The following is a 244,804-nucleotide window of genomic DNA, read 5'->3' as shown; positions in this document are numbered from 1 at the left end:
CACCTTGACTTCAACCTCCAGCCTACACACACACACACACACACACATACACACACACACACACACACGCGCGCGCGCGCACCCCAGCTTACTAGGCAGTTTGCCAATGAAATCTCCTTTAGAAATAAAATAAGGCTTTCTGTTATTAGCTGGCAGGTTCTAAAGACCAAAGGTGCCCCTCTGAAATATTTTGATTAGCTGTAGATAAGCATGTTGAAAGATACAGAGAACGAAGTGCTTTTGCTCTTGAGAAACATAGCCGACTTCTTATCTCTGACTTCACCTCTAAGTTTTGTTATTCAATCAGCAGCTTTCCCCCCCTCTAGTCATCCAGTCAGTCCCAAGGTGGCCCTTTGACCCTTTATGGCCTTCAAACTTTCCCAAAGAGACCCACAGATGTCAGTTGGACTCTCAGTGGATCATAGCTTTAGCTCTGTGTAACTAAGTAACCCTCTCCTTCCTGTTTCTCACCACCTTATAACAATTATGCTGATGTGCACAGGGTCAGTATGGCTCAGCCTGTCAAGACACTGGCCACCAAGACAGTCACTTGAACTCAAGTCGCATGGTGGAAGGAGAGAAGCCATTCCCTCTGGGTCATTTTCTGACCATACTCAAGGCGTGGAATGCATCCCCACCTTTAAACACAGAATTAAATGAGTACAAATTTTTTTTTAATTAAAAACATTTAAAAAGAAAAGAGACGAATATCAACATCGATGGCAATTTCCATGTCTGCCTTAAATCTTACACAGAGTAAACAGGAAAATATATACATGCTATAAATTGCTTTTTATTATACATATATTTTACTTATTCACTAGAGATGGCTCTGCTGCTAAAGACTGGGCTCACGATCAAAAATCATTTTATAATATGAAATAAATTACGCACAAGCAAGAGGAATGCCTGGAATAAACTGATTCTCTGTTGCACTCCTGGGTAGCCATTTCCCCTAATTAGAAAATTGTTTAAGGGCTTTTTTTTTTCCTTTGAGATCATAAACACAAGTGTAAGAGTTTTAAAGAATAAAACTAACTCTAAAACCTCCCTTAATAATTTCTTCAAAACATCAACTTTATTGAGAACAAGGATGGCACAATAAAAATACCTAGGGAGTATACCTAGGAATGAATAAGCGAGTTGAAGAACTATGTGGAAATAAGGCGAAGGAGTAATCACCAGGCGGAGCCACTCCGTGGGCAGGATGAGGTCATTCGGCAGATAGCAAAACCCCTCTGGTGACTTCCATCTCAAGTTCTCCGAGTGTTTCACTGACACTATCTAGCAGCAAATATTACTACCCCTCTCTTCTAGGTGGAGAGCCTGAGATAGTAAGAGATTAAATAACTTGCTTAAGCATACACAGTGTGTCAGCAACGGGACCAGACATTTATTTCAGGAATCTAATCTACATTTCTGTTTGAATTGCTAGGTCAGTCTTCTAAAGCCCACCAGACATTTATTGGCATACCTATTTGTGCAATGTGCTTTAAAAACTGATTTTTATCTTCTGCAAACAATTCGGTGAAATACTTTTGTTGTAAGTCATAGTTGTTCTCTCTCTCTCTCTCTCTCTCTCTCTCTCTCTCTCTCTCTCCCTTCCCCCCTCTCTCTCAGACAGAGACAGAGAGACAGAGACAGAGGCAGAGAAATGTAAAATTCACATTGTTTAGGTTAGTTAATAAAAACCAATTTCAGCTATTTAATCATAGGGCTACCACGCACGAAATTTCGCCTGCTATGTCGTCAGACTCTAATTACCACTGTGTGCATGTGGCATCCGTCATTTTGGGGAAGGGGAAAGCACAAATCGGAGGAGCCTAAGAATTATTTTATATCTTCTATGGCTTCCTCACTCAAATTTGGCCCTGAAAATACTTTAATCTGCATGGGAACATTCTGAGAGGGAATAGGAGAGCTCTTCGTTATCACTCTGCTAGAAAATACTACTCTAGGGCTGGAGAGGTGGCTCAGCCGTTAAAGGCACAAGCTACTGTTTCAGAGGTTTGATTCCCAGCATGGACACACTGACTCAACCACTTCTTCTTCTTCTTTGAGGGCATTGCCCACCTATATGCAGGCAAAACACACACACACACACACACACACACACACACACACACACACACACACACACACACACAAGAAAATACTACTCAAACTTTTGTTCTCATCTCCTATCATTTTTTTTTCCCTTTTTTGAGACAAGATATCCCTTTGCAGTCCCGGCCAGCCTGGAATTTACTATGTGGACCAGGCTGGTCTTGATCTGCTTGCTTCTGACTCCCAAGTGCTGGGATTGAAGGCATATGTCACTGTACCTGGCTCCTCTAAATCTTTTATAATCTTTTATAATCTGTTTTATGAGCACAGGCTTCCTAGTGTGCAGTAGCTTTTGCCACTTCTGACAAAGAGCACAGAGACCCATACATTGTTTATATCCTAGCAGTGACAAATTCCTGTGCTAAAAGCACACTGGGATCACGGGACAAGAATAATGTCTTATAACTGCTGGGGAGCTCTAACTAAATTTCCAAGTAAAAATTGTGTATCTTTCTCCTTCATTTTGCTCTCAGCTCAGAACTAAAGACATCAAAAGGAAATCTAGTGACTTTAGGACTGAGAGTGGCGTACAAACAACCACAAGTGTGTGCCTTCCCCCATCCCCTCTGTGGGCTGGTGAATTTGTGGCTACAGGGACCATCAGTTGACAGGACAATTTCTTACCCAGTCATGCTTTTTGTGTCTTTTGTGTGGACAAAGCACTGAAATCCGCACTCCAAGTTTTTCTTGAGGAGACTCTCAGCTTCGTGCTGCTTCGTGGTAGGACAGAGTGGGCATGAGTGTGCTTTAGAAGTTCCAGTATGTTCTGCCCTTAGCTAAGCTCAGAACAATCAGCAACTCAATTTTCCAAGTTCCAGCTTCTTTATCTGAAATAGAGATGATCATGATAGGCTTCCTGAGTGTTAAGATTGAGAGAATTAAACCAGACAAACTATAGAAATGCATATCTATCAGTCAGAGCCATCTTCATAGGCAGCAATGGAAATGAGGAAGTACTTGTATATTTGAAGCTGGATTTGGTAGCAAACGTCACTAATTTCAGCACCAGGAAAGCAAGAAATAGAAGGATCAGGAGTTCAAGGCCATCCTTGGGAACATAGTAAGTTTGAGGCTACACTGGAGTAAATAAACTATCTCAAAAAGATAAAAATTATACATACCTATTTATCAGCATATGTCTGAATAATGTTTACTTCGTATAGGTTTTTTTTTTGGGGGGGGGGTTTCAAGACAGGGTTTCTCTGTGTAGCCCTGGCTGTCCTGGAACTTACAGAGATCTGTCTGCTTTTGCTTCCTGAGTGCTGGGATTAAAGGTGTGCAAGACCAACTACTGGCTTATTTTTATTTTTTTAAGTATGTATATATGGTGATCTATCTTCCATGGGACCTGTGTTTCATTCCCTACAGAAGGCTTACTACCATCTGTAACTCTAGTTCCAAGAGATCTGACGCCATTTTCTGACCTCTTCAGGCATCAGGAACAAAAATGGTGCACAAACATATGTCTAGACAAAACATCCATACACATAAAAATTTAAAACATAAATAACGCTTGGAATGAGTAAAATAGTTCTCTCTCTCTCTCTCTCTCTCTCTCTCTCTCTCTCTGTGTGTGTGTGTGTGTGTGTGTGTGTGAGAGAGAGAGAGAGAGAGAGAGAGAGAGAGAGAGAGAGAGAGAATACAAATGCAGGTGCCTGAGGCCAAAAGAGGATGTTGGATTCTCCGGAAGCCTGAGCCACCCAATTAGGACTGCTGTGACTCAAACTCTGGTCATCTGCAGGAGCAGCAAATGAGTCATCTTTCCAGCCCCTTTTTGTTGTTTTGTTTTGCTTTTGAAACAGGGTCTCATTATGTAGCCCAGGCTGCCCTAGAGCTCGGGAGATCCACCTGCCTCTGCCTCCAGGGGGTTGGGATTAAAGGAGCTCGTAACTGTCTGCTTTTCTTTTTTTCTTTTTTTTCTTTTTAGGAGCTGGGGACCTAACCCAGGGCCTTGGCGCTCTACCACTGAGCTAAATCCCCAACCAACTGTCTGCTTTTGATTTTGGATTCACAGTCTGGCTCTCTCGCTCCATTGTTTTGGGCTTGTAGGAAGAGAGAACTCCGTAGAAGCAGGACCTTGTGATAACCGAGACACCTAATTTCATGGCAGCCAGGAAGCAGCTGCACACGGATTTTATTTCAGGTTTAATGATCTGTGCAGCCACTTAAATTTGTAGAAAGCAGTCACGTCTTCTCCACCGCTCTTACTTTCAGCTGTTTGCCCCCCACCTCATGTTTTGTAAGTATTGTTTGAGGCAATCAGATTTGTAACCAAGCGCTTACCCGGTCCTATTTCTTGTTCAACAGGTGGAGATCATCGAGTCCTGAGATTCCGGGAGTGTTTTAGTGGCTGATAAGCCTAGTTAAAGCTTGCCGGTCTTCTGTGGGGCAGAGAACCCAGCTGCTTTTTCTTTTCTTTTTCTTTTTTTTTTTTTTTCTATTTTCGGAAGGAGTGCAGAAAATCTTCTGTCAAAAGTTTAAAACTTTACGCTGCTTCTTAGTAAGCTAACTCAGTCATAGCAAAAGACAACCTGTTGGGTCACACAAAATCCCCATTACTGCTTAGGTGTTTACTACTTGCCTTGCTAGATATGTGTGTGTGTGTGTATCTGTGTCAAAAGGCCATAGATCTGCATTAAAATGAAAGATACTAGAGGGACACCCTTCATTTTAAAAACAATCCGAGAAAAGAAGGGGTTTCTGTAGTATTCTTAAGGGGATTAATATTTGTTGGCCACTCTATTTAAAGGGACCCCCCCCAAAAGAGAAAAGACCAAATAAATCAGCTTCTCAATATTAAAAGAAACCAATCTCTGCAGGTCCATGGCAATTAAATGTAGGAAATTCTTCAGAGGAGAGGCTTAAAAGCATCTCAAAAGCACACATTACACAAGTACTTTTGTTTTTAATTAATTTGGGAAAAATAGAGAGATTTGATACTTGCTTTTAAATACATTGATTGACTTATTTACAAATCTCGGGAAATGTGTGAATGGAAGCAAATCATAGCAGTAAAATAATCAAAGCTGGCCTCACTCTTAGACCTGATCACCAGAGTTCACCGTTTGCACGATCTTATGGCATATACATAGACTTATTTTTATTTGTATAAATGGCAAACTAGAGACATTGTTAAAGCAAACTGTTTTGTTTCGTTTTGTTTATTCGGAACTGCTTTGAATAAACTATATTTCCCAGATGTACCTGTTGGTTCTATTGTCTGGCAATTGCCATAAGTGGCTCTAAAGATTCTAAAACAGACAAACAAAAAACCTACCAACAAGAAGGTTAACTGTACTGTGTCCTATTTCACTTCTGACCTTACTGGAGATAAAACCAGGAGGAAGAAACTGCCTTCCTTGATTGCCTGGCTGTTTGCCAAGAGGGCTCATCTGAAAGGATTAGTCCTAAGTGAAGTGTGGATTTGAAGCAATATTCCAGATAATTCAATTGTCAAAAGCTCCTTTAACCCCCACAATGAGATACTCACAGTGTGGATTTCAGTCTGCCTTGGATTTCCAGCTGGTTTTTCCCAGATCACACTAAACTGACAGAATGAATGAATCAGGCAAAGGAAATTTATGAAATTGTGAAATTGCGGAGGAAGATTGAAGACTCTTATCAGGGCCGTTGCTGTCTTGATTGTGAAGATTCTGTGGTTTTGGTTAGCTGGGGCTGAAGAATCAGCTGTGATTAACAAGATACTGGAGCTACTAAAGCAAAATCTTTGCATTACTGGGACAATTGATGCTGGTCAGCTGGAGCTAAGAAATTAGTGGTGGTTAAGAAGAGACCAGCGTCACTGAGGTGAAATCTTCTGGGAAGTGTTTTCTGAGAGCACAAAGAGGCAGTGTTCCAGAGATAACCAAGGTTGTACCCCATGCTGCAGCTGGACTTGGTAGTGTGTAAGACTCACTCAGGTGGTACTGTTTTAAAGACATGAAGGGGTCATGAGGAACAGCTGAGGCTCGGCACTGTGAGAGGCCATGGAAGGCCATTGGTGAAGGTGCAGCCTCAGTTGCAATTGAGGCCTAGGACTGAGGGGGTTATGCAAAGAAGTTGAGGCCTGGCATCATGAAGAGAGCATGTGAGAGGCTATTGGTAAAGCCTAGTTGCAGCGGAGGACAGCAGAGCAGTGTTTTAGAGATGCCAGTACCATGAGATGACCACCAAGAACATCAGCAGTAGAGGAGTAGAGGTATCTGGAGCCTAGAAGACAAGGTGTGTGCTACAAAGGGCAGAGCTGAAGAAGTGACCGAAGCCCCAAGACAGTAGTTGAGTAGTTATTAACCTATTCCATTCCTCTAAGCTAATCTGGCTACCTCCCAGGCAAAATTCCTGAGATACTTGTGTTTTAGTATTGGTCTGACTCTCTCTGCTCTAGGTGTGTTCCCAGTGTTTCTCTAACCCTCTCCTTGTGACGAATTCTATCTTCCTCCTCCTGCAGCTCCTCCTCCTTCTGCCTCCCTTTCTCTCTTTCTCTCTGTCTCTGTGTGTCTCTGTCTCTCTCTCTCTCTCTCTCTCTCTCTTTCTCTCTCTCTCTCTCTCTCTCCTTCCTCCCCCTGGCTGGCAGCAGTCCCACCCTATTCTCTCTTCTGCTCAGTTACTATCTGGTCAGTTTTTATTGACAAATAAGATGATTTGAGATGGGAGATTCTTAGAATAAGCATTACATTGCTGTTTTGATTGCAACTAGATATAGGGGCAGAGAAATCAGCATTTGAATAATATAGGATAATCTTTACCCAATGCACAAAAAGCATTGTGCTTATGGTACAAGAACAAGTAAGTGATTGATAAGTATTTGATCTTAAACAGGATCAGGGACATCACAGAAAACGGAGTTCAAAGAATGATCTGGAAAATGGGTAAGAATGCCGTGAAGTGCTGTCTTCTGGACATGACAGGGCTGTTAAACAAAAAGTAGCTGAGATTACCTACAAAGACTTACATAAGTTTGAGCCTACCACATCCCAGAACAATCTGGGAAGCTACACAGGGAGTCCTGCCCACCTCTAGCTGAGCAGTTATTAGTAGTTAATGGCTACTGAGGGAGGGGGGATAATTTTTCTTCAAGAAAAAAGTGATTTTTTTTCAAGAGTATACCCACTGGTAAGCCTGTGAGCTAATAAATAAGCACATACACACATACATGCAACACAAGCTTAATTAAACTGAGTTTGAACCCTGAAAGACACAGAAGTGGGACGGGGACACGTTGAGAAGAAGAGCCTCCAAGGGGAATGTGAGAGGGAATGAGATTGGAGAATGAATGTGATTCTGAGCCAACAAAATTGTCAAAGAACGAACCAAAAGCTCCTTTTAAAATGCAAACAAATGAGCGTAGTAGTTGGTGTCTGCAATTGGAGCGTTCAGGTGGCTGAGGTAAGAGAATGATTGGAAGTTTGAGGCCGTTTAGTGGTAAGTAAGACTTACAGGCCAGCCTTACTAAAATGTGGGAGTGGGTCCTCTCCTTCCACTGTGTGGGTCTCAGGGATTGAACTCAGGTTAGGCCATCTTGCCAGCCACTTACTTAGTTTTATTTTCTTTCTCCACTTGCTAGTGTGTAAGGAATCTCCCCAGTTTTCACAATTGTCTTTAGAGGTTACAATTGGTTTTAGGTTGGTTGATAATCTTGAACTTTTTTTAAAACTTTCAGGGGTTGGGGATTTAGCTCAGCGGTAGAGCGCTTGCCTAGGAAGCGCAAGGCCCTGGGTTCGGTCCCCAGCTCCGAAAAAAAAAAAAAAAACAAAAAAACAAAAAAACTTGCTGCTTCTTTTCATTTGACATTCTTAAAATGGGCCGTATCTGCCTATACCCTTTTCTCTTTTGCATCTGTGTTAGTTACTCTTCGATTGCTGTGAAGAGACACCATACCAAGGCAACTCTTAGAAAAGAGAGCATTTAATTGGGAGCTTGCTTGTAGTTTCAGAGGGTTAGTCTGTTATGAGCAAGGAAGGAAGCATGGTGGCAGGCAGGCTATCTGGCAGGTAGGTGTGGGACTGGGAGCTTACATTCTGATCTGCTGGCAGAGAGACTGGACCTGGCTTTTGGGCCCAGTAGCACACCTCTTCTAACAAGTCTACATGTATTTCAACAAAGCCACGCCTCCTAATCCTTCCCAAACAGTTCCACTAACTGGAGACCAAGCTTTTAAACATATGAAGCCTATTAGAAACATTCACATTCAAACCATTATACCATCTTATCGCTCCACTCATGTCCTGTGAGGTATTTCTGCACTCCTGTCTCTGACATCATTCAGCTGGATCACCTGCATTGGTAAAAGTTTCTATCTTTGATAAAGCTCTTATTCATGAATGCTGAGTAAGCAGACTCAGAAGGAGCAATAGTAAAAGCCATTTTGTTTTATTTTCTCAATGTATCCTTCTGGGCATCTTCCCTGAGGGAAATCAGTCTTGTCTGAATGACTCTGGCAGGTCTTATGGCTTTTCTGAGCAACTTCAGTTGATAGAAAAATCTTTTAAAAAAAATGATGTGTGTGCATAGGCGTCTGTGTGAAGGTATGCTAGGAATGTGCTGGTGCCCATAGAGGCTGGAGGAGAGCTGCAGGTCTCCTGTAGCTGGAGTTATGGGTATATAACATATAGGTGCTGGGAACAGAACTGAAGTCCCTTTGAAAATCACTATGATCTCTTGATTGCTAAGCCACATCTTCTGCCTGTAGTAAAAATCTTATTATATTAGTCTTCAAAATTAATTCAGTAAGGGAACATTAGGCTCAAAAAGTAAACCAACATTTCAGTCATTACAGAAAAACCTGCTGTGTTATCCAGTGGGCATTTTCTGTATGTTTTCTCCAAAGAAGGGAGTGGTCCCCCCCACTTTCTCTCTCTCTCTCTCTCTCTCTCTCTCTCTCTCTCTCTCTCTCTCTCTCTCTCTCTCTCTCTTATCCTGTCTGGATTGTTTCCCTAGCTACCAGTTTTGTTTTTGTTTTTGTTTTTTTTTTTTTTCTTTTTTTCAGAGCTGGGGACCGAACCCAGGGCCTTGTGCTTGCTAGGTAAGTGCTCTACCTCTGAGCTAAATCCCCAACCCCTAAGCTACCAGTTTCTGATTTTAGTTTCTGCTGTGCCTAGGGGGGAAACAAGGATGGAGGAGTCCCGGGAGCATTAGGAGGGACACAAGGGCATTTGCATGTGTGCTAGGCAAACACTGTCACTAAGCCACATTCCCAGTACATCTGTTTCTTTAAGACAGGGTCTCAGGTGACAAACACTGACCCTTAACTCTGCCTACCAAGTGCTGGGGTTACAAGTATGAACTGTCAGGCCCTGAACGTTGGTAGCCGTTTGGTACCCCAGGCTGGGGAAATGTTTAAAGCCAAGTTTTTTTTTTTTTTTTTTTTTTAGATTTCTTTTTCTGGACTTTCAAAAAGACAGGATCTTGCTCTGTAGGTTTGGCTGGCCTCGAACTTGCTATGGTGGCCCACTAGACTGACCTAAAACTTGTCATGATTCTTCTGTCTCTGTGTCCTGGGTGCTGGGTTTACAATCATGAGCCACTGTGCCTGGCTTCTTAGGTTTTTTTTTTTTTAAGTATTTATTTATTTATTTATTGTGTGTGCACATGTATGTGATTGCATGTGTTCCACAGCATACATGTGGAGGTCTACAGAAGGAGTTGGTTCTTTCCCTCTGCCATGTGGAATTCACTGATTGATTTCAGGCTTGTCTTTACTCATTGAAGCATCTCACTGCCTTCTCTGATTTCTCTCTCTCTTTTTTTTAAGATTTATTTATAATCATCATCATCATCACTACCACCATTTGTGTTTTTGAGACAGGGTTTCTCTGTGTAGACCTGGCTGTCCTAGAACTTCTGTCCACATTATTTATTATTTTTATGCATATGTGTGCTTGAGGTTTTGTCCCTCATGCATGCAGGAACCTATGGAGTCCAGAAGGTATTGGATTCCCCTGGAACTGGAGTTGTAGGTGTGCCACCGTATAGATGCTTGAAACTGAACTCAGGTCTTCTGCAAGAACAGCAAGTGGTCTTAATCACTGAGCCACCTCTCCAGCCTGGGCTCTTTGGTCATTTCCTGCCAAGCCTCTACAACTATGTGTAAGTTGACTAACCTAAAACCGGCCATTCCCGTTGTGCCCTCACTTTCTGCTGGCTAAGCATTTTCTCTTTCCTTGGGGCTCTGCTCGTTCTGGAAGGTCATCCACTTGCCGAGGAGGACCTTTTCAATTTCATTTCTTTTTTCAGTGTTGCATGAAAGACAAAACACTCTACTGGCTGAGATATTTCTCCATTCCTTAACTTGCTTTTTTTTTTTTAAAGGAAAATACTTTTTTTTTGACATTTTCTTTTTAACATTTATTTCTTATGTATACGTCATACAGCTTTCTGCCTGCATGTATGCCTGCAGGCCAGAAGAGGGAACCAGACCTCATTATAGATGGTTGTGAGCCACCATGTGGTTGCTGGGAATTGAACTCAGGACCTCTGGAAGAGAGACAGTGCTCTTAACCTCTGAGCCATCTCTCCAGCCCCCTGACACTTTCAATATGTAATATAGTCACACAGTTCCAATTCAAAAGCACAAAGGAGAGAGATGGCTCAGCGATTAAGAGCATATGTTCTTGTTGAGGACATGGGTTCAGTTTCCAGCATCCAGATGGTGATTCACAATCATCCATAACTCTACTTTAGTGGATCTGATGTCCCCCTTTCACCGACACAGGCAAAAGCACACGCATGGTACACACATGCAGGCAAAATACTCATATAATAAAATGAATATACCTAAAACAAAATAAAAATTCCAAAGGAGATTGGCCGATAAGTCTCCCACTTAGCCTTGGCTGGCTTCCTTCCACATAGCCAGTGTTTGCACTCCTCTGCACTCCTTTAGAGAGATTCTATACACACATACATGCAAAATAGAGCCAGGCGGTGGGGGTGCACGCCTTCAATCCCAGCGCTCGAGAGCAGAGGCCAGACTGGTCTATAGAGTGAATTCCAAGCCAGCCAGGGATACAGAGAAAAACTTTTGTCTTGAAAAACAGACAAGAGGGGTTGGAGAGATGGCTTAGTAGTTAAGAGCACTGACTGCCCTTGCAGAGGTCCTGAGTGGTGGAATCCCGCTCCCACCCTTTATGCTCCTCCCACAGGACTCTTTATGCTCCTCCTTTGACACTCCATGATGATTTCCACCTTAAGTCCTCACCCTGCCCTCATTTTCTTCAGCCTCCCCCTTCCCCTCAAAGCGAGGATTACCCACTTTTCTCATATTCTGGCAGAACACACGGCACAAACAATTTGAGGAGGAATTATTGACTTTGGCTCTCACGTTGCGGAAGAGTTAGTCCGCCATTGCAGTAAGGCTATGATGAGGGAGTGTCATAGCATGCAAGAGGTGAAGCAAAAGGACACACAGGAAGAAACCGAAGCGCCGGCAGAAATGTCCCTGATCACCCACCTACTTTTCTCCCAGTAATGTTGTCAAATTAGGAATCTCCAGTGATTAGTCAGAGCCCTCGTAGTTTATCTCTGGAAATTGCTCTCACGGACAACGCAAAGGTATATTTTCCTTATCTGGGTATGTCTTAATCTAGTCAAGATGACAATTGTGTTGGCTGTTGTTGTTTTGGTTTTCCAAGACAGGGTCATGGTTTTTCTGTGTTGCCCTGGCTGACCTGGAACTTTCTCTGTAGACCAGGCTGGACTTGAACTCACAGAGATCTGACTGCCTCTGCCTCCAGAATGCTGGGATTAAAGTCCTATGCTATACCAACTTGACACAAGCTAGAGTTTTTTGGAAAAGAGGGAACTCAATTGAGAAAATGCCTTCATAAGCTTCATAATTTCTTAATTAGTGATTGATGGGAGACAGCCCAGCCCATTGTGGGTGGAGCCATTCCTGGGCTGGTGGTCTTGAGTTTTATAAGAAAGCAGGCTGAGCAAGCCAGTAAGCAGCACCGCTCCTGGTTTCAGCATCAGCTCCTGCCTCCAGGTTCCTGCCCTGTTTGAGTTTCTGTCCTGACTTCCTTTAATGATGGACTACATGTGGAAGTGTAAGCCAAATTAACCCTTTCATCTCCAAATTTGCCTTAAGTCATGGTGTTTCAACACAGTAAAAGAAACAAGAAGATCATAATTGAGGTTCGCTATCCCAGAAGCACTCAGCTCTTCCCCTGGCCCCATCATCCTCTGTTCTGCTGTCCAGTTTGCTGTCTTTTTCAGGCTAGAATTCGGCTTTGGGCTCCTCTGCTTTCCAGAGTCCCCTCTCCCTCCCCCTCTCCCTCTCCCTCTTTCCGCTTCCCTTTCTCCCCTCCCCTTCCCCTTCCTCCCCCCCGCCCCACAAGCTAACTGTGTAGTCTCTTCACGAAATAGCTTAAGAAGAGAAAGAATACCTGTGTACTTTTTCGCCCATTCTCTGATTGAAATCTTCATCTCAGAGCTTCTGCAGGTACAGCTTCTCTGTTTTCAAACTAGTGACCGGGTTGAATGGGCCCGTGTGAAAGGCAAAAATCACTCCTCCTTTGAAGAGGCTTGTGTCTTGGAGGCCTGTCCCACTACAGCTATAGCTATGGCTGTCGCTTTGCTTTAGGAACTTAAAATTTCTGATTTTAACATGGGACTGTAATCAAATTTGCCTCAGTGTGACCTCTGTGGGTAAGCCTATGTCATTTTGCTCTCTGGATTTACTGTCTCAGGTCTCCCTCCTTCCTGTTCTTTCCTCCCCGCTCACTGGCATTAAACCCATGACTTTGTACATGCTTAGGCCAATACCTACCCACTGAACGCTGTCCTCAGTTCATAACCAATGTTCTCTAGACTTGCACACACACACACACACACACACACACACACACACACACAAACGTTTTATATTTGAAGATACGTAGCTGTTGTTTAAATCTCTGCTCAAATACCAACAGCTACATCTATTTTCTTGCAAAGAATGTTTTTATTGGTAACTTTTAGTTTTTGCTAATTACGTGTGTGACCACCCCTCCCACCCCCACCCCATCTTTCCGGGGAGTGAGGAGATGAAACAGATGCCTTCTCATCCAAGATAAGGCACGAATGACAGACCCAATAAACCATTCCACCCAAGTATAGTGTTGAGAAGACAAAGGATCCAGAGGGAGTAAGGAGGACCAGAGAGGATAGTAATGGTGGCAGGGTAAAGAACATCAAAATGGACCATATGCATGTATGAGACTGTCAAAAATAAATACAATTTATTTTAATTAATTAACTTTGAGACAGGGCTTCCCTATGTAGCCCTGACTATCCTAGAACTTACTGCGCAGACCAGGCTGGCCTCAAACCCACAGTTCTCTCTCTGCCTCTGCCTCTCAAGGGTTGGGTCTAAAGGTCTGCACCAACCAAGCCTGGCTTATCTTAGTATTTTTATTTATCCTTTGAGAATGTCATTCAATGTACTTATTTACCCCTCCCTTAGCTCCTTCCAGATATACTCTTTCTCTACTCGCCTTTCTCCTCCTTCCAACCTTCCTTTCTTATTTTGAAAACCCACTGTGCTCATTTTGTGTTGCCCGTGTACTCCTGGGTGTGGTGCCATCCACTGGAGTGTGGTTGACTTCCCAGAGGGAAGACATTGAAAGAACACTGATGTTCTTCCAGAAGCTTTTAATTGCCAATAAAGCCTCAGCTAGGGATGGAACTTAGGGTCACCTCCCCACTCCATGCTCAGATTTTGTTGGCTTTAAGCTTGTGCGGGTCTTGTGCCTGCTGTCACAACCACTGCGAATTCAAATGCACAACTATCCTGTGTCTAAAAACACTGTTTCTCTATAGTAACCCACTACCTCTCTCTTAAAATCTTCCCATTTTATTTCCTGGGGTGATCCCTCAAGCTTAGGAGCTGTGTGTGTGAGCGTGCGTGCGTGCGTGCATGCATGCGTGTGTACGCGTGTGTGTGTTATACATGTCCCATTTAGGGCTGAACACTTCACAGTTTCTTATTCTCTGTACCGTGACCAGTTGTGGGTATGTGATAACTACCATCAAAGGCTAAAAGAAGTCTCTCTGGTGAGGGTTGAGAGAGACACTAATCTATGGGTATTACAACATGTCATTGGAATCAGTTTAATACTCTGTCCATTTAACAGAATAACGCTTCCTTACAACCTAAGACCTGTCTAGATACAGTTTCTTGGCCACAATAACAATGCCAGGTGTAAGGACCCCCGTTGAAGGAATCAGAGAAAGAACTGGAAGAGCTTGAAGGGGCTCGAGACCCCATATGTACAACAATGTCAAGCAACCAGAGCTTCCAGGGACTACGCCACTACCTAAAGACTATACATGGACTGACCCTGGACTCTGACCTCATAGGTAGCAATGAATATCCTACTAAGATCACCAGTGGAAGGGGAAGCCCTGGGTCCTGCTAAGACTGAACCCCCAGTGAACGTGATTGTTGGGGGGAGGGTGGCAATGGGGGGAGGATGGGGAGGGGAACACCCATAAGGAAGGGGAGGGGGAGATGGCTCAGCAGTTAAGAGCACCCGACTGCTCTTCCAGAGGTCCTGAGTTCAATTCCCAGCAACCACATGGTGGCTCACAACCATCTGTAAACAGATCCGATTTCCTCTTCTGGTGTATCTGAAGACAGCTACAGTGTACTTATATATAATAAATGAATAAATAAATCTTTAAAAAAAAAAAAGAAGGGGAGGGGGATGCTTGCCCGGAAACCGGGAAAGGGAATAACATTCGAAATGTAAATAAGAAATACTCAAGTTAATAAAAAAGAAAAAAAGAAAAAAAAAAGAAAAAGAAAAAAGAAAAAACAAAACAAAACAAAACAATGCCAGGTGTAGTTTTCACTGTAGGGCACGAGCCGTAAAGCCAGACAGTTGTTGATTACTCCCGTGACATTCGTGCCAAGCTGCTCCTTAGTGTGGCACGTGAGCTTTACACCTGGGTAAGGTGTGATTACTTTTCTCTTCCAGGGCTACGCAGAGCGCTTTCCCGCACAATGTAACCTAGGCCACAGAGATGAGGCTTTCGAGTGAGTACAAATTGATTTCTCCATGTTCTGTGACGCAGGCACGTGCTGTCTTCAGCAGTAAGGTCTTAATGTTAAGTTCTGGAGAGTAACCAAGATCGTGACAATAGTCTGTAATGTTTGGGAATCTGTAGGACACCACTGACTAATATACACTTGGGAGCCTATGGGACACTAGTGGCCAATAAACGTAAGAGAGGCAACCCATTCCTAACACTAAACTTTAAAAAAAATTATTTATTTATTTATTTATTTATTTGTTATATATAACTACACTGTAGCTGTTGTGAGCCACCATGTGGTTGCTGAGATGTAAACTCAGGATCCCTGGAAGAGCATCCAGTGCTCTTAACCACTAAGCTATCTCTCCAGCCCAGCATTAAACTTTTTAATTGTTACTCTGTGGTCTTTACCTGTTAAAGGGTAGCTCTAAAAATTTTTTAAAAATATATGTCTATGCATACACTGTAGGAAGTTTTTCAAAGGGTCTTTAATATTAGTTACCTCCTTATACTCCCCCCTCTCTACCCTCTCCCCCTTGACCCCGTCTAACCCGTCCTAGTTCATTCTCCTCCCCTCCTTTACACCACCGCATTCTGTCTCCCATCCCACGGAACCTCTCACCTCCTGTACTAGCTTTCTGACCTCTGTGGGTATTCCACATGAAATACAGAAATCTAAAAAGTCAAAGCCAGTATGCACAAATGAGGGAAAGCATCTAATGCTTGTTTTCCTGGGTTTGTGTGATCTCACTCAGAATGACTGTTTACAGCATCATTCATTTACCTGAAACATTTATGATTTCACTTTTCCTAACATCTGAAAATTATCCCATTGTGTAAATGTAACACATTTTCACTATCCATTAAGATGATGCTGGACATCTAGGTCATTTGTATTTTCTGGCTATTGTGTAACAGCGAGTATCCCTGTAGTAAATAGAGGATTACTGAGGTATACGCCTGAGTATTCTCGCTGGACCAAGTGGTAGATCTCTTTCTAGCTTTCTGAGAGACCTCCGCACTGACTTCCACAATGGCTGTACCAGTTTGCACTCCTACAGGCCGTGAGTAAGTGTTCCCTATCCCCCATATTCACACCAGCAGCTTTGTCTTAATCATAGTCATTCTGACTGGAGTAAGATAAGATCTCAAAGTAGTTTTAATTTACATTTCTCTGATGGCAAAATATGTTGAACACTAAAAAACCAAAATGAAACGTATTTTCAGCTATTTCGTCTTTTGAGAACTCCCATGTGCGTTTTAGTTTCCTTTTAGATTAGATTGGGTTACTTGCTGTCTTGATGGGTAGCTTCTTTTGAGGGTCAACATTGTCAGGTTTATAGCCGTTAATGATTCTCTTTTCCTCTTCTCTAGGTTGCCATGCAAATGATGGTGTCCTTTAAATTTTATGAGTGCTTTGCCTGTATGTATGTATGTCTGTACATACGCCACAAGCATATAGTGCCCACAGAGGCCAGAAGAGGTGGTCAGATACTTTGGGTCTGTAGTTATGGCTAGTGTAAGCTACCACAGTTCTCTGAAAGGATAGCCAGTGCTCTTAACTGTCAGATGATTTCTCCATCTACTGGGGTCCTATTCAGAAAATCCTTTCATGTGCCTGTAGTTCATGGATGGTATCAGACCTTTGTGTTTGTTTTGTTTTTGTTTGAGACACGGTTTCTCTGTGTAGCCCTTGCTGTCCTGAAACTTGCTCTGTAGACTAGGTTGAGCTCACAGAGATCCGCTTGCCTCAATTTCCAGAGTGTTTGGATTAAAGGTGTGTTATCATCACTGACTAGCTTTTTAAAATTACATTTATTTGGTGTGTGAGGGAGTGTGTGTGTGTGTGTGTGTGTGTGTGTGTGTGTGTGTGTCTGTGTCTGTGACACAAAAGTCAGAAAAGGATATCAGATCTCCTGGAACTAGAAGAGTTACAGACAGTTGTGAACTACCATATAAGTGCTGAGAATTGAACTTGGGTCCTCTGGAAGAACAGCTAGTGCTCTTAACCTCTGGGCCATCTCTCCAGACCCTGGGTATCCAGCCATATGTTGACATCCTTGGTCCATTTGAAAGACGAGGATCTAGTTTTATTCTTTTATGTGTAGCTCCCCAGCTTGGCCAGCACCATTTGTCGAAGATGCCGTCTTTTCTTCAACGAATATTATTGGCCTTTAAAAACAATCTGGTGACCATGGGTTTATATGTGCAGCCTCAATTCTAAGAATAAATAAAATTAAAAAAGAAAAGCTCAAGAGTAAATAAAAAGGTTAAATCTAGAAAAGGGAAAAAGCAAGCAAAGGAATCAGGAAATGTTCTTTGTTTTAATTAAAATGGAATGGAAACTTGTTATTTCAATGGGTCGAGTTTATTGTTGAAAATGTAGTGAGGGGCTGTTAACAAGGTGCAAGTGAAGGCACTAACCACATAAGCCTAGCAACCTCAAGTGAATCTCCAAAAGCCGTGTCAAGGTAGATGGAGAGAATGGGCTCCACGAACTTGTTCTGTGATGTGTGCATCACATTAACAGGCAACACTATATAATAATAATAATAATAATAATAATAATAATAATAATAATACTGATGATGATGATGATGATGATGATGATGATGATGATAAAAGGTAGCCAAGCATGGCACATACCTGCAATTCTAGAACTTGGGAAGTAGAGTTGGGAGGGTCAGAGGTTCAAGGCTGGCCTCAGCTACATGAGACCTTGTCTCAACAACTGCCCAGCCCCAACATACACACAAGAAAAGTTGACTGACGTGTTCTTAGCAACATCCCTAGATGAGTCTCACGCATGTATCATTTTGTACAATAATACAAAGTGTCAACGATTCATACGTTATTATAGGTGTGTCTCTCCACTTGTTGCCTAGAATTAATATCAGATATGTCATGTTCAAGAAAGAATATGCCAAATCCAAATCCATTCAAATTTTAGTTCAAGAGAGATCAACCAATCAAACATATTGATTGCCTATTCAAATATTTTCAATAAATCATTTAAAAAATAAAATGAAACGCTGTCCTAGCTAATTTTATGTCAACTGGACATAAGATAGAGTCATCTGGAAGGAGGGAAGCTCAACTGAGAAAATGCTTCCTTAAGATTTAGCTTGTGTTAGTCAGGGTTCTATAGAGTAGCAGAACTTATAGAATGAATATTTTTATATACATATATATGTACACCCATATATGTATATATGTATATACATGTACACATACAACATATATATATGTATATATATGTATGTGTGTGTATATATATATGGAGAGGGGGGTATTTATTAGAATCAGTTACAGGCTAACCCAACCAATCCAACAATGGTAGGCTATGAACGGAAAGCCACTGAATCCAGAAGCTTCTCGGTCCACAAGGCTGGATGTCTCAGCTTGTCTTCCATAAACGCTAGAATTTCAAAGAAGTAGGCTCTAATGCCAGTGAAGAAAGGAAATTGCTTGTAAGGCAAGAGTAATTAGACAAAGAACAAAAGCCTCCTTCTTCCATGTCCTAACATAGCACCATTCTCAACCTTCCTGATGCTGGGACCCCTTAGTATAGTTCCTCATCTCGTTGTGACCCCCCCAGTCATAAAGTTATTTCTTTGTTACTTCATACCTGTAATGAACGGAAATGTAAATATGTAATATGCAGGATATCTGATATGTGACCCCCAAAGGGGTGACAACCCACAGACTGAGAACCACTGTTCTACAAGAAAGCAGGCTGAGGGAGCCATTGTGAGCAAGCCAGTAAGCGGTATCCTTCCATGGCTTCTGAGGCAGCTCCTGCCTCCAGGTTCCTGGTGTTTCAGTTCCCGTCCTGACTTCCTCTGATGGATGAACAGGGATGTGGAAGTGTGAGTCAAATCAACCCTCTCCTCCCCAAGCTGCTTTGGTCATGGTGTCCATCACAGTGACTGTAACCCTGACTAGGACAGATACCTAGACCAAAGTTATACAATGAATGCATAGCTCCACCAGGCTTCAAGTCCAGACCTTTGCGACCACAGAGTTCATAATCTTATGATCTTGGTGTACCATGAAGATGACAGATGATGTCCCACAAACCTATAAGAGGACACTTCGTCATCTGCTGAATGTCCAGCATCGTGGAGTTCATGGATAGAGGAACAACTGCAATATTTAAATACCCAAACTCATGGCAATTCTCCTGTCTCAGCCTCCCAGGGGTTGGGCTTACTGGCACGTGCCACAGTGCCTGGCTTTTCTAGACGATCCTGCTGAGTAGATACATTAGCTTGGGTTCATGGTCATTAAGTGGAGGCTCTCAGAGGTCAGAGGACACACAAGTGTTGGAGCATTTTCTACTTTATTGTGCCAGGGAGATGGAAAGAGAAAAGCTTTGCCAGGAGGAAGTGAGAAGCTTCCACTAATCTTATCTTGGCAGGTAGAGGCAGGGCAGGGCAGGGGCAAAACTCGAGGCACCCTCTGGAATACTGCTTTAATCATTTGTGCAGGAGGAATGTGGCTACTTCCATAAAACTGTGAGGAAAACGAAGACGTTGATACACTTGAAAGCCAATACTCCTGAGGGAGTAAAAAGAAATCACAGAATGTCAAAAAGAAGAGAGATTATCTAGGCATGGCCTTGTGGGTCTGTGATCTTAGCATCCAGGAGGCTAAGGCAGGAGGACTGTGAGTTCCAGGCCAACCTGGGCGATCCATCCAGCAGTGAGGGAGGGAGGGAGAGAGAGACAGAGAGAGACAGAGACAGAGACAGAGACAGACAGAGACAGAGACATATGGAGAGACACAGAATGACGACAGAGGGAGACAAAGACACACAGAGACAAGAAAGACAGACAGACAGACAGACACACACACACATACACACACACGGAGGGCAGTCTGGAAAATTGACGGAAACAGGAATTTAGGTTGCTAGTAGAGGGCAATGCTGCTGGCACTGTAACAAAACTCATTTCCTTTGTTTCCCAAGAGGTACCTGAGAGATGGGAAAGTATCAGTTAGCTTTGGAGTAAAGGAGATTCTTTATCTCCCATTGATTGACACTATAATATTGGGCAAATAGTGTTTCAGAACCCATTTCTTCCTTGTAAAAAGTGAGTGTAATTACTTAATAAGGTGATTGGATACATTCTTTAAAATAACTAGGCTGGGGGAAAAGGTAAATTTCACTTTTCAGTATATATATTTCATACATGTCTTCTAGTGCACCTGCATGTACCGCGGCTTGCCTGTGGCGGTCAGAGGACAACTTACAGGAATCTGCTCTCTTGGTTCACCACTCTGGGTTCAGGGATCGAAGTCGGATTGCCAGGGGTGGTGGCAAGTCCCTTTGCCTGCTAATCCATCTCCCTGCCACAGTTCTACTTTTCAAATCTTTTTCTTGCTACTGCTTGCATACTCGGGATATCCACAATTCTCATTCTTTGCCTCCTCAGGGGGAGAGTATACATTTACATGTGTGCAGGGTTTTTGTCCATTCACGTAGTTCCTGCTGAGGCACGGCTTGCCCTGCGGAGAGGATCAGTTTATTGTCGTTTGCTTTTATTGATATGGTCAAGGTAACGAACATTTATTGAACATCTACAGTTTTCTAGTTACTGTGCTAGGCCCTACTGGATATCTATAGAAAAGGAGACTTTAAGACACTTATGGTACTTTAGATGAGAAATAATTTCTAGGCAAAGTAACTATCGGAACCTAGAAGGTGAAGTGCTTGGTTGCAGTGAGCACCTAGCGGAAGGTGGCATTATTTGCAGAAAAGCTGTCCTTTAAAGTCTTGACAGATGATAGAATTCACCAAGCGGAGGCTGGGAAAAGACAAAGCTAAGAGAAGATAGGTTGACCGCAGAGAGCTTCTCAAACCACAACACCAAATGGAAAGGAAATGTAGTTTTACTTGCTTTGGAGTCAGCTTAAGTCAACAGCGTGCGTGCTGAACAGAACTGTAAACCCTGGCCAATGAGACGGCCACAGTAACAGTAGCGAGCAGCTGCAGCAGTCGCAGAGCTGCGGAGACTCTGAACTGCCTAGAGTGACGATTTATTCGGACTGTTGCTGAAGCATCATCAACTCGCAGAAAGCTGCGGCTTCCCGGATCCCGGGTTCATCCTTGTCAAGTCCTCAGCGTGTTTGGCCCGGGGGGGGGGGGGGGTGAACCGCTCAACCAGAAGGCCCAATTAGCGTCAAAGGGAAGGGGGTGGTCTCCTCTGCGGATAGACTTTGGCTCCTCCCGAGTTCTGCCGAGCTCCCATCGCGCCACACCAAAGATGGCCTCCTCGCGTTCTCTAGACTCGGCTTGTCTCGCGCTCACCCTTCGGCCACACTCAACATGGCCCTAACCCAGGGCTGCATTCCTGCGGAACCGTCTCCGGACAGTTCTCGCGAGGTTTGGCGAGTCTCCCCCCCCCGCCCTCTCCCTCCCCGACTGCTCCCGCCCTGCCTCGCGCCGCCGCCACCGCCACTGCCGCCGGCGCCGCTCCTCCTCCGTGTCAGTTGTTGAGCTGTAATGGCGACTGGGCCGCCGCTGCCGAAGTGACTCCCGGGCGGGGGAGTGGGACCTGCGCCTGAGAGGACTGCGGAGAGCCGCAGCTCGGGAGGGGGCTCGCGGCGGGGCGGAGGAGGCCGCCTCTGCGCCTCTCCTTCCTTCCCTGCCGCCCGGCGAATCCCGGGAGCCGGGGCGAGGCGGGTACCCGGTGCGTCCCCGGAGCGGGGAGGCCAGGCCGGGCAGCCCTGGGGCCGGTCGGGGCGGCGTCACTGCACCCTCCGCCAGGCCCCGCGGGATGCACCGTGGGAGCCGAGGGCGGAGGCGACACTCTCAGGTGAGCTGCGGGGAGACCTGGCGGAGCCTGCGGACGCCTGCTCCGCCTCGGATGTCTCTGTCCGCGGTCCCAGGTCCCTGAGGTGGCCAGAGAGGCGGGGCGGGGCCCCCTGGCACTGCCTGACGTCCCCTCGGGGACCCTTCTTGGGTCCCGAGACTTTTCCAGGAGGGTCATCCTGAGACCTGGGCTCCCGGACCTACTGGTGCCCACCGAAGACCAGATTTCTTTGCTTACCTGCCAGTGTCGCCCTCAGCACCCTCGCCCCTCCTCTTGTCTGCATAGAGTTAAGCCACCTCTCACCTTTGGTCTCCGAAGTGTCCCTTCTTCGTTTGGAGATCGAGCATATTTTGGGAAATTCCGGGATACTAGCTCCAGTGTCAGGAACAGTTTCTGTTCCTTTTCCTGGGTGTAATATTCACAAAGTGTAGTATGGGGAAAACTTTGATCACCTCTAGCCCAGCAGTTGTTGAATGGAGTCTACTGGCTTATTCACACGATTGGGCGGGGAGGGGGTGACATTTAACAAGCCTTACGTGTTGGAAGTTGTCACTCTCGCTCCCCTCCCCCCTCTTAAATTCAGACTAATATGCTAAAATCATATTTAGCTACTGGCACAGATATAGGCAGAAATTTGCCTGGAGTTTAGTTTTTCAAGCTAGGAAATTGCAAATAGGTATAGATTTTTAAAAATGGGTTTTTGATGTTGTAACAAATGTTTCATTTGGGGAAAAAATAGGTCGTTAGGAATAGTAGTCGGTATCCATGTACTCTACTTAATTGTTTTGCTAGTGATTCTTGTTTTGAATTTGGAGAAGTCGTTAGTGTTGCCATGCTAACCTGCTCTCTTAGCTTGTATTTTAACGATTTAAAAGGAAAGTCCATCCTTGACCAACCTACTATTAGCACCTGGGAATTTTTGAAGAAGCAATGATAAGATACTGCAAACTATTTTCCATTTAAGAACTTTCTTAATTTAAAATATTGCTTTTTTAAAAAGTCAATGTGCTGCTGCTAACATGGGATTGTGACTTTGGAAGACCCTTAGACCTGTACTAGAAGTTACTTCAAGCCCATGAAAGTGTAAGAGTTTTTGTACACTAAATTGACAAACTATTAAATGCAACAAATCTGAACTGTTATTGCATTCAACTTAGTACACCTTAATCAGAGTATAAAGGTCATGCTAGAATACATTATATGTGTGGATAAATACATGTGTATCTTGTTTTTTCATAGCAGAACTTTGTGCTTATAGTGGTAGCAATGTTTGTAAGCAATTGTGTATATATATGAAAGACTTTTCTGACATGTATTGGTGTATAGTATTATTTAAGACCATCAGTTCTATAGAAATCAACCTCTTATGGTGTTAATACATTTATAAATTAAAGTTTTTAAATTTTTTCTTCTGATTTGTCATTTTTTAAAATCCATTTTAAACACACTATATATAGGGGCACAAGAAAGGAAGTGAAGTCCTTATATAACCACTTCAGTTTGTTAAACTGCTATAACTTATAGTGAGGGCAAAAGAGAAGTTGTATGAAATAACTGACTTTTGGGGGTGGGGGATGGGTGTACCTCCAATTCCATGAATTAGTCTTCATGTGTCTTGTGAGCAAAGGAGACAAAGATCTTTATTTTGTAGTTGTGGAAATGGACATACAAAGCCATTAGTTTACACGATCGCTATTTTATTCTGCTGATATTCTATTATTCTGCAGATATTCTAGAATTAGCTATACCTTAAATATTAGCCTTAGATGCTTTTGCCATTATTATTTCAAAATATTTTAAAAAATATATTCTTCCTCTGCACATGACACTTGTTTCTTATGGTGATTTCTGGTTTTTAAAGGCATTAGTATATTCATAAATTTTTACTAATTAATAAGTCATGAATTATAAACGATCACTGCTCTATGTATGATTGTCATTTGTGCTGTGTGGGTCAAATTGCAAAATAGTCTTCCTTATTGACTTTGCCCCTATGTCACACAATTTTTAGTGTTGCACATAGTTAAAAGGAAAGGAAGGACTGCAGTGTCTCTGCATTGATTTTGTTGTCGTCGGTCATTGGTACTCCTCAGTGGAATTTCACATTTACCTTTGAGTATTTTCGGTCGTTATTATTATTTCTCATCTCCAAGTTCTGTTCTGGCAGAGGTCTTCCACTTGTGACTGTGCGCTCAGTTCCCAGCATATACTAGAACAATAAATAGTTGAGTTAATCTCAGTCCTAGGATAATACTTTAAAATCACATTTTAGCTTTTCTTACACATATGTTCCAAATGTTTGTTCAGATTTGCTGGGTATCAGGGGAATGACAGCCTGGGATTTAAAAGCCACTGAGAATAAGCCACAGGTGGGTCCTAAAGCTTTGACGATTTCAATGATGCTCTGTTAGTAGTTGTAATTTAAAGAAAATGGAAGCTTTAAGACCCGAACCTGTTGACTATAATTACAGGCCTGTAATAAATGTAGGACCTCGTTAATCACAGTACTGGGTGTTTAGAATATTGGAGTCCAGTTAGCCCAGTGTCCATGTTGTGTTAGAAAGCCAACACCAGAGCTTGAGAGGAATCCAGTAAGCCGCTCTAGGCATACATTTGTTTTATGACAGATAATTGTCAAGTCACAAGGTAATTATGATTAACTGGGCAGTGGGTTGTTTATCACTATTAATTAAAAATTCAAAGTGGGTCTCAGTTTACATGTTAATTTAAAAATATTAGACTATAAATTAGTATAAGTAGAACAACTTGCTGAGATGAAATCTGGCATTACCTATCAAAATTTAAATAAAGTACGCGTACTATTTGATAAAATCATTTAATGTTTGTGAGTTTTATGTTACCTAAATTTTAACACAAGAGACCAACTATAAAGAATATTCATTTATCATGATTACAAATAAAAGGAAGCATAAGTATTAAAAACGTTCAAAATGTCTCTTGGTAAGGGAAGAGTTAAAATCATAGTATATTTGCGCTGTGAGATACTTCACAGTTGTTAGCAGGCTTTAGGGATCTATATTTACCTCATGAGGAACAGCTGAGCGTGCCCTTCAGCACATGGACCAGGCAGCAGTTCTACAGGTTCACATCCTAAATGCACTTTATACCAGCTGTGACTATTAGTGACTTAAAGTCATCTGGAAGGTGGTTATAATGACGGTCCTTGCCTCACGGGGCTATTGTGAGAACCAAATGAATGTCCGTATTCTAAGTAAGCACAGAGTGCATTCTGAAACTGCTTCTTATCACTAGTATGTACTGACATGGAACAGTGCTCATAACACAGTAATGTGTACAAGACATTCTGTATAATATGATTTGACTTTCAAAAAATAGATAGGGGCCAGTAAGATGGCTCAGGGGTCAAGGCGCTTGTTTTACCTGTGAACACGTATATCACAAACAGCTGTAAAACACAAACAACTGTGAATTATGTGCAAGGCTATGAGGAGTTCATCAGAATATGTTGGATTCGGTCTCATTTGTGTGTCCTCTTCCATTTGGAGATAATGGCCTCAGTTCCCTTTTACTGCATCTGTCAGGACAGTTGCCTGTTCACTGATTTAATGGTTTGATTAGTATGATGTTCCACTTTATTGCATATATGAGGGATAAGTTCTTCAGTTGACCATATCCCAGAGGACAATTGTTGTTGAATCATTTTGAGAGAGTAGTCACCTGTGGTGAATGCTATCAAGAGGTCAAGTGGTCCTTTGGATTTGGAGAAGAGGTCTTTGATGATGATGTTAGTGAGTGAGAATGTGGATGGTGGCCACCCTAAAGCTGCTTGAAAGGGACTGAAAGGATCTCGAAATGGAGATGTGGTGTAGAGTCAACATTTCTGAGAGGTTTGTAAAGGAAGACGCAGTAGTTAAGGGGGTCCTGGGTGAGGGACTTTATCTTTTCAAGATGTCCTTAAGCATAACTACATAGAGGACGATGTTGGAGAGGGGAGACTGGGACAAAAGTGTGAGGAAAATGTGGCTTGTAACCAGGTTCCTCTAAAAGTAGGTGCAGTGTTCCTATGGTACCCTTTCTCTAAAAGTTCTTCCTCTTCCTCCTCCTCTTTCTTCTTTCTTCTGCCATGTGTGATGGTGCACACCTTCCTAGCGCACAGGCAGGCAGAGGGAGGCAGATCTCTGTGAGTTCCAGGCGAGCCTAGTCTATGTAGACAGCTCCAAGCTAGCTAGGGCTGTATAGTAAGAAAAGGACAAAACTAAAATGACATTTTACTTGTACAACACACACACACACACACACACACACACACACACACACAATATCTATTTTATCTATCTGTCTATACACACATTATATATCTACACACATACTATACCTGTATGTATATGTGTGTGTGTATATATATATATATATATATATATACATACATACATATACACACACAGACACACACACAGACAGCATAAGGAGGCCAGAGACCCTCTTACAGGAGTTCTCTCACCTGCCCCACTTGTTTTTCTGTACTCCCCAACAAACTCTTACTTTAATAGTTCAATTCTTTTTAGCTATATGTTTTGGGGGAGTCTTTGAACTTTATTATTTTTATTATTTTGGATAGGGGCTCACATTGTACCTAAGGCTTTCTTGAAACTCCCTGTGTAACCCTGACCTGCAATCGTCTTGCCTGAGCCTTCTGAGTGCTGAGATTACAGGCCTGCATTGCCACACCTGACTGCCTTACACCTTTTTTGTTTGTTCGTTTGTTTGTTTGTTTGAGATAGAGACCGTCATGTAGTTCTGGCTGTCCTGGAGCTACTGTATAGACCAGACTCGGATTGAACTTGCAGCTATACCCCTGCCTTAGCTGTCAGAGTGCCCAGGTTACAACTGTGCACCCCTAAGCATGGTCTTTGTACCTTTCTTATAAGGCAGATATTTTGGTGAGTTAGCTACTTTTCGATTGTTGTGATAAGATACTACGAGTAAAACAGTTTATAGAAGAAAAGTTTATTTGACTTATAGTCCCAGAGGGACAGTAATCCACAATGGCAGAGCAGAGGTAGGTGGCAGCAGGCTTCTAGAGCAGCAGCTGAGAGTGCAACTCCCAGGAACAGAACAAACTTGAAATGGTGACCTCAAAGCCCCTAGTGACATTTTTTTTCCAGTGAAGCCATATCTGGTTTTCAAACAGCATCAGGGACCAAGTATTGCCCAAGACTTAAGGGGACATCTCTTTAAATCATTACATTTGGTGATGTTTGAATACACAGATTCTTTGTTAGCTTAAGATCTTGTTTACTGGGGTTGGGGATTTAGCTCAGTGGTAGAGCGCTTGCCTAGCAAGTGCAAGGCCCTGGGTTCGGTCCCCAGCTCCGGGGGAAAAAAAAAAGATCTTGTTTACTATCAACAAGTCAACATTTAAAAAATATTCTTATCAATATAGCCAGATTAGGGTGCACACTTGTGTGTGATTTAAGATAGGGTCTCGCTAACTTCCGCAGGCTTGCTTTGAAATCACTGTAGCCCAGGCTGGCCTCAAACCCAAAACAGTCTTCCTACTTAGTCTCCCAATGGCTAGGTTTAGAGGCGTGTACCACTGTGTCTAGCCTCACCAGACTTTAAAAAAAAAACAGTAGTAGCTTTAAATAAATTATATTTCTATTTTCTGTTGGCAAGGTAGCCATTCTAAGTTCATTTTTGGAAGTTTATTATCATTTTGAGCTTTCATTTATATGATGCAAAATAAAATCATATTAAAGAGTTTTTTAATCTCGATTTTTTAACCTTAGTCTGAACAAAGCATTAGTCACGTACACTTTGACTTCTACATAAAACAACTTGTTTTTCTATTTTAATTAGCCTCTTTGTAAAATGGACATTGAAAAACACTTTTGAATAATTTGAGAATGGGTGTGCATGTGTTTGTGTGAGTGTGTGTGTGTGTGTGTGTGTGTGAAGTGGCACATGCTTGTGCCAGATATTGGGAAGCTGAAGTAGGAGGACTGTTTTGAGTTCAAAGCCAGCCTGGGCTACATAATTCAAATCAAGACACACACACACACACACACACACACACACACACACCCCAATCCAGTTGATTAACAATGGCACTCTTTCAAAAATATTTATTCTTTTCATGTACATGAGCATTTTGCCTGTATGTATGTGTGTATATATGTATGTATATATGTGCACCACATGTGCCTGGTACCCATGGAAGGCAGAAGAGGGAGTTGGATCTCTTGGAATTCTAGTCAGCTGCAAGCTGCCATGTAGATTCTGGGGACTGAACTTGGGCCCTCTGCAAGGGTAGTGAGTACTCCTGACCACTGAGCTATCTCTCCAGCTCCACAAAGATATTCTTAAGTTTGAGGAAGTAAAAGAAGCTTATATCAAGGAGATAAAGTGCCAGAAAGTCATAAGAATGATGTCATACTCATTTCTTTTTTTTTTTTTTTTAATTTTCTCCTGTGGTAAGCTGTACTTTCAGCATTTTTTTTTTTTTATTAACTTGAGTATTTCTTATATACATTTCGAGTGTTATTCCCTTTCCCGGTATCCGGGCAAACATCCCCCTCCCCCTCCCCTTCCTTATGGGTGTTCCCCTCCCAACCCTCCCCCCATTGCCGCCCTCCCCCCACCAGTCTAGTTCACTGGGGGTTCAGTCTTAGCAGGACCCAGGGCTTCCCCTTCCACTGGTGCTCTTACTAGGATATTCATTGCTACCTATGAGGTCAGAGTCCAGGGTCAGTCCATGTCATACTCATTTCTAAAAGCAATGGCAAAGATATAAAAAAGAAGTGACTAACACTGGATTCTTAAAAGCACCAATATGGAGCCTCAGAGTGTTACTCATGGTAGAGCATGTGCTTAGCATGTTGGAATCCCTCAGTTCAATCATTAGCATTTCTCTCTACCATGAGAGCCACAATACAGTGTACTTGTGTACATAAATAAATAAACCTTAAAAAATAAAAAGTTTATGTCCCAGCCCCTGAAGTATCTTGTTTTCTTTCTTCGTCAACAGCACAGGATTTTAGAGGAGTGGTTGAGATAGGGTCTTGCTATGTATTCTAGATTAACCACCAACTCCCAGTTCTGCCTCAGCTTCAAGAATGCGGAGATTAGAAGTAGGTCCTGCCACACCTGGCTACTTTTTAGTTCTTTAGAGTTTGATCTGTCTACATAGTATTCCTATTTCCAAGAAAGCTCTTTTTTTTAATTTTTTTATTAACTTGAGTATTTCTTATATACATTTCGAGTGTTATTCCCTTTCCCAGTTTCCAGGCAAACATCCCCCTCCCCACCTCCCCTTTCTTATCGGTGTTCCCCTCCCCATCCTCCCCCCATTGCCGCCCTCCCCCCATAGTCTAGTTCACTGGGGGTTCAGTCTTAGCAGGACCCAGGGCTTCCCCTTCCACTGGTGCTCTTACTAGGATATTCATTGCTACCTATGGGGTCAGAGTCCAGGGTCAGTCCATGTATAGTCTTTAGGTAGTGGCTTAGTCCCTGGAAGCTCTGGTTGCTTGGCATTGTTGTTCATAAGGGGTCTCGGGCCTCTTCAAGCTCTTCCAGTTCTTTCTCTGATTCCTTCAACGGGGGTCCTATTCTCAGTTCAGTGGTTTGCTGCTGGCATTCGCCTCTGTATTTGCTGTATTCTGGCTGTGTCTCTCAGGAGCGATCTACATCTGGCTCCTGTCGGCCTGCACTTCTTTGCTTCATCCATCTTGTTTAATTGGATGGCTGTATATGTATGGGCCACATGTGGGGCAGGCTCTGAATGGGTGTTTCTTCTGTGTCTGTTTTAATCTTTGCCTCTCTCTTCCCTGCTGAGGGTATTCTTGTTCCCCTTTTAAAGAAGGAGTGAAGCATCAAGAAAGCTCTTTTTGATCTTAGTAACTCTTATCCATCCTTTAAGTCTTAGTTTAAATGACACTCACAGCTTTCAGATGAGATGAGTTCTTTCTGTCATATGCTCTTGTGTTATATGACACCAGATAGTGCTGAATGGTTAGCCTAGGTTTACCCCAGGGAAAAGCATTGTCATGGCTGGAAGAAGATAACTGTTTGAAGTAGCAGTGGAGACCCAAGGAGTCTGTTAAAAACACTTTACCTTCCCTGGTTAGGAGGGGGAAGAGAGAATGAGGGGCTTTATCTGTAGAAATCTGTGAGAAGTCTTGTCCTTTGGGGTGGGTACAGTAGCAGGCGAGTCACGTGGAAAGACGTTAAAGTGCAGTGAAGTTAGTAGATCACAGAGTCAGGAGGATTTGATTTAGGTAGAAGAACAAGGCAATTTGTGATGAGATTATTTGGACAGAGGGATTATGTCACATATTTATGTTCTAGATGATGACATTTTCAGTGTTATAAGAGGCATTATAGAAATGACTATTAGAGTCTTTCAAAATATTGAGAGAGATCTGGATTTAATTTACAGTTCTGTTATTTATTAGCTGACGACCTTAGAGTAGCTCTTTCGTCTGCCTGATTTCATCTTAATAGGCAAAATGGATATGTGGATACTTGCCTGATAGTTGATAAGAGATTAGAACCCACCCTTGCCCGTATGGGAAGAACACATCCATAGGGCCTATGGCTGTTAACTGTCCACACATTCCATCCCATGGTGTTAAAGGTCTGTGATTCAAAGGATGTTGCTGTGGTTTTGTTTGGAAGCCATATGTTCTCAGGATTACCTCTTGCAAATAAGCTCTCTTTTTAAATGCAACAGCCTGTGTTTTCTAAACATCTCTAGTTATACTACTCAGAACTAGCTATGTATCAGGATCTTGGTAAACCAGATGTTCTTTGGCCTCAGACTTGCTGATTTGGAATCTCTGAGAGGTGGATAGAATCTGAGTTCTTTTGTTTTTAGCCTTGATACTCAGGCAATTGGCCTCCTAGACCAGTGGTTCTCAACCTTCCTAACGCTGTGACCCTTTAAAACAGTTCCTCATGTTGTGGTGACCCCACCCATAAAAGTATTTTTGTTGCTACTTTATAACTGTAATTTTGCTGCTGTTATGATTTGTAACATAAATACTTGATGTATGGCCCCTACAGAAGGGTCATCTGTGACCCACAGGTTGAGAACCACAGTCCTAGAGTCTGCTGACTGCTTGGAAGAAGACATTGTGTGGGTGCTCAGAAACTCATTTGCAGTGAGAATGGTAGGGGTGTATGTGTGGAGGGCTATTGAGTTAAGAGAATAGAGAGCTTGGGGCATGACTCAGTAATAGGGCTGCCATCTAGCATATCTAAGAACCTGAGCTTAAAAGCCAACTATGGTGATGCACCCACTTTTATTTAATGCCAGTACTCAAGAGGCAGAGGCAGAGGCAGGTGGGTCTTTGTAAATTGAGGATGGCCTGATCTGCATATTGAGTTCTAGACAACTAGAACCACATAATGAAACCCTGTCTCAAACATAACCAGTTAACCATCAAACCCAAAACTAGCTACAGAGGTAGAGTAGGAGGAACATAATGATTTTAAAGTATTCATCCAAAGGGCATTTAATTGTTTGATTTCAAGACAGGGGTTCTCTGTGTGGCCCTCCCTGGCTGTCCTGAATCTTGCTGTGTAGACCAGGCTGGCCTTGAACTCAAGAGATCCTTGTGTGCGTGTGCACTCCTCTGCATATGTGTGCACCATATATGTGTAGGATCCGATGGAGGTCAGAAGAAGGTGACAGACTTCCTGGAACTGGAGTTGGCAGGTGGTTGTGAGCCTCCTGATGTTGGGGCTGAGAGCCAGACTTGTGTCCTGTAAGAGCGGGAGCTTTCCTATCACAGCCTAGAAGCTGGTCTTGCTGAATTGACAGCTAGGGAGAACAAGTGCTTTTATGTAGAGACTGAATAAATGAGTCTTTAATGTGATTTACACATATTTATTTATTTATTTATTTATTTATTTATTTATTTATTTGGTTCTTTTTTTCGGAGCTGGGGACCGAACCCAGGGCCTTGCGCTTCCTAGGCAAGCGTTCTACCACTGAGCTAAATCCCCAACCCCAGAGAATATTTTTATTTATATATTTTTCATGTTTCTGCTTTCGTGTTCTCTGTGTGTGGTATATATGTTTGCATATGTATGGACACAAGTATGGGCATGAGTACATGAGAGTTTACATATATTTCTTCTGCTGTTTTGTCTTAATCCATAATGCAGCTGTTCTTTGGTGCTAACCAGAGCAGTAGCATAATTTTTCCTAAAATTTATTGTATATCGGTGATTAACTATTTTTATCATATGGCTCCATTACTTTTGTGATACCATTATGTTCAGATTATTATACAGGTGGCTACCTTTAACTTCTTTTCTTGTTATCAACAGCATGGTTAATTATACTTTTCTGTTTGTGCTTTACAGTTTGTATTACCTTATAGTCTTGTGGGCTTATATAACAGTATGTGAATTCTCCCTATTTTCTCTATGTCCCTATGTTTAGTAGGCAAGTAGCACACACTGTGTTTGTCGTTTTTCAGAAATGGCTTTCCTAAAGGATACGTACTCATGTTTCTCACTTAGGGTGACTTGCTCTCCCCGTTTGTCCTTCTACTGACAGAAGTCTTTTTTTTTTTTTTAAGATTCATTTATTTATTTTATGTATGTGAGTACACTGTAGCTGTCTTCAGACACACCAGAGGAGGGCATCAGATCCCATTACAGATGGTTGTGAGCCACCGTGTGGTTGTTTGGAATTGAACTCAGGACCTCTGGAAGAGTAGCCAATGCTCTCTTAACTGGCCATCTCTTCATCCTGGCAGTGTTGTTTTAAACAATACAAAAATATTTTATTTACTTTTGAATTTCATAGCTGAGTACTGTGTTTACATAATTCCACCCATCCTCTCCCCTTCCCACCTCACCCTCTCCCTTTTCCAACTCCTCCAGTGTCCTTCCATTCTCTCAATGCATAACTTCTTTACATCTTCTTTTTTATTTTTTATTTTTTCTTAATTTTTATTCTTTTCCCCCCACCCCCACCCCCTCCCACACCCGGTGCCTCTTTATATCTTCTTAACTGTTGCTGTGCAATGCGTGTGTACGTGTGTGTGTGTGTGTGTGTGTGTGTGTGTGTTTGTGTGTGCGCTCGCGCATTCTCTTGGTCGCGCACTTGTAAATAAATGCAATGTGCTCAGTCCATTAGTGGCTTATAGGTTGTGTGTTTAGGGCGGCTCACTTGGACTTGGCTAACCTATTAGGACCTTGTTCTAGAAGAAGGCTAGTTTACCTCTCTTAGAAACCATTAACTGCCTGTAGCTCTTCATCTGCAGGAATGTGAATAAAGCACGTCTTACCTGTGTCAAAGCCTGTAAATTACTACAACGAGGGCCAAGATATGCTCACAGGTATATCTTGAGAGTAATGAAATTGGACTTAAGGCCTGTTCAGTAGGTGGGAATTCATTGCTGTTCCAGTAAATATAGCCCTGCCTGTGGGTGGTGAGGTCATGAACTCCAGAGGATAACCAACACTGCCACTTTTCTTAAACCTGTAAAATTTCCAACCACATTCTAAATATCTATCCAGAGCCCTGAAGGATTTAGGCAAGTTACATTTGGAAAATATCTGAGTTATGAAAAGTGTGTTGAGGGGTTAGGGAGCCAGTTCTATTATTAAACTATTTGCTATGCAAGCATGAAGAGCTGAGTTCAGATCTCTAGAACCCACATTCAAAGCCAGGCCTGAGGTGTGTGCCTGTAATCCTGACTCCTGTGAGATGGAAGCAGGATCCCTGGGGCTTGCTGGCCATGTGTCTAGCTGAATAGGGGAGCTCTAGGTTCAGTGAGAGACTTTGTCTCAAAAAGTAAGGTTTTTGCCCTCCATGTACATATGTGTGTACACACACACACAACGCATATGTATATGCATGCCCACTCACAGAAATGTATACTCGGACATGTACACACATGCCTTAATATGTGTTGAAGTTTTTGGTAAGAAGGATCAAGAAAAGAAGAGGTCTAGTGATAGGTGCTTTGGAAATGTAACCACTGAAGTACTGGGCTGAGGTCGAGGACCGCTCATCAGTATGTGTGCTGTCAGGGAAACAGAAGGGTTGTGCTTACATCAATCGAGGAGCAGTGGGAGTTTATAGATCAAAGTTTGAAATTGTATATGTTAATAAAATATCGCTATAACACCATCAAATGGAAAATTACATTGAAAATGTTTTTTTAAAGACTTTTTTAGACAGATATAATTTTAAACAATGTTAAATAAGTCTTTAAATTTTATTTATTTTATGTTTATGGGTGTTTGCTTTCATTTATGTCTGTGCACCATGTGCGTGCCTAGTGCTGGCAAAAGTCAGAGGAAGGTATCTGTCTGAGCCCTGGAGTAGGTTTATGGATGGTTGTGAGCTAAGTAGGGACGCCGGGGTTAGAGCCGGGTCCTCTAGGGTGCTCAGCTGCTGCGCTAGCTACCTCTTCAGCCCACTCAGATGGTTCCAAGACTGCCAGACATAAACTTGCAGGGCAGGAGGAAGCCATTTTTTAAGATCGTTGCTTTGGTTTTGGGTTTGAAGAACAGTCTTATGGAATAGTGACGTGACTTAAGTCGTTTGAAAGGAGCACATCCATGCATTTGGTACCCAAATCAGCGAGTTGACTAGCCTTAAATCCATTTGGTGCAGGTGACCGCAGTTCAGTCATTCCAAGGCTGATGATCAGCCTCACTTGCAGCACCTCGGAAGCCGTCACTTGTGTTGTCCTTTAGGTGACAGGATTATATGGCACAGGCGTTGTTTCTGGTGTCCTTATGTGATAGAGATGTGATCCCGAACTACATCATTTTATGAGCAAATAAGACGTAAATATATGTATGCTATATCGATACATGCCGTGTTACATAAATGTTTTACTAGATATTTGTAATTAAAGATGGACTATAAATTAGGCAGTAACTTTGAGTCATTTTTATGTTTACACTGCTTTCCCTTTATTAGCACTAACCCTCAGATACAGAAACTGTGGACTGAAGTGCAGTTTTAAAATGTATTTGAGCTGTTTATCCTTTCCATTGAGAAAATAATCACTATATTTTTGCACTTATTGTAAGGCAAAGAAATGTTTATAGAGACAATTTTGTCAGATCACTGACGACTAATGTGTGTTGTCCCTGAGAGGATGTCAGATGCCCTGCTGTATCGTCGTCTGCCTCATTCCCTTTTGAGACAGGTCTTGCACTGACACACTTGTCTGTCCTCTGCAGTGCTAGCTTCCAGGCATGTGCACCATGCCCAGCTGTCTGCATGGCGGCTGGGATCTAGACCAAGTTCTCATGTTTGTATAGTGACTGCTCTTATCCACCCAGTCCTGTCAGCCCCTGAGCTCTGTTCCCAGTCAGTGTTGTTGACTGTGATTAAAGTTTTTATGGTTGAAAAAGATTAAACTATTGGTAAATTCACTGATTTTTGTTTTTTCCCACCCCTGTCTTCAGAAGAAAGTTAATTTTTGAAGAAGTTTTGTATGTAGAACACTAAGGACTGAGTAGAGGGCACGTAATAAGTGAGCGTTCTGCCACCGAGCCAATCCTGACCCTTAAAAGAGCTTCATCTTTACAACAGTTGAAGTTTGTTTCTAGGAAGCCTACTGTCAGGATTATCTACTCCTTGGAGAAATTAATTCCAATGAAATTAAGATACTTTAAAATTTAACTAGGTTAAAATTTTCTTTTCTTTAACTTAGTGTTTTAAAATATTCAGCACTGGAATTGAGACTGCATCGCAGTGTCGCTTGCCTACTGTGTTTGAGTTCTGGGTTCAGTTTCTCAGGACTCCAAATAACATACTGTACTTTCTTTATAAATAATTGAATAAAGTAATTTATTACATCTTCTCTATGTTGTGTGCATGTATATGTGCATGGTTGCATTTACCATAGTGCACATGTGGAGGTCAGAGGACAACTTAGGGAGTCAGTTCTCTTTCCACAATGTATGGGGGTAGCGCTCAGGTTGTCAGGCTGGGCAGCAAGCATTTTTACCTGCCAGGCCTCCACTTCCTCTCTCTTAAATTCCTAATTTTAAACTTATTTTGTGGATTAAATATTTAATAAATATGATAAAATTTAATATGCTGTGAAGAACTAATAAAATTAATTAAAAATTAAGATCCTACTAAGTGAATGAACAAAGGATAATTAATAAATTAAAAAAAACACCTAAGATTAAGATCTGTGGCAGAGGAGGAAGGGAAGGAAGGATTGGAGGAGCCAGAGGGATCAAAGACACCACAGGAACAGGGCCCATAGAATCAACTGACTGATCCTCAGGTTGGCTCAGAGAGATCAGGGAGCCTGTACGGGTCTGACCTAGGTCCTCTACATATATGTTATAGTTGTGTAGCTTGGTGGGACTCCTAACCTTGGGAGTCGGGCTGTCTCTGACTCTTTTGCCTGCCTTTGGGATCCTTTTCCTCCTGTTGGGTTGTCTTGTCCAGCCTTGATGTGAGAATATATGTCTGGTCTTATTATAGCTTGTTATGCCATATATTTGGTTGATGTTCCTGGAAGGCCTGCTCTTTTCTGAGAGGAAGTAAAGGGGGCATGGATCCAGGAGAGAGACTGGGGAAAGGGAAGGGAAGGAAACTGCAATTGGGATATAATATATGAGAGAAGAATAAATTGGGAAAAAGATCTGTGGAAGAATATTTGTTCTGGCTAAGTTCTACCATGTTCAGATTCAAGCAACCTTTTTTCCCTATGGAATCAGCAAAAACAAAAGTAATACAGATGATATTAAAAGGCCTTAATAAAGCTTCTGGGGTCTTCTGTTACTGGAGGTAGAAATCAGTGTGACGTTGGAGTTCAGCAGCGTGTCCTTCACATCCTTTAGTTCAGTTTTGATACACTTTGCAGATACTGCCCTGGGCAGATAGTCCAAATAGGCCAAAATTCATGTGCACAGTGTTGTTTTTGTTTTTAAGACAATGCCTCATTATGAATCACTGACTGGCCTGGAACTTGCTGAGCAGACCAGGCTGTTCTTAAACCCACAGAGATCCACATGCCTCTGCCTTCTTAAGAGGTTAAAGGCATCTGTCACCATGCCTGGCTACAGTGTTATTTGCAGTAGAGAAAATGAAGCATGATAAGGTATTGGTTGTTTATATTTTACAAGAAGATTTTGTGTCTTTGTTTGTTTACTGTGTGTGTGAGAAACCGTGGGATCTGAGCATGGTAACATGTGGAGGTCAAAGGTCAGCTCGCTGGGGTTAGCTCTCCCAGCATGCAGGCCCTCAGGTGGGTGGAAACTAGATTGTTAGCATGTCGGAGCTAGCCGTCTTCTTATTGTCATGTGAGGGCAGCATGAGTTCCACCACTGGTACAGCTCTGGCCTTGTGACTCATAACGTATTTGCTATTCTGTAAATAATGAAAATGTTAATGATAATGGTAATAGTTCCTCTAAAGTATTATTTACTGGATTATTATATGACTGCTTTTCAGACCTTCATAAATAAGTCAGGATATTTCTTTACTATTGTGTTTTATAATAGTGATGGTCAGTGATTATTGATGATGTAATTGCAGGTAAATTGGCAAGATGAGGAGCAGCAAGTCAAAAGAGGTGCCTTTACCCAATCCAAGGAACTCTCAAAGCAAGGAGACTGTTCAAGGTAGGATTCTTTCTTTTCTTAAAGACTGAACTTAGTCTCATTCTTTTTTTTTTTTTTTTTTTCTTTTTTTTCGGAGCTGGGGACCGAACCCAGGGCCTTGCACTTCCTAGGTAAGCGCTCTACCACTGAGCTAAATCCCCAGCCCTGAACTTAGTCTCATTCTAAGGTCCTATAATATATTAAATTTTGGGCTAATCAATAGATGAAATTTACCCATTATCTTTTGATTTATAAAACAAAACAGTGGATTATGCTGGAGAGGTGGTTCAGTAGTTAAGAGAATGCTTACTGCTCTTGCAGAGGACCTGTGCTCAGTTCCCAGCACCTCCTATGTTGTACAGCTTGTAAGTGCTGATAACGTCAGCTTCAGTGGTCACTTGCATGAACACCTACACGTACACAAACGCACACGTGCACGCACATACATACACACACGCATACACATACACACACAGACACATAACCGTTTTTTAAAAAGTGGATAGATAATTAAATTTTAGTTTCTAGTATACAAGTTTCCTTTAAAAGTGAATTAGTTGAGCCAGATGTGGTCATGCATTACTGTAATCCCAGAACTCAAAAGGTTGAGGCAGGGGGATCATGAGATTAAGGCCAGCTTCTACATATGAACACAGTATGAACTCACCTCTCCTCAAAAATTATATATTCAAAATTAGTTTTTCCTTTTCAGAAATCCTGACCTTACTGTCAGTATCTATAGTCCATATGTAATAAGTTACAGTTTCGTTAGAGATACTTTAAGGTATGATATTTTAAAAGGAAAACTGACAAAGAAGTAGGTCTGGAAGCTGATTCCCGTGTGTGAGGGAACTAGAAATCAAGCCATATGGGGAGTCTATGGAGGAAATGGAAATTCTTATTCTGGAAGAGGATAACTCATGGGAAATAATGCAGCCTCAAATTAGTTGGAAGACTGTTACTTGAAAGACTAAATAGATTTCTTTTGTACTAGTAAGTTGATATATGGAATGGTTTCAAGGATATTCTTTCACATTTAAAATGTGGTCTAAGATAACGCAGTTTTATATTTGGTTGGGATATACTGGGGGATAACTAAAATCCCAGCACTCAGGGTGCTCAGGCAGCAAGATTCTAAATTGGAGGTCGGCCTAGGCTTTATAGCAAGACTCTACCTTATTTACCATATTTGTTCATTCTCATTCTCTCTCTCTCTCTCTCTCTCTCTCCCTCCCTCCCTCCTTCCCTCCCTCCCTCCCTCCCTCCTTCCCTCCCTCCCTCCCTTCCTCCCTCCCTCCTCCCCTCCCTCCCTCCTCCCTTCTCTGTCTTCTCTCTCTCTCTCGTTCTCCCCCCCCACCCCCCGTCTTGGGAGGTGTTCAGACCATTGCAGTTAGCTGAGGATACTTCTTACTCTTACACATTTCTTGAGAAGCCCGATCTAGCATTATAAATGCATTGGATAAGGAATAGCTCCAGTGGGGTAGTTCTCAAACCCTTGGGAGCATATGAAACTTTATAGCTTAAGTTTACTTCAGAACTCTGACTCTATTATATGTCGCTTTTTCTTAGTAGATGTAACCACATCATGGGATGCACTTTCTCAGACCAAGGCTGCTGTAAGTAGTTTCAGTTTCTGTTTTAAACACTTGTTTTAAAATTGATACTGTGCTATGATGTGATTAATTAGACTATTTAACTGGAAGGCAAAGGTGTATATCATACCATGAACAAGCATGCGTAGTAAGAAGTAAAGCAGATACGGCCTTAGGGTCTCTGACCTGCTACTGTCATAGCATGTGAACATTCATGTGACCCGTGTGGGTACTCATCTGTAACTTGCTGGCTCACTTTGTGTGGTGCTATGAAGGGTGGCTATGGGGAGGTTGGACTGGAGCTGTGTAGAAGGCTGGTTGTCAGGGAGGAAGGGAAAGGAATCGGCTTCTTGAATGCACTGTGAGTTATGTCTTCTGTTTTGTGGCAGTCCTAGGTTCTTTTCCTTTATAAAATAAGTGACTGTAGGAGAGTTATTTCCTTTGTGTTTAGTCTTGTCTGGATTATAGGACTCTAAACTGGTGAAGTGATGTATGGTTCCTTTAAGGAGATATTTCTCTTCTTGGTTAATTATCTTAAAATATGCTTTTCCCTACTTTCTTTTATATACCCCTGAATTTAGCTTTGTTTCCTTATTGTCTATTTGTATATAATGTTAAAAAACATTTGATTATTTTTAGTTTATGTCTGAGTGTTCTGTCTGAGAGTGTATGTGCACTGTGCGTGTGTCTGGAGCTGTGGGCACAGGCAGCTGTGAGCCACCATGGGGTGCTGGGAACTGAACCTGGATCCTACAAGAGTAGCAAGTGCTCTGACCTGCTGAGCCATCTCTCCAGATGTTGTTTGATTATTTTGTGGAGTTTTCTATGTTTTAAATTTTGGAATGCTTTTGAAAGTAAATCAGCTAATTGTATGTATGTATGTATGTATGTATGTATATTTTTTATATTCTGAGAATGTCTATTCCCTGTGTCATGAGAAACATAGCCTTATATAATGGTAGGGAGAAAAATTGTATTTTTCAATAAAATAAAGATTTGCTTTATAACAAAGCAGTATGCAATCTCTACATGAGCTTTAAATGTATGTAATGTAGGACTGGATCGTAATTGGATAAATTCAGGATTAACTTATGGTATTTGAACTTCAGCTGAGACACATTGAGAACAAATTGGAAGTAGCGCCTACCAGTACAGCTGTGATCGATTCTGTGATGGATGCTAAGAAGTCCGCAAGTGCTACCCGGAAAATAAGTAGGAAAGGTACGTGTGAAGTCCCTTTTAAGAATTTAATTATATTAAATACAGACCCATAAATTGTTATTACTGCTTGTGGGGGTGTACATATGCCATGGCCTACACTGTGGAGGCTGATGGCCGCCTTGTAGAAGTGATTCTCTCCTTCCACCTTTGTGTGGGCTTAGGGTCAGCCCCATTAACACAGATTTTTGTTGTTTCAGTTTAGTGTTTTTTGGTAGTCTGCAGGGCATGTCCTTAGACTGAGTTCTTATGCTGAGTACCTCAGACGCAGCTCATGCTTAGTAATGCTGATGATATTTTCATCAGTGCATCTGTCTGACAGTTGAGTTTTCGTTGTTTGCGGTAATGGGAATTTCGTTTGGGTGTTTGAGGTTCTATAGACTTATTTTAATTCACAGGTATAGTCTTTGAAGGTAAAATTATTTGACTTAACACGAATGTGTTTCTTTTGTGGAGGTCTAAATTGTTAGTCATGCATTGAATATCTTTCATCTAGAAACTATATAATAAATTGATACTATGCATATATTTGCTTCTTTTTGATTTCCTTGTTGAGCTATAAGGTGCAAGTAAATGCTATCTACTTAGACTAAGTGTTACTGGTTTTTGACAATTCTTGTCTTATTGTTTCCAAGGAAGGGTTCCTGAGGATTTAACCTAGGGCCCCACATGCAAGGACAGTCCCTACTGCTGACCTGTATCTTCAGCTTTATTTTTATTTATTTTGTACTTTGAGATCAGTTGTCTACACTGGTCTTGAATTCACTTTGTAGTACAGGCACACCTTGACTGACAATTCTCCTACCTTTCAATATATGGGTTTTAATTTGGCATTACTTTCTTTCTTTTTTTTTTTTTTGACCCAATTGGTAAGATATAATTGCCCACTTAAACATACAAAGCCCGGTACCATCCATCCCTTGAGAACATTAATAACAGCCTGTAAATACACAGAGCAGAATCTTAACATCACCTGCCATGGCTTCTCCCCTCTCTCCGTCTCCTCTTCTCTCTCCTTGGTATTACTTTCTTAGAGTACAATCTTTTCTATAAATTTTGTTGACTGTGGGCCTTTTCTATCTGCTTACCTAATATCTAACTAGAAGTGGTAGAAATAGCACATAGGTAAATTATTCTCTTAGACAGTCATGGTTTATGTCATATGTTCTCACAGATTTCTTTTTTCCCCTTTCAGATGGTAGATGTCTAGATGATTCTTGGGTCAGTGCTCCAACTTCCAAATTTTCTAAACCACGGAAAGAGAAATCTCGTAGTCCTCTTAGGGCTACTACCCTGGAAAGTAATGTCAAGAAAAACAATCGTGTGGAGTTCCGTGAACCTTTGGTTTCTTATAGGTTGGTATAGGAAATACTGGTCTAGTCTCTAATAACTACAGTCGGGTTATGATGTTTTAGATTTTCTTGCACTGATTCTAAAGTTCTGCTAGTTCCTTTTCTTGCTGCTGTGGCTGTATGTCTGACAAGCGGCTGAGCAGGAAAGCTTTAGTTTGCTAAAATGTAAACAGAACACAGTCTCTATGGCAGAGAAGGCCTGGCAGCAGGCCTCTGAGGCTGCAGGGCACACTGTGTCTGCAGTTAAAAAGCAGAGGGAACAGGGCTCTAGGAATGAAATCTCAAGGCCTACCTAGTACCTCACTTCCTCTAACCAACTGTCCAACTCGTAAAGTTCCACAGACCTCTAAAGAAAGTGTCAGACTGGGCACTGTATTGTTCAAACACATGTGCCTGTCTCACACTCAAGCCACAACAGATAATTCAAGAATAAGCATTCACCAAAGCATACGTAAAAACCCACAAACCCCTCCAAATTCAACCAAATTAAATACTCACTACTGGATTGTCTTTTTTTGTGATACTAGATTTCAAATCCAGGATCTCTCATATAGTTGCCAAAGACTCAGCCACTGAGCTGCATTCCCACTCTGTGTCCTCTTCTAAGTATTTGATAGGAAGAATAGTAACATTGTCTGTGTGTGCCTGTGTGCATGTCTGTCTGTCTGTCTGTGTGCATGTATGCCACATGTGTTGTTAGTGCCCAAGAGTTACAGTTGGCTGTGAGCTGTTCCCGTGTGGGTCCTGGGAACTGAACTCTGGTCCTCGGGAGGAGCAGAAACCGCTCATGACCAAGCCCCGAGTATTATGAACCATCTTTTTTGGCCCTGGAATTAATTTTTTTCTTTTACTAATTGTATGAGTTTATTCTTTTACTTTGTAACAACTTAGATGTTCTAGATTAACTTATTATTTTAACAATGTAGGATAGATAATAGAAAATGTATATATGTTTTTGTTAACAAGGCCTAGGATATTTAAGTACTACAATTAGATAATTTTATATTTTTTTTAAAGGCATTTTACGATTATCAGGGTTTTTTTTTTAAAGATTTATTTATTTATTATATATAAGTACACTGTAGCTGTCTTCAGACACCAGAAGAGGGCATCAAATCTCATTACAGATGGTTGTGAGCCACCATGTGGTTGCTGGGAATTGAACTCAGGACCTCTGGAAGAGCAGTCAGTGCTCTTAACCTCTGAGCCATCTCTCCAGCCCTAATTTTATATTTTTGAAGGATACCTTACTAATGTATCTTAGTCTTACTGTGGCAAATAGTAAGAAGTTTTTGTTAACAGAGAGTATGGACTCTATGTGCCATGTCTTAGGCAGTGAGGGTCTGCCTACTCTTGAGCTTTATGTAGTTTTAAAGCTGCCACTCATTTCTCTAGTTATGAGAGAGTTCACTTTAGACAAAAGTTTTTAGGGCTTTTTGCATACTAGACCTTTCAATAATATTTACTTACTCACTTACTTACTACTTACTTACTACTTACTACTTATTTACTACTTACTTACTACTTACTACTTACTTACTACTTACTACTTACTACTTACTTACTACTTACTACTTATTCATTTACTTACTACCTACTTACTACTTATTTACTACTTACTTACTACTTACTACTTACTTACTTACTACTTACTTACTTACTACTTACTTACTTACTTACTTTTTGAGACTGGGTGTTGTTAAGTTGCCCAGACTGGTTTTGTATTCATGATCTTTCTACCTCAGACTCTAGCAGCAATAGACCTTTTAAAAATTTTATCTGTCTATCTGGCTGCCTGCCTGCCTGCCTGCCTGCCTGCCTGCCTGCCTGCTTGCCTGCTTGCCTACTTTTTGAGAGTTGTTAAGTTGCCCAGATTGGCTTTGATCTTGTAGTTCTCTTGCCTCAGGCTCCCCAGCAGCTTGGATCATGGACATGTAGCATTAAGCTCTGGTTTTACTTTTTCAAACTTGAAGGGAATTATTGTTGGTTGGTTATTTTGCTTCTGCTATTAACTCCAGGTTCTTCATTCAGTGTAAGACTGGCTTCAGTTTGACTGCTTTGTTTTACTATTACTCAGGCTCTTTTTATTGGCAAGCAAAAATGATTTGTGGTGTACATAATGTCTTGATTCATGTATTCATTTTAGAATCACATAATCAAGTGCTTTAATGTATGTGTCACACACTTACTGTCTGTGGTAAGAATACCTAGTATCTAATCCCTGCAGTTTTAACTGTACAGAATTTTTTGTTCTTAACACTAATCATAGAGCTTTTTCATTTTTATCACAGGGAAACCCATGGTACACTTTTCAGCCTAAGTCCCAGTCATCTGGAGTCGAAGCATGTCTATTGTATTCACGAGGAAAAGCCGGAGAATGGGAAGCAAATGGTAGTCAGTCGGGAAGACCGGAATAGCCATTGCTGCGATTTTGAGAGTGCTCAACCCTCTGTCATCAGTGATACAGTTGTTAGATTTTTAAATGATGGACCAGCAATTGATGCATTGCACAGTTCTGAATGTTTAATGAAAATGGGAGTGCATATAAGAACTGAGGAAGAAATGCCTAACAGAACAAAAGGAAGTGAGAACAACTCAAAGCCTTCCCTTAACAGCATGGAGCATGATGTTGATCCGAACGTGTTGCTGCTGTCTGACTCTTCTCCATCCTCTACTAGTGCCTGTAATTCCCAAAGAGTAGGTATTTGTAAGCGGCAACAACATGATGTTAAGCTGGAAAAACTTAAAGAGCGGATTAGGAAACAGTGGGAACACTCAGAAGAAATAAATGGCCACGCTCAGACTCTAGGTCATATTGACCATCCAGTAATGGTTGTTAATGTTGACAACTCAGTGACAACAAAAGTTAGGAAAGTGGCAACAGCACCACCCGCTCCAGCATACAAAGGTTGGTACTGTCTGTGTGCTTTTCTCTGTCTTCATGTCCCCTGGTTCCCTAGGATGTACAGAACAGCTGAGTGTCAAATCAGCAGCATATGAAAAAAAATGTGCATGTTAAAAATGACAGTTCTAGCCCTAAGTCAGAGTTTCTGGAGATGGGTTCCAGAATGAGATTTGTCTGTTTGTCTGTCTGTCTATATGTCTGTCTGTCTGTCTGTGAGACAGGCTCTCTCTGGTAGCCCTGGATGGCCTGAAATTCACTATGTGAACAGACTGGCCTGGAACTATCAAAGGTCAGTCTGCCTCTGCCTCCCGAGTGCTGGAATTAGACCACAATAAGAGTTTTTAACAGGACCCTTTAGAGGATCTTCCCTCTCCTCTCCTCTCCTCCTCTTCTTTCTGCAAGAGAGTTTATATCTCAGACTGGCCTTAAACTCAAGCAATCTGGGTTGATAGGCATGGGCCACCGTGCTCAGGTCCTTAGGGATTCTTAGAGGTTGAGACTATAACCTAGGAAATAGAATTAGTACCATTTTCTGACAGCCAAAAGAATATTGTTTGGAATTCATAAGACTTGCTTAAAAGTTATGTGTGTAGTGGTGCGTGCTTGTAATCCCATCTGCTCTGGAAGGTGAGGAGACAGAATATCTAGGTTAAGGCCAGCCCAAACTGACAGCTAGCCTGACTTTTGAGACCCTATCTCAAAATAGAAAGTTTAAAAAGGGACAGGGATGTAGCAGTGGATAGCTTGTCTACCATACTCAAGGCCCTGGGCTTTATTCTCAATATTTGAAAAACCCCATTTACCCCACTTACAAGACAAAGAAATCAGTCTCCATTTAACATAGGACTGCATGTTATTTTGGCATTGACATGGATCCTGTTTTAATTTTTGACAAAGTTTCTCATATTTTAGAAAAATATTTAAAACAGATTTAAGCTAGTATTAATAAATTTTTACTGAGGGGCTGGGGATTTAGCTCAGTGGTAGAACGCTTGCCTAGGAAGCGCAAGGCCCTGGGTTCGGTCCCCAGCTCCGAAAAAAAGAACAAAAAAAAAAAATAAATTTTTACTGAGAAATGCTCTTCAGATCTATTTTCTTTTTATAGCTAATTTTATGTTTTCATAAGTGGTGGGTTTAAAGGATTTCTGTTTTTTTAAATTTATTTATTTTTTTATGCCATTTTTTTTATTAACTTGAGTATTTCTTATATACATTTCGAGTGTTATTCCCTTTCCCGGTATCCGGGCAAACATCCCCCTCCCCCCTCCCCTTCCTTATGGGTGTTCCCCTCCCGACCCTCCCCCCATTGCCGCCCTCCCCCCACCAGTCTAGTTCACTGGGGGTTCAGTCTTAGCAGGACACAGGGCTTCTCCTTCCACTGGTGCTCTTACTAGGATATTCATTGCTACCTATGAGGTCAGAGTCCAGGGTCAGTCCATGTATAGTCTTTAGGTAGTGGCTTGGTCCCTGGAAGCTCTGGTTGCTTAGCATTGTTGTACATATGGGGTCTTGAGCCCCTTCAAGCTCTTCCAGTTCTTTCTCTGATTCCTTCAACAGGGGTCCTATTCTCAGTTCAGTGGTTTGCTGCTGGCATTCGCCTCTGTATTTGCTGTATTCTGGCTGTGTCTCTCAGGAGCGATCTACATCCGGCTCCTGTCGGTCTGCACTTCTTTGCTTCATCCATCTTGTCTAATTGGGTGGCTGTATATGTATGGGCCACATGTGGGGCAGGCTCTGAATGGGAGTTCCTTCAGTCTCTGTTTTAATCTTTGCCTCTCTCTTCCCTGCCAAGGGTATTCTTGATCCCCTTTTAGAGAAGGAGTGAAGCATTCACATTTTGATCATCCGTCTCGAGTTTCATTTGTTCTAGGCATCTAGGGTAATTCAAGCATTTGGGCTAATAGCCACTTATCAGTGAGTGCATACCATGTATGTCTTTCTGTGTTTGGGTTAGCTCACTCAGGATGATATTTTCCAGTTCCAACCATTTGCCTACGAATTTCATAAAGCCGTTGTTTTTGATAGCTGAGTAATATTCCATTGTGTAGATGTACCATATTTTCTGTATCCATTCCTCTGTTGAAGGGCATCTGGGTTCTTTCCAGCTTCTGGCTATTATAAATAAGGCTGCGATGAACATAGTGGAGCACGTGCCTTTTGTATATGTTGGGGCATCTTTTGGGTATATGCCCAAGAGAGGTATAGCTGGATCCTCAGGCAGTTCAATGTCCAATTTTCTGAGGAACCTCCAGACTGATTTCCAGAATGGTTGTACCAGTCTGCAATCCCACCAACAATGGAGGAGTGTTCCTCTTTCTCCGCATCCTCGCCAGCATCTGCTGTCACCTGAGTTTTTGATCTTAGCCATTCTCACGGTGTGAGGTGAAATCTCAGGGTTATTTTGATTTGCATTTCCCTTATGACTAAAGATGTTGAACATTTCTTTAGGTGTTTCTCAGCCATTCGGCATTCCTCAGCTGTGAATTCTTTGTTTAGCTCTGAACCCCATTCTTTAATAGGGTTATTTGTCTCCCTGCGGTCTTACTTCTTGAGTTCTTTGTATATTTTGGATATAAGGCCTCTATCTGTTGTAGGATTGGTAAAGATCTTTTCCCAATCTGTTGGTTGCCGATTTGTCCTAATCACGGTGTCCTTTGCCTTACAGAAGCTTTGCAGTTTTATGAGATCCCATTTGTCGATTCTTGATCTTAGAGCATAAGCCATTGGTGTTTTGTTCAGGAAATTTTTTCCAGTGCCCATGTGTTCCAGATGCTTCCCTAGTTTTTCTTCTATAAGTTTGAGTGTATCAGGTTTGATGTGGAGGTCCTTGATCCACTTGGACTTAAGCTTTGTACAGGGTGATAAGCATGGATCGATCTGCATTCTTCTACATGTTGACCTCCAGTTGAACCAGCACCATTTGCTGAAAATGCTATCTTTTTTCCAATGGATGGTTTTGGCTCCTTTGTCAAAAATCAAGTGACCATAGGTGTGTGGGTTCATTTCTGGGTCTTCAATTCTATTCCATTGGTCTATCTGTCTGTCTCTGTACCAATACCATGCAGTTTTTATCACTATTGCTCTGTAATACTGCTTGAGTTCAGGGATAGTGATTCCCCCTGAAGTCCTTTTATTGTTGAGGATAGTTTTAGCTATCCTGGGTTTTTTGTTATTCCAGATGAATTTGCAAATTGTTCTGTCTAACTCTTTGAAGAATTGGATTGGTATTTTGATGGGGATTGCATTGAATCTGTAGATTGCTTTTGGTAAAATGGCCATTTTTACTATATTAATCCTGCCAATCCATGAGCATGGGAGATCTTTCCATCTTCTGAGGTCTTCTTCAATTTCTTTCTTCAGTGTCTTGAAGTTCTTATTGTACAGATCTTTTACTTGCTTGGTTAAAGTCACACCGAGGTACTTTATATTATTTGGGTCTTATGAAGGGTGTCGTTTCCCTAATTTCTTTCTCGGCTTGTTTCTCTTTTGTGTAGAGGAAGGCTACTGATTTATTTGAGTTAATTTTATACCCAGCCACTTTGCTGAAGTTGTTTATCAGCTTTAGTAGTTCTCTGGTGGAACTTTTGGGATCACTTAAATAAACTATCATATCATCTGCAAATAGTGATATTTTGACTTCTTCTTTTCCGATCTGTATCCCCTTGACCTCCTTTTGTTGTCTGATTGCTCTGGCTAGAACTTCAAGAACTATATTGAATAAGTAGGGAGAGAGTGGGCAGCCTTGTCTAGTCCCTGATTTTAGTGGGATTGCTTCAAGTTTCTCTCCATTTAGTTTAATGTTAGCAACTGGTTTGCTGTATATGGCTTTTACTATGTTTAGGTATGGACCTTGAATTCCTATTCTTTCCAGGACTTTTATCATGAAGGGGTGTTGAATTTTGTCAAATGCTTTCTCAGCATCTAGTGAAATGATCATGTGGTTTTGTTCTTTCAGTTTGTTTATATAATGGATCACGTTGTTGGTTTTCCGTATATTAAACCATCCCTGCATGCCTGGGATGAAGCCTACTTGATCATGGTGGATGATTGTTTTGATGCGCTCTTGGATTCGGTTTGCCAGAATTTTATTGAGTATTTTTGCGTCGATATTCATAAGGGAAATTGGTCTGAAGTTCTCTTTCTTTGTTGGGTCTTTGTGTGGTTTAGGTATAAGAGTAATTGTGGCTTCATAGAAGGAATTCGGGAGTGATCCATCTGTTTCAATTTTGTGGAATAGTTTGGATAATATTGGTATGAGGTCTTCTATGAAGGTTTGATAGAATTCTGCACTAAACCCATCTGGACCTGGGCTCTTTTTGGTTGGGAGACCTTTAATGACTGCTTCTATTTCCTTAGGAGTTATGGGGTTGTTTAACTGGTTTATCTGTTCCTGATTTAACTTCGGTACCTGATATTTGTCTAGGAAATTGTCCATTTCCTGTAGATTTTCAAGTTTTGTTGAATATAGGCTTTTATAGTAAGATCTGATGATTTTTTGAATTTCCTCTGAATCTGTAGTTATGTCTCCCTTTTCATTTCTGATTTTGTTAATTTGGACACACTCTCTGGGTCCTCTCGTTAGTCTGGCTAAGGGTTTATCTATCTTGTTGATTTTCTCAAAGAACCAACTTTTGGTTCTGTTGATTCTTTCTATGGTCCTTTTTGTTTCTACTTGGTTGATTTCAGCTCTGAGTTTGATTATTTCCTGCCTTCTACTCCTCCTGGGTGTATTTGCTTCTTTTTGTTCTAGAGCTTTTAGGTGTGCTGTCAAGCTGCTGACATATGCTCTTTCCTGTTTCTTTCTGCAGGCACTCAGCGCTATGAGTTTTCCTCTTAGCACAGCTTTTATTGTGTCCCATAAGTTTGGGTATGTTGTACCTTCATTTTCATTAAATTCTAAAAAGTTTTTAATTTCTTTCTTTATTTCTTCCTTGACTAGGTTATCATTGAGTAGAGCATTGTTCAATTTCCACGTATATGTGGGCATTCTTCCCTTATTGTTATTGAAGACCAGTTTTAGGCCGTGGTGGTCTGATAGCACGCATGGGATTATTTCTATCTTTCTGTACCTGTTGAGGCCCGTTTTTTGACCAACTATATGGTCAATTTTGGAGAAAGTACCATGAGGAGCTGAGAAGAAGGTATATCCTTTTGCTTTAGGATAAAATGTTCTATAAATATCCGTTAAGTCCATTTGGCTCATGACTTCTCTTAGTCTGTCTACGTCTCTGTGTAATTTCTGTTTCCATGATCTGTCCATTGATGAGAGTGGGGTGTTGAAATCTCCCACTATTCTTGTGTGAGGTGCAATGTGTGTTTTGAGCTTTAGTAAGGTTTCTTTTACGTATGTAGGTGCCCTTGTATTTGGGGCATAGATATTTAGGATTGAGAGTTCATCTTGGTTGATTTTTCCTTTGATGAATATGAAGGGTCCTTCCTTATCTTTTTTGATGACTTTTAATTGAAAATTGATTTTATTTGATATTAGAATGGCTACTCCAGCTTGCTTCTTCTGACCATTTGCTTGGAAAGTTGTTTTCCAGCCTTTCACCCTGAGGTAGTGACTGTCTTTGTCTCTGAGGTGTGTTTCCTGTAGGCAGCAGAATGCAGGGTCCTCGTTGCGTATCCAGTTTGTTAATCTATGTCTTTTTATTGGGGAGTTGAGGCCATTGATGTTGAGAGATATTAAGGAATAGTGATTATTGCTTCCTGTTATATTCATATTTGGATGTGAGGTTATGTTTGTGTGCTTTTCTTCTCTTTGTTTTGTTGCCAAGACGATTAGTTTCTTGCTTCTTCTAGGGTATAGCTTGCCTCCTTATGTTGGGCTTTACCATTTATTATCCTTTGTAGTGCTGGATTTGTAGAAAGATATTGTGTAAATTTGGTTTTGTCATGGAATATCTTGGTTTCTCCATCTATGTTAATTGAGAGTTTTGCAGGATACAGTAACCTGGGCTGGCACTTGTGTTCTCTTAGGGTCTGTATGACATCAGTCCAGGATCTTCTGGCCTTCATAGTTTCTGGCGAAAAGTCTGGTGTGATTCTGATAGGTCTCCCTTTATATGTTACTTGACCTTTTTCCCTTACTGCTTTTAATATTCTTTCTTTATTTTGTGCGTTTGGTGTTTTGACTATTATGTGACGGGAGGTGTTTCTTTTCTGGTCCAATCTATTTGGAGTTCTGTAGGCTTCTTGTATGCCTATGGGTATCTCTTTTTTTAGGTTAGGGAAGTTTTCTTCTATGATTTTGTTGAAGATATTTACTGGTCCTTTGAGCTGGGAGTCTTCACTCTCTTCTATACCTATTATCCTTAGGTTTGATCTTCTCATTGAGTCCTGGATTTCCTGTATGTTTTGGACCAGTAGCTTTTTCCGCTTTATATTATCTTTGACAGTTGAGTCAATGATTTCTAGGGAATCTTCTGCTCCCGAGATTCTCTCTTCCATCTCTTGTATTCTGTTGGTGAGGCTTCTATCTACAGCTCCTTGTCTCTTCTTTTGATTTTCTATATCCAGGGTTGTTTCCATGTGTTCTTTCTTGATTGCTTCTATTTCCATTTTTAATTCCTTCAACTGTTTGATTGTGTTTTCCTGGAATTCTTTCAGGCATTTTTGCGATTCTTCTCTGTAGGCTTCTACTTGTTCTCTAAGGGAGTTCTTCACATCTTTCTTGAAGGCCTCTAGCATCATGATCAAATATGATTTTGAAACTAGATCTTGCTTTTCTGGTGTGTTTGGATATTCCATGTTTATTTTGGTGGGAGAATTGGGCTCCGATGATGCCATGTAGTCTTGGTTTCTGTTGCTTGGGTTCCTGCGCTTGCCTCCTGCCATCAGATTATCTCTAGTGTTACTTTGTTCTGCTATTTCTGACAGAAGCTAGACTGTCCTATAAGCCTGTGTGTCAGGAGTGCTGTAGACCTGTTTTCCTGTTTTCTTTCAGCCAGTTATGGGGACAGAGTGTTCTGCTTTCGGGCTTGTAGTTTTTCCTCTCTACAGGTCTTTAGCTGTTCCTGTGGGCCTGTGTCTTGAGTTCACCAGGCAGGTCACTTGCAGGGGAAAAGTTGGTCCTACCTGAGGTTCCGAGGCTCAAGTGTGCTCGTGGGGTACTGCCTAAGTCCTCTCCGCGGCGGCAGCAACCGAGGAGATCTGCGCCGCTCTTTCCGGGAGCCTCCGTGCACCAGGGTTCCAGATGGCGTTTGGTGTTTTCCTCTGGTGTCTGGATGTGCGCAGAGTGCAGTCTCTTCTGGTTTCCCAGGCGTGTCTGCCTCTCTGTAGGTTTAGCTCTCCCTCCCACGGGATTTGGGTGCAGAGAACTGTTTATCCGGTCTGTTTCCTTCAGGTTCCGGCGGTGTCTCAGGCGCAGGGGTCCTGCCGCTCCTGGGCCCTCCCCTACGGGAACCCAGAGGCCTTATACAGTTTCCTCTTGGGCCAGGGATGTGGGCAGTGTTGGGCAGTGTTGGTGGTCTCCTCCGCTCTGCAGCCTCAGGAGTGCCCACCTGACCAGGCGGTGAGGTCTCTCTCCCACGGGGTCTGGGAGCAGAGAGCTGCTGCGGGCCGGGATCCGCGGGTGTGGGACTTCCGGTAAACACAGGAAGTGCCCGGTCTCAGAGGAATTCTGCCTCTGTGTGTCCTGAGTTCACCAGGCAGGTCACTTGCAGGGGAAAAGTTGGTCCTACCTGAGGTTCCGAGGCTCAAGTGTGCTCGTGGGGTACTGCCTAAGACCTCTCCGCGGCGGCAGCAACCGAGGAGATCTGCGCTGCTCTTTCCGGGAGCCTCCGTGCACCAGGGTTCCAGATGGCGTTTGGTGTTTTCCTCTGGCGTCTGGATGTGCGCAGAGTGCAGTCTCTTCTGGTTTCCCAGGCGTGTCTGCCTCTCTGTAGGTTTAGCTCTCCCTCTCACGGGATTTGGGTGCAGAGAACTGTTTATCTGGTCTGTTTCCTTCAGGTTCCGGCGGTGTCTCAGGCGCAGGGGTCCTGCCGCTCCTGGGCCCTCCCCTGAGGTTCCGAGGCTCCAATTTATTTTTAATTTCTGTGTCTGAGTGTATTGCCTGCTTGTGTATCAGTGCATGTGGGTCCTCTAGGAGCATAGACAGCTCTTAATTGCTAAATCATCTCTCCAGACCTGGGTTTCTGTTTTTATGTATGCGTTCCTTAAATTGTTTTTCATAGGGCTATGCATGTAACAAGGGGTTGATTTATTGGTTGGTTTAGCTTACGTTAGTTTTGTCATTAAATCTGCCACTGTAACTTTCTTTTTAAGGCTAAAAGAATTGTTTTACAATTTGTGAGAGAAAGGTGTATTACTATTTTTTTTTAAAGATTTATTTATTTTCTGTATATGAGTACACTGTAGCTGTCTTCATGCACCCCAGAAGAGGGCATCAGATCTCATTACAGGTGGTTGTGAGTCACCATGTGGTTGTTGGGAATTGAACTCAGGACCTCTGGAAGAGCAGTCAGTGCTCTTAACTGCTGAGCCATCTCTCCAGCCCAAGAGATGTATTATTAATACAACCTTTTTATATGTTCTATTCACACTGTTGGCAGAGCAGATAGCAAATGGTGGAAACAAAATATTCTTCTTGGCTCTGAAAGAATGATTGCCCCAAATCCTTGTTATATATAGCGTGTCAGACCCACTAAAGCAGTCTATATTTTCATGTTATTTTTTAGTTCTGTAAAAATCAAAGTTCTAAGACATCAAAGGTTATCTCACTGAAACAGACTTAAGGTGTCTTTTTGGATCAATATTTTATTTAATACTTTACTTAGGTATTATAAATCTTAAAAGTAAAAAACCCTCAAATATAACTTTTTAAGTTGGTCATTGGCCTTACCATATTTTTATGATAGTTTTTAAAACATGCTTTTCATATTAAAAGATTTTGTGACTATAACTTTTATAGGGCTTTCTTGATAACATGTAGTAGATATTTAAAAAATTACTGTAGGGGGTTGGGGATTTAGCTCAGTGGTAGAGTGCTTAGGCAAGCGCAAGGCCCTGGGTTCGGTCCCCAGCTCCGAAAAAAGAAAAAAAAATTAGAAAATTACTGTAGGATATAGTTTCTAATATTCTGATTAAAGGACTTATTTGTTAGAATAGCAAAGTAGTTTTGTACAGTGTAAATTAAATGCACCTCATTACATTGTATTTTTAAGTGATACTTTATTTACTTGTGTAAATAAGAAATTCACTTCGCTGACTGTTCTAAAGCTTTATGTACATTTACTTTGAAAAGCTTTACTGCGCTTGTGTCCCTCCGCTGGATGCACCGCTGGGGGTTGCTTGTGTTAACAGGTTGTATATATTGTTCAGAAACAGTTTATGCCCATGAGCAATTTATGCTTGCGTTCATTTTCTCTTTTTATACAGTTTCTCATTGAAGCAGTTCTGCACCTTGATGGGTCCTTCATTCTCTTTTTGTTACACGGTCTTTTTTCTGCTTTCTCTCCTTTCCTTGTGTTAGGTCTTGAACTCAAAGCCTTGTGTTTGCTAATCCTTTTTTGCTGCTGCTGCTGGTTTTCTTTTGTTATTTGTTGTTGTTGTTGTTGTTTTGTTTGCTTTAACAGCTGAGGCAGAATTGTAGTTTGGGTCAGCTTTGGATGGTGAGACACTGTCTCAAAAACCCAAAAACGAACAAGACCCCAAAGACACCGGTATTATTTTATGGAGCACAAAGGGCATTTGTGCTGTGATGATTCATATTGCACTTTTATTGATTAATGATTGATTAATGCTTGCCTGTCTTTTTCTTCCTGGTGTAAAGATCAGTGACAGTAAAGAGCTTAACTTGTAATGAATATAAATAAGAACACAATATATTTTTAAAATTTCTACTTTTTAAAATTGTGTGTGTGCTTACCCGTATGTCTATGGAGGTCAGAGGTGTTGAATCTCCTGTAGATGGAGTTACAGGCAGTTGTGAGCTGTCTGATATGGGTGCTAGAATTTGAACTGGGTCTCTTTTCTCTTTTTCTTTTTAAAAAAAATTATAATATTTATAAATTATACTATTTATTTATAAATTATGTTATAATTTAAACATTATACTTTATTATATATAAGTACACTCTAGGGTCTTATTGCTGTGAACAGACACCATGACCAATGCAAGTTTTATAAAGGACAGCATTTAATTGGGGCTGGCTCACAGGTTCAGAGGTTCAGTCCATCATCATCAAGGCGGGAGCATGGCAGCATCCAGGGAGGCGTGGTGCAGGAGGAGCTGAGTTACACATCTTTACCTGAAGGAAACCAGGAACCCACTGAACATCCTCAGACAGCTAGGAGGAGTGTCTCCAAGCCCACCCCACAGTGACACACTTCCTCCAACAAGGCCACACCTCCTAATAGAGCCACTCCCTGGGCCAAGCATATGCAAACCATTACACTGTCTTCAGACACACCAGAAGAGGGCATCAGATCTCATTACAGATGGTTGTGAGCCACTGTGCGGTTGCTGGAATTTGAACTCAGGACCTCTGGAAGAGCAGTCAGTGCTCTTAACTGCTGAGCCATCTCTCTAGCAGGGTCTCTTTTCAAGAGCAGTGTGTACTTTTAACCACTAAGCCATCTCTCTAGTCCCAGGAATTAAAGAAAAAAAGTTAATAATTTAGGGACTAAGAAACATATTGTTATTGAAATTTTAACATATATGAAAATCCATATACAAAGAATATGGGTTTCTAAAGAGAGAAATAAAAAAAATCCAAACCCTAGAATACTCCAAAATCTGAATTATGGTAAGAACTGATGGAACATTGTAAGTGAAAAGTGTCACATCTGATCTCCTGTGGTCACAGGTCACAGGTCACAGTGAAAATGCAGGCACATGGTATGATTTAATCAGACTCCCATGGGGTAAAACTCCCAGCCAGGGCCATGCCCTATCATCTTGGATAGATCTCTGCCATGCGTATCCAGATTCCCCAACTCCATTTTGCTCACAGGGATAATAAAACCGTGTGTTTGTAGATCACACATAGCGTGGAACTTCCCCATCATGTCCCACAAAGGGTTGGGGAGGGGGTTCTTAGCTTTTGCTTATTATCTGTTCTATGGTGTAAAGTTACTGCTGGGAATGGAAGAAAAAAATGTCTGGTGAATACCTTTAGTAGTAACAACTTATAGGTAAAGAAAAACTACTTAGGTTTATCAGTAGTGCCAAAATCAAGCTTTCAAAGTGTGAAACATTCTCCAGAAGACTTGGGCTGGAGTGACCGGCCAGCAGACAGGACCTGAGAAACAAGACACCAGGGAAGAGAGGCAGACTGTACAGCTAGAGATGAGGACTCTGTTTCAGAAGTAGGTCTGATGTCAGGCAGTCGTGGTGCATGCCCTAAATCCCAGCACTCAGGAGGCAGAGGCAGGTGGATTCTGTGTGTTTGAGGCCAGCCTGGTCTACAGAGCAAGTTCCAGGACAGCCAAGGTTACATAGAGAAACCCTGTGTTGAGAAACCAAAGGGAGTGGTTCTGTCTGCATTGCAGGAGCGTATGCCAGTAAGTGGATGCTATAATGAAGCCTGTGGATACCTACCTCAGTGAACAGAAGTGGAAAGGGACTGTGACTATGGAAGAGGTTGAGAAAGCACACAGGGTTACCGTTACTATTATTTTAGGATATATTATTTTAGTATGGTGGAAAACATGTGCAGATTGCAAAGCCAGAGAGAGATTTAGCAACTAGTGTGTCAAAGTTGTTGCTGATGAAAATCAAAAATACTGGTGACATGTTACTGTTTTGTGGATATTGCCCCAGAAAGATGCTGACGCTAGCCGAGAAGATAGTCAGCATAGGCATTGAGGCTGCCGAGGACAGAAGGGCTGCTGAGATGTGTTAATGCAGCAGGCGCCCAGAAACCTCGAAACTGATGACTGAAAGCACTCACTTTCTCTGTTAAAGGCTTACTTTCTTACTCATCCATTGCACTAACAGAAAGTTAGACCACAGACAGCTTTTGAAATTGGTGTCACTGGCACAGGTGCAGGCAGGCAGCTCCCACTCACCGCTGGGGAGCAGGCTTCCAGCAAAAATCCTTACTACGTATGGGCTCGCAGAACATGAAGTTAAAACGTAGAACCCCTACCCACTGTTTGTAAGGTTTTTTTTTTCCCCATCTTTATTAAATTGGGTATTTCTTATTGCTTATTTACATTTCAAATGTTATTCCCTTTCCCGGTTTCCAGGCCAACATCCCCCTAACCCCTCCCCTTCTCTGTGGGTGTTCCCCTACCCACCCTTCCCCCATTACTGCCCTCCCCCAAGAATCCCATTCACTAGGGGTCCAGCCTTGGCAGGACCAAAAGGCTTCCCCTTCCACTGGTGCTCTTACTAGGCTATTCATTGCTACCTATGCAGTTGGAGCCCAGGGTCAGTCCATGTATAGTCTTTGGGTAGTGGCTTAGTCCCTGGAAGCTCTGGTTGCTTGGCATTGTTGTTCATATGGGGTCTCAAGCCCCTTCAAGCTCTTTCAGTCCTTTCTCTGATTCCTTCAACAGGGGGTCCTATTCTCAGTTCAATGGTTTGCTGCTGGCATTCGCCTATGTATTTGCTGTATTCTGGCTGTGTCTCTCAGGAGAGATCTACATCCGGTTCGTGTCGGCCTGCACTTCTTTGCTTCATCCATCTTATCTCGTTTGGTGGCTGTATATGTATGGGCCACATGCGGGGCAGGCTCTGAATGGGTGTTCTTTCAGTCTCTGTTCTAAACTTTGCCTCCCTGTCCCCTCCCAAGGGTATTCTTGTTCTCCTTTTTTTTTTTTTTTTTTTTTTTTTTTTGGTTCTTTTTTTTCGGAGCTGGGGACCGAACCCAGGGCCTTGCGCTTCCTAGGTAAGCGCTCTACCACTGAGCTAAATCCCCAGCCCCTCTTGTTCTCCTTTTAAAGAAGGAGTGAAGCATTCACATTTTGGTCATCCTTCTTGAGTTTCATGTGTTCTGTGCATCTAGGGTAATTCGAACATTTGGGCTAATATCTACTAGTCAATGAATATATACCATGTGTGTTTTTCTGTGATTGGGTTACCTCACTCTGGATGATATTTCCCAGTTCCATCCATTTGTTTATGAATTTCATAAAGTGATTGTTTTTGATAGCAGAGTAGTATTCCATTGTAGATGTACCACATTTTCTGTATCCATTCCTCTATTGAAGGACATCTGGGTTCTTTCCAGCTTCTGGTTATTATAAATAAGGCTGCTATGAACATAGTGGAGCAAGTGTCTTTGTTATATGTTGGGGCATCTTTTGGGTATATGCCTAAGAGAGGTATAGCTGGATCCTCAGGCAGTTCAATGTCCAATTTTCTGAGGAACCTTCAGACTGATTTGCAGAATGGTTGTATCAGTCTGCAATCCCACCAACAATGGAGGAGGAGTGTTCCTCTTTCTCCACATCCTCGCCTGAGTGTCCCGTCCCCCCCCCCCCCCCCCCCCCCAGAGCTGAGGACCGAACCCAGGGCCTTGAGCTTGTTAGGCAAGTGCTCTACCACTGAGCTAAATCCCCAACCCCTGTTGCCGGAGTTTTTTATCTTAGCCATTCTGACAGGGTGTGAGGTGGAATCTCAGGGTTGTTTTGATTTGCATTTCCCTTATGACTAAAGATGTTGAAATTTCTTTAGGTGCTTCTCAGCCATTCGACATTCCTCAACTGTGAATTCTTTGTTTAGCTCTGAACCCCATTTTTTAATAGGGTTATTTGTCTCCCTGCGGTCTAACTTTGTGAGTTCTTTGTATATTTTGGATATAAGCCCTCTATCAGTTGTAGGATTGGTAAAGATCTTTTCCCAATCTGTTGGTTGCCGTTTTGTCCTAACCACAGTGTCCTTTGTCTTAAAGAAGCTTTGAAGTTTTATGAGATCCCATTTGTCGATTCTTGATCTTAGAGCATAAGCCGTTGGTGTTTTGTTCAGGAAATTTTCTACAGTGCCCATGTGTTCGAGATGCTTCCCCACTTTTTCTTCTATTAGTTTGAGTGTATCTGGTTTGATGTGGAGGTCCTTGATCCATTTGGACTTAAGCTTTGTACAGGGTGATAATAATGGATCGATTTGCATTCTTCTACATGCTGACCTCCAGTTGAACCAGCACCATTTGCTGAAAATGCTATCTTTTTTCCATTGGATGGTTTTGGCTCCTTTGTCAAAAATCAAGTGACCATAGGTGTGTGGGTTCATTTCTGGGTCTTCAATTCTATTCCACTGGTCTATCTGCCTGTCTCTGTACCAGTACCACACAGTTTTTATCACCATTGCTCTGTAATACTTCTTGAGTTCAAGGATAGTGATTCTCCCGGAAGTCCTTTTATTGTTGAGGATAGTTTTAGCTATCCTGGGTTTTTTGTTATTCCAGATGAATTTGCAAATTGTTCTAACTCTATGAAGAATTGGATTGGTATTTTGATGGGGATTGCATTGAATCTGTAGATCCCTTTTGGTAAAATGGCCATTTTTACTATATTAATCCTGCCAATTCATGAGCATGGGAGATCTTTCCATCTTCTGAGATCTTCTTCAATTTCTTTCTTCAGAGGCTTGAAGTTATGATACAGATCTTTCACTTGCTTGGTTAAAGTCACACCGAGGTATTTTATATTATTTGGGACTATTATAAAGGGTGTCGTTTCCCTAATTTCTTTCTCAGCTTGTTTCTCTTTTGTGTAGAGGAAAGCTACTGATTTATTTGAGTTAATTTTATACCCAGGCACTTTGCTGAAGGTGTTTATCAGGTTTAGTAGTTCTCTGGTGGAACTTTTGGGATCACTTAATTATACTATCATATCATCTGCAAATAGTGATATTTTGACTTCTTTCTTTCTAATCTGTATCTCTTTGATCTCCTTTTGTTGTCTGATTGCTTTGGCTAGGACTTTGAGAACTATATTGAATAAGTAGGGAGAGAGTGGGCAGCCTTGTCTAGTCCCTGATTTTAGTGGGATTGCTTCAAGTTTCTCTCCATTTAGTTTAATGTTAGCTATTGGTTTGCTGTGTAAATTTGGTTTTGTCATAGAATATCTTGGTTTCTCCATCTATGTTAATTGAGAGTTTTGCTGGATACAGTAACCTGAGCTGGCATTTGTGTTCTCTTAGGGTCTATATGACATCTGTCCAAGATCTTCTGGCTTTAACAGTCTTTGGTGAGAAGTCTGGTGTAATTCTGATAGGTCTGCCTTTATATGTTACTTGACCTTTTTCCCTTACTGCTTTTTGCTTTTTTTTTTTTTTTGGTTCTTTTTTTCGGAGCTGGGGACCGAACCCAGGGCTTTGCGCTTCCTAGGCAAGCGCTCTACCACTGAGCTAAATCCCCAACCCCCCCTTACTGCTTTTTAATATTCTTTGTTTTATGCATTTGGTATTTTGACTATTATGTGACGGGAGGAGTTTCTTTTTTGGTCCAATCTGTTTGGAGTTCTGTAGGCGTCTTGTATGTTTATGGGCATCTCTTTCTTTAGGTTAGGGAAGTTTTCTTCTATGATTTTGTTGAAAATATTTACTGGTCCTTTGAGCTGGGAGTCTTCACTCTCTTCTATACCTATAATCCTTAGGTTTGATCTTCTCATTGTGTCCTGGATTTCCTGTATGTTTTGGGCCAGTAGCTTTTTCCATTTTACATTATCTTTGACAGTTGAGTCAATGATTTCTATGGAATCTTCTGCTCCTGAGATTCTCTCTTCTTTTTTTTTGGTTCTTTTTTTCGGAGCTGGGGACCGAACCCAGGGCCTTGCACTTCCTAGGCAAGCGCTCTACCACTGAGCTAAATCCCCAACCCCGAGATTCTCTCTTCTATCTCTTGTATTCTGTTGGTGATACTTGTATCTACGGCTCCTTGTCTCTTCCTTTGGTTTTCTATATCCAGTGTTGTCTCCCTTTGTGCTTTCTTTATTGTTTCTATTTCCATTTTCAAATTTCCATTTTCAATTCCTTCACCTGTTTGATTGTGTTTTCCTATAATTCTTTCAGGGATTTTTGTGTTTCCTCTCTAAGGGTTTCTACTTGTTTACTTGTGTTTCCCTGCATTTCTCTAAGGGAGTTCTTCACGTCTTTCTTGAAGTCCTCCATCATCATGATCAATGTGATTTTAAATCTAGATCTTGCTTTTCTGGTGTGTTTGGATATTCAGTGTTTGCTTTGATGGGAGAATTGGGCTCTGATGATGCCTTGTAGTCTTTGGTTTCTGTTGCTTGGGTTCCTGTGCTTGCCTCTCACCATCAGGTTGTCTCTGGTGTTACCTTGTTCTGCTATTTGTGACTGTGGCTGTGTGTCAGGAGTGCTGTAGACCTGTTTTCCTGTTTTTCTCTCAGCCAGTTATGGGGACAGAGTGTTCTGCTTTCAGGCGTGTAGTCGTTCCTGTCCACTGGCTTTCAGCTGTCCCTGTGGTTGTGTGTCCTGAGCCCACCAGGAGCAGAAAAGTTTCAGTCCTCAGCACCATAAAAACCACAACATTCGGCCCAAAAGAAAAATAATAAAATAATTAGGCAATGTATTCCTAAAGTGTGCCTTTATTATTTAAGCCCTGTGTACACAATTGATGAAGAGTCAATATACAAACTATTCCTCTTTAAAAATTCAATTATTTCTTTCTTAATTTTTGTTTGTTTGTTTTTTTTTCAAGATGGGTTTTTCTGTGTAGTCCTGGCAGTCCTTGAACTCACTCTGTAGACCAGATTGGCCTCGAACTCAGAGAGAGAGATCTGTCTGCCTCTACCTTGAATGCCGATGTTAAAGGAGTGGGTTACCATGGCTCAACTTAAAATTAATTCTTTTTCTTTTCTTTTTTTTTTTTTTCTTCGGAGCTGGGGACCGAACCCAGGGCCTTGCGCTTCCTAGGCAAGCGCTCTACCACTGAGCTAAATCCCCAACCCCCTTAAAATTAATTCTTAAACATTGACTTAATTGTGTGACTATGTGCATGTGTCTGCATCCAGTGTCAAAGCATATATCTCCATGTCAGAGGACAATTATCACCATGCTGGCCCTGGGGCCCAAATTCAGGTTTTTAGGGATGGGAAGCTAATGCCTTTTCCCTGTGGAAGCATTTCATAGAATTAAAAACACTTTATTGAAAGCATGCTAGCAGTGGGGAACGGAGGTGCAAATGTAGTTGGTTTTCTACATGATTTTAATCAAATGAGTCAGTGTTCTGAAGATACTTCTCATATTTTTCCACTGTTTGGAACACGTGACTAGGGTCAAAAATAAGCATGTCAAGCACAATCTTCTGGCCTTCAGTTCTGTGTTCAGTTATGATAATAAGGTGGTCGATTTCTGTCAAGTGGACAACAAAATCTCTGGCCTTGTATGTGTAAAACATGGCGCTTGACGTGGGTTTAGAGAAATTACCATTGATACTAAGGTTGCAGTTTGTTGACCATTGGCAAAAAAGCTGACGTGGTTTTGAACCAAGGTGGTAATGGTGGAGGTGAGGAAGTTGTCAACACTGTAGGTCTCTTAGAGAGCATGAGGAATGGCTGAAGGACTTCAAGCTGTGCCTGCTTACCAAAGAGCAAGAATCATCTCGGTTTATAAAGTCAAAGAGCAACTTGTAAGACAAGAGCTTGCAAATGAGGCCAGCAACTCTTGAGGAGATTCAGAGCTGTCTCTAGCTGATCTACTTTCCAGTTCTCCAACCGCTTCTGGGATTTCTTCTTCATCCCTCTTGTATTTAGTTTATTTTTCCTTTTTATTAAAAAGTAGATTCTCTCCTCATACAATAATATATCCTGATTACAGTTTCCCTTCCCTTTACTCCTTCTAGTTCCTCCCCTCCTCTGCTCCCCTGCCCTTGGAATCTACTCCCTTTCTGTCTCTCATTAGAAGAGAACAGACTCCTAAGAGAATATGATATAATATGACAAAATAAACTATAATAAGATAAAACCCATCACGTTGAGGCTGGACAAGACAACCCAGCAGAAGAAAAAGAGCCCTAAAGTCAGGCCCAAGAATCAGAGACCAGGATTCCTATAAAAATACTAAGGTGAAATCTGTAACCATAAGGCACCTGGTGCGGACTAAGGTAGGCCCCGTGCTTGCTCTTCCGTCCCTGTGAGCCTTGCTAGTTAGTTTTGAAGGCCTTGTCCTCCTGGTGTCCTCTATCCCCTCTGGTTCTTACACTCTTCCCACCTCCTCTTCTGCGGAGTTCCCTGAACTCCATGGGAAAGGGTTTGATGGGACACCCCATTTAGAGCTCTGCATACCAAGGGCTCTCTCCATGTAATGTGTGGCTGTAGGTCTCTTATCTGTTCCCATCTGCTGTAGGAGGAGGTCTATCTTCTTTTTTTAATTCACTTTATATTCTGATTGCTGTCCTCCCCCCTCCCCCCCAAGTCTCTTCCCTCCTCCCCTTTTACTCAGAGAATGGAGGCCCTCATGGTTACCTCCCAGCCCTGGCACATCACATCTCTGCAGGGTTAGGTGCTTCTCCTATGAGGCCAAACAAGACAGCTGAGTTAGGGGAATGGATCCTACAGACAGGCAACAACTTTAGGGATAGCCCCTGTTTTCAGTTGTTTGAGACCCACATGAAGACCAAGCTGCACATGTGCTACATATGTGCAGGGGTGCGTTGGGGTCGGGGCAGGTCCAGCCTGTGTATACGCTTTGGTTGGTGGTTCGGTCTTTGAGAGCCCTCCAAGGGTCCAGTTTAGTTGACTCTGTTGGTCTTCCTGTGGAGTTCTCATAACCGTGGGGATATGGAACCTGAAGAGGCCACCTCCTGTACCAGGCAGGAACCCCAGAGAAGACACCAACCCACCCACAGAACTTTCCACAAAAATTCATCCTGCCTACAAGAAATTCAGGGATGGGGGATGGAGCAGAGACCCATCCCTTGGGCAAGCACCAATCAAGCACCAATCCCTGACACTACTAATGATGCTCTGTGGTGCTTGCAGACAGAGTCTAGCATAACTGTCCTCTGAGAGGCACCACCCAGCAGCTGACTCAGACAGATGCAGAGACCACAGCCACATAGTGGGTTGAGCTTGGGAACTCTGATGGAAGAGTTGGGGGAAGGACTGAGGGCCCCGAAGGGAACTGGAACTCCACATCTTCTCTTGGGGAGAGCACTGGTCTATAAGTATAGAAGAATATCATTAGAAGTCATTTTATTGATACTTTTTTATAAGACCACTGGTATTTGGTTGTGCCCTAGGTCTCTGGGCTATTTAGTCTCTGGTTCTCTGCCACCCAAGCAGGGCTGGGTATGGGTTCTGTCTCGTGAAGTGGATTTTAAGTCAATTAGACATTGTTTGGCTACTCTCGAAAGCTCTGCGGCTACCATTGTCCTAGCATATCTTCCAGGCAGGACAGATTGCAGGTCAAAGGTTTTGTGGCTGGGTTGATGTTTCTGTTGATGTTGACTGTTTCTCTTTTGGTAGCCTGTGTTGTACTTTCCTCCACCAAAGATGTTAGAATGTAGGGGTGAAGGTATCGTGTAGGTATCAGTTCGGTTTCTCTATGTTCAATGAATTGTGTGGGTGTTGTTCTTGGCAGTGGGGCCCTCTCTGTCAGGTTGTGGAGAGCACCCCATTGTCTTAGCAACAGCCTGGGTCGTTTGGGAATTTCCATGGGGCCCCTCTCCCCTTGGCCAACAACTCAATTCAGTGCAGTCCCAGTACTGGAATACTTGTTTGGTGACAAGAGATGCTGAGTTCAGACTCTGTCTGCCCCATTATTAGATCTTAATTAGGTTTGCCTTCATATATTTTAGAAAGTTTCCATTGCTCTAGGTTTCCATACCATCCTTCAAATGCCCCTTAATTCCAGCTGTCTCTCCCTGCATTCCTTCCCTTAACCTTTCTCCCCTCCCCTTCCCAACCTGATCCTCTAGTTTCTCTCCTCACCTGCCCCAAGTCCATCCATAAAATTTGTTCTGTTCCCCCTCACAGGGAGATTCATGTATTTCCCCCTAACCTCTCTGAGTGTATGGATTGTAGGTTAGTTACTATTTATTTAGCAGCTAATATTCACATATAAGACAATAACATATTTATCTTTCTGGGTCTGGGTTACCTCACACCAGACGATTGTTTTTCATTCATTTGCCTCCAAGTTTCCAGATGTCTTTTTTTTTTCTTTTTTTCGGAGCCGGGGACCGAACCCAGGGCCTTGCACTTGCTAGGCAAGTGCCCTACCACTGAGCTAAATCCCCAACCCCCCCGATATCATTTTTTAAACAGCTGAGTAGTATTCCATTGTGTAAATGAACCACATTTTCTTTATCCATTCTACTGTTGAAGGACATCTAGGCTGTTTCCAGTTTTTGACTATTATGACTAGAGCAGCAGTGAACATGGTTGAGCAAGTGTCCTTGTGGGATGAAGTGTCCTTTAGGTGTATGCCCAAGGGTGGTATAGCTGGGTCTTGAGGTAGCTCCAGTTTCAACTTCCTGAAAAACTGCCACACTGATTTCCATAGTGGCTGTACAAGTTTGCGCTCCTCCCAGCAGTGGATGAATGGCTACCCTTATTTCATATCCTCCCAGCATGAGCTGTCACTTGTGCTATTCATCTTAGCCATTCTGACAGGTGTAAGACTGAATCTCAACATTGTTTTGATTTCCATTTCCTGATGGCTAAAGATGTCGAACATTTCTTTAAGTGTTTCTTGGTCATTTGAGATTCCTCTTTTGAGAATTCTCTGTTTAGATTTGTACCCCATTTTTAAATTTGAGTATTTGGTGTTTTGATAGCTAGTGTCTTCAGTTCTTTATGTATATACTGTATATAATGTATATAATATGCATATGTAATTTTTATGTATATATATTATGTATATGTATATATTATATATTTGTATGTATACATTTTTATGTATATATTATCATATATATCTATATATACATATATACATACATACATGATTTTTTGTTCCCTATTGGATGTGGAGTTGGTGAAAATCTTTTTCCATAATGTAGGCTGCTGCTTTGCCTGAATGACACTTTCCTTTTGCCTTTTGCCTTTTCAGCTATGAGGTTCTATGTATTAATTATTGTTCTTACTGCCTGGACTGTCGGTGTTCTGTTCAGGAACTTTTCTCCTGTGCCAATGAATTCAAGGCTACTTCCCTTTTTTTTTCTCCTATCTGGTTCAGTGTATCTGGTTTTATGTTGAGATCTTCAATCCATTTGGAGTTAGGTTTTGTGTAGGGTCTATTTGCATTCTTCTGCATGCCTACACCCAGTTTTACTGGCACCATTTTTTGGAGATGCTATCTTTTTTTCCACTGTATATTTCTGGCTTCTTTATCAAAGATGAGTGTTCATAGGATGAGTGTGGATTTATGTCTGTATCTTCAATTCTATTACTTTGTTCAATGTGTCTGTTTCTATGTTAATAATATGAGATTTTATTTCTATAGCTCTGTAGTATAATTTGAGATCAGGAACATCCAGCAGTTCTCTTATTCAGGACTGTTTTCGCAATCCTGGGTTTTTTTCATGTCCATGTGAAGTTGATAATTGTCCTTTTAAGGTCTGTGAAGAATTGTGTTGGAATTTTGTTGGGGATTGCATTGACTCTGTAGATTGCTTTTGGTAGGATGGCTCTCTTCACCATGTTAATCCTACTGATCCATGAGCATGGGAGATCTTGGCATCTTCTGATATCCTCTTCAATTTCTACTTCAGGGACTTGAAGTTGTTATCATTCAAGTCTTTACTTGCTTGATTAAAGTTACCAACCGAGACATTTTTACATTGTTTGAGGCCATTGTGAAAGATGTTTTCTGTGATTTTTTTTCCTCAGTCCTTTGACATTTGCATACAGGGGAGTGACTTATTATTATGAGTAATTTTGTATTCATCTAGCTACTTTGCTGAAAGTATTTATCAGCTGTGGGATTTCCCAATGAAATGTTTGGAGTTACTTATGTGTACCATCACATTATCTGCAAACAAAGCTACATTGACTTCCCCCTTTCCTATTTGAAGCCCCTCATCTCCTTTAGTTGTCATATTGCTGTAAATTGCCTTTATTATGGTTAGGTGTGTCCCTTGTAGTCCTAATCTCTGTAGAAGTTTAATCTTGAGAGGGTACTGGGTTTTGTCAAAGGCTTTTTCTGAATCTAATGAGATGATCATGTCCGTCCGTCCTTTCTTTCTTTCCTTCTTTCTTTCCTTCCTTCCTTCTTTCTTTCTTTCTTTCTTTCTTTCTTTCTTTCTTTCTTTCTTTCTTTCTTTCTGTTTATCTGTTCGCTTACACTTACCTATTTACATAGTTAAACCATCCCTGGATCTCTGGGACAAACCCTACTTGATTATGGTGGATGATCTTTTTGATGTGTTTTAGGATTTGGTTTGCAAGTGTTTTATTGAGTATTTTTGCATGTGTGTTCATAAGGAAAATTGGTATGTAATTCTCTTTCTTTGTTGGGTCTTTACATAGTTTGAATATCAGGGTAATTGTGACTTCCTAAAATGAACTTGGCAATGTTCCTTCTGTTTTTTCTTTTGTGGAGTAATTTGAAGAATATGTGGAGAGCTCTTGGTGCTGCTTCCTAGGAATTTGACATTTGTCACTGGGCTTGGACAAGGATGTGGGCTCAGATAAGAATATCAGAAACAGTGAGCGTGGGGCTTCGTTTACTGCTTTGCTGAGTGAATACCTTATGGGATCTCCTTGTTTCCTTCTTTGCTTGATTACTTTGTCTTTGATCTAAGAACTGACTATGTTTTTTGGATGTGCCTAGAATGATATAAAAACAGACCGGGTAAAGATAAAGCTGCTTCAGCCTCAGCACTGGCTGGAGTCATGTTATAATTTTGTCTGATTGCTTTTTTCTTTTTCTCTCCTCCCTCCCTTGAGACCCAGTTGACTGAGCTGTCTTGGTCAGAAATATTGCTGATAAATTTTTCTTTGAGAGTTTGGTAGAATTCTACGCTAACACCGTCTGGCCCTGACCTTTTTTTTTTTTTTTTGGTTAGGAGACTACAACCACACTTGATTTTTACTAGTGGTTATAGGTCTGTTTACATTGTCTGATCTTGATCTATTCAGATAAGTAGTGCCTATGAAACATTATCCATCTCTTTTAGGTTTTCCGGGTTGGTAGAGTACAGGTTTTAAAGTATGTACTTATGCCTCTCTGTGTTCCGTCGTATGTCCCCCTCTCATTTCTGATTTTGTTAATTTGAATATTCTCTGTCTTTCAGTTTGGATAAGTCTGTTCAGTTTGTTTTTCCTCAAAGAACCAAGTCTTTGTTTAATCGATCCTTTGTACTCTCTCTTACTGATTTTTGCCCGGAGTTTGATTTCTTGCCGTCCACTCCATCTGGCTGTGATTACTTTCTGTTGTTGTCATTCTAGGGCATTCGGTGTGATGGTAAGTTGCTAGTATGAAATCTCTTTAGGTTTTTTGTTTTGTATTAATGAAGGCACTTAGTGCTATGAAGTTGCCTCTTAGAACTGCTTTCATTGTGACATAAGTTTGAGTATGCTGTGTATTCATTGTCATTGAATTTTAGAAAATCCTTAATTTCTTTATTTCATTCAGTGGAGAATTGTTCAGTTTCAATGAGTTTGTAAGCGTCAGTTGTTTCTGTTATTGATATCCAGCTTTAATCCATGATGGTCTAGCAGGCCTCAGTAAGTTATTTCAATTTTCTTTTATCTGTTGAGACTTACTTTGTGTCCAAGTAAGTGTCCAAGTTTTGGAGAAAGTTCCATGAGGTGCAGAGAAGGCATATTCTTTTGTGTTTGGGTGACACATTCTGTAAACTTTTGTTAGGTCCATTTGGTTTGTAATGTTTGTTCACTCCAGTATTTCTCGGTTCAGTTTTGTCTGGATGACCTGCCCATTGGTGAGAGTGGAGTAATGAAGTCACCCACTGAGTGTGAGTGGGTTATTATGTGATTTAAGCTGTAGTAGCTTTTTGTATTTTTATTTTTTAAATGAACTTGGGCGCCTTGTGTTTGTGGGGCTTAAGAGTTAAGAATTGAAATGGCCTTTTGGTGGGGTTTTCCTTTAATAACTGTGTAGTGTCCTGCCCTATCTCTCTTGATGACTTTTCATTTGACATCTATTTTGTTAGATAGTAAAGGGCTATACTGGCTCACATTTAGGACCATTTGCTTGGAATATCTTTTTCTAATTATTTACTCTGAAGTAATGTCTATCCTTGATGTTGAGGTATATTTCTTAGGTATAGCGGAAGAATTGATCCTATTATTATTATTTTTTTTTTGGTTCTTTTTTTCGGAGCTGGGGACCAAACCCAGGGCCTTGCACTTCCTAGGTAAGCGCTCTACCACTGAGCTAAATCCCCAACCCCTGATCCTATTATTGAATCCATTCTGTTAGTCATTTTATTGGGGGAATTGAGACCATTGATATTGGGAGATATCAATGAGCAGTGTTTATTGATTCCTGTTATTTTGTATGTGTTTGTATGTGTGTGAGAGAGATTATTTATTCCCTTTTGTTTTCATGGGAGTAGTTAACCTTAATAGATTGGAGTTTTTTTCCTTCTAGCATCTCATATAGTGCTCAGTTTGTAGATAAATATTGTTTAAATTTGGCTTTATTGTGGAATGTCATATTTTTTTTTCTGTTTATGGTGATTGAAAGTTTTGCTGGGTATAATAGTCTTGGCTGACATCTATGGTCCCATAGAGTATGTAGCACATCTATCCAGGCCCCTCTAACTTTGAGTCTCCATTGAGAAATCAGGTATAACTCTAATAGGTCTGCTTTTATATGTTACTTGGTCTTTTTTTCTTGCAGGTTTTTATAGTGTTGTTGTTGTGTTCATTTAGTGTTTTGATTAGTATGTGCTAAAGGGACTTTCTTTTCTGGTTCAATCTGTTTGGTGTTCTATGCTTCTTATACCTTTATAGGCATCTCCTTTAGGTAAGAAAAAGTTTCATCTGTGATTATGTTGAAATATTTTCTGGGCTTTTGAGCTCAGATTCTTTTTCTTCTCCTATTCCTATTATTCTTATCTTTGGTCTTTTCATAGTGTCCCAGATTTCCTGGGTATTTTGTGTCATTAAAAAGATTTAACTTTTTCTTTGACTAATGTATCCATTTCTTCTTTTGTGTGTCTTTAACACCTGAAATTCCCTCTTTCATCTATTATATTCTGTTGGTGAAACTTGCCTCTGAAGTTCTTGTTCAAATTCCTAATTTGTTTTCAGAATTTTCTCAGCTTAGGTTTTCTTCATGTCTTGTTTATGCATTTCTATCCATTTTTTTTGTGCTTTTCTGGGTTTCTTTCTGGGTTGTATTAGTGTCCTCTTAAGGACCTCTGTCAGCTTCATACAGGTGGTTCTAGCATCTTTTTGTGTGCTTCAGCTATGTTGGACTGTTCAGGCCTGCTGTGGTAGGATAGCTAGGCTCTAGAGGAGACATGCTGGCCTGGCTGTTACTGTAGTCTTGTATATTGGGTTCTAGGCATTTGGGATTGGGATGATTCAGGTCTAGGTGCTGATTTCTGTGTTTGTCTTTGTTGGGTTTTGCTTCTTGGTTTCTGTTTTCCTCTCTGGATTTTTGGAGAGTGTGATGCCTGTGTGTTGCTCAGTAGGATATCTTATTGGGAGGTGACACTTAGGAACGGGGATAGAGTAGGAGTCTGAAGGGGTTCACCAGATCTGCTTCTTTTTTCTTCTTGGAATGGGGGTGACAGTGAAGATAGGTCACCCCAGAGGATCAGCTAAAGCACTGGGCATGAGAACAGAGGGTTGAATCTAGGAGAACAGAAGGAGAGGGGAAAGTCTACAGACAGCCTACCTGCTTTCCTGGCAGGAGTGAACTGGGTTAGCAGGAATTGCCTGAAGGAGTTGGGGGCTGGGATAAAGCAACAAGTTAGGAGAGAGGTTAGGAGGGGAAACTCTGTGTGATCCATAGGAGATGTGGGCAGAGGGGGAAGGGAGGCTGCAGCAGACTCTCTGTTGCAGAGTTAGTGATGATGCTAGGGGATTGGCTCTGGAGAAGTGGGAATGGTGAATTCTTCAGTTAGCTTACCTGTTTATCTAGCCTGTTCAGCCTCTGCATTCACAGGGAATGCCTACTGGTATTGGAGGCTGGGATACAGGGATAAGTTGGAGAAAGGATAGTTGTGGAGAAGATCCCCATGATGAGGTCAGAAAGGAAAGGGAGGCCACCATTTTCCTGCTACAGAGCTGGGGTTGAGACTTGGAGTGGTGGTGCTGACATTCTTGTATTATTTAATTTTTTTGAGTCTCTATTTCTAGTGTATTTGAATATATGTTGCTTTATCTCACAGAAGCCTGCTTTTTTCCCAACTGAATTCATCAGTATGTTATGTAGTAGCTAATTATTCATTCTTCTTAAAAAAAAATACAAAGTATAGAATTTTGACATTAACCATCACAGAAACACAAATCAAACCACAATAAGATGCTACTTTGTAGATCCATACCAGTGGCTTTAGTGAAAAAAGGCAGACGATAGTATCAGTAAGAAATTAAAACCTATGTGTACTGATGAGAATACAAAATGGTGCTGCTGCTTTAGAAAATAGTTCTTACAGTTTATAGTTCTTACAGTTACACACACAGTTAGTTACCATGACCCAGCAATTGATTCTTATACGTAGTACCCATTGAAAACATTTCCACACAACTTGTATAAGAATATTTATAGCAGCATTATTAATAATAGAAAAAAGTAGAAACAGGCCATGTGACTATGTGAATGGATAAATAAAATGTAGTGTCCATTCAGAGAACTATGTTGACCCTGATACATGATGTTAGACCCTTGAAAAACTACAAACTACAATAGCCTAAACATAAATGATGTCATGTTGAAAGATTTCACTTATGAAATATCTAGACTAGGCAGGTGCATGTGGACAGAGAGTAGCTGAGTAGTCTCAGTGGTGGGCAGGTCTAATGGGCATCAACTGATAATAGGGACCGAGTTCCTTTCTTTGGTGATGAAGTACACTGGAATTAGATAGCAGTGATAGTTATGAAACTTAGAACATATTTTTAAACACCTAATTGTATGCTTATGAGTGAATTTCAGGACTGGTGAGATGGTACACTGACCTGATGACCTGAGTGTGACCCTCAGGATCCATACGGTGGAGGGAGAGAACCAAGTCCTGCAAGTTACCCTCTGCTCCCACCCCCAAATAATTAAATACTTAAATAAATAAAATGATATTTTTATCGTGAATTTTTTGTTGTCTTTAAAAGTTATATCTGACCTAAAACAACCAATCTTTGAAAGCATCTTGTTGGTGTGTATCAGGTTTCAACCCTTCAGAGACGAAGATTCGCACTCCTGATGGAAAAGTGTGGCAAGAGGCGGAGTTTCAGAGCATGAGCAGAGAGCTGTACCACGACTTAGCACTTCAGTTCGCAGGTGAGAGCGGAGCTTTCTGTGTCTTGCTTATTTTTCTTGCATGCCATAACATACAGTATTACACACGAAACTCTCACCAAACTCGAGATGCTGTCCCTTTCCAACTGTGTTGTATACTAGAGTAGTAATGGTTTAAGTGATGAGACCCTCTTAAGCTCTCAGCTCTCCTCTAGAGTTAAAATTAGCCTCCATGGCTCATGATACAGAAATGAGGCTATTTTTAAAGCTTGGGTACTTTTAAAGTCAGGACAGACTAATTTTATGGAAGCATAGAGTTAGTTGTGGCTTGCATCTCTTAGGCCTCAGATGTCTTTAAAGTGGCCAGTAATTTCAGCCAGCATTTGCAGAAATCCAAGTGTTACAGGAAGGGAAGACATGTTAGAGAATTATAACCAAGAGGAACCGGTGGAAGATCTGAAGATAGGACAGTGAGAATAGTAATGGTCTAGTAAGCACTACTGTCTAGTCAGGCGCTAAGCGAGGTCGATGCTGGTGCTTCCTCTTGTGTTTGCTTTTTAAACTGTTGAGGAATTGAAAACTGAAATAATAATTTCCCTAGGATTGTATAAAGAATTAAAATCAAGATTCAAAATCAACTGTTTAATCCCCAAATCTGACAGCTAAGATTTTGCTATTTTTTTCTTTCTTTCTTTTTGGGGGGGGGCATTAAACTTCATTTTCTTCATTTTATTAAACACCGTGTACAGGCTACTCTTATCATGTGGAAAGAAAGTTTCATGTCGTAGTTATGAACAGATATTTTAGAATCAGCTTAAAAGTTCATGTTCTAGCTTTGCTGTTCATTAGCTACACAGGAAGCTTACATAACCTTTATCTTTGGTGTCCTGTCTTAAAAAGAAGTGACAGCAACTGCACATCACAGGACAGTGTCATACCTGGTAGAGGATATTATGTCAGGGACTGCTTAAAAGGTTATTCTGTTACTCTCTACCTGTCTCTTTTTATGGTGGGCAAACTTCTTAACCTCTGCCTGTGCTTTGGTTATATTCGCCTCTGTGTCTGTAAGTATATTTCTCCATCTTGCTTTCATGCTTTTGTATCAGGCTTTCCCTCTCTGCCCAGTCACACCCACTAACACACCGTTGGACACATTTTTCACAGCAGTCATCATCATACAATGAGGCTCCGTCTCCAGTGTTCCCCTTCTGTTCAGAGCAAAACTGTAGAATGTTTCTTTATGCTAATGGTTTCCCCTTATGTTTGTTTGTTTTGTTTTTTGTTTGAGGTTTTCTGGTATCAAGATCATTAATGGCATTCATTTTGCATATAAAGTGTCGGATCTCCATTTGTTGTGCTGATTGCTTGATACTGTTAACTACCCCTTCCTTGAAAGTCTTCACTTTGCATTCTAGAAGCATTGGTTTTTCTCTTAAATCTACCTGTTCCTTATTCTTTTCTTCTTCACCCCTACCCTGTCATTGTCCCTCTCTTCTTGCTTATTTATCCAAAAAGACGTACTAGGAAAACATATGTATTCTTAACACCTGAAATAGTTCTTGTGCAAATATTCCTAATATCTATGTGTCTAGTCGAGCTCTCCTCCCTGGATTCAAACTCTTAACAACCTGCTAACTATACACCTCCTGTGAGTGTGTGGCTATCTCAGGCTAACTGGCTAAGATGGAGACTACTCAGTGTGGTTGTGACACAATCCCTCAATCTTGCTACTCCAGTTGTCAGTCTGGAAGACCCACAGTCTAGGTCATCGTTGAATCTGTTTTTCTTTCATATTTTCTCTTCGGCTGTCTCAGTTTATCTGTTTAATACCAGTTCTTTGTTGCTGTTGACGAAGGTGGTGCATTTACCACTTTTGTCATTATTCCCTAAATCAAGGCACCGTGGATCTTTGGCTTTAATTCACCAGTCTTCTCTCACAGGTCTCCTTACTGCTAACTCTTAATGAGTCTCTTCTCAGCACAGTTCCAGAATAAGCTTGTTAAAGTCTTGTTTACATTCTGTCACTCCTTCCTTTGCTCTGATGTTCTGCAACCTTCTATTTTACTGTTGAGTGAGACAGGAAAACCTGTAGCACCTTTTCCTCAGCTGGCTCTCCTTTAGATCCACAACCCCAATTCCTGCTGTTCTCCTCTCTGCTCACTGTGTCCACAGCAGAGGCCTTGCTGATTCTTAGATGCTGTGTGCTCCTGCCTTAGAGCCCCTTACTCAGACTTCTCTACTCTGCTTATACTGCAGACCTCCAGGTGTATTTTAAATTTCATTATTTATACTTGTCATTTAGAACTTCTATGGTTAGTATATTTATGTTTTGTGAAGTTTTTATGTTGAAATTTTTAAATAAAATGGTAATCTAAGAAAATGCTCACCTGAAATTGCCAGCATGCAGTGATTTGCAAGCAGCTGCTAGAGCTTCTTCCCATTCTGGAGAGGAGGTAGATTTCTCACGAGTTTTCTTGACATGACAACAACCAACATCAACAACAGAACAGAGCTGGTACCTACAGTGGAGTGGTGGTAACCTTTAAACCTTCTGTGGGGGGACGACATTGATAGTTTGTGGGTCATAGGAATAGCTTCAGTGAAAGTTTTTTTCTCATAGTTCTAAGGCCACCAAAGGATGCTTGGAACTGAAGTGTATGGAATCCTACTTATATTTTGTGCTTCTTGTACATACCTGTGACAATGCTTAATTTATAAACTAGGTATAAAAGATGAATTAGCCATACATCTCATCAAACCCAGCATACATTTTTTTCCATTAAGTTGGCAAATGTGACTTTGATTGATTTCACAGGTGCACTGTCCAGCATCTTTCTGGTATGACTTCACTGCTGGTGTCACTGTCCTTGAGCTCTGGAGCCTTAAAGAGTTTGCTCAGTGATGTCACCAAAGAGACAGTCTAGTAGCAGAGGTGGCTATTTGTATCTAATAGGTGGGAGCCTAAGGTACGGACACTCTAGACAGGTCTGCCCAGTCTGGCCGTCTAGGGCCAGACAGCAAAAGATACTGTCATGCTCTTCAGAGTGATGCACACTTTATATCATGAATTGTTTATGTCTGGAAGATTTCCACTTAATGTTTTCAGATCGCAGTTGGCCTTGGGTAACTAAAGCTGCAGAAATGGGGTGCTGATGTACCCCTGTCTCTTCATTGAGGAATGTAGATGCTGAATGGGAGTCATAATGGTGGCTGTTCATATTTATGTGTTTCAGATGATACCTCTGTAAAAGAGAAGCCTGTTGAAAAAAGTAAAGAGAAAAAAGTGGTCAAACCAGTACGAAAAATCCAAAAAGTGACACAGTTGTCAAATCCAGAATGCAAAACAGGTTTGTTTTCAGTATTTTGTTCAGTTTAAAGTTGGATATTATGGAAATGGAATCTGTATAGATATAAATATGTTACCAGATGTTCTCATTGTTAGGAATGTATGAAAATTCAGTCTGTTGTAATTCATTATTATTATATGCATCTATTTTGTTTTGCTATAGTTGACAGTACTAACTGTCCATATTTAGAATGTATAGTTTGAAAGGTCACTTACATGTATATATCTATAACACGTTGTTCACTGTATTAGTACTCTTGTGAAGATATTCCTGACAAAGCCTGCTAAAGGAAGCAAGGCTCTTGTGGCTCAGTTTTGGGGTGCAGTGAACAGAGGTTGGAAAGGCAGTGGCAGGACGGGGTGGGTGGCCATATTTAATCCTCAGTCAGGTAGCAGAGGAGAGGAAGGCTGCAGCAGCCTCTCTCTCTCCTTTTCATTCAACCTGGGACCTCACCTCATAGAATGACATCCACATCTAGGGTAGGTTTCTCTTCCTCTGCTAAACCAATCTGGAAACATCCTCATAGCAGAATATCAGAGGCATGTTTCCATGGTGATTATAAATCATATTTAGTTTATATTAAAGATTAATATCAGATTCATTGTATGTTTAAGATTGCAAATGCATGACCTCAAGAGTTTTTTTTCTAGTATTTTAATAGAAACACAGCAAATTAAAATAATGAATTTTTTCTACGAGTGGTCATTTTCTGTAAGGTCATGATTGCCTTTAAGATATATCAGAATGCCAGTCTTCCTTGCCAGTAGTGGTTAAGCTAAACAAAAAATAGGTTAAACTAGGAAAATAAGAGATTTCTGCTTCCATAGAAATGCTAACATTGATTCATATTGTCAACCTTGATTCATATTGTGTGACTATATTGTAGTTAACATTATTTCTTTGGCACATGAGTCAGTTTTAGTATGATTTGTTTCCTCATATGTAGAAAGATAGATCAGTAGTATTTGTCTCACAGGATTGTTGTGAGAGCTATAAGCACGAATACTAGAAACTACTTCAGGATAGTACTTCATACATGACGCGAGTTCCAATTCCTAGCTATCCTGAAGTGTTCTATTCAGCAAGTAACTTTTGGCCATGAAGGCGAGAGACAGTTTGAGAACTTGTCACCTTGAGTTTCAGGAGACTGAATCAACACACTTGCTCACTGTCCAGACGTTTTCCAGCAGTGGCTATGTGTGCGGCAGTGTGATGTCCTAAGCTTAGGTAATGACAGTGACTAGCAAGACAAAAGTTAGAAGCAGTGTGACAGCCTGGTAGGAGACCACAGGGTCTCTGGGAAACAGCAGGGTGATGAGCTGCGTGTTCTGACCATGCCCTTGTCCTTCTGGTTATGCATGTCATTAGGATGATAGTACGTTTTCTGATTAACTTCAGATGCAGTAATAGAGTGATACAACACACACACACATGCACATGAGTACACACCTACATGTATGTATACATGTATACACACACTTTAAGCAGAACATATTTATAATGTAGTTTGTAATTAGTATATTTATTAGACCCATATTTCCATTTAGACTATTATAACTTCTTTAAAAGGAACTCTCAATAGTGTCTTTCATATAAAAATAGGACAGTATGCTAGAAAACTGGAAAAATATGAGAAAACAAAACTATTCATTTTTGAAACAAACAAAAAGTACTAATATTAGTTTGAGTATTTCTAAATAGTATTTAAAATTTTTTATATTTATTATGTCTATATAGTATTTTAAAGTCATAGTAGTATAATTTTAATCATAGTATACCTAAAAATTCTTTGTCCATATACAATTTTAATTTTTTTTAACTTTTAAAATTCATTTGTTTTTGAGAAGGGTCTTACTTTATAGCTTTCATTAACTGGGAACTTGCTATGTAGACCAGGTTTGAACTCCCTGAGGCTCTCCTACTAGTGACTTGAAATTTCACGAGTCATGGTGGCAGGAGGAGAGAGCCGGGCTGACTGCCCCACGTTGTTCTCTGATTGCCTCCTGTGTGCTGTAGCACACTCTCCCCACCCCCAAAAGTGAATAGAACATTTTTAAAAGATTTGAACAAACTGTTAACCAATTTTGAAGGCTTAGAGTTAGAAATAAATTGTAAAACTTTTATTTATTCTAATTGTATCTATGTGTCTGGGTATTATTTCTACATATATGCCTGTGTACCGTATGTGCACATTATTGCCCACAGAGGACAAAGAGGGCATTGGACCTCTTGGGACTAGAGTTGAGGATGGCTGTGAGCCTGCATGAGGGCGCTGGGAATCAGAGCCAGGCCCTCCGGGAGAGCAGCCGGTGCTCTTAACTGCTGAACCCTCTCTGGCCCCTAAAAATGCACTTTTAATGACAGACCTTTTGAGCTTAGCAGAAGATAAATGTGAAATTAATTATAGAACCTATATTACTGAGTAAATACACTTTTTAGAGATTAAAATGAAGTTTTAAATTGAGTGCAATATGTATTTTAGGTGGTAGTCGTTTGATAAGTACGTCGTCTTGGCGAGATGGACAGAAGTTAGTAAAGAGGATTCTGGGACCTGCACCTACGATGGAGCAGAGGGCGCGAAGGCCCGCGTCGAGCGACGGAAGAGGGAGAGGAAGAGGGGCGACCGGTGAGAGGATACGGCTGAAACCGGTTCAAACCGAGGCTGCCTGCCTATGTACTCGGTGCAAATGTGCTGGGGAATACTTCAGATTTTGCTTTAAAATTCTTATTGTAGCTCAGAAAAGCAGAAATGTTCTGTTGAACTTGGGTAGGTCTAGAGAAAAGTTATTTTCTCAGAGGTATAGTCAGTCATAGCTAAATTTGTTTTACGATCCAGGACTCTCCCTTTTTTTTTTTTTCCTTTTCTTTTTTTTCCGGAGCTGGGGACTGAGCCCAGGGCCTTGCGCTTGCTAGGCAAGCGCTCTACCACTGAGCTAAATCCCCAGCCCCGATCCAGGACTCTCTTAAATTTGACTTTCAAATTCTTTCTACATTGACTGCTATTTAACAATGGCGTGGGTATTTCAGGAGAGTTTTCAGTGCATGAAGCACTTGCTGTGCAAGTGTGAAGACCAGAGTTCAGATCCCCAGTAACCGCCCTGTAATTCCTGCCTCAGAAGGGGCTTCCTAGAGGAAGCTGGCTAGCAAGACTGCTGTATAAGTGAGCCCTGAGTATGGGTCTCTGTGACTGAGGCAGAAGAATCATGATTTCTGACACTAACCGCAGGCTTCCACATGCACATACCTCCCTCCATATGCAGGCATCTCCACATACTTGTATGCCCACACATATAAGATACATAACACACACACACGTGTACACATAAATATACACTCAGAGACACACATATACACACGTACACACACATACATATACACATACTACACACACATACACACACACATATACACACATATACACATACACACATACACACACACACACACACACACACACACACACACACACACACGAAGAAGGGAAAAGTAACTAGTTATGTTTTCCATAAACACTCACCTTGGTAAATGAAATATAAAATCTCCACAGCCAGTTTCTTTTTCAGCAGTGAAATTTTGCCCCAGTTAATTTAGTTCCTGGAGTCCATTAAGCAAGAAATGTAATCAACTCTGATTTAATATATTGCAGTCAATATGAACCTTGCATTTCTTTTTCTTTATTTCTTTTGTCTTGCAAGCGAACTTATGCATATTCTCAGTCTAAAAATTAAGCCTTGTCAGCAAATGGTAGATGATAAAATGGTTGTTTGCATATATAATGTGTTGTTGTGTTCTGACGTTCATTGAGAGTCACGAGGCTCGGCTCCTCGCCAGCAGATAGTGTTGTCTAGGAAGTAGCCAGTTTTTAATATCTAGGACTTTACGCCGTAGGCCACAGTCCCTGGCTACTTGAAAGAATATATTTATACTAATAGAATGGAACACTATATATTTCTTATACTTCTCACTGAGGGTTTTTTCTTTTCTCTTAAAGATGGGTAAAATACCAAATAGTCTTTTAAAGTATTTTTGAGATTTGTTTTATAGATATTATATTATTAAGATGTGATATGTAAGAGGTCAATTTTAATCTTTTTATATCAATAGAAATCTAAACTTTCAGAAATTCTCTGGTGAACTCATCTAAATATGGTGTCATTTAATTGAAGATGAGTCAGTGTTGTATGAAATTTTTTTCTTTTTTTCTTTTTCTTTTATTAGATATATTTCTTTACTTACATTTCAAATGGTATTCCCTTTCGTGGTTTCCTGTCCATAAGCCCCCATCCCCACCCCTCCCCCATATGGGTGTTCCCTTTATCTACTCCCTTTACCCCCTTCCCCCACATTCCTCTGCACTGGGGTCCAACCTTGGCAGGACCAAGGGCTTCCCCTTCCCCTGGTGCCCCAACAAGGCTATTCTCTGCTACATATGCAGTTGGAGCCCTGGGTCAGTCCATGTACAGTCTTTCCGTAGTGGTTTAGTCCCTGGAAGATCTGGTTGGTTGACATTGTTGTTCTTTTGGGGTTGCAAGCTCCTTCAACTCTTTCAGTCCTCCCTCTAATTCCCCCCAAGGACATCCCATTCTCAGTTCAGTGGTTTGCTGCTAACATTGACCTCTGTATTTGTTTGAAATTTTTAGGGGAAAAAAAATCCAGTGTTTTTAGTGTCTTTATTGTTGTGTTTGGTTCTGCTTGATTTTTCTTTTTAAAAACTTCATTATTTTACTTGTGTAAGTGTTTGGTCTGCATATGTGTCTGTACACCACATGTGTGCCTTATCTTAGAACCGGATGTTGGCTCACCTGAAACTGTAGTTACAGACAGTTGGGAGCCCCCATGTGTGTGCTGAGGACCAAACCCAGTCCTCTGCAAGACCAACTGTTTCTCTTAACCACTGAGCCTTCTCTCCAGAACCAAGTCTATCTTTTTCATAGCATTTAAAATTATGCCTTTCCTAAAGTTTTGTAAGGAGATTTCCTGATTAGATTTTGTGTAGCTTGAAGGCAGAATCTTACAGAGAGTCCAGGCTGGCTTCAAACTTACTGTGTAGCCAAGGAAATTTATGAACTTCTGATCCTCCTGCCTCTGTCCCCTGAGTGTTTTGATTATATCCTGGCACCATACTTGGATCTCTTTTCATCATCTTTCTCCTCTCTTCCTCTCCTTCAGTTTAGATGGTTTCTAAAAAGTTTATTTTTTTTTTGAAAAAAAATTTTGAAGAGAGAAAAAATAAATATGCATGTGTAAGGTAAATGGTAATGTTACATATTCCTATCAATTATGTTTGCTTTTTTGCAGAAATACTAAAAGATGTATTATAAAAAGAGTATAGTTTATATGAAGGTCTTCCTGATATAAAAGGGAGTTTACCCTCACAACATTCTTTACACTGTTATAGGATATTTGTATCCATGTTTAAAATAAAGAAAAATTCCTTAATTTTCTTATTTGTGCAGTAAATCTTAGGAATGAATCTGCAGTTATAACTAAAAGTCTGTGCATTGCAGGGGGCCATATTGGAAGAGCAGAATCGGACCCCAAGTTGGATGTTTCACATAAGCAGCTTCCACGAAGCTCAGAACGCTCAAGAAGTAGAGCTTGGTCTGAAAATAATGTAGTGAAGTCAGCTCTGTCCCTCCCAGACAATAAGCAGGAGGAAAATGCTGCCTTAAACAAGGACTTTTTGCCAGTTGAAATTCGTGGGATCCTTGATGACTTACAGCTAGATTCTTCAGCTCAAACCGTGAGGCAGGAGGTTGGAGAGGTACAGAATCAGAAGTCAGTGGCCTCTGTACAAGCGCCTAGGAGTCACAGCCCTGTGAAAAGAAAGCCTGACAAAATAACGGCGAATGAGGATCCACCTGTGATTTCCAAGAAGCGCCACTACGACACAGATGAGGTGCGACAGTACATTGTTAGACAGCAGGAGGAGAGGAGGAGGAGGCAACATGAAGAGAAGAAGGCTCAGAAGGAGGCTACGGAGCAGAAGAACAAACGATTACAGGAGCTCTACCGGAAACAGAAAGAAGCCTTCACTAAAGCAAAACCCGTGCCTCCTTCTGATCCATCCACCTCTAGACGGCTCCAGGAGACGTACTCCAAATTGCTGCTAGAGAAGACGTTGCTTGAAGAGCCAGCCCGGCAGCATGCTACACCGGAGACACAGGTACTAGTAGTTTGGAAACACAAAGTGGGGTAATCCATAGTGAGGAAAAGCTTGCTTCCTATACAGAACTGTTGAAAGATTATCTATCCTACGTAGGACTTAGACATGCTCAGACACTTACAAACAGCGATCAAGACCTTCCATGAGATTTACTGCAGGCAAAGAGAAACAAGGAAGTGCAGAAAGTTAAAGCTGAAGAGCTTACAGTATTGGTCACCATCGATCTCTTTTCTGCTATATTTTTGCTTTGTTTTCATTGTAGTACATAGTGCTCCACCAAGTTATGTCAATGAAGTAGTTTGGGGTTTAGTATTGAAGTGAGGGCATATTCTTGTGCTAATGTTTTTAAGACTGATAATTGAGTGTGTCTTAGGTATTACATACTGTTTTAAGAACTTTACTTAAGGTTTAAACATCAGTAAATACAGCCTCAAAGGGTTATTTATATTCTTTTTTACTTATGAGATGAAAAGACCTGAGTTTATAAAGGATACTATTGCTAATATTAATGTCTGTTTATTTTTTGTCTGTTGCTATGATAAAACACACTGACAAAAGCAATGTAAAGGAGAATGTATTTTTTCTGGCTTGTTAAGGGAATAATTTATCATGTAGGGGATATCAGGGTGGCAGGAGCTTGAAGCAGCTGGTCACATCACATTTGTAATCAGAAAGCAAACAGGAATGGACCCATGCTGCAGCTAAGCTGCCTTTCTTCATTTAAGTAGTCCAGGATTCTACTCAGGGAATGGTGCCACCCACAGTGGACAGGTCTTCCCACCTCTTAACTCAGTCAAGATGCCTAGAGGACCATGTGAGGTTTTGATGTTAATTGTAGTGGTTGGTTTTTTTTTTTTTTTTTTTTTTTTTTGGTTCTTTTTTTTGGAGCTGGGGACCGAACCCAGGGCCTTGCGCTTCCTAGGCAAGCGCTCTACCACTGAGCTAAATCCCCAACCCCGTAGTGGTTGGTTTTATTTGGTTTTCTGTTGTGCCAGGATCAAACCCACAACCTGATATAATAGAAGTAAACACTCATGTAATGGTTGTTTTAAAGGCAAATTAAATATAAATTGATTTTTTTTTTTGAGGGAGAAAAAGCCTCTCTTTTATGACTTGTTTAAGTTAAAGTGACTTGGTAAGTTTCTTATGTGCTACCTGAAGCCATGTTTGTGATCAGAATCAGATAAATCTGATGCTCTTTTCTTTCAGACCAGACCTGGGTATCAACCATCTGGAGAATCTGATAAAGAAAACAAAGTACAGGAACGTCCCCCAAGTGCGTCTTCCAGTAGTGACCTGTCCCTGTCAGAACCTCCACAACCTCTTGCAAGGTAAAAATATAAAAAGGGAGAATGAAGATGGCCAAGGTCCTTCCCTTTAATGAGAAGACAAGTCACATCTGGTGAATATCTTCATCTAGTAGTGGAACATGGTGTATGGATGTATTCACCATGCTGCATACTAGTTTCTCTTGTCCTTTAATCCAGGGCCAGTGTCACTTCCTTATGCACTCTTGCTCCCTCTAAGCCTAGCATAAAGTTTTGGATGGGTAAGTCACAGTGAAAGCTGTACACGTTCTGAATCGTGCTTATTAATAATAACCATCGGGAGAAGAAAAAAGATGTGAGCCTCCGAGAATGTACAGATACTAGTCAGATCTGGTTCCAATTTGAAGTTAATGCACACAGTCCTTTTTACCCCAAAGGACAATAGCCTTGATAACATTTAAGCTGTTTTATACATGTTTATTTATTTATTTTATGTTTGAGTGTTTAGCCTGCATGTGTGTACATACACCATGGATATGCTTTGTGCCCATGGAGGTCAGAAGAAAGTAAAGGACTCTTGGAACTGGAGTAACTAATGTTTGTCACTTTGTGGGGATGAGAATCAAACCTGGGTCCTCTGCAAGAGCAAGAAGTGCTTTTTTTTCTTTTTTAAATTTTAATTTCAGTTACACATGTGTGTGTGTGGACATGTGACCGGCCAGAGCGGGTGTCTGCAGAGATACCAGGCTCCTGTAAGCTGCCTGGTAGGGAAGCTGGAGAGGAGCAGGTGCTCTTACCTCAGAGCCGTCTCTCCAGCCCCCAGTGGTACTGATGGCATTTATTGTTTCTTCGTTTCTAGGTCTGGAGCTGATTGAACCCTTTCAGTAAAAAACATTGTTTGGGTGTCCGTTTGGTTCTATTTGCTTTGCTGTACTAGCGTGAAGCCAGTGCCTCGTGCAAGTGGTTCACCACAGAGGCACATCAACAGACCTAAGCACTGTTGTTACTGTGGTTTTACAGAGGAGAGTATTGAAGTCTAGACTTTAATTAAACTTTCTCAAAGTCAAAACATCACTTGTAGAAGTGGGTTTGAACATAGATGAGTGACTTTAAAAGCCAGTACTTTTAACCAGTGCGTGTACTTACTGATAACAAGAGAAATGTATGATTTGTTTAATATCCTAATTATATTTTAAATATAAATCATATTTTATTTATAATATAAAAATTATTATTATGTTCATTTTTATCACGAATACTTTTGTTTAGGTGGTACTGTCCATGCAGTCACTGTCAGACCCACTGTGCTGGTGTCATTTTGCCTTTCCCAGAGTTTTTGATTCTAGATAATGTTATGAAACAAACCAAGCACAAGTTTATTACTTTGCATCTGTTCCTCCACTTCTTCTTCTCTCCCCTTTCTTCCCTTTGAAAATTTTAGATTTTTTTTTCATACTTTAAAACTCTACATTTTATCCAGGAGGTGGAGGCACACACTCCTTTAATCCCAGCCCTCAGGAGTTAGGGGCAGGTGGATCTCTGAGTTCAAGGCCAGCCTGGTTTGTAGAGCGAGTTCAAAATTAACCAACCAAAACAAACAAAAAACCCAAATAAACCAAAAACCAGACAACAGGAAGAAAACCTTAAACTTTAATAAAGTACTATGTATTGTGCGTGCGTGCGTGCGTGTGTGTGTGTGTGTGTGTGTGTGTGTAGCACATACAGTAGTGCACACATGCTGTGGTCAGAAGATTACTTGTACATTCAGTTCCTTCCGTCGTCATTTGAATTCTCCAGGCTGGAACATCAGATGCCATTACCTGCTGAGCCATTTGGTGGGCTCCAGAATTTAGCAATCTCTCTTAGTCTTCCTGTTGCTGTGAAGAGACTCGTGGCAGCCCTTATAAAGGAGAACATTTCACTGGAGCTGGCTTACAGTTTGAGAAATGCAGTCCATTATTGTCATGGTGGGAAGCATGGTGGCACACACACACAGACAGGTTGCTGGAGTTGGTGAAAGTTTTACATCTAGATTAGCAGGCAGTAGGAAGAGAGAGTGACACTGGGCCTACCTTTGACATCTGAGACTTTAAGCTTAGTGGAAGTGACACACTTCCTCTGACAAGGCCACACCTCCTAATAGCGCCACTCCCCAGGAGCCTATAGGGGCTATTTTCATTCAAACCACTACACAATCTTAAGTGTTTCTCTTTTAAGTAATACTATTTTTAAAGGGTTGGATAGAAGTATTGTTCTAAGGAAGCTTGTCTGTAGAGTTTTAAATGGCCATTTGAAAAAAATAAGGCCTCTAATTTGAAGAAAGTTTGCAAAATAGTACAATACCATTTTTGCGAAAATACCACCACAAAACCACAACTATACATAGATAAATGTTAGCAAGGATATAATTGTAAACAAACTACCAAAGATAACATTGGCTTTTTTATTTTTCTCTGAGTAATTTCTCAGCCCTTTTGCTTTTTTTCTGGAAATGTATGTATTTTATTCTTATAATCAGAGAACCTCTTTGCCCCCTTTTAAGTGATGGTTTGCACTAGGGATATAGGTCCATGATAGAATACTTGTCTGGTATGTGCAAAACTCTGAATCAATTACTAACACTGCAAAAGAAGAAAAGTAATAGTATAGATTACAATATTAACTAACATAACTAACATATTGTAATTTCTGTTATCAGAAGAGACTTGATGGAACCTACATGGATGCAGCCTGACAGGTTGAGCCCCAGAGTTCATAGTTCTCAAGCACAGCCCCTTGTTGGAACAACTGAAAATTTACTCTCCCATCTCTTGCATCTCGAGCATGTAGGAATTTTGCACAAGGACTATGAATCTGTTTTACCAGCCAAGAAGAGTCATAATAAGGCTTCAGGACCATTAACTTTCACACCTCAACCATATCTGACCTCACAAGCTCCTCATCCAGATGCCTTGCTAAAACCTAGTACCAGCCAGTATAAGAGTAAACTGGATCGCATTGAAGCCCTGAAGGCGACAGCTGCTTCTCTGTCCAGCAGGATTGAGAGTGAGGCTAAGAAACTAGCGGGGGCCAGCATTAACTATGGGTCTGTGTGGAACACTGAGTGTGATGGGAAGCTAGCAGCTCAAGACAATGGACCTTGGACTAAAGCTATCAGCTCACCTGTGAAAGAGGGCGTTGAAGATGCTTTCTCTGCCCGGATTCAGAAGATGCTGGGAACCTGCATAGCTCATGCAACCTTTGACGATGAGCTTCCTGGTGTAGGCAGCCTTAGTGAATATAAAAAACTTCCTGAGATGATCAGACCCCTGAGTGCCGTATCAAGCTTGAGAGTGAAATCACCTAGTCCTAATCCAGGAGGGCTGCTGGCACAGTTGTGCAGGAAGCAGGCCGATTCTTCTAGCTCTGACATACAAGCCTGTTCTAAAGAAAGAGCCAAAAGATCTCTTTGTTCCAGCATAGACTCAGTCAGTGAAGGGCCTCTTCTCAGTGAAGGGAGTCTCTCTGAGGAAGAGGGACGCCGGGATGCACGGCCCCTTTTGAAGGTAGCAGAAATCTTAAAGGAAAAAGAATTTTGTGCCGGAGAGAGAAATCCTTACGAACCCATCAAAGAGTTTCAGAAAGAAGCTGAGAAATTCTTACCACTTTTTGGGCACATAGGTGGCACACAAAGCAAAGGACCATGGGAAGAACTGGCAAAGGGAAGCCCACACAGCGTCATTAATATTTTTACCAAGTCATATCAGTTATATGGAAAAGGTGAGGAAATAAAGACTTTATATCATATTAAGACAACTATTTCATAATTTTCTTTTTATTGTTGGCTTTTCTTTTTTTAAGTTCAGGGTGTCCCATAGTACTTCAGTCTTTAACACAGCTTTTCTTTCTAGGACGGAGTTAATTCCTTCAGATATATCCCTTCTGTTTTCTCCCTATTATAGGTGAATTCCCCAATGTATGATAACGTAACTTTAGAATTCCTAGGTTATGGATTTTCATTTTATAAATGGAGCAGATTATTTGACAAATGAGTGGTTTCATCTGTTCTTATGTTAACTGGGTGTTACATTGCATTTTCTTAAATTTAATTTAGGCTCTTTAGGCTCTTAAACATCTTGTGATAATTGTATATGTTAATGTTCTCTTTTGTTTAGTTACTTTATCTATATTGGCATTTGCCTATTGCTGTAAAATTTAAAAAATGTTTTCTTTTACCCTGCACTAGATTCGGCACCGCAGTGCCCCAAGTTATCTGTTAGACATCTCAGTCAGCAAAGCATCTCACCCACTGTGCTCCATCCCGTATCACACTGCCAATGGCTACTCTCTGAGCCTGGCAGCAGTCTCTTTACCTGGTTCCCAAGGCAGGTTGCCACCACGCTGGACATACACACCCCCATTCCATGGCAGCCCAATATCTCCAGCCACCATAACTCACCACATGAAAGAACACACAACACAATAACCTCTGATCCAATTGATGATACAATTGCCCACCTAGACATAAAAGCCCTGTACACATCCATCCCTTAAGAATGTTCATAACAACCTGTAAATGTGCAGAGAGCAATCTTAACATCCACCTCCATGTTCTCTTGGCTGCTCTCCCCTCTTATCTCCTCTCACTCCTCTCTTTCCAGTTTCCTTCTCTCTAAAACTTTTCTCCCGCCCATCCTTCCTTCTCGTCCAGTGACAGACCTCGTTCTATCCTGTATAATGACATCATCCTACAGTTGCCTTAGTTAGTCCTTGTCAACTTGACATAAACTAGAGTCCCTCAGGAAGAGGGGACCTCTTTTGAGGTTCACCTAGACCACACTGGTCTGTGAGGCAGTGCCTTGTCTTACTGGTTAAAATGAAAGGCCCAGCCTACTGTAAGTGGTACCACCCTGATGTGGGTAGGCCTAGGCCGTATTAAAAAAAAATTAAAACTAGCAGAACTTGAGCCTGTGAGCAATAGAGCCAGCAGTTAGAGGCTTTCCTCTGGGTTCTTGTCTCTGCTCTGCTTGAGCTCTTCCCTTGTTTTTCTCAGTTATGGATTGGGACCTGGAGATATAAGGTAAAGTAAATCCTTTCCTCTCCCAGCTGTGGTTTTTTTTTTTTAGATTTATTTATTATATATGAGTGCACTATAGCTGTCTTCAGACACCAGGAGAGGGCATCAGATCCCATTACAGATGGTTGTGAGCCACCATGTGGTTGCTGGGATTTGAACTCAGGACCTCTGGAAGAGCAGTCAGTGCTCTTAACCGCTGAGCCCCTCCAAGCTGTTTTTGACTATGGTATTTCTCACAGCAACAGAGAGCAGGAAAAGACAATGTCGTTTTAGGTTTCTTTTCATTTTTAATGCTCTTTCAGTTTCTTTTGTTGAAAGCAAAGTGCTTAAATCATTATTTTTATTATTTTAATATTATTTCATGTATATGAGTGGTTTGCCTGCACTTTTGTCTTGTGTGTGCCTGATGCTAGCAGAGGCCAGAAGAGGGTGTTGAAGCCTCTTGTCCTGGAGTTGTAGATGACTGTGGAGTGCCCTGTGAGGGCACTTCCTCTGGACGAGTGCCACTGCTCTCAACTGCTGAGCCATCACTCCATCCTGACGTTCTTATTTTTTTAATAAGAAAGTTGGTTTTGTTCTTAAATTCTTGTTCTTGTATTATATCTTCATTATACCTATATTGAAATATTTGGAGATAAAATATGCATTTGGGATTTGCTTCAAAATACTCTATAGGATCACAGTAGAAGAGAGGAATAGGTTGTTTAATTGGAACTAGCTTGTTTTTGTATTGGTTGTTGTTGAAGCTAGTAATGGATACATTAATTATTTATTTTCAAATTTTTCCTAAAAAGAAGTGAAGAAAGAAAGACACAGAAGTGCAAGCCTTTAATCTCAGCACTTGGGAGGCAGAGGCAGGTGGATCTCAGAGTTTAAGGCCAGCCTGGTCTACAAAGCAAGTTCCATGACAGCCAGGGCTACACAGAGAAACCCTGTCTTGAAAAAAAAAAAAAAAGCAAATGAAAGTATCTCTTGTTTATGTTAATAACATGAATTTATAGAATGCTTTGCTTATAGTCTAAATTTTATTTTGTTTTTAATCATGCCTCAATTATTATAATATACCTCAATTAATTATTAATTTTTGCAGGGTTTGAAGACAGGGGGACATCGGCATCACGGCCTTTGAATGCCACCACAACTCCACTCAGCAGCGTTTCATATGAAGATGACTTTGTCTCCTCTCCAGGAAGTGGGACACTGACAGAAAAGAAGTCAGCTCTTGAATCTCAGTAAGAATGTGGTAGCCAATAGGCAGACAAGCGAGAGCTCTGGTCAGAGTATAAGCCACCTCTTAGTTGTTGATCTGTGGAAAGGCTGTGTAACGGGTGGATCATGGGCTCCACGCAGGTCCAGGCTCTCTGAGTCGACTTGAGAGCGAAGTGCTCGTTTGGTGAAAATAGTTGTACCTGCTCGCTTCACAGAGTTGTTACAAATGTTCAGTGAAATATACATTTTTCTCTTTTTTTTTTCTTTTAAATTTGAGATATGGTCTCATGTAGCCAAGGATGACCTTAAATTCTTGATCCTCGGGGGTTGGGGATTTAGCTCAGTGGTAGAGCGGCAAGGCCCTGGGTTCGGTCCCCAGCTCCGGGAAAAAAAAAAAGATTCTTGATCCTCCTGCCTCCAATTCTCAAGTGTTCTGGGATTACCTTCATGTGCTGCACACCTGGTGAGTGGATCATAGAATACTGAAAACAGGACCTGGTACATAAGAAAGAGAATACAGGAACTGACGAGATGGCTCAGTGGTTAAGAGCACTGACTGCTCTTCCAGAGGTCCTGAGTTCAAATCCCAGCAACCACATGGTGGCTCACAACCATCTGTAATGGGATCCGATGCCTTCTTCTGGTGTGTCTGAAGACAGCTACAGTGTATTCAACATTAAATAAATAAATCTTTAAAAAAGTTAAAAAAGAAAGAAAGAAAAAAGAAAGAGACTACAGGTTATAAGTCAGTCTGAGTCCGCACAGAGGATAGCATTGGGAAATGGTCTTCAACCTATTAATACTAATACAAAACTGTTTTCTGTGGTAGATTGAGGAAAATCAGGTTGTCATTTAACTTTATGGTCCTAATAATACTTTTTTTAATCAAGAAAATATCAGAAGGTTTGGTATACACTAAACATCTAAGCTTTGAAAAAATGGATTTTAACTACTGGTGATTATTGGGCCTTAATATGCAAGAACTGAAAGGATGAACTTCACATGTATACCTCACTTCTGTTTGTAATAGCCCAGTTTGAGAAGGATTATTCTAGAATGCATTTTTAGATAAGAAATTGAAGAAGTTAAATTATACAAAATCACAAAATAAATTTGACTTTTCTAGAGTTTCTTCCCTAAATTTTATTACCATGTAAATTTATCATTCTCCATAGTCAGTATCTTTTTTACACCCCTATTAAACTATTAGATCTTACAGAAATTAGTTCTGCTAATTTTCTATTAGCCAGAATAGTATGAATATTCATAAAAGTATAGTAAGAGAATTGTAGTTTAAAATTTGAGTCTAAAGAAAAGATTAGACTTTTAAATTAAGGTTTTTAAGGATTTAATTAATATCATCAACCAATATGATTTAATGCGTTTTACTATTAAGTGAAAGTAGAATATATTAAAATTATTGGTCTGTATAAGATTATCAGAGGAAAAATAATTATGCTGTATAAAAGTATAAGTTTAATTATGAGTAGAGATCAAGGCTACAGTCTCCCACTGTCAGCCCACAGTCTCCCACCACCAGCATTGTATTTTTTCTCATACATGTCTGAAACATTTGTTTTTTCCATTTTTTTAAAGATAGGGTTCATGTAGCAAAGGTTAGTCTTGAGCTTCTAATTCTCCTGTTCTCACCGCCTCAGTTTATGTTGTCCTGTAGACCAAACCCAGGACTCCATGCATGCCAGGCAGACACGGCCAGCTGAGCTCCATATCTAGCCTGAAACATATTTTGGTTTCACTTCAATAAACAACTCATCTGAGGTTCTTTTACTGAGCAGTAAACTGAGCCGTAGAGAACCGTAAAATTGATATATACACAGGCCGTTGGATATGTCTGCCACCATTTTGTTTGAGTACCCTTTGTTGTGAGTTTGTTTTACTTTTGGTTTTTGTTTGTTTTTTATTCAAGAGTAGGCTTTGCTTTGGCATCTGATCTAGGTACTCAGAGCTCTTTTGAAACAGAATTCATGATTTTTTTTTTCACTTTTGGGTTTTTCGTTTTGTTTTGTTTTTTTATTAACTCATATTACTTTCTCCTTGACAGAATTGATGGTAGCAACTTAGGCATTCAGGAGGACCATTCTAGCAGAAAGTTTGCCTATGACCTTTCCTCTCTGGATGTTACCTCACAGCATTCCTCAGGAGCTCACTCTGCCGTGTCCACTCGCTCATCTGCTTCGAAAGGAAAGAAGGGGAAAAAGGAAAAGATGGACTGTAAGCAGAATCCCGCCTGATGACCTTTCCCTCCTTCATGGTTATATGGAGTGAACTAAAGTTAGAGTTTGTTCTTTAGTGAGGAGATGAATTTATTTATGATAATGTAATTAGCTTTCATATCTATGAAATATCTTTAATATCTTTTGCTATATAACATCAAACTTTTTAGTATAAATCTTTCAATACAGACAAAATACATAATTAAATATTTAAGTATTTATGGGCACTCATTCAAGAAATATAAATCATATAAACTATGGGAATGGCTTAGTGGGTAAAAAAATTGTATAGCAATGGCTATACAATTCTGACAGCATGAGTTTGATCCCTGGAACCCCTATAAACATGAATAGAGAGGACACATAGTCGTCATTGGCCTCTGTATGAGCTGTGGCAGTCTTCTAAGTGTGCAGCTGGCTCTCCCACACACAGATAAATAAAAAATGTAAAAGGAAGTGTAAGTTATCCGTAATCCATTTGTTCAGAGGCAACTGCTGTTATTGTTTTTGATGATATGTTTTCAAATATATGCAGGAAGCCAGACCTTTATTTTAAAAAGAAATACAAATGATAATGCTTTGCAACTGCTTAAAAAAACCAACTTGGTAGTATATCATGTCCGTTTCTAAGCATCATCAAACATAGTCCTCAAATAAATGTCCTTATCTGTAAAGCAGACTGCAGTTCACATGGTGATCTGAAGGACATGAGAGATTACTGGAAGTGATGTGTGTACCATAGTAGTTAGCATAGTCGTTGCACCTTGGCCCTCAGTAAATCTTTTTGAGTGATTGATATACTTGCCAATGTCTATAGTTCTGTTCTGTTAGAAACAATCACTATGTGAGAGTCCGTATGTCTGTGGAGTCAGGGGTTTAGCTCTTCCTCCACCTTGAGTCAGACTGTGCGTGCAAGAAGCTAGCTGGCCATGAGCTTCTGAGGTCCCCTTCCTCCATCTCCCGGTTTAAGTGCTGGGTTTGCAGATACGTGCTACCATGCTTGGTCTCAGGTGGGCTAGGGGACCCCACTTTTTTTAGTTGGGCAGCAAGAACTTTACCCACTAAGCAACTGCTCCAGTCCCATGTTTATTCTATAGACCTATAGGTAGGGAGATACAGAGGTCATGCAAAAGCTTCTTATGCTCACATAATGGTTTCAAGCTTGGGAGTGAGTTTTCTTTTATATATACTTTTTCCTAATTGAAATGATAAACTGTGCTTATTAAATTGAAAAATATGAGGTGGGATAGGAATATGGGAAGAAACTAACTGGTCAGTATAGGAAAGCATATTTTAAAAAATTAATTGCCTATAATTTCTAATGTAAAGATGGTAGTGCTAACATTTTACAGGTTTATTTTGGTAAAATAATACACATATAGCTAGATGTGGTGAAGCAGTCCTTTCCTCTTAACACTGGGGAAGCAGAGGCAGTCTGGTCTCTGTGAGTTTGAGGCCAGACTGGCCTATTCAGTGAGTTCAGGGTAGCCAGGTCTGTACAGTGAAGGCCTTGTCAGAGAAATCAAAACAATAAGAATACTGCATAGGCTCTTTCATAAGCCCTTCTCAACAGCTCAGCTTTCATCAGGCTAGAGAAGCAGCTTAGTCGGCAGATGTATGTCCTCGGCTGGAGTCTACAAAGGCCTGTGTCTGATCCCCATGCTACAAAATATGTGGCATGATGGTGCATTGCTGTAATGCTAGTACTTGGGAGGTAGAGACAGGAGGACCAGACGTTCAGGGTCTTCCTCGGCTGCACAGTGAGGTGAGGCCAGCATGGGAGACATGAGGTTCCATCCAATTTCAAGTTCAGTGACATTAAGTCCACATTTGTATCATTGCGACCATCACCACTACCATTTCCACTCTTCCCTCCACAGCCACTGACAGCCGCAGCTTCTCTAAGTTTGACTGTCTGTGTACTTCCCACGGTGGAATAGTGGACTCTAGGATTACAGACATGTGCCATAATGTCTGTTTTCCTAAACACAGGCAGAAGAATGAACTGCTTTATTTCAGATATGAAAAATAAGTTTTAAATATAAATTAATTTTAAAGTCTCTGATCTATAATTTATTTTACTGAAAAAATTTTATCAGCTATTTCAGTAAGTCTAATGTTGGAAATTTGCTTACAAAAAATTCTTTTCCAGGGTTGGATTCATTCACTGAAAATGCTCAGAACATACTTAATGATGAGGAAAAAGTACAGTCAGACTCAGAACGTGGTTCCCCTCAAGGAAGAAAGCTTGGAACTAGCAGCAAACTTGCTGTTAGAGGCTATGAGCAGACTCTGGATGCTGAGAGCACGTTGGAAGAACTTTCTGGGCATTCTGTGAGGTAAAGCAGCATATTCTTTATGTAATTTGTATGTAATTGAAGTTAAATATATTGTTGTTCAGTGAATTTTGTAAATGTCAGCTTGGCAGTTCACCGTGCATATTTGAGATGGTAAAGGTTGTTTACATTCTGAAGGACACTGTAACTTAGTTCATAGCTGTATACTTTGTTTTTAGCATGTGGACATTCCTCATTGCAACTTTTAAAACGGCTCTAGTAATTATTCGCCTCAAGCACAAATGCTTTTTCTTTCCACATGTCATTGTCATATTGTTCTTGGCTCAATCTTTTATCTAAGCATTTGTTTTTCTTGGGGTTCATGAGGTGGGCTACCCCACAAAGAAATGTTTAATAACTTAGTCCTACTGGAGTGTTCCCATTGGAGCACCACAGAGTATCTCATCTCTACAAATTGTGTTTCTCAGCTCTATTCTTCCACTCTAAACACAGCTACCCAGTGTCTTTTTCATGTCTCCCTCTAAGTTGTCTCTCCTGACAGTCAGGACCACCCAAACATACTCTGAAGTCTCACCCTTACACTGATCATGGGATTTGTATACCTGTAGTTCTCATTCTTTTAAAATTTAAGGGGCGTGTGTGTGTGTGTGTGTGTGTGTGTGTGTGTGTGTGTGTGTGTGTGTGTACACGTGTACTCGTGCATGCGTGTATATTTGTAGTTTACTGTCCGTATGTGGAGTTGAAAGGACAGTTTCAGGAGGAGTCAGTTCTCTCCTTCCTCTCTGTCTTCTTGTTTGTGCCTTGCTGGTTCTGTTATAACATTGGATTTCAAGCTGTTGTTCCTAGAGCTTCCAGTGGTTGTCCTGTCTGCCTTTCATCTCACGATAGGAGTGCTGTGCCACTGGGACCAGCTTTTTTTTTTTTAATTTACATTCTAGCCTCGCCCCCCCCATATCCCTACCACCCCCCCCCCCCACAGTTCCTCATCCCATTCCTTCTCCTCCTTGCCTCCAAGAAGATGGTCTTCCCCCACCAAACTTTCCCCTTCCCTGGGGCCTCAAGTCTCTTGAGGGTTAAGCTCATCTTCTCCCACGGAGGGCAGACTAGGTGGTCCTCTGCTGTATATGTGCCAGGGGCTTTGGACTGGCCTGTGGATGCTGCGTGATTGATGACTCGGTCTCTGGGAGCTCCCTGGGGTTAGTTGATCTGCCTATGGGGTTTCCCTTCCCTTCAGCCCCTCAGTCCTTCCCCTAATTCAACCATAGGGATCCCTGACTAAAGTTCAATGTCTTAGTCAGCTGCTGGTAGGGCCTCTCAGAGGACAGCCATGCTATGCTCCTGTCTGTAAGCACATCATAGCATCAGTAATAGTGTCAGGCCTTGGTGTCCCCCCATGCCCCTTGAGACAGATTCCAAGTTGGGCCAGTCACTGGACCCCCTCTCCTTCAGTCTCTTCTTCATTTTTGTCCCTGCAGTTCTGTTAGACAGGAACACTTCTGGGTCAGAAATTTTAACTGTGGTTTGATAACCCTCTCCCCATCATTGGACGTTTAGGCTCAGGTTACCCCCATTGAGTCCAGAGGGTCTCTTATCCATGTCTCTTGTACTTTCTAGAGGGCCCCCCTCCTAAGGCTGCATATTTCCATTCACACTCCTGTGCTTGGGTTTCTTTCCTGTCCCCACCCCATAACTGACACTGTTCCTCTTCCCCTCCCTCTCCCCTCTCCCACTCAGGGCTCTCCCTCCCTCTGCCTCCTGTGACTATTTTCTTTCCCCTTCTAAGTGGGATTGAAGCCTCCTCACTTGGGCCCTTCTGCTTGCTAACTTAAGGTCTGTAGGTTGTATCCTAGGTACTCTGTACATTTTGGCTAATAAACCATGCATGTCCTTTTGGGTCTGGATTAACTCACTTATGATGATATTTTCTACTTCCATCCATTTGCCTGCAAAACTCAAGATGTCCTTGTTTTTTAATAGTTGAATACTAATCCATTGTGTAAATGAACCATATTTTCTGTATCCATTCTTCAGTTGAGGGACATCTGGGTTGTTTCCAGCTATTGGCTTACAAATAAGGCCACTATGAACGTGGGCATCTTACGAAAGGCAGTCTACAGATTCAATGCAATCCCCATCAAAATTCCAACACAATTCTTCACAGACATGGAGAGAGCAATTCTCACCTTTATATAGAAAAACAAAAAATCCAGGATAGCCAAAAACAATTCTCAACAATAAAAGATCTTCTGGGGAAATTACCATCCCTGACCTCAAGCTGTACTACAAAGCAAAAGTGATAAAGATTGCATGGTATTGGTACAGAGACAGGCCAGTAGATCAATGGAATAGAATTGAAGACCCAGAAATGAACCCACATAGCTGTGGCCTGGAGCACATGCCACATTCCCACATGAGGGAGCATGAGTTCTCCATACCAGTGAGGTACCTAGAGGCCCTGAGGGTTAGCCAATAAGCTCCAGCTCCGACATTCCTCCCTACAGAGGGTGTTTAACCTCTGGTCCACCCTCAGATGGTGCGCATCCATCTTTCCTGAGGAACAACCAGTAGACAGTATGGAACCGAAGACTCTCTTTCATCTACCACCGCCATGAAGAGCATGGAGCAGGCCTTCACCTAAGTCTCCTGTAGATGGCCTCTCTGCGCTTTCAGACAACTGCCTGCCAATCTAAGGACAGTCATTGATGACCTAAGCTGCTGCTCTTCCTCTGACCCCAGGCTAGACAGGTCTTCAGCCTGTACTCTGGCGGTAACTAGGTGTCCAGGGGTCAGGGAACACCAGCCTCAGCTTTCCCACACGAACAGGGGTGTCCCCGTGCTTCAGTGAAACCCAGCACCCACCGTTTTGCTTCATCCATCAGCTGTGCCCACTCATTGGCACAGAGGAAAATTTCCTGAACAGAACACCAATGGCTCAGGCAACTAGGATCAATATTTGATAAATGGGACCTCATGAAACTTTAAAGCTTCGGTAAGGCAAAGGACGTAGTCAGTAGGACAGATCAGCAATTTACAGATTGGGAAAAGATCTTTACTAACCCTACATCTGACAGAGGTCTAATATCCAAAATATATAAAGAACTTAAGAAGTTAACCTCCAAACCCACCAAATAACCCAATTAAAAAATGGAGTATAGAGCTAAACAGAGAATTCACAGCAGAAGAATCTTGAGTGGTCAAGAAGCACTTAAAGAAATGTTCAAAGTTCTTAGTCATCAAGGAAATTCAAATCAAAATGACCGTGAGATTTCACCTTACACCAATCAGAATGGCTATGATCAAAAACTCAAGTAACAGCAAATGTTGGCGGTGATGTGGAGAAAGAGGAACATTCCTCCATTGCTGGTGGGAGTGCAAACTGGTACAACCACTCTAGAAATCAATCTGGAGGGTCCTCAGAAAATTGGAAATAGTTCTACCTGAAGATCCAGCTATACCACTCTTGGGCACATACCCAAAAGATGCCCACCATGCCATAGGGACACATGCATTTTTGTTTTTTTAAAGATACAGATTATGAGATTGAGTTCAGGATGTCAGACTTGTAAGGAACATAATTTTTACCTCTTTTTCTCTCCTGTCACATGCACTTAGCCTGTTGCTTGCAATAAGGTTGCTTTCTGTGCAGTTACTGCTCATGTGTCCACATGAAATCTCCATTTTGTTAAACATCAAGTCTAGCACCTGTGAGTTGTGTCAGGAGGACGTAAGCTTGCTGTCAAGCTTAAGGATCTGAGTCCACTCCTTTGGCTACATTTGAGCTTAAATTTTAATTGCTTTGGTACTGAATTCAGGATTCATAAAAGTTTAACTTTCTGCAAAAGATACTCTGACTTAATTTGACAAAATCCATAAAGCTATGCATTTTAGAAGATGACATCTAAGTAAGGTTAATAGATACTCCATACTGGACTCTGTATCTTGCCCTTCATCTGTGTAGATTCACAATGGATAAAATAGCTTGAACCTTGTACAGGAGGAATATAATTAAAAAAACATTTTAATGTATTTGAGAACACTGAGAACTTGTCTTTTTGGAATGGCAGTCTAAGTGAATCTTCTCTGCAAAGCAAATACAAATTCCCCTTGTAAAATTACACAGTGAGTAATAGAGTCCTTTGTTTTGTTTGATGTGGTAGAATTCAAAATAAGAATTCATTTTATATACTATAAATCAAATTAACTGTAGTCTCCTGTGCATTGTTTTGCTCTCCATGGCTCAGTTATGGTCAGCTGTTGTTGTAAAATATTATATGGGGAATCGTAGAAATAAGTGACTTCTTTCTTTAAAGTAATAACGTTCTGAGCATAGGATTCGGGCCCATCCTCCACGCAGCTCATCTCTTTGAGTGCTGTTTCTGTGTCTGAGTTTAATTAAACCTTTCTTTGTTTAATAGTGGACTCCAATCAATGGGTAGTAATGGTGCCAATTTGCATGTGCTAAAAACACTTCTTTTAAGTGGAAGGTTAAAAAAAAGAATGGAAAAGATTGTATGCTGACGTTGTGTAGCAGAGAGCTACATGAGAAATCCTTATTCCTGGAATTATGAGGACGATTAAAGAAGTCACACTAGTTTTACTGCAGCACCTCAGACTTCAACATTGGCAGCCGCACTGGGTGGCAGATAACAAGTAAAGTGGAAGAGTTAGGCTGGAGAGGTGGCTCAGCGGCTAAGAGCACTCAGTGCTCTCCTCCAGAGGACCGAGGTGTGGTTCTTAACAGCCATATTGTTGCTCTTAACTAACTCTAACTCCAGTTCCAGGGAATCCAGGGCCCCCCTTTTAGTCACCTCAGACTCCTGCACCAGGTCCTACAGAAACATACACTCAGGTACACATACACATAAAATAAATTTTTAATGTACAGGAAAGGCATTGGACATGTGTGTATGTAAATAGTGTATATCAGGTTTTGGTGCCACCTAAGGTTTCTGGTATCTATTGGAGGTACTAAGAACATATCCCCTCCGTGTGTGGAGGGGCACTACTGTTAACACTCTCTGATTCCTCTGTTAGAGATCTTGGTGAGCCAGTCAGTGCTTTCTCAAAACTACTTTTACTCATCTTTTCAAGGTAGGCATAGTTTTTGCCTTTGAAATCCATCACATCTTTTTCAGAAGCTAAAAACAAACCTATTTTAGTGTATTAAAAATGTCTTAATTGCATGAGGTGTGGTGGTGCATGCCTTAGCCCAGTGCTTGGGAGACAGGCAGGTGGATCTCTGTGAGTTCCAGGCCACTCTAGTCTACAAATTGAGTTACAGGACAGCCAAGGCTACACTCGGAAAACAACAAACAACAAAAACAACAAAAAACAACAGTGTTAATTGTGCTAAATACTTTGTAGAGAATCTCTTATTTTTTCATCAAGCAGATATTCATACAAGTAAACATGAATGAGATGTATTTTGTGTTGTGTTGTGCCTTAAGAGTTGTTAGTCAGTTATGTGAACTTAAGAAAAACTCAGTGTTACAGAATTAAAAAATTCAGTACGGATAAGTAAACATATTAAGTATTTGGAGATGACAATATGAAAATAACTTTTTGCTATGACCTTTGGTTTAATAGAGAAATTAAAGAATTGTGGCTTTAAAGAAATTTAAACACGAAATGATATTTTACTTGAGACACATGCTTTAATATTTGTTTCTGAAGTTTTTACATCGTTATATTTTCATTAGTGTATAATGGCTGTCTTAGCTTTTGTGTCATAGTGGAGTGAATGAGCTGTGGTGTACGTGACTTGTTCAGTGCTGTCAGTAAGTTACCTCACTATTTCATTTAGGGGTGGTTTACCTAGCTTGTTCAACGCTGTGTATCCAGCAACTAGAGAAGTGTTCATGCAATCCAATCAACTATGCTGAGTAAATGATTGATGGTATCCCCCCCCCCCCGCCCCCCGTCATAGTCATAGCTAGTATTGGTGAAGCTAATTCATGTTGGTAAAGAGGAAATGTTTGTTATTCTTACTGTTTAGCTGCTTCTTGGAGCAGTTTCTCTAATGTCTTTATGCAAAAAACTTCTAGTGGCTCATCAGACAAGGGAAGATCTCAGAAGACTCCAACTTCGCCCCTATCTCCGAGTTCACAGAAATTGTTACAGTTTGACCTTCCAGGGACTTCTTTAGAAAGGTCTAAGTCCTCAGTCATAGTACCTCCAACTACAGCTGGATTTAAGCCCACTGCAGCTTTCACTGATGTGAATAAAACAGAGATGACTTCAACACCAGGTAAGAGACTCATACAGGTAAAAGTTTAAAAGTAAAGGGTCAGGTGTAGCTCAGCTCGTGGAGTGCTGGCCTAACCTGGGTTTACCGGGCACCATGTAAGTCACATGCCAGATGCAAACACCTCTCCTAGGCCACCGAGTGAGTTAGAAGGTCAGCCTGGGGTACATGAAACCATAGTCAAAAGAGAGTTAGAAACTAACAAGAAAAACAGCAAACCAAGTGATGGGGAAATGTTACTTCAAGTTTATATGAAGTATTAAACAAAAGTTGTGTAGAAATTAAATGTTCAAAAGCATGAGTTCAACAGTCTTCATTTTTTCCCATGTTGCCAGCATTAGTCAAAATTCATCGCCCAAATAATATTAGATTCTATTTGTAGGCATGTAATACACACACACACACACACACACACACACACACACACACACACACACACACCCATAAGAGAAGAAAAGAAGTAACTGTTAAAATACAATATATCGATAAGTTACTGTCTTTAGTACAAAGAAAAGGTAGATTTGTTACGTGCTGATAACATGAGAGCTGGTACTGTTGTTTTGTGTGAACCTTTTGATTTAGCGATACCCCTGTCCCCCAGGTCCCAAGCGTTTCTCTCCTGCTGGCCTTCAGCATCGCATGGCTGCAGAGCTCAGTTACCTCAGTGCCATCGAGGAGTCAGTGCGTCAGCTGTCCGATGTGGAAAGAGTTAGAGGCATTTCACTCGCCCAGCAGGAGAGCGTATCTCTGGCTCAGATCATAAAGGTATTGGTTGAATTTTCCTAATTTTTTTCCTTGTGGTTTTCTTCTTTTCTTTGTGTTTAGAATTACCTGTAATGAGTTTCGTTTGTTTAAAAAACAAAGCAAAACAAAACTTTCAAGCCAGACATTGTGGTGCTATCTTTAATATCAGCATTCAGGAGGCAGAGGCAAGAATATCTCTGTGAGTTCAAGACCAGCAAGGTCTATGTAGCAAGTTCCAGAACAGCTGAGACTACTACATACAGAGAAACCCTGTCTCATAAATAAATAAATGAATAAATAAATAAATAAATAAATAAATAAATTCAAACTTCCAGGAGAATTAAAGATAGTCTGTATAGTGCCTATAAAAAATGGAAGAAAAGCTATCACATGGATTACTAAAAAGAACCCTGACGCTCGATTCGGTAGTGCATGCTTGCAGTCTTCTAATCATTTGGGAAGCTGAATAAGGATGATCAGGAATTTAAGGTCAACTGGGGTTCTGTAACCAGACCCTTCCTCAAAGTCCAAACCAAACAAACCAAAAAATTTTCACCACCAAGAGAATTGAAAATAGAGTGTGTGGCAGGAGAATGCTAGCACAATTTCACATTCTTGGTTTTTCATGTTTTATATTGTTTTAATGACTGAAAATTAATGATTGAATTAATGAAGATTAGTGATAACAGTCATCTTTTTCTTTCTTGATGGAAATGATTAGGTTTGTCTGGGCTGTTGTTTTTCTAATATTTGTTATTATTTATTAAGATGTATTTGTTTGTTGTATGTGTGTAGTCTCTGGAGCTCAGAGGATACCTCTTGGAAATCACTTTTTCCACACTGTTGGTCTTGGAGATTGAACTCAGGTTGTAGGGCCAAGCAGCACGCAGCTTTACTTGCTGGATGGTCTTTCTGTCCCCACTGTATGTGATTTCTGATGCTTTATTTGACCTAAACAAACAAACCAACTAACCATTTCTGAGATCAGATGTTTTATAAAACAAGGAGAGAGTGCACTGTAGCTCCTCCTGGCCAGAGGTTTATCAGTGTTCTCCTTCGTGGAAGCTCTAAGGAGTACACCATTTTTATTTTACTTAGGTATTACATTCAATTAAAAAAATACGGATTTCAGGTGTGCAGTTTTGATTAATGTATATTCCTCCATAACAACCATCTAATCAATAGAAAACTCTCTCATCTTGACCTATTCCCACTTCCTGTTAATTCCCAGAGGAGTATTCAGTCTGTTTTCTTATGCTATGGTTTATTTTTGACTCTTCCAGAATTTTATACATATTCATGTTTATTTCTAACTCTGTTGTATTTTGTTTATTTTATTCAATGTAAAGCTAAGGTTCATCTATGCCATTGTATTTTTCCTAGTAATAAACCAGTGGTTAGTAAGTAGGTTCTAATTATCCATGGATTTTCCTGTTGGTTGATATACAACATATTTTCATTTTGCTTGCATAAATACCGAGGATTATTGCTTGAATCACATATAAGCATCTGTAACGTAGTGAAAACCTCCCATACTGTTCTCTAAAGTGGTTTACCACTGAATAATTGGCCTCATTGCAGTGGACAGACCACACTGACCATGGAGTCTGGCAGTCCTTAACGAAGCAGGCATCAGTCCCTTTCTGTGCTTCACAGGCCATATTTGAAAACAGCTAGGGACTTCATACTGTCACAGTACCGGGGTAACACTGTGTTTACTTAGTCAAGGTACGCAGGACTCCTGAACCCCTTTACAATATGAGACAGTTGCATACACTCACGTGCATGCCCACATTTACACAGATTTCTTTTTCCATGCTACATGATAATGCTGGAAATCCCAAATCTGTTCATGGCATTATATAACTTCATGTATAGGCTAACCACCTATAGAGAACCATGCTATTTATTTAGTACCACTCCAGAAGAAATGGAACATTGTATACTTTTGAGTTAACATTGTATGGAATGATGGTGTCAGAAAGGATTTTTTTTTTTTAAACCAAAAGGAGACCTTCATAGAGGCAACATTTTAAATGGAATTACTCCGTCAAAGGCAAAGTCAAAATGATGAGAAATGAGGCATGGTTCTTAGTTATACATGTATAATTTTAATAAAAATCAAAGAGTTAGATGGTCTAGTTTTCGCTTTCTGACCAGCTTTTGGTATTCTCATAAAATTTCTTATAGAAATAGTGATAAATGGCAGATGGCCACTAAGTCCTGCTGGTAAATGGTAAGGTGTCTGATGACTTTAGATTTCCTACCTCTCCTCTAGGCTCTTGTTGTCCCCGTCCATCACTTACATCAGAAACAACACTGGGAGCCTCAGGCGGTGGCTCATGTTTGCAACCCTATCTCTACAGGAAACAGACAGCTGGCCTGTCAGTTCGAGGCCAGCTTGGTCCATAAAGGATCTATTTGAAGAAAAAAGGAGGGAAGCTAGGGAGCAAAGGAATGTGTTTACTGTAGCAACTGTATCAAGACATTTTAATGCTGAAGAATTAATGTTTGATCACTTTTAATTGAAAGGCACAGCAGCAACGTCATGAAAGAGATATGGCTTTATTGAAGCTAAAAGCTGAACAAGAGGCTCTGGACTGTCAGAGACAGTTAGAAGAAACCCGGAACAAAGCAGCTCAGGTAATTCATTTTGTGGCAGATGTTGGTTTTTTAAACATAAAACTTTATATTTAAAAATTTCACTGTAGAACTCACTAAGCTTATAAGAGTTAAAAAGAAAGGTGGTAGATAATGAAATCTAGGCTATAGCCACGTGTATTTTTTATCAAGTATTTGGTCCATGAAACAAATCTGTAAGTTAAAATTGAGTTACAGGGAGGAAGACTAAATCCTAAGCATTTCTTTCCAGGTCCATGCAGAATCTTTGCAGCAGGTGGTTAAATCACAAAGAGAAGTGACCGAAGTCCTCCAGGATGCCACCTGTAAAATAGCGGCTCAGCAGTCGGAGACCGCACGCCTCACCACAGATGCAGCTCGGCAGATCTGTGAGGTGAGAGCCTCTGGAGCCTTCACTGAGGCATCCTGAGTAACTGAGTTCTTGCCAGTCATGGGTGTCTAACACCTACGATGCAGTCTTTGACGTAGAGACTCTGAGCAAAGCCCCACTAAGATCACGTTATTTATTTATTTGTTTGTTTTGGGGAGAGGGCAGGTGAGTTTGAGTGAAGTCAGGGGACAACTTGAAGGAGATGCTTCTCTCCTGTTACCTTGTGGGTCTCCGAGATCAAACTCGGGTCCTCCAGCTTGGCAGGCAGCCTTTGTCTGAGGAGCGGTCTGGCCAGCCACAGCTCAGTGGTCTTTCCAGCGTTGCGCTCCTTTGCAGCTCTCCTGTGACCGCCTTCTAGAGTCTCCTTTTGCTGTTTGCTGTGTTCACACTTAGATGGCAGAACTAACTCGAACACACCTGGCAGATGCCATCACGACTTCTGGAGTTCCCCTGGCAACGCTGTACGATCACCAGCGGCAGCATTTTCCAGACTTCATGAAACAACTGAGGACCAAAGCTGAGACAGATAGGTGAGTGTGCAGCCACTCAGAAATATGCAATGAGCTACCTTTTGTTTTATGCACCGTTTTGGGTATAGAGAATACAATTATGGATATGCCGTCCAATTGGAAGAGGAACATTTGTCAGATACTCAGTTAAGTAGATGAAAACTTTATAAACATAGGTAAGTGTTGTAAAAGAAGCATGCTTCAGAGGTATGCACTACTGGATTTTAAATAGCAGAAGGCCAGGAGAGCAAGAAGGCTTGTAATGGGATATAGTAAATAAGGAATAGGTGATATAAAGGAGGTAAATAGTCAGATTCAAAACAGGAACACAACATGTTTAAGAGGAATTCAAAACAGAAAAGGCCGGTGTGACTGGAAGAAGACGGCAAAGAGGAAAGTGGTGTAGGACAAGCAGGGTGGGGCCTTGCAGATGTTAGCGTCCTGTGCTCTGCTCTAGAAATAGTGAAGTCATCTGAAGAAAAGTTTTCAAGACTAAGTCTTACTTTGTTGCCCTGGCTAGCCTGGGGCTTATTATGTAGACTGGGCTGAAAGCCAGTGTAAGTCACCGTGCGCAGTCGTGTGTGTGTGTGTGTGTGTGTGTGTGTGTGTGTGTGTGTGTGTGTGTGTGTGTGTAAGACTTTTTTCAGCGTCTTATACTGTGAGTCAGTCTGGCCTGGAACTCAGCGTCAGTGTAGACTGTGCTGTGGAGACCTTATGGCAGTCCTCGGATTTCCTCCTCCCAAGTGCAGAGATTACAAATAGGAGACATTACTACAAGCTTTGTGGGTTGTTTTTGTTTTTGTTTTGTTTGTTTGTTTCTGTTGTTTGGGGTGTTTTGGGTTTTTTCTTTCATTTTGTTTTGTTTTTCTGAGACTGAGACCCACTCTGTAGATCAGTCCCCAAACTCAGAGATCCATCTGCCTCTGCCTCCCAAGTTCTGGGCTTAAAGGCATTTGCCACCGCACCCTGATGCTTTGTGTGTGTGTGTGTATGGGTGGTGGTGGTGGGGTCCTTAAATAATGTTTTAACTGTCTCTACTTCATAGATTTTTTTCTTTATTGAGACTAGGAATGATTAGCGAGTGTATTCTTGGTATTATATGTCCTTTTCTATGTTTGAGTTCTCAAATATTTTCTAACACTTATTTTGTAATTTTTATGTATTCAAGATTCTTTGTTCTGTTACTGTTAAGCAGCACTTAAAATCTTTATCCTACTGGAGACCCAATGCTTAATCTGGTTTGGTTTTGTTTGTTTTTAGGATAAGTCAGTCTGCTTCACTCTCCCAGAGTAAAGAAGGAACTCTGGACTCAAAGCGACAGAAGTATTCCCCTTCCCGTGATAGTTATTCTGAGTCTTCAAGATACAGGAGTCAGGATTATCAGAGGTGAGGAAGGCTTTCCGCAGTGCAGTGTGGGGAACTCTGATAAACCCTCTAAGCATGGCTTTTTCCTTTTAAATTTTGTTGTCATAAAGTGAATGATGCCTGGCCTTCAAAGTGCCAGTCCTTTTGAGTTTGTCTGTGTGATAATACAGCTGCTATCCCTTGAGAGCATAGTAACGTGGACATTTTATAGGTTGTTTCTCTTACATGTTATACTCAGCAACCTCTTAAGTCAGACAGTGGTGTGGTTAGATTAGTGAAGGGAACCGAGACCCCTGGACACACTAAGACTTCAACTAAGGAGCTAGAGAGATGGCTCAGTGGTCCAGAGTGACTCTGCACAGTCCTAAGGACTGGACTTAGAGCCCAGCACTGCATCTGTGCTCTTCTTGCCTGCATGTCTGTGTACTCACAAAACACTGGTACATACACGTGGACACATGCTTGTACACACACACACACACACACACACACACACACACACACACACACACACACACACACACTAAGGATTTGAGCCTTGATATATCTGGTTCTAAAGCCCGGTTTATTGCACATTTCCACACTGATATCCTTTTTTCTTTTTCATCTTTTCTCTTCCTCATCTTTGTCTCTCTTTCCCTCCCTCTTTCTTCTTTTTCCTTCTCCTTTGAGATTGTGGTCTCACTATGTGCTCCTGAGTGGCTATAATTGGGATTGCAAGCATACTGGCACACTATTAATGTCTGTATTTCTCAGTTATGGTTCAGCCTTCTGAGTAGATTTTACAGGTGCCTTTCCAGCATTTCTAGTGGTGGAATAACCATATCATCAAGTATAATAAAGCCTCAATTAAAGAGCTAAGAACTTGGAAGTAATACATGATAAGCACAACAGGTATTGATTATTTACGATGACTGACACGACGTGTTTCCTTTTTAACCTTAGCTGAATGCTACCATCACTGGTACTTCCCGTAGGCCATTAGGTTACTATGGTGGACTGTTGGGTTTCTTATTCACTTGTGTGATAACCAGGGTGACTTTTTCTTTTTTTAAAGTTTGTACTCAATGCAGCCATTCACATGATTGAGAGTTTTATTGGGCCACTCAGGTTTCTTGTGACTATTTAAAGTTCACATGTTTTCTGGGCTCATCTATGTCATAGTGTGTATCATGACTGTATTAACACTGTCAAATCACATTCTATGCATACATATGTTACATTTTGTCTGTCAGCAAACAGCCATTGCTACTTGTTTCTGCTTCTGGGGTATAATGAATAATTCTGCTGGGAGCATTAATAATCAAGCTTTTGTGTAGATGTATGTTTTCATATTTTACGAGTGTATGTTTAAGAACTACTGAATCCTGTGTTTTATTTTGTTTAGTTTCTGAAAAACTCAAACTTTGTCACGAATTGCCAAACTCCTTTCCGAAGTGTCAGTACTTTCCCCCAGGAGCGTAACGTCTTCTCCCACCCTTATGAGCACAAGTTACTGTCCTCTGATTGTAGTCATCCAGTGGGAACCATGGCAGTTACAGCTCTCAGGTGCACCATAGGGAAAGGCAGGCTTTTAAGGAAAGATAAAAATTAAAAGCAAGTGAAATAAATACAGGAAAACTTAGCTCTGTAGGTAGAAAGAAAAAAATAATTAAGGGTAGAATCATGGGATATAAGAAAAGAGAGCTTTCCATAAATGTCCTTTATACAGAGTACCCAAGATAGTGGTTTTTTTACTTGTTTAATTTAAAGCAAATAAAGGTTTTTAAAGAAGGTACAGAGTCTGTAGATGACCTGTTAGGGTTGGCCTAGCATTTACAAGACCATGAGCTCAGTCCCTGGCACCACATAAAATCAGCTGTGGAGCCTGGAGCCTGTAGTCCCAGTGCTTGGGTGTAGTCAGAAGTTCAGACTCACCTTTTGACTGTATATCAGGTGTAAGGCCAGCATGGGCTGCATGAGACCTGTCAAAAAAAGAAAAAGAAAAGAAAAAACAGAAAAAGAAAAGAGCAGCACTGTCTGATATTTTTAGAGGAAAAAAAGCAATTTATGAATTTAAAATGAGAAGTTTAGGTAGTTTATCAAGAACAGTTCCAGTAGTACAATTAGTGATAAATCACAGTATTTGTGAAAGAAAATGGAAAATAGTGAGCGGAAGCCTCCTTTTAACCCAAAAATGTGACCATGAAATGAAATAGGTGTAGTAACCTGTGAATAGTGGTTGTCTGTTGTATTTCCAGGAAAACAACCTCTCCTGATCCTTCTGTGTGCGTTATAGAATGTCTGTCTGCCTTCAGTTTATAACTTGAGTATAAAGCACAATCCTTTGGCTGAATTAGTTTACTTTGAAGTTGTTATTCATTTTCTTTTCTCTCTGTTTGTTTCTGTAACATCTGTATATACAGAAGTAGTAGTGGTAGCAGCCGACAGGAAAGCCCTTCAGTTCCACCTAGTAAGGAAAATGAGAAGAAATTTCATGGTGAGAAGATGGAGACTTCAATTGATGAACAACTTCAGACGGCTGCAGATGATTCTCTACGAAGTGATAGTATTCCGTCTCTTCCTGACGAGAAAGGTAACTTCCCTTGTATGCACATGCAAAACTGGAGGAACAACGAACGTCCTGGGAACAAAGTGGCAAATAAGTCTATTAAACTCACACACTGACTTCTTCGCTGCTGTTGTGCTGCTAGAATTTGAACTCAGGGCCTTACGCATGCTAGGCCATTGCTTTATTGCGAAACTATATTCTCCTGGCTTGTGGTTTTATCTGGAGAATAGTAATTAATGTGGTTTACACATTTATCTTAAGAGGTTATTACCAAAGTGGTGTTTGTCTCTCCTTACTGCTTACAGGAACTTGAAGGAATTATTAAGAAAAAAAGGCACCAAATCTTGAAGGATTAGAAAATTCTCAGCCAATCCCTATTTTTATTATTTTAGAGTTTTTATGTGTGTGAGTGTTTTGCTTGCATGTATGTCTTTGTACCACATGTGTGCTTGGTGCTGGCAGAGGCCCAAGGTGGGCATCGAATCCGCTAATACTGGAATAGATGTTCGTGAGTCATTATGTGGCTGAGAATCAAAGTCGGGTCCTCTGGAAAGGAAGCAAGTGTTCTTAACCACCATCCATGTCCCAGCCTTGCCAACATGTATCGTAGAGGGGAGCTTCAGGAGAAGGGAGAGGAGGAGAGAGAAGGCAAGAGTAGTTGCCAGCAGAGACAGTGCCGGTCTGTAGGCAGGATACAGTAAAAGGGGAGAGCAGACTTGTACAGTTGGAGGGATGGGTCATTAGCGTGTCTGAGGCTGTGTTCTCCGAAAGGGAGAAGAACGGTCCCTGGGCAGTTAGCAAATCATGAAGGCTACCACTTCGCTTCAGGCCAAGGTGGCAACTATCCTACCCACCCGCTTACACCAGTGAGAGCATTGGCATTGTCCGGACTACTTTTATATTTATTTATAATTGTTATAAAGTTGAACGGCTGAGACATTCTCACTTACATTAGTGTGTTACATCCCTGGATTTATATGAACAATTCACACATAAATGGAACTAGAAAAACTACCAATACTTAAGCCCTATTTTTCCACTTGCAATCTCAGTCAGGTATATTTTGACCCTGTGGGGGAAAAATTAATATCCAGAACTACCAATAGCAGGAAGAAGAGAGAAGAGCCATTTTTTGCGGTTTTGGAGCATGAGATGTTTCCCAGCATGGTAGGTTTGAAGCATGTTCCCACACACCATTCATCTGCATTCTAGGTAGCTGTCTTCCGGCACAACTGTTGTCTTTTCATGGATGACAAACAGGTTCATGTGGGTTTCGTTGTTGTTGTTGTTTTTGTTTTTCTGAGACATGGTTTCTCTGTGTAGCCCTGGCTGTCCTGGGACTCTGTAGACCAGGCTGGCCACCTGCCTCTGCCTCCCAAGTGCTGGGATTAAAGGTGTGTGCCACCCCTGCCAACCAGGTTCATGTTTTAAAAGGGAGCCCACATGGCCTTCATTTGCCTCTCCGGAAGGAGAACTTTCCTCTAAGAAAAGATCTGATTTCAAGTCAAAGCCGCGTTTCACTGGCTACTAGAAGCTGAGTCTGTGAGTTGTAAGTTCAGTGAGCTTCTGATAGAGCTCCTTTCATGGAGTGGCACAGTTTCAGTCCCACAACCATGTAGCTTCTCTGCACTTAGAGGGCACGCTCTTCTGAGAGTAAGTTCTGTAGACACTTGGCTCTCGGGTGTTTTACCAGCAGTCAGTTTGTGGGCAGCTTGCTTTGTGAAATCTGGGTAAATAAGAAACTGGGGGGCTGGGGATTTAGCTCAGTGGTAGAGCGCTTACCTAGGAAGCGCAAGGCCCTGGGTTCGGTCCCCAGCTCCGAAAAAAAGAACCAAAAAAAAAAAAAAAAAAAAAAAAAGAAACTGGATAGATTTAGAATGTGATAAGGAATTATGCTGGTCTAGAAGAGAGGGGGTAGTTTACTTTTCTAAGGTTCATAACCTCACTCATCCCAGGAAGTGCCATGTTTCCAGTAGCAGGCATGAGCTCCATCCTGCTAAGTAGACCTTAAGCCTGGCTAGACAACTGTCAGTTCCCACCAACACACGAGTGCTGCACCTGGATGCACATTTTGACTCGCTGGTCATTGTCATGGTTCACAGGTGTTGGCGCTGGGTAGGGTGGTGTAATGGCTTCCTTCCCTTACAGCTTGCACAGTATTTTTCTGGAACTATGAAACCTAGACCACAGAAAAGATGTTTCAGGTTAGATCCAGTTTGAGTCATTAAAGTTGTGTATCCTAAATGTGTTCAGCAGTAGGATAACTTAACTTTTCTTTGCTAAAATGTAAATGTTTATAAACTTTTTTTCTCTTGTCATTTTCTTTGTTATGCATCTAGTCATAAACTTTGTATAATAGGGCTTTCCTAATTGATCTGTAATTGCTCTTTAAGTATGAAATATATTAATCTTTAACATATTTCTTTATTATTATTTAACTTTTTATTCTTTGTGACTTCCACATCAGGCATCCCAATCCCACTCATCTCCCTGTCCCTTTGTACCCACCCCTTGTTACCTCCCCACAAAAGAAAAAAAAATCTTGTTGTGGAAGTTGTAGTGTGTCCTAGTATGTCCCATGATACACCCTTTTGTCCACACTTCTTTGCTTGCAAACATTCATTAGAGTGAGTCATTGGTTTGGTTCGAGGCCTCTGGCTTCTGCTAATTTATCAATGCTGGATCCTCACTGGGACTCTTTAGGAATCCTGTTGTTGCCCTGTGTTGTGGAGATCCTGCAGCTTTGCATCTGCAGAGGACTGTCTGTCCCCTTCACATGCGCCAGCCTCATAGATGTTGGGATGAGCCAACTCGGAGCCCTGGATCTGGGCCTGGGTGGTCACTGAGCTGGCCAGCCTGCCAGCTGTCCGTCACCCATGCCACCAGTGAGCTCTCCAGCACTTCTGCAGCTAAGCTCATCCAGTGCTGCAGCTGGCAAGAGGCAGAGTCATCTCCCCTGCTCCCATGCCCTCAGGCCAGCTCTGCTGTGCTGCCCAGGCGAGGTGCAGGGTCTGCTCTCCTGAGTGCTGCAGCAGGCGAGGGCCGGCCCAGCCCTCTCGTTCTCGTGACCTTTGGGTCAGCTCTTCTGTATGACACAGGTGGTGAGGGGCAAGGGAAGGGAAGAGGGCATCGCTCCCTTGCCCGTGCCACCATAAGACAGACTGGTTTCAAGTCTGAGGGCCAGTTGTCTGCACTCCCCACCCCCAGGGTCAGCTCTTCTGTGCTGCCCAGGTAAAGTACGGGGCCTCTTGAGTGCTGCAGCAGGAGAGGGGTAGGGCCAGCTCGCCTGAGTTCTGTAGCCTGTGAGAGGCAGGATTAGCACATCTCTTATTCTAGCATTTCTAGGCATTTTAAGAGAGTTTTTTCTTGTCTGGAAGATATTGAATTTTTCCTCTAAATTGCTAGGTACAGTTGTGAGAATTTATATAGAATTGTCTCAGTGAGGGCAAAGGGGTTCTATTTAATGCTACTGAGGAGAATTATACCGATTAGGTATGGGACTGAGGATATGGCTCAGGTGGAATCTTGCTTGCCTATCCTGCACTAAGACCTGGGTTTGATGTGCAGCACCAGATAGCATAAACTAGATGTGATAGCATATAGGGTGGCACACCTGTGAGCCCAGCACTTTGGAGGAAGAGGCAGGAGGATCAGGAATTAAAGGCTAGCCTGGGTTATGTGGGACTCTATGTCACACTTCCTTCTCCTGTAAAAGAATTATGATGATTTTCTCCATTCTGTTAGATTCAACTTCTATTGCAACAGAATACTCCCTGAAATTTGATGAATCTATGACAGAAGATGAAATAGAAGAAAAGTCTTTTCGATCTTTACTACCTTCTGAGAGTCATCGCAGATTTAACATGGAAAAGAAAAGAGGCCATCATGACGACTCTGATGAAGATGCTTCCCCAGACAAGACTACACTGTGTTCTACCAAGGTATGTTTTTACTCGGGGTAAATGGTCACAGCCATAGTTTTCCAAAGGTATGAATACACTTATATAAATACTAGTTATATAGTTGGCAACTATCAGAAAAGTTTCCCAACATCAGATTTGTGTTATACATGTAAAATCTGACTTGGTTGTTTAAACAAAATAGAATATAAACTTACTAGTTATAATAAGATCTCAACCAATATTATTTATAGCTTTTCATTTCATCCATTTAAAGTATTTCCAAATTGTATGTTTAATGGAAAACAGGGACAAAGGTTACCCTGCTGTGTTTCCTGGTACAGTGCATGCCTTGCAATAATTGTTCGTTAAAAAAATGCTCAATTTTTTAGATGAATTTCACTTCCTCTCTCTTTTTTGAGCAATATTTTCTTATATGGTAGATAATTTATAAAATGCTTATTTGCTTTATTTCTTTTTTATTCCTTTCTTTCTGAGGTGAAATCTCACCGTGTTCCTCAGGCTGGTCTCAAACATGTGTTCATGCAGTCCTCATGTTTTAGTCTCTGGAACTATAGGCATGTGGTGCCACCTTATCTTTTATAATTTACTTTTTACAAATATGTAACTTTTTTGAATGAAGTTAAATACTAACAATTTTGAAATAAATCGTGCACTTTAGGAGCTGAGCATGCCATTCTCAGGAGGACAGGATAGCTTTTCCAAGTTCACTATGGAGATGGTGCGACAGTATATGAAGGAAGAGGAAGTGCGTGCAGCTCACCAGTGCTCACTTCTGCGTCTCCGAGAAAAGGCCTTAAAGGAGAAGACAAAGGCCGAATTAGCCTGGCTGGAGCATCAAAAAAAGCAAGTGCTTTCACTAAGTATCATTTCAGTATTCAGGGGTGTTCTGGAAATAAGAAATGCTTTATGCTTAGGATGGTTTTATTTTTGATTTTGGGGAACCAGACCTGGGTTTGGTGAATGCTAAACACTGCCGTGTGTGAGCCACTTCCCTGGCCTGCCTCATCTGATGTGATCTCATCAACACAGCTCTCAAGCTAGACATTGTGGCAGTAACCTTTGGTTTGTGCTACGTGCGAGGTAATTTTTCTACTGGTAAATGTTGTCATTTCTTAGGTCACTTTATCCAACTCATTATAGGTTGTCATTTTATACTTAATGCCTCTTGAGTGCTGTATGCCGCTCAAAGTATTGCTGGCCTTAAAGGATGGAGTCCAGGGCCACCCAGCATATACAATATATGTGCAGTAAAACACTTGCTGAAACTGGACTTGGTACTTATAGCAATGGCTTTCCACATAGAAAGACATTAGATCAGTGTATAGGTTTTAGAATAGCTGAGAATTTTTGAGATTATAAATTTAACATTTGTATCAATAAAAGAATATGCTTTGCAGGCATCTACGAGACAAAGGCGAGGATGATAAGATGCCCCCACTCCGGAAGAAACAGCGTGGTCTGCTTTTAAGACTTCAGCAAGAAAAGGTGTGTGGGAAACAGCACTTGTGTGACTCAGGTTGTCACCAGCTTGTGGATGTGGTGTTTTACCCATTTTGCTATCAGCACTGTTTATAAGATTTAGCGATAACTGCTGTTTATTCCTGTAGTATAATAATTATAGGTATTTCTTGCTATCTCACCTATTTCTCCTATTTTAAAATTGTCATATTGCTTACTAGAGAGTCAAATGTACCATCATGTACTACAAAGAATAAAATTCCTACAAAATACAAATTAAAAAAGTAAGCTATGTGTAGAAAAGTGGACGTGGGTTAATACTTAGCATTGTTTCCTCGAATAGTATTTTATGACATGAATTACATACTGACTGGTTTGATGGCTTAGTGAACTTAGAAGGACCTTAGCTCTGGGTCCTGGAGAGGCAGCATGGTACACGATGATTAGGAGCTCAGGCCCTGGGGTGTGAGTGCCTGACTGAGGTGATATGAGTTATATAATAAATTATTGCTTAAATAGTGTCAACCCAGGAGTGTCGTCACCGATTGTATTGCTTATTACAGGAAATGCGTTAGCTTTCTGTTGCCACAATGAATACCTAAGGTGAAGAAAAGGGTTTATTTTGGTTATATTTGAGAGGTTTCCATATGTGGTTGGTTGGTCCAGTTGCTTTTGGACCTGTAAGTTAGGCAATGTATCATGACAGGTTCACAAAATCTTGAGGGTGGGAATCTCTTGGTAGCTAGGAAATAACAAGGGAGAAAAGAAGAGACTAGTCATGACCTCAATCTCAGTTCCTCTCAAGAGACTGCCCAGTCACTCCACAAGCCGGAGACTCGCCTTCTAATACATGAATCTTTAGGAGACATTTACCCAATGATAGCAGAAGATTTACATCCCTTTCCCCCTTTGGATTCCATGGAAAAGTCATTGAGTTATTTGTTATATGTTATTTGCTTCAGAATTCAAGCACAAACCAGTGTCTCAGCACAAATTGGGGATATCAGATTCAACTGATAAGTGATATTCTTTACTTTCATGCACGTACAGTTAAAAACAAACTTTAATAAACAAAGCAGTAATTAAGCATTAAAAATGATAATCTTATGATTGTGACCCTTGCATCCATGTGTTTCAACTGTGTTTAACTAAAATGTAAAGCTCACACTTAGGGCCCTGCTTTGTCCCTAACAATGACACACCCAATAGTGTCACTCCCTGTGGGCTAGCCATTCAGTCACATGAATCTGTGGGGCCAAACCTATTCCAACCACTACAGAGCCAGAATTTGATCATTGCTGAGTCTCTTATTTAACGTAATAATTTCAGTCCCACCCCTTCTTCTTCTTCAAATGTCTTAATTTTGTTATTCTTAACAGTTGATAAATATACCTGGTATAAATGTACCATGGTTTTTTTTATTCATTCATATGCATGTAGACCTCTGCGCTGGCTCCATATTGTGGCTAATATGACTAGTGCAACAGTAAATAGAGCTGTGCAGATTTCTGCATTCTGATGACTATCTGGATGCTGAGTTATATTTTTGTCTGGATATGGCCAGAGTGGTATGACTGGGTCATCTAGTATTTCTACTTTTAGATTTTAAAAGAGGCTCTGTACTCATTTCCACAGTGGTCACACCATTCACATTCCCACCAGTAGTATGTAATGGTTTCTCCTTCTCTGTGTCCTCATCAGCGTTCCTCGTCCTGTTTTCTTGATGACAGTCATCCTGACTGAGGATAGAATCTAAAGGTTCTTTCAGATTGCATTTCCTGATTGGGACAGCCCCACTCCAGAATACCACCTTTACTTGAAAGAGTTATTGACAGACAGACTATGCTTATTCACACCGTCAGCAGTTAAGAGCACTTGCTATTCTGGGAGAGGACTTGGATTATTTGAATAGTGAAAATGTATTTTATGCCACATTAGAATGAATCCAGAATGCTAACCATTAAACTGTTAACTTTTCAGATAGCTAATAATTAAAAAATAAATAAATAAAAACAGATAACAACTCTTAGACATGAATAATGAAAATAACTGATCTTTAGTGTCTGTATTATGCTTATCTCATTAGTAAATTGAGCGGGCAGAGAGATGGCTCAGAGGTTAAGAGCACTGGCTGCTTTACCAGAGGGCCTGAGTTCAATTCCCAGCAACCACATGGTGGCTCATAACCATCTGTAATGAGATTTGGTGCCCTCTTCTGGCCTGCAGGTGTACATGCAGGCACAATGCTGTACGCATAATAGGTCTTTTAAAAAGTCAAAAACAAAAACTGTATTATGGACCATAGCCTGGCATGGTTGATTGCCTTTCCTTCTGTTAGGAACTCCTGATAGTTCCTCACATAACACAGCTATACAGCTGAAGCATTCTTTGGAAAGTGAGAAATGTTAGGATTTAGGAATTTAACAGGACAGTGGTGGTCACTAATTGGCTTGCTGATGTGCAGCTGTTAAGCAGGTGACTGTAAAAATACAGTAACATGGGAAAATGTGAAAGGCACAAAAGTTTAAAAAGGACTGTGAATTTGCCAGCGTGCTTGACTATAGTCATTAAAGCTAAGAGATTACCCTAAACTATTGGACAATGATGGGGTTATTTATAACATTTTCCCTCCTTCACTAATTGGAAATGTATTGGTATTGCTATCTTGAAGTCCATTGTATCCGTGATCTATTGATGACTCCATTCTTTTCTGTATGCTACTTTGAACCTATCTCCTTCAAGTCTCAATCCCTTTTCCTAACTCTTTAAATGTTAGGCAGAAATAAAACGTCTTCAAGAAGCCAATAAGGCAGCTCGGAAGGAAAGGCAACTGATTCTTAAGCAGCAGGAAGAGATAGAAAGGATCCGTCAGACCACCATAAAACTGCAAGAGAAGTTGAAGTCTGCGGGGGAGAATAAATTGGTAATGTAAATGAAATTTTTATTAATTCGTTTTCTGCCTGTGTTACTTGCTAATTTGGCTCACTTTGTATTCTGAAATGATAAGCATGTTTGTTCCATGTGAGGTAATAATGACTAGGACAAAGTCTTGTATACCTGCTTTTGTGTGTAGTGGGAATGCTCCTTCTCGTGGAATGTGGTTGTTTCGGAAGGAACACACGGCTCTTTCTTTAGCTTTAAATTCTTTCCTCTTAGGAACTAAAGCCGGACAGAATTCTTGGATTTGCTGATCTGTCATTACTCCTCAAAATTGAAAGGAGAAACTCTGTTCTTATTATATGGTATTATTCTTATCTATCCAGATTTAATTTTATAATGACACAAAACTCAAAGGAGATACTTAGGCAAGAGCAGAATTCACATCTATTCTAGGTACTGTGCAGTGTCAGTACGTGTTGGTAGAATCTTAAATCCCTGATTTTCTCTATTTTGACTTTTGAAAATTGTCAACAGAAAAAGTTTAAGCACATGATAAATTTATTTTTCTGAGTTATTGATAGTAAGTAGCCAACAAATGAATAGTGATTATTATTACTCTTAACTCCAAGTCTTTCAGTCTCTCCACTTGTCAGACTGGGGTTCTTCACAGCAAATCAACTCAGAATTGCTAGTGGCAGTTTTTTGTTTCTTTTTGTTTTTCCTCCTTCACTCTAGAATGGGTTCTTGACCTTGACCTTGAGAATACATGTGGTATATAGAACATTCCCTAACAGGCTTTGTCTGGTCTTCCCTCCACACCGATTCAGACCGTGTACCTGTGATAGGGTATGCTGTGAGTGATGTTATATTTATTGCCATCAACAGGTAGACCTTGATTTTGAGTGATCCCATTATTGATTATTGTGCCTCAATCACTTGATTAGTATGTACTAGACTTTACGGTGTTAACGAATTACTTTTCTGTTGCTGTGACAAAACACCACCACCAGAGAAACTTATAAAAGAAAGCATTTAATTGGGTTGTCAGTTTCAGGTTTGAAGTCCATTATGGCAGCAAGCAGCAGCCATGTTGGCCGGAGCAGCTGAGAGTTCACATTTTGATTCACAAGCAGGAGGCAGAGAACACACAGGGAATGGCACAGCTCTTGAAAACTCAAAACTCCCTATGACACACCTCCTCCAGCAAGGCCACCTCCCAATCCATTCCAAACAGTTCTGTCACCTGGAAACTAAGTGTTCGAACGTGAGCCTGTGGTGGCCACCACACCTGTTTATTTTCTCTCCCCCTTGTTGGACTGTGGCACTTTGCTAGGAATGTCTGTGGAAAGGCAGTCCTTACTGCGCACCAAGTTTGTGCTCACAACTCGGTGCTGACCACTTACTTCCACATGAACTAACGTGGGCCCCGTTTCCTCGGATCCTCCATGGGCCCTGCTCTGGAATTAGCTGGGCTTTTTACACTACTCAGCTTCTAGTCCCCCATGCTTGCCCCAAGACACAGGTGGAGACATGCTTCTCTTTCTAAAGACTTTAGGTCTCATTCGTTCAGGAGCAGGAAGGAAAAGAGAAGCGATTTGCTGTGTTTGTAATTTCATGAAATTTAAACAGACAGGATGACCTGTGCCTGTCTTCTTGTAAAGTCATGAGTATAACTTACTATTTGTGGGAAAGGTGTTTTAAGCTATAAAAATTTCGTGCGTTGTCTGTTGATTTTTGTTATGTAGTTTGGTTTTAGTATTTTTTTTTTTTTTAAGATCTTGTTGTGTAGCCCTGGCTGGCCCGCAGTTTGCTTTACAGCCCAGGTTAGCCGTGGAAGACGGGCAGTCCTGCCTCAGCCTCCTCAGTGTTGAGGCTGTAGGCACCACCATACATGGCTTCAAGGTTTGCTTCTTGCTTCCTAGAAGTAATGTGCTGGTTAAGCCAGTAATTCCTCCATGATTTCCCCGTAAATTTTGTAAAATCTGTGACCATAATGTTTTCCATAAAAAAACTTTAAAAATGTATTTTCCTGGCATGTTTAAAGTCTATATCTTTTGATCCTTTTTTGTGAGTATACACATTTTATATATCTGTAGTGCCGGTTATGTTTCATTTTTATTTTAAAGCACTGCTTGGAACTAAAGCTCGGGCCTCTCACTTGCTAAGGAAGCAGCACCTGCCCACTGTGCTGCACCCCAACCCCTTGTAGTCCTTTACGTGTTCCAACCTTTAAAACAAGAGGACATTGGATGCTCCATTTTACTGGCAGAAAATTTCCAAGTTCTTTGGATCTCCTTATTTCAGAAAAGAACTTATTATATATAATATAACATTCTCTCTCTCTCTCTCTCTCTCTCTCTCTCTCTCTCTCTCTCTAGTAAAAATATGCATGACATACAAATGTGGTCATTTTTTGAGGCAGAGTCTCACTGTGTATACCAGGGTAGCCTTGAACTCACTATGGGTAGCTCAAGCGGGAGACAAATTCCTGACCCTTCTGAACCTGCCTCCTAAGTGCTGGGATCAGAGGCATGTGCCAGCACATCTGGCAATTTTACTATTCCAGCTTCTTTTAATTATGTGAGGGATTTCTGTTTTGTAAGTAGTTGTCCTCTTGACTTGGGTTATTATTACGAATGTTTTACGTCGAAGCTTACGTGGTGTGTCTGAGCTCTCCTTGAGATGCTGGAGCCAGTGGTATCTGCTCTGTGGTTTGCAGGGCCCTCATGGTGACGACGATGCAGAGGACAAGGCAGCCAGTCCCGGCCCCCCTGGCTCAGAGACCCGCAGTCCTTCCCCGATATCTATTTCCAGCAGTGAAACGAGCAGCATCATGCAGAAACTGAAGAACATGAGAAGCCGCATGGATGAAAAGTAATTATTTTTTGTTTCCTATTTAATCACATTGATATACTTCATCAGATTAGATTGAGAGAAAAAATATTTTAGCAGAATTACTAACTTATCTAACAGCCACTAACTATGCATCTTATTTATAGAATAATTTTTCTCATTTTAATACAATCAGGGTTTTTTCATTTGGAAAAAACAAAACAAAACAAAACCAAAGTAGTAGCCACATGTGTCTTCATGATAACATTAAAAGAAAGGTTACATGATATATCCTGATGTCTCATCATTGGCTCGTGACATATCTCAGACTTGGTCAAATAAGTACAATTTTAGCTTTGTGAGCAGGTCTGCGCTCTTGAGCTGAAACCAGAGAGGTCGAGATGCTGCTCTTCTTGGGTGACTGACTTGTCTTTGTTTTGAGACAGGGTCTCACTCTACAGCCCAGGCTAACCTATAACTCACTCATAGCCCTGGTTGGTCTGGAACTTCTGGGAATTTTCCTATCTCATTCTCCAGAGTGCTAGGGTTACAGATGTGAGCCGCTATGCTGGTGTTTTGTTAGTTTTATATTCTTTTAAAATGTCTATGTGTGCGTGCGTGCGTGCGTGCGCCACGTGCTTGCGTGCCACCTTAATTTTGTGAAATAGGGTCTCTCACTGATCTGTGAACTCCCTGTTTCAGCTAGATGGGACGGCCAGCAAGTTCCCAGGACTCAACCTGTCTGTACCCCAACACTGGGTTGCAGGTACACACCACCATTCCTGACTTTTATGTCAATGCTGAGAATACAAACCCAGGTTCTCATGCTCATGCAAGACACTTTACTGTGCTCTCTCCCCAGTGCCTAAAACATTTTTAAAGCATTTTTTTTTAAAACGTTATTTTGAGACGTGGCCCATGTAGCTCTGATTACCAACATAGGAGACCTGAAAGCCTGCCTCCACGGTGGCACCCTTCCTCCAACAAGGCCATACCTCCTAATAGGCCCCGCCATGCTCCGTGGGCCAAGCATTTAAACACATGAGGCTGTGGGGGTCATACCTATACAAACCACCACACTGACTTATTACTCAAAAGTCCTCAAGGAAATAAATATAAGTTCTTTTATGAAGCAATGTTAGAACTTATTAAAATATTTTAATGAATATTTAAGCATAGTTTAGGAAAATAAAAGAAACAGAGGCAAAGGAAGATGGGCTTTCTAGCTTAAGTTATGTCTACCCAGGGCGAGGGTGGGGCCTTGTCAAAGGCTCATTCACATGTGTATAAATTTATGAGTCTCAAAATAACTATATATGGTTTCCTGGCTTTAACATTAAATTGTTCCAAAGGTTCAAAGATTAGGTAGGAATATTTATACTTATTTTAGTTTTGTTTTGGAGAGAGACTCTTGCTTTGTCTGTCCTTGAACTTGTTATGTAGGCTAGGCTGGCCTCAAACTCTCAAGAGGTCTCCCTGCCTCTGCCTCCCCCCCCCCCCCCCCCGAGTGCTGGCACTAGAGGTATATGCCACCATGCCCAGCTTGGTGCACTTGACTTTTATTTCAAGGACTGTTCTTTAGTAAGTGTATGGCTGGTTTTGTGTGTCAACTTGACACAAGCTTAAGTTATCATAGAGAAAGGAGTGTCATTTGAGGAAGACCCAACCGTAAGGCATTTTCTCAACTAGTGATCAAGGTGGGAGGACCCATTGTGGATGGTGCCGTCCCTGGGCTGGTAGTCCCTTTCCTCCCCAATTTGCTTCTTGGTCACGGTGTTTGTGCAGGAATAGAAACCCTGACTTAAAACAGTAAATGAAGTGAGGTGGTTATTTATGAGGAGCATTAAGATGTTCATATGGTGCTAAAAAAAAATAGGTTAAAATCAGGAATTTTTCATGTAAATGAGTCATAAAAGAGGTCAAAATGTGTTTTTTTTTTTCTATAAATATGTTCTTGTTGGTGAGACTGTTTTTTTGCAATTTTCAGCAGGAGTAAAGGACTTTTTCTTCTTCCTTTGTTCCCTTAATTTTCCCTTCTTAAGGCAAAAATTCAAAACTAAAGAGAATGACCAGGCAAATGGCTTTTTATGTAAGCATGGGGACCTGAGTTCAAATCCTTAGAGCCTGCATAAAAGGTCATTCATATATATGTAGCCCTAGTGCTGCGAGAAGTGGAGACAGGAGAATTGCTGGGCTTGCTGGCTAACAGCTTAGTTCCAAAGTCAATGAGAGACTGTCTCAGAGAAGTAAGGCAGAGAGTAACAGAGCCAGACAGGGACATCCTCTTCTGGCCTCTGCACATACACAGATAAAGGTAGTCTAAACTGAATGTTTGAATATTGCATATATGTGAATGTCTCATGGCTACTCATGGGATAAACTAAAGGGTTCCTCAAACAAGAATTTCCTGTTGGGTATGGTGTTGCCTGCCTGTTATCTCAGCACTTGGGAGATGCAGCCAAAGGTCAAAGCTTCATAAGCAGACAGAACTACAGAGACACTGTCTCACGTACAGGCAGGTGGTATATAACTCAGTGGGAGGGTGTTAGACAGGAGCACAAGGCCATTGTTTACACGGGGCAGAGAGGAAGCAGAGGGGAACCAGAGGCAGGTACACCCTTCAGAGGTTCTGCCCATCTTCTCCCAGGTGGGCCTCTAGCCTTCCAAAGAGTCCTGCAGGCTCCAGCCAGACACTGAAAACACAAGCATGTGGACACTGCACATTCAAGCCAGAGCAGTTCCTGTCCTGCATTTTTCCAGGAATTGCTGTGACAAATTCCAGAGCCAAAAGCAGCTTTTCCAGGAGAGTGTTTGCTGTACTTTCAGCTCATAGTCATCATAAAGGAAAGGCAGCGGAGGGCCTTCAGGGAGGAAGCCATGAAGCAGAGACCACGGAGCACTGCTGCTTCTCCATGGCCTTCTCACCTGGCTTTTTATACAGCCCAGGAACACTTGCCTGGTGGTGTCACTGCCCACCGTGGGCTGGGCCCTCCTTCATCAGTCATCTATCAAGAAAATGTCCTCTGCACTTGGCCTGCCCATCTGATGGAGGCATTTTCTTAGTTGAGGGTCTCATTTCTTAGACTTGAGTTGTGTCGTTGACAGAAAACCAACCAGCACAGTCACTCATTAACTGCTGTATATCTGCCTCCAAATGCCTGGGAATGCTGCAGACCTCTTGGTCAGTCACTACATACCTACACGAGTACCTTCTGTCTAAGCACTGGTATTTGTGCTGTAGATAGCAAAGACAGCCCTGTTGTATAGATATACACTAAAGAGTAGTCATCCTTCCCAATAAAATTAACATTTGAGGAAATTGTAAAAAAAATTAAATTAATTTAATTTAAATTTGTGTGTGGGGACGTTTTGCCTATATGTATGCATGTGCACCATATACTTGACTGACACTCTTTGAGGCCAGAAGAGAGCATTAGATAGCCTGGAATTGGAATTACGGGTCGTTCCAAGGTGCTCTGTGAGTTTAGAGAACCGAATGTGGTCCTCTGTAAGAGCAGCAAGCACTCTTAACCACTGAGGAATCTTTCCCGTTCCTTGGGGGAAAACTTATTCATTGTCTATTACTGTTACTGTTTACTGTCAACTTTCTGAATTGATTTTTGTGACAGTTTCTGAAGTGATGATACTATGATACTACTTTGGGCCTTTAGTGTTTCACTGATAATAATACCCTTGATAAAATTTATATTTTTAATAGATGACTTTTCTTGACACTTAAAAAAAATACCTTATTATATAACCCATGCTAGCCTTAACACCAAGCCCCTGTGTCTCTGTCATTCCCATAAAGTCACCTGTTGTTTAGCATCCTGAAGGATTCCTAGTTCTAGGGGTGGATGTACTTAGCCCTTTGATCTTAAGGTTTTTTTCAGACTTTAAGGGGCACTTTTAGTTATGTCATACATGCATATTAAATAAGAAAATGTGTTTCTGGGGAGATGTTTCAAATGTATAATTTCTTATACTCTTTTAAAAAACTATTCATTTTATAATTATAACTGTTTTTTATTTTTTAACAGAGATTTTGAATAAATCTTTAATAAATGACTAACAAATGTCAGTTCTTGTTCTGATAGAGGAAAATTGTTTTCTGTAAAAGGCTAGACAAAAAATGTTATCTATACATCTTTTCAAAGTCATTTTGTGTGTTTCAATACTATCTTACTTTCTGTGCTAGGTCATGCATGCAGTTAGCAGATTTACACTTAAAAGGGTGGGTGAAGTTTGAATGCTATAAATAAATTTTTAAACTTTCACCAAGTGCATTTTATTTTAAGTAATATTTTGATAATTAGCATCAAAATAAGTTTATTGTACATTCATAAAGAATAGCAAGGAACATTGCAATGTCTTTCTGAAATGTGCAGGAATTATTTCCTTAAAGTCGAGTGCAGAAAATCAAGGCAATCCAGATATAAAAACTGTGTATGTGTATGTGTAAAAATCAACACAGTGATGGATGGACACACTGTCTAAGACTCTGTGTAAATAAACAGAGTGATTGGTGGACACACTGTCTAAGACATGTATAAACAAGATGTACCTGCCTTCAAAGTTCCATGGCTGGATTCACACCGAGACTTTCTCCTTTCTAGGATACTGATACTGACCCTTGCCCTCCCAAGGCAATAATGAAATGTTGCCTTAGCTGCAAGTCACTGTGTTTGCATGTGGACAGGAGCATGCTCTGTCGAAGAGGGTTAGCCTTTCCAACTGTCACTGGTCGTATACATCAGTTTACCTATGTAGGAAATCTGTTTATTATTACAAAAGAAGAGTGGGTTTCCTCTGCCTTTAAGACTTTAACATATGGAATTTTCTTATTTTTAGCCTTACAATTGAACTGCTCATAACACTCTTTGCTGACTTTACATCTTGATATTTAAAAAAAATGGGTATTGATTTTTTTTGGAATTATTTAAGTGGCCCTATGTTAGACTTAAAGCAAGGTATTTCCAGAACTTACTGTTAAAAGTTATGTTGTTAAAGTTAAAATATTATTCTGTAAATTGGTTTACTGAATTATATTTTTATTTGCAAGCTAGATCATGATGGTAAGGTTAATTAAGACAAATGCAGTAATTTAGCTTAAAATAATGCTAAGGTACAGGTACAAAAAGTCAGTTGCTCAACGTTGTATATGTGTACAGAGTTACTGACACACTAGGTCATGGCCATATTGTTTAGTCAGTATTAAAGCTTCTGGAAAACGTATTTAGCCTCACACTGTTCTCATCATAGTCTCATAAACATGTAAATTTACCTGGAAATGTAGGTGATGGCCATGCAGTGTTTGAGAAGACCCATTTATTCCGAATCCATCGATAAGACCCATAGCAGTCCCTGTGTTTGTGTGCCACACATAAAGGTTCCCCTACTGAGCAGCGGTAATATCCAGGATGCTATTAAAAGGTCTTCATTCGACTCCTTTGCTTCCCCCTTTTCCTTCTCCCTGCCTCTCAACCTCTTGGTTTTAAAATCTTCCTCCTTATTTTGTAGACACTGCTCTCCTGTTCACTACTTCTTCTCTGTCTTTACGTCTCACCACTGGGCCTCTCTCAGTGTCTGTTTCCCCAACCTTCATCCCAAATTCCAGCTGTATATCTACAACCAGTTGGTCAGGTAACGGCACCTTTCTCAGTGCACTCTTCGGTAGAGCATGCTCTGTTCTCTTCGTTTGTTGTGTTTGCTTTTTTCTTTTTCTTGTTTTGTTTGTTTGACAGCAGCCCAGAGGCCTCTTGTCACATGTCACGTGGACTTTACCCTAGTGACTCACACTAAGTGACATGATGATTGTTTAAGAATGAAGCTTCAGTTCTTCTTGGCCTTTTATTGCTTGTTGGATGTGCAAGATCTTTTTCCTTGGTTAGCTATCGTTACTGACCTCACAGCAGTAATAAAAGCAGCCCATCTTGTATCAGTGACAGCATCTATATGTAGACAGTTGCTCTCAACTAACCAAATTATTTTCACTAAATCAATAATTTCTCCCAACCCTTTAGGCCCAAGATAAGATTTAATTCCAGAAATCAGGTCAAATTGAGAGAGTCTAGGCATGTGGCATCAAATGGTGCTGAGCATTCGTACACAAACAGAGCTATCACTTGACATTGTGTTGCTTAGGTAAAAGCAAAGCCTGAATTTGAAAATAAAAATGAAAAATGAAATAAATGTATAATCATTTTTCTTTGTTTGCTTGTGTATTTGGGCACCTTGGGGTTGTTTTTATAGTTGCTTTTGGTTTTTCTTGTTTTGAGTTTTGTGTGTTTTCTGGTCTGAGCATTTAGAATAAATTTCTTACATACTCTCTCTTATGAAAAACAGTCAGTCACCAATGAAAATAAGGAGTATGTAAGTTACTGAATAGCAGCGTCAGTCAAGTTTGCTCAAATATGCACTAGATTTTCTTCCTGCGTTTACCGCTAGCTTTCCTTCACTCCCTGACAGACAGCCTGTTATAAGAAACACTAATTCTCTCATATTAAAACAGTTGGCCATCTCGCTTCTGTCATTTCAAGCTTAGGGACAGAATGGTCTGAGTGCCTGCTTTTGCACAGCTTGTTGGTAAGGCATGAGTGACAGCTTTCAAAGTTACCTCTGCCTAGGGATGGGTTTCTAACTAGTCTTCCCCGTGTGACTGTAGGTTTCTGACAAAGCGAGAGCAAAAGCTAATGCAGCGCAGACAGCATGCGGAGGAGCTCCTGGAGTGGAAGCGGCGTCTAGACGCAGAAGAAGCAGAAATCCAACAAATGGAAAAGCAAGCTTTGGCTGCCTGGGACAAAGAACTCGCAAAACCCAAAACTCCTAAGAAAGAACTGGAGAGCCAGAGAACTGCGCAGAGAGGTAATGACTGCAAACGAGAGCCTAACATTTTATTTACTTATTTTTGGAAAGGAATGGTTAAAAGTGAAGGAGGCAGTTCAGCTACACACCTGGTGCACACGACTTTTAAGAAACTAAGTAACTTCTTGCCAATGTGAATGTAAAGGTTTGTTTTAAATCAACCTGTCAAAGCTTAATAGGCGTTCAAACAAGGAAAACTCAGGTGTTTCATTCTTTATTTTCCACAGAATGCACAAAAAGAGATAGATTTTTCATCTCACTTTATATTAGTATGTAACTTCAATGCTAAATCCATAAAAGAATAACATGAGAAAGGAAAAGGCTGTTCTTTTCTACCCTAAATACTGTACATACAAATCTAAAGAGGGAAACTTAGAGTCTCTTGAATGGATTCAGAAAAAGACAGGATCACATACGTAAACCCCAGGCCAAAGTACACACAGAAAGGAACTATCTTTACCCAGCAAAACGGATCAAGAAAATGCAGACTTGAAGCAGATATAATACTCCATGATAAGAGAAAGAACACTTTCCCCTTGAAAACGTTTATTAAGCATTATACATACACTCTAGGAAGTTCAGTAAGGTTTGGGAAACAATTAAAATTAGGGACTGGAAGACACAAAACTCTTATTACTTACACATAGAAAACCCAATTTGGTGCTAGAGAGATGGTGAGTTAGGTAAGAGCGCTTGTTTCACAAGCATAGGAACCTTTAAACCTATGTAAAAAAGCTGGGCAAGCGTCCACGTCTGCTTGTAACCCCAGAACTGTAGGACAGCCACTGCCAGCTCTAGGGCCAGTGAGAGACAGACCGTCTCAAGGGATAAAGCAGAGAGTGACAGAGCAGGACACCTGACCCTTCCTGACATCCACACCTGCACATAGGCACATATAATTGCACATAATGTACACATGTACCCCTTCTGTCACACACAGGAAGACCCAAGGATTTGTACTTTGTTAGAATAATGAGTGAGTTTAGAAAGATCACTAGTTAGAAATTCCAAACAGTGAAACCCAGTCGTTTTGAGCTGGATGTAAGTCAGATGCTGGAATATTTGTCTCCAGTGCATAAAGCCCTGCATTCCCGCCCCAGCACCTGAGTTCGATGGCACAAAACTGCTTCCAAAGCGGAGGCAGGAGGATTAGAAGTTAAGGTCAGCCTCAGCTTCACAGTAAATTTGAAGCCAGCTTGGGCTATCTGAAACCCTTACTCAAAACCAACCAAATAAATCAACAAAACCCCACTTCTTCATGCTTCTGCACGCAGCCCTTGTCATATTCATTGAATCCCTTTAATAGGGACTGGGTGGGGGCAGTGCTGGAGAAATGGCTCAGTGATTAAGGGTGCTTCCCACCCTTCAAAGGACTCAGTTTGGTTCCATGTCAGGCATCTCACAACTACCTGTAACCCCTAGCTTCAGAGGATCCTGTGCCCTCTTCTGGTTTTCTTGTGCATGTGTGCGTGCGTGTGTACACACACACACACACACACACACACACACACACACACACAGGTACAAATAAAAGTAAATCTTTAAAGAAATATTTGAAAGTAGGAGGATTAGTAGGAAAGAGATAAAGGATCTAGAAGAGTAGGAAGGAGACAAGAGAGGATAATAGCTGAATCTGATACATTATATACAAGTATGGAGATAAGCCTCCATTGTGTATAATATACCTAGTAAATTTTAATGTAAAACCCCTCAGTTATATGTCTTAGACAAACAAAAGCTGGCTTTTAAGAGTATCATTTTTTAAAAGTTACAAGTAGAATTGGGCATGGTGACACATGCTTCTAACTTCAGTACTCAGGAAATCGGGGTAGGAGAATTGTGACTTTTGTGACTTTGAAGCCAGCTTAATCTAGAGTCTGAGACCAACCTAGAGAGAACCTGTCTCAAAATATAGATAGATAGATAGATAGATAGATAGATAGATAGATAGATAGATACATACATACATACATACATACATACATACATACATAGAATTCAAAAAATATGAAGTACTTTGATATAAGGTTAATAATACAAGATCTTTGTGAAGGAAAACTCAGAGCTCTGTAAGGAGATGTTAAACAGCAGAACATTTTCACATTCAAAAATGAACCCAGTATCATATGATATTTTTCTTTGAACTCATCTCTGGAGCCAAGGCCATTTAGATTTGAGGTCCATCAAGGTTCCTGAAAAGGGTTTTGATAACCTCGTTTAATGTTTTATGAGGTAGGAGGATCGAGGATTCAAGGCCATCTAGACTACATATTGAGTTTGAGGCCTGTCTGGGCTCAAAAGCAAGCAAACAAACAACAACAACAAAAACCTAAACATTGCCCTAATAACTTAAAAAACATAAAATAGATTTTCCCCAAAAAGGCTGCTCCAAAGAGAATTACATACAGTTTAGCAAGTAATTTTAATGTCTGGCTGAGTAAAATGAATTATATTCTTATATGTTTGTATATTCGATTTGTGACAGTGGTTTTTGGGTATACATATACACGAATAAAAGATATACTTCAACTAGCTGTACCATTATTCATAATAAAAATATTTGAAATAGAAAAAACCCTACATTTCTATTAGTGGTGTGTTTATATACTCCAGTAATCAGCGTGCGTATTTGCATATTGTACCATGCTCAATTCAATGAAAAAAATGTAGCTATGCAAATCAACATGCACGAAACCAAGTAAACACAGTGGCCACAAGTGGTTTGGTGATTCCTTTTCAAGACTGTTTCAGAACATGTTAAATAATATAGTAACAAATGATACATAAAGCCAAAAGTTTCCTTATGGTCTCTCTCCAACTTCAGCTGGAAGATAAATTAAAAATGGCTTATTTTGTTAAAGCTGTTCATCAGGAACTGTTGGATATAAGTGTGGTCCATGTGAGCAGGTCAGTGGAGTAAAAGCTCTCTCAGAGCTGCCCTGTAGCTCATCAAGAGTAGCTAGCTTATGAGTTCAGACTACTTAATAAGGCAGGATGATAGAAGCAACAGCATCCAGGAAAAAAATTAAAGAAGCCAAAACCAGTCAGCATGAATTCGTTGCAGCAGCTGAAGCTCACTCTACGCACAACTGGACAAGTGTCCATGGCTACCAGACCTGCTGAAACAGCCAAGCAGAGCCCTAACGAAAATTACCATTGCCGTTATCTCCCTTCAAAATGAAGTCACTAAAAACTTCACTGTCCACCACAAGTTACCTTCAGAATGGGTTCTGCAGGGAGCCTTTTCTCGTAGCTACTCATTTCCAAAATGAAGTCTTCTGCAGAAATAGCCGAGTTGACCCAGGGATGTCCAGGGAGGTGGACTTTCATCTTACGGGATCTGGCTGGGTGACAGGCAAGGCACTGTTAGGTAAGAACTTTATCATTAGTGATAAGGAGTTTAAGAAGTTAGAAGTAGGATCATGACAGGTGTCCCTACAGCAGGAATTCAAGCAACTTACCTTCCTTTCATAGAATACTATTCAAGAAATAAATGTTCTTGGATTTTTCCCAAACCTTCATTTTTAGAATGATGTACCAAAACAATGAGTTGTTTCTCAATAAATCAAAGGGCTTTTTTCAAAATTGAAATGGGAAATTAAAAAATAATGATTTTTAAAATTTAAGGTTATTATCATCATCATTGTGTATGTATGTGTGTGGTGTTTTAGTACATGTGAGGGTACTATCATTGTGTATGTATGTGTGTGGTGTTTTAATACATGTGAGGGTACTATCATTGTGTATGTATGTGTGTGGTGTTCTAGTACATGTGAGGTTATCATCATTGTGTATGTGTGTGGTGTTTTAGTACATGTGAGGTTATCATCATTGTGTATGTGTGTGATGTTTTTAGTACATGTGAGGTTACTATCATTGTGTATATGTGTGGTGTTTTTAGTACATGTGAGGTTATCATTGTGTGTGTATGTGTGTGGTGTTTTAGTACATGTGAGGTTATCATCATTGTGTGTGTCTGTGTGTGATGTTTTAGTACATGTGAGATTACTATAATTGTGTATGTATGTGTGTGATGTTTTAGTACATGTGAGATTACTATCATTGTGTGTGGTGTTTTAGTACATGTGAGGTTATCATCATTGTGTATGTGTGTGGTGTTTTAGTACATGTGAGGTTACTATCATTGTGTATGTGTGTGGTGTTTTAGTACATGTGAGGTTATCATCATTGTGTATGTGTGTGGTGTTTTAGTACATGTGAGGTTACTATCATTGTGTATGTGTGTGGTCTTTTAGTACATGTGAGGTTACTATCATTGTGTATGTGTGTGGTGTTTTAGTACATGTGAGGTTATCATCATTGTGTATGTGTGTGGTGTTTTAGTACATGTGAGGTTACTATCATTGTGTATGTATGTGTGTGGTGTTTTAGTACACTTGAGGTTATTATCATTGTGTATGTATGCATGTGGTGTTTTAGTACATGTGAGGTTATTATCATTGTGTATGTATGTGTGTGGTGTTTTAGTACATGTGAATGCAGCTCTGGCATACCATGATGCAGGTGTGGAGGCCAGAGGACAACTTTCGTAAGTTGTTTCTCTTTCTACTGTGGATTCTGAGGATCAAACTAGGTCATCAGTCTGGAGTGACAAGCACTTTTACCCTCTGAGCCATCTCTCTGGCTACAGTGCTAATGACCCTTAGGTTCTCTGAAGGTAGACATTCTTATAGTATAGATTATAGAAGTGTTCTCTATTTACTACGCCCTTGTCATCATGCAGTGAAGTACTCCAGTAGGTGTACAATGCCACGAAGTCCCTTACAGGACCTTGCTTGCTGTGTAATTGTGACAGCTCAGGTTCAACTGTGGCAAGCTTATTTGGATTTTGTTAAGCTTAATTTTCCATGAATTTCTTAATTGCCCAAGGACTTTATGACATGACAGTGGTTTGTATCCATATGTGTTATCTAGCTCGGTGACACTTGAAGTTTAACTGAATGTACATGCATGTGAGTGCATGTGTACGTGTACAAGAAAGCGTGGAAGGAAAAGGACAGCCTCTGGTCTCGTTCAGGCATTCATTCTATAGCACTTCACTCTCTGATTATGGCAGGTTTGAGCTTCTCCTCTCAGCCTGGAAAAAGTCACCTGTATATAACAAGACTTCTCTGGAATATGACCTGGGAGTAAAAGTTTTAAGTCATAAAGTATTTGTTTCATCTTTTCAAAAAGCACTAAAATATTTTCCAAAGTGACTGAAGCAGTGTCCAGCTTGTGAGTTGTAATTGCTGTGCACCTCATATTTATTCAGCCTTCATCACTGGACATACACGGTGAATATCTGCTCTCATGTGGGGTCAGCCAAGATTGCTAATGCACAGACTCTATTAGTAAATGGTAAATAATGTGGTTTATACTGAAAGAGGTCTAAAATGTAACAAGCTTAACTTCTTCACTGACAAAGTTTGGACATTTTGTTTTGTTTTGTTTTCACTCTGTTTCTAGGAATAGCAAGTGAAGAGGGATCTCTGGTGCCTTCCTACTCTCTACGGAACAGTGAAAGTTGTATTCCGGAAGAATTAGGCAGCCCTTCTGATTTGTGTATGCCTTCTGAGTCTAGGGCTCAGACACAGCCTGGGAGTCCAGATCACAGTTTACTTACTGAGGAAATGATTTTTCCACAGGAACTCGAACCTGACTCTCCCAGTAAACATGTAAGTCAATGCCTATTTGTATCTTAAAACTTCTATAGAGAAAACAGTGTTGAGAAGGTATAATGAATTGCCATATCATTCCTGGTAATAGTAGCACCGTCATCCATGCTTGTACCACACAGGGTTTAACATTTGGAGAGAAATAAAACTTTTAATAAGCTTATGTTTATGAGTATATGAATTTAGCTTCAGTAGCAGTTAAAATTATACTGTCAAGTCTAATAATATTAAAGAGATAGTGCCTTAATTAGAGTTACTATTGCTGTAATGAAACACCATGACCAAAAGAAAGTTGGAGAGGAAAGGGTATATTTGGCTTACATTTCCAAATCCCTGTTAATCCTCTAAGGAAGTCAGAGCAGAAACTCAAACAGGGCAGCAACCTGGAGAGAGGAGCTGATGCAGAGGCTGTGGAGAAGTACCTCTTACTGGCTGCTCCACCTGCTCTCTTTCTGAACCTGGACCACCAGCCCAGGGTAGCACCAAACAATGAGCTGGGCCGTCCCCATTGATCACTAACTAGGAAAATGCCCTACACGCTTTCATACAGCCCTGTTTTAGGCATAGTCTCAGTTGAGGTTCCCTCCTCTCAGATGATTCTGGGTTGTGTCAAGTTGACATAAAAACCAGTCAACATAGGCAGGGATTTTTAAAGTCTGTAACAGGACTAGAGACAGCTCAGTGGGTAGGTAATAAGGGTGTTAACTGCCAAGTTTGATGGCCTGGCTTTGAGTCTCAGAACCCTCAAGGTGGAACAGAGACAACTAACTCCCAGAAGTCAGCATGTGGCGTGTGTGTGTGTGTGTGTGGGTGTGTGTGTGTGTGTGTGTGTGTGCGCGCGCGCACGCGCGCGCGTGTGCTTGTGCACGGCACATACACACACATATACAGAGTAATGGAGATTATTTGTATAAACGTGACAAGCCCTTTTGCAAATCTGCTGTCTTAAAAAGCATAAGATCTTTAAAACATAGTGCCTTTGCTAAAATGTAGTTAATAATTGCTAGTTCATAATCAGAGTAAGGGTGGTTTTATCGCTTTGAAATATCTGAAATAAATGGTTTTCAATTATTATACTGGGCATTATTAGAATAATAATATTCTTTTATTCTGTATTTCATAGAAAGATAAAAACTCAAGATAAAAACTCACTTGTTTTTTAAAAAGTGATTTCTATAAGATTAAGATATCAGCAGAGCAGTGTGAAACTCTAAGAGATGTAGTAGAACTGCTTTATTGGGAAAAGTTACATGTGTGCTAGTGTGTACGTGTCTGCATGTAAAAGTCAGAAGAGACCTGAGGAGTCAGTTCTCTCCTCCTAAACCACGTGATTCCAGCAGTTGAGCACGTGTTGTAGGACTGGCAGCTTTAATCTGCTGAACCGTTTTCACTGACCCATGTTAAAGCTTCCTTAATTTTAAAAATATGAATAGAAACATCTATCCTTAGAACTATGTTTTAAAATTATTTTATTTTATGTATATGCGTGTCTGGCCAACGTGTATGTCTGTGCACCATTTGTGTGCCTGATACCCAAGGAAGCCATAAGAGGACATTGGCTCCTGAAACTGGAGTTACAAATGATGATGAGACACCATGTGGGTGCTAGGATTTGAATCTAGGTCCTCTGCAAGAGCAGCCCTGGTCTTCAGAGTGAGAACCTGGCTTAAATTATATAGAATATAGAATATATAGAATTATATATAAACTTAATATAATTATAATGAATTGTAATATAATAATTAAAATATAATAAAACCTAGTATTCTTATGCTAATCAAGAAATTGCATTAAAGAAGAAAAAGAAAAGGGTTTTTTTATTCACTTAATATCTTGATTGCTGCCCCCCCCCCAGTCACACCCTCACAAAGTCTCTCCCCCATACCTCCTTCTCCTCTGAGAGGATGGAGTCCCTCTGGGTATCCCCCGACTCTGGAACATTAAGTGTCTGGGAAACTAGGCACATCCTCTTCCACTGAGGCCAGACCAAGCAGCCCAGCTAGAAGAACATATCCCACAGACAGGCAACAGCTTTTGGGATAGCTCCTGCTCCAGTTGTTAGGGATTCACATGAAGACTAAGGTGCACATCTACTATACATGTGTGGGGAGGCCTAGGTCCAGCCCATGTGTGTTCTTTTGTTGCTGGTTCAGAATCTTAAGAGCCTCAAGGGTCCAAGTTAGTTGACTCAGTTGGTCTTTCTGTGACGTTCCAGTCCCCTTCAGACCCCTCAATCCTTCCCTCAACTCTTCCATAGAGTCCCCGGCCTCCATCCATTGTTTAGCTGTGGGTCTCTGCATCTGTCTGAGTCAGATGCTGGGTGGAGCCTCTCAGAGGACAGTCATGCTAGACTCTGTCTGCAAGCACCACAGAGCATCATTAGTAGTGTCAGGGATTGGTGCTTGCCCATGGGATGGGTCTCTGCTCCCTGAATTTCTTGTAGGCAGGATGAATTTTTGTGGAAAACTTTATGGGTGGGTTGGTGTCCCTATCACTCCTCTGGGTATAGGAGGTTACCTCTTAAGGTTTCATATCCCCAGTGCTGTGAGTCTCAGCTAAGGTCTCCCACATTGATTCTTGGGCACCTCCCCTATCGCAGGTCTCTTGTCTAATCCTCGAGATGCCTCCCACCTCTTCACTTCCCCTCCCCTGCCAGTTGCTGATTTCCACTCATTTTCATGGCCATCTGGCCATCTCTCCTGTCCCTTCCCACACCTGAGCCTGACCCACCCCCATCTCATCTCCCGCCCAGTTCCCTCCTCGATCTGCAACCTACAACTATTATAATCCCTCCTCACTTGGGTCTGCCTTCTTTGGCTTCTTTGGGTCTGTGGAGTATAGTGTGGGTAGCCTTTATTCTATAGTTAGCATCTACGTATAAATGAATATATACCAGGCATGTCCTTTTGGGTCTGGGTCACCTCACTCAGGATAATGGTCTCAAGTTCCATCTGTTTGCCTGCAAACTTCATGATGTCCTTATTTTTAATAGCTGAATAGTATTCCATTATGTAGATGTACCACATTTTCTTTATCCATTCTTAAGTTGAGGGACATCTTGGTTGTTTCCAATAACTTTTAATCAACTTTTTTTAAACCTTTTGTGAAATTATAAAGTTGTGCTAAAATTTAATATATTCAATTATTAAATATACTATTAAATTTGATGTTTATTTGATATAAAAATATTATAAAATATACTTTAAAAAGAATTACTTAAAACGTAATTGGGGGCTGGAAAGATGAATCAGTGGTTAAGAGCACTTGCTGCTCTTGGAGAGAACCAGGTTCAGTTCCCAGCACCCACATGGCAGTAACTGTAGTCGCAGGGGATTCCACACCCTTTGCTGGCCTCCAAAGGCACTAGCCATGCACATGGTACACCACCATACAGGTCAAAAATAGATACATTTTTAAAAGTTGTAATTGCTATCTTTACTTGGTTGTATCTCACATTTAAAATATAAGTTCAGTTGTTTGACAAAATAATTCCTGTTTGCCTTTCTGCTTCAACAGTCACCTCCCAAAAGTTCCTTATCTTTGTCAAAGCAAGAGTCTAGCAAAGCAAGTCATAGGACTGAAGGACACGGCCATCTGCCTGCCAGATCTCGTCAACCCTCTTACAGTTGGTCAGATGAGTCCCTGTCTATGACACAGTCAGGTGAGGCTGCAATGCGTTTCTTCTTTTGTTTTGAATTCTCCTTTAATAAGCTTTGTTGACCACATGCTACACTCTTGTCCTTTGTTGCTTAACTCATAGCTCAGTGATTATCACTGATAATATATCCTAACTTTATTCTCTTGTGTTTGTAGACATTTATTTCTCCAAAAATTTCTTTCTGTCTGTCCATGTCAGACAGTGGCTTTTTGTTTCTACAGCACTCTGTCCTTGAGTGTGCCACACTTTACAGCACAGCTCGTCGGACAGCTTGGCTACCAGGTCTGGGTTACAGTCCCTGGCAGCTGGGTCTATGTTTTCTCAACGTGTAACACCAGTGCCTCATAGGCATGTGGTGGCTGCTTATTAATTTTTTTCAATGAGCTATTAGCAACCATGAAGTTAGAGGGTTGTGGAACGGATAGCACAAATCTCAAAGGAGCCATGTAGAGAAACATGCCTGTGTTCCTTTCGCCCGTGGATGGCAACGGGAACATTCTGTTTTCTTTTTTGTGTACCCCTCCCTGTTCATAGTCTGTTGGATGTTGATTTTGAAAGACTGAATAGCTTCTACCTTGCAAGGCATCAGGAGTTTGTTGCTCTTGGGAAGCATTTCTAAAGGGAAAGTGCTGTGTTTATTAGAATTATGAGGAAAATGAATATAATATTGAGCATCACCATATTAATTATATTGATAAACATATATTGCCATTTAAATTCATTCTTAAAAGACATTAGCTTTTTCTTTTGTTGTTTTGTTTTAGGGGGTGTGGTTTTGTTGTTTTGTTTTTTTAAGTAAAGATGGTTTAGTTGTTTCTGTGAGAGGAGGTGGATGAGGGGAAGTAGTTTAATCGGGGAAGTACTCATAACAAGTATGAAGGCCTCTGTTTGGTTCCTAGAACCCGTACGTAAAGGGAACTGGGCACAGTGGCATGAGCCTGTAATATTATCCAGGGCAAGAGGAGCTCAGCAGATGCTTGGGGCTTGTTGGCCAGCCAGTCTAGCCTGTTTGGGGATAAACCATGCCTCGGAAAACAAGTTGGATGTGCTTGAAGAAAAACACACAAGGTTGATCTCTGACCTCCACCAAACACACCCATGGACACCCACACACATATGAACCCCCTCACACACATACACTTTTTTAAAAAGGTAGATAATATACCATAACTCAGCTTTTTTCCTCATGATTGTTTTCTAGATATCCTTAAATGTTCACAGTCATAAATAATGCTTTAAGAAATACATACAATGGGGTTGGGGATTTAGCTCAGTGGTAGAGCGCTTGCCTAGCAAGTGCAAGGCCCTGGGTTTGGTCCTCAGCTCCAAAAAAGAAATACATACAACATTTTTAAAGTCTGGTTGATAGAAATAGAATTATCAGGTCAAACAGTGAAAATTACTTGGAGGTTTTGTTTGTTGTTGTTTTATTTTGTTTTTCAGTAGGGTCTCACTATGTAGATCTGGTTGTCCTAGAACTCACTATGTAGATCAGGCTGAACTCAAACTCACAGAGATCGGCCTGCCTCTGCCTCCCAAGTGCTGGGATTAAAGCTGTGCACCACTACAGGTGGCTTCACTCTTAGTTTTTCCTGACAGACTGGCCTCCTTGTGCCTCCCCAGCGATGGAATTACGGACTGTGCCCCCACTCTTGGCTTAGAAGCAAATAACTCATCGGACCAAAGAAGTAGATAGTCAGAGAGACGATTACTTTAACCCAGACTGTGCAAATGAATACAAAGCCCCAAGCACTCAGAGCTTTCAACCTAAAACCAGTTATTTTCTTCCAAAGTTAAGAGGAAGCATGTGAAGATCTCAGTTGTCCCTTCCTGCCCCTGCTTGTTTGTACATCTTAAGTCAGTGCTGAGAGATCATGGGAACTTAGCTTTGCTTTGTAGCCCAGATATTGGGATCACACCATATTTAAGAGGCAGTACTCTCTCTGCATCTCGACGGCTTCTTAGGTAACTTAATGTGAGATAACCTAGTTGCAAGGTGAGACCGTGCACATATGAGTCTGAGAGTACTGAGGTGCGTGGAAACGCCATCAGTGTGTGATGCTGAGCTGTGGGGATGCTCTCTTATGTCCTTACTGTGTGCAGTGAGGTAAGCAGTGGTTCCAACGCTGCCTGTTTGTTTCCATTCCTCCACATGACAGGTTATAATCCGCATTCCCGTGCTGTTGCAGTGACTAGGCCTCTCCTGTGCAGAAATAAAGTATTGGGGAGAAACAAATTTTAATCAGTTTTACTTTAGTACTTTTTAAAGCTTTCAAAGAAACAGTAGGACGTGTTTTTCTTTATTTTATGTGATAAGACTTCACTTAATGATTCACAGTTCGGGAATGTAACATTTTATTTTATCCTAATTTGACTTTTAAAATATAACATCATGTATTAATATATAAGGACAGTTTTATGAACATCTTGCTACCAGAAGTAATTTTTTATAGAAAGTACAAATTTCACTAACATAAAAATGTAAACTTTAACTATATATCTTGCTAAGATAGGGTTGTTCAAAATCTACTCACATTTCAGAGAGTGAGCGGTGAGCGGTCAGGGTTGCGCAGTAGTTATGAATCCTTGCTTCACAAGCAGACCTCACAACCTGAGTTCCATCCCGGAACACAGGAGAAGGGAATCAACTCCAAAAGATGTCCCCTGGCCTCCACACTTATACCACACTCAAGCGCGCGCACACACACACACTTTTCACAATAATTATAAACAAACGAATAGAACCATTAGAAATTAGAATGGTAATCAGGAAGGCTAAAGGCAAAGGAAGATCCACAGGAAAACAAGCATGAATTTTATTAATAACATTTTCCAGACGCTCAATTTTTAAAATTTTAAATATTAACTTTAAGCATTATAGCTTTTCTTTATTAGTGAGTTAATTTTATTCTTTGTTAAAATTAATTACAAGATTTTGTTTCTTTCAGAAACTACATCTGACCAGAGTGACATTGAAGGGAGGATCCGAGCTCTGAAGGGCGAGCTGCGGAAGAGAAAGTCAGTTGTGGAGCAGCTGAAGAAGGAGCAGAGGAAACGACAAAAGGAAAGGCTGAAAGCCCAAGAAGCCAGTCTGCTCAGACAGCTGGAGGTGAGACGGGGATGGGTCAGCCGCCAAGGGTAGCTCGGAAGAGAGGCTCAGTGTTCCCTGCTAATAAAGTAGTCATGTAGAGTCGCATTTTATCATCTTTAAAAACAAACCCGAAGGTATCTTAAGTATTACACTAAATATTAAAAAACTTTCTGATAGTGGTACTTGCCAGGCAAATGGTGGTACAGACCTTTAATCCCAGCACTAGGGAGGCAGAGGCAGGTGGATCTCTGTGAGTTCAAGTCCAGCCTGGTCTATACAGCGAGCTCCAGGACAGCCAGAGCTCCACAGAGAGTTTGTCCATAATCTCCTCAAAAGCAGTAATAGTAATAGTAATAGTAATAGTAATAGTAATAGTAATAGTAATAGTAATAGTAATAGTAATAGTAATAGTAATAGTAATATCAGTGGATGGACAGACAGATCTAGATATTCTCACTGTTGTTGCCCGTCTGTTCTGGTAAATAGGCTGATGTAGGACAGCTCCTAATTGACAGCTGCAGGCTGCTCCCCTCCTAAACTCTGGCACCCTCCACAGTCTGCTGCCTGACACTGTCTCCCCTACAGTCCCTGCTCCCTGATGGCTGTTCTGCCAGGCCACTCCTCTGTGCACAGTCTTGGGCCCTGGCTCGGCTCTCACCTGTATCATCTGCATAGTCTCCTCCTACCGCTGCCTCTGGCAGATTTTTCTACACATCTCATCCCCCTCCCTCCCCTTCCCCCTCTCCCCCTTTCCCTCTCCCCTTTCTTTCTCCCTCTCCCTCCCTCTTCCACCTTTCTTCCTTTTCATTCTTTTCTTCTCCCAAACTCCCCTGCCTCCGTACAGTCTCTCCCTGCTGCCCTAGCCCAGCTGTCCTAGATCCATCTGAACTCCGGCTATTACAATTGTCTGGTCTCATGTCACTACTAGAGAAAGCTGCCCAGCTTCTTTCTGCCTGGACACTTTAAGATTTTCAAAACCTTTGAAACTGTTAGACCTTTAAGTTTACCAAGTGCGAGAAAGTACATTGCTGTGTTGAATCAAATTATCTGTCCTTTTAATTTTTTTCCCATTGACTAATTTTCTTACGAAATTAAAATGGCTTTTTTTATATGACAGGAAATCAGATAATTGAATGCATTTTCAATTAATCCTCATAGCAATGAAGTATGGGTACTTCACTGTTTCACAGATAAGGAAACTAAGTTTCAGTAGGATTAAGGACTTATCCAGGGACACACAGACCATAAATGAAAAAGGCAGGGTTTCTATTTATTTCTAATTCTATGTCTTCCCATGAGAACAGGCCTTTTAATAAATGTGGAAGTAATAAACATTTACATGGGTGCATCCCATGGTGACAGAGAGCAAGCCCGGTGATGAGGTATAATAAATAACCAGCCCCAGATAGCCACACATCCCTATAATCAGCTTAGGAGTCTGAAATAGAAATGGGAGTTCAAATCCAGCCTGACCCACATAGTGAGTTCCACCCTAGCACTAGGGGATTTAGAACAAGCAGCAGCAGAGACGCAGTGGCTATGCTGGGAACTCATGTGGGAAAGCAGTGGGAAAGTTCAAAAGTGGAGGTGACATCTAGGAACTTAATGGCCAGACGAAGGCATTTGGGCTTTACCTGATTGGGCATGCAGCTCTAAGCCATTAAAGTAATACTGGAAATAAGTGAAACAGTGCTGCTGAGAAAGCTCACTGTTACCACTCTAGTACGTGGGGATTTGAGGCAGGAGGAGCTCAAGTTTGAGCCTAACCTGTGCTACATACCAAATCCTGTCTCAGAAAATTGTTACAACCTTAAAAAAAAAATTTCATTGCTAGGAAATATCTAGAAAGAGTGGAGTGCCATATGACCCATCCCATCCAACACTTGGCTGAGTGACTGAATAGAAATGAGAGTTACGTGTTCTGAGTTTTGAAATTACATTATGTCATAGAGAAATAAATAGACATGGCGATTCATATGAAAACGATCTATTGGACTGTATTAGTCACAGAGTTAATAATAAATTAAAATTAGATCAGTATCACTTTCAGATCTGAGAAGCTATACCAGTATGTAGGCCTAGCTAGATGCTATATGCGGTTACTTAGTGATTAATACTAGAAGTTGTCAGAACATTGCTAATTCCGATGAAGATAATATAGAGGACAAGAGTTCTCTACCTATGTAGTAGGGATTTTAGTCCAGACATTAAGAATTTATAATAATTAGCAAGGATCCATCAATCATTCTTTCACTCTATGAACATTTATTGACAGTCTAGTTTAGGCCAGACATAGATAGATAAGCCTGAACAAAACATGCCGAGCTTTTCTTTACAGCTGCGACGTCCAGTTGCCTTAGACAAGTAAGTGCAGCCTCCCAAGTGGAAGAGATGCCCTAGATAGAGGGTTCACCGTAATGCCACACTCATGATAGTTATGACGTGTTGGAGTCTGGTGGTTAGTAAAGAGTAGGCATTTAATAACCAGGCAACAGGGTCAGTGATTCGGACCTTCTGACTGATTACACTCAATTTCCCCCCGAGTACTTTCTTAAGAAGTTTACAGTCAGTGATACCAGAAACAAAACAGCATACAAGGCAGAGTGTCGTAGCCCAAGTCTTTAGTCCCATCACTTGGAGGAGGCAGAGGCCGATGAGTCTGTGAGTTCACGAACTTCTTACTCTACAGAGTGAGTTCCAGGTCAGCTAAAGCGGCCAACGTCAATCCACAGTGCCCCTCCCCCAAGCCACAGAATAATAGTGCGTACTGCAGAAAGTGGCATATGACAAATTAAAGGTCTCAGCATGCCGAGGGATTATCATTCGGGATTTTTAAAATTGAAACGGTAATTTCTTGCCTCGCTTTCTACAGTGGTAAAGATGTGATGGGAACAGGGAGGGAATCTTTATCTTCTGTCTTTTTACTAGTTGAATATTTAAATCATGCTATTTAAAATCTTAAAATATTCTTACGATTTAAAATACCTTTTAGAACATTCTGAATAAAAACTTCTCTAACTCTTCCAAACTTAGACTTACGATGAATTCATTAAGAAAACTGAAGGTGAGCTCAGCCAAGATTTGGACACATCCCCAACATCCAAATTTCAAATTAAAACTCTGTCCTCCATATCTGAAAAACCCAAAATCAAGCCACATCCGCTACACAGGTAAGAACTGTAAAAACTTACATGTATTCTGCTTATTTGATAATGGATAAGGAAAGATGTTTAGTAGAAGTGAACTTTTTAAGTAAGAGTAAATGATAGAAGTAAAAATACTGTGTTTGTTTGTCTGTTTGTTTGTTTGATGAACATAAAAGTGTTCCATATGGCAAGTACACAGTGAATGATGACGTACAGATGTCATCAAGTGTGCGTTGTTAACCTGGGCCGAGGTGGTGCAGCGAGAGCAGGCTCTGGGCACTGCGGCAGGAACCGAGAGTTACGTGTAGATCCTTGGAAAACAAGGCAGTGCTTTAGAAAGCAAAAAGATCTATAGTCTCTAATTCCACCACCCAATGTCTAAAAAAACTAGCTTGATAAAATATGTAATACCAAAAATCTCTATTTGCACTAAGTATATTTATTATAGCAAACTTTGTGCTTATCATAACATCCATTTATATTCATAAAACATTGGAAATGATCTTTAATTCCAAAAATGAGTGAAATGTCTCAAGAAATCTTGGTTCTATTCATGTAATAGAATATTATACATCAGGTAAAAATATATAAGGGGCCAGATAGTGGTAGTAGAATATATATTATTGTCCTGTTGTTTTGGACAGTGGGTGAGAGGCTTCTGAGAAACAAGCATATGTGAAAGAGAAGAGTGTTTGTGAATGACGAAGAGAAAAAACTGAGTAGGCACATTCTAAAAGGTAAATAGGATACCACTGGATAGGTACCACTGGAGTTCAGAGAGACTGGAGGAATAAGGAAAAGCCATATTGGGAAGGCCTTGTGCTCACTCAGTTTTAGTGGTTCATATTTTACTGTGAGAAGATGTGTGCCTTTAAAGTTGTTTTTAAAGTATTTTGATAGCTTCATGGTGGAGCACTTGCATACCATGTGCAAGACTGGATTTTTATCCCCATGGGTATAAGAAAACAGAAACAAGCTAAAATGCTTTGCTGAGTGCGATGTTTCTGCCAGCATTCAGGAGGTTAAGGATCATGAGTTCTAAACCAACCTAGGCTACATAGTGAGCCCCAAGTTAGCCTGATATACATATTGCACCTCTCATGAATTATTATCCAGCCCTCATCCAGGGGGCTGGAGAGATAGCTCAGCATTTAAGAGCACTGGCTGCTCTTCCAGAGGACCCACATGGCAGCTCACAGCAGTCTGTAAACCTAGGACCAGGGAATCTGGTGACCTCTTTTGGCATCTGAGGCCACTGCAGCAGTCACACATTGCAGGAAAAACACCCACACGCATTTCTGGAAGGAAGGGAGGAAGCAAGCAAACAAACAAACAAGGGCTAGGGAGATTCTTCAGTAATTCAGAACACATACCGTTCCTTCAGAGGACTCAAGTTCAGTTCTCAGCACCCGCACTGGGTGGCTCACAACCGTCTGTAACTCCAGCTCCAGCTCCTATAATCTCTGCACTAAGGAAGTTAAGGCAGGAAGAGCAGAAGTTCAAGGTTACCCCTCTACATAACAAGCTCAGCCTGCGATACACAAATAAATAAAGTATTTATTGAACGGCTTTCTTAAAGATTTATTTATTTTATGTATGTGAGTACACTGTAGCTATCTTCAGACACACCAGAAGAGGGCATCACATCTCACTACAGAAGGTTTTGAGCATTATGTGGTTGCTGGGAATTGAACTCAGGACCTCTGGAAGAGCAGTCAGTGCTCTTAACTGCTGAGCCATCTCTCCAGCCCCTAGTTGAGTGGCTTTCCTAATCAGGGAATTAGATATTTTTCAATCAGGAGTGAGGTAGGCTGTTGCTCACCAGTTAAAGGGCAGCACATTGGTGTTTTGTTTAGGAAATTTTTTCCAGTGGCTTACGCTCTAAGATCAAGAATCGACAAATGGGATCTCATAAAACTGCAAAGCTTCTGTAAGGCAAAGGACACTGTGGTTAGGACAAAACGGCAACCAACAGATTGGGAAAAGATCTTTACCAATCCTACAACAGATAGAGGCCTTATATCCAAAATATACAAAGAACTCAAGAAGTTAGACCGCAGGGAAACAAATAACCCTATTAAAAATGGGGTTCAGAGCTAAACAAAGAATTCACAGCTGAGGAATGCCGAATGGCTGAGAAACACCTAAAGAAATGTTCAACATCTTTAGTCATAAGGGAAATGCAAATCAAAACAACCCTGAGATTTCACCTCACACCAGTGAGAATGGCTAAGATCAAAAACTCAGGGGACAACAGATGCTGGCGAGGATGTGGAGAAAGAGGAACACTCCTCCATTGTTGGTGGGATTGCAAACTGGTACAACCATTCTGGAAATCAGTCTGGAGGATCCTCAGAAAATTGGACATTGAACTGCCTGAGGATCCAGCTATACCTCTCTTGGGCATATACCCAAAAGATGCCCCAACATATAAAAAAGACACATGCTCCACTATGTTCATTGCAGCCTTATTTATAATAGCCAGAAGCTGGAAAGAACCCAGATGCCCTTCAACAGAGGAATGGATACAGAAAATGTGGTACATCTACACAATGGAATATTACTCAGCTATCAAAAACAACGACTTTATGAAATTCGTAGGCAAATGGTTGGAACTGGAAAACATCATCCTGAGTGAGCTAACCCAATCACAGAAAGACATACATGGTATGCACTCATTGATAAGTGGCTATTAGCCCAAATGCTTGAATTACCCTAGATGCCTAGAACAAATGAAACTCAAGACGGATGATCAAAATGTGAATGCTTCACTCCTTCTTTAAAAGGGGAACAAGAATACCCTTGGCAGGGAAGAGAGAGGCAAAGATTAAAACAGAGACTGAAGGAACACCCATTCAGAGCCTACCCCACATGTGGCCCATACATATACAGCCACCCAATTAGACAAGATGGATGAAGCAAAGAAGTGCAGACCGACAGGAGCCGGATGTAGATCGCTCCTGAGAGACACAGCCAGAATACAGCAAACACAGAGGCGAATGCCAGCAGCAAACCACTGAACTGAGAATAGGACCCCCGTTGAAGGAATCAGAGAAAGAACTGGAAGAGCTTGAAGGGGCTCGAGACCCCATATGTACAACAATGCCAAGCAACCAGAGCTTCCAGGGACTAAGCCACTACCTAAAGACTATACATGGACTGACCCTGGACTCTGACCTCATAGGTAGCAATGAATATCCTAGTAAGAGCACCAGTGGAAGGGGAAGCCCTGGGTCCTGCTAAGACTGAACCCCCAGTGAACTAGACTGGTGGGGGGAGGGCGGCAATGGGGGGAGGGTTGGGAGGGGAACACCCATAAGGAAGGGGAGGGGGGAGGGGGATGTTTGCCCGGATACCGGGAAAGGGAATAACACTCGAAATGTATATAAGAAATACTCAAGTTAAAAAAAAAAAAAAAAAGGGCATATGTGCAGCCCTACATTCAGTCTCCAATGTCAGAAGACATTCGTATTCACAGAGATCCTTCTGACTGCTATATTGAGGAAAGATTAGAAGAAATAGGCTTAGATGCCAAAAGAAAAACAGTCTAAGCCAAGCCTCAAATTAACAGCAGTAATAAAAATAGAAGATATACTTTAGAAATTTATAAGACATGGTATTGTCTAATTAAAGTGGGAAACAGGAAATTGAGGGCTCCTGCATTTCTTAGTCAGTTGAGCCAGACTTTCATTACCCTAGTAGCAGAGTGGATTTGTGGGAAGCTTAGGATTTTGGTTTTAAGTGTTAATTTTGAAATGTAATTCATACTAATAGAGTTGTGTGAGTGTTAAGGAGAGAGATTCTGTATTAGATATGCATAGTTATAAAGGGTAGGTAAAGCTAGAAAAGCATGCATCTGGAGAGAAAAGGGAAGCAAGCAGTAAATAAAACTAAAGAGCGACATTTAAGTTATTATAAGCAAAAGGCAGAAGTCAAACAGCATGGCCAGCGCTGTAGGAAAGGAGGGTGGCAAGCAAGGAGGGGCTGGGGATGTGGTTCAGTGGTGAGCACAGATGTGAACAAGTTGCTGGAGGAAAGAGGGAGGAAAGGAGGGAGGGGGAGAGTTCATTTTAATGGTGGGGGATACACATAAAGCAAGGGAAGTAAGAGGCCTGCTGTTTGTCTTCAGATAGCAGCAAGAAAGGTAGCTGAGTGGTTATAAATCTAGATAAATTTATAGCCAAAAAGGCAAGGTAAGCTATCTGATGCCTGGTGGTCTCTACATGTCCCACTAAGTTCATCCACACAGAGTGACAAGGGTCAGAAACAGGCGCTGTGTGCGGTACCTGCTGTAGGGAGGAGGGAAGCTTGTCTAAAGATGTCTGCTTACAGTTGTCAGTTGTGCAGTATCTGCATTATACTCCGTTTTACTTACTACTTTTTCCACTTCAGATCTGAAACGGCAAAAACTTGGAAATCCGTGACAGAGTCAGAGCGTTACAGAGGGTCCTTGGCATCCATTGCTGAACATGTTGGTATGTTCCCGAGAGAACAAAGTTGTGTAGGCGTAGTTTAAGGCCTACAGAATTCTCCCGCGACAGAAGTGAATTTCTGGGACTGCAGAGATGGCTCAGCACCTTAGAGCAAGTTTCTCCAAGTTAGGGTCCTAGCACTCATCTTAGACTGCTTACAACTGCCTGTTAACTCTAGCTCCAGAGGACCCAACTCTCTCTTCCGGACTCAACAGGCAACCCTGTGGCAGGCAGGCAGACTCTCTCTGTCTCTGTCTCTCTCTCTCACACACACACACACACACACACACACACACACACACACACACACACACACACACGTGTTTTACCTATATGTATGCCTGTGCACCACATGTGTGTGTCATGTGAGGAGAGGGCATCAGGTCCCCTGGAACTGAAGTTACAGATGGTTGTGAGCTGCCATGTAGGTACTGGAAAATGAACCTGGGTCCTCTACAAGAATAGCAAATTCTCCTAACCATTAAGCCGTCTCTCTAGTCAACAAAACTTCATTTTTAAGAAGAATAATGGAAGTATATCCCCCCACATTCTTGTGCCTGAAGACATATAACATTCTTCATATAGCCTGCTTTTCCATGGTCTCATTCCCAAAGAGCGTATTGAATAATGGCGTCATAAACTTAGGCCACGTCACTTTATAAATCATTCCCAACTTAAACATTTTTAATGTTCTATTTATTCTTAGTACAGTATTTTTTAAAAACTAAAAAAAAAAACTTATAAACAGAGCAAGTCATATTTATTGACCAGAGTTTTTCTTAACTGAAAATTGGCTTTTATTTAAATTTTAGGTCTAAGAACTGAAAGATTGTGATTTAATAATGTTATGGTTTTTTTTCTTTAAGATTCTTCATTGTCATATTCTGAGAGGGCCACATCAGAAAGGTCGTTATCTGCATATGCAAAGAGAGGGGTCGAGTTGGACAGCCGGATAGAACATTTGCAAGCCTCATCTCCAGTTCTGTCATCTAGAAAAACACAAACAGAGTCTAGAGATTCTCTCGAAAGCACACCCTCATTATCTCCTGTGAAGGAATTAAATGCACCTGATCAGATCTATGACGTGTCAGAGTCTAAGGCTGAAGATTCTACTCAGAAATCAGAAATAGAGGAAATAGAATCCATAAAACTAGAGAGGAGTGAGGGTGAAGATGCTTCTTGTAAGCAGTCAGGGGGATCTGAGGTCCTCCTGAAACTCGACCTGACCTCTGGAACCCTGTCAAGCAAAGAGCGTCCCTCAGACTCTGCTAATGTGCACCAAGACTTAGTTACACCAGCGATGGAAGTGTTTCATGAAAAAGAGGAAGACAGTCAGTCCAATCCGAGTAGAGATGACAGCAGTCAGGACATCCTGTCAGCAGGAGGCGTCCCTGGGCAAGAATGCAGAGAGAATGGGGACTCTACATTGTCAGGACAACTTTCTGTCCCTAAAGAGTCATCCTACTCTGAAGATTTTGAAGTGTCTTCTTTCAAGAAAGGGATTTCTGCTGATGAGATTAGTAAAGATGACTCTGAGGTGTCATCGCCATCACTCAGGAAAGACGCTCAGTCTCACAGAGATAAGTCATGGCTCACGAGGAGCTCTCGAAGTAGAACTACTGGGTCTGGAAGTGATGAGGAGATCAGCGAGTGCCTCGGTGAGAAAAGCCTCTCTGTTCACAGTGGCGTCCACTCTGAAAGGCTGCTGGAGCTCAGGTCCCCAACAGAGCTAATGAGAAGTAAGGAGCGCAGTGACGTGGGCCACGAGCAGGGGGGCACTGAGCCCCTTCCTCTGGCTGCAGTCTCTGCCATGGAGGAGCTACCAGATTTCCACATTGGGGATAGGGTGTTGATTGGCAATGTTCAGCCAGGTACTCTTCGGTTCAAAGGTGAGACTGCGTTTGCTAAAGGATTTTGGGCTGGAGTAGAACTGGATAAGCCGGAAGGAAACAACAATGGAACATATGATGGTATTGTGTATTTTGTGTGCAAAGAGAAGCATGGTATTTTTGCTCCTCCTCAAAAAATATCTCACATTCTAGAAAACTTCGATGACTATATAGACATAAATGAAGATGAAGAATGTTACTCAGATGAACAGTACCAAGAGCAGAAAGATATAGAATGTCTAAAAGACAGAGAAAACAATATAGCTGAATATTTTTGTGAGAAATCATTGCCTAGTATTCATAATACAGAAGCCTCAGTGGACGAAGGTAGAAGCCTTAACATAGAAACAGACACTCCTGAGGTCCTAGAAGTCCGTGTTCACCAACAGTCTTCAGTAGATCCTCCGACATCCTGTAAAGAGAACAAAGCCCTTGTTCCTGCTGCCTCAGAAAGTGTGTGTGCCAGCATGCTTTCTGAAGAATTACAGCAGCAGCAGCTTGCAGAGCAGGAAGAGAACTTTTCTTATCAAGTTTCAGAAAAGCCTTCTACTCCTCTTCTGGATCTTTTAACAAGAGAAAAAAACCAGTTAGAAGCTCAGCTGAAGTCATCAATAAGTGAAGAAAAAAAGTCAAAGCAGCAGCTAGAGACAGTGAGCTTACTGACAGACAGTTTACTGCAGGTCTTTGTGAAAGACACAGTTAGCCAGCTACAACAAGTCAAAAAGGCTAGAAATGAGAAAATCCAGCTTAGCAATCAGGAGTGTCTTGACCAAAAGAAAGTACTACCCCAAGACTCACCCCAAAATATTGAGGAACAGTCACTCAGTGTTCCAAGTTGCTTTTTAAGAGCTGAATTGGAAGATGAAAAAGAAGAGATTTCTTCTCCAGACATGTGTCCCAGACCTGTGAGTATTTATCTTGAGTCCGATTACCTTCCTTTGAGGCCTACACTAGTTCTGTTTGGGGTGGACATTCCCCAACCTGCTGCTTATTAAATACTGTTTTTACATCCTCAGCTGTTTTTCTGTCTGAAGTATAATTGCCCTCTGTTATGTCATGAGTAGTCACCATAGGGTTGTCATGAACACTGTCAGGTCGCGGGAACTGAAACTTCTTTTAAAGTAACTATGTGGATGGCGCTGTTCACAGTCCACACCTCACGCCTCCTTCCACGTTCTTTGGAACTTTCCAGTGGTTCTCAGCGCAGGTCTCTTTTGCCTGCCTGTCCAGTTATAGCACCCTCCAGAGACCAGCAGCTGTGTGGTGATTCTGATAAAACTGAAGCACCTCTCTGACAGAGACTCAGGCTGTCGGTCGGCTTGTTTAGGCTGCCCACGGATAGCTAAGGAAAGTAATGATTCTGATTAACTTGAACCAGATAATCACCAAACGTAAGAGTTTTCATTTCCCAGCCCTAGTGTAGTCCTTCAGAAATAGAGTGATTAATGCTATATAAAGGGGAAACTAGTGAATAAATATTTTATTATAAAATTTAATGATCAGGTTTGTATAAGCAGAAGAGTGGAAGAGAATAGGTTTTTCTTATTCATAAGTGACCATTATATTGTAACTTTACATTTCTTATAGAGATGTTAAAACGCATAAGTAATAGGTGTGCTTTATCTTTTAAAAGCTGTTAAGTAAGGTGAGGTCACTAAATGGTCCTTTATTTGCATGTGTCTTTCTATAGGAGAGCCCAGTGTTTGGTGCCAGTGGGCAAGAAGAGCTAGCTAAGAGACTTGCTGAACTTGAGATCAGCCGAGAGTTCCTGAACACATTAGATGATCAAGACTGGTTTGATGAAGATTTTGGTTTAAGCTCTTCTCACAAGATCCAAAAGAATAAGGCAGAAGAAACAATCGTACCTCTAATGGCAGAACCTAAGCGAGTACCCCAGAAGCCATGTGAGACCTTATCGGTAGTTCCCCATACGGCAGAGGAGGTCGAAAGCCTTGTGCATAATGCCGCAGAGGAGCTTTGGAAATGGAAAGAGCTAGGTCAGGACCTTCATGGCTTCAGTATTCCCGCCAAGTTCCTCGGCTGTGCCAGTAAAGGGCTAGACATAGGAAACACGAGTCGAAGAGTCTACAAACAGGTAACAAAGGCACCACCAGTTCCTTACCCAGTGTCTGAAATGTGGGTTCCGGGCCAATTTCTTACTGTTGTTTTGTTTCTTTTTTCTTGTGTTTCTCTTTCTTTTCTTTTCTCTCTGTTAAGGCGGTTTTTGATTTAACAAAAGAGATTTTTGAGGAAATATTTGCTGAGGATCCCAACTTAAATCAGCCTGTCTGGATGAAGCCATGTAGAATCAATTCTAGTTATTTTCGACGTGTGAAAAATCCCAATAACCTTGATGAAATCAAGGTAAGCTGCAGACTCTGTCACCTCCTTTGGTTTCCTGTGTATGTATACAGATCTATAAATGACATAGAAGTGGGCACTTGTTTATGTACACCATGAGTAGTAGTTCACAGAGTCAACAGTAGAGGGTTAATGTGAACGGGAACATCAGGTGCTGGACACTCAGGTCTGACGTGCACAATGGTATAGTGGGTCCTGCATGGTCATGTATTTCTTACACCAGCAAGTTTTGCTTTTGTTGTTTTTGTCGTGTGTTGTTCGAGATCGGGCCTATGCTGACCTTGGACTCACCGTCCTTTGACTTTGAGACTCCCAAGTGCTGAGATAACAGCCTTGAGCTCCTGGGCCTGACTACAGAAGTTTCCTTTTCAGAGCAGTGCTTCTCAGAGTTAATGCACATAATCATTGGGGGTGCTTAAAATGGAGCTTTTGAGGAAGGAGCCTGAAATTCTGCTCTCAAGTGTGCAGTTAATACTGCTGACTCCAGGGTTATTCTTCAGCAGTGAGGTGGAGGAGTTGAGTTTTTCAAACTTACTTAATCATAAAAAGTCCTCTAAAAAGATTTTGTGCTTACAGACACCAATTTATCTATAAGCTATGTTATGTATGGTCTGAGTTTGGCTAACTGTGGGTCATGGGCTGTATCTAGCCATAGCCTTTACAAATCAAGTATTGTTGAACCACAGCCAGACATACTTGTGCTTCCGTTTCCTGCTTCCCTGCTTTAGCAGCACAGTTAGTAGAAGAGAGGTAGATGACAAAGACCGTGCAGCCGCAGAGCCTGAGCTACGTACATCTAATCCTTCACAGAAATGTTTTCAAAGTACACTGCACAGTTCATACCTCCATTCATCCAAGTCAGTAACTCTCCTGAGTACAGCATGTGCCTGTCCACAGACACAGTGGTAGGATGGGGCTCACATCAGCAGTTTAAGAATCTTGTCCAGCGATTCTGACTTACAAATGTATCTTGCTCCTCCACTGAGATCATTGTTTATTGAAATACCTTCAAAAGTAATAAACAATAAATTGTTAGAAACATAACAAGCTAAAATAAAACACGACACATAAAGGTCATCAGCAAACTGCATATCATGTGTGTACATGAAGCATAGACTAGATGCTGCATATCACATGTGTGTACATGAAGCATGACTAGATGCTGCATATCATGTGTGTACATGAAGCATAGACTAGATGCTGCATATCATGTGTGTACATGAAGCATGACTAGATGCTGCATATCATGTGTGTACATGAAGCATAGACTAGATGCTGCATATCGTGTGTACATGAAGCATAGACTAGATGCTGCATAGACTAGATGCTGCATATCACATGTGTGTACATGAAGCATGACTAGATGCTGCATATCATGTGTGTACATGAAGCATAGACTAGATGCTGCATATCATGTGTATACATGAAGCATAGACTAGATGCTGCATATCACATGTGTATACATAGAGTATAGACTAGATGCTGCATATCACATGTGTGTACATGAAGTATAGACTAGATGCTGCATATCACATGTGTGTACATGAAGCATAGACTAGATGCTGCATATCACATGTGTGTACATGAAGCATAGACTAGATGCTGCATATCACATGTGTGTACATGAAGCATAGACTAGATGCTGCATATCACGTGTGTACATGAAGCATAGACTAGATGCTGCATATCACATGTGTGTACATGAAGCATAGACTAGATGCTTCATATCATGTGTGTACATGAAACAGAGCACATACTGCATATCACATGTGTGTACATGAAGTATAGAGTACATACTGCATATTTAAGTTTTTAATATTTTTAACTTTAAATAGGTTTTTAAGGATGATTGTTAATAGCTAAATTCCTATGTTATAGATGCACGTAGTGGCACATGCCTATAATCTCAGCATCTCTAGATGAGGCAGGAAGATTACAATGAGTTTGAAGCCAGCCTGGGCCACAAAGTAATAATACTCTGCCTCAAAAACCCAAACAGAGCAGCAGAACTGTGCCAAGCCTTGTCAGTATTTTATATAATGTTTGAGATGGAGGCCTGCGCTCTTCTGGTACAGTAGTGCTCCTAACTGCTCATGGGCACCTCCCAGGTCAGAGATACAGGGTACATTTTCTTTACCGGTTTTCCTGCTTTAAAGTTAGCAATGACATGCGGGAGAGACAGCCGAGCAGGTAAGCATGTGTTCTACTCGTGTTTCGTTCTTCAAGTTCAGTTCCCAGCACCCACCCATGTTGGGTGGCTTACAACAGACTAACTCCAGCCCCAAGGAGTCCAGCACCCTCCTCTGGCCTCCTATGAGAACATGTTTACACATGCACACATAAGCACCTAAGTAAAAGGTTTGTTATTAAAAGAACAGTGGTTCTTTTAAAAACTCGACTCTGAAGTGATTTTTCTTTAAAGATATACCATTGGTTTTACTTTTATATGTTCTATAGAAACAAAATTGTTAAGTACATAGAATCTGAGATGCTTCCCTCCATATTTATTGTAAGAGGAATTAAGTGGAAGAAAACTATGTTCTTCTACCAGAAGTAGTCTGTGAGCACAGGTCTTCTCTGGAGTTGTAAACGTGTGGCTCTGGGTGGATATGCTTGTGGTTTACTGATCCCTCTCATTTCAACAGCACTTCATAACAACTGAGGTACTCAAACTGTTCAGTCTTAAGAAGGAGCCAAACCACAAAACAGATTGGCAGAAAATGATGAAGTTTGGACGAAAGAAGAGAGACCGAGTAGATCACATCCTGGTCAGTGCTCCCATTACCCTAACTCAGAGTGCAGAGAGATTCCAACAGGAGGAGTGCATGTAATTAACCCTGAGTGCATGAGACTGGAACCCACACCTTCATCTGCTGCGTTTCCTCTCCTCGTGTGAGGAATGGCTTTCTTTCATTCTGTTGAACAAGTACTTTAACTTAGCCAACAGAAATCTGTGGACGCGTTGACAAGCCAGCCCCTGAGTGAACTTGAGATGAAGGTAGTGGAGTGAGTAGTGTGGGTCCTGGAGCCCAGCTGTGCACTGACCCCGCCAAGCGTCAGACCTGCAAAGTGAAGGTGTTAACTACCTCCCTGATCGAGTTAATTGAGAGAATTAAATATGTATTTATTTTCAGGCATGTGTGTTGCTTAGTAGGGATACACTCTCAAAATGTATCCTTAGGACAGTATTCACACAAACCTAGAACGTCAAGGTCATCCACTTGATGTGCCCGCTTGATGCTTTTAGGAAACGAGGTAAATATCAGACGGATGAAGCTGGTGCTGGACTAATAGGGCATACTATTTTTCAGTAAACTTTTATTTATAAATAGGAGTACACTCTAATAATAAAAAGTATACGCCAAGACATAAACAAACCAGTAATAGTTACTTATTATCATTATTAAGTACAGTGCATAATTGAAGGTGCTATGCTTTTGTTTTTTTTGTTTTGTTTTGTTTTTGGGACGGGGTCTCACTGAGTAGCCCAGGGTGGCCTCTTAACTCAGTCATCCTGCCCCGGCCTTCTAAGAGCTGGAATTAGAGGCATGGCCTGTATTACTACTGTACAACGCCCCTCCCCACCCCATGTGTTGTCTATCCTAAATGACTTTATTTTTGAAGCAAGGACTTTAAGGGGGGAAAACTTCATGGTTACATTTAAATTTATAACTTTAAGAAATCATGGAGGAATGCTTGAAGTGAAAATGGAGGAAGAGACAGCTAATGGTTTAAAAGTAGGAGACAGCTACCCAAAATTGTTAAGCAAGATGTCTTAGATAAGTATTTTAAGTATGCATGAAAGAAACAGGCACAGGTAGTTTCTATACTGGTTCAGCACATAAACATTTACTGTGTTTTGTTAGTAAGGCTTTGGCATCAAAGTTTATGAAGATAACATCTTAATAGTGGAAGGGGAGGGCAGTGATTGGGAGCCATCTTCAGGCCCAAACTATAAAGTACATTATTTTTTTACTCTAGTCATCCTTCTGTACAGTTCATCCCAGAGCTTGCTTACTTCTCTGGTTGGACAGGGACCCTTTGACTGACATCTTTCATTCTTTGTATATCTATGATGCAGAAATAAGATCACATATAAATAAGACCACATTTTTGTTAGTATTTACTAGTCTAATTTTTCTAGATTCATTTTTCATTACAAATACTAGGATTTCCTTTTAAACATATGGTGTATGCTCATGTATGCAAATGTCAGTTTGTCTGCTCATCCGTGTCTTCCATTATTGCTACTACCCTTACGTTTGGAAACTGTCTGGTTGGATTGAAGCTAGAGCTCACTCACTGATTCACGGCACTGGCTGTCCCCTGACTTCCAGGTGTGCAGCTGTGCCCTGCTTCCACTAGTGATCCGAATTCAGAGCCTCATTTTTGTACATTGAGCCATCTCCCCACCACCACCCCCTTCCTTTTTAAAAAGCTTGATGACAGTTTATTAGAATTTGAACTCTGCCCCCCCCCTTCCCAGGCCCAGCCCCAGGGCAGGCAATCTATAATTCTCATAGTTGCCCAGGGTATGAGTATAGAGAAGAGAAGAGGGAAACCATGCTGTTTGAGAGAAGCCTGCATGGAGGTCAGCTCCAGGACTAGAGAGGCAGGCAGAAGCAGCCAAACCTCATGGCAGCTGAGAGGGACTGTAGGAAGGAAAAGCACACAATCTACCTTCCTTGAGACACTTCCTTAGCCAGGTCCTTGACCTGTCCAGCTGAGTGAACTTAAGGGAGGAGGGCAGAGGTATGTCTCCACCTATAGGTAGATTTCATCTTGCAGTAACATTCCCCAACTCTAAAGAGACAACCCTAAAATCATTTAGGAGTGAGCTGACACTAGGGGATAGATAGGTGAAGCCCATTGCTGTCATGAAAACCTAGAGACCCAACCCCAAAGCTGTTGACCACAAGGGATAAAGGCCTGGACTAGAGCTTTAGTTCCCAACTCATGTGTAGCCCACAGTCAGGAGGAGAAGAGAAACCAGCACCCCTTCCAAAACCATTTCTAGAACTGCTACTTTCAGAGTCCCTGGCCTGAGTTGCCTGTCCAAGGTTGCTGTCCCCTCCAATGTAACCATATCTGCCATTTCAGAAGTTGGAATGATAAACAAATCTGGCTTCTGCCGGGTGAGAGTCATCAAATATGGTAGCTGAGGTACCCATCCAGTAGGCCTATCTAGGGGCGCCCACAAACCCATCAGTGGTTCTGCAGCATTACAGCCAGCATAGGTAGAAGTGTGCAGGAGAACTAAAGGCAAGAGTTAGCCGCAATGCAAAGCCCTAAGCAGGAGACCGGAGAGGCCAAGCAGGAACTGCACTTTAGATGTTCAATTACAAGCCATTAGAACTTCCTGATGGACTCCCTCCCCATTCTCCCTTCCCCTGGGGCTTCTAAGACTGGCCTCAGAGAGAAGCCCAGGATTTGCTTTCAGGAACTTTGGTAGTTGTTGGAGTGACTAGAATCACAGTCTGAAGACCCTGCTGGGTCATCCCACCCCCAGTCCTACATTACAAGCCCTTGATCTTGTGAAGTTTGGCATCATCCCAGCTTACCGCATTTGTTGGTTCTTTCTCTGCAGTTAACTACTATATTTCCTAGATCGTGTTATCTGCAGTTGATATGCCTACCTCCATCTAAGTCATTGTTTGAAAAACAAGAACTGAGCTTGCCTGTAATCCCAGCATTCAGAAAGCTGAGGAGGCAAGAGGATTTCCATGAGTTTGAATCCTACCAGGGCTACAAAGTGAGACCCACTCAAAAAACCCACAACCATGAATTTGTAAAATGAGCATTTCTGCAATCACTAAAAGGACCTATATTCCAGACATTGACCAAGCACCTTCTCTTTACACTGTGTTAAGCACTGGGAAACTACAAATGGAAAGTTCTCAGAGCTCACAGCCTCGCAGACAGACAGATGTCCAGACTACGGTTTATAGTGGAGGGACGGGAGCAGAATGAATGCACAAAAGGCCCACACAAGTCAGAGGTAGAAAGTCCTTCCAGGAGAGCTGTGCTTTAGTCAGACAGCATGTGACCTGTTTCCCCAGCTTGTCCACAAGGACGTTGTGAAGACCTGGGCCACATTCTCTTCACAGTTCCCTGCCATGGTTTAAGCCTTTCCCCTTTCACACCCTCCCTGCTTTGTCTGGGAAATCTTCACGCAGTCTCAGGTATATAGGTCTACGAACCGAGCACTGATAATAAATCAAGGATTTTAAAGCATTTCCTGGCTGTATAGCTATAAATTTAACATTGATTAAAACACATTTGAGTGCCAGTGAAGTAGATGTGCTTGTTTATTTCACATAAAGAATCAAGTCTTGGCTGCTATTTTGTACTCGGGATGTAGAGCGCCCTCAGCATTTGCAGAGCTGATTGATGCTTTGATTTCATAGGGGCTGAGTGCCACTTTGCATAAACCCATAGTGCAAAATGGCAGAGTATATTTGAACCATCTCAGAAGTTGTTGGAAATTCTGTTCTAATTTCAAGCCAAAATTCATTCAGTGATTTTTTTTTTAATGAGACTCAAGTCAACAACTCAAACAGCACTTTTTAAATCAAACACAATGTAGTCCGAAGACTTACTGACTAGTTTGATGCTTACATCTGAGGCGTTTACAGTCGAAAACACCAAAGTTCTGTTTCCCATCATCCTGTTTCCTAAAAGTCAGAAAACACTAAGTTGTAACATACAATAGTCTCAATCTAAACTGAGGTGTTTGGGTCACCTTTTGATAATATAGCAGGCATAATGTCACACAGTGCAAAGTGCAGGTTGTTTATTCTGAACCAAGACCATAGTGATATAACACATGTAATACCAGAAACCCCTCTGAACCATTATGTTTGATTTTTGATCATTGTACATTCAGAAGTCTTACAGTGTGTGTGTGTGCACGTCTAGTCAGCAGTTACCCAGTTTGTGCATGTGGGGGGTTACTGTTAGACTGACTTATTATTTCTAAATTAGTGAATTTGTTTACTTCCCACAACAGCACACATATCTGGAGGCTGTGTGTGTAGTAGACTCTGAAGACTAGAAGGAAATGACAGGCAGCTCTGTAATCGTCATTGTAGTACCATGGTGGGCTTTGATCTGAGAGTCAGACAGAGAGGAAGTGTATTGGTTCTAAGACAGAAACGATTCCTGACCTGTGGTGCTGGCAGTTGCACCTGGGGCTTCATGGCATGCTAAGTAGCACGTGCTGTACTACTGGGCTCACTCAGCCCCACAGAGCCTGCCGCCCCCCGGGGAAAAGCAATAGTTATTGTTGGCAACTGGTCTTAAGGAACCACAGTGCTTCTCCAGTCATCGCACCTTGCATGGTATTTGGGGAGGATCCACATCACAGCAGAGAGATGATGAAAGGAATACTGTCATTAGCTATGTCTACTGCAAGCATAAAAGTATTTCTTAAAGACCGATACCTTCTTCACAAAACTTAACTGAGAAGGTGAAGTCTCTTATGAAGACCTACTTGTTAGACTTCCTTAAGCAAGGTCGCTCCCCAGTACACACAGCATTAGGTTGGCCTTCATACCAGCTCCGTGGTAGGTTAGATCCATTTCTTATAAATTACATGTGATTCTGTGGCTTAGTAAACACAGGAATCTGGGTTAAAGTAGTTTGAGGATGGGCTCTCTTTAGTAATGTTGTTCATTGTATTCACTGAAAAGGAGTGACCGTAAGTTTACTGGGCTATAGACCCTCTTCAGTAGAGCCATCCGTTCCACAGCTACAGATTGGCAAACAGACATTTGTAGCGCTGTGAGACTTCCTCCGAAGAGAAGGAGTGATATCATCACCTTTTGATGTGTCAGGCCCAACCGAGATAGATGTGTGCACATGGAACTTGTGTTGCTCTCCTTCCCGCCTCCAGGTGCTGTGGGCCCTGCAAGTCATGTCACTGCTTCCTTCATAGGGAGGTGGAGGACTAACTAGTTCCCTACTTCCCCTACTCTGCCTATCCCCAGATGACACCAAAATCAAGACAAACCAGGAACTTTCCCCTGGTTTTCTGCCATTAGACTTGAGTTAATGATCCTGTAACTGCAGTAGTTTTGATGAGTTTGGAACTCAGGGCTGCTTCCACCCAGTCTCCATTCCAGCTACACTGCAGTCATAAGAAGGCCAATGTGTGTGTTCTTGGAGTGTAGTTATTTAAAATTATAGCCAAGAAAGTTTAGACAATAAGCAAGCAATAAGCCTGGGCTGGTGTTGTTTCTAACTTGATTAGTTTTCATTTGCCTAGGAATCCCAAAAATGCAAGAAAAGCAAGTGATTGTAACAGTAATTTAAAAATAAACTTGATCAGTGTTGGATCTATAAAAATATTTTGTTTTGAGAAGCAGCCTATGTAGTCTTTGCTGACCTTGAACTTGCAATTCTCCTGCTTCAGCCTCCCAAGTGCAGAGTCACAGGTCGTCTGCACCACCATGGCCGTCATTTATTTTGAATACTCTAGAATGATGTTACCTTTGTCGAATGAGTAGAGTTTTCCTTTGCAGTGCACCATCTAGTCTTTCCCGTAAGCTCCTGTGTGCATCCACTCATGTTAACACAGCGCTGGACTTGTGGTCAGTCTGTCTTTTGTAGCTACAATGTGCTGGAGTACCGTCATGTTGAAATGGGGCTATTTTTAGTTCAGATGCCAATTTTAAAGGTGTATTGACATTATTTCTTTGGGACATTGTGGACGGGACTCTGTATAACATGGGAGGTGTAAGTTCCTTGCTCTGTGTGACAAATTTGCTAACGTATTGCCTTCTAATGTCCAGGTCCAGGAACTCCACGAAGAGGAGGCCCAGTGGGTTAACTATGATGAGGATGAGTTGTGTGTGAAGATGCAGCTGGCTGATGGGATCTTTGAGGCCTTGATCAAAGATACTATTGACGTTCTCAATCAGATCAGTGAGAAGCAGGGGAGAATGCTACTTGTGTGACATCTTGCAAATAAATGGAACACTGAGTGCTAACATGAGTCCTGGGCCTTTCTGCCTCCTGATACACACCCCATCTCCACCATAGCAAGAGTGCTTCTGGACCGCGAACCTGTTCTTATGGACGGCTGGTTGGAGTTCATGGGACAATGTGGTGTATCTGGTAGTGCAGCCTTTGCCTTTATAGACTGTCCACTGGATTGTGTGGTCCTTTCCCGTGGGCAGGGTCACACTCTGTGATGAGACTTGGTATCACCTCACTAGCACCCATACCTACTAGGTCTCAGATGAGGGCTGAGAACACCAGACGACCTCTGAGCTTAGACAAAGCCTGAGTCTCCTCATGAGACTTGAGTCTCATCAGGAAAGAGAGGTACATAAATTCATCTTTTAACTTTCAAAACATAATCCTGGTCTATACAATGAAACTCATAAGTGGACATTCTAGTCTCTGCAGTATTAAACCCATAACCACTTCTAAAATAGGCAAACTCATGGTTGTCTGCCTATTTCACATTCTGGAGTTTTATTTCTTCTTGAAGACCGTTTTCTTCCATTCTTGAAGTTGAACAGCACCAAGTGGATGTCAGAAATAAGTGGGAGCTTTGCTTTGGACACCACCTAAAAACTGTAACCCATTGCACTGTGTTTAATTTTCCTGTCTGCGGAAAACAAATGTCCCTCCCAGTGAGGACGAGGGAGGCTACAGGACTGCTGTGGGCTGTTCCTCCGCCCTCGCCCCACCCCTGCTCAGTCCTCATCTGTCCTAACCTCTACCAGCTGCTCTCAGAATCGTAGCTACTCAGGACCATCTCAGGCGTCCAGGCATGGCAAAAGTGGGAGTAACTCATTTTGGCCTTCAAACTCTGAATCCCCATCTCCCGAGGAAGTCGGATGCTGTTACTTGAATGATTTAGGAAATGAGTGTGTGCACCAAAGACAAGAAGATACTGTCTATAGTCTGCGTGCTTGTTTTGCTCTGTGGAATATTTTTAATTTATTTTAAGATAAATTATTAAGTTGAAAATGTGTGTCCCTGTTGAGAAGTGAAAGACTCTCACAATTGTAAACCTCCGTCTCGAAGCGTCTACAGTTAGTTTTGTCTTCGCACAGGAAATCTGCAGTTTTAATAAATCTACACACACACTGAAGAAGTGAGTTCAGCTCATTGAAAAGACAACAGGCATTTACAGCGTCACCCGTGACAGCAGGAGCGGGAGATGACTTGAAAGACTCAAGTTTAGTCCTGCCTTTCTTGCAGCGTTGCATCTTAACAACTATTACCTGTATCTGAGGAACATCTCCAGATTCCAGCTGCTACATTCGAGCACAGGGTGCTCTCCTGGGCCCTGAGCACCTGCCTTCTTGACTGTTTCTCTTCATCAGCCCTGTCCTTCATAATCCCAGAGAATGTGGATGATCTGAGGCGTGAGTGTAAATGCCTTAACCTTAACAGTCCCGACCAGAGCAGCATGGTAAGACATCCGCTGGGTTCACACTCACCAATACCCTGGACATTATGGCTTCAAAACACATTAGGAAACCCAAAGACAGCGTAACCCTTAAGTATGCATGTTTGTTCTTTTCTGCATCTTCCTTCCCGACTTGCCTTTGCATCTGCTGTCTTACTCTGCACACGTCACTCTTCCGTTTCATCCTGTCATTACGCAGCGTTTGCTGAAGTCATCATTGGATATTTGCATTTTGCACAGTGACTGGTGTGCTAGCTCTTGACAATGAGAAAGCACTGAAGGGTTCCAGTTGGGGCTCCTGACTGCTCAGGTGGGTGGGTGCTCCTCAGCGCCTCTTCTGTGCTTTTGCTGTTGAGCTGTCGTCCTTAGCCATAATGAGCACGTTGACCAAGAGAAGCAAAGGTTTCCTGAGGTTATTAGCCAGTAGTGTGGAAATGGTTTTCATGTGGCCAATGAAAGCAAAGAGTTCTCTTCAGTTTGTGTTCTTTAGAAGACAGACATCTGTGTCCATCCCTTGACTGTTTGTAGGATCATATTGTCCTTATGATACCGAACTTCACAGCTGCTATAAGTTTTTATAAATGAAAATCAAATCATAATAGGAACATAGGTTTTCATGTCTTCATTCTTTGGACCCAAGGTTAATTTTTAATAAGGAAGTGTATCTTGTACTTTTTTACATTATCATGCCAGAAAGGGAAAAACATACTAATAGAAGTCCAAGGACACAGCAATCAGGACAGTGCCGGGACCGTGGCAGTGACCATCCTAACCTCCTCCAGCTGTCTTCACTATCCAAGATCCTGCATTCCAGATGCCAGGCAGGAATAGGCCAGTCTCGTCCTCTGCTAGCAATCATACCTGCAGTTTGGTAGCAAAAACAAGAGAATCTGGAGATAACGGGTTTCTCCCTATTTTAACTATTTGGCTCTAACTGTGATGGGTTATTGTTAGGGTCAGGAATGGTGGGTGTGGACACCCAGCCACTCACTCGTTCCATACTGGGGTCTTTTTAATGAAGCTCTGCCTCATAACCAAGAACCTAAATACGCCCTCTTTCTAATCTTTGCTCCCTCTTCCACACCCTGTCCCCTCCTGTCTTTCCGCATTAATTCCTCTAAATGATCTTTGCATTCGCAGTAATACCTTTTAGAATAGCACTGTCAGAACCTAGTAGTAAACCACCATGTAGGCTTCAGAGTCACTTCTGAGTCCCAACAATTTGTGCTATCCAGGGCAGTTAACTCTGGGTTAAACTAGTACAGGGTATCGATTCCCTCTTCAGGTCTAAACAGGAATTTTTACTCTAGGGAAAAGTGGGAAGAGCTCAAAAGTAGTTAAGGAAGGTGACTTCCTTCTGTGACTACAGGTCTCTGAGAAATTATCTTTCAAAAGAGATTGCATTCTCATAAGAGTTGTGGCCTATTGATAAAAACAATTTTGTTCACTTTCTTGTCTTGAAAAAAAGTGGCCTTAGCTTTTTGCAATACTTGAATAAAGTGTGTACTTGCAAAAGAATTTCTGTAGCACAGCATTAGAGACTCATAACTTTTCTGCAAGAAATTCAAACTTACATCTTCCTTTTACTACCTTAAGAATACTAGTGAATAAAACATTAATTCAAAGAGCAAGTGATAGAAACTACAATGACGTTTAATGCAAATTGTAGGAATTTACATGTTTACAAATCATCTTAAACTGGTTGTGCAACAATTCAATAAAATCTTTGTATTATAAAAATGTGAAGGAAGTGTAAACTGGTGTAAAGGAGGTACTGTCATTTTAATTAACCTGTGTTTCAAAGCTTTTCCTTCTGGACTTTGCAAGCCTTCTTGGTTACACATTGCAAAGCATTCTCTAGGGGCTCAGCCTCCTTGTGTGTACTGTACTGTGCAGACATGAAAAATAAACCCGTTTACTGTGTGTGTGTGAATAGCCTGCGCATCAGGCCATTTTCAGCCAATAGACACCCCGTGCAGCTCTTAGAAGCCTGCACAGAAGACTGAGGGTGTGGTTTGTAAGTACGCTCTGTAAAATAACTGGGAAGTCCCATGTATACCCTGTAAATAGATTTGTTAACTAAAACGTACTTTAAGATGAAATCTGTAAATAAATTGATTTATAAATTAATTCCATGTCCGGTATTAAATCTGTCTACTCATGAGCCAGGTTGAGAGAAAAGAGCTCCTGTAATTGAATTGTTTCTGATTTGTTCTGGTTCAGGCACCTGTTCTTAGGAGCCTGGTGTAAGCTGTGGACCCTGCACACAGGTCCCCAGCACAAACAGCCAAGCACCCTGGTCTCTTGACAGCCCATTAATTCCTCAGATAATCAGTGAGCTTCACCTGTGTTCTTAGCATTGTGCTTAGTGCTAGGGAGACAGCAAAGGAGACAGACATGGTCCCTGGCCTTGTGGAGCTTAAAGTCTAATGAAAGAGCATCATCAAAAACACTTTTGAAAACCAGTGCGTGTCAAGCTGTCGAAGGCTGTAAAAGAAGCACGCACAGGGAGGGGGATACGTTAAAGAAGCATGCGCAGAGAGGGGGATACGTTAAAGAAGCATGCGCAGAGAGGGGGATACGTTAAAGAAGCATGCGCAGAGAGGGGATGCATTAATGAAGCATGCGCAGGGAGGGGGATACGTGAAAGAAGCATGCGCAGAGAGGGGATGCGTTAAAGAAGCACGCGCAGGGAGGGGATGCGTTAAAGAAGCAAGCGCAGGGAGGGGATGAGTTAAAATGTGAGTTCCCTAGTAAATCTTAACTTGATTTTGTTTTTGGACAGAGGATCTCACTGCGTAGTCAAGCTGGCCTCAGACAGTGAACATGTACAACCCTCTTATTTCAGCTTCCTCCTCAGATAGGATTCAAACATGCCAGCATATCTGGCTTTTATGTTTGTCTTGACCTTGATGGGCTTCGTCCAACTCCTGGTAAATGTCATTTCTCCCACATGACTTGTCTTACTCAGCCCTGCAAAATAGCACATAAAGTCACACACAATGCAGTGGGGCCACAAAGATGACTGGGTGTGGAGGGTGTAATTTATTTCTGGAAATAAGAGCTTGGTGAGAAATGGAGCCGGATACAGAGAAGAATCAAAGAATTCCAACAGTGGAATTACGTGGACCCAGGCGGAAGGACCCGCCAGCCTCTCACTGATGTTCAACCACCTTATGGCAAAGTCTGCTGTGTCTCTAGCCCTTGCCTCATTAAGGAATCCTCAGAAAACCGTAGGCCCCACATGGTAACAGATACCACTCAACTCAATAAAATTAACAAAGTCTGCATACCTACTATGTGCCGGATACTGTGGCTGGTGCTAAGGTATGCTGGTTGGGGTCGGGGAGCTGGGCTGCTGTAACTTAGAATCAGGACGTGAGAGCATGGTAGTGAACAGCCGGGGATGGTGAAGCGCCCACAGAAAGGGGCTCCAGACGAGTTCAGAAATCACATGCTAGTTGCTCAGAAAAGTGGGCAAGGTAGAGAGATTGCGTTTCTTTTCACAGGTGGCTGAGCTGTGTGGCTGAGATCAGTAGGCAGATAAGTGCCTGCCAGGGTATGATTCAGGGTCACCCAAGCAAACAGGACATGCCAGGCTTAAGTGACACTGTTCTCTTACAGCCAGAGGAGAAGCTGAGCTCTACATCCAGCCCCTGTAATTTCTCGGCCACCCCAACTCTATGACCAGCAGATCTACAATGCAGCTAGCTCCAATGAGGCCAACTGCCAGCACCCTGCTCAGGCTGCCCTAGGAAGGCTTTCTCTTCATCGCTCCCCACTACTGTGGAGAAGATCTGGGGGCACGTCGAGAGCCAGATGCCAGGGCCTAAGCAGAAGTGTACCATTGAGTCTAAAGCAGGGAGGCTGTCGGAGGCATTCGGGTCCAAGGCCTGTTCTTAGTGTGATTCCCACAGCTGGGGGGACTGCATGTGACTAAAGTCTAGCCCTCACTGAAAGAGCCAGCGCAGCGCAGTGCAGCGCAGCGCAGTACAGTGCGCCACAGAATAAGCTCCCGATGTGGAGGGCAACTCGGTCTGATGGTGACTATTTAGCCTCCTCTATGAATGATGCCACGGCCTCCCTCTCATTTTGAGACGATCTATCTGGAAAACCAGATCAGGAAGATGAGACCCTCTCTGGAGGGTGACCTTCATTTAACTAAGGCATGTGTCTGGAATAAACCGGGGCTGGGGGTGGGGTTGTCGTTGGTTGGTTGGTTTAGTTTTTGAGGCAGGGTTTCTCTGTGGAGCCCTGGCTGTCCTGGACCGCACACAGAGCTCCCTCTGCCTCTGCCTCTGCCCCTCTGCCTCTCTATCTCTCTGCCTCTCTCTGCCTCTCTCTGCCCCTCTGCCCCTCTGCCCCTCTGCCTCCCAATTGCTGGGATTAAAGGAATAAGCCAAATTTAAGACTTTTTTTGAATTTTTTTCGTTTTTGAGGAACTTCCAGATGTACCACTGATCGTCATCCCACCTGAGCAGACATCTTTTCCAGCTCTAATTCTTCCCTCCTCGAATTATGTGTACTGGTGGTGTTGGTAAAACACAAATGCCACCCTGCCCTGCCAGCAGCAGACAACCGAGGATGATTCTGCTTCCCTCACCACCTTGACTAGTTAGTTCAGGGAAATTCCAAGTCATTGTGTAGAGACAGCCTTACAATGGAGTGTGGGATGAGTGGGACGTCTGGAATAACAAATCTTTCTTCAGCTGTGCTAGCTCCTGTCCGGGTGTTGCCATGAGACGTTCCCACAGCCCACCATGAGCTTCCCAGGAGGTACCCTTGTCTACGACTTCCTTAGAGACCACTGCCTCTGGTGCTTGACCCAAACCTTCTAATTCCAAACAAATGAAAGAGCAATTCATATCTTGACTGAACTTGGCACATCCTGGAATGTCACTCAGTGTCTATCACACTGAGTGAGGATTAAGGATCCTCAGTGTGACAGAGAAGTCTTAATGTCCCATTGTTCTATCCAACTTTCTGCCATCCCTTGAGGTACCCATGACAGGAAGGTCCTGAAGACAGAATTGCCACAGGTAGAGTGAGAAGAAGATATGTGGTGGGGTGGTCAGTGATTGGGAGTCTGTAAGAGTAACTTACTCGCCTGATGTAACTGTCATCTCCAAGGCTCACTGCCTCTGTCTGCTAACCTAGGCCTAGTCCTGGAAGCTTCTAGCCTCCATAAGATCTAATCTAGGCCTAGAATGTTTGCAGCCTCTGAGTCTTTTGCTGAATAAGCTCACCCTTTCTAGTTCTTTCTGAACTCTGGCTGGCTGGTCAACTCAGCTGTTCTAGCTCAAAATTCTCCAAGCTGACTGACTCAATCTGGCTTCTCTCAGTCTTGTTGGGTTTCAGATCCAGGACAAAGAGCTGAGGTGCATATTTAACATACCAAAGTGGACCTGGCCTCCAGGTTCTCCCAGCATCCTTCAGTCCCTATCTGTTATGGCTGGCACATACCACCCTCTACCCTGAACTTTGCAGCCCAGGAGCTGGGCCTCCCCTCTCTGAGAAGCCCCTATATAATCCACAACCCAGACATTTTGGTCCCCCTTTTCTCTCTCTCTACCACCTCTGCATTTTCTCTCTGAGTACATGAAAGCACTTTCTTCCCTCTTCCCTCTGTTTCCCTCCCCACGGTGACTTTCCTGGTATGATCACCAGCAGAGAATGATTTATCACTCTGACTGAATTGCTGCGCTTGGCCTCACACTTACTCCGACTCTGCTGTCCTTCTCCTTCTCCTTCTCTGGCTCATTCTGTCTTCACCGGTGTCTAGCTTGTTCTCTCTTCAGCCTGTCTCTGTAAAACTCTGCTGGTAAAACTGCCTTCCTCCCTTGCTCCCTCTGTGCTGTTCCCTCTTGTGTTGTCTCTTTCTGTTGTGAGAGTTGGGCATATCCTATCCTATTAACTCTTTCTCTGATTCATCACTTTGTCTGCCACTCAATTAGACATTGTTTTCAAATATGGGAGCTTCCTTCTACAAACTAACTTTACTTTCGTTGTTTGGGACTAAAGGTGTGTGCTGCATGTGTGTCTGTTTTCCAACCAGAGGGATTAAAGGTGTGTGCTAAGGGCTGAGTCACACCACAGCCAGTAAATAACTCAGTCTCAGGGTTCTCAGTGTGATCTAATATCCTGCCATAGGGTTCCACAGGGCAGCACAGTGCATCTGCCTGCCTGTGGGCCTGACCTAGCTAACATCTTTAACCTAGTGATTTTTGTCCCAAGGGTGGGATGGTGTTTAAAGTTCAGGTGGATTTTGTTAGCAGGGTTTTCAATGTGTTTGTATACTTATTTGGTTCTCCACACCGCTTATCTAGGACAAACTGCAGAAGGTCCATTTTATGTGACAAGATCCTGGTGACTGCTATTGCTTGGACTGTATCTGTGGTGTCTTGCTCAGACTGGAGTGGTTTTTGGGAGCTGAGCATATAACTAAAGGAGTTTTGAAGCCGTGATGGCATCTCTAGGTCTGTCTAACAAAACGGTGGGCTTACATTTGCATTGTGTGTCCACTATGGTCAGGCATCTTGTAGTCTTGTAATCTGTGACCCTCAGTCCCCTGTGATTGTCACTTGAAGTTTCCCATGAAGAAATGCCCTGGCCTGCTTGATACAGCCTACTTTGCCATGTTGCATGTCCAGGGCATGCTCCCAACGTCACACATCATGTTGTATCTCAGACTTCACTGGTTTGCTTTTGCTTTTTGGTTGTGTGTGTGTGTGTGTGTGTGTGTGTGTGTGTGTCTGTGTCTGTGTGTGTGTGTGTGTGTGTGTGTGTGTGTGTGTGTGTGTGGTTTAATTTGTTAGAAAGGGGAATTAGTTTTCATGATTTGGTCCATTTTATATCAAAGGTAAACTTTTGTTCTATGGTAGGGCTACACAAGTCATCACAGCAATCTGCCGAGTACAAGTTAGATTAGCTTTTCAATTGCAATATTTTATTAAGTTTTTAAACCCACTTCACTTTTTTTAAAGTTTATATTTATGTGTATGGAGAGGTAGGGGTGGAAACCTGACTTACCGGTGGTTGTACGCCACCAACACTACCACCTACACACACCTGAGCACTGGGAACCAACTCCAGTCCCCAAGAGCAGCAGCACTCTTAACTGTGGGGTCATCTCTCTCACCCCTTCATTCCACTTCTTTAAAATGTGTTTCTTATTGTGTGAGTGTGTGGTATAGGGGAGGGGGACACACATGCCACAGTGTGAATGGAACTTGGTCCTCCAGACTTACACAGCAAACAACTTTATCCTCTAAGCCATCTCACTGAAACCCGCCCCCTTTCTAACAGCTTTACTATAGGCACTAATAAGAGTGGTTAATAGAACCTGCCAAGGAAAAGACTCATACATTATTCAAAGTCACCCAAGATAGACAACACATGGGGCGAGAAGGGCAGGGAGGGATGATGATTAACATAGCACGGCATTTACTTAAGCAGAGAAGAGACCATGCACTGCATAGTCCTTTGCAATGCCTTGGTCCTCCACGGCCAGCAGATCCATCCTGCAGCTAGTGTGGGCAACATGGCTGCAGTGCCCCACGCAGGTTGCAGTGGAAGAGTTTCTCCTTGGCTCTACTCCAGCAGAAAGCTTGGAGCCACTGACAGAACATGGAGTTCCCCTGACCTTAAGAAGGAAGAGATACACCCTGGTGAGATTAGCCCAGCCCTTGCTGTGGGACCTTTAAAAGGAATTTTATCAGTCCAAGGCCCATTCTAATATTCCCACGCATGGGCAGAAAGCTGAACACATTGCCTTCCCCACAAGGATGAAGGAAGAGGGGCAGAGGGAAGTTTGGAGGAAGTCCAGGGGTTCTTAAACTCTTTTCTACTTGCGACGCCTTTTTGCTTTTCTTTTTTTTAATGAAACTCAAGTCGGCAACTCAAATAGCAGCTTTTAAATTTTTATTATTTTATATGTCTGAATATTTTCCTATACATATTTCTGGTATCATATGCATGCCTGGTGCATGAGGCATCCGATCCCCAGAAACTGGAATTAACTGAGTTATAAGCTCCCATGTGGAGGCTGGGAAAAGAACCTGGGTCCTCTGGAAGAGCAACCACTGAACTCCCTCTTCAGCAACTTCTTTAAGTCAAACATTCTGAAACAATCGGAGAAATACTAACTTGATACAGGAGATGGTTTGGATATGCTTGGCCCAGGGAGCAGCACTGTTAGAAGGTGTGGTCTTGTCAGAGTGGGTGTGTCACTGTGGGTGTGGGCTTTAATACCCTTGTCCTAGCTGCCTGGAAGTGAGTATTCTGCTAGCTGCCTTCAGATGAAGATGTAGAACTCTCAGCTCTTCCAGCACCACGCCTGCCTGGATGCTGCCATGTTCCTGCCTTTGTGATAATGGACTGAACCTCTGAACCTGTAAGCCAGCCCCAGTTAAATGTTGTCCTTTATAAGAGCTGCCTTGGTCATTTGTCTGTTCACGGCACTAAAACCCTAACTAAGACAATACGTATACACTGAGGGGTGCTAATTAGAAGTCTTTTCTTCTATAACTTGTCTATCTTTTTTTTTAAAGATTTATTCATTTATTATATATGAGTACACTGTAGCTGTCTTCAGACACACCAGAAGAGGGCATCAGATCCCATTACAGATGGTTGTGAGCCACCATGTGGTTGCTGGGAGTTGAACTCAGAACCTCTGGAAGAGCAGTCAGTGCTCTTAACCACAGAGCCATCTCTCCAGCCCCATAACTTGTCTATCTTAATGATAGAAAAATGAGATACCGGGACTCTTCCTGTGAACCTGGATGAGTGATGAGATATTTAAGGGTAGACCATGGGATTGGGCCCCAGAAAGATTAGGAAGACTGTTTCTATAAGAGCAGGGGTTTTATAACTATGTAGGCCTTCAATCCATAACAGACAATAGTCTCACATCTGAGTGAGCATGTCTCAAGCAGTGTTTGTTGGTATCATGTAGTGTAACAGCATGTGCAAGGCAGGGTGGGCCTCTCATGTGTTCATGTGTTCATGTGCCACAGGGGAAGTGGCACAACACAGCATGGGTGGGCACTGCCAGAAACACCTCCGGTTCAGTTTGCATTTACTTATGAACTAACATTCTGGCTATTGTACATTCATAAACCTTTTACTGTTGTCAGAATTTTTGCAACTCCTATGTTCAGTTACATGACTCACAGTTTAGAAAGACAGGGTCTAGATCCAGGCCACTGACCATTATGAGGGGACAATGGATTCTTTCAAAAGATTGAACCAGAGAATGTCAGATCATTAGGACTCCTAAGCACCAGAAAGCATGCACATGAGTAAGCCAACTCACAAGTATTGAACTAAGGTCTGAGAACTGAACAGAGACCCCAGCCAAATTTATCATAATCCTGTGCCGGGAAGAGGATGAAGAACTATACTGTGGTAAAACAAAATGTCCTCAGAAGAAAGACATGGCGTGAGGAAGTCTACAAAGGAAACATAGCTGCTAACAGATTCTCTCCCAGTAAAAAAGGATCACTTAAAAAACATCAAATAAGTTCCAGGGTAGCCTAGTCTATAGAGTGGGCTCCAGGAGAGCCAAGGCTGTACAGAGAAACCTTGCCTTGGAAAAAATCAATAAACAAAACAAAACTCTGCATATGAAGTCTGTAAGAGAGGTGGGTAAAGTGCTTGCTTGAGGACCTGAATTCTGAATTGAGATCCTCAGTAGCCATGTAAAAGCCAGGCATGCCTTGTAACCTCAGCACTAGGGATGGGAGTAAAGAAGACAGGCAGACCCAGTGACTCACTGGCCAGTCAGTCCAGACAGGGAGCTTCAAGTTCAGCAAGAAACCCTCTTTCAAAAACTAAGGTGGAGGCTACTGCCCGACTTCATCCCTTCTGGGCACCACTTCCAATCTCTGTTCAGTACAGTCCTACACATCTTGTACTAGGGCCCAGCCTGGTGACTACCTGACCTTCCCCTCCACAAACCCTCCTCTACTGCTAGATCTAGCCCTGGTCCCACATCCAGTGCTCCAGCTTAATTTGGCTGGCTCTGCTCATGCCACCACAACCCCCAGGCTTTGACCTAGACACCCGTCCTGTGGGCTAGCCCAACCTCCTGTCTTCACCAGACTTTATCCCACCATGGCTATATCCAGTTTCAAGTCCAGCCCACTCACATACTCTGCTCAGTTGCAGGTTACCATGTCCATCCATATCAGACACGGAACTAACGGAAGGAGTCCACATGTACAGGTCTCCTAGTAAAAATACAAACTCTGGGAAATTTCAAGACAGTATCCCACCCTACACACCAATTCACCAGTCCTACAGAAATGTTTCTCAATGAGATGAACAAATACAGAATTCAGGACACAGAATTTAAAAGATCAGTCATAAACTCCATCAAAGAATTTGAGGAGCTCAAAGAAGACACAGAAAACAGCTCAGTGGATTCTCTCAAAGAGAATGTATTTAAAGAGAATAAACACCTAAGTGGTGCCCAAGAAGACACAAACATGAGTCTGAAGGAAAAGACAGACAATCCAGGATTTGAAAAACAAATTCAACAAAGATAGAGAAACACTGGTGAGAACTCACACTACAGTGAATGTGAACTGAAAAACTCAATAACCCAATTAGAAAACCCAAAGGGAGCATCACACATAGAGTGGACCAAGTAGAAGATGCAGTATCAGGACTCAAAGAGTAATTAGACCACTGTAGAACACCATAAAATGACAGTTTCAGATTATAGGCATAGATGAGAGAGGTCACATCACACTGTCCAGATCTTCAACAAGATCATAGGAGAAAACTTCCCCAAACTAAGGAAAGACAGATGCAAGAAATATATAGAATACAAAGTAGACAAGACCAGAAAAGAAACTCTTCACAAACTACCATAATTAAACTACTAAACATACAGAACAAAGAAAGAGTATTCAAGTATTCAAAGTTTAAAGAGAAAAAATGTCATATGTAAAAGAAAACCCATTGAACTGACATAAATTTCTCAGTGGAAACTCAGAAAGCCAAAGAACTTGAAGCAATGTCCTCCAAGTTCTAAAAGACCACAAATGTCAACCCAGACAACTGTACCCAGCAAAATTGTCAACTGTGGTTGAAGTAAAAAGAAAAAAAAAAACCTTCTATAATACCAACAGGTTAAAAGGATTCATTTCCTGCAGACCAACACAAAAAGAATTGGAAGCAATATTCAAGGCTAATAGATGAATAAGTATAGTCAAGAGACTGTTGAAAGAAAATAAATGAAGCTATAATTACCAAAACACAAAGTATGACCAAGAAGACGAACAGGAAAAAAGTAACTGCACTCAACACACAACTTCTGATAATAACTTTAAATATTAATGGCCTCAATTCCCCAATCAAAAGACACAGGCTGGCTATTGTCTACATGAAATTTGCCTTACTTACCTTTAAAGATAGGCACTACCTCAAAGTGAAAGGTTGGAAAAAGATTTCCCAATCAAATGGTACCAAGAAGCAAGCAGGTACTGCTTGCATAGTATCTGACAAAATAGACTTCAAACAAAACCGATAAGGAGAGATAAAGGATACTTCATTCTAGTCAAGGGAACAATGAACCAAGAAGATATTACAATGCCTAGCATATATTCAACAAATACTGGTGCACCTAGTTTCATAAAAAGCATACTACTGAAATTAAAGTTACAAATTAACATCAACCGATTAATCATAGGTAATTTAAAAATCCTGCTTTCTCCACTAGATAGGACATCTAAAAAACAAAATCAGAATTAAATGGCATCATACATCAAATGTACTTAACAGATACCTTCAGAATATCCACCCAAATACCAAAGAATATTCATTTTACTCATCAACTTATGGAAATTTCTCTAAAATGGATCACATCATGGGACACAAAACAAATCTTAAATTTCAGGAAAAATGAACCATAAATATTCTAACTTAAAACTGACAGCAAAAAAAAAAGCAAACAAAAACTCTAGTAAATACACAAATTCATGGAGATTAAACAACACATTACTAAATGCTGAATGGGACAAAGAGGAAATCAAGAAGTTAAAAGAAATCCTGGAACTAAATGAAAGTGAACATACAACAAAGCCTCTGGGGCACATCAAAAGCAGTCCAATATGGGAAAGTTATATTTCTAAGTGCCTGTGTTAAAAAAAATCAAAGAGTACAGACAAATGACTGAATGATGCAACTCAAGAAGTTGAAATAAAAATAAAACATTCAAATCCAATCAACAGCAAGAAATGGTAAAAATCAGAGCAGAAATGAATGAAATAGAAATAAAACATAATACAAATAATCAATGAATCTAAGAGCTGGCTCTTTGAGAAGATAAACAAGATCTGCAGACTCTCTTCCGACTAACCAAAAGTCAGAGAGGACCCAAGTGAAGAGAAACAGAAATGAACAGGAAACCATTACAACAGACGCCAAAGACATCCAGAATATTGGAGGGAACATTTTAAAAGTATGTACTCCATTAAACTTGAAAATCCGAAAAAAGTGGGTGAATTTCTAGATTCATTCAAAGCACCAAAGTTAAACCAAGAGGTGTTGGAGTCCAGATGGTCTGTGGTTCCCTTCTCTGGCATAAACCTTGACTCTGGTGTGGCCGGTGACTGCAGAAAACTGTAGGCAGAAGGTAAGGCATAGGATGAAGGTCCTTCAGGGCAAAACAAGACCACAAGGGCAAGGAAGTGGCCATGGTTCCACAGCAGCAAGGCTTGCCAGTGCGCTGCTCATATATCCTAAGCCGCTGCCTTTCTGATCAAAATTATTAGTTTGTGAGTCCATAAAGGTCGTAATTATTTGACTTGCTGGATCATTATGCCCACCCCTCCATGTGCTCTCCTATGATCAGAAGGCCATGAGTACTCCCTCTTCCTTCTCTCCACCCTTGGGCCTGTGAACACCAGAGAAGGAGCCATTATTCTTGAACTCATTCATTAGCCAGAAGGCGTTTACACTTCCCAGGAAGATGGTTCTTGCCCAGTGGAGTATAGGGAGGAAATCAGCATATATGTTAATAAATACTACCCTCCAGGGGCAGACTACTTCATTCATTCTGCTAGTAGCAATGATTTCCCAGCCCTAGTCTACATACTAGGGAACTATGGACTATGGACAAAAGTGGTCCCTATTCTGAAAGCTCGCATTCTGCATTCTGGTGTAAGGAGATAAAACAATACACAGGTAAAGCACTATAGAGAATAAGGGAAGGCCTTTCAGAGGAGGGACACTTGAAATATGAATAATGGATAGATCAGCAGTGACAAAGAAGATATATATATATATATATGTATATATATATATTCATATGGTAGGGAGGGAGAGCAGAGGCAAGCCTCTTAGGCCAAGGGGACATTTGGTACTTATTTGAGATCTATATGTCGCCTTGGAGAGCTGTGGACAGGAGAGCTATAGGCATGCAGTGTACACCACAAGAATGACGTGTGAATTAAGATGTTCTTGCAGATGACTTAGGCTGCGAGGTACTGTGAGCAGAAGACACAGAGATGGGTGTCTTAGGAGGGAGCCTGAAGGCCTGCCCCCGGAAGGAATGTGGGTGGTACAGTATCCATGTAGATGGCACACCAAGGACAGAGACGAGGAAAGCTGGAGGTAGACCGCTCATGGTGTTTAAAGATCCAGGTTATTGATAGACTAGAGAGACCTGTGGTACTCAGAAAAGCTTCAAGAGGAGCAACAGGAGGTTGTCCTGTGGGAAGGGAACCTTGAGTGAATCTGAAAGGCTTATTGGTGGTCTAGAGCTGGGAGATAGAGATGGGGAGAAAGGGTAAGATCACATTGGATCATTTTAAACCTCATTAAATACAACATTATTGCTTTGGCACCTCGATAGTGGCCACTATGATGACAGGCATGAACATCTGTCTGGCAGAAGGCAGGCACTTCAGGAGATCTACTGGATCCTGTCAAGAGGCCTTATTGAGAGGAACTGACTACTTGAGGTAATTAATCATAACCAAGTTTAGAAACTGAAAAGTATTGGTTCTCCCAGAGATGTGTAGGCTTCCTCTTATGCTTGGGTTGTTCCTGTCTCCATTCAGCCTCCCCCTGGTCAATGCTGCCCCATATCACAGCCTGCGTCTCAGCCTCTCCAATAAAAAAGTTTACCAAGAGGTAGGCTTCACGCTGAGCCCTAGCCTGTGACAGTTGAGCATTTACCATATAGTTAATTGTTGCTGCAAATGCTTCTAGAGCACACCCCCATTTTATGGAAGGAGAAAACTGATGTTTAGAATGTTGCAGACCTTGATTGGAATCTCAGAGCTCCTAAGCAACAAGCCTGGACCCATGTGGACCACTCTAAGTTCCCAAGCCAAGGTCTTCCTCAGAAACCTCCATTTCTCTTGGAGAACATATTTCATCTTTTCTGATATCTCTCTGAGGGTAACCTCAGTTCCCAAACCACAAAATTCTAGCCAAGACCCTAGGAACCCTCCACAGCAGAAGTGAGTCTGTAGATCCCTCTCTGTTTCCTCAGAAAAGAGACAAACCTTAGTGTGTGCTGAAAAGCATGGCCTGTGTCCTCCTGATTACCTGTGCCCAGGCCAGCATGGGGATTACTTGGAGGCTAGTAAACATGACTATGTGGTAGCACCATAGGCCAGCATGAGGATCACTTGGAGGCTAGTAAACATGACTATGTGGTAACACCATAGGCCAGCATGGGGATCACTTGGAGGCTAGTAAACATGACTTGTGGTAGCACCATAGGCCAGCATGGGGATCACTTGGAGGCTAGTAAACATGACTTGTGGTAGCACCATTTTCCCCAGCCTCTGGCCTGTTCCTTTGAGATGACTAATAAAATGATAAGTGACGTGAATATTTACCTTGCTAGTCACTGCCCTAAGTGCTTTATGCATTCATTCCCTTAGCCCACAATTACCCCATGAAACAGATACTCTTAGTTACCTCATTACTAGATGAGGTGATTGAGGCACAGGAGGGTAATTAACTTGCCCAGATTATTAGCTAGTAGATAATAGAGGATTTGAATCCACATAGTCAGATCAAGATCTACAATATTGTGTCTATCCGTATACACAAAGCATACCACCATTCTGTCCCAGATCTAAATTTCTCCTAAATTTGGGTTATTCCTATGAAAAATTGGGTATTAAAGCCTGACTTTTAGATGCCTGAGGAGAGAAGAGAAAACAAAGTCAACAGCCAACAGTTTTATATCTGAGAGGGTCACTAGGCCCATGGACCCCATGAGCACAGAAAAGGATGTCAATCTTGACCCCATTTGCTTGTTTGCTTTTCTTTTCTTTTTTGAGACAGAGTTTCTCTGTGTAGCCCTGGCTGTCCTGGAACTTGCTTTGTAGACCAGGCTAGCCTCGAACTCAAGATATCCACCTATCTCTGCCTCTTCAGGGTTGGCATTAAAGGTGTGTGTGCTGCCACCACCCATCGTAACAACCGGTTCTTTAGAAATCTCTGGTGCTTTCTTCAGCTCCGCCTACAGTAACAGCTTGCTTAAGATGACTGTCATAATGGGTCGAAAGGTAGCCTCTATTTCCCAATGTGAGGAGTCAAAGCACTTGTCAATGGATGCTCTTTATTTAGCCATTACAAAGAACCTCACCTGAGACAATCTGCATGTCTGTGTCTGTGTCTGATGTGTGGTGTAAGTATTATTAGCAAAGGGGAGGAAGCAGACTGAAACAGGTTGTAGAAGAAGTTTAGAGGGAAGTGGGGCAGTGGCCCACTAAGTTCTAGGACAGCACAGAAGAATCTGGCTTTGAGCACTGAAAGTAAAAACTGCTACTCCATCCCTTCTAGCTAACCTCTGCCTACAAGCCAGTACTTACCATCGAAAATGTCTCTTTCTTTGATACCTAGCTCTGCCTGCCCTGTACTTCCCAGAGACAGCTGTTTCAGAGGGTGTTTGCTTGGGGAAACACACCCTCTGTCTAAATACAGTACTTAATGTCAGCAAACTAGTCAATAAAACATATTTACCCTTCTACTTTGACACAGAAATCTCACAATGACAAGGAAATTTCGGTTTGAAATTTGAGTGTCAAAGAAAGGTGTGAAAACGTGGAGTCCAGCTCATGACTAATCCTCTTGCTGGCTCCTCCTAGGGACGCCCACAGGATGGACGCTGAGCTTTCATTCTCAAGTTCTGTCCACACCTTTCACACAAAGCTGCCTTGGAGCCACCATCAGAGCCCATGCAAATGACACCGTCTAACCAAAAGGAAAATGAACGGAGAGAAGAGAAAAGGCTCTGTAGGCAGACTCGTGTCTTTGTGCTAGGGATTCTGCAGCCACAGTACCAGGGGTGTTCTAGAGAACGGTACAGGCTCTCCCTTGATCCTGAGGGGATCAGAGAAGAGCTGGAACAAGGTCTTCTGATGCCGGGCCCTGTAGGGACCCTTCAGTGTAGGTTTAAAAATGTTGATGTCACCAATTCCTTATTATGAAACTTTGAGCATGTTAATTAATCTGTGTGTCTTGCTTTCTTCATGTGTAAAATTGAGATAATTACTGTCAGGAGGAACAGAGGAATAAGTGAGCTTATTCACCATGGGTAAAGTACCTAGAACAGTACCTGGCAAACAGTAAGCGTTATATAAATACCAGCAATTAAGCATGACTATTACTCGGGATTAGTCAAGCATCCTCAAGTTGTTAGCAGGCTGAGTGCTGGAAAACACTCATTTCCTGACTGGTGCTGGGCAAGAGCTATTCTTACAAGCTTGGAGAATTCTGTCCTCAGACCACAGTGTAGAATACTAACAGAAATGCTGGGAAAGGTGGGCAGGGAACAGGAGAGAGGCAGCGAGAGGGGGAAGGGGGCAAGAAGGTGAGGCATTTGCTGCTGGTCGCTTATTAAATTCACTGAACAGGCATTTTCTTATCAATATCTATCTCGTTTTTTAAAAAAGGTCAGCCTGGCCTTGAACTCATGGTCCTTCTGCCTCAAGTCTTCCAAGGGCTGGTATTATAGGTACGGGGTATTACATTTAGCTGAGTAGATATTTTCTAGACCTCTGGTAATGAGAGTGGGCAAGAGAGATAAGGCCTGTCCATCTCTCCCTCTCCAGTATTTAATAAATGAAGGAATAAATATAGCTACAGAGGTGAGGGGAACAGGGGATATAATGGAATAGACTGCAAGAACGGCAAGTGAGGAGCTGTAGGGACTGGGGACAAGTGGAGAAGACTTCCGTAGGATGGCCAAAGAAGACTTCTTTGGGGCTGGAGAGGTGGCTCAGCGGTTAAGAGCACTGGCTGTGGGGCTGGGGATTTAGCTCAGTGGTAGAGCGCTTACCTAGGAAGCGCAAGGCCCTGGGTTCGGTCCCCAGCTCCGAAAAAAAGAACCAAAAAAAAAAAAAAAAAAAAAGAGCACTGGCTGCTCTTCCAGAGGTCCTGAGTTCAATTCCCAGCAACAACATGGTGGCTCACAACCATCTGTAATGGGATCCGATGCCTGGTGTGTCTGAAGACAGTGACAATGTATACATAAAATAAATAAATCTTTAAAAAAAAAAAAGAAGCGTTTAAAAAAAAAAAAGAAAGAAGACTTCTTTGCGGAGGTCACATAATGGAAAAAAGGTTCCAGGAAAAGGAATAAGCTCTTGCAAGGACCCTAGGGTGGCATATGTTTGACATGAAGAATACACCAGTGTGGTGTGAAAGTGGTTAACAAGCAGAGAGTGACAGGGGATAGAAGCCACAAGGAAGAAAGGGACCAAATAATGCACCTATCAAAATCTAGTGTGTCTACCATTTGGGAATCTTGTTCAAGGTTTGACTGAATAGATCTGAACCTGGAGTTCTGAATTCTTAACACATTTCCAAGTAAAGCCAACACAGTCTGGACATGTTAAGACCAGAGTGGCAATAATTTATTTCAGTGGGAACACCAAGTTAGATATGTGACTCTTGACCTCAGTGCAGTTAGAGCTGAAAGTATAAATTTAGGAACAAAGATCTGAAACTGTTTTCTCTCAATACTGGGGTTTGAACTTAGGACCTTGCAATACCGGGCAAGCACTTTACCACTATGCTAAATCACAACCCTTTTTACTTTGACATGGGATCTCACTATGTTTCCTAGGCTGCTCTTGAACTTGTCATTCTTTTTCCTCAGCCTTCCAAGTAGCTGAGATTACAGCACTCTGAGACCTGGCTTGTGGGTGGTATTTTTCATGAATAAAAAAAAAAAGATTTATGTATTTTTGTATGTGAGTACACTGTCACTGTCCTCAGACACACCAGGAGAGGGCATCTGATCTCATTACAGATGGTTGTGAGCCACCATGTGGTTGCTGTAAATTGAACTCAGGACCTCTGGAAAAGCAGCCATGCTCTTAACCACTGAGCCATCTCTCTAGCCCCTGTGGGTGGCATTTTCAAAGTACAGAATTGGATGGGCTATTTGGGGAGGAAGTAATGGAGGTATTTGAATGTGGTCTGGAGGCTGAGGCTGCAGACCTACCCTGGTGATGCTAATACATCAGGAAAGAAGGCTGTGAAGGAACCACTCGAGAAGAAGACGGTGCATGAGGCCCAGCAGGGGCCTAGGTAACATTCTTACCTGAGTCTGAAGAACCCATCTGTATGTTACTTTAGAGGCAAAGGGAACTTTTAAGAGGCTCTTAAGGTTAAGAGTCTCGGAATGAGGGCTGGAGAGATGGCTCAGCAGTTAAGAACACCCGACTGCTCTTCCAGAGGTCATGAGTTCAATTCCCAGCAACCACATGGTGGCTCACAACCATCTGTAAAGAGATCTGATGCCCTCTTCTGGTGTATCTGAAGACAGCTACAGTATACTTATATATAATAAAATAAATAAATCTTTAAAAAAAAAAAAAAGAGTCTCGGAATGAGAGTTTATGCTCTATCTCAGTCCAATCTACCCAGTCTGGTCTTTAAATATTTTTAAGGAGGGCAAAAGGAGTAAGAGAATTGATGGTAGAAGAAGAGAAGTAACCGTGAGTCAAGAGGAACTGGTCCACAGTCTCTGGCTTGAAGATGGAGACCTGGAGAATTCTGTCCTCAAGCCAGCAGTAATGCTTGGTGAGGAACAGAAAACAGTAGGTAGCGGCATTTGTTGTCAATCCATGGGAAATATATTCACTGGGCAAGTGCTTTCCTAACCCTCAGTAGTGAGAGCAGACAGACAAGGGCAGGAATGGAGGCAGCCTCTTGATCCTGGCAAGGACCCTCACCTGACACTTTTAAACCTAAGGACATCAGATCTACAGCCACAAAAACTAAGTTCTTCCAACAGCCTAAGTGCCCAAAGAAATGGGTTTCCCCAAGATGTCTGGGAGGGATCCCATCCCTGCCAATTCCTTGATTTTCAGCCCAGAGACCCCTATGGTGGAATCCCAACCTATGGACAGACGCATAAGCTAATAAATGTGTGATGTGTTAAGCTATTATTTGTGGTCGTTTGTTACTGACACATTCCAAATACATGCAATGACTCCTAAAAGCCCAAAGAACGTGTTTTAAGGAGCAGCTTGCAGCTGCACCATGGGGCTGCTGAGAGGTTGAGTAAGGTGTGGGGAAACCCAGACTGCCACCACCCTGACACGGAGTTTCAGCGGCCAGTGAGGTCAGAAGGTAGTTTGGAGTAGGGCAAGGAAGTAGACATAGACACAGTTAGGGAAGACACTGCAGGAAGGGAAGGAAGAGGATGAGACAGTCCCAGAGGAAGTCAGACAGATGTACGGCCAGGATTTCTGCTTCTCCAGGAGGAGACGGTTTGCTGAAAGGGTTGCTCTGGTGGAGCAGGGAGCCCTTGAGTGACGGGGGCCTGGGAGTCAGCCAGAACCACTCAGACAGGCTCCTCCTGAGATGGAGGAACTGGATTAAAAACAACTAAAAAACAGGTGACCGATGCAGGCACAATGTAGATGGGGAGGGAGTTTGAGCCTGGTGGCTTCTGTTCTGTTGCATTGTGTAAAGGCATACATGGGAAGAGAAAAAAGTATGAACTGGAGCAGGAGAAGCAGCCCAGACAGGGACAGTGACAGCAAGGAGCTGCAGTGCTCCAGGAAGGAAGTGGCTTTTGCCATCTCTCTCCACTCCTCATGGCTGGGACTGGATCTGGTTCTGGTTGTCCCAGGGCACAGCTCAGTCTCCTGGAACCTCAGTTTCTTCGGCTTCATCATTTCAATCATGATTGCTTCTCCTGCGTCCACGGGGAGCCGAGGTGCCTCTCCAACTGACAAGCATTGTCCCCTGGAAGTCGGGTTTCCTAGCCTCTGACACCTGACCAAGAAAGGTGGAGCTCCCTCAGGCGGCTAGGGATGACTGTAGGGGCAGGGCCCCTGTGGCCAGTCAGCAGCAGCCTCTGCTCTGGAAGATCATGCCCTTCCAGGTCAGGCTGTACAATCCACCTCCACCCAGTCTTCACAGGGCTTGGGAAATACAACTGGAGTTTCTTCTCCCAACTCCTAGAGCAATGGCAAAAACTCCTGCATTAAGTTTGATCTCTGTGGGTTGGGTCTCTGAGTGTGCCAGGTGTAGGTGTCTTGTGACCACTTATGGGAGGGGGAACTACAGGGCCTCCTGCCTCAGCTTTTCCCTTGCTGAATGTCTGCCTTCAATGTACCTTACAAGCTTACAGGAGGCAGTAAGGTCCCTACGAAGGCATTCTGGTGGGTTGGGCCTTATTGTGTGGGTGGTTTGGGAAAGAACGACTTTACAACACTTAGATCAATAAGCGTCACTGTGATCAAACAGAGGTGGGCATTTCCCTCTGGAACAGGAAAACAGGAGTCAAAGACCTCCAGGGTGAGTGGGACACAGGTCACTGACTACTGGGGTGTCAACAAGGTCTTGTTTTCCCATACTCCACATCTTAGGTTCCTATCAGCCTGCCTGCTTCTAGGAAGAGGGCAGGGAAAGCCTTTATGAATGCTGGCTTGCCGGGACACCTACATTTTCAGGGTTAATTGTTTCAGAGTCAATCAGAAGTCAACAGAAAGTACACCAGTTCTGCTTGAAGCCTGGTTGAGTTTGGCATCTGGTCCTGATCACTCAGGACAGAAGGAAAACAGGGGGTACCACATTTTCTCCCCTAAAACAAGAGACAAGAGACAAAAGGGGAACGAAAGTGGGACAGACAGAACTCCTTTAAGTCAGAGAAACATCCAAATGATGCCAAAAAAAAAAAAAAAAAAGCAGAGAGAAGCAGCCGATGAAGGCTGGGGAGAGGGAAGGCAGATGGCCTGAGATTGCCCTCCCCAGACACTCCTGTTTATGTCTGCTTGCCTTGTTTCACACAGGTTTGGATGAGGCAACTGATGGGCTTGTCACATGATTCAGTGCCAAGTTCCTGGTGGCCACTGCAGAAAAGCAGATCATTGCTGACCCCAGAACCTTTCCCTCTCGTGTAAAGTGTTTACGTGAGAATTTTCATAAGGAAATGGGAGGAGAAAGGAGATACTAATAGTTCTTTATATTCAGGGATCCCTGGGGGTAGGTGTTAGCATCTTTTTAAAATAACAGTTGCGGCCTGGGGTGTAGCTCATGATAGAAACTTACCTAGCATGTGTGAGGCTTTAATTTCCATTACACAAGCCTCAGGAGAAAGAAAAGTCTGTACACTCATAAATAGCTATGAGAATGTGCATCAGTGCAGTACTTTTGGAAAGGAAGATTATCTTTAGCAGTTTAGACCAATGAACTTCTTTTGAGCAAATAAGATCTAAACACTAAAGACATATATAAGTGTTTATGACTGTAAAAACTAAAAATAAGCACACTATTCAATACCTATCAATAACTGAGTAGACCACTAGCCATCCATGTGATGGAATATAATACAGCCACTATAATCAGTGGTTCACACTGGCTTCCAAGACATGGCTGCATGCATTCTTCCAAGCCTGCAGTCTATGATGTTGTGCCAGTATTGGGAAATCAGACATAGTGCACTGAGGACACTGACAAATATTAGGAGTATTTGGGATATAGAGCTCACTCCTGTGGCTAAAGAGCAAGCTGTTAAACATTTCCTAAGCTAGGCATGGCGGCACTCACCTGTAACCCCAGACTATACCACATAGTGGCATTCTATCTCAAAAAAACTACATAGGGGATGAGGAGGGGGCTCAGCGGTTCAGAGCGATTGTCGCTCTTGCTGAGGACCTGGGTTCAATTCACAGCACCCACATAGTAGCTAATAACTATCCATAAGCCAAGTCCTAGGGAATCCAACAGGCATACACATGATACAGGTACATGCATACAATCAAAGTATTCATATATATAGTATATATATAGTAAATACATTATTCTTTTTAAAATTAAATAATAAAAAGAATAAAAATCACACAACTGTTTATAGTCTTTTGTGAGCAGAATATGTGATTGTCATAACAACTGTATGAATAACAATGAAATACAGAAGAGAATACAAATTGAAAAAGAAAATCATTGTGGATAGATTGTTCATTGAAAGCTCTATTTATTGCTAGAGTTTTAATTATATAAAGACAACATTTAAAATGCTCAGAGCTGGACACCCATCTCACTATGACCAGCTGATCCTAGGGATTCATTTATTACTTAAAAGAGCTGCGTCTAGGGGGCTGCACAGAGAATGCACAGAACTGCTGCAGAGCGAAGGATTCTGGAGGGACCCAACTGCTGAGAGAGGAAAACGGTACAAGACAGGATGAGCAGGTTCTGTGACAATTCAAAGGCAGCTGCAGTGGGCACCATGCATAGGCAGCTGAAGCTCTATCAGACTTCAGTGCTTGTTTTCCACCAGAAAATCAGCAATGTTTGCTGGCCTGAAGACCACAGGATAGATTTTAAGGTGCCCAATGCTGTTGGTAAATGAAAAGAATGATCAGACAGGGGCGTTCGCACATTCTGTGCATAAGCTCTGCCTGGTCGAAATCAGCCTAACTTGAGTAGCAGCATGGATTTGGAGCTGCCACCCAGACGGAGGTGTTCTTAGCTCATATCTAACCAAGATAACTTGGTTGGTTGCTAAACACCAAGCAAATGAAAAAAAACAAAAAACAAAAACAAAAACAAATCAATCCTATACCTTCTCCAGAATTGACCATATAATCAGTCATAAAACAGGCCTCAACAGATACAAGAAGATAGAAATAATCCCATGCATCTTATCAGATCACCATGGACTAAGACTGGTCTTCATTAACAACAAAGAACGACAGAAAGCCCACATATGCAGGCAAACTGAACAATGCTCTACTCAATGATAACCTGGTCAAGGAAGAAATAAAGAAACAGATTAAAGACTTTTTATAATTTAATGAAAATGAAGGCACAACATACCCAAACTTATGGGGCACAATGAAAGCTGTGCTAAGAGGTAAACTCATAGCTCTGAGTGCCTCCAAAAAGAAACAGGAGAAAGCATATACTAGCAGCTTGACAGCACACCTAGAAGCTCTAGAACAAAAAGAAGCAAATACACTCAGGAGGAGTAGAAGGCAGGAAATAATCAAACTTAGGACTGAAATCAACCAAGTAGAAACAAAAAGGACTATACAAAAAATCAACAAAACCAGGAGCTGGTTCTTTGAGAAAATCAACAAGATAGATAAACCCTTAGCCAGACTAACGAGAGGACACAGAGAGTGTGTCCAAATTAACAAAATCAGAAATGAAAAGAGAGACATAACAAGAGAATCTGAGAATCAGATCCTACTACAAAAGTCTATACTCAACAAAATCTGGATGAAATGGACAATTTTCTAGACAGATACCAGGTACCAAAGTTAAATCAGGATCAGATAAACCATTTAAACAGTTCCATAACTCCTAAAGAAATAGAAGCAGTCGTTATAAATTTCCCAACCAAAAAAAGCCCAGGACCAGATAGGTTTAGTGCAGAATTCTATCAGACTTTCATAGAAGACCTAATACCAAATACTCTACAAACTATTCCACAAAATAGAAACAGAAGGAACACTATCGAATTCCTTCTATGAAGCCACATTACACTGATACCTAAACCACACAAAGACCCAACAAAGAAAGAAAACTTCAGACCAATTTCCCTTACAAATATTGATGCAAAAATACTCAATAAAATTCTCACAAACAGAATCCAAGAACACATCAAAATGATCATCCATCATGATCAAGTAGGCTTCATCCCAGGTATGCAGGGATGGTTCAATATATGGAAGTCCATCAACGTAATCTACTATATAAACTCAAAGCAAAAACCACATGATCATCTCATTAGATGCTGAGAAAACATTTGACAAAATTCAACACCCCTTCATGTTAAAAGTCTTGAAAAGATCAGGAATTCAAAGACCATATCTAAACATGGTAAAAGCAATATACAGCAAACCAGTAGCCAACATCAAACTAAATGGAGAGAAACTCGAAGCAATCCCACTAAAATCAGGGACTAGACAAGGCTGCCCACTCTCTTCCTACTTATTCAATATAGTACTCAAAGTCCTAGCCAGAGAATGAAAGGAGGTCAAAGGGATACAAATTGGAAAGGAAGAAGTAAAAATATCACTATTTACAGATGATATGATAGTATACTTAAGTGACCCCAAAATTCCATCAGAGAACTACTACAGCTGATAAACAGCTTCAGCAAAGTGGCTGGATATAAAATTAACTCAAACAAATCAGTAGCCTTCCTCTATTCAAAGGATAAACAGGCTGAGAAAAAATTAGGGAAATGACACCCTTCATAATAGTCAGAAATAACAGAAAATACCTTGGTGTGACCCTAACCAAGCAAGTGAAAGATCTGTATGACAAGAACTTCAAGTCTCTGAAGAAAGAAATTGAAGATCTCAGAAGATGGAAAGATCTCCCATGCTCATGGATTGGCAGGAATAATATTGTAAAAATAGCCATCTTGCCAAAAGCAATCTACAGATTCAAGGCAATCCCCCTCTAACTTTATAGAGTTAGAAAGAGCAATTTGAAAATTCATTTGGATTAACAAAAAACCCAGGATAGCGAAAACTATTCTCAACCATAAAAGAACTTCTGGGGGGAAATCACCATCCCTGACCTCAAGCAGTATTACAGAGCAATAGTGATAAAAACTGTATGGTATTGGTACAGAGACAGACAGATAGATCAGTGGAATAGAATCGAAGACCGAGAAATGAACCCACACACCTATGATCACTTGATCTTTGACAAAGGAGCTAAAACCATCCAATGGAAAAAAGATAGCATTTTCAATAAATGTTGCTGGTTCAACTGGTGGTCAACATGTAGAAGAATGCAAATTGACCCATTCTTATCGCTCTGTACAAAGCTTAAGTCCAAGTGAATCAAGGACCTCCACATCAAACCAGTTACACTCAAACTAATAGAAGAAAGAGTGGGGAAAAGCCTCGAACACATGGGCACTGTGGAAAATTTCCTGAACAGACACCAATGGCTTATGCTCCAAGATTAAGAATTGACAAATGGGACCTCATAAAATTGCTAAGCTTCTATAAGGCAAAGGACACTGTCATTAGGACAAAACAGCAACCAACAGATTCCAAAAAGAACTTTACCAATCCTACATTCAACAGAGGGCTAATATCCAATATATACAAAGAACTCAAGAAGTTAGACTCCAGAGAATCAAATAACACTATTAAAAATTGAGGGACAGAGCTAAACAAAGAATTCTCAATTGAGGAATATCAAATGGCTGAGAAGTACCCAAAGAAATGTTCAACATCCTTAGTCATCAGGGAAATGCAAATCAAAACAACCCTGAGATTCCACCTCACACCAGTCAGAATGGCTAAGATCAAAAACTCAGGTGACAGCAGATGCTGGCGAGGATGTGAAGAAAGAGAAACACTCCTCCATTGTTGGTGGGATTACAAACTGGTATAACCACTCTGGAAATCAGTGTGGAGGTTCCTCAGAAAATCGGACATTGAATTACCTGAGGACCCAGCTATACCTCTCCTGGGCATACAAAAGATGCTCCAATATATAACAAAGACACGTGCTCCACTATGTTCATCGCAGCCTTATTTATAACAACCAGAAGCTGGAAAGAACCCAGATGCCCTTCAACATGGAATAGATACCGAAAATGTGGTACATCTACACAATGGAGTATTACTTAGCTATCAAAAACGACCTCATGAAATTCATAGGCATATGGATTGAACTAGAAAGTATCATCTTGAGTGAGGTAATCCAATCACAGAAAAACAAACATGGTATGCACTCAGTGATAAGTGGATATTAGCCCAAAAGCTCCAATTACCTAAGATACAATCTACAGATGAAGATGTGGATGAAGCTCAAGGAGAAGGATGACCAAAGTATGGATGCTTTAGTCCTTCTTAAAAGGAGGAACAGAAATATTCATAAAAGGGGATGTGGAGGCAAAGTTTGGAGCAGAGACTGAAGGAACAGCCATTCAGAGTCTGTCCCACATGTGGCCCATATATATACAGCCTCCAAAACTAGATAAGACTGATGAAGCTAAGAAGTGCATGCTGACAGGAGCTGGATATAGATGTTTCCTAAGAGGCGCAGCCATAGCATATCAAATACAGAGGCGAATGTTAGCGGCAAACTATTGAACTGAGAATGGGATCCATGTTGGAGGAATTAGAGAAAGTATTGAAGTAGTTGAAGGGGTCTGCAACCCCATAAGAACAACAATACCAACCAACCAGAGTTCCCAGGTTGGGAACCATCCAAAGAGTACACATGGACAGACCCATGACTCCAGCTGTATATGTAGTAGAGGATGCCCTTGTTGGGCACCAATGGGAGAAGTTCGTGGTCCTGCCAAGGCTGGACCCCCTAGTGACGGGGAATGTCAGGGCAGGGAGGCAGGAAGGGGTGGGTGGTTGGGGAGGGGGAACACCCTCATAGAAGAAGGGGGGAAGATGGGATAGGGGGTTGGTTTATGGATGGGAAACTGGGAAAAGGGATAGCATTTGAAATGTGAATGAAAAAATTTAAAAGTTAAAAATAAAAAAGATTCCCTAGAGTCTCTATGGTACGATTCACAATGTCTACGAACGATCCAAAATTACCTGTGTAAAAATACTGAAACCAGGAGGAGCAGGAAGAAGGCAGAAGGATGGGGTAGGGGAAATCACTTGACATGTAAAGAACCAGGAAACACAAACTGTTCTCAGTGGAAGGCAATTACACAATGACCCGGTGCTGGAATCAATCAAGTTTTAAAACGGCTCCATCCTGTCAGGTCCAAAGGAAACCTCATTTCCCAGAATTCTCAAATGCAAAGGGACAAATGGCTGCCCATAGTCCTATGAGCATATGGAGCATAGGGAGCACCTGCTGGCTTCAGGCCCCCTCAGTGTCACCACCACAGGTACTGCTGTTACACATTCTCCTTGCCTCTTCCCTCCCCTAAGCTTCTCCAGCACACTGCTTCCCTCCCACCAGCTACTCGCTCTCCTTACAACTCCACTAAGTTTTATTTTTTGTGAAAGTCACATCATGCACCCCAATCCTACTCATCTCCCCAAACCTTTGTATCTGTCTTCCACCCTTGCAACCTCCCCAACAAAAGAAAATAGAATTAAAAAGAAAAAGTGAACAAAAATTAAAAAAAAATCTTGTCCAAACAAAAAAATCTTGTGGTGGAAGCCACAGTGTGTCACACAGTATGCCCTTTTGTCCACACTTGCAAATGTTCATTCCAGTGAGTCGTTGGTCTGGTTCGAGGCCTCTGGCTTCTGCTATACAATCTATCAATACTGGATGCTCACTGGGACTCCTCAGGTGGCCTGTTGTTGCCCTGGGTCATGGAGATCCTGCAGCTTTGGATCTTCAGGACTGCCCCTTCACAGGCTCCAACAGCTCATAGATGGAGTAGATGTTGGAGTGGACCAACCCAGAGCCCTGGATCTGGGCCTGCATGGTAGCTGAGTTGGTCAGCCCTCCAGCTCTCCTGTGCCCACACCACCTTCCTCTCTCTGTCCCCCTCCTTCCCCTCTCTCAGTCTCCTATGCTCTTTCTTCATATATCCCTGTTTCTTTTATGGCCAGGTCCAGTCTGCTGGCCATTTTCAGTCAGTCTCTCTCTCTCTCTCTCTCTCTCTCTCTCTCTCTCTCTCTCTCTCTCTTTCTCTCTCTCTCTCTCTCTCTCTCTCTCTCTCTCTCTCTCTCTCCTCTGAACTCTTCCAGATGCTCCTGGCTGTTCTTTCTCTCATATCTACAATAAAGCCTCCCACTTAAACCATGCCATGTCATCAGTTTATATACCTTGTGCCAAAACCTGGGATGGGCATAAATGGAGCATTTTCTAAGGGACCTGGCCTCTTCTAACTGAACTAGGATATATCTTTGCACTCACAAGATGCAAGGGAAATGCACTTGCAGTGAATGAAAGGGCAGTGTGCAGGCATGATGGTAATCTTGTCAAATCCAACACTCCTGGGGAAGGGTGACTTTCAGTTGAAGAATTGTCACCATCAGACTAGCCTATAGGCATGATGTAGGAGAGCCCAGCTCTCTATGCTAGGTACCAGATGGGATTGGGTTGTATAAGAAGGGTAGCTGACCAAGAACTCGGGAGTCAGTAAGCAGTATTAAACTCCTGCATTGGCTTCCCTTGGTGATGGAGTATGATTATAAAACGAAATAAAGGCTTTCATCCCTTACTTTGTTTTTGGATGGTGTTTCATCACCACACCAAAGAAAGAAAACTAGAATACTAGACACAGTAGCAACCCCCAAGTACTTGGGAGGCTGAAATGAGGATTCTAGTTTTAAATCTAGCCTGGGCTACGTAGTGAACACTTGTCTCAGAGAACAACCACCACCAGGTTTCATGAGGGAAAAAGCAGGGAATTGCAAAGGAAAAATTGAAATTATTTTTGAAGTACATGGCAATTATAGAACTAAAAATTATATTATCTGCTAAACTATAAGTTAAAACTATCTCTAAAACATACTATGAAGTGAGCTTACCAGAATGGAGGAGATAATGGGGGAAAACTTCATAAACTTGAGGATAGACCAAACATGAAAACAAAATTTAACAAAAACAGAAGAAAGGAGTTTCGAAGATCTGGGGTGGGGGTGGGAGGAGGGAGTGCTGAACGTAGAAGGGGACACAATGGAAGAGAGACAGACATGGAAAGGGGACATGAAGGACAGGGCAGAGACTGGCAACAATTCTCCCAAACACGAAGTCCCAATGACCAACTGGAATTCAGTTCCACCAATGTTCATCTGGAAGGAACCAGAGAGTGTAATAAGGTTACTCACAGAGTGAGGGCAAGGACTCACACGTAGGTGACCTTAAAGCAGCCACCCGGGAAAATCTGCACCTACCATGAAGGATGGTTTCCTTCCCAAGGGCTGCCAGCTATGGCTAAATAGAGACTCCTCCCCTCTCCCTTCCTGGCCTATACTTTGCTCCTCCCAGAGACCTAGAGGCTCCATGCAGTTAGGGCAGAATTGCTCATTCCTGGTTGGCTGGATACTCAGGTGAAGATCCCATGACCTTTCCCCACTCCGAAGAGGGACGTCAATAATCCCATCTGGTAATTTGTGATCAGGCCTAGCTGAACTGAAGGTGATAGTTTGGCTATTAATAAACACACTTGTGACTGAAATAACACAAGAAGTGAGAGATAAAAACTGAACAATAATGGCTTCCTAAATATGCCAGAAGAAACACTTTTTTTGGTGTTTGGAATTGGATTCAGGATATCTCACATCCTAGGTAAAAGTTCTAACCATATCTGAAGTAGAATCTTAAGAAACTACTTCTGGCATCACATCACAGTTAGACTATTTTGCCTTTTAAGGAAAAACTAAAGAAAAACCCACAAAGCAAAACAGCCAATTATACACAAAGAACACGCTAGGAATGTCAGTGTGATTGCTAACTTCTCGTCCATAGCCACGAAAATGTCTTTAAGATATTGGAAAAAACTGTCAGTTTTGTAGTGCATGAAAATATGCTTCAAAATTAAAGGCAAATAGGGTTGGTAAAATGGCTCAGCAAGTAAAAGTGTTTGCCATCAAGGCTGAAGACCTGGTCTGATCCCTAGGTCGTACATAGTGAAAGGAGAGAACTCACTCCCAAAAGTTGTCCTTTGACCTCCACACATGCCTCCCCCCACATACACACAAGTAAATAAATATAATAAAAGTAAGCACAAGTAAAGATAATTTTAGGAAGATGTAAAAGTAACTTTTATTTGCCAGATGTAATTGTCATCCCTGAGGCTTACTGATGAATAAACTCACCCTTTCTATCTCTTTCTGAACTCTGGTTGGCTGGTTCAACTCAGTTGTTCTAGCTCAAACTCTTTTCAAAGCTGATTGATTCAAACTGGTGTCTCTCAGCTTCTGACTGAATTGTTCTGCTTGGCCTCAATCTCACTCTGGCAATCTGTTCTAATCTTTTTTTTTCTTTTTTTCAGAGCTGGGGACCGAACCCAGGGCCTTGCGCTCGCTAGGCAAGCGCTCTACCGCTGAGCTAAATCCCCAACCCCTAATCTGTTCTAATCTTCTGGCTTCTTCTTATTTTTCTGGCTCATTCTGTCTTCACTTGCAACCTGTCTCTGTAAACCTGTCCTGGTAAAACTGCCCCCCCACTACCACTGCCCTCTTAAGTCAACTCTCTTTTGTGTCTCTTCTCCTGAGAGCTGGGCATATCCTTTCTCTGATTTGTTACTTTGTCTGCCCCTCAATTAGACATTGCTTTCAAACATGGCTGCTTTCTTCTATAAAGTAACTTTACCTTCATTGTTTGGGATTAAAAGTGTGAACTAAGAGTGTGTCTGTATTCCAGCCAGAGCATACTGTAATCCAGGCCATGTCTGCATTACAGCCAGACCATAAAACCTAGGTCTTTGGGATGTGATCCTTTGCTGGAGCAGCCATGTTGCTGGATTAAAATTCCCCTACAGGGAAACTTTATTGTGTGAGTTTCTTAAATGGTTAACATTTTGTTCATACTTAAAGAAACTGGGAAGACTAACTCTTAGATCTTCAGGGAGGAATGAAGGCAATAAAGATAGTTATTACCCAGACAAAGAGAAAGTATTTATTTTTGTTCTTAATTTTATAAAAGCATATATAAGTACTTGAACAAAACTTAACATTTGTGGGTTTTACAATATAAACAAATATAACTGAGATAAGGCATACTTCTTCCTCAAAGGGCAAAGCAGTCAATGGTCCTTTCACTGACCCTGCAGCCTTCTAATGGTGGCTGATATCACCTTTGGTCTGCACAGCACCTGATCATTTGTCATCAGTAGCAATTTTGACTTTTCTTTGGGTAACTGTCCTTTTAAGTAACCATGCGGTTGGGGTTGTCAGTGTTCTGCCTAGGGGAACATACGTGAGCCAACCACATTCCTGATGTCCCCGACTAAAAGTGACTGATCTAGACACAGCCCAGGCCTGGCCAGAGTTTTTCCATAGTATATTTCTAACTAGGGTTAGGAAAGACAGTCTGTCTTTCCTCTCTGGTGCTGGTTAAAAGCGTTGAAAGCTGAGTTCTAACCTTTGGAAGCAGTCAGACTTACAAAGAGGCTCAGATATGATCGCCCAAGTTTTGATATCGGTCTCAAAATTCTCTTTCTTCTAGAGCTCCCCCAACACTGGCTTCAGCTGATAGCTCTGGACCAAATACGTACCAAAGTGTTACTCAGACAGCGCTAAATCAGCCAACATCAAGGGCTTGGCTAAAACTCTAAAAGCAACAGCCAGGACATACACACCATAGGGCAGTTAGTCTAGAAATCAGACATGCTAGAAGCCTTCACCTAGTCTGTTCCTCGGCCTGCTGACCTGTTTTACTGCTGCACAAGCTATCTTGAAATTGCTTCATTCTAATCCTGAATTTCAGACAATATCTTTTAGCATCTATCCTGAATTCCTTGCTTCCCATCCATGAGTCTGAGATTACCTATATGGCATTCTTTGAAAAATGAACAGATTTTAGCAGTGTGTGTTTAACTATAGTCAAAACACACTTTTAAAACTCCTATAGAACTGGTAAAATACTCACTTTAAAAATTAAAATGCAGAAAATCAAATTAATGCATAGAATACAATCTCAAACCAAATCTTATCAGGCCTAGAACAGCAGCAGGAATTGGGTTCTTCTGGGGATCGTTAGGATACTCTGGAACTAGACAGCCATGGTGGCTTCACAACTGTGAGTATACTAAAATAAATAAACTGTCTATTTAAAAGGATGAATTTTTGGCATATGGATTTTATCTCAATTTCAGAAGACCATATATTGTGTCACTGTCATAAGAAAGACAGCACAATGTTCTGGGCCCATCCGGATGGCTTAGCAGGTAAGGGCACTTGCTGAGAAAGCCTGGTGACCTGAGTTGGATCCCAAGAACACAACTAAAGGTGGAAGGAGGGAACCAACTCCACAAAGGTGTCCTCTGACCTCTACACAAGCCATGCCATGAAAATCACCTCCACACACATCTTAAACACATGCACACACAGAGAGATAATTTTAAATAGTCTAGAAATCGAGCTATACAGGAAGAATTGGTTTTTTTTAACCAACCTGTTAATTCAGATATGAAAAGATAGTCTTTTCAACAAATACTGCTAACACAACTGGTGTTTTTATGGGGGACAAAAGACCTCTGAACCACAAACCATGAAAACAACCCTGACTCATTAGACTTCCTATGAATTTCTAAAGGTTCTCGAAGAAGACACATCTTAGGGAAATCCACAGGTGATTTGGCCAAGAGATGTTTTGAGTTTGCCAAAGACTTGCATCCAGTAATTTAGAAATACGGAACTTCTCTGTGCTACTAATAAGAGAGCCTAATTTTTTAAAGGAGCAAGAAAAAAAAATCTAATGGGTACTTCACGAAGGGGAAAAAGAATGAAGAAGAGTCATGAAAAAGACTGGCTAGAAAGATAATGCCATGCTCAGATCTCATACGGTTCAGGAATCTGTTTCCTGGTCCTGTCTTAGGCGTTCAAAACTAATCATTGTTTTCTTTACTCCTGGCCTTCCTCTAACCTGCCTTTTGCCTTGAAAGCTGGCTCCTGCAGACCCTATAATTAGAGCACCTCTCTGTTTTCAGTTGGTTTTTGGCCAATAGGAAATACTGGCCAGAGACCACAGGACTAGAGTTGGGTTGGAAGTTATACTTTCCCAGAGTTTCCCCTCCAGCTTCCTCATAATTCTAGCCACAGAGGCATTCTGTGGCTACAGTTCCAGTCGGGTGACCTCTCTGGCTGGACTCCTGCCCGAAGTACGTTTCCTCAGTAAGTATCCCCTCCGCCCCCATCTCCCCTCTGGTTTAGCTAAAAGGACTCTCAGCTGCTGTTAGTCTCTAAGTTAGTCCTCTTCACCTGCACACGCCCCTGTAAACAGTCCTCTATTAAGGTCTGTGCAGGAAGTGTGATGGCTAACATTGTCAAGTCAACGGGGCCTTACAGTCATCTAGGAGGTAAACCCCAGAGTATATATAGGAACGTTTACACAGCTGTTTAGCTGAGGATGGAAGACGTAACCTGAATGTGGGCGCACCATCCCACAGGATGGGGTCCTTGAATAAATGAATGAATGAACGAATGAATGAATGAGTGAATGGAAAGGTGGGACAGATGAAGTGAGTGTCTGCATTCATTTCTCTTTACTTCCTGACTGATGATGAACTGTGGCCTCTGCTTCACCCTTCTGCTGCTGCGTCTTCCTGCCATAAGTGTCTGCTCTAAAACTGTGAGCTAAAATAACCCCTTCCTTTCGTAATGCTGTCACTTACTTTGCCAATGAGTAAATAAACTAATACAGTATGCCTTTTGGCTGTGCCTTCTCTTTTCTGCCACAACCAGCAGACCCTTCTTTCGAGGCTTTCAGAAAGAGAATTCTAATTTCCCCCAGCTGTCGAAAGCACGGCAGTCTAGATATAGTTTGAGTATACATATACCCCAATGTTGCATGTTGGAACTTAATACCCATTGTGAAGTAGCGGTGGGTGCCACATGCCTATCTCAAACCTCTCAGAAGACTGCAGCAAAAGAGTCAGAGTTCAAGGCCCACCTGGACAGCATAGTGAGACAGAGACAAAGCGAGAGTGAGTGGCAACAATATGACTGTGGTATTAAATGTGAGGCCTTTGGGAGCGATCCGGATTAGATAAGGTCATTGAGGTGAAGCCATGACTGAATTTTGAGTGTAAGGGAGAAGAGGTGTATGTGGTGATGAATGACTATAACCCTAGTGCCCAGGGAGGGGAGAAGCAGTAGCAGTGGGGTCTCTAGACAGCCTCAGCTACAGAGATCCTGAATAGAAAAATCCAGGCCTGGATATCCAGCTCTGCAGGAGGGCACACAAATGCAAGGCCCTGAGAGAAATAAGCACCCCAGTGTGTCCTGTCTCTTATGGTATTCTGCTGTCAGAGAGACCATCACCAGGTGTCGCCTTCAGAACCCTCCAAATAAAATAGTTCTCTTTTAATTTATAATCTACCCAACATGTGTCATTAGCACAAGAAAAGGAACTCACTAAGACTAGAAATTTATCTGGAGGACTCAGGGGCAAGTTTAAAGGGACGAAACACGTGTGCCTTTTGTGTTGCTGGCATTTCTCCAAGTGTACACACCCCTCTGATTCTTGGCGCAGATGAGTAAGTAGAAAGCCATCTAATGCTGTGTTACCTGGTGACATGTTTTACCAAACACTCCTTTGTTGCTCACCATAATTATCTGTATTTGTGGATAAGCCACATTCCTCTGACCATCTGTCTCATTAGATCCCCAAATTCCCTCTCCTTAATTCATGCATAATACAGGAATGACTCATAGGTGGGAAAGTCAACACACTCCCTTGTTAGGCTCGACTGTAAAATGGGACCATATCAACCTCACAGTTACAAAGAGAACCAAATGAGCAATAGAGGTAGTATTTGAATGGCAGAGGCAAGATGTGTGCCTAATGTCAGAATGCTAAGTCAGCTCACCCTCTCTCTACTATGATTTAGGAAGGAGGAGGAAAGGGGGCCAGCCTGGAATCTCTAAGGCCCCTCCTGTTCTGGTTTCCTCAGCGCCCTATCCGCTCTCAGATCTCATTAAAGACAGCTTTCCCCTTCCGTCACTGTTTTATCCTAAGAAGCACAATAAGGTCAAATTGTGATGGATTGCTGTTTATTGATCTGGTACAGGGAGGGTACCACAGTGAAGGAGTTGGGGGTCAAAGGACACCTTGTACAAGTTGGGAATCAGGCATCAACCTCAGGTAGGCACACTTGGCAGCTTCTTTACCAGCTGAGTCACAGAGCTGTGCTTCTCATGTGCTGCTAACTCTGAACCAACAGTTCCCAAAAGCCCCAGAGACCACAAGGAGTAGGAACTTCTCTAGGTTCCTCTTTGGCTTGCTGTTATCTGTATTAAGTGTCCTCTTGAAACTGAACAAAAGCTTCCAAGATTAAAAAATGAAACCCTAGACATTATAAACTCCAGGCTTAATCTTTTTTGGCTTTTGTGCCAAGGGACCTTTCTATGCTTTATTCAAATCTTTTGTATTCTTTTCCAATTCTGATTCTCTAAGATATGGAAACATGCCAATCTTGGTGTATTTCTCTTCCTTGTCTTTTCCAGGCACTGGGCCCAATGGTCTCCACACAAGGCCTCTTTAATTCTCAGGCCTCTAGAGAAGCTAACTACACACCTTTAACAGTAGAGACACAGAAGGAACATTCTACTGGTGCCTGACCAAGCAACTATAGTACTTTCAATCCCTAGAACCCAAAATTCCTAGGAGACATCTTAAGACTAGGGTGAGGCCCAGGTCCTAGTGGTCTCTAGGATGGATGGACATGGGGCCACAAAACCTAGTCAGGGAGTGGATCCCAGGGAGGAATGCCTAGCACGTGGAAGGGCTTAGGTTCAGAGAGGAATGAACCTTCCAGCTGGTGATGTAATTTCCTTATGAATTTTAAATGTGAGGCACAGAAAATATACTTGAAGGAGCAAAGGCCCTGCCGTTGGACCTCTTCCTGGAATGGTCTTACTTTAGACTGTCATAAAGTTCCCTCCCAAATGCCATTCAAGGGTTTCCTCATAAGAACGTCTTTAAAATTGGAACACCCGATGCCCAACCTTGGTGCTCTCATCTTTCAGCAACCTGGTTTCCACAGAGCTAGAAGCCCACATATGTCAGGGGTGGTGATGGTGACATACGGCTTTAATCCCAGCATTCGAGAGGCAGAGGCAGGGGTATCTCTGTGAGTTTAAGGCTAGCCTGGTCTACACAGTGAGTTTCCGGGACAGCCAGAGCTACATAATAGACTATCTCAGAAAAACAAACCTAGCCCATATGCCAACAGCAGGAACCCAAGCCTGCCTTCACTGACCCTTTCCCAAGGTCTCTCTTCTAGGAAGAGTGTACTAAGCTCAGATGTGCAAAGAAGGCTGTTGCAATTGTGCCTGCAATGGAATATGATGGTGTGGAAACAGGAGTGAAAAGAGGAAGGCAAGAACCAGTTACCCTCCAAGCCAACACATTATACTAGATATCATGGGGGACTTCAAGAACTCCAGAAAAAGGAAACTGGTTTCGGGATTAACAGGAAGATCTAGATAAAAGGGTAAGAATTTTTTTTTTTTTTTTGGTTCTTTTTTTCGGAGCTGGGGATCGAACCCAGGGCCTTGCGCTTCCTAGGTAAGCGCTCTACCACTGAGCTAAATCCCCAGCCCCAGAATTTTATATAGTAATTTGGTTGGGTTTTTTTTTTTTTTGAGACACTATGTAGTTGAAATTGGCCTGGCATTCATATTGTTCCACCGAAGCCTACAGAGCAGCTAGGATTACAGACATGCCCCACCACTCCCAGTGGCTTGTTGTTGTTTTTAATGTATATAAACCTCTATGTGGTCTTCAGCAATATTACTCAGCCCCTGTCCCTGACCACCTCTTCATTCTATTATAGCTGAATTTCCCCTTGATATTTGTCATGGGTCAATCTACATTTACTTGCGTATCATCTATCCCCATTGTAAGTTCCACGCCCCTCAGTCTTTTATCGTCTCTTTCTGAATAGCTGGTGCATGACAGCCACTAAGACATTACTCAGTTTCTGATGAAGAAAACAAGTAATACATCTCAAGGACTCATCAAGGGGTCACAGGGAGGGCTAACTAACCGAGAGAGAGAAAGAGAGAGAAAGAGAGAGAAAGAGAGAGAAAGAGAGAGAGAGAGAGAGAGAGAGAGAGAGAGAGAGAGAGAGGACATTCCTGAGGATGACCTATTCAAGATAGCCCACAGGACACCCAAGGTACAAAAGGCGACCATAGGAAATCCACTATCGTTTTCATACTTGTGAACACAGATTAGTTAATGGGGATACTTGAGAGAACATAGGAGTATGGGACAGAGTAGGCTTAGGGCAATCTAGTTTCTGGGCTGTGGGGAGTCCCACCTGAAGGAATCAACCCAACAAGGGATGTCAATGCCAAAGAAATCTTGACTCCAGAGCAATGGAGCCCAGCAGACTGTGGGAGGAGGGCATCCGTGTGTAGGAAGCCTCTAGCAATAGCTCCCTAGACTGTGGGCGTCTCCCGAGGCATGCGTGCTTCTGGCTCCTGTGGGCCTTGACAATCACAATGTCCTACCTCGTGGCTCTTTTCTCCCACCTATTTTGAATTCCCACTGTGAAAACTGCGAGAAGGAGCACCCTGGAACTTTCCAGGAACAAGATAAACCTGTAACGACCATTCCAACGGACTCCGCTTCCGTAGGATACGGGGGCCGAGAGCGGCCAAACGCTGCCCCGGCCTACGCAACGACCTCGAGTGCTGCCTGAGGCCCCTGTGGCATTCGTACCCAGACCCAGCTCGGAAGTCTGGCTCGCCGGGGGCGGGAACCGGGGAGCGTCAACCCGTATCTGGACCCTCACTCTGGCAGTTCACGCGCTCGCAGGGGCGGTCCCGGGAATTGGCCCCGCCTCGGGGCGGAGCCTCGTAGCTCCTCCTTGCGGGCGGAGGCCTGAGGTCGGAGGTGCGCGGCAGCCTCTGGGTACCGACTAGTCACAAACTTGAGCGAGGTGGACAGTCAAGCCGCCTAGGATGAGGAGGTGCGGCCGCCACTCGGGGCCGCCGTCGCTGCTGCTGCTACTTCTGCTGCTCCCGCCGCTGCTGCTCTCGGTGCCCGGCGCTTACGCGGCCCGGCTCTCGGTGCTCTACTCGTCCTCTGATCCACTGACGCTGCTGGATGCGGACACCGTGCGCCCGGCTGTGCTGGGATCCAGTAGCGCCTGGGCGGTGGAGTTCTTCGCCTCCTGGTGTGGCCATTGCATCGCCTTCGCTCCGACGTGGAAGGAGCTTGCTAACGACGTGAAAGGTGAGAAGTAGAGGCCTTCCCGGGCCCACCGGCAGGTCCCTCCAGTTGTCCCGCTAGCTCGTCCCCTCCCCTCGCGGCTTCCTTGGCCCATCGCAGCCCCTCCCCTCCCCTCCCCCAATCCATAGCCTGTAAGTTGTTCTCCTGGGCCACGTCCCCTCAATCCTCTGCTCAGGCTTCCTCTGACAAGTCTTTGTCTCTATCCTTCGAGAGGGTTTTCTTGCTCCCTGTGCTCTTCCCTGGGCCTTTCTCCAGCCCCCTTCCTCGTCCAGGAATTCCTTCTTGCCAACTTCCCTAGCTGTCGAGGTGGAACAGTGCTGGGAGGAGAGTTGACATTCATTCTACCACCCCCACCACCTTTCTCCATCCCCATAGCAAGTTACATAGTTGGTATACACATTTCCTTTCTGTCCTTATCTTTGAGGTGGATTTCTTTCTTCATTAGGTGGTTTACCTGTTTGCTGATTTCCAATCCAGGCCTCTCTTGACCAGCTACCTCTAGTTCCTTAGCTTCCAGGTCACATCCTTTTTTCTCTTCTCCTTGGATCTGGGCTCGCTTAGACCTTAACCTTTTAACTCCATGAGACCAAACTATATGTAGACCTGTGATGTGTGATTGGCCCTTGCTTCATGCTCCTGTCACTGGCCTGGATATTTCATGATTCTTCAGTACCAATTATGGGACCCACTATTCATTTAATTTCCACCTAAGGGGGGGTAGCAGGATAAGAAAAATCACAAAATGTATAGAGTTTTTTGTTTGTTTGTTTGTTTGTTTTGTTTTGTTTTAGGTGTGCTGTACTCTAGGAATGTTAAAGTATTTAAAAATAAGACTTACAGATGAGGGGACATGGTAATAATGGCAACTATTTATTATATACCGAGTGCTTAAATAGTAGGCACTGTATTGTGGACTTGACAGAATTTCCTCTCTGCAGCTTAAAGATCCCTGCTATAGCACGCATCTTCCAAACCCAAGACAAGGGTGCGGGGTGAGGGTGGGGAGCAGGAGTGGTTACGGGGACTGGTTCCTGATTTTTGTCACTTCTCTGTCTGTGTGTCCCCAGGTCTGTGGGGCCAGGCAGGACTCTAGCAGAGAGCTCTTAACCTGACGTAATCGTTGGATGGGAACTGTAAGCCTCTTAGGGCCAGGCGTTTCTGGAGACAGGAAAACTAGAGCCTCGGTTCCCCTCCTGTACAGTTGACGGTTCTCCACAAGCTCAGATGGGTGTAGGTGGGTACTTTGTTCATGTTCCTTCTCAGACTTCATCTCCCCCTCCCCTGAGCTGCTGGCAAAGAAAGCGCTTACCAAAGTGGTCTCATGGATCATTGTGTATTTTTCAAAAATAATTTTCTTCAAGACAGGGTTTCTCTGTGTAGCCCTGGCAGTCTGGGAACTCACTCTGTAGACCAAGGTGACCTTGAACTCACAGAGACCTTAAACTCTGCCTCTTGGGTGACACCACTGCCTGTCCCCCAAAATAAGTTCTAGCAGCACTCAGAAGCTTTTTTCCCCCTCCTCCAATTTATACTTGCCCACATGCCTCTCTGTCGCCATCATCCATATGACCAGTCCCTAACACTATTTTAATGACATCAGCACATTTGGTCAGGGCAAGAGGGAGAAAGAATGTGGGCTCTGGACCTGAAACACTGAGGGGAAGTTATACCGGAACAGTGTAGGCCTAAATGCCATGAAAGTCCCCAGTCAATTTCTAAATTGAGTCTCTAAGAGGTCTCTAATGGCAACATATGGACTCGCTCTAGAAGACTCTAGACTTCAGAGTGCTAGAGGAAAAGATTAGCTTCTGGCTGACTCGCATGCTTGGCCTCTTGCGACCAGAGTCTTCCTATGAGATGCACTCCAGGCACTAACACAGCCCGTTTCCAAGAAGGGTCTCCCATGGAGTGGTAGTCCTTCTCTGAAAAGAAAAACAAAAGCAAATCTTAACTTGTGGGAGGAGAAACGGAGACATCAAAGTCTATGGAGATAAACCAGGAGGAGATGGGAGGTAGGAGGTTTCAGAGGAAACTGGGGGCCTCTTTTTGACCAGGGTCGAGTCATCCTTCCCTTAGCAAGATTGTATAGGCAGGGGGCAGAATCTGGAGTTGGTCTGAAACAGCGAGCAGTGTCTTCCACAGTTCCCTTTGGAGAGGCTAGGACTTGTCTCCCTTCTGTGTTCTGAGGTTCTCTGAGGACGTGTGACCACAGGCTAGCAGATGATCGCTCTCAAACCACTCAGTCCTGTCACAGTAGTGAGCTGCGCTTACCAAATACTACAGGTGTCTTAAACAGGAGCAGAGAGTGTGTGGTCGTGGGGGCTGAGAAGACGTTTAGTAATCCTGGCCAGCTGGCTGCAGGCCTTTAATCTGACTGGATGGGGCTCATTTCTTAGTGAGTTGGATGGTAGTTTCTCCGGGAAGTTGCTGCCCAGGGGGAAGAGCCCTTGTTTCTGAGAGTCCATTTGCCCCTTTCTGTTCCAGAGCAACTCCTGTTTGAGAAAATGATTGGGTCCCCTTGGGAAGTTCATTACTATTCACTGGCTAATCGGTTAGCAAATATTTGTTGAGTCACAAAGCATTGATTGCATAGCAGCTGGGGCAGTGAACTATACATAGCAGGAAAATGGGCAGCAGCATGAAGCTGTTTGAAAAAGACAGAGGAGTGGTTCACCTGTTTCTTATGGTAGGAATTCAAATAAAGGGAGAGTCACGGAGGGATGAGTTGAGCAGTCAAGGCTTTGCTCCGGTGGCTGTTAAACACTTCTCTTTGCCAAGGACTTTTCATCGATGGTCGAGAAATGGATGGTGAAACCCCTCCTCTACATACCCTCCATTTATTTTGGCTCTTGATTATGAAAGTTCAAGTTCAAGATAGGGTGTCTCATTGCCTTGGGTCTTTAGCAAGACTAAATACATCACGGTATGAGTGCATGTCAGTGAGTACTCACGGTTTGAGCCAGGAAACAGCAAAAACATGTCCTAAAATGCAGGCTGAAGTTCGTTTTTCCTTAAAGATTTGTCTGCTTTTATTCTATGTGAGTGAATGTTTTACCTACATGTGTGTCTATGCATTATGTATACAGTATATCTGGTGTCTGGAGGCCAAAGGGGACATTGGGTCCTCTGGTACATAGTTTCCAATGGTTGTGAGCCATATCAGTGTTGGGAACTGAACCCAGGTCCTCTGCAAGAACAGCAACAGCTCTTAACCCCTGAGCCATCACTCCAGCACTTGGTAGAGGTTCTTAGCAATTTCTGACTTCCTGGCACAGGCAGGACAAGTGGTGGCTGAACAAAGCAGGGTATCCATGTAGGAAGCAGCGTATTCAGAGCTGAGGTTTGTAGGACACACGTATTTGAGCTTCAGTGAGTACTGTGGGCTTCTTCTTTACTCCTGGGAGCACCGATGGCATCTTGTACTTATGTGTCTGTGATGTCTACCACAGAATATGGTCTAGGGTGGGAACACCCTCATGACAACCAATGGCCAAAGCCTCACAGGATTCCAAGTGATGGTATGAACAAGAAAACTTGCCACCAGTGCTATGGCTCCTCTTACTCAGGCCAGATGTCCATCTCATGTCAGGAGTAGAGGAGGCATTTTGTCTATCTCATGACCTCACTGCCTTCAACAGGGAGCAAGGAAGAGACATGGCAGTGATGGTGTAGCACTGAGTAGCAGCCCTTATGTAAGGTATGCTCAGATGGGGCAATCAGGAGCTAAGAACAGGCCAGCACATAGTGACCAGGTCTTACTGGCCCCTGGTGATTTGGGTAAGCTTGTATTCCTGTCTTAATTAAAGGATCAGGCTTGCTTAACATTCAGAGGTAACATGGTCATTTTTCTTGCTAAAAGTTATTTGCCATCCAGAACCTGAACAGGTTTTGGAGCTGCAACGGGCAGTAGATCTAGACCACTAGTCCTGGCCCTCCAACCCACGAGGAGCTGAGTCCCACAGAGGAGGCATGTGGACCATACGTGTGTTAGTCAGGTGTTACTCTGAGTCATTCTTCTGCCTCTGGGCTCAGGGTTCTTCCTGAACCAAGGAGTCAGGGAGGTCACCCTACCTTGGACTCCTGTGCAAGGGCATAGAGGAATTCCTCATCCACCATTCCAAAATTTAGACCTCTCCTGGTGTCTCTTTTCCTTTCTACCATCCATTCCCAAGTTACTGTGTTCTGCCCAAGTCTAATAGCAGTAGGACATGTTTCTCCACATGAGTGAGTTGGGAGGGGTAAGAAGCCAAACAGCAGAAAGCCCCTGTCACCCACAAAGCTCTAGCACTGTCCACACAGCTGGGCTGTGCCAATATGTCACCCACAGAAAGAACATACTTAGTTTAAGTATCTTATTTGGTTTTGCTTTGTTTGTTTGGGCTTTCTCTGTGTAGCCCTGACTGCCTAGAACTCACTTGGTTGGCTTTGAACTCAGAGACCCACCTGCCTCTGTTGAGCTTAAAGACATGCTCTGCCTCTGCCCAGCTAGTTTACATGTCTGAACTGGGTTTCATTTGTGATTCTGGAATCCTGTAATGTCTCCATCTATAACACAGAGTGTTCTGATGTGCTGAGTTGGGGGGAGTGGCTTTACAGACAAAAGGGCTGAAAACAAGAGGACCCAGAAAACAAACAAAAAAGTATTAGTCATTTCATGGTTACTTTCTTTGTAAGCTTTAGAGCAGTAGTTCTCAACCTTCCTAATGCTGCCGCCCTTTAGTGCAGTTCCTCATGTGGTGGTGGCCCCAAACTACATTATTTCAGTGCTACTCATAACTAATTTTGCTACTGTTATTAATAGTACTGTAAATATCCAGTATGCAGGATACCTGATATTCGACCTCCCAAAGGTCAGCTGGAGACTTTGTTACAGTGTTGGCTAAAACTGGTCTTTTGTGAGTTTGACTGTTATCTCTCCTGATCTCTTGGAGGTCAGGTAACTTGGTTTCAATTTAGTGGCATAGAAAGAGCTTCATGAATTGTTTCTATTTCATTTATCTGTTGGCCCTAGTACATTTGCTCAGTCTAAACCAGTGGCCTCCTGGAAATTATATTTAATGTACTAGAACCATGAATAGCCAGGCTTACAGTGTTTGGTATACAGTGCATACTATAGATGTATGTGTTATGGTGGATCTTTAGGATACTGACATTGAGACACCAGAAAAAAATCCCTTGGTCAGAACCTAACCAGTACCTCACTGGCCCCAGCTTTCACCTCCACCACCCTTTGTGATTAAACCAGGTCGGAAGAGGCATTGGTTTTATTTCATAGAACACAGGTAATCGGGGTTGGGGATTTAGCTCAGTGCTAGAGCGCTTGCCTAGGAAGCGCAAGGCCCTGGGTTCGGTCCCCAGCTCCGAAAAAAAGAACCAAAAAAAAACAAAAACAAAAACAAAACAAAACACAGGTAATCAAAGCAAGCCAGGTCGGTGGCACATGCCTTTAACCCCAGCACTTGGGGAGCAGAGGAACATGGATGTCTAAGAGTTAGAGGTCAGCCTGGGCCACATATTGAGTTCCAAGCCAGCCAAGGATACGTGATGACACTGTGTGTGTGTGTGTGTGTGTGTGTGTGTGTGTGTGTGTGTGTGTGTGTGTGTGTAGGGGGTGGCAGCAAAAGCAAGTCCACCCATCAGCTTTCCTCTTGTCCTCCACCTCTGACCTTATCCTTGTCCTCCCTGCATCCCTATGGGAAATCCAAGATTGAAACTATTGTTCCGCTCTGAATCCTGGGATTAGCTCCGAGGCTCGAATCCTGGGTTCAGATCTTAGATTTACCATCAGTTAGCTTACCGTGCCTTGGGCTTGGTTTTCTGATCTGTTTCATAGTTAAGGAGAGCAGATTTGGTGATAATGCTTTAGTACTTCCTCATTGGGTTGTTGAGAGCACTGAACTAGATAAATTGAGCACACAATAAACTCACTACATGTGCTGATAGCACAGTCCTTTAAGTAAGCCTGAAGTCCAGGTCCCTGCCAGGTATAGGGAAGGTACAGTCACTTCCACCATTTTCTCTAAGAGAAGGCTGTGATTGGAGCAAGAACACAAGTATAAAGGTAATGCCCAGCCCTCGTACAGTGGGGAGAGGAACAAGTGAGTTAGTCAAGCTAATAGGCCTCTCAAGCTGCGAGGCTCCTGAGTCTCTCCTCATTGGCAGATAAGGGTGTGACAGACCTGGGGGATGGTGGCAGCGGAGTGTAATGATGCAGAACGTACTGTTCTTTCCACTTCCTCCATGCTGCGATATTTCTTGAGGATAGCTGGGCCTTCCTGTAAGTCCCCAGCACAAAGTTCTGCCCTAGGGACAGAACAAAAGGCACTAGGCTCAGAGTGTGCCAGATGGCTCTAGGAGATGGCCTGTGTATTTCACTGGCCCTGGGTCTAACTTTGTCAGGGGCACAAAAGGAACTTCATACACTCTCACCTGTGATTCATTGTGACACCCTGGACTTGGGCAAGGGTGACCATTGACGAGCTCTTCTATGACCTTGCTCTTTCTTTAAAGCAGAGGTTCTCATCCTGTGGGGCATGACCCCTTTGGAAGTCAAATAACCCTTTTACAGACTTCACCTAAGACCATCTGAGAACATAAATATTTACATTATAATTCAAAACAGTAGCACAATTATAGTTATGAAATAGCAATGAAAATAATTTAATGGTTGGAGATTATCATAACATGAGGAACTATATTAAAGGGTCACAGCATTAGGAAGGCTGAGAAGCACTGCTCTAAGGGATGAAGCAATCATGAACGGCCCCAGGCATTATCACAGGAGATGCCTTAACTCCACCTACTACTAGACTGAAGGAAAACTGAGGCTGGAACCAAAGAGAGCACTAGAGCTACAAAGAACTGAGAGCCAGTCCCTGGTCTGGGTTGAGTGCCTACTGTGTGCTGGTAAGGGTTGTTGGGCATCAGGGGTTCCAAAAAGCAAAAGACAGTAAGAGATGAACACTGTAGTCGTTATGTGAGTCCTGGAACTTTGGGCACACGAGGCAGCAGTTCCTGGGAGAAAGTAGTGTTCCAGCTGGGTTGGAGCTGACAGAGTTTTCAGGGACGGTGAACATGGTGGCTGCAGGGAGACCCTTCATTTGAGGATTGCCTGGAGATAAGTGAGAGCCATGTTTCAGAGGAGAAAGAAACCATTGGCTTTGCTTTGGAGAAATGCTAAGAGGGAACTAGATATGTGGACAGAGGACAGATCTAAAGACACTCAGGACTTCCAAGGAGAGTGTAGGTAGAGGGTAGCACCCTTAGAACCACAGGCGGAAAGGACTCATTGGTAGCTGGAGAGGCTAGCGAAGCAGCATATTAGAACCGGCATTAGAGATAGGATTATGAGGCTATCCCAAGAGACCTTCTGTGGGAAATGCTTGGAAGGGAAGTCAAAAAGCCAGAGCAGGTGTCCAGGCCGCCTAGGACAGGACAAGAAAGTGATGGCTAGATAGGGGAAGACACTCAGGAGCAAAGGTTAGCAAATTGCTATGGCCAGGAGACTGACTGTTCCTACAAGAGGAGCCAGCACTAGGGGTGAGGCTAGAAAAGTCCATGCCCAACTCACAGCACTAATATCTTTCTTTAGTGCCTCAGATCCTGCAAGTCTGTGCTTTATAATGTGATGCTGGCCATGCTTTCTCAAGGTCTATGTAACTGTGTGGCTCACGGCGGCCTGACCTGAGTCAGACCTCAGGATAGTTGTCTAATACAAACTGATTTTCTGTTGGTCTCCAGTCTGTGTCATCATTTGTTCTGCCAGTTACTTTCTCAAAAGGCTGGGGCCTGAAGAGAAGACATGACCAGTCTTCTGACTTCCCCAAGCCTTCCTTCTGGAAGGGTCCTGCATCTCCTGCTTTCTTCCATCCCCAGGATTTGTCTCTGTTTGGGCCGGGTACCTAAAGGACTGTGGAAGGTTCACTGGGGAACACAAGCTCCCAAGGCAGGTTGATTCTCTGGGAGCTGACCAACCTCTTAGGCAGCTCTTCAGAGACCAAGGGTTCTGGGGCCTACACTCCTCATTCCTCTTTCTTTAGCTCCTCCACCCTACGCCACATTCCACTAAGGCACTAGGGAAACTCAAATGTCATTACAGGGTTGCGTACCGTGCTAGTTAACCGCATCCCTCTAAGTGAAGATGGAGGGACGTGTCTCAGAGGTCATTTTCTGAAGGAAGTATGGCCTTGCTCATGGGAGTTTGGGGTTAATGCTGTGGGGTTTGGGATGGAAGAACAGCAGAAGGTGCCAGCTTCTCCTGCTTACTGGAGTCATCTTTGTCTTTTCAGACTGGAGGCCAGCACTAAATCTTGCTGTCCTGGACTGTGCTGATGAGACCAATAGTGCTGTCTGCAGAGAGTTCAACATCGCCGGCTTCCCCACTGTGAGGGTATGTGAAAAACTGAGCTAGAGTTGGGATGGTCTGGTTGAGCACACAGTCCTCTGTTCTGCATTTCCCTGGCACCTCCCTGGGCTGCTGAGCTCTGAGGGACCTCAGAGGTCCTATCCCCTGGGGCACTGTCACACCGTCTGATGAGGCATCTGTCGTTCTAAGAACGAGAAGATGAGTGAAGTAGTTGTAACATAGGCTAGTGAGGGCTGCTACCTCTCAAGGTTCTTTTTAATTTTTCTCACTTCTGACCCCCAACTCTTGGAGGTCTGATTGTAGTTTAAAACCAGAATACAGGCTCTGAACCATGTGTGGCAGGATCATCCTCTTTGGACCTGTTGGTTCTCCAGAGACACTGGAATGCTTCATTATCATCAAGCAATAGCCTTGACCCTTGACCTTGACCCACTGGAGCTTCAAAGTGACTTAAAGGGACAACCTCACCCCCACAGTCAAAAGTATACTGTGTGTTAGGTGGCAGGGCTTCCAGGAACAGAAATCACCAACAGCCAAGGCATGAGGGTTCTCCTACCGCAGCTCTGACAGAAATGACATGAGATCTCTGAGTCCCCTGTCAGGGGTCACAGGATACCAACAATTTTTAAAACTAATTTACCTATTTATTTTAATTTTATGTGCAGTGGTGTTTGCCTGCATGTAAGCCTGTGTGAGGGTTTTGGATCCCCTGGAACTGGAGTTACAGACATTTATGAGCTTCCATGTAGGTGCTGGGAATTGAACCTGAGTCCTCTGGGAGAGCAGCTCCTAACCAATGAGCCAGCCCCTCCATTTTAAAAACTAAACAATTGCCATGGCTCTCCAGAGCCCTTACACAGCCCAGAATAACAGTTGTAGCAGTCAGGGTAGGTAGGGTGAGGGCCCTCCCAGGGCTCAGCCCTGCCCACCATTTAGATAAGCAGTTTGTCTACAGCCATTAGAATATCAGGAGATGCCTTTGAAGGCTGAAATGCCAAGTATTGTCCCTGGAACAAGATATCTCTGAGCTCAGGAACCTCAAGTTTCAGTCAGACCCACGAGCTGGAACTCGGCCTGAGCACTCAAAGGTTTCATCTCCAGGAGTGCTGACCTCTGACCCCCACTGGACTCAGAGGCTCCCCATCCCAGAGGTGTCACTCCCTAAATGGTCACCACTTTCATCAGGACCCAGGCCCATGTAAGACCAGGTTGGTTTGGGGAACAGTGTGGTAAAACAACCTACTGCCACATCATCCAGGGAGGCTCTTATCTGTCACCTCTGTAAATAGAGAGTCTCCTGGCAAGGACACTGCTTGTCCTCCACCCCAAGATATGTAACAGTGCTTCTGTGAGAATGCTGTCTTTGTGCAGAGCCAGAGTGAGCAGTGCTAAGTGGGAAAGCCGTGGGAACACCAGTGTGGCTGGCAGCAAGAGCCATCCTCCATAGGCTCATGGTTTCCTCTCTCTGAGTCCTGAGCACTGTCTAAGCCACAGGGAGACCATTCAGGACATCCAGTTGGGGTTCTGTAGGGCTGACACGTGGAGCTTTCTGTCCAACCAGGGAGGAGCCAGGCACCTGGGTGTGAGGAGGAAGCCCAGGCAGTTGCAGGTCTGGAGGCTTCTCAGCACCTACCCGAGTCACGAAGTACACGCAGCCTGGATGCCTCAAGTGATTAATCACCTTACCTGCCCAGCTGGCTGTGGGAGAGCCTGGGAGGGACCTCACCTGGTGGCTCTGGCTTTCCCCTATTCCAGACAGGTAGCACCTGGCTGGGCCAGTTCAGTAGGCAGCTGCCTATTCATTCCCTAAGCTCTGTCTGCCCTGGGAAGCTTTTCATGACTTCCCCAAGGAGCCTGCTGCCTGTTTCACCTGTGGCCAATGGTTCAAGCTGTTGGTAGGCCTTTGCTCTTAGAGTCTCAGAGACTCTAGGCAGTACCTTCGAAATGATTTCTTCCTGTGGCTTGCAATAAGAAATATTTATTTTACATTGTGATCCCAAATTTGGTTGGTGTTAACTATTGCTAAAGCAAAAGTTAATATTTTTTGTTAGGGTAAAAATAAATACTGGCTGTCATTTACTAAATTACTAGGTTGCTTCTAGCATGTTTTAAAAAAGTTCTCACACATATTCAGATCTCCAAAGTCTGGCTTATGAAAGCCTAAAGGCTGTAGACACCTTGGCCACACATCCTAAAAAGCAGAGCAGTCAGGTAGCCAGATAGCCCTGTTGCCCGTAGAGGCCGTAGAGCCCTACGTGAGGACCCATGTTGGGTAGGGATCCTCACATGTAGAGAGTTTTGCTGGTTTGATGGGGACATACCCACACAAGTCTGGCCACCACAGTGAGTGATACATGTCTTTAGCACCTTGCCACTCTGAGCACACGTTAAACTTCCACTAGCCCAGCCACTTTAGAAAAGATCTAGCCCTAAAGGTCGGGATCCTGCTCCATTAGGTCCCCATTAGGCTGGAGCAGAATGCCTTTGGGAGGAAACACAGATTCAGGGAGGAGGAGGTGAGTCAGCTGTAGGTTTTGGCCGAACAAACCCTAGGCCAGAGCAGTGCCCCTCATTACGTGGTGAAGGCCTATTTAATGAGAATGACATGGAGGAGTACAGCAGAGAGTCTTCCGAGATGACACTACCTATTGGTAAGATTGCCATGTACGAAGGAACATCTTACCTGGAAGTGCCTGGGCACTGGCATTGGGGCATGGGGGTTGGTAGAGGTTAGTTTTCCCCTTGTTTCCTGATCTAATGGTAGTTTCTGTGTGGAGGGTACATCCTAGGAATCCTCTGAAGTAGGCGCTATTGATGGGGTTGTCAGCTGGCTGCACAAGGCTGTGTTCCCAACTGGGGAAAGGCTAGGAACAACCGACACAGGACACAGATGGACAACTGATTGGGAGGCAGGGAGCGGTCTGTGTGGTGAGTGCTGGAGGAGTTAGCCTCTCTTCCTGAGGTCTTCACCTGCTCATCAAAGATGACTTCCTGTGGGAGGGGGCTCCAAATGTGTGTAAGGATGGGTGGAGTCTGGCTAGGACAGAGAAGCTCGGGCCTCGTGTGAGCAGAACTGTGTGGTATATGTGTGTGGCATACAGGCTCCTGTGGAGGGCAAGGTGGGGCAAGGGAGCAGGAGCTCAGGAATGGCAGGTCCTTGGAAGCCAGGGGGTGGAAGGAGCACTGTGGAGTGCACAGCCTGGGTTGGTAGTCCGTGAGCTCCTACTGGAACCGTGTAGCTGAGAGTGAGTTCTCAGGACAACAGAGAGATTTCAGGTGCCTCCTGCTTGCCAAGAAATGGACATGGGCTCCCGTCTCCATTGTCACCTGCTGTCTTCAGACATCTACACTGGTTGTTCCTAGCACGGAAATTAAGTGCTCAGACTGCCTGTCGCTCTTTCTGAGCCCAGTATAAAATGCTTGAAGACCTGACTGTGTTTCCGAAACCAAGTCCTACACACCTGGCTCCAGTGCCACCACTGGAGCTTGTGTTTCTGTTGAGCTGTTTGGGTTCCTGGTCTCCTGTCTTGTGCTAACTGTCGTCCTGTAGTTATGAAAAGACTGGAGCCTCGCAGAAGCAGCAAGTCAGGGGAGGCAGGCGCTCCTTCCTGTGTCTTGTTTTATGTTGATGAAGGAAAAGAAAGAACTGGGCTGGAGAGATGCCTTGATGATTAAGAGCCTTGTCAGCCCTTGCAGAGGACCCAGGTCCTGAGCTCAGCACCTTCATAGTGGCCTAAAAACATCCTGAACCCCAGGGGATCCAGTGCCCTCTTCTGACCTCTGCAAGCACCAGACACATACATGGTATTTATACACTCATGTGGGTGAAACACATGTACACATAAAATGAGAGGGGGGAGAGAGAACTAACAAACTGTTGCCTGCTCTCAGAGAAAAGACTCGGTCCTGGATGCTCTGTTGGTTTTTCTCAAGGGTAATTGACCTCAGATAGGCATACATCTCCATGGCTGACTTAACAAGGATACATTTTCCTGAGGACAAAAATGTGCCCTGACTAGATTTCTACTTGAGCCTTCAAGGTGATGAAAGGGCTGTCCTGCTGGATTGGACAGAGGTCTGCAGAGCAGCTAAGTGTCTAGACACCATCCATACCGGGCACAGTGGGGCTGAGCAATGTATAAGCTGTGTACTACCCAAGTCAGGAGGTTGTCTTAGTCACTGTTTTGTTGCGGTGAGAGACACCGTGAGACCAAGGCATCTCTTATAAGAGAAAGCGTTTAGGTGGGGGCTTGCTTACAGTTTCAAAGGCTTAGTCTATTATTAGAGTGGGGAGCATGGTGGCATGTAGGCAGGTATGATGCTGGAAAAGTAGTTGGGAGCTCCATTCTGGTCTGCAGGCAGGGGGGCGGGGCAAGCAGGCAGGCAGACACTGGGCCTGATTTGATTGCTTGAAACTTCAGAGCCCACCCCCAGGCTTTCAAAATTGGCAGCAAGCTCCTTTGCTGGTTGAGCCGCCTCACTGGCTGAGGACTAGTACTTCTGACTCATGAAGAGAAAGCAAATGGAAACTAATGTAATAGACCAGGACCTACGTTTTTACCTGCTGGCCCTGGATAAGACAAGGCGAGAGGCTGTTGAAGCGTTCCCCCCAAGGCAGAGTTGCAGAACTCGCCAGATAACTGGATGGGGGTTGTAGCAGAGGGAAATGCCAGTGTGGGCAGCAGGGAGGAGGACTGATTGCTGGGGGAGAGGAGACTCAGGTGCAGACAGAGGCTGAAGGAGGGCTCGTCAGCATTGGTGTGTGGGCACAGGCCCTTCACACCTCTGTGGAGTTTAGTAGATGGAACTGAAGTCTCGGACAGGTGAGAGTACCTGAGACACAAGGCTCAGACAGTGCATTTGTTGAACAAAGTGTATGACTTGGAGACAGAGAAGCAGGAGGTTTGTTCTTCATTCGCTCATTCATTCATTCATTCATTTGAAAGTATAAACTGAGCCCTTTCCTCCTAACGGTACCTGTCAGAGCACTTTAGGCAGAGAATGGTCTGGTGTGGAGCAGCAGGCGAGACTAAGAGCAGCACAGTTAATGACTGTGACACAGGAGAGCAGCCAAGGATGAAGTCAGGACAAGGGCTAATAGTAGCCAAGAAAGGCTGGTCTGTCCAGCAAAAACAGGGAGGGTGGCTACATGGAAAAGGGGGAAAAAAGAGGTAGTTTCAAGAATGTGTATATGAAAACAAAATAAAAGCTAGTCAGGACGTTGAAAGCAGCCAGCAGCTACTGCTGAGAGCACAAGAAGCACCAGAGACAGCTTGGGACTGGCTAGAGAGAAAGTCACCACTCAGTTCTCCTGAATGATTTTAGCTGAGTGGCGGGCTCAGAGGCAGGACAGAGATGTCTGGGGAGCAGAAGAGACATTTGGCAGTACAGGGAAACAGGCAATGAAGAGACTGAAGAGAGAAAGGTGTCTCTCTAGTCCTGCCTTCTGCCTTTCACAGTTTACACGAGGAGACTTAGAATCTCTTTATAACCCAGGAAAGGGGCTGGTAGAAAGCCATTTAATGAGAAGATGTTAATTAGTGGGAAAAAAAAATCCCAAAGTTCATGAGGTATGGGGCCACATTCTCAGAGGGCGAAATCATCCCCGAAGGTAGCTGGGAAGCTTCAGAACACCGAGAAGGCTGACAGTAGCCAGGACTCCTTTAGCCGTGCAGTCTGTGGGTGGGTCTCATGAGTGACTCTTGAGTTTGTGTGATAGATTAGAGCCATGAAACCTAGGGTCAAGGAGATGCCTTTTGTTGGGGGGAATGCCAGCATCTTTTAAGACTTGTTCAGACTTGGCAGCCTGAGAGCTGATGAAGGCTTTGAGAGCACCTCCCTAGCTATGAGAAAGGCACACTACTGAAGGCTGGTCCACGGTGGGAGAGGTGTAGCAGTGAGCTGAAGTCTGTCTTCCCTGTACAGAGAGAGGACTGAGCAGTACCACACTGGCAAACCACCCTGCAGTCTGTCCATAGAGATTCTTGTAAATCCATGTCCTCATTACATGTCACAATTCAGGGAACTTGTCACCATTTTGTAAGTATTAGAATAATAATTTTACTAGCTCAAGATTTGTTCAGTAACTGTCAAGAACATAGGTACATTGTAACATGTAAATGAGCTACTTTTATTCAGGAGGAGAATATTACATTCATATTTTTAAGAAAGAGTGGAGTAGGGTTGGGGATTTAGCTCAGTGGTAGAGCGCTTGCCTAGGAAGTGCAAGGCCCTGGGTTCGGTCCCCAGCTCCGGAAAAAAAAAAAAAAAAAAAGAACCAAAAAAAAAAAAAAAAAAGAAAAAGAAAGAGTGGGACAGGCAGTGAGGTCATAGGAAGCAACCAATCACATGTAGGGAGTGACTGGCTGCTGTGGTCTGTTTCTCTGGTGAATTTTCCCTTCCTGCCTACACACAAATGGAACAGACCAGTTCTAGCTGGTCAGTATTTCCTGGTGCTGAAGGATGTGTGTATAGGAGGGAGTGATGATGATGGAGTTGATATTTAATTAGTCAGTTTTGATATGGACTGGTTCCTATGCCTTGATTACTCTTGATTTTTGATTATTGAATCTTCTAATAATTCTAGGCTGGTGGTATCACTTTATATATGATATTATATATTATATAATTTTATATCTCATTTAAAAGATCAGAATACTGAGGTTTAGAGAAGCAGAAAGGTTTTCCATAGCCACAACAAAAACATATCAAAGCCAGGTCTTGAATCCAGTTCTGCCAGACCCTATGGCCCTCACCTAATCAGCTGCATGTGATAAAGCTGAGGCCATGCTGGTAGAGACAGGACTAAATTAGCAAAAAGTGTTCCTGAGTTTCTGAGAGCTGTCAGAAATCTGCAGACAGCTTGTCTACCAGAACAACCAACATTTCTCTCAGGACAGGAGGACAAAGGCAAGAGCCCTGCAGCTGTCTTGCCCCTTGGGCAGAGGCCCAGGCTATAACTTGTTACCCAGTGTCCCTTCTGTCCTCTCACCCCAGTGACAGACTTGGCCTGGGGTGTCACCCACTTGAGGAAAGAGTACAACACGATGTCGAAACAGCCTGTGTGCTACATACCTGTTTTGTAGGCTCAGATCTACCACTGAGTAGGACCTGTCCTAGATCCTTGACCCTCGGCTCAGTGCCACAACGGGCTGGGAGGTCCCTGAGGACACCAGCCTCAGAGCCCCTTTTCCAGGAAGAGGAGTGAGGGCAGATCAGCACACGGGCAGCTAACGTTAGCCAAGCAGTCATTCTCTTCTTCTGCCTGTATGAAGACCAGCAGTGACTTCATCGTTGGCTGAATAGCTTCCAGAAACTGTGTGCAGATGGCAGGCATGGTGGAGCTGGTCTCTGGTTAGGTTTCTGAGCCACTGACTCAAGGTTCTAAGGGTGCTTTAAGCGTTGAGGGAGAATTGAATGTAAAGACAACGAGAGAAGCTTCCCAAAACAAAGCCTCTCTGATGCTAGTTACAGGGGAAGGAAGTGAGGCTCAAAAAAGAGCAGTAGTCTCTAAGCAGCTTGAATGCCACCACTGACCGCTCACTCTTGTCTGTTTTCAGTTTTTTAAGGCCTTTTCCAAGAACGGTACTGGAACAGCATTGCCAGGTGGGTGCTCTGATTCGGCTGTTGTGTTGGCACTGCCAGCACTGTCCCAGCTCTTCTGGCTTTACATGGCTTCCTACATGGTGAAGAGGGGTGTCCAAGTGAAGTGTGTTTGGGTTTTCCATGCGTCTTCTCAGAGAGCCTGGCAGATGTCTCAGGAAAGCCCATCTGAGCAGCCCTTCAGATGTGCCCTAGCCAAAGTCCTAGGTTTGAGGGTGGGCACCTTAGTCCCAGAAGGGCTGTCATGTCAAAATTAGGTTGTTTCAAAGAACAAACATGCAGCCAGTTCTGAGAGATAACTCTTTGCCCTCAGCGTCCTTGACCCTCGGCTCAGTGCCACGACGGGCTGGGAGGTCCCTGAGGACACCAGCCTCAGAGCCCCTTTTCCAGGAAGAGGAGTGAGGGCAGATCAGCACACAGGCAGCTAACGTTGGCCAAGCAGTCACTCTCTTCTTCAGAGGATGAAAACCATGAGTGGCTTTTTGCTGATGTTTACTAAACAGCTTTCAGTAGCTCTGTGCAGGGATGGCTTTCCCCGCTAGTCTTTAAGCCAAGGAGCTCTCACCTCACCCACTTCTCAGGGGCTTTTTCTTAGAATTAGTTTGGGAACCCTTGTTTGTGGCTGAAACTGGCAAGGCTGGGGTCTGTTCTGTCCTGATGCCCTCTAACTGTTTTCGTTTATAGCCGCTGGTGCTAATGTGCAGACGCTGCGTATGAGGCTCATCGATGCTCTGGAGTCCCACCGTGACACGTGGCCCCCAGCATGTCCACCCCTGGAGCCTGCCAAGTATTTTGGGTTGGGGCTGACTTAGTGTAGCATGAGGCTTAAGCATGGAGAAGATGTTGGGAACCACAGGGCAGAGGACCCACACTGATTCCTCCTGTGGGGTAGATAGATCCCCCAGTGTGCTAGACATACCTTAGAGTAGCTGGGAAGTGACATCTTTCTGCTTCAAGAGTTAAGGAGCCATGTCCCTTAGGAGCTGGCTGAGGGTTGAAGGGCCTGACCTGCTGTGTGGAAGGAAAAGTGTGTGAGGGGAGTTCTCCAGATCCTACTTGATGCTGCACTTCCTGACTGGTCTTCAGGCGTGTTTGTGGGAGTAGGGGTTTTCTCTGGCCTAGTCCAGGGAAAGCCACTGACAAATGACAGAACAGAGGAGATTGGATACAACTAGGAAGAAAAGGCTAGGATGTGCCGAAGAGTAAAGCCCTATTTGTAAACTGATTATGGTCAGCTGGTCAACTGATCAACTGGTCAACTGGTCAACTGGTGTTGGATCCGATTCACAATGACTCCTTTATCATCTTTCCCAATTCTTCATCTTCCTAGAGGGCCTCACAGAGACCCTGACCAAGCATACACTCCTAATGTAGGTCGGGGTTCTACAACCGACTGTCTGTGCTGGTTGTTGGTTTCTTTCTTTTCTTCACTGCTGTGACAAATACCTGATAATTTAGAGAAAGAAAGGTTTGTTTTGTCCCATTACATTAGAGGTTTCAACCCAAATTTGGTGGGACCAGTCAGTTGGGATCTGAGATTATACAGAGTATCAGGGCAGCCAGAGCATATGACAGAGGCTACTCACGTCATGGTAGCCCAAAAGGAGAGAGGGGGTTCAGGACAGTACAGCCCCCGGGGCATGTGCCCAGTTGTACACTGTTCCAACCAGGGCCCACCTGATTCGGCATTGACTAGGAATCCATAAGCCGGATAATCTACTGATTAAGTCAGGCCCCTCATTAACCAGCCATCTCTCAATGATTGGGTCCACCTGCAGGGACTAAAGCCTTCAACACATGAGCCTTTTGTGGGCACAGTTCCTATCCAAGCTATAAATATCATCCATCTAAGAAGTGAGCTTGTCAGCCTGTACCCTGGTGCTTTTCTCCTCCTTCCATTTCCTCGTGGCTATGTCTGTCTGCCTGTCTGTCTGTCTCTCCCTCTCCCCTCCCCTCCCACTCTCCCTCTCTCCCCCCACCCCCCCCTCTTTCTCTCATACACATACATACACACACACACACACACACACACACACACACACACACACATTCTTCCTTTATAGTGTGTTTTTAGCCCTGGGAACCTTAAAAGCAACAAACTGGCCAAATCTGTCGACCTGTCTCTAAGTGATCCTTTTGGTGCCCCTTAGGAAGAATATAGGCAGACACACGTGCTGAAACTTGAGCTGCCTCTTCCAGAAGGCTGAGGACTTGCTCCTCTGCCAGCCTAGGGTAGGTATGAGGATGTGGCCAGAGAGACTGGCCACCTAATGCCACCCAGAGGCTGATATTAGGTAGCTACAGAACCTCTTTTATCCATCAAAGTTCTTCCTGATCCCCACTTGTCTGTCAGATTCATATCTCTGTACTGCCAGCAAGCGGGTTCTGGCATTGACCTGGTGTCACCCTTTCTTTTTGAGGCATTTGCTACATACATGTCTTTGGGTTAAGTGTGGGGAAGTGAGACACCAGGTTGAGGATAAGAGTAAGATGCAGTCTTTCTGACCCATGTGCCTTCTCAGTTGCTCTCTTAAACATGCTGGGAGAGACAGTTTTCACTGAGTATTTAAAACAATCTGTAGGTTAGTTCTATGGTTGAGAGAGAGAATTTGCCTTCTTAATCATTTCTATCCAAGAAAACTGGGCCTCACTCTCCTCACCTTGAGCTAAAAGGTTTGATTCTCCTGCACCCAGGACTCTAGTTCATTTCTTCCTTTCTTGTTCCTGTTTGGAGAGGAACATGCAGCTCTCCCCACTGGTCATGGCTTACTGTGGATCAGAGCTTGCACTTGATGGGTTCTAATCACCAGTCTCTTAGGGAACCAGTAAAACCATCTTCAGTAAGCCTGGGCCTTACCCAGAACGTGGAGACAGCTGGTCTGAAAGCATCCCCACCACTTCTCTTCCCCAGCCTGCCTCCTGTTTACTCCTGACTCCTAAAAGGGACAGAAAGAAAACTATAAAACAATAAAACCCAAGGTGGGTCAAATAAAGCAGAGTGAGGTAGCACGAGTAGCATCCTCTGAGACTTAAGGGTTCACTTTCCTTCCACTGGTGGGCTGGCAGAGGGAGGCCACAGGACTGTGGGACATTCTGCATTGGATGTCTTACATCATCCCCGTGGGCTATGGAAAGAGCATGACCCCGTTTATCTCTTGCAGGCTGAAGGATATCAATGAATTCTTTACAAGAAGTAAAGCAGAGTACCTGGCCCTGATCTTTGAAAGGGAAGACTCCTATCTGGGTAGAGAGGTGAGCTGCCCCAGATTTCCTGACTCTCAGAAGAGACCATGGGGAGAGAGCCCTGTTCAGACCAATGCAGGCAACTGATCCCTGTACATTTATTAGCCAGGCACTGCCTGACCCCTGGTGAGACACATGGGAAGTGTGGAGGTTCCTTTCAACTCTAAACGTTGGTATCTGTTCTTACCTCTCTGAAACTAAAAAGTAATACCTGCTAATTACTGAGTCTAGATACCACTAGATACCAATACATGGCTGCTAATCTCTAAACTTAAGAGAGTGGCGTAAAGTGTCTAGGATCACACAGCTGTTAATGTAGGACACTGCTGCTTGACTCAAAACATGTGTTGCTCTAACTGCATAGAATTGGGGTTTTTAAAAAATGGGGGAGCAGTCACATGAGAATTTAGCCTGGTTCCTTGTGAGGAAGTTGAATCTCTGACCAGCAGTGCAGGCTGGACTTCTCCATCAGCTTGAAGAATGTCTTTGGTCAAGTTGCTCAACCGTCTGAGCCTTATTTTTAGCTATGGAATAGAAGTAGTTATACTTATTCATATTAGAATGCCCACTGAGGCAGTCTATATACAGAGCTGGAATTATGGCCAGCATGCAGTAGGTGCTTTATAAAGATTCACTTCTTTGCTTGCTGTAGAGAGCGCCTGCTATGCTGCTGGCCCATGGGCTTGGTACAAGTGACGTGGTGTGCCCATGCTTGTTACATGTTCCATGACAAACACAGATGATTGACAGGTGCTGATTAGAATCAGTTCTTCCCTCCCCTGACACAACATGGTACTGTTCTATACCTCACTTCCTCAGCTACAGAGTAGGATTCTGCTTACTATCACTCTATTCTCTTTACAGATAAAATTTAGTTTGTTAAGATAAGTTCCACATAATTCAAGCAGGCCTCTAACTCACCAGGTAGCTGAAACTGGCTGTCTTGGTCAGTGTTCTATTGCTGTGAAGAGACACCATGACCAAGGCAACTCTTAAGAAGAAAAAAGTATTTCATTAGGTCTGGCATACAGTCTCGGAGGTCCACTGTCTTCATGGTAGTGGCGCATGCAGGCAGTCATGGTGCTGAAGTAGTAGCTAAGAATTCTATATTGAGATCCATAAGCAGTAGGAAGAGAGAACCATTGGGCCTGGCTTTGACTTTTGAAACCTCAAATCCCACCCCCAGTGGCGTCTTCCAACAAGGCACACACCTCCTAGTCCTTTCAAATAGTGTCACTCTCTAAGTATTTAAATATATGAACCTATGGGAGTCATTCTCACTCAAACCACCACATTCCACTCCACTCCCTGACCCCCATAGACTTGTAGCCATGTCATAAGGAAAAATGCATTTAGTCTGACTTCAGAAGTCCCCATGGTCTTTCACAGTCTCAAGACTACTAAAGTTCAAAGTCTCTTCTGAGACTCCTGCAATCTCTTAACTATAACCCCCTGTAAAACCAAAATCAAAAGGCAGATCATGTACTGCTAACATACAATGGCCCAGGGTATGCATTACCATTCCAAAAGAGAGGAAAGGAGGAAGCATTGTGAAGATATGCTGGACCAAAGCAAGGCACAGACCAGCTGGGCAAACTCCAAACTCTGTACCTGCATGTCTGATGTCAAAGGCTCCTCAATAGGAATCCCACAACTCTGGTATCTCCAGTATCGTGAGGTCTCCAACAGATTTACACAGTGGCCTCTCAGCTTCCATACAGGAGCACTCCTAAGACATACCTGCCCTCAGTGGCTTTCTGTAGCTGTAGAGGAAGATTCTACAACACATGCCTTGCATCCTTGACTCTAAAGCCAGAACCAGAAGCTACGTCCTGCTGTGTGCTGGGGCTGGAACCTGGCCCTTGTCCAGTTACATTCGCATCAGCTTTCTGTCTTCAGGTGGTCCCTGCACTGCTTGCCTTCCACAAGTTGGAAGCTTAGCTGGGTGGGTCTTACTCTGAAGTATGCACTCCCTTTGCTCCATTTAGTGTTTCTTTAGACTTTGAGCACTCGACTTAGCTCTATTCTGTTCCCTGGTGCTTCTTTTATCCACAAAGTGTACATTTTGTATTTTGTAAATTTTTTTGTGCTCAGTTTGCTCCTTTTTCATTATAGACCTGCATAAGAGTGACTGCTAATAACCACATGACAGAAACAATGAGGCTGTCTTGAAATCTCTGCCAACGTCATTAATCCAAAACTTGTTTCAGAAATCCTAGGTAGATTGGACAGGGCAGAACACAGCCACACTCTTCATCAAAATACCACAAGAGTGGTCTCTGGGACACTTACTTTCTTTGAAACCTCTTGAGCTAGACTGGCATTATCTACATTGGTCTCAGCACCAGCGCCTTACGTGCTCCTAGGATGGCCCACTAAACCATTTAAAGTTCAGCTGCTTTCCTAATTGAAAGTCCAAATGTCCACATTCATCCAACAAACAGCGTGGTTGGGTCTGCCCTGCTCCCTGGTACCAACTGGTGACCACCACATGGCCTGAACTCATGATTCTCTTGCCTGTGTACTGCAATATCTGTTGTGTACCACCATACCCAAGCAGTATTTTCCATGTAAATGTGTAGTGTATATGCGCATGTGCACATGTGCATGCGTGCGTGCGTGTGTGTGCATGTGTGCGTGTGTGTGTGTGCGCACATGTGTGTGTTTTCAGTCTGGCATCTGCATGCCACAGTGCACATGTGTAAGTCAGAAGACAACCTCAGGTGTCAGTTCTTACCTCTGCTTTATTTGAGGCAGTATCTCTTGTTCACTACTGTGCATGCCAGCCTTGCTGGCCTGTGTGCATCTAGAGATTCTCCTGTCTTCACCTCCCAACTCACCGTAGGCATGCTGGGGTTACAGATGCGTGCTATCACCAGGTTTTACATGAGTTCTGGGCATCCAAAACCAGCATCACATTTGTGGAAAAACACTTTATCTATGGCTCCATCTCCTCAGCCCAAGTTATATATTTTCAATAAATAACAAAGATGTCTGCCACGTGCTGGCCACTGTTACTAGCATTTTAGTAAATGTAATCAGTGAGTCCACATAACGACGGCCTCCTTTTTGTTACTGTCATCATCATTATCACTCTGTAGGTCAGGGAGTTGAGTGGAGGAAAGATTGGGCCTGTGAAGTTAGGATTAGGATTCTCCTGCTGCTGCAGCCATGGTATAAAGGCCCTAACAAGGGTTGCTGCCTCAGTGTTATTTTGGAGATTAAATGTGGCATTCTAATATAGGATAGAACACATAAAAATTATTGTCTGTCTAACCAATATATTTTTTTCTGACCTAGGAGAGATTGTGTGTGTGTGTGTGTGTGTGTGTATGTGTGTGTGTGTTTGTACACATATAAGAATAAATGGACTGGAGAGGTAGATCAGAAGTTAAAAGAACTAGCTGCTCTTCCAGAGGTCCTGAGTTCAGTTCCCAGCAACCACATGGCAGCTCACTCACGTGTATAGTGGGATCTGATACCTTCTTCTTATGGTGTGCAGACATTCGTGTAGAACAAGCACTCATACATGAAAAATATACACAAATACACACAGAACAAAAAGAATAAAAATAAACCCACATTGTACTATGCTTTACCATATTCGGTTGGTACTCCTGTATGATACACAAAGTGTGCGATCTGAACCCGTCCAAGGCCCCTTGCTTTGGGCGGTATTTGGTAGTTGTAACCTGAGGGTGGTATGAACTTTATCACAGTGGTCTGCTCTGCAAGGTTTCAAATCTAGCTAGAACACAGACCGCTCTGCCCGCTGGGCGTGCCCTCCACACCCTATTGTCTCTGCAGGTAACTCTGGACCTGTCCCAGTTCCATGCTGTGGCAGTGCGCAGGGTCTTGAATTCAGAGAGCGACGTGGTGAGCAAGTTTGCTGTCACTGACTTTCCATCTTGCTACCTGCTGCTTCGGAATGGTTCTGTTTCCCGAGTGCCTGTGTGAGTGTGATAGCCCCATCGTCTCCTCCCTGCCCGGTCACTCTTCTGCCAGAGAGGTTACTAGAAAGAGCAGCCAAGTAGGAGAAGCAGATGTCTGATCCTCTGCGTGAGACAAGACCTCCAACATTGTAGCTCAGGACTCCTGCTGCCTCGGCCCTGAGCACCACCCATCCACACCATGGCCTGGCCATGTTATCCCACACCTCTGCACAGAGGTGTCTGCCTGGCGAGGACTCAGATGTGCTGGACCTTCCCTCCCTTTGCTTTTCTAATTGCAGAAAAGATCATTAGGAGCCAGACAATAGTCTGCTCCAAAATGTCAGGAGGAAACAATGAAGCCCTCAGCTGCTGTCAGCCTCCTGCTGCTGAAAGGCCTGTTAAATAGCACCAGATGGTGCCTCGGTGCCCTCCTCGGCAGATGATTGATGTCAGCCTGGCCCTGCAGGCAGAAATTTGGGGGGCCAAGGAAATCAAGGCTACCCTAGGTACCCAGAAGACCCAGAAGTTGTTCCTTGGGGTCTTTAGTGCCACCCTACACTGAGGCTGGGCCAGGCAGCCCCTGCCCTTTCCCTGTCCAGGGCCACCAGGTGTCCCTGAAGCAGGCCTGCCAGAGCCAAGAAGCTCACAAGGGGCCTGGGAGGCTCGATTCCGGGCAGGCCCAGAGGATGACGGTCCTAGAGGCAAGGAGAGCCATTGCTCCTTCACTTGGAGTTGGTGGAGGAGAAAATTGTTTGTGACGATACTGCCCCTGAGCCATCTGCTCGTTGATAGATACTGAGCCGGGATGGCAGAGCAGGAAAACCATGCTTCCTGATGCTGGCTCCCGTGGGACATCCTGTCACGGATGCTTATCTTGGCCAGACCTTTTAGAGGAGATACTTTCTGTCTTTAAGACTCCTGTATTAGGGAAGAGAAATCAGGAGCATTTGGACAAACATGGCTCTCTGTTGTTGTTAAGTCTAAAATTACACATCATTTCTTTGACTTCCATGAGGAGTAATGTCAGCTTGTGATGTCACCTGCTGATGTTACCTTGTGATGTCTTGGAACAAGATTGTGGGAGGGTGGCTGCCTTGAGACCAATCACACCCAGCCATTCCTATCTTGGGCAGAAGTTAGTGGGTTTTGTTCTGTTGTTTTTCTTTGTGGTGCTAGGGACCAAACCCAGGACTTGTACAGCCAGGTAGGAGCTCTCCTGCTGAACTGCATCCCCAGTTCTCTGTAGCAAAATGGGTGGTGTTCCCAGTGGGCCTACCTGCCTCGGTCTCTGTAGACCATGCCTTGCCTGGAGCCAGAAGGCACACTGAGTAATCCTCAGGCCCAGTTATTTTTGCAGATAGGGGTTCTGTATCTGCCTGGTGGAAAAGAGGATTTCTATAGCATGAACCATGAATAGACAGGTCAAAGTGAGGCCTAGGGAGCCAAAGACAAGATGGGACCAAGTTTAAATGTCTCACTAAGCCTTTCTGTAGGAGGAGCCACCTATTTCCTCTCCTGACAGTGCTCAGCTATGTGATTTTTGTCTTTGTCCTTAGCACTTCCATTTGCTCTCTTTCCAGGCTGGTAGAGTCCAGGCCTTTCTATACATCCTACCTGCGGGGGCTCCCTGGACTGACCAGGGAGGCTCCCCCAACCACAGCTGCACCAGTCACTCCTGATAAGATAGCACCCACAGTGTGGAAGTTTGCAGACCGGTAAGGCTACTTGGTTCTCCTCACACATCCCTTTCATGAACAACTGCCTTACTCATGCCTGTTCTTTTCATGGGAAAGCCTACCTCTGTCCCTTCAAGGCTGGCCTTGGGGTTTCTTTGTTTGTTTGTTTTGTTGTCTTTGTGCTGCTGGGAACCCAACCCAGGGCTTGAGCACACTAGGTAGAAGCTCAACCTAATACGTCCGGATGAGTAGCTCACTGGTACATACTAGTCCTTTGGGGATCCCTAACTGCTGACCATGCTCAAAAATCTTGATGTAGGCTCTCCTGTCTTTGTGCCAGGATCCCAGTGCCAAATGTGTTTTTACCAAACAGCATCCACGTTACCCTTATAACGGAAGGAATGCTGGCTAGTGTCCACAGCAGCAAGACTGAATTCCAGGCCAGGCTCAGCTTCGTAGTGAGAGGGCAAGAGAGAACGAGAGAAAGGGGAAGAGGGGAGGGAAATGACCAGTAGAGTCCTCGTGGAGGATCACTGGGGAGGTTCTACACTAACTTCTGCCCTGAGTAGTTTCTTCAGTGACAGGCATATGTTAGGCACTTGGGTTCAGATCTGTCAAGTGGGGTATGAGAACTGAGGTCTGGCAACCATGAACATTAGCTCAGAAAGACTGTTGCCCATGCTGCCCCTGTGCCCTCTGCCATCCCAGTTCCCAGCAGTAGTGAGTAGTCAAACCTTAGTGTTTCACTCTCGCAGAGGGCCAGCTTCTCTAGAGCTCTGTGCGTGTGTGTGTGTGTGTGTGTGTGTGTGTGTACAAGCGCTGTTTTTTCTGCCCCTAGGGATTTTTGCTAAGAACAGAAAGAAGCTCAACGCCTTTGCATAAGGGTGATGTAGGCAGATGCTGAGCTAGCCTTGATGGTTGCCTTAGCTGACTCTACAAGACTGATGTGTTCCCTGCTAATAGACTTTATGGTCCCTCAAAGCATCCGTTCTAGGAAGTCACAGTTTCATCTGAATGCCACGGTCAGGGAGCTCATTGCGTTTTTGGATGGTCCTTGTTACCGTGCATTGTGTGAAGGAACTGCTTGTTATGAGGCTTCTGGGCATCCTGATGCCACACATAGAACTGAACTGTAGACCTCTTGCTGTTCCCAGGTGCACAGTAAGCAAAGCTGTGTGACCGGGCAGCTTAGATCTGGCCCTGTGAGTAGGAGAAAGGTCCAGAAAGGATCTCATACCCTTGCACAGGGACTTGATTTGTGGAAGCACAGTGGAAAGAGTTTTAGTCAAGTGAAAAGGAAAGAAACTTGCAAGGTGACCCTGACTGCCTGGGAGGCGGCTCGGTGGGCAGAATACTTGTGGAAGGACGAGCCTTGAGTGAAGTCACTAGCACCATGTAAATGCTGGATGGAGTGTACCTGCAGCACTGGTGACGCCGCAGACAGGCAGATCTCCGGGGCTCCAGGGTCAGTCTGCTAGCAGCAACAGTGAGCTCCAAGCTGAGTGAACAGACCCTGTTTCAAAAGAGAAAGTGGAGAAGATGATCGAGGAAGACATGCCTCTGCCAGCCTCTGGTCTCCACATGCAGCCACACAGGGGAGCACACCTGCACACATGTGCACACATGCACCACCACCAAACAAGCATGCACACAAAGGTACCACTGGTCATTTTTACCATTCCGATTATTCAAATCACTGTAACGGTGCCCTGCCACCTCCTTGCCTGATCTCATTCAGTCACAAAGCCACTTTTTAAAAATGTATATTTTTATTATTTACATATATACGTGTTATGGCCACAAGAGGTCATCAGATCCCCTGGAGCTGGAGTTACAGGTCACAAACCACTTTGTGGGTGCTGGGAACTGAACGCAGTGAGGCAGACCGAGGCTTAGGGGCACCACAGTGGAGACTGCTTGAGAATGAAGAAGTGTGCGTACTCACTGATCATCTTGTCTGTTGGCTCTGTACCTTCAGGAGGCAGAATGGTTGGTTAATTTTACAGGTGAGGTAGCCCAGGGAATAGGAAGTGCCTAAGCTCGTAAGACTAGCTGGTTATCACACTGAGACCAGGAGCCAGGTCTCAGGAGGCCGACGTCAATAAGTAGCTGACATTCGGTGCCGTTCCCAGCAGTACCTGAGCTGTCCCCGTGGAAGCACGGTGGGCATGGGAAGGCACAGCTGGCTGGAAGGTATCAGACCTGACAGGGTCTAGATGCAATGTATATGAGTCCTGAAAGAAATAGGAAACGGGTTTCCTCACCTGTCTCTGCACCATCCAGGTGCCTAGCCTCAGTGGGTAACTAACCTCTTGGCCTTCCACTTCCACAGAGAGCCTAGCTTTTCCAGAGCCTTGTGTGTATGCACTGATGCTCTGTGTGTCTGCCCCTGGGGTCTTGGCTCAGAACAGACTCAGCCTGATTAGTGAGTTACAGAAGGAGCTGACTCTGGACCTGGAGAGAAGGCCCTGCCCACCTGCACCAAGCTGGTTTCTACCTGTTTTCAGTCAGTCCTCTTTGCAGCCCACCTATAAGCAGTATGTTCTGCCTGTTACACAGATGAAGGGTTGAGCCCTAGAGAAATTACTCACTCAAGGCCCTCAGCAAACCACTGCCAGAGCCATGCGCTATGCATCACTATGACATGAGCAATGCCCCTTGCTCCGTTCCCTTCCTACTTGCTCTGAGGTTAATGCTTCTTTTCTTTCCACTTCCTCTTGACCCTCAGCTCCAAGATCTACATGGCTGACCTGGAGTCTGCACTACACTACATCTTGCGTGTAGAAGTGGGAAAGTTCTCAGTTCTGGAGGGACAGCGCTTGGTGGCCCTGAAAAAGTTTGTGGCAGTATTGGCCAAGGTAAGCAGGGCCCCAGCTCCCTTTGTCTCTGTACTTCTGGATGTGATTGGTGTGCGTACCCGGAGGACAGATACCACATCAGTCCCTTCCGTGAGGAATTCAGATCTGACTGGACACCTGGGCCCATAGCTGCCCAGGCCCCCCTAGGCTTCTACCCTCCCCTTACAGCCATATTTTATACCAGCCCACATGACCAGAGACCACCCGTCCTGTAGAGGGGAGGGGAGAGAGACAGAGGAGGGGAGAGGCCAGATATCCCAATACTTGGGAGTATGTTCAGTCATTTGGTGACTTACTCTGCCTACTTACCTGAGTTCTCCACCTCACTTCAGCACTAGACTGTGGCTTCTTACTCCCTGCCGTGATGACTAGGAAATAGGACTGTGCATCACCAGAGGGAGGAGGGGCGCTTTCCGCTCTGCTGTCTTTCTTCTCAGTCTAACCATGCACTGCGCTCCATGGTAACGTCTGAGTGAAGCAGCTTTGGTTGGACAAGCACGTAGTCTGTTTGCCTGATCTACAGAGTTGTATCACTACCACTTAAGGCCCAGGGCCTCAAGCAGCTTGCCTTGAGATAGCCAGGAGGACCAGACTTGATACTGTCACATTGAGCTGTCTTCCAGGCCTCCCACTCTGGCTTCCCATCCACTGCCAGCCCTGCCTTGCTTTGCTGCTGAGTCAGGGCTGCCTGTCCCCTGGGCCTGCCTGCTGACTCAGCCTCCCTCAGTCCTGCTGACCCGAACTGTCCTTCCCAGCGGGTCTGGGGGAACCTCCCGATCTCTCCCATTTTGCCACCATTCTGACTCTCTCAGCTTGGTGTCCTGTGTATCTTTATACAAAGAAGCCCCTGTAAGGAATGTTGCAGGCAAGGCAGAGCTATGTCCTAGCTTCAAAGGCCTGCAGCCTGCACTCCACAATACTGAGGAGGCCTGGTGCAGACACCCTGTTGGACATTCAGAAAGAACAAATCCAGAGCAGTCCTTTGTACTCTTTTCCTACCACCTCAGTGAGGGAAAGTTCTCATGTGCTCCCCAACCCTGCAGACCTCAGTGAGGATACCCCAAGCCCAGTCTATTTCAGAGGAGCCCTGAGAAGCAGTAGTTTCTCTGTGCGGCTGGAATCTGTTTTCAGCTATAAGCAAGCTGGTATTTAGTTTGTTCCCCAGCCGGGCTGTGTGCAACTGATAGGAGGAGACACAGTATCCAGGTTGATAGAGGCCTGGGCAGCACAGGGTAGTGACACACTCAGCCCGATCGTCAGGGGCTGAGTGTGCTACCAAGGGGCTCTTTAGCCAGGAGCCAGGTCTCTCTGAGAAGACCGTGGTACTAAAGCAGAGGACTGAGGGAAGCCAGATAGTATGCCCCACAGCAGGGGCACGGTCCTGGGACACAGGTGTAGAGACCCTGTCTGACCTTTGTCTGCATGACTGACTGACATGTTCTATCTACTTTGCCAGGGAGCTTCTTTCTTTCCTGGAGAATAGTAGTCAAAGCTGCTTCCTTTCCTTAAGCTCTGGCAGGCTGACAAACCCCCAGTACGACTGTGTATTTGCTTATTTTCCGTTCTTAAACTTTGTGAATGGTACTCACCATCTTAGAGACAAGGAAGTGAGAGCCCAGAGGGGTGACTCACCTTGTGGAAGGTGAACTTCCCACCCACACCTCATCTAACCTCTTCCCTCCCTCTCCTATGAGAAAGCCTGAGTGAGGGGGCCCTTCTCTCAGCCCTGTCACTTGCAAGCCGCTATCAGGGCTGGCCACTGGGTGGCGTTTGCTCACTGAGGTTTTCCTGCTCCTTGCTGTCCGGAGCCCTTTAATTCATCCCTCCTTCTGATACATGTCCTTGAAGGCAAAAGAAGGTGCCAAGTCAGGGTGGCAGGCGGAGGTCAGTGAGAAATGCTGACTTTCAGCTGTAAATCTGTGTGTGGGCCCAGAGCCCCAGGAGCTGACCAGGAGGAAGCGTTCTGAAGCACAAGTCCTTCCGGCCATTTTTCACTCTGGGGGATGGCTAGCCCTTGCCGTTTGGTAAGGACAGTTAATGCCCTCTCGGAGGGCTGGCTCTGGTAGCAGGTTTGGCTGGTCCTGCTCTCATATTGAGATTCTCCCAGTGGTTTTCTTTCTCCTGCCCTCGGCACATTTCTCCGACATCGTCTTCTTCACCTACATCTCTCCTCCTGAGGTTTTATCTGCTTTGCTTCACTGCTGTGTCCCCTTCACCCCACCCCACCCCCACAAGCATTTGTCCATGCACACATATGCACACATGCACACACCCCCTCCTCCCTTGAGTCCTTGTGGTTTTAAAGTGCTGATACTAATCAGATTTGAGTTGACTTATTGTCAAAGTAGCTTTTCATGTTCCTCTGAGGCTCTTGGGAGTTACCATCAAGATTTGGATCTTGGCCCTAAGCCCTAGGCTAGCCTGTCCATACTGGCAGCCCATGAGCTAAAAAATGAAAGGTCTTTTGCCAGCCTAGCCTATTACCAATGAAAGTTTCTCCTTGGTTTGCTTCTTGTCTTTTCAAAAGAAAGAGCGGAGCCAAGAAACACAGATATCTAAAAACAGTTTACTTAGCAAAAGCAAAAAAGAAAGTGCACTCCAAGCTGGAGCAGGTGTTCCAGAGGGAGGCGAGTAGAGGCCCACTGGGCCCTGCGTAGGGATTTAAAGACTTTTTTGGTCCCTCCCTCTGGTGATGCCACTGTACAGCCCCTTCCCTGGAGCGCAATCTTCCTTCCCTCTCATCACTGGGAATGGCTCAAGATGTCCTCGAATTTTTTCCTCCCTTGCTCATCAGGGTGTTTGTCATGGGGAAGGGGCCCTGGTCTCTGCCTCAGTTTCTGAAGAACCCAAGTGCTGCTCCAAGGGGGTTGGGTGATAGCAGGGACTCTGGGCATCAGAGCAGCCGCTAAGATACAGCTGCAGTTTTCTTCACTTACCTGATGCTAACCTCTTGCCCACTCTGTGTAAACCCAGCTGGGCAGTCAGCTGCTGCGTCAGAAGAAGCCTTGTGCCCAGCGTTCACCACAGTCCTGGGGAGTGGTTTGGGGCTTGGACCTTCCTCTGAGTGGCTGCAGTGCTTAGGCCAGCCTTGGAGCCTGAGCCTTGATAGGAGAGACCCATAGGGCCCATAGAGTTTCCTCTCCTCTGTCCAGAATAGAGTGTATGAATTCACATGTGTGCCTGTCAGGTTTTTGTTACCCTGCAAAACTCTGTAGAATTGTTTCCTACTCTCCAATTGCCACTTGCTCTCCTACCCACAGTACTTCCCTGGCCAGCCTCTGGTCCAGAACTTCTTGCATTCCATAAACGATTGGCTTCAGAAGCAGCAGAAAAAGAAGATTCCCTATAGTTACTTCAAAGCCGCTCTGGACAGCAGGAAGGAGGTGAGTCCAGCAGGCAAGTGAAGACCTTGTTGACGTCCTTGACGTTTCTGGGGCTGGAAGGACTTAACATCGCAGTCTCCGCTGACGGTCAGAGGTTTGCATTAGTGACTCCACTTAGCACTAATTGGCCGCTCTTCACTGGGTCCTGCGGAGTGTCTCACTGGATCCTCATACGTCAGAATTCTCACTTAGCAGATGGAGAAACCAAGTTTAGGAGAGTAACTGTTCCAGTCTAAGACCCTGTGAGTGCCGTGGGTGATTGGAACTAAAACCTCTGAGTATGCCGCAGTGGAGACTTATTTTTGAGATTGGGCCTTACTCTGTAGGGCCTTACTGACCTTGAAACTCAGCAATCCTCCTGCATCAGCCCTCCTAATGTGAAGATTATAGGCATGAGCCACCACATTTATCTAAGACACCAGAGTGTTTAACTCTTGACTGCCTCCAAACAGCAGCTGCTTCCTCAGCGAGGCCCTCAGCAGGGCACCTATTCTGTCTGCTGTCTGCAAAAGCAAGCCACACCCAGGAGACTGCAGACAGACCCACCTGGGTTTATAAGGTATCAAGGCTTCCAAGGACCTCAGACAGAACTTGGTCTATGCCATAGGTTCTCAGATCTGCTAGTCTCTGGTGGGTGAGTATGGCAGAGGTGATAGGCCAAGAGGAAGACCTCCTTTGCCAGGGTGCTTTGTGCTCCAGGAAGCTTCTCTTGTCGTCCCCCTTTCCACCCGTTGTCTTCTCCGCTTGTGCATTCACACTCACGCTCACGTGTGTCCCTTTAGAACGCTGTCCTTGCTGAGAAGGTGAACTGGATTGGTTGCCAGGGCAGTGAGCCACATTTCCGGGGATTCCCCTGCTCCCTGTGGGTCCTCTTCCACTTCCTGACTGTGCAGGCACACCGATACAGTGAGGCCCACCCACAAGAACCAGGTGAGTCCAGGGCCTGCTCACCACACTGCCTCAGTCTGTCTGTCCATCTGTTCTGACCTCCATGGGAGCCACTGGAATGATCCTGCATTAGTGGGAAGCTAAAAAGGAGAGAGAAAAGGGAGTTTTTGCAGGACTATAGTTCTGGAGCTGTTGAGAAGAGGGGGGCAGAGATGGCAGAGCTGTATGTGGGGGCAGTTATCCCTGAGTGGGTATTTGTGGGGGCAATTATAGCTGAGTGGGTATATGTGGGGGCAATTATCCCTGAGTGGGTATTTGTGAGGGCAGTTATCCCTGAGTGTGTATATGTGGGGGCAGTTATCCCTGAGTGGGTATATGCGGGGGCAGTTATCCCCGAGTGGGTGTATGTGGGGGCAGTTATCCCTGAGTGGGTGTTTGTGGGGGCAGTTATCCCTGAGTGGGTGTATGTGGGGGCAATTATACCTGAGTGGGTGTATGTGGGGGCAGTTATACCTGAGTGGGTATATGTGGGGGCAGTTATCCCTGAGTGGGTATATGCGGAGGCAGTTATCCCTGAGTGGGTGTATGTGGGGGCAGTTATCCCTGATTGGGTGTATGTGGGAGCAATTATACCTGAGTGGGTGTATGTGGGGGCAGTTATACCTGAGTGGGTGTATGTGGGGCAATTATAGCTGAGTGGGTGTATGTGGGGGCAGTTATCCCTGAGTGGGTGTATGTGGGGGCAGTTATCCCTGAGTGGGTATATGTGGGGGCAATTACCCCTGAGTGGGTGTTTGTGGGGGCAGTTATCCCTGAGTGGGTATATGCGGGGGCAGTTATCCCTGAGTGGGTGTATGTGGGGGCAGTTATCCCTGAGTGGGTGTTTGTGGGGGCAGTTATCCCTGAGTGGGTGTATGTGGGGGCAGTTATCCCTGAGTGGGTGTATGTGGGAGCAATTATACCTGAGTGGGTGTATGTGGGGGCAGTTATACCTGAGTGGGTGTATGTGGGGGCAGTTATAGCTGAGTGGGTGTATGTGGGGGCAGTTATCCCTGAGTGGGTGTATGTGGGGGCAGTTATCCCTGAGTGGGTATATGTGGGGGCAATTACCCCTGAGTGGGTGTTTGTGGGGGCAGTTATCCCTGAGTGGGTATATGCGGGGGCAGTTATCCCTGAGTGGGTGTATGTGGGGGCAGTTATCCCTGAGTGGGTGTTTGTGGGGGCAGTTATCCCTGAGTGGGTGTATGTGGGGGCAATTATCCCTGAGTGGGTGTATGTGGGGGCAATTATCCCTGAGTGGGTGTATGTGGGAGCAATTATACCTGAGTGGGTGTATGTGGGGGCAGTTATAGCTGAGTGGGTGTATGTGGGGGCAGTTATAGCTGAGTGGGTGTATGTGGGGGCAGTTATCCCTGAGTGGGTGTATGTGGGGGCAGTTATCCCTGAGTGGGTGTATGTGGGGGCAATTACCCCTGAGTGGGTGTATGTGGGGGCAATTATACCTGAGTGGGTGTATGTGGGGGCAATTATACCTGAGTGGGTGCAGAAGAAATGGGGCTTTGGAGGTAAGGGGCACAGCGGAACAGACATTGATGTTGCAAAGCAGAGAGAGAGAGAGACCGACATACACATGAGAGATGTCTGCAAGGCCTGGGGGATGGAGGTAGTTATAAATGGTTGGAGTTCTGCAGAGGAGGGACCATTGCAACAGGAAGCAAGCCCTGAGGTATCTGGGGTATAGAGGAGAAAAAAGTCATAGAAAGTGTGGGCAGGTGACCTTCCAGAGAGTCTGGTTTCAGTTCAAGAAAATGTGCAGGAGTCAACAGAGACCCTTGCTGGCACCAGCCTATATAGGAGAGTCAGTGAGAATAAGAGGGACACAGAACAGACTAGAAGGTATTCAGAGTAGAGGAGGACGGACTTCTAAGAGTGTCCCGAGAGGCAAGGCCTGCTAAAGAGCAAGTCGAATGGGAAACCTGAAGCAGGCAGGTGAAGGAGGGCCATGGGTTCCAGTGAGTGTTCTGCCCCTGTCAGCTGTCTAGCCCTGCCACATAGAGCCCGGATGTCCCACTGAAAAGGAGAGGGGGGCTGCGGTTTAGGGGTTTTGGAGGAAATGGGACCATCTCTGTGGTGACCCCCCCCAACTCCCCGCAAGGGGGGAAGTAGGCAAGGGAGCATTAGGCCTGGGTCAGAATGTGAGGCCTTTGCAGGGTGACCACAGCAGAGTGGAGGAGGGTAGGGCAGCCCGTGGGGAACCATGGCAGAGACAGCAGAGGCTGGCAGTGTGAAGGGCCTTTCTGTGGTGTCTCCTTTCCCTGCAGCTGACGGCCAGGAGGTCCTGCAAGCCATGCGAAGCTATGTGCAGTCCTTCTTCGGCTGCCGAGACTGTGCCAACCATTTTGAGCAGATGGCTGCAGCATCCATGCACCAAGTGAAAAGTCCCAGTAATGCCGTTCTCTGGCTCTGGACGAGTCACAACAGGGTCAACGCTCGCCTCTCGGGTAAGGAGGGGTCACTTCCAAAGCTGGAGGTGACTTTGGGGGGCGTTTTGGTTGTCTTTTTCAGTGGCACTCTGCGTCTTACACATACCTGCCAGGCCTGGTAACCAGTCCAGTACCATTAGCCCTGGGTGCGGAGGAAACAGGGGGCACTGAATGACCCTGGTGCTCAGTACCAGTGCGACTGCCCCTGCTAGTCCCAGGACCCCTCCCTCTCTCCTGTCCTCTGCTCTGTGTCCCTCTGTGAGCCTCTTATGGAGTAACAGGGAAGAGAGAGCATGGGTTTTCCATTCCTAGAGAAAGTTCCTATCAGAGAGTGGGCTGGGCGGGGCTGGGGAGCTTCCCCAATGTAATTAGTCACCCTCATTTACATTGTATATATTCCCTTGCAAGTGGGAGCATGGTGGGTCCTACACACAGAGCCTGGGGGGAGGGAGCCTTCTCTAGGCTGGATACTACATATCCAGGGAGCAGGGTGTACCTCCCAGACAGCCTTTCTAGGGTAGGAGCTGGATGGAGCGGGTGGTACTGTGAGCTAGCACTTGGTTCCCTGTTCTGGAGCCTCCTAGTGGCTTTTAAGAAGACATATGCCTACCTTCCGCCAGGCTTTTCTCTATCTTTACCTCACCTCTGCCACCCAATGCTGCCGTGGCCAGGTCACACTGTAGGCCAGAACTGTGCCGACCTGTCCAGGGATTGTTTGGGTTTGTGGTGATGCTTGGACTTGAACCTGGGGCCTAGCTCAAGCGAGTCAAACACCCTACTACCAAGCTATCTCCCCTAATTCTCCTCTGCCTTCTGGTTTTGAGCCAGAGGTGTCCAGACTGGCCCTGAACATGCAATCCTTCTGAATGTCTTGGATTCCCCTCGGGTAGCAGGGATTACAGACCTGTTCCACCGAGCATGGACCCCCTCGGGTAGCAGGGATTATAGACCTGTTCCACCGAGCCTGGCTACTCCTGCTTTGTCTCGTTTCCATTTGGCTTTTGTTTTCTTCATCTTATCTCTGTCTCCCATCCTTTCAAAGGCTTGGTGAGCCTTTCTGCAGATGAAAAAGCTGGTGTTGTGAACAAAAGAGATATGAGCTCCAGGCAGACTGGATGTCACAGCCCCCCTCCCCCGTGTGCCCTTCCCTCCCCAGGTGCTCTGAGCGAGGACCCCCAATTCCCCAAGGTGCAGTGGCCACCCCGTGAGCTGTGTTCTGCCTGTCACAATGAAGTCAACGGACAAGTGCCTTTGTGGGACCTCGGTGCCACCCTCAACTTTCTCAAGGCTCACTTCTCCCCAGCAAACATCGTCAGAGACCCTCCTGCACCTGGACCAGCATCCCGGAGGGGCACCCAGGATCCAGAAGCTTCCCCCAACCTGGTAATGGATACATTAAAACTGGAGACCGGGAATTCAGTGCTGGGCCATGAGCAGGCTGCTTCTGCAGCATCCCCGGGAGCCACTGCCCTAGATGTACCAGCTGGGAAGCCTGAAGCAAGTGGTCCCCAGGAACTAAACGCAGGCCTCAGTATGGGTGGAGCGTCACCAGGGCAGGGCCCTCCTGAGCACACGGAAGAGCTTCTGAGGGATGTGCAGGAGAATGCCCAGGGGCAGCAACACTTGAGCAAGAGAGACACTGAAGCCTTATTGCTGCCTGAGGTGAACCACCTCCAAGGCCCTTTAGCGCCCAGGCGAGGCGGCCACAGCCCCAAGCAGCTAGCCAGTATACTCGAAGGAGAGCCAGAGGCCCTAGCTATACAGGGCCGACGCCAGTGGCTCCAGGTTCTGGGAGGAGGAGTTTCCTTCCTGGACATTAGCCTCTGTGTGGGGCTCTACTCTGTGTCCTTCATGGGCTTGCTGGCCATGTATACCTACTTCCGGGCCAGGATGAGAACCCCCAAGGGCCATGTTAGTTACCCCACAGCCTGAACTGCCCAGCAAAGGACCGAGAAGGAGCTGCTGTCTATGGGGTGTTTTGTTTTTTGCCCACTGGCCCCCTTGCTGCCTTTCTACCCCCTGTCCCATTGTCTGGCTTAGGAGAGTGGGAAGTCCAAGAAAGTGAGTTGTTGCAGTGAACCCTGGCGTCTACTGTGAGGATTCCATAGACAAAACAGAAACAGGGTGCTGGTCTGGCCTGGCCAGCATGGGGTAGGAGCAGCCTAATGCAGGGCTCACAGGGCTCGCAGGGCTCCGGGCTTCTGGGAGGCTCAGCACCAAATTCTGTTTTTCAGCTTTTGTGAAGCCCTGCCCCATTCCTGCTGAAGTCTCAGTGTCTCCTGCTTGGCCTTGGCCTTGAACTGAGGCAAACAAGTCCAGAGTTTCCAAGGTTTCTCATCCAGAGGAGAGTATCGGGGCGGGGTGGGCAGGGGTGGACCTCCTCACGCCTTCTGAGGTTGTCCACTTCCCTCCCTCTCAACATGAAGAAAACCGCATCCCTTCCGGCCTTCTCTGGCCTACCCAGCTCCAGCACCTCAGCTGTGGTGGGGTCTGGGAGCCTCAGGAAATGACTCTGGTCACCCAGGCTCACAGTGGGGTTTCTGCTGCAAGAGTGTAGCTCGAGGTGGTGTGGTTTGGCAGGCTGGAGGGGGACAGTTGCCGGACTGTGGGTGCAGCGCTTGCTTGGTGGTAGGGGAAAGGGGGTGGGTGATGCTGGGGTCTGGAGTGCCTTAGTCCTGAGCTACCTGTGAGAGGGCAGACTCCTCTCTGGGCTGGATGCTTGTCTCTTACTTTGGTCTCTAAAATCAATGCTAACTGGGGGGTGTGGAAGGTGCTAGGTTGAGAGCAGTAAGCAGAATGTCCCTCTCTCCTGGCTGGTTCCACGGCTGGCAGGAGGGGGTGGAGAGACCGGCTCACGTGCTTCATTCCCACCAGTTCCTACTGCTTGGGAGGGATGTGGAATAAAATTATTTTTGTTAAGTCTCGCAGAGTGTGTTTGACTTGATCCTTGGAGAGGCATTGTCTGTGTCTACACCAAACTCACAGCAGCCAGAGCGCTCCTGGGAGCAGGAGCAGAGTCGCTCACCCCCCTCCCCATAGAGCACTCTTGCCCCAGCCCATGAGTCTCCACACATACACAGGGGACAGGCCTTGATGATGGCCCAGCCACCTCCTGCTCTCCACCTTTGCTGGACCTGCCGGGGTGTCAGAGGGACCTGCTGCAACTGCCACCTTCAGCTCTTCCCAGGACCGGCAGGCTTGTTTGTCCAGCCAGCCTGGGCTGACTGCTTGGCCAGGAGGAGTCAGCCCGGATTAGAGTTTGCCCCTAATCCAGCCTGCTGGGCTTTACAGGGATCAGAGCAGCTGATAATGAACCTCATTAGGGGGAGCAGAAGCCCCCGATCAGATTGGGGCTTTTCTCTGACATCTTCACTCAGCTTAGATGGCCTGGCACTGGGTGCAGCAGGTGGAAAGCCAAGGACACCCCCTGCGCGGGGCAGCTGGGGTGGGGGAGGATGCAGCCGGCCGGGCATCTGACCTCTTTAGCAGCCCAGCTCCTTCCCTGATGGACCCTGCTTGAGGGTCCGAGGGGCTGACAGGCCAGCACAACATCAGGGTTTCTGAAAGAGGCTCCAAGGGCCTTTGTTCAAGGAAGTGCCCTACCAGTCCAAGACCACAGAGGTTCCTTACCAGATGAGCCCCATAGCCTGACTGCTCATAGAATGTCAAGTAAGATTCCTGTCAGCCAGTCCTATAGTACCAGCAAGCGTACTTCCTAAAATCAAACCTGGGACTCTAAGACTGGGACTCTACTGGAAATGCCACCGCGGGCTTGCTCCACACTGCACAGCCACAGGACTGAGCGTAGGCAGGCCCCTGCTTGAAGCTGTGGTATGAGTTTCCTTCTGCACAGTGAGCCCCATGGTCCTATCTCAGACCTTCTAATTGATAGGCAGGGTGGGCTCCTGCCCCACTGCCTTGTTCCTTGACTTCCCAGGGCTCACACCCATGGCTCGGATAAACCAGCCTGCCCACCAACTGGCCACTGTTCTGCCCGTGCAGCCATCCTGGAGCTGGGGCTTTCTGCCTTTCAGGCCTTTCTGGCTGTTTCTCTGGGAAACTCTTTGGTAGAAGAGGGTTCTAAGGGGAAACCTGCAAGGCAAAGAGTCCTTTTGCTGGGTTGGACAGAAACCCACATGTCTGGCCAGTCATGTTCTAGGGGTTAGGGGTTAAAGTGACAGTCCAATAAAGAAATGTTACTACAAAACAAAAACCTAATTATCATCATGATTATGTCAGGATTTCCTGTGCTGGGTTAGACTAGACTCAGTCCTTGATGTTAGCTTACAGGTGACTCCACTAGGCTCTTCCCAGGGACCTAGCAATGACTTACATCATCGCCTGCCCTTGCTGCCCCAGCTGTGTATGTGTGTGCTCCTGCTCTCTCTCTCTCTCCTTTCCCCCCTTCCCCCTCTTTCTGTCCTTCCCTGTCCTCATGACTCAGCCTCTGCCTGTCTACATGTCCACATCTGCCTCTACTCTCACTCTCCTACCCCCAATAAGCCCCCATTATACCAGATCTGTGGCATGATGTAATTTCTCAGGGGCACACCTTGGCCCAGGCCCAAGGTACCCCCTTGTACCTGATGTTACTGACTGAGGTGGGTGTGGGATCCAGTGATCAGCATACTCTGAAGGAGGGACACCCTCAGCAGGTTCTTCTGAACCCTGCTAGAAGACCATATGTGATCTGAGGTGTAGGTCATGATGAAGGCAGTGTGGGGACACCCTCCAGGAGAGAGCTCTTTTCTAGTGCTCTTGTTCCCCTTCACATTCTGGCCACAGCACCCTCTTGGAGGGGAGGGTATCCTGGCTGAAGGAAGCCACAGTGCAGTTGTATCCTGATGGACCCTCTCAGGACAGTTGGGAAGGGGGACTCTCAGCAATACTAGGCAGGGTCTCCAAAGTTCTGCCACAGCAGTCCTTGAGCTACCTGCCTGCACCTCCTCAGGTGTGGCTTTCTGGCTTCCTGACCCTGGTTCATACCTCACATCACATAGCCAAATGCCTCTGATGGAAGGCTGGGGCAGAAGCAACGGGGAGGATTTCCACTCGGCCTGAGGAACCAGTTAAATTCTGAGAGAAACAGTCTAACCCACATGCTCCTTTACACACACCCTTGTGCTTGTTCTTGTCTGGCCTAACCTCCTCTGATGTCCTGAGGGGCAGTTATACTGAAGATAGGTAGCACCGTCCTTATCCCTCCCCGTCTGTCTTCTGTCTGGCCCCAGCAGTATGGTCTCCTTAACAGAGAGGCCAAGCCCTTGGGGTCCCAGCCCTCGACGAAGTCTTCTGTCAGAACTTTGGCTCCTCTCTGGAGGAACACACTCTGGAAAGCCGGTCAGCTGAGGACTGCAGAGAGAGTAACGGGACTGCAGATGGCCAAGGGCCCAGTCTTTGGTCACTTTCCCTAGGTCCTATCCAGGCTTCATTGCCTCCTAGGTCACGAGGTGCGTCACAGACAGGAGAGTTTGGAAACCACAAAGGCACAAGCTTAGGAGGGAGCCGAGGGAGACACAACATCCATGAAGATTATAGATGGAGAAACTCCCTGGCCAGGGCTGGCGGTATCCAGCTGCATTGTTGCTCAGCTCTCCCTGGGGCTTCCAGGCACTTGACTGGGTGGAAAGGAAAGACTCTGGACAACAGCTAGTTCATCCACCTCCATCATCAGCCGGCCACCTCTCCATCTTGTTCTAGAAACTGCATATCTTACTGCATTGCTCTGCCACTAAGTGGCCTCCTCGGTCATTGTGGGGCCAGCAAGGTTAACAAAGGAGCAGCTGTTTAAAGCAGTGTGACACTACTTACTGAATCTAGACAGTAGGTTTCTTAACGCTTCATTCACTAGGACAACTGTATTTTAAATGCCCCCAGCAGGAGTGACAGGTCTATAGCACTGGGATTCAGAAGGCAGCTCTACAGGGTAACTGCAGGAGAGCTCACCTGAGCACCAGAGTGGGTTGGGAGTCCTGGGAGTATCGGGCCACTATAGGATCCATCCCTGCACACTCAGGTACCAAAGCATCAAGAGGAGCCGGGGGTGTGAGAACCAAGGAGAGCTGAGATCAGAATTCATCCTGGAGCCCTCCTCGGCTGGTGTCTTGAAGTCCAAAGCATGTGTTCCTCTTTTATCTAAAATCTAAGGTCTGAAAATGACTCCAGGCCATGAGGTTCTCCCTCTCTTCTCTGTAGGTTGATGCCTGTATGCAGGTGAGAGGTGGCACAAATTAGGTCAAGGCCATGATTGGATGGTTAAAAAAATAAGGCGGGGACAAAGCTGTTGTAAGGCGGGAGAGAAGGGGAAGGAAGGAGGAGGATCAGGACGGAGATGGAGAAGGATGACCCAGATCCAGGTGGTCTTGAATGGCCCTAGGTAGATATGTTTATTTCTGAAGGGGTGGATTTCTATAGATCAATTTGTCTTATCTAGGTGGGCGGTTTATATCCTTATCAATTGGTTGTGAGTTTTTTGTGTGGATGTATTGTGGATTGAGAATTTAACATATAAATCTGATTGATAGATTACAGTTTATTGAGTCTTGATTTCACTGGTTTGTTGGGAGTATGAGCAGAATCCTTGGCAGGGAGCTGTGATAGGCCTGCCCAGGCTGAGAGCTGGAACCAGAGAGTTCTCGGCTAGCAGAAAGCCCCTGGGAGAGATACTAATTAGAGATAAATTATGGCTGGTTCCATTTGGCCCCCCGGGTGCTGAAACTAACTCTACGGGCCAGTGTGGTGCTACTCGGGAATGGGCCATGGAATGCCTGGGTCAGAGAGCACGTGGGGACAGCATGGAGCCACTGAAATAAGGATACCCGGCAGTGCCATGCAGCCCCATAGGAGCTGGAACTAGAGTGGGTCAAAAGGGAACCAAGTGCCATGAGGCCCTACCACCTAGGAGCCAGAACTAGCGGGATAAAAGGTTAGCCAGTTTTTTAAATATTTACCACAACACTTCTCCTCCTTTCTATCTTTAAAAATCTTTTCTTTCTTTATTTATTTTTTGACTTGGTTTGGTTTGGTTTTTTGAGACAGGATTTCTCTGTGTAGCTCTGACTATCCTTCACTCTGTAGACCAGGCTGGCCTTGAACTCAGAAATCCACTTGCCTCTTGCCTCTGTCTCCCAAGTGCTGGGATTAAAGGCACTGCCACCACTTGGATACAAAATCTTTTCTTAATTAAAGTTTAGTAATTAATTTCTTTGATTACAAAACCAAGACCAGGGTGGTGGTAGTGGTGCTTCCTCCTGCTCCCCCCTTCCCCCTTCCCCTCCCCCCTCCCCTTCCCCTCCCACTCCCACTCCCCCTCCCCCTCCTCCTCCTCCTCTTCTTCTCCTTCCCCTTCCCCTTCCCCTCCTTCTCCTTCTCCTCCTTTTCTTCTTCTCCTCCTCCTCCTCCTCCCCCTTTTCTTCTTCTTCTTCTTCTTCTTCTTCTTCTTCTTCTTCTTCTTCTTCTTCTTCTTCTTCTTCTTCTTCTTCTTCTTCTTCTTCTTCTTCCTCCTCCTCCTCCTCCTCCTCCTCCTCCTCCTCCTTCTCCTCCTCCTCCACCTTCTTCTTCTTCTTCTTCTTCTTCTTCTTCTTCTTCTTCTTCTTCTTCTTCTTCTTCTTCTTCTTCTTCTTCTTCTCCCCTTCTCCTCCTTTTCTTCTTCTTCTCCTCCTCCTCCTCCCCCTTTTCTTCTTCTTCTTCTTCTTCTTCTTCTTCTTCTTCTTCTTCTTCTTCTTCTTCTTCTTCTTCTTCTTCTTCTTCTTCTTCTTCTTCCTCCTCCTCCTCCTCCTCCTCCTCCTTCTCCTCCTCCTCTACCTTCCTCTTCTTCTTCTTCTTCTTCTTCTTCTTCTTCTTCTTCTTCTTCTTCTTCTTCTTCTTCTTCTTCTTCTTCTTCTTCTTCTTCTTCTTCTTCTTCTTCTTCTTCTTCTTCTTCTTCTTCTTCTTCTGTCTTTGGAGACCAGAATGTACAATTTTTTAATAACAAATATTTCAATATCATATCTGTAAATCTTTACAAAAAAGGACCTTTGGCTGACCTAAGAGCTATTCATAACACTAGAACAGAGTTCTTAAAAAAAACACTTTTAAAGAAAGGCACACTTGATGAACATGAGAAAATTCACTTGTAAAAGCATTTGTTAGGCATTTACTCAAATACTCCTATGTGACAAGACAGAAGGCTCAGGCTAAGCACCAGATCAGCAGGTGCAAGTGCTTGCCAGGCAAGCCTGATGACCTTAGTTCTGGGCCTACAACACAGTTGTTTTTTGTTTTTTTTAATGCGATGATATGGACCTGTTGTCCCAGTAGCATTCCTACAACAAGGTGGCAAATGGGGACTGGAGAATCTGCCAGAAACTTGTAGGCCAGCTAGCCTGGAGTCTCCTGTATAGTCAAGAACAAGAATGGCTGGCTCTGCCCTAACAAGAGGGAAGGTATGAACCAATTCACAAAAGATATCCCCTGGCCTCCATATGCGTGCTATGGCAGGGGCGTGTGTGTGTGTGTGTGTGTGTGTGTGTGTGTGTGTGTGTGTGTACAGAAATTAACTTTAAAAAAAATCTCATGACTGATAGGAATGCACAGAAGTTCAAGATGGATTCCAGCAGCAATATTGTGCTACTTTCCCAATTTAAATTTATGTTTTTCGTGTGTTAGCAAATAAATACTAATGATTTTAACTTGCATTAGCCTGTTCACCTCTCCACACTGCCACGATGGCACACCCTTCACTTTGAAGGTAACCAAACTCAGAGTCAGACAATCCTCACTCAGAAATATCTACATTCCAGAAAGAAACTATGGAGAAACTACTGCAGATGTGGACCTCCATGTATCCCAAAAATGAAATCTCTGAGGCAAATGCAGACCATGGTAAGGATGAGAAGTGCCAACCATGAGATCTCATGAAGACAATGTCACCAGCTGGCACCACAGGCCAAGAAGACAAGAATTCTAGTAGACCCTGTGCCTTAGAAGTAAACTCACTAAAGTAGTAGCAGAGAGCAGACTGTCTACAACTAGAGGAGAATGCATCCTTCTAGAATCCTTCTGAACTCTGGCTGGCTGATTCAACTCAGCTATGCTGGCTCAAACTCCTCTCCAGCTGACTGATTCAAATCAGATCCTCTTGGCTTCTGACTGAATTGCTCTGCTTGGGGGAAAAATGTCTCTGAACTTCACTCCATTCTCTCCCCTGCACTGCTCTTAAATATCTTCTCTTCTACTGGAAGGCAGCAGCAGCATAAGCAGCAAAGGTACAATGTCTCCTAGATGACTCTACTTGGCTACTATGTTCTTTGCTCTGTAAAGATTTTATACCATTTTGTACATAAATCCCAGGTCCTTGGATACTAATTTTCCAACAATGACCTAGGATGTAGTGTACACCTATGAACTCTCAGAAATATCATTGTACATCTAAGTGTGAGATTCCTGGAAGCTCTATGTTGTATCCCAAGTGTTCCTGGGCTGTGTATCTACAAGAACCATCTCTCCCCCGCCATGTTGCAGAAGAACTGGTAGTAGCCAACAGGCCAGCTGTGTACTATGCACATTTCATATCTATTAGCGTCCCATCATATAAGTGGAGTCCCAGCTGTAGACCACACAGCCATAGCCATGTGCTTCAGGAGCCTAGTGGAAGAGCAGATGTGCCTGTGCTTTCCCTGGACTGAGGTTTAACCTCCATGTCATTTGTCTCCTTCCTCTGTGCAACAGGAGGGCTCAGTGCAAGCTTCACTGGGTTGTGGTAGAGGATGTGGATGTACTAGAAGACATGAATCACCTTCTCTGGTCTGGAGAAGAATTTTAATCCAGCAACATGACCACTCTGGCAAGGAATCATGTCCAAAGACCTAGGTCTGTGTGATCTGGCTAGAATACAAACACGCCCTTAGCACACACCTTTAATCCCTCTGTCTTGAATACAGACACACCTTTAGTACACATTTTTAACCCCAAACAATGACGTCTCACTGAGGTGGAGACAAAATGACAGATAAGAGAAAGATGTGACAGAATAAGTCAGAGATAGGATACGCCCTACTCTCATGAGAACAGACTGGAAAGAAAAGCTACATCAGAGCAGTGTAGGGAGAAAGTGAAGTAGAATTCAGTTGGGTTCAGTGCAGTTTAGTTTGTGGAGTTCAGAGGCAGTTTTTCTAACAGCAATTCAGTCAGAAGCCAGGAGAAACCAATTTGAATCAGTCAGGTTGGAGAGGAGTTAGAGCCAGAACAACTGAGTTGAACCAGACAGACAAACAGTTCGGAAAGGCTAGAAAGAGTGAGTTTATACAGCAGTAAGTCTTGGAGGCTGAAACATTTTAGGCCTGGGTTAGCAGATAGAGTATGGAAGCTGAAGCCTTCAAGGTCTGGGCCTGCAGATTAGATTGTATGGAGACGAGCAGTCCCCCGGCCTAGTCCTAGGGGTAGTTAGGAATGCTACGGGCTCAGCCCAAGCCATGTATTTGTAAAGCTTGGGTACAGCTCTCATCTCATCCCTTTTTCTGGTGAATTCAACTTTTACACTAGTCAGGTGGAACCAGAGGCCAACCTTGAGAAATAGGAGTATGTCATCAAATACAACCCAGGGGATCTCTGAGGAGATGGTTGAGCTGGCTGATGTCTTCCCTCTTTCCTAAACTCAGTACCTCATGCAGCTACCAGCAACTGCTGGACATGTTGCTGACCCATAGCAATCTCTATCAAGAGTTCTGTATGATATGCTCCAACTCCTTTTGGTGTAGGGCAATGTGGTGGTTTGAATATGCTCGGCCTACAGGAAGTGACACTATTAGGAGGTGTGGCCTTGTTGGGGGAAGGCTTTGATGTCCTATGCTCAAGCTCCACCCCGTGTGGAAGAAAGTCTCCTGGCTGCCTTCAGATCAAGATGTAGAACTCTCAGTTTTTCCAGTACCATGTCTGCCTAGACTGAACCTTTGAAGCTGGAAGCCAGCCCCAATTAAATGTTTGTCTTTGTAAGTTACCTTGGATGTGGTGTCTCTTCACAGCAAAAAACCCTAGGACAGGTGACAAGATGGCTGAAGCTACTGCTTCTCTTATCATGCCATCTTGCTAGCCACTGCACTTAAGGCTAAGTTAGGGACACTGCTTTGCCCCCTCTCCTCCACTCTGAGACATGTTTAAAGATCACTATTAGCTTTTTTTTTTAAGATTTATTTATTCATTTTACATATGTGAGTACATTGTAGCCGTCTTCAGACACACCAGAAGATGGCATCAGATTCCATGACAGATGGTTGTGAGCCACCATGTGGTTGCTGGGAATCGAACTCAGGACCTCTGGAAGAGCCGTCAGTGGTCTTAACCGCTGAGCCATCTCTCCAGCCCCACTATTAGCTTTTTTAATGCACCATATATTGTTAACCACAGTGGCCACTGTTTCCAAAAGCATAAAGAACATGAAAACTTTAATAACAGTTCCCTGTAGTTGGTATCCCTGTGTGTGTGGGTAGGGTGTAGCATGGTCTGGTACAGTCTCTCTGTCTGTT

General features: G+C 43.2%; 2 protein-coding genes and 1 long non-coding RNA gene across 7 annotated transcripts; 2 read left to right on the top strand and 1 right to left on the bottom strand.

Annotated features, from left to right (window-relative positions):
• Positions 1 to 21,613: 21,613 nt before the first annotated feature.
• On the top strand, positions 21,614 to 162,690 carry Cep350 (centrosomal protein 350). 4 transcript variants are annotated; one of them, XM_039091366.2, is made up of 39 exons: positions 21,804 to 21,941; positions 37,459 to 37,544; positions 39,096 to 39,139; positions 40,225 to 40,336; positions 41,529 to 41,688; positions 43,977 to 44,593; positions 71,811 to 71,924; positions 75,116 to 75,229; positions 77,712 to 77,855; positions 80,737 to 81,395; positions 82,605 to 82,726; positions 85,362 to 86,422; positions 88,810 to 88,951; positions 90,991 to 91,160; positions 93,315 to 93,501; positions 99,504 to 99,706; positions 100,305 to 100,468; positions 102,980 to 103,090; positions 103,320 to 103,460; positions 103,851 to 103,987; positions 105,227 to 105,352; positions 107,737 to 107,906; positions 111,627 to 111,823; positions 112,464 to 112,648; positions 113,203 to 113,290; positions 116,040 to 116,186; positions 118,863 to 119,017; positions 124,496 to 124,618; positions 125,640 to 125,839; positions 131,309 to 131,517; positions 135,034 to 135,178; positions 138,124 to 138,284; positions 141,300 to 141,436; positions 145,805 to 145,887; positions 146,751 to 148,678; positions 149,464 to 149,868; positions 149,991 to 150,137; positions 152,780 to 152,902; positions 158,927 to 162,690. In XM_039091366.2, exons 2-39 carry the CDS (start codon positions 37,472 to 37,474, stop codon positions 159,089 to 159,091), a joined length of 9,369 nt encoding a protein of 3,122 aa, XP_038947294.1. In that variant the 5' UTR covers positions 21,804 to 21,941; positions 37,459 to 37,471; the 3' UTR covers positions 159,092 to 162,690. The 4 variants fall into 4 exon arrangements, with proteins under 4 accessions (NP_001414122.1, XP_038947294.1, XP_038947293.1 ...); XM_039091365.2 differs by having other exon boundaries at positions 39,093 to 39,139; NM_001427193.1 differs by lacking the exon at positions 124,496 to 124,618 and having other exon boundaries at positions 21,614 to 21,941.
• Positions 125,835 to 148,710, bottom strand: LOC120096287 (uncharacterized). The gene is made up of 3 exons (XR_005492559.2): positions 148,572 to 148,710; positions 137,270 to 137,378; positions 125,835 to 129,183 (listed from the first exon to the last, which is right to left on the bottom strand). It is a non-coding gene; the product is annotated as an uncharacterized LOC120096287 (long non-coding RNA).
• A 35,885-nt stretch (positions 162,691 to 198,575) lies between the features above and the next one.
• Positions 198,576 to 236,227, top strand: Qsox1 (quiescin sulfhydryl oxidase 1). Of its 2 annotated transcripts, NM_053431.3 has the most exons (13): positions 198,576 to 198,876; positions 207,162 to 207,262; positions 214,798 to 214,843; positions 215,525 to 215,627; positions 218,002 to 218,092; positions 221,891 to 222,036; positions 223,596 to 223,730; positions 226,420 to 226,549; positions 229,810 to 229,932; positions 230,715 to 230,862; positions 233,142 to 233,321; positions 234,460 to 234,686; positions 235,538 to 236,227. In NM_053431.3, the coding sequence occupies exons 1-13, from the start codon at positions 198,603 to 198,605 to the stop codon at positions 235,544 to 235,546; spliced, it is 1,713 nt and encodes a 570-aa protein (NP_445883.1). In that variant the 5' UTR covers positions 198,576 to 198,602; the 3' UTR covers positions 235,547 to 236,227. The 2 variants fall into 2 exon arrangements, with proteins under 2 accessions (NP_445883.1, NP_001103368.1); NM_001109898.1 differs by having other exon boundaries at positions 234,460 to 236,227.
• Positions 236,228 to 244,804: the final 8,577 nt, after the last annotated feature.

This window comes from Rattus norvegicus, chromosome 13 (genome assembly GCF_036323735.1).
Source record: "Rattus norvegicus strain BN/NHsdMcwi chromosome 13, GRCr8, whole genome shotgun sequence".
NCBI classification, from domain to species: domain Eukaryota; kingdom Metazoa; phylum Chordata; class Mammalia; order Rodentia; family Muridae; genus Rattus; species Rattus norvegicus.
Note: the sequence above shows the minus strand (reverse complement) of the source record. Positions and strands in the feature narration are given on the sequence as shown.

Coding starts and splice junctions, on each gene's coding strand:
- Cep350 (XM_039091365.2), top strand. CDS start 37,472: ATGAGGAGCAGCAAGTCAAAAGAGGTGCCTTTACCCAATCCAAGGAAC. Junction 40,337..41,528: donor CCGGAAAATAAGTAGGAAAG/GTACGTGTGAAG, acceptor TTCCCCTTTCAG/ATGGTAGATGTCTAGATGAT. Junction 138,285..141,299: donor GTCTGCTCAGACAGCTGGAG/GTGAGACGGGGA, acceptor TTCCAAACTTAG/ACTTACGATGAATTCATTAA.
- Qsox1 (NM_001109898.1), top strand. CDS start 198,603: ATGAGGAGGTGCGGCCGCCACTCGGGGCCGCCGTCGCTGCTGCTGCTA. Junction 198,877..207,161: donor GCTTGCTAACGACGTGAAAG/GTGAGAAGTAGA, acceptor TTGTCTTTTCAG/ACTGGAGGCCAGCACTAAAT. Junction 233,322..234,459: donor GGTCAACGCTCGCCTCTCGG/GTAAGGAGGGGT, acceptor TTCCCTCCCCAG/GTGCTCTGAGCGAGGACCCC.